At 34.8% G+C, this 270,244-nt stretch overlaps 5 protein-coding genes and 5 long non-coding RNA genes across 11 annotated transcripts; 8 read left to right on the top strand and 2 right to left on the bottom strand.

The window, feature by feature from the left end:
• Nucleotides 1–2,465: 2,465 nt before the first annotated feature.
• On the bottom strand, nt 2,466–30,065 carry LOC123561578 (zinc finger C2HC domain-containing protein T03G11.3-like). Of its 2 annotated transcripts, XM_045354054.2 has the most exons (10): nt 29,946–30,065; nt 25,209–26,149; nt 22,574–22,777; nt 20,299–20,363; nt 16,381–16,669; nt 14,348–14,511; nt 13,132–13,246; nt 11,999–12,052; nt 9,694–9,808; nt 2,466–9,101 (listed from the first exon to the last, which is right to left on the bottom strand). In XM_045354054.2, the coding sequence occupies exons 2-10, from the start codon at nt 25,867–25,869 to the stop codon at nt 8,936–8,938; spliced, it is 1,833 nt and encodes a 610-aa protein (XP_045209989.2). In that variant the 5' UTR covers nt 25,870–26,149; nt 29,946–30,065; the 3' UTR covers nt 2,466–8,935. The 2 variants fall into 2 exon arrangements, with proteins under 2 accessions (XP_045209989.2, XP_053409057.1); XM_053553082.1 differs by lacking the exon at nt 22,574–22,777.
• Nucleotides 30,066–56,892: 26,827 nt separating this feature from the next.
• Nucleotides 56,893–60,476, top strand: LOC128546416 (uncharacterized). Its single transcript, XM_053516912.1, has 2 exons — nt 56,893–57,534; nt 60,387–60,476. The coding sequence occupies exons 1-2, from the start codon at nt 56,893–56,895 to the stop codon at nt 60,474–60,476; spliced, it is 732 nt and encodes a 243-aa protein (XP_053372887.1).
• Nucleotides 60,477–63,080: 2,604 nt separating this feature from the next.
• Nucleotides 63,081–69,920, top strand: LOC123561579 (uncharacterized). Its single transcript, XM_045354057.2, has 7 exons — nt 63,081–63,325; nt 64,188–64,254; nt 64,647–64,809; nt 66,064–66,220; nt 68,406–68,617; nt 68,904–69,055; nt 69,720–69,920. The coding sequence occupies exons 1-7, from the start codon at nt 63,274–63,276 to the stop codon at nt 69,871–69,873; spliced, it is 957 nt and encodes a 318-aa protein (XP_045209992.2). The 5' UTR covers nt 63,081–63,273; the 3' UTR covers nt 69,874–69,920.
• A 3,536-nt stretch (nt 69,921–73,456) lies between these two features.
• LOC123560734 (uncharacterized) lies at nt 73,457–209,801 on the bottom strand. Its single transcript, XM_053516911.1, has 59 exons — nt 209,684–209,801; nt 206,221–206,428; nt 203,736–203,897; nt 199,361–199,448; nt 196,894–197,037; nt 195,897–196,091; nt 195,252–195,349; nt 194,483–194,655; nt 193,922–194,046; nt 193,291–193,389; nt 192,947–193,091; nt 192,279–192,377; nt 190,808–190,930; nt 189,697–189,823; nt 189,201–189,384; nt 185,682–185,879; nt 184,652–185,136; nt 144,121–144,282; nt 143,733–143,820; nt 142,873–143,016; nt 141,051–141,245; nt 140,696–140,793; nt 138,778–138,950; nt 138,334–138,458; nt 137,808–137,906; nt 137,041–137,185; nt 136,237–136,335; nt 135,619–135,741; nt 134,541–134,667; nt 133,955–134,115; nt 118,197–118,407; nt 117,365–117,526; nt 116,973–117,060; nt 116,459–116,602; nt 115,218–115,412; nt 114,878–114,975; nt 112,234–112,406; nt 111,217–111,341; nt 110,687–110,785; nt 107,078–107,222; nt 106,122–106,220; nt 105,638–105,760; nt 104,448–104,574; nt 103,857–104,021; nt 88,139–88,143; nt 87,477–87,687; nt 86,657–86,818; nt 86,276–86,363; nt 85,780–85,923; nt 84,763–84,957; nt 84,376–84,480; nt 82,384–82,482; nt 78,837–78,986; nt 78,283–78,381; nt 77,594–77,738; nt 76,528–76,626; nt 75,937–76,059; nt 74,678–74,804; nt 73,457–74,209 (listed from the first exon to the last, which is right to left on the bottom strand). The coding sequence occupies exons 2-59, from the start codon at nt 206,425–206,427 to the stop codon at nt 74,042–74,044; spliced, it is 8,265 nt and encodes a 2,754-aa protein (XP_053372886.1). The 5' UTR covers nt 206,428; nt 209,684–209,801; the 3' UTR covers nt 73,457–74,041.
• On the top strand, nt 166,884–171,052 carry LOC123561580 (uncharacterized). The gene is made up of 2 exons (XR_006688450.2): nt 166,884–167,062; nt 170,110–171,052. It is a non-coding gene; the product is annotated as an uncharacterized LOC123561580 (long non-coding RNA).
• On the top strand, nt 177,548–182,738 carry LOC123561581 (uncharacterized). The gene is made up of 3 exons (XR_008372780.1): nt 177,548–177,849; nt 178,939–179,151; nt 180,046–182,738. It is a non-coding gene; the product is annotated as an uncharacterized LOC123561581 (long non-coding RNA).
• A 6,055-nt stretch (nt 209,802–215,856) lies between the features above and the next one.
• Nucleotides 215,857–218,655, top strand: LOC123560306 (WSC domain-containing protein 1-like). The gene is made up of 3 exons (XM_045352521.2): nt 215,857–216,660; nt 217,214–217,510; nt 218,109–218,655. Exons 1-3 carry the CDS (start codon nt 216,252–216,254, stop codon nt 218,474–218,476), a joined length of 1,074 nt encoding a protein of 357 aa, XP_045208456.2. The 5' UTR covers nt 215,857–216,251; the 3' UTR covers nt 218,477–218,655.
• A 12,972-nt stretch (nt 218,656–231,627) lies between these two features.
• LOC123561582 (uncharacterized) lies at nt 231,628–234,666 on the top strand. The gene is made up of 2 exons (XR_006688452.2): nt 231,628–231,782; nt 234,171–234,666. It is a non-coding gene; the product is annotated as an uncharacterized LOC123561582 (long non-coding RNA).
• A 9,631-nt stretch (nt 234,667–244,297) lies between these two features.
• LOC123561583 (uncharacterized) lies at nt 244,298–256,149 on the top strand. The gene is made up of 3 exons (XR_006688453.2): nt 244,298–244,455; nt 246,653–252,728; nt 255,242–256,149. It is a non-coding gene; the product is annotated as an uncharacterized LOC123561583 (long non-coding RNA).
• Nucleotides 256,150–262,679: 6,530 nt separating this feature from the next.
• On the top strand, nt 262,680–263,919 carry LOC123560307 (uncharacterized). Its single transcript, XR_006688178.2, has 2 exons — nt 262,680–263,091; nt 263,354–263,919. It is a non-coding gene; the product is annotated as an uncharacterized LOC123560307 (long non-coding RNA).
• Nucleotides 263,920–270,244: the final 6,325 nt, after the last annotated feature.

Here is a 270,244-nt window from a genome sequence, read left to right as displayed (position 1 = left end):
CTGTCACAGGAGTACAAATTATACCCCCACAATACGGCCTTGTCACAGAAGTAAGCCAGTGTCAAAGTCGAACTGTTCCGGGTCACTGTGACCTTGACCTTTGACCTACTAGTACTGACCTCAACATCAATAGGGGGCATCTGCTGGTCATAAACAACCATCCTATTAACTTTCATGATCCTAGGCCCAAGTGTTCTCAAGTTACCATCCGGAAACAGTTTGACTGTTCCGGGTCACTGTGACCTTCACATTTGACCTACTGACCTCAAAATCAATAGGGGTCATTTGCTGGTCATGATCAACCTCCCTATCAAGGTTGGTGATCCTGTGCCCAAGCGTTCTCAAGTTATCGTCCGGAAACTGATTAACTGTTCTGGGTCACAGTGACCTTGACCTTTGACCTACTGATCTCAAAATCAATAGGGGACATCTGCTGGTCATGATCAACCTCCCTGTCAACTTTTATGATCCTAGGCCCAAGCGTTCTCAAGTTATCATCCGGAAAACATTTAACTGTTACGTGTCATTGTGACCTTTACCTTTGACCTCAAAGTCGAACTTGATCTGTATTTTAGTTACACCTGTGTACTAAAAATCTTTTAAATCTATCAAGCCTTTCACGAGTTATCGTCCGGAAACCATGAAAACCAATGGACTGACCAACAGACCGACAAGCTCATTCCTATATACCCCTCTAAACTCTGTTTTTGGAGTATAAAAATGACTACAGAAGGAAAGTACAAGCACACTACCCAGGATTATTTCTTGCACTTTGTTGGGGTATAACTGAAGTGCTTAAATGACATTTCATCAAATGCCAAACACTTCAGTACCCTTAGATTCGTTGCTGAAAAGTACACTTTTAAGCCTTCGTGACAGTTTACGAGTGTTAGCCGATGTTTTAAGAGTCTGCTGATGGAAAGAAAAACTTGATACACATGTAATTTCTTTATGCTTGCAAGTTTCATGAGATACTTTTTAGGGGGATATTGAAGTTTTATATTTCTGTATTAAATGTTCAGCAGTGGTGTAGCTTGTGCACAATGCATGGAGATATTCCACATTCTTGATTTCAGTGTTACATCATTCCTTTACCAGCTAACCAAATAGGGTATCGAGGTATAAATCAATATCGCTTGAAAAAAAAAATGGTAGAGGGTTTCCCAAGCAACATTGCTGTCAAATTATTTTGAAATCAGGCTAACCATTCAAACTTTTCCATATAACATGGCGGTCATGTTTTTAAACAGAACAGAATGATTTGTGAAGGAATTTAGCTGAGGGTCGTCCAAGGAACATTGCTTTGAAACTATTTTGAAATCTGTCCAGTAGTTTCAGAGGTGAAGATTTTCAAATTTTTCCATAAAGCCATAAAGGGAATACTTTTCCTGTCCCTAGTGGCCATGCTTTAACAAAACAGAATGATTTAAAGGAATTTGTACAAGGACCCTGCTGTAAAATTATTTTGAAATCGAGCCAGCAGTTTCAGAGCAGAAGATTTTCAAAGATTTCCATTTAGGAAGTAAATGTTAACCTGTAAAAATCAGCCAGTTCTGGGAATGACACATTTTAACTGCTTAAGAAGAAATTGGAACAAAAAGTCAATTTAGGAAGCTAGCTGACTGGCTGCTTAAAATAGTTTTGCACATTTGGATCAAATTTTATTTTACATTGTAGAATTTGACTAAAGCCTGATTTTATAAAAATATGTGCTTAGAAAATGTGGCAAATAGAAAAGGTTGTGTTTAATTTTTTGCTAAACTTACTTAAAATTTTGACTGCATACAAGTTTTCATATTGGGCGTCAATGGGAAAATCAAAGATGATAACATTTTCACTGATAGATATTTTTCTACAATGTAGCTTTTAACGAAACTTCTCAACAGATGTAAATAAACAGATGGTCTATAATATGGTGAAAGGAAATATTTGCCACTGATTAATGACATCCACTCATTACATGCTGATTTTAAGACATTATTTGGAATTATTTCATGTGTCAAATGTTGTAATATCATATTTTATCTTTATATAGTAACATTGCGGTTTTCATTATAAATTAACTCACAGGTTGCAGTTACTTCATAAAACAGTTTTCATTTCTGTATACCGAGTCGAGGCTTTATTGTATGTTATCCGGATAAATGTTATACCATTATTTCATGTTCATTGCCCTGTAGAACTACCTTAAGGCAAGTGGCTGTTAATGCAGGTTTAACTGTATACTGAAAATTATGGTGCTAGGTAGACTTTTTGTGTAAGTATAAGGCCAAAGATTGTGAGACAACTTAAACATATATTTATACTTACATATTGGTATATAAAAGCAGCAGACCTTGTTATCAATGTGGTAATACACAAACATACTTGCATGTAAAGACAGCAAGACAAACATATTCCAATCAATACACTATCCTTCCTGTTCATCTTTTAGGGTAGATTTATCATGAAAAACAAAAGCAAACTTTATTCTTATAACTTTATTTAGGTATATCAATTCCTAACAATCTATATAATGCATGGTTTTAGTATTATAAACACAGCTGCTAAATACACAAAAGTGAGTATTATGGCCACTTTATTTGGAGGACGGATCAATCTTTGGACGGTTTTAAACAAAAATATCTAGCAACAAGAGGAAAAAGCAAACAAAAGCAATGACCTTAAAAAAAATACTGACATGTGGATTTTCAATCAGATCTTATAAAATACTCGGATAGTCTCTTTTTTAAATATAAATGAATTTTTGCATCATCTGTTTTTCCTACAACTGAAGTTTCCAGCAACAGAAATTAATTAAAATAAGTCTCTATGGTAAGGTTGAAAAAAACCCAACCGAGTCATAAGCTTGTTGTTAACCTAGACAAAAGTCATGTGAATTCCACCATTTCATAGTTATTCTGTGAATGAAATAAAAATGTACATTTACTAAATAGGAACAGTTATTGTAGTTTTGCCTGTTCAGATCCAACATAGATTTTGACATAACACTGATTTTTTTTTCTCAAAATTTAAAGCTAAATGTTTTTTATTTTTTCATTTACAAATAGCAAAGTCCTCACTTCTATCTGCGAAGGACTAACAGGATATTTATTTGTGAAATATCACCAAGTGAGAAATAGATGCAAATATTTTCAAGAGATGCACATAAAAAGCTTATACTGCCCTACAACTGTAGAAAGTTAATATATACACAAAAAAGTTGTACAATGAATACTATATTTTGGCAGATTCAGAAAAGTATGGTTTTAAAGCAATAGCCATTAGGTAAAAATGTCAATCAAATATGAGCAATAAAATTATCACAGCTAGTTCAGTACGAGTTGTGCCATTTACAATCTTAAACTATTAGCACTTTTATACTTTTACCTTGCCAGAGGTAGGAACCCCTGGTAAAAACTCACTTGAAAGTTAAAACAAAGGAAATTGTATGCTATATTTGTTATAAAGTCAGTGAGAAATTTGAAAATATTGCTGAAATAACTTAAGTAACAATTCAAATGAAAAAACTGACACTACGGCAGGGTTTCAGTTAAAGGCATGAGACTCTTACCTGGTCACTGTACAAATATGTGCAATGCAAAGCAAACCACAAAACTGTGCAAAACTTAAAACAATCGAGGCTGTAAAAAGGCATCAAGGAAAACATTGAATTTCCTGGAAAAAGTAACAAATACTAGTTTCTTGGAAAATGATAACAGACTGGCATTGTACTGGTCTCTTGGAAAATGAGCAGCAATCAGACACCATGGCATTTAAAAATGAACATTATAATCAAACATTTGAAATTTTGATGTACTGTACTCATGGTAAGTAATTCCCAGTTGTTATGAAAGGTTTCAAACCAATCTGTTCATGATAAAATAAGCCACTGGTGCCTTCATACCTGAAATGAGTATATAATATTGGTCAAATATAATTGGTTAGATCAGGTGTGGAGAAAATTATAAAATTCCAACTGCCACAAAAAATATCTCTTAAATTTCATAAGCACATGTAACCTTTTCTATGTTAGCATGACTACAAAAGCCAATCAGATGTGCATTATATGTTCAAACAAAAACAATATATATATCGCTCACCAGAGTTGATCTGGCCTACTGACCTAGTTTTTGACCCAAATTCGAACTTGACCTAGAGGTCATCAAGACAAACGTTCTGACCAATTCTCATAAGTTGCAAACTTTAACTGTGGACTCTAAGAGTGTTAACAAGATTTTCCTTTGATTTGCCCTAGTGACCTAATTTTTGACCACACATGACCAAGATTTGAACTTGACCTAGTGATCATGAAGACAAACATTCTGACCAAGTTTCATAAAGATTGGGTCACAAATGTGGCCTCTAGAGTGTTAACAAGCTTTTCCTTTGATCTGACTGGGTGACCTAGTTTTTGACCCCACATGATCAAGATTCGACCTTGACCTAAAGATCATCAAGACAAACATTCTGACCAAGTTTCATAAAGATTGGGTCACAAATGTGGCCTCTAGAGTATTAACAAGCTTTTCCTTTGATCTGACCAGGTGACCTAGTTTTTGACCCCACATGACCCAGATTCGAACTTGACCTAGAAGTCATCAAGACAAACATTCCGACCAGTTCTCATCAGTTTCAAACCTAAACTGTGGACTTTAGAGTGTTAACAAGTTTTTCCTTTGATCTGGCATAGTGACCTAATTTTTGACTTCACATGACCCAGTTTCAAACTTGACCTAGTGATCATGAAGACAAACATTCTGACCAAGTTTCAAAAAGATTGGGTCACAAATGTGGCTTCTAGAGTGTTAACAATGCAAATGTTGACGCACAACGAACAGTTTATATCTTTATTATGAGCTGATCTGTCACCCCTCTAATGACAGTACACAACATGTAATATCTGTGTCACCTATCACCTCACATAATCACAAATTTAAAGGCAAATTTAAAACTCCACAACAACCTAACAATAAGCACAAAAAAACAAAAACAAACAAGGGCCATGATGACCCTAGATGCTCACCAGAGTTTCACAGCTTTCTTGAACACATTTTTGTACATGGTCACACAAGAAAACTATTTAGAAATCAGAGCAGCAGTTTCTCAAGAGAAAAGTTTTAAAGCTTCTTTTATGTAAATTAAGAGGAAAGTAACCACATCCTCTGGCAACCATGTTTGTTTCCAAATCAAATTAATTTGAATGGTCGCCATAAGGACTTTTTCAGTAAAATTATACTGAAAAGAAGGCTGGGCCTCAAAGTTTATACATACAAAAAGCCTGCCCAGCCCCGTGGTGGAAATTCTGAAGTTAATATACAGTGAAACAGAGAAAACTAGCCACTCTTCCATGGCATCCATTTTGTAACAAGAATTTTGTAGGGGGTCTTCCAAGGAAAGGTCAGTGAAATTATTTCAAAGACACGCTTATGGTTTCCGAGGTTTTCATTTTTTTCTTTTGGTAGCCATCATGATACCAACATTTTGAAAGGATGATCTAGATTTAAAGGCATCTGAATGGGAACTTCACAAAAAACATTCAAATGAAATTTCATTTAAATTGCCTTTATGGGGTAGGAAATATTCTTTAAAGAATGTGTGGACATATGACAGACAGACAACAGACAATGATGGACATCCCAATGATCCTAAAAATTCACTATGAGCACTTGTGTGCTCATGTGAGCTAAAACGTTATCACAATATGGCAAGCAAATACAATGTAACACAAGGTAACATTAAAGCAAATGTAAATCTAAACACAAAAATTTGGATTACAAAACTTTTTGCACTTGCCCTTTCAGATAATGAGGGTTTATTTAAAACAACATAAAAACATTTCAGTAAACAGGCAGTATATTATACAGAAAAAGTGTAAGAATAAGTAAGAAATATTCATTTTCTGTATGGTCTAAATTCATCTTTAAGAAGTGGACTCAAAAAAGTTATGCAATACAATATTGGGTAAAAATAAGTGCCAATCTAAAATGCTGCATGGAATCTACTTCCTTTACTAAAATAAGATTTATTAGAAAGTCCCTGTCAGCCAAGAGGGATAGTTTTCAATGTTTTGTATTTTATGTTTTTATGAATGTATATACCATACTCAACATAATTATGATCTATAAACAATAATATCTGGTATTGGCAGATGTATAAACACATGAAAAGACTTTGGAAACAAAAGGAAAAAAAACAGAAACAATAAAGAACCTAGAAAACTAGAAAACAAAATAAACAGCAAACACATCACAGAAAGAAAACATTAGCAAGAAAGAACTTTGGAAATAAATGATAAAACATTTAACAAAGGGAAGAACTTTGAACGCAAAAATATCACACACATAAACCAAAATGTTCAATCAGAAGTATCTGTACTAGAACAAATTCAAATCAATTAACATAATATGCAACCAAGATTCTATTTTTGTTGGATATAACATCACATCAAAACAATTACATGTCATACGGTAACTGGTAGAGAAAAAATCAGGTGCCCCTCTAGGCTTTACTTCATCACAGAAGGGCACGTGGGTAGAACCACCAAGCTTCTGGATGACTTTCAGAAAGTATACACCTTACATTGAAACAGTTATTAAAATAAGTGCTGTAGTTAACTTAATACCAAATAAATAAATAAATGAATGAATAAATAAATAACAAAGCACATGACAAAAGGAAAAGAAACAAAACAGGTGGATGAGCAGACAAACTTGGAGCGTGTGCTTCCCCTTTAATATAATGTTTAAGGTGAAGTAGCCTAAACACTGACAGCATTCTGTAGATCATGCGGATCATATTCCAGAATAATAAAAATGACATAAAAATTTTAGTACAGAGACATAAATGTCATTAAATGGCTCTGCTGACATTCATCAAAATAAATACCGTTCTTTGGGATATTTTGGCACAGTCCAATTTCAAATATGACTTTTACCAAATTTGTGTTACTTCATTTAAGCTAGTGTAAAAATCGCCAAATATGTAACAAAAATTCTCTTATCTTTTAAATCTTGCCTTATTTTTATAAATCTGACCTTCTGACCCATTATGTAAATGTTGATCATTCCCAAAGCATCCCAAAGTATGGTACGTTGCACCAAATCTCTGACACTACAGAGAAGCAATCTCACAAATTACAAATATATAACTCCACATATAAATTTATAGAGGTACAACACCTAAATATATATACTTTATGTATACATAGATACATTAAATTTGTAGGCATGTGTAAAAATAACGTCTATATTAAAGGCATTTAAGGTAAGGAAATAACCTAATTAAATAACCTGAGGATTGTATCACAATATCACTACATAACCTGTACATTTCTGTTACTATAAACCCAAGTAAATCAGCCTTGTTTCTATTTTCCTGTAACATATTCATACTGTTTGCTTATTTGATATGTGTGTATTGCTCTTTTTGAACAGAATTTTAGTTATGAAAAGGAAGTCAGTTAACCAGTTTCCTAGACAACACAAGATTACAAACAAGTACCAACTAACTAGCAACTTCTCTACATACACTAGAGGTGGGAAATTAACGACATAAGACATCATGTATTCTGTTAAATCGTAATGTTGGACATCTGCCACATCTTTGGATTAAACTCATCACCTCGGTTGAGAGTTCTAACTCAATCTAAACGGCAAAACTGCGATGTGATGATTTTTCAATTGACAGTCTTCACTCCGCCTACTGAGCAAATCCTGCAAACTCGCAACTTCTTGACTGACATTATCTGCTCAACCTATTGAGCAAATCCTGCAAACTTGAGGCTTTCATAACTATATTTCCAGGCAGGCTGTCACTGTCACAATAATTTTTAACATTTTACATCAGAAAGACCAGCTTGTTCTCACCAAAGAACTTACAACTTCCCTACATGAAACACAGACTGAAGATCAAGGACTCAAACATAATAATAAGTACATATCTGCTTCCTCCTGGAAAAATCACTAGACTAATGCCCTATAAATTGAGGTAACAAGATAGTTATTTTAATTTAAAGAAGATATGTGTTTAATAATCAAAAGTAAAAATGCAGAAACTGTTGTGGTGTTTGTATTACTAACAATATACTGTCAAATATCCATGGCAAATTTACTAGGTTTTACAGAAACAGCTAATTTACACACTGGAACACTATGGTTTACCATAGTGACACATTGCAACACTGTTTTGTGACTGCAATGAAGCACTATGTTTTACAATAGTGGCACCCCTTTTACCCTTCATACAGTCAAAATAAAATTGTGCCATGGTAAAATGGAATAGTTTGTGCATATAATTATTATAATCAACAAGACTATGTCTCAAACATAATGGTTGTAAATGGTATAAATTAATCACACCCATGGAACTTTATGGTTGATGAAGATTCTTTTTTACATTACGATCATAAAAAATGAAATGGTCTATAAGAAACAATTTTGACAAATGCCATTGCCACTTTGCAATGGCTAATATACTTTGGAGTTCCTATGCTTTACATACTACATGAACTATAAAGTTCATTTAAAATATTTCATACATACATCAACTTATAGATATCTATAAAAGAGATCACTTACACACAAAATCTTAACGCTTATCAGAATTTGATAGATGCCATTACTGAGAACACAAAAATTTTGTTCAGAAGTTCAAAGGAGGGTATCAATATATCCATTTCGGAAATAGCTAAATCTCTTCAGAAAAAGCCCAATTCACAGCACTTTGATACTTAAATATGTCAGAATACGTCATCCTTCAATCTTTACATTTAAAACTTTGAACATGATGATGGAGAACACTAACATTTTATTGTATTTCATCAGGAAGGGCAGAGTTTTTTTTATCAGAAAATAATACTGCAGGAATCCAAATGGGCACTGTCTGTCCCATTTGGCTGAAGAAATATTTGGCACTACCTTCTTCACACCAAATCGCTCAGATGACAACATTACGATCAAGTTTTTCTCGAACCACAGTTACATATTACTTGGCCACGGATACCATATTTTCTCTTGCATGACTGGCATGTGTTGTTACTAGAACGTGTCTCAGTTTTCATCCTAGAACCAGTCAATCCGAAACCATACTGATCATCAAGTCTGCTACTGTAAGATCCATCTCTACAAATTACAGAAAAATTCACATTAGGTCTTCATTACTGAGAATTCTTAAATGACTAACAATGCTTTAATCATCACAACAATACTATGTTGACGTCACACCAACATGATATTTAGTGCCATGTACACATGACCGAGAAATAGAGCTTTCAAATTTGATCAAATATTTTACTTAAAAATTTTTTAAAAACAAAATGTCATATGGCATAACTGTCTTAATTAATTTACACATACACAGAGTTAGTTATTAGCTCTGCAGAATAATTCACCATCATTTGCACCCTTATGGAACTATTACGTAAGACATATTACCATTTCCCGTCCTTGCATGTATAAACAAAGGAGCATGACAACCTACCATTTGGCGCCATACATGCGTCAATGAACAATTCTATCATATTTTATCTAAATTTTACTATAAAAGATATATTAGAATCAAATTTTATCACAAAACCGTGCAACATCTGTGCAGGCTGATCAAGGTCTGCCCTGTTCGCTATTAATTCAGTAAATTTTCTGTGAACACCCCTTCAAATAATAAATGGTACTTTCTGTATTGAATGATGGACCAGTCCATTTTAAAAATACATACTCGTCACCGAATGCAGACTTAAATTTGCCAGCTGCCGTGGGTCTAGTTGTTGTTCTGCTCCGTGCTGTGTTTGCAGCTGAAGTGCTATGGCCTGGCCCTGGCGATGCAGAGGTTTCTGTTATAAATGAAGAATCTAATCTAAGTGAAATTGATTCTAACATAGAAATGATTCTTTAAAATAAAAATTAACAATGTCTTTTCTAAATGCTTAGAAAATGAATGACCTTGCTGAGTTGCAATTGTAGATGATAAGAAATTATTTGTTTGTTTGTTTGTTTTGGGTTTAACGCCGTTTTTCAATAGTATAAGAAATTAAGTGGTTTCACTGTCAGTAGGGGAAAAGTTCCCTCTTGCAATCTATGGCTTTTTTCCCTTCTTCCAAAAGCCAGCTGGATTGCTTAAATACATAAAAGCATGAAAGAATTTTATATGCTGAAGTACAAACCAGTATCAGTAAGGCAAAACTGATTTGAATCCAGTGGACTTTACTACTCCACGATGTAGGTGCCCCAGTAGCCAGCTAACCCTTAATTTGTTACTGGCTGGCATATTTTCAAACAAGGTGATTTATTTGCTTTATTCTCTGTCAAGTTTGAAGTCACACTGACGCAATGTAGGTCATACTTTTTAACTTTTAATGGTGAAGGAAGATCCCTGGTGCTCAGCCTGGCATTAGCACCTGGGTTGATTTTTACCAATCTTCTCCAAGCCAGCTGGATGACGTTCTAAGATGCTAACACTAAAATGGCTCAAACTCACAGACTCTGAGGTAAATGATTTTAAGTCAGCAACCTTAACCACTCAATTAAGAAGGTTCTGCAAACAATGTAGATTGAACTGAAGAGGTACAAGTTAAAGCAGAACAAGAGCTGTCTGATGACAGCGCGCTCGACTATTCGAAGAATTGATTGAAGAATGGGGTCAAAATATTTCCACGGAGATTCAGACAAAAGAAATAAATAGATTAGACAAACAATGTTCCTGTATTACTTTGATTTCGATAAGTCTTGCACTAAATGGCAATATATGAGCCAATTTCAAAGTCCAAAAAGGGCCATAATTCAGTCAAAATAGTTATGTACTCTTGCCTACAGATGTAAATCATAATGATAAGCAAGTGTTCAAAGTTTAAAAGCCATATGTCAAATAGTTTTGACAAAACATGGACTTGTATGAAAACAGAACCAATTTCAGAAGTCCAAAAAGGGCCATAATTCAGCCAAAATAGATGACAGAGTTAATATGTTCTCTTTCCTACAGATAGAGACTATTATACTAAACAAGTGATAAAAGTTTCAAAGCCATATGTCAAACACTTTACAAAAAATATGAACTGGTACGAAAAACTTAACCAAGATTTCTATGTCAAAAGGGGCCATAATTCAGCCAAAATCCCTGATGGAGTTATGTACTCTTGCCTATAACTGGACATGGTGATGGTAAACAGGTGTTGAAAGTTTCAAAGATTTATCTCAAAAGACTTTGTCAAAATATGAACTGGTACGAAATATTAACCCAGATTTCTAAGTCAAAAAGGGCCATAATTCAGCCAAAATCCTTGATGGAGTTATGTGCTCTTGTCTATAACTGGCCATGATGATGGTAAACAAGTGTTGAAAGTTTCAAAGCTTTATCTCAAAAGACTTTGTCTAAATATGAACTGGTACGAAAAACTTAACCAAGATTTCTAAGTCGAAAGGGGCCATAATTCAGCCAAAATCCCTGATGGAGTTATGTACTCTTGCCTATAACTGGCCATGGTGATGGTAAACAAGTGTTGAAAGTTTCAAAGCTTTATCTTAAAAGACTTTGTCAAAATATCAACTGGTACGAAAAACTTAACCATGATTTCTAAGTCAAAAGGGGCCATAATTCAGCCAAAATCCTTGATGGCGTTATGTGCTCTTGTCTATAACTGGCCATGATGATGGTTAACAAGTGTTGAAAGTTTCAAAGCTTTATCTCAAGACTTTGTCAAAATGTGGACTGGTACGAAAAACTTAACCAAGGTGTGACGCTGATGCCGACGCCGTGGTGAGTAGGATAGCTCTACTTATTCTTCGAATAGTCGAGCTAAAAACCAAATGAGCCACGCCATGAGAAAACCAACATAGAGCATTTGGGACCAGCATTGATCCAGACCAGCCGGCGCATTGGTGCAGTCTGGTCAGGTTCCATGCTGTTCATTTTCAAAGCCTATTGCAATTAGAGAAACCACTAGCGAACAGCTGGTCTGGATCCATGCTGGTCGCAAACACACTATGTTGGTTTTCTCATGGCACGGCTCAAATTTTCATTGACATACCTCTTGGGCTGAAGGATGCATTCAGACCTGTACTTGAGGATGGACTGGGTCTATCTACAATTTAGAAAACAAAAATTATTTCATCCATCACAAGTTCAGCAGAAAATAAGTAAACTTCTATCACATAAAAAGCCGTTTTACTCCAACAAGATGGAACTCATGACCTTGATGTTAAGAGGCTAACATTCTTTCAACCACATCAGTTCTTCACACTGATATTTACTAATGGTTAGTCACAGCCAACAAGAGCTGCTTTTGAGAAAAGTGCATGTCTCCTGCAACTGCCTAATCATCTAAATAATAAGTCAGTCTTTATATACTGTTCACACACTACAAATATACCTTTGAGGGTAAAAATGTTGATTTGGGGTAATTGAAAGGCCATAATTCTGAAGTGCCTCGGGTAATTTGTCTAGTTAATGAACTTGGCCAAGGAGTTATGGTCAAAATCATTTGGTTCAAATTTGGTGAAGATCGAATGAGACCTGTTCTACTTAGAATTATGCGAACAAAAGAAAAAAGGCCGATTTTTGGTAAATCGAGGGCCATGATTCCGAAGTGCCTGGGCCGATTTAGCTAGTTATCAAACTTGGCCGAGGACTTAGTATGGTCAAACACATTTTGTTCGAGTTTGGTGAAGATCAAATGAAAAATGTTCGACTTCGAGTGCAGACAAGATTTGTGACAGACACACACACATAAACTGTAAGAAATCAATGTCTCCTACAGTAACATCACTTTGTGGTGGGAAACATAATTACTTTAACTTAAGCATTCACTTGTCAAACATTTTCATTCCTATACATAATGGTTGTATCTATTTTCGTTTGACTATTTTTCTGTATCTATGCATTTTTTCCTTGTTGTTCTTTTTCAGGCTGCATCATTATTCCATCATCTGAATATTCAAGGAAAATATTTTTTTTCAATTTTCTGTGCAATTTCTTTCAATTTCTAATTGTTTCCACATGACTGTACTGACATGCTTGTATTGTCTTAACAATATCACCATTAAAGAAGTACTTAATATAAGTATACTGATATATTTTGATATAATAAATCACTGTACATTTGTATAAATCATTTATTCAGGGCTACTGACACGACCTTTTTAACATGTAGTTTGTACTTACCCATAGTTTCCCTCTTTGTATGTACTCCGACATTAGGGAAGTGGTCGTAGTGACTTCTAGGTGACGCGTCAGAATCATTTGATTTACCACGTGGACGTGTGATGTGTTTTGCATACTGTAATACACAATTAAAGGTATGTACATTTCAAAGATAAGTTTTCCTACCTTGTAAAAACAGGGTGGAATCTTTTTGCGCTTTTTTTTTTTTTCTAAATATCATATAGCAGTTTTCGTCTTAAACCATAAACTGCTGAGGAGAATTACTACTTCCAAATTTTACTGACCACTCTGTCAATATCAAAATAATCTTGCTATTCCATTTAATTTCACCTACCACAATATTTTTGACATAACCTTTATAAACAGTTTATCTTATTCAGATCATGAGACTGTTAGATGAACAACTGTTGCTAAGGTGGTTTTGCTTGTTTAGTCTGCCTTTAAGGTGGTTCTGCTTGTTTAGTCTGCCTTTAAGGTGGTTCTGCTTGTTTAGTCTGTCGTTAAGGTGGTTCTGCTTGTTAAGTCAGTCGTTAAGGTGATTCTGCTTGTTTGATAAACCGAGTCATGGCATAACGTCATTCATTCCGAAAACATGAAATATCAATACCCTGGTACACCAGGTCAATGACCTCTAATATTGGCCTCATGCTGCTCACATACAATGTACATTCAAATTTTGCGCAAATTTGTTACTATATTTGGTATCATATGCAATAATTCCAACTAATTAATACTTCAGATAGAAAATATCTAAGTAGTAAGTGCACAGACTTACATGTTTTACCATATAACACATTATGTAAATTTACAAAAGTGAGAAGTAATATTAAAATCTACCCTGTACAATTTCTTCTATATGCGAAAATGCTATCAAAATTGAGATTTTCTCAATGAGTTCTAATTTTTCCTAAGTCCGGTTCCCACTGGTAGGGACTACTACACCCCATATTTTCTTGATTTTGATTGAAATTCTAAACAAAAGTCATATTTTACTGCAAAAGTAACTGTTAATGAGCTATCATTATTTTTACGTTCCAAAAAAATTTCTGAATCTAGGAAATTATTTTGAAAAAATCTGTCATTAAAAAAAATATGACTAAAATTGAACAATTTGACAATGTATTGAACAATTAGAAAGAGAAATATTTCTTTTTTGGCCGGATGTCACTTTGATCTTTTGAATATACACTTGAAAAAGGTCAATATATCAGTATACTTGTCTCCCTCTTTGGTTTTTGCTTCCAAAATCTCTGGGTGTTGTTTTTCCTGCAGGATTGAGAGGCGTGCCATGTTCCTTGGTCCATTTCTCACAGAATGGAATGTGTTGCTTAGCAGCTGGCAAGCTGAAATTCCGACCACACCACTTACAATTTACCTGAGCTGTAAATAAAATAAGTGTGTTTTATTCCAAATTAACAGCTCACTCTACTTTTTGACAGCTACTAAGCCATAAATTGACAAGAATAATGTAATTGGGTTATTTGATTAACCATTTACATGTATAACAATTTCAAATTTTATTGAGTTTTATTATGGCAATGGTAAGTTACAACTTGCATGCAAGACTTCAACCAAATTTTCTAAGTTAAACAAGGAGCTGAGTTCAATAAACGCTTGATGCCCCCAGTGGCATCCTTGTCGATAGATTTTGCACCTAAGTCCAAAACGAGGTCAAGGCCAAACTGAGGTCAGGTGATGTTTGAAGATGAGGAATGATCACAGTTTACATCTGTATTAGTATCAATTCATTCTTGTAAGGGGTATTGATGCTAGACGAAACGGTCCCATTTGGTTAACCAAGAGATGGCCCATATAAAGCAACCCAAGTCCAAAATGAGGTCAAGGTCAAGGTCAAACTGAGGTCAGGTGATGCCTGAAGATGAGGAATGGTCACAGGTTACATCTGCATTAGTATCAAGTCATTCTAGTAAGGAGTATTGATGCTAGACGAAACGGTCCCATTTGGTTAACCAAGAGATGGCCCATATAAAGCAACCTAAGTCCAAAATGAAGTAAAGGTCAAACTGAGGTCAGGTGATGTCCGAAGATGATGAATGGTCACAGGTTACACCTGCATTAGTATCAAGTCATTCTAGTAAGGGGTATTGATGCTAGACGAAACGGTCCCATTTGGTTTCACCACGGACGCCCATATGATTCATGTATTAGGTGGTTATTCCATTGTTTGAAAACAATAGAATGACCACTTAAGGAAAAAAAGAATTAAGTGGTTATGGAATGAATACAAAGGATTTCTATTGTCCTAGGCCACACCTCCTACCACCTAAGGTACCAATTGTGTGCTCAGACTCACAAAACGAACTGATGGACAGGACAATCACTATATGCCTCCCGCATCAGTAGATGCTGGGAGCATAAAAAAGGGCCATAATTGAATTGGTTATCAAGTAAGTGAAATCATGAACACCAGTGGAACAGTTTTCATGAATTTCAAGGTTGTACCAACCCATCAAACTGAATTTGAGTGAAAAAATAACTTTTCCATTCCTTTTCTCTTAACCCTTAGCCTGCTGGCGGCAAGTGATTCTGACTTTGCGACAAGTGCAGACTAGGATCGCGCAGTCTGATCATGGTCTGCATTGTTCACTATTCAGTTAGTAAGTTTTCAGTGAACACCGCTTTGAATAATGAGTGGTTCTGCCAAAACTAAATGATGCACCAGACTTTTAGAAATTTAGCAAGATAAAGGTTAAAAACTGAAATCCATAAAATCATATCTTCACGAAATAGCATGCTTGACTTAAACCATGTAATGTGATGCCCATGAAATGAAATAATTTCACAGTAATTGACAACCTTCCAACTAGAACATGAGATAAGAGGACAAATGATTTTAAATGTATTTTTCAAATCATGATACATTAAGGGATCAAACACAGAAATAGTAAGATGTAAGCAAGATGTCTACATTTAGTTTCAGACATAAGCAAATGGATACAACTCAGCTGAGACTATACTTTGAAATTACTAGTAATTTATTTTGCGTGAATTTTAACTTTTATGGTAGCTGCTGCCAACAAGGTTATTTCATCTGAATATGAATCTGATGACTATAGCTTTATGAGATGAAATAAATGGGAAATTTTTATTTGGATTTGACTTTGTTGACTGAAACAAAATCCATAAAATTTAATCCCTATCAAATAATAGTTATTTCACTGCATTCACTCTTTTTTTACATGTCAGAATTCGGAGTACAGAAATATCAAATACAGTCAAATTACTCACCTACACCCTCATCTCTAGCACTATCTCTTTCAGTATCTTTAGTTGATGCTGTTGTTGCAGAATTGTAGCGCCTTTGACTTGCATGTGCAGCACGTTTTGCTCGTCTAATGTTGCGCAACAGTTCCTCATGTGTCTGTCTCCAGTCTCCAGTTCTCTGGGGATACTGGTCTTCCTCTGGGGTACTCATACGATCAAATGAATCGTCAGCATGGGCCTTCTCATTCTTTTCATCATCGCTAACATCAAACCTTCCACCATGACGCAATGCACACCCAGGCTCATGCATCGACTGAACATAATCATGTACAATATATTACATTTCTTGAAACCACACATAAACTTAACTATACATTTATACAAGTATTCTACAGAGATTTAGAGTTGAAAAGAGTATGGGTTGGGTAGAAAATCTGCAGCATTCATTTTCGGTACTTATTTACAAAAACAAACAAGAGGGCCATCATGGCCCTATATCGCTCACCTGTTATCATTGCACTTGAGGACAAGAAGGCCCTCAGAAAAAATATTTAAGTCCAAAGGAGAGGAACAACAAAGGGAAGAAATTTAACCAAAAAGAAAAAAAATTCTTACAAGGTATAGCTATGTCAAAATACACCTAAAAATTGGAGGTACCATCCATGTTGTACCACAGAAAAGTGGTCTTGGTTTTTCCCTACGGCCAAAAATAAAAAAGTAACTAAAAATAAGCTATTTATAGTAACGTAAAAGGGAAGTAATTAAAAAAAATATATTGTAAGTGAACAAAAGGATCTGCCAAATAAATCTGTTGACATAAATGAAATTTCAGATCACTATCTTCATTAGTTACGGAGATATACCCATTTTAATTTGAAATAAAGGGAGGTAATCTGACATAAAATCAGTCCATAGTTATCTACCCTGATTGTCTCAGTCCAACTAAGAACAATAATGAAATTTCAAATAAGTTCTATAAGTACTTAATGATATAAATCCATTTTGATTACAATCAGGGGAGGTAATCAGATATAAAATAACTCTGGAACCTACGATTGGAACTGATTTGTCATGGAATCCAAGATTTATTGTTGTTGAAGATATTTTGGAAGTTTGTATCAAATAAAACCATAATTGAAGTCTCTATATGGCTGCAAAAGCCAAAATAGCCAATTTTGGACCTTTAAGGGGCCATAACTCTGGAACCCATGATGGAATCTGGCCAGTTCAAGAAAGGAAGCAAGATCTTGTGGTGATACATGAAGCTGCTATTGTGCAGACAAGGTCAAAATAGCTAATTCTGGCCCTTTCAGGGGCCATAACTCTGGAACCCATTATGGGATCTGGCCGGTTCAAGAAAGGAACCAAGATCTTATGGTGACACAAGTTTTGTGCAAGTTTGATTAAATTCAAATCATAAATGAAGCTGCTATTGTGCAGACAAGGTCAAAATAGCTAATTCTGGCCCTTTCAGGGGCCATAACTCTGGAACCCATAAAGGAATCTGGCCAGTTCAAGAAAGGAACCAAGATCTTATGGTGATACAAGTTGTGTGCAAGTTTGGTAAAAATCAAATCATAAATAAAGCTGCTGTTGTGCAGACAAGGTCAAAATAGCTAATTTTGGCCCTTTCAGGGGCCATAACTCTGGCACCCATAATGGGATCTGGCCAGTTCAAGAAAGGAACCGAGATCTTATGGTGATACAAGTTTCTTGCAAGTTTGGTTAAAATAAAATCATAAATGAAACCACTATCGTGCAGACAAGAAATTGTTGACGCACGCACGGACTGACGAAGGGTGATCACAAAAGCTCACCTTGTCACTATGTGACAGGTGAGCTAAAAACATAGAGTAATGAGACACAGAAGCAAAATATACTTGAAGTACACCTAATATACTTTACTATTATAATTCTATTACACCACTTGTTTACATACATAATGAATTTGTACAATGGATAAAATAATAACCATTTCATTGTCAAGTTCTACTTAAAAATAGAGCACCGTCATGCGGGTGCTGACGCTCATCTGATTTTTTTGTCTCTGTATAATAGGAATGATGTCCTACCCATGATTTTCTAAGTCCAAAAGGGGCCAAAATTCTTGCAAAAAGCAATGTAGAGTAAGGGTACTTGCTGTGCAGAGTCAACTTTTAATGGCGAATAACTGCTCCAAGTTTTAAAGCAATAGCTTTGACAGTTATGGAGAAAAGTTGACCTAAACAAGAAATCTGATATTTTCTAAGTCCAAAACGGGCAATAATTCTTGCAAAAAGCAGAAATGAGTTATGTTTCTTGCTGTACAAAGTCAGCTCTTGATGATGAACAAGTGTTGCAAGTTTTAAAGCAATAGCTTTGACAGTTTAGGAGAAAAGCTGACCTAAACATAAAACTTAACCAGGCAACGCCAACGCCGATCAAGTGATGACAATAAGTCATCATTTTTTTCAAAAAATCAGGTGTCTTTACTGAGCTAAAAATATGAATCAAAAGTTTTCTACTCTGTATAGAGATGGCAGTTTTTTTTTCTAGTACATATCAAAAAGCTCAAAATCAGGTAAAATACATGTGCCTTCCTTGTCAAATTTACTAGCAATCAACTTCGACATTTAACAAACAAAAAATAGAGTTGACACAGGAGTGACGAATTATACCCCCACAATATGGCCTTGTCACGGTACTAAGCCAATGTCGGAGCTGAACTTGCTTGACCTTTGACCTACTAACCTCAAAATCAATAGAGATCATCTGCTGGTCATGATTAACCTCCCTATGAAGTTTCATGATCCTCGGCCAAAGCGTTCTTAAGTTATTTTCCGGAAAAGGTTTAAATGACCTTTAAAACCCAAAATAATTACGGGTCATCTGCTGGTCATGACCAACCTCCCTATTAAATTTCGTGATCCTAGTCCCAAGCGTTGTGAAGTTATTGGCAGAAAACTGTTTAAATGTTCCGGGTCACTGTGACCTTGACCTGTGACCTGCTGACCTCAAAATCATTAGGGGTCATCTGCTGGTCGTAACCAACTTCCCTATCAATTTTCATGATCCTAGGCCCAGGCGTTCTCAAGTTATCATCTGGACACCGTTTAACTGTTCGTGTTATTGTGACCTTAACCTTTGACCCACTAACCTCAGTCAAAACATGACCTGTATTTAATCATATTACACTTGTGTACAAAAATTTAAGATCCTAGACCCAAGCGTTCTCAAGTTATCATCTGGAAACCGTTTAACTGTTCCGAGTCACTGTGACTTTGTCCTTTGACCTACTGACTTCAAAGTCGAACTTGAGCTGTATTTCATGATGTTACATCTATGTATCAAAAATTATGATCCTAGGCCCAAGCGTTCTCAAGTTATCATCCGGAAACCATTTAACTGTTTCGAGTCACTGTGACCTTGACCTTTGACCTACTGACCTCAAAGTCGAACTTGACCTGTATTTCATGATGTTACACCTGTGTAACAAAATTTATGATCCTAGGCCCAAGCGTTCTCAAGTTATCATCCAGAAACCATTTAACTGTTCAGGGTCAGTGACCTTGACCTTTGACTCTAAAGTCGAACCTGACCTGTATTTTCTGATGTTACACCTGTGTACCAAAAATTATTTAAATTGGTCAAGCCTTTCATGAGTTATCATCTGGAAACCATGAAAACCAACAGTCCCGACTGACCGCCAAGCTCATTCCCACATACCCCCCTAAACTTCGTTTTGTGGGGGTATAATTAGTAAAATGGATCGCTGACATTTATTTTATCTGATTGGATAAGGTGAAGCTCATAATCCTACTTTTGGCGCCTATTTAAAGTGCACTATCTTTTTTCTGACTGGTTATAATGGAAAATGGTTCAGAAGGTTGTTTTTCTTAAACAAATATGTTGTGAGAATTTAAACTTTTGTCAAGATTAAATGATTTGTTTTATTCCACTTACAAGCTTGCTAAAAGGCATTCTCTTCTCACAATATGTACACTTGAATAACCTGCTGTCCATATCATCTGTAAATGCAATTATAACACTATAGATTAGTATCTCTGTACATCCTACACAATCAAAAATGAGAAATGGAACTATTTACAGATGCTTAGTACATAATTATAAACTAAATGAATATAACAGTGGTCGATCCAGAATTTCTGCTCTTTGTAGGCTGAAGCACAGTGCCTAGGGGTATGGAGGCAAATTTTTACTTAAAATCACTGATGTCTCAAATTTAGGGTACCAAAAATATATGTTTGTCAGACTTCAGATGTCTAGCATATGCCACCCCCACATTCGATCTGCCCCTGCATTAGCTTTTTTCCTTGTAAGGATTTTAGACACTAACTGATCACCTAAACTGACAAAAACAAGTAGTTTAAACCAATTCAAACAGACTCGTTACCACTAGTATATTGTTATCCATCAAAAATCATTTAACATGCATCTACATGTACTGTCATGCAACATGTCAATGGGCATATTAGACTACTTATGAATGCAAACAAGAAGTGTCCATAAGACAACATGAACTGACAGCATGCTAAACTAATCAACAACTTACAAGTCAAACAAGGGCAATAACTCTCAAAGACTTATGTAACTGAGTTGTCTTAATTGCAATTAATTCATTATTGCAATGAGAACAACTTGCACGTGAAACTTTAACCAAATTAAATTTTCAAAGTCAAATAAAGGCCACACTGTGAAATCATTAATATTCGTGGGGGACTAATTTTCGTGGATTTTGTGGTTGAGTTAATCCACAAAATTTAATCCCAATGAACAAGTAAAATTCCCATTCATTTTATGTTCAAAAGTCAATATCCACGAATTCATATCCCCACAAAATTGCTGTTTTGACCAAAACCACAAAATTTCATGCCCACGAAATTTAATGATTATACAGTAATGATTAATCAAAATTACTATATACCATTGGATGGTGTCTTTTGTGGAGTTTCTGTCCATTATAAAATATGATACAGTTGTTACTCAGAAACAGCTTGTGTTGCTAACAAAACTTTAACTGAATTTTCTGAGTCTAAGCAGATCCATTACTACCACTAAACTCTACCAAGAGTTAACTAACTTGGTAATTTCAGAAGGTCTGATGAGAGAAAAGCATTATGCGAAGATTCAATTCAATATATGAAGCTATTACTGAGTAACAGCTTAATATTCTGTTGCATGCTAAACTTTAACCGAATTTCATAGGTCGAAAAAGGGCAATTATTTGTATAAAATTTAGCCAAGAGTTATCTAACTTGCTTACTTTTGGTAGGTTTGGTGACTAGAAAGTCTTGCATGAAATTTCAATCAAATGCATATGATAGTTACTCAGATATGATCTTGCATTCAAAACTTTAACAAAGGTGTGATGCTAATGCCATCCTAGATGCCAACATGAATAGAATAGCTCCCACTGTTCTTAGAACAGTCACCCTAAAATATATGTTGAAGACTATAAGTGATTTATCACACACTTGAGTAACTGATAAAGAATCCAAGCTAAGTTTCAGAAATTGTCTAAAAACCAGGTTCTATCAAGTTTTCCTTATATACACAACTCAGCTGGCATTACTGATACATCTAGTTCTGACCATATTTTTATCTATTACCTTGAATGTTGTTTGCCTGCAATTTTGTTATTGACTGTAAAATTGATGTAACCTATCTATTTAATAAAGTCAATGTCACACCATAAAATGTGTACTGGTAGTTAAAGTTTGTTCAAGTTTGGTGAATGGCTGATTTAAAGTAAATCAGAGTTATCTGACATTAAATGTTACATTTTATATGATAAATTCAGTGAACGTATCATAAGTACTGTTATATCATTAAATGCTATCAAACTAGACCAGGCATAAAAAGATAAGCTAATCATCAGATTTTATTGTGAATAGTCTTATCTTGTACTGTAAATGCACATATTTTCACCAGGTCAAATTTTCATGAATTTGAAATTTTGAGTATGTTCGCAAAGTCTAACGTTTACGAAATTATAAAAATGGTATCCTGCTAGAGTTAGAATTATACTAATGGTGCATAATTACGTGAGGATTCATTTTCGCAAGATGTAGCGCCTCACTAATATAGCGAAAATTTAACCCTCGCGAAAATTTCTGCTTTTACAGTACTTGAGAATATACAAGAAGCATCTAAATGATACTGTCAAAATTATCATTGCTTGGCCATCTTGCCATGTCAACGAACATCTAAAACCTACCATCATCTGAGTCATCAAAGTTCATGCCACTTGTGCCATAACCTCCATAATTTTCTTTATTACTGGTAGTTCTAGAATGTGACCGGGATGGTCGAGTTGTGAATATGAACTCCTCATTGAGCCCATTGGCTCCTCGCTCATTTGCCACATTTTCCTTATGGTGCCTTTGTTGTGATCGTGCTGTGTTAAATGAACTAGGGGTGCCTAGGAGAAAAACATGCAGCAACAAATATACTATAAACCTGCTGTTAGAACTATTTCAACTGAATGTCTCCAGTTAAATCAAACTGCACATTTTTTCAATTTTAATTGGCAAACACCAAAGCAAGTAGCTTGAAGTGTTTCTAATCAATAAAGCTTTCAGTACTGATATGCAATCGCATGACCACCACTAAATAATTTCTTACTGCAATAGGCACACACTAATTGGTTAATACTGATCCATGATAACAGGTCATGCCTTGCTTTGCTATAGATAATATCTGACAGGTGGTTTATTATTTACAGTCAAACCCGTATAAAAAACCATTCCCTAAATAATGACCAGATATATATCCTATTTTATGTGTATGAAAGTTAATATTTTCTCTCCAAATTTAATAACAAAGGATGATCGAAAATTTTTACTTGTAACCAGGGTTATAGCCCATCTGTTAAAATAAAACACTTTCTTTATCTCTCTGTGGCAGGGAGAGGTTCTTTTCATAAACAGGCTTGACTGTATTTAGGATCACAAACCTCTGATGATTTAGCAAACAAAAATCTCTAAAAAATCTAGCAATAAATTTATAAGGCCAAAAATCTATCATTTTGTTTGCTATACTCTGACAAACCCTTCAACAGACACTTCATATCACTTCAGATGATTAACTTAAAAGTATACTAAACTTTTGCTTCTTTCTATCAATATATTTTCTCTACATTGAAGGCATGGTTTAATATTTTAAAAAATGAGTCAAGAAACTTCTAAAAGTTTTTCCATAATCCAGTCCTAGGACACAAACTGAGTGAGCCTACATTTCAGAATTATAATTTAATGATTTAGGGTCCTGGATTGAACAGTTACTGCGTTTTTGTAAAACTTTTGTTATTGACTGAAGGCAATTAAAATTAATGATGATTTTATCATTTACCTATCACACCTATTCTAAAAATTTTTCCTGCAGCACGCTAAATAATCAAAAGTTGTAAATAAATACAAACAGACTAGATGCCCATGGGCAACATGTCGAGCCCGCCAGCTATCAAAAGGACTAGGAGTTGCACATGACACCCTGTCTCATTGAGGCAAACATTTATGCCAAATAACAAATGATTGCTAAAAGTTACAATATAAGTTATTTATAGTAACAACAAAGGAAAGTAAATCTTTAAAAAAAATCTAAGTCCACACAAAAATCCTTACCAGTAGACATGGTAGAGATAGGTCAAAATACACCTCAAAATTGGATGTAACATGCATATTGTACTACAGAAAAGTGGTCTTGATTTTTCCCTATGACCAGTAATGAAAACATTACAATATAAGCTATTTATAGTAACAACAAAGGGAAGTAATTCTAGGTTCTTGCACATGACACTCCGTCTCATGATGGTGAACAATTGTGCCAAGTTACATCAAAATCCCTCCATGCATGATAAAAGAAATGCTCCAGACAGTCATTCCTGTATCTGACCTTTGACCTCTAAGTGTGACCTTGACCTTAGGTTCTTGTGCACGACACTCCATCACATGTCTGTGAACATTTGTGCCAAGTTACATCAAAATCCCTCCATGCATGAAGAAGAAATGCTCCGGACAAAGTCATTATTGAATTTAACCTTTGACCTCCAAATGTGACCTTGACCTTGAGACAGCAACCTGCGGTTTGCGCAAGACACTCCATCTCACTGAGGTTAACATTCATGCCAAATATAAACGAGATTGCTCCTTGCATGTCAAAGTTATGGTCCGGACAAACAAATCCGGACGCATGCACGCACATACACCGAACAGCCATTTGGACAACTATGTCTTCGCTTCTGCAAGCGGGCTCAACAAAAAATTATTTCATGCCTCAGTATCAAATCTAGTTAGTCATGCTATGGTAACATCATAAATACCATACACAAAGAAATCTGGCAAAAATACTCATTCTGAAAAATTGCTTTTTTAATAAAAACAAATTTGCCAGGTTTTCTTCAAGCTTAATATATAACTTTATCAAAGACAAACCCAGCTTTTCCTATACTGTACAAATAATATTACATGGCCATATATATAATAGAAAATTATCAGCCAAGTCATTGGAAATGTAACAAAACAGATTCAAGCTGAAAGAGGAGTGGCAGTGGTTAAGGTGTCAGCCGCTCAACCTAGGTGTTTTGGGTTTGCGAGCCCAACTTAAACCACAAACACACCTTCTCTGAAGATATCAGTACTTGTTTTTCTTGGAAGCAGACTAGGGAGTGGTTTGAACATGTTTGAAGCTTTCACCACAATTAAACTAAAATAAGTAAGTTACACTATACAATTTCAGACCTTAAGCTATTGGTAGTATGCACTGCAGGATATCACAATATCAAGTAGGATATCACAATATCAAGTATTAACCTTTCAACAAAAATGACAGGAAGTGTTGCTAAGAAGAATTACCTCTACCGAAAAACTCCTCAAATGGATCTGGCCCATCGAAAAAACTTGAAAATCCAAAACTTCTTGGCATTTCAGGTCCCATAAAGAATGCATCAAAACTCATTCCTAAATCATCAACAAATGATTTGAATGCGAACGAAAAGTTAGCTTTTGGTGGACGCGGATCATAAAAATGATCAGTGTCATCAGGTGCTGTCCATTCATGTGACCAAGGCCTCCTTGGTCTAGATCGTGTTGATGGTTTCTTTTTCGACTTCTGATTTGACTTCTTTTCATTTTTATGACCAAAAGGATCCCTACCTTCATCAGCATAACCTCCAAAAGTGGAATTCTTGTACCTGTTCTCAGATTCTTTTCCATACTTTCTAGACCATTCACTATGGTCCTCATGCTTATTTGATTCAGTTTTTCTCGTAAAAGTGTATTTATGAGAAGTGCCAGAGTCTTTTGGTATATTCACTTCCCTCTCATGAATTTCTCTCCGGTCATTACTCTTCAATACATCATAAGCTGCAGCAATTTCTTTAAACTTTTCTTCAGCTCCATGATCCTTATTTTTATCTGGATGATACTTCTTTGCTAGAGTTCTGTAAGCCTTTTTGACGTCGTCTTCTGAACAACCTGGCTTTAGACCGAGTGTGTGAAAATGGTTTTTGGTCATGGTTGCCTCAAATTTCAATGCATGAAAAACATTCTACGTAAAGAAGAACTGTTTCACAATGGAATTTATAGGCTTTACATAGGAAGAGACTTTTATGATGAACATCATAAAAATGTTTCTAAATAAATATCAAAACTGCATGGTGAAGTATTTTTGTATTGTTCAACAGAAGGCCTTAGATCACATAGGTATCAGGCAAATAGGCTGGTTCATGGTCCCATGGAGTAGAAGTGTTGGAGGAATGAATGGTTGGTTGGTCTGCACTGGTTACTGGTCTAATCTGCAAGAAAATCAGTATCTGTGTAAGTAATATAATACAGCTTTAAAGTTGGTTATTTAATTTTGGTAAAGTTATAGATTTTTTCGAAGCTGTAACAAATGATAATTTACACTACATGTATCTTTCAATTTCTTTGTCTACTGAGTGCTTTAAAAATATATCTTTGATTTTCATTTATTGTTTGTGCAACCAAGACAGATTACTGTTTGATCCCATACCTTCTTTTCCGTACCAAGGTTTTTCCTTGCTTTAACTTATAAATATAAAACAATATTGACTTTGTCAGGTACACTGCAGATTTTCTAAATAGTGCTTGTATATTTGCAAGCTTTGCATTTATTTTGATTGCAATTGTCAACTGTCTGCTTGCTGATGACAGAATAGACAATATCTATGGCTGAACATGTTCTACCAGCGTCTGTTTTCTTTGTTTCAACTGAACAGATTTGTCAACTTTTCCCAACCAATTTCGTTTTAATAAACATCATTTAAAAGGGCATAAGCAGCCAATCCAATAACTGAAAAGTGAGAAAGGTGTTGCTGTATACATCACAAGTTGTGGTTTCTGGTGTATCCATAAATTTTTTGAAGTTGGCGATACACCTTTGATCGGAATTTTCAGTGTGCATACTGAATTCTTGAACATAATTTACAGCAAAACTTTGGTTAACAAAAGCCCTACATAAAGTAATAACTGCAGTAGAAGACTACAAAAAGTGCTGTCACAGGAGACAGTGCACTCGACTATTTCTATGCTGGATTGTGAAACTGTGCACATCTGAGGAAACTGGAGCTGTTACTGGAGTGTTTAATGGCTCCAATGGTAGATGAAGATATTGCACAATAGCTTGAGTCTAAGTGTGTCAAAAATATTAAGTAAAATCAGAGATAAAGTGTATCAAAACACTATGTAAGTGAATCAAAACACTATGTAAGTATAATTCTATGCAAAAAGGGGCATAATTCATAAAATATTGATGCAAGAGTTATGGTCCTTGTGTCATATGATGTGGGTGATGATGTTACACAACTGTTTTAAGTTTGAATCAAATCCATTTAGTAATAACTCAGATATAGTGAAAGTGCATCAAAACTTTTACCTGAAATTCTAAGTAAAAGGAGGGATAATTCATGAAATAATGCTGTGAGAGTTATGGCCCTTGTGCCATATGATGTGGGTGATGGTGAGGAATAACTATTTTATTAAGTTTAAAGCAAATCTATCCCGTAATTACAAAGACAAGAGGGCCAAGATGGCCCTAGCTCGCTCACCTGAGAAACACACCATAACAGTGTAAACATATTTGACCTAGTGATTTCATGGAAACAAATATTCCAGATGACCAATTTTCATTAAGATTGGTCTCTTAAGTGTAAACAAGTATTTTCTTCAACTTGACCTAGTTTTTGAGCCAAGATGACCTGCATTCAAACTTGACCTAGATTTGATCAAGGCAATCATTCTGACCAAATTTCATGAACCTCAATTGAAAAATACAGCCTCTATCACATACAAAATGTTTTTCTTTGATTTGTCCTAGCGACCTTGTTTTTGACCCCAGATGACCCATATTCAAACTTGACCTTAATTCATTTCATCAAAGCTATCATTCTGATCAAATTTCATGAAGATCAATTGAAAAATACAGTCTCTATCGCATACACAAGATCTCTCTTTAATTTGACCTACTGACCTAATTTTTGACACAGATGACCCATATTCTAACTTGACCTAGAATTCATCAAGGCAATCATTGAATCTGACCAAATTTTATGAAGATTAATTGAAAAATACAGCTTTTATCGCATACACAATATTTTTCTTTGATTTGACCTTGTGACCTAGTTTTTGACCCCAGATAACCCATAATTATTTAAACTCTGCCTAGATTTTTTCAAGGCAATCATTCTGCCTTAATTTCATGAAGATCAATTGAAATATACAGCCTCTATTGCATACACACTGTTTTTCTTTGATTTGACCTAGCAGGGCCCTCACTCTACTTTGGGGGAAGGGGTCCGCAGCCCTCAGGCAGGGCAATTTTCGTGTCGTTTTAGCCAAAAGGGGGAATTTTCATTGCCTTCAAAGAATAACATACTATGTAAGAACTATAACATGTATAACTCTCATTACACTAAAGCTGTTTCTTTTTCTCAACATACTACTGGTAACTGCAATTATATCATGTCAAGATCAGCTTTTCAGGGGTCAAGATATACTGTTATTAATGCAACTTCCACAAACTTTATCTAATTTACAAGTACATTTATATCTAAATGAAATTTGGTCACTTTAAAGACATTCAAAATTAAAAACTTTTCACAGAGAGATTTTTCAAATTTTATCATTTTTGGGGGAGTTAATCGGTACTGAAGTTAACATTGACGCCTATGGGAAATATATAATTTCTTTGATTATGAGAATCTGAACTAGAGTTTTGAGAAAATTTTGCGGTAGAAAGCTGCATTATAAATTTATATGATTCTGATACAAATATCAAAAAGAAATCTAAAATTCCCCTTTGGGAAAAGGAGAAAATCATTTTTTTCTAGTTTTCTGGGGAGATAACTCATGAAAAAATTATTACCGGGGGCGGTGATATCTTTAGGAAATTTTTTGAGAACTTCTGTCGCTATATAACTTGTCAATATGCACCTTATTTCTATCGTGTGACATTTTAAAGCTTACATTATCAAGTTGTATTTACACCTTTGGTGAAATTGAGGCCTATTACACCATGTTATCCTTAAGGGAAACTACTCTTCGCGCTGACTGTCTACGCTACAATCTGAGATTGCTGTTAATAATATGCTCTGTAAAAGAATGAGTGGTGTATTTTACTTTAAACAAAATTAATATCATATGAATTTAATAATATTTTGATGAAAAAAATATAAAAAATCATAGATATTCTGATACTAATTAAAGATCAACTATTATTGTCAACCAAGATCAAACTGTGAACATCAAAACTGACACAAGGTGTCATGCTAATTTGCTGATAATTACTGGCCATTAATAGGCATTTAAATTTTAATAAGCAGCAGACTAAAAAACTTTTTTCTCTCTCCCTTTTCATTCTGTTATGCAGTTTGCTTTAATTGAAGACATATCTAATACTGATGTTTGTTACGATACAGTTGGTTGTCGTATGTAATCGTCTGCATAAATGCCTCAGGCAAATCGGTGTGTGTCATAAATTGATTAATTATTTGGGATGATATTTGGATATATGATTAAAGGGTAGTTTGTTTAGAAATACTTAATTTCATGGTCAAAGGGTTGGTGCTAAAAGGGCAAAGGGGCGATGAAGAAAGGCAAAAGGGTGTCGATTTCGGGCAGAGGGGCGGCGCTAAAAAAGTGCAGGGCCCTGCGCCCTGCTATTCCGTTCTACAAAAATCCCTACAGAGGATTTTTTTTCTCTGGATGGGGAAAAAAGGATACTATTTTGGCAGGGGAAGCAGCCAATATTCGGCAGTAAAAGTGGCTGATAGAGGGCCCTGGTACATCCCCAGAAACAGGGGCTTTAGTTTTTCCCCAGAAATAGGGGCTTGATATGCAACCGAGAGGTTGGGGGGAGGGGGGGGGGGGTGGGGAGGGAAAATTCATATGAATCGCGTCTGCAAAAGTAGAAACATCAGGTTGACATCGTCATGCGAATAACTAAAAAAATTTGCACGACCGTCCTGAGAAACGAAAAAAAATTTTATTATTCGGCACGACGGTTGTGCGGCTAAGCTCGGGCAATCATGAACTGAATTGTTAGAGAGAAAAATCATTTACTAAACCTAATACCAATTATTTTGCGTCTTTCTCCCTGGAAATATAAGCCATGCAAGTTGGAATGTCAAATGTTTTTTTCATTTCTTGTTTCTACGACCAAACAAGGAAAACGGCCATGATATTCCAAATGTGACGGTGTATTTATTCTCTGTATTGTACCGTACCAATCCGTTCAGCCCAAGTACAGCTGTAGTCTGTTACACTGATCTGTCTTAGCAAATACAGAGTTAATATGTAGTATTAAACGCGTGGAAGAGTCTAGTACAGTTGGAAAAATAATAAAATCAATGAGATATAAACTTATTGGATAAAAGTTAATGTTTCAAATCATAAAAGTGTACAATATTTCCTGTGAAAGGAACATTTTACAAGTGTTTGGCTGAATGCGTGACTTTTTGATAGTCTCTTTGTTGAAATGTCACCAAGATTACTAAAAGAACTTCACCAAGAGATAGCCCCAATCATTACAAAGATATTCCAACTATCTCTTGGAAAAGGTCAAGTCCAAAAAAGGCTGGCAAAGGGCAATCTTTGCACCAGTCTACAAGAAAGGTCCTAAATCCAAGGCTAGCAACTAAGGCCTTTACCCCTAACATTGTATTGCCTCTAATTAAATCAATGGAACATATTCATGTCTCAAATCCCACTTTGACAGAAACGATCTCCTTAGCCAGTATGAACACAACTTATAAGTTTCACACAAGAGGTAATTGACAATCTTGAGAATGACCAACAATTAAACTGATGTCATCGTAATGGTTTTCAGTGAAGCCTTTGACAAGGTTGACCATTAACTGATTCATAAGGTCGATTTCCAGGGAATCAACCCATTAGTATCCAAGTGGATCAGGTCATTTCTCAAGGACCGATCCCTAACAGTAGTTGTGGATGGCTTCACCTCAGATGAACTACCTGTACTGTTCTGTCTGGGGTTCCACAAGGATCAGTCATTGGCCATGGTCTCTTCCTAGCCTACATAAATGACCTCCTGAGTCCATCAAAAGTAAGCAACGACTTTTTTGCAGATGATAGTATTATCTTTGTTTTGTTTGTTTTGGGTTTAACGCCATTTTTCAACAGTATTTCAGTCATGTAACGGCGGGCAGTTAACCTAACCAGTGTTCCTGGATTCTGTACCAGTACAAACCTGTTCTCCGCAAGTAACTGCCAACTTCCCCACATGAATCAGAGGTGGAGGACTAATGATTTCAGACACAATGTCGTTTATCAAATAGTCACGGAGAACATACGCCCAGCCCGAGGTTCGAACTCACGACCCCGCGATCCGTAGACCAACGCTCTTACCTACTGAGCTAAGCGGGCGGGCTGATAGTATTATCTACATGACGGTTAAATCCTCCCTTGATTCCCAATCAAAAATGATCTTCATCCTAAGGAACCTTGGAAAAGGAGTGGTCAATGGAGTTCAGTCCGGATAAGTATGAGGTATTGAGGATTACTCGAAAGGAAAACCCTATAATTTACAAATATAAACTCCCTTAAATAGCACTAAAACTACAGAAACTGCTAAGTACCTGGGCGTCACACTAAGTAACGATCTTAGTGGGTCAAAACTGTTTAACATATTGATAACATCACATTAAAAGCAAGTAATTCACTTAGATTCATAAAAAAAAAACGTCAAAACAAACAACAGAAAGTAAAAGAAACAGTTTACAACACCTATGTCAATCCACAACTTGAGTACTGTTCTTCTATATGACACCCTTGGCAAAAATCCCCCAAATGCAAATTTAAATGGAACGAGTACAACGATCTGCAGCTCGATACGTATGTAACAACTATAGGTGAACAAGCTGTGTCGCTCAAATGCTTAAAAATCTCAACTTGCAATCCCTTGAACAACGCCGCATCAAAAATTCCCTTACTATATATATCTCAAAAAAAAAAAAAAAAATAAAATACTGTCATATTGCAGTTGACCATAACCATCTCATACCAGTACCTACAAGAAACATGAATTACTTGATCCCACAATCTCAATATGCAGTACCATTCTTTTAACTCCTTTTTTTCAAAGAACAATTCGTTCCTGGAATGACCTTCCCTAAACATACAGTGCAGTCCCAGTTTGATTCTATTCACTGAGAGGCTGGCAACTATAACCATCTAATCTACATCTATGTTTTAAACATTAGTAATTGTAGTTTAACTTTGCACATAATGAGCTTGATCATTTATTAACAGTTTGTCCCTGGCAACGTGTAAGGCTCCTTGGTGCTTTTCTCCTAAATCCTACAATTAACAGCTTGCTTAGTCGTACCCTTTAAAGTTAGATTCTTAGTGCTCTGACGTCAGACAAGTTGTTGAGTACATTAGTGTGATTACACCTTAGATTGACCCTATTTATATGTTTTACTTTATATGAGCTGGTATTTTGTCACTAATGGTAGAGCCTTTCCCGGCGGGAAGTGACTTTATTTACATTGTCTTGTCTAACTTGTTGAAAATAGGGTAAGTACGAGGTTGACGCTTTTAAACCCCAAGTTTCCTTTATATAGAATACTGACCGTTCCAAGGCGGTGTCCTTATTTTCATCTTGTTTTCTGTCTGTCTCATATTTTGTGTTGCGTATGTTGTCTTGTTTGTTGTTGGCGTTACTTTTCACTTTGTCCACCCTACCCCAATCGCCTCCCCCTTTCAATTTGCATTTGCGCTCCTTTGCATTCTCAACCCCCTTCTTTTTTACTATGAGTTATCGTGTCCACAATAAATTTGGCCGCCGGCCATACATGAGCGGTTCGCCACTGTTGCTTTTTCCAGCTTGTATGTGTGTGTGCGTTTGTGTGTGCGTGACTAAATGCTAAAAGGCAAGAAACTAAATGAATAAAATCTTGATTCCCAGGGGCAAAATGTCAAGACTGACAGCTGTCAAAAAAGACTAACATTTATGATACTATTTTGGCGGCGACAGAACTGATTGCGGCAAACAGTTACAGCCCAGACAAAGAAAACTTCACCAAGTTTTGACCTTTGACCTAGAAGTATGACCTTGACCTTAAGCTACTTATTTGGTTGTTGTACGTGACACATTATGTTATGGAGGCAAACATTTGTGCCAAAGTATTTAAGAATCTCTCTATCTATGGCTGAGTTATAGCCCGGACAAGCAAAACATCACCGAGTTTTGACCTTTGACCTCAAAAATTCAAAATATGACTTTGACCTTTAAGTTATCAATGAGATTCTCGCTCGTGACACATCGTGTCATGTAGGTAAACATATGTGCCGTTATTTAAGAATTCCTTGATCCATGGATAAGTTTTAGACGGACGCACATACATCGAACCGCCATTGTGACAACTTTCTTGAGCTTACCGCCAGCGGGCTCGACAAAAAAGTAGAAGGAGGAGCGTAGTTGTTGTAAATTGGATTGTTGCTGTTTGCACATCGTCCCATTATAATTTGCCTATATTCCAAGTTTCAATTCAATACCTTTTATATTAATAAATCATGCTCTGGACACGAAATACGATTGGCAGATTTGACCTTGCTGTGATTTTGACATTTGACCTATTACTTTCATTCATTTTGCAGATAACCTCATCACCACCTATCTATATCCCAAGTTTAAAGTCAATACCTTGAATGGCTAATAAGTTATGCTCCGGACACTAAATATGACGGACAGATTTGACCTTACAGCTTAATTTGTGACTTTGACCTTTAACCTACAGACCAGGTTAATGTTCTTTGCATATCGTTTCATCCCCAATATATATCTGTACTCCATTACAATTGCATAACATGCTCCTGATCTGCTAAATGTATTACAGCTGCATTACCACACGCATTTTGATCTGTATAGTATTGTTTAGATTACACTTCAATATGACTTAGTGTTCTAATTGTATAATTAAATCTCAATCTGATTTGTATGGCATGCATTCAAACGCGTTATCTGACTTTATATTGTATACCGTACGCATTGATATTTTGACTGTATATTGTTTTATCTTCACCTTGAACACGGTATTGCATCTGTATAAACACATTACGCTTTATGCTATGCAGTAATTAATACGGTTATAATGACATTAACATTTCTAATGATAAAATATCAGAAGGTGCCGGTGTACATACATGCAGAGAGTAATATGTATTGTAACTGCATTCTGTATAACTACGTTTGACGTTTAGGTATGACTAACAATATTAACCACCAATTTTAACCACTCAACGTAAGTAGACAGTCTAATACTAAAACATTCTCGTGCGAAAGTACTTTGGTAGCCACTCTTGAAAGTGTGAAATCTTCTAAAAAAAACAACACTCATTCACTAAGGCGGTCAAAGTAGAATATCTATATTTTTTTCAAAATGTGCTTTAGCTAGGTAGCAATTTCTTCTTTAGAATATAGGCTGCATTTAACTAAACAGTAGAATCCTCTACAGGTATGTGGTAATTGACGCTCCTATCACATATAGGATACCACTTGCTATGTGAAATGCAGTCAGGATAAATGTGGTTAGACTTGAAAAATGGCTGTGAATCAATTTTTAGAAGGTTGTAGACAAATATTTAGAAAGAGGACTCCTCTTACACCTTAGAATTATTTCTTTTGGCCTTGCTTTTGTACCAAAGTCTAATTATTTGTTTTACAGATTTTATGAGCTATCACAACAGCAATTTTTAAGTATTGTGTGGCGGCTGTAAATAGTCTCCCCGTACTTTGATTCAGGGTTGTTATATTTTCTGGTCCTTTGGGACCATGGAGTCCATTCAACAAGTATGTTATAGAGTTTCGCTTAAGCCGATGGGTGCTAGGGGTTGTGAGAGGTGTTGAACTTTTCATTACTTCACATAAACAGACTCAATCAAACCGAGTCTGCTGCTATTCATCATAGCTAAAAAGGATCTTTTCACATTCTTTATTAATACATTTGAAATTTCGTGAGATGAGTCAATCGTACTGCATCTCAAAAGAGACAAATTCCACAACTATTTAAAAGAAATAATCAAGCTACGCATGTGAATATCATTCCAAAATTAAGATATAACACTAGATTTTAGCTTGTACAAGTGTTGAAATAACTTTAAAGCTGACTAGCTAGTTTGGATTACCATCCGTTTTTTTGTTATAACGTCAATCAGGTTTTGAGCCAATAATGTATTGCTAGTGACCTTTTCTTGATACAGTTGCCATTAGAAGTTTGTCAGAATATGCGTATCACGAATGAAAATACATATTTCAGTGAAATGACTAGGGTTTGGCCAGCATTGAGCAGAAGTGGTTTTAACATTGACTGCACTACATTGTAAAGCCAGCTACATAGGAAGTCTTTTTTTAACTGTCGTATTTGGGCTGAACATCTTTGTATGGTGTGCCCTTTTAGTTGAACATTTATTTACATGTTTCAACTAATTTTACTAATTCAATAGTTTTTGTTTTCTAAAATTCAAAGTGATTTTTTTAGAAAAAAAAAACAATGTCTTTTTTGACTGTCATAGAATTTGACTGTCATAGAATCAGATTGTGTTTTGAAAAAAATATAATTCCAAAGGCAGTTTTCGTGGACATGGTGATTGTACGAATTGTCCTCAGAAGTGGGAATCTCTTAATAATTATCAGAATTAAAATCGGAGATAATTCACATCTTCTAAAGAATGCACATCGCAACTGCTTGATTTTGAAAACTACATCTACATTTTACATTTGTATTTCCTCGCAAATGATATATTTCTTCTGTGGATGTCCTCCAACGTTTGCTTAACTGCTCCAGTAGGCAGAGTCTTGCCAGATGGCTTGGATGAGTGCATCAACAAAGTCCTACTTGGAAGGCTTTCATTTAAACCATCGCTAGCAACATTCAAGTAAAGTTAATTCACTTTTCTTTCTTTTTTCTTATAATGAGAATTTTTGTTTTGGTCATCTGTTCATTCCTTTATAAAATCATTCGCGTTTCACTTGGTTTGTTTCACGCCAATTATTGGACTGGTATTAAAACGCCATTAAAGGTCCGATTCTCGGACTGAGTTCTGTCTATCAAATGACTAAAATGAATACACAGTCTTATTAATTGGACTCTGTTCATTAAAAAATATAAGACATATCGTAATAGATGTGAGAAAGCATCAAAGATAGTGAAAGAACTGTATCTTGAAATAAAAGGTCTAAAATTAAGGGGAAAACTTTCAAAAACTGAGTCGGGCAGACAAAACTGTCAGCGACGTGCAAACATAATTACTTCTTGTTATAATATATATTGTATGTACTTGAAAAACTGTATAAGTAAAAAGCATGAGCTAGGACAACAAATCAAAGCGCTAAATCGAGCATTTATTTTCAATGAAAATTGAATTATAAAGGTAAATATGGGGGATAATGACTTTTGGGCTTCTGTATATGATAAAAACTCTGTGAACGATGATGACTTTCAGAGGGAATTACAGCGATTAAGCACTCTTTTAACAAACGACTCACAACATACGATACTTTCGTGTGACAAGTGCAATGCAAAATTTAGTAAAAAATCAAATTTGAAACGGCACATTCAGAACAATATATGCAATAAAGATAAAGCCAGACATTCATGTTAACTTTGCAACAAAATGTTCACAAATAAAACAGATTACATGAAACACAAAAAAGAATCATATTCAACGTATGCATGTGAAAAGTGCAAATGTAATTTTTCAAATATTTTTAACTTAAACAGGCATGTAAAGAAGAAACCGTGTGTTCCTCTATCCAAAGAACATATTTGCAAAACCTGCAACAGCCGATTTTTTCAAAAGCACGCAATTTAAAAGTTCATCTTGAGAACGGCGTATGTAGCAAAGAGAAACTCATTTGTCGAGACTGTGGGAAAAACTTTGAAAAGGAATGGATTCTCAAAAGACACAAGGAGAATAGACTCTGCAAAACAGGAAAGTACCTAGTGAGAAAGGGAAACCGTAATAACCTAAATGGTGTTACAGACCATACAAATAAGCCAATTTGCAGCAAATGTCGTAAATCCTTTTCGTGCAAGTCATCTTTAACGAGATATATTAAAAGAAACTGATGTAGTAACATTTCAAATAATGTGTTCCAGTGCAATCGCTGTCAAAAATGTTTTCATCAGCCGTATACCTAAAACATCACCACGTCAGAGTACATAGAATCAGGTCTGAAGCATCTGTTAACAGGGCTGAAGCACATGACAGCGACATTAATTCGGAACAATGCAGCGACGTGGTATGTTGCCGTGAAGGTAAACATGGACAAAAGATATATCAACGGCGCGGTTGTAGACGAGGCCTCTCAAGTGTTAAAGTTCCTCACAAAGCCGGTTTTGTCTGAAGACACAACTAATGGTCAGATAGATGACGCACACCAGATAACGAATAGCTTTGATGTCTTTCGTAAAACGGGATTTAATTGGCGACTTAAACCTGCTGAGTTCATGGAACAGACAATACATACTAAAGTATAGACCATTAAGGAGATCATGCTTCAATTACGTCATACCACAGACATTGCTCCGAAAGAATTGCCTTCTAAATGTAACGGGACCACCAGCGCTGGATGGAGAATGTTTCCGCTACTCCATACTAGCTGCTCTTCATACTGATCCTGACCTGGTTGGAACTTTTCCATGGTCGGACCTTCATCAGCACAAAAGCACCCTGTCATTTGAAGGAATTGGGGGTTCTGGATGCCATATGCCAGTGACAAGTTTTCAAGCTTTTGAAGAGAAAAACAAGATCTCCATAAATCTGTATGGTGCCGAGGAAAAAATATTTCCCATTCACATTTCATCTAACCATAAAAGGTAAAGACATGTTGATTTGTTATTACTTCCGGAAAGAATAGGTGATGGGAATGAAAGCGGCCAGTTAGAAGAAATGGAAGACGTTAATTTTAATAGCATTGTCAGATCCAGAAAGCCACATTATTGTGCTATAAAATACCTGAACCGCCTCGTTGCATCCCAGGTCGCATACATGCAGAAGATGTTTTACTCCGAGGTATTCACAAGAGAGTATGCATGAGCACGAGCAAATATGTTCCAAAGGTGAAGATAATGTCGTCTGCGTGATGCCTAGCGTTAAGCAAAAATGGCTAAAGTTTAGAAACTACACACGAATTTTAAAGGTTAGTTTCGTAATCGTAGCCAGCTCTTCGTCTTACACTTGTCCGCTGTATGACAATGATGAAGACACAGAAGAATATAAAACCGCGAGAGGCGACTCGACCCGTGTGCATATTCATACCAGAGAATCAGTATTGATGATTCTCATCCAAAAGATCCCGTTTTCTACCGCGGTGACAACGCAGAAGATATATTTGAACATTTTTTGGCTGATATGGCAGCCGAAGAAACCGCAGTATTCCATATTCTTGAACAGACCTATCCAACTACGGTATGTAATGAAGGCCTTGATAATATGGAGGCGTCAAATGACGTATGATTCGTCTGCAGGGATCCTATTTTACCTGGTGAACGGATTGTTGTATACCTCTCTCATGTTAGCGGTAAGACATTAGTGCAATAACTGTTAATTAGCACTAGCGTTATTGGTGATTATTTTAATTTGTTAATGTCACTGTTTTAAAATTTAAGGTAAGGTCTAAATCAAATGCTTGAACTATTTTCACGTGACCATGCCCATATTCATTTATGCACAGCTTAAGTGGCAGTGTTCTGTTTTTGAAATATGTTCATACACGACATGCATAAATTTGGTCAGTGATTACTGTCTATTTTTGTTGCAGGGAAAATCAGAGGAAGGTGTCACAACGCGTGAAATCTGCGGCAGAAGGAAGTTAATTTTCTACCAATCGTGCTAGAGGTATATCATTAAGTAAATACAATTGGAGATAATTATCTTATTTCTATAGCAGATGTTTATAGGGTTTAAAATTTAACTCTAACATTGTAAGTCACGTTATTAAAAAACGATTAATGAAAATGACAATTCTGTTATGTATGAAATAATTTTAACATAGACAAGTACTTTTCTGAAAGCAACATTTCTATTGTACTCTTCAGAATTTAAGTAAACACGAAGGCAGACTAATAATTCATGTTGTTGGGAAATTTGGTGCCGAGTCTATAACAGTTATATCCCAGACAATTGACACATTTGTTTTAATATTTATCAAGCGTTGCCGCTTCATAGACTTTAGTCGATTTCTAAAGACTTCCTTAAACGACTTTATAGAAAGCTTGAGAAACAAATCTGGAACTGGAGCTTTTACCTTCACGCTTAGACAGATAACACAAGAACATATAGATGTAAGTATTCGGAGGCAGTATATGCTCTACGACTACTTGGATTGTCCTGAACGTCTATGTGAAACTGATCGCCCTCCTATATCTGCATTTAGCAACAGAATCGCGGAAACCAGTCTGACTGATGAAGAGTACAGTCAGATTCAAGAGATATGGTCATCAATTAAAAAGAAAAGCTTAGATGATTACCTAATAGAAAAAGTGGAAACTCCACAGGTTGCTCAACACGACGAAAACGAAAATGTTGCAGGCTCGGTTTGATTTAGCCTGTTCACGGACGGTAGTGGAAATGCCCTCTAGCCCCGGGTTGAGCAGAACGCAACATTAACACATGCTTAAAGTACAAAAACAATTTAGAGACATCCGCAAATGTGTTCATACGGCGGTGCACATGGAACCTTCAATGCGTGTAATTCCATGAAAAGCGGCCTAGGGTCCCCCGATAAAATAATGGATTTGCCCTAAACGAGAAAACAATGGGCAGAACTAATCAATCTGGAATTTAGAAAGGGGATCTGAGGTTATGGAGCCTGCATGTCACAGGAACTGCCAAAAGACAAAATTAAAAAGCAGTCACCATATCCATGGGGTGATTATACAATACCCAAAGCTATGAAAGCGTGAGTATTGGAACTACCAAGGCAGAAATGGTCATGCTGAGAAACTAAACAGTACTAATAACACGACATAAAAGTCATGCTGAAAGATCTGAGAAGATCGAAATATAACAGCCCTGATTGAATGTACGGGGAGACGTTTTACGGCCGCCACACGGCACAAACAACGCTGCTGTGATGATAAAATAGAAAAAGTTGAAACTCCACAGGTCGCTCAACACGACAAATACGAAAATGTTGCAGGCTCGGTTTGATTGAGCCTGTTCATGGACGGTAGTGGAAATGCATGCTGCCGTCCACGCCCTCTAGCCCCGGGTTGAGCAGAACTCAACATTTACACATTCTAAGAGTATAAAAAAAAACAATTTAGAGACATCCGCATATGTGTTCATACGGCGGTGCACATGGAACCTTCATTGATACACTAGCGTGTAATTGCATGAAAAGCGGCATATGCATGGTCCCCAGTTAAAATAATGGGTTTGCCCTAAACGAGAAAACAATGGGCAAAACTAAACAGTCTGGAATTTAGAAAGGAAATCTGAGGTTATGGAGCCTGCATATGACAGAAAATGCCAAAAGACAAAATAATTAAGAAAGCAGGCACCATATCCAAGGGGTGATTATACAATACCCAAAGATATGAAAGCGTGAGTATTGGAACTACCAAGGCAGAAATGGTCATGCTGAGAAACTAAACAGTACCAATAACACGACATAAAAGTCGTGCTGAACGACCTGAGAAGATCGAAATATAACAGCCCTGACTGAATGTACGGGGAGATGTTTTACGGCCGCCACACGGCACAAACAACGCTGCTGTGATAATAAAACAGAAAAAGAGGAAACTTCACAGGTCGCTCAACACGACAAAAATGAAACTATTGCAGACTCGGTTTGATTGAGCCTGTTCATGGACGGTAGTGGAAATGCATGCTGCCGTCCACGCCCTCTAGCCCCGTGCTGAGCAGAACTCAACATTTACACATGCTAAAAGTACAAAAACAATTTAGAGACATCCGCAGATGTGTTCATACGGCGGTGCACAGGGGACCTTCAATGATACGCTATCATGTAATTCCGTGGAAACCTGCGTATAACATTAAGCGTTTGCCCTAAACGAGAAAACAATGGGCAGAACTAAACAATCTGGAATTTAGAAAGGAAGTCTGAGGTTATGGAGCCTGCATATTACAGGAACTGCCAAAAGGCAAAATTAAAAAGCAGGCACCATTTCCAAGGGGCGATTATACAATACCCAAAGCTATGAAAGCGGGAGTATTGGAACTACCGAGGCCGAAATGGTCATACTGAGAATCTAAACAGTATACCAATAACACGACATAAAAGTCGTGCTGAACGATCTGAGAAGATCGAAATAATACCTCATTAAAAGATGTGTGTTGTTTGCAGATTTGGTAGAAAATTTCAGGAATGTTTTAATGAAAGATTTCTTCCTGGATCCCCTGCAGCACTACAGCCTACCGGGTTACAGCTTTGACTACTTCTTGTACAGTTCTGAAGTTACGTTGGATCTGATAACAGATGAAGCCATGCATAACACTATTCTGCATGCACTGGGGTGGGGTGGCTGGGGGGGGGGGGGGTGGTGGTGGTGCGTTACTGGTGTTGGATTCCCTCGACGTTGTACAGCCAATTCTCCAGACCTGTCTGGATTAGACCCTGATTCTCCTGTCAGCAAAACAGTATTTCTGGATTATAATTCTCAATACCCAAGCTGCATGACAGACTTTCCTCTTCCAGTATATGGTTTCCGCTATCACTGCGATTATGATATAGAAAGACTAGATATGACACAGGTTTCCAAGGATTCTGCGAAAGGCTAAATGCTCGTTGTTGATTTAGAGTACCCGGAGGTAAGAGAGATATTATAGGAACTTTATTTCTGTCAGTGTAAGATATAAATATATTTCAATTAGTGGACGAACACCATGCGCATTCCAATTATTCATAAATCATACTCTTCCGCATTCAAATGTAGTTCCGCATTAATGAATAATAAAAATGATATTTTCGGTAATTGAAACAGTGAAAATATTTTATTTCCAAAAATATATTCCCGTATTTTACTGAAAAGCTTTAAATAAAGCTGATCAATATCTTATTTATTATCATAAATGAAATTGTTCATTACAACGTTGCTTTTGTAATTAAAGGCGCCAGTGTATCCCTGTTATTTTTTTTCGTTTATCAATGTGGTATTACGTTGAAAGGTGATAAAAAGTTTAGTCAGACTCTCTTCGACAAATCGATTTTGTTTTGTTTTGGGTTTAACGCCGTTTTCAACAGTATGTCATGTAACGGCGGGCAGTTAACCTAACCAGTGTTCCTGGATTCTGTACCAGTACAAACCTGTTCTCCGCAAGTAACTGCCAACTTCCCCACATGAATTATCAAAGGTGGAGGACAAATGATTTCAGACACAATGTCTTTTATCAAATCGTCATGGAGAACATACGCCCCGCCCGGGGATCGAACTCGCGACCTCGTGATCCCACCAACGCTCTCCCTACTGAGCTAAGCGGGCAGGTCCGACAAATCGAGGTATGTAAAATTCAAACATGCTGCTGAATTTCTGCATTCCATTCGTCCTACACATGTGGAGAAGTTGTCACTTACATGTGGAGAAAGAGTGATTGTTGTTGAAAACCATGGTAAAAAGACTTAAACAAACCGTAGAAATACATATTAGTAATTAGATTCCTTACTTACATAACAAACATCTCTTACATGTAATTAATTAAAATTATTTGTTTGATTATTATGCTTGCATTACGGACTTTTAAAAACCTGACAAAATGCCCATACAGTCATAGAATTTTCCCAGTCCTACTAGCTTCTAGAATTCATGACATTTAGTTGCGGGAAGCGGAAGGAAGTCACAAATGAATTTGATGGGATGCTATACAAAAATTTAGCAAAGAACGTTTTCGGTAAATATATATTTTTCATTCAATAAGAAAACGCAACAATTGTATTCATTTAGTGTATGCATATTGAGGTAAATTGCAAAATATAATATATTGATTTGTTTGCATTACTGATTTGTTTTATCTATCTATTTAAATTGAAAGGTTTGTCGGATGAAATTTGCCTAATAATAATGCATACTGGAGAATATAAACAAAATAGAATATTCTAATTTTTCATCCATGTTACAGGTAAGATAATAGAGAACCAAAAAGAAACGGATTAATGTAAAAATCTGCACAAATGCCGAATATTTGGAAAATCTTGCTGCCGTTCAACTTTATAATGAAAAGGTGCTGTTGAACAAGCCTATCGCAATAGGTTTCTCAGTTCTTGAGTTATCAAAGCTCAGAATGTATGAGTTTTTTCATGACTTTCTTCTGAAAGAGTTCCCTACAGCTAGTGTAATAGTCTTAAGTTCTGACACGAACAGCTGGTTATTTAACGTGCAAGGCGTTGAAGACGTCGACCATATTTTCCTAAAAAAGAGTGATCTATTTGATTTTTCATCCTTGCCTGAAGGCCACCGTCTGAAAAATGACGCAAACAGGAAAGATCCGGGAAAACTTAAATTGGAAATGGGAGACAAAGAAATATTGGAATCCGTTGTTCTTTTGCCAAAGTGTTACTCAATATTGACGGACAATGGCACAAAAAGTGCACTTAAAGGGTGCCCCACCAGATTAACTCCTGAGCGATACAGACAGTGTCTAGAGCTGGACCAGTGTTACACTGGAAATCGCGCTTTACAAGAAATTATGGAAAGCCCTGTACCATGTCTAGCTGAACGTCGTATGCTTACCCCAATAGACACAAAAAGATTTTACTTTTCAAGCAACAGATCACTAAGCTACGGCCATTACAAAATATATCAAGGATAAACTAAACATACGAACTTGAGAATCGAATCTTTATCTTGCGAAAAACAAAACCTTCGTTTGTAAATAATGCCGCGGTTTTATCAAACTTACGTTCAGTTTATTTTGATGTTGTTTTCAGTGTATTCTTATATTATTGCCTTTTCTAATATTATTGCCTGTCAATTTTGATACTGTTTTCAGTTTATTCTGATTTTTTTTCAATGCATTAAAATATTGTTTTCAAATGTATTCATAAAAGAATATATGACATATGCATGTATATTAATATAATTGTCAATTATAATACGCATTAAGGATAAATATTTCACACCATTCAAGAATAAGTAGTTCAATGGGATGTTTCAATGGTTGTTTCTTTTTTTTCTGCTTATTTAGACATTTTTAGGGGGGAAAATATTACAATGCATTAGAACTATTTTTGTTTAAAAGCGAATATAGATAATCTTCAAAATGTTTACATGTTTGTATACTGATATATAACGATCAATTATCATCACGTGAAATTTTAAGACAAATATTTAACTCCATTAAAATACTACCAGCTTGTTTAGCCCGTGTTTTCATAAGTACTATACTGGGTATTTCAAACGGTTTCTGTTTTCTTTCCTATTTTGATATTTTGAAAAATAAAGATTACAGTGTTTATATAGTTGCTTGTTTTTTACAATGCATTAGAAAATGTTATGTATATAATGTAATTATCAATGACAATTAAACTGTTGTTAAAGGCAATATATATTAGACCTGTATTTATAAACGGAGCACGTAATTATGCTTTACATTAAATTGACGAATGAAATTTGGAGTTTTCCAATTGGTGCAATCAAATGAATTGCGAAAGTACATAAAGTAAATAAAAATAAATGAACGCTATCAGTTCTTAAGCATACGGACACTGAACGGAAATTAAAGATATTCTTAAATATTAGAAATGTATGGATAAAACGTGGAAAAAAGTAATTCTGTCTAAAGGTTAGATATACTACTATAAATATGTATATTGCTTATTTTATTATAAAAGACTTTACCAAGTGAGATTGCAACTTCTGTAGAATGCAATTTTTCAAAATATAGATCATTAAAACTAACGGAAAATGAGATTGAAATATTTTTAAAAAACGTGCTGTATCAATAAACAATATTGCAGACAGACTCCCATCAAAGGCAAAAAAGCGTTGGATTTTCGTACAGTTCAGGTTGGAAAAATGTCTGCAGACGAAGAATTGCTTCCATCCCTTGAGGTTGCAGAACAGGCTTGATACCGCAGTGATGGTTGGTTGGCCGCCGTGAAATTTCGTGATGTGCAGTGGGAAAACCTGAACAATGGTAAGTGCGTGCTTTTGAATATCTAATTCGTGAATAGACTATGAAATGGAAAGAGTAAATATTTAACCTGGATTTTCATATAATAGCTAATACATGTACCTACAAATTTCCCTTTTTATATATATGCAGGCATTCCTGCTCGAGTGACTTATGTGCCCACACCAGCTTCCAAGAAAATCAAGATTGAAAGATGTTAGACGACAAGATTGTATTAACGCCAATAACGTTGACTTACCTCTGTGCATATTAAATAGAATAACACTAGCTTGTGACGTCAAAAGCGCGTTGAGACTGTCACAAACGTGTACTCGCTTTAATAGTATTGTTAATTCGTGCGCTTTTTGGGAAAAGAAATTACTTTGGGACCATAAGTGTACGACCATGTACAATACAGATTATGAGACTAGATTGAGGCTTATGAAAAGCGTGTATCAGTCTCTTGTAGAAATGCCGCTAACTGAGTGAATTAGCTTGACATCTGATTTGAAATTCATATATTGAAAATAAAGGAAAAGTAAACATAAATATTATTTTTTATCTTCTTTAGTCCGAACAAATCTGTAGTGAAGCGTTACCTAATACTTCTTACTATTGTTAGGATGGACCGAGGGCAAAACGCTAAATAAGACAAGCAATAAAAGTTTACTATCTTTATTTTTACACACAACCAGGTGTAAAAGTATGTCAATATATATTAATACAACAATAATATATAACTATAACCATTCATTGACAAATACCTGTAATTTATGAGTATTGTTCATGCTAAATATATCTTCTTCTTCTATCTTATCTTATTCTATATCAATGTTATCTTCTCCAATTCAGATCAATCTCCAATCATCAACTGATAACGATTTAAAATTCGGACTATTTATATGAATGTTTTTGTTTACATTATGATTTCATTTGAAATTAGCGTTTCCCGTAAAATCTGGGTCGCCCTCTAGAATTCTGGGAAACAATATGGCGGACATTCATAACGTTGTTGCAGGAGCAACTTTATATAATTAATACAAGATAATACATAAATGTTTCAAATAGTAATTATGGATATTACTTAATAAAGTACATTTCTTAATGTTATTATCAATATGGTTACTAAATATTTTCCGAGAAGTATTATTTTTGATTGAAAGAACATTACATAAAGTAGGTGGGGAACTGATCACATCACTATAAACACAATTTGATTGGTTGGTTACTTCATACTCTTTCTCAAATACTGTTCAAATTTTTTCTCAAATTACGTTGAATCAAATTTATGCATTGCTTTCCATATATTATCCTTGGAAATTATATCAATGTTAGCAAAGAATAAATCCATGGCTGGTCCAAAAGTATATCTTACGTAAGTATATAATATTATGTTAAATTCTACGTGCAGTATATTGATAATACGAAGAGATGTTTAAAGATGTTCAAAAGATCACTAAGAGTAACGAAATGTGATTGAATATAAATTTAATTTATAATAACGTTATACCGGTACATTGCCATTATTATTATTTTTATTTATTTATGTGATAACGAATTAAACATTTTGTCATTTTTTTTCAGAAACCACGTTATTGAAATCCACGTTAAATATGTACACGGGAAAAGCAGATTTATAGATAAGAAATCTGCCTATTTATTCGTGAGAGCTGCGTTATCTTTTACAGGAAATGTTTGTATTTAGAGGGACCACTCATTTCCAAACTCTCGGTTAAATTCAATTTTGAAGAGTTCATTTTTCACGGGACTAGATCAACTAGGGAGAACAGTGCAAAAAGTAAAAGTGGTAGTCACGTGACTTTAGGACAAAATATGTCTATTTATTTGGATTCTAGCTGGCAATGCTTATCATTTGATCAAGGCATCCTTTAGAAAAGGTTGATTGCTTAGCATTTATCATGTGGATTGTATTTTTGTTAATATTTTTGTCTACCACCTTAAGTGTATATGGGGCACAGTTGGAAAAGACAAATTGTGAATGTATAGGTAATGCTGTTTTGTGCAGGTTACATACTAGTGGAGCACAGACCATTCTACTACCACAGTCATGCAGTAACGACAGTTCTTTCTGCAGTTGGTGATGGATATGTTACGGGAGTGGAAATAACCGATGCACAGTGGGTAAAAACGCTGAAGATGAACATTGTATTACCACGAACGACATCATCATGCACTGAAGCTACGAAACTGTTTAATACAAACAACGCAACGCTGAATGCACAGACATGCGCACACGTTACAAGTACGCAGCTTGTCGGTAAGCAAATTATCACTTTTTTATTATTATTATTATTATTATTATTATTATTATTATTATTATTACATTAGAATGAAATCAGTTAATATGGATGAAGGAAACAAATTTGAACATTTATTTGCCTGATTTCCTTTTTTTTAGAGAATACATTTTTTCCAGATGATTTACTTAGTTATGTAAGTGTCATGGGCATCACAGACATATAATTAGATTACCCATATTTTTAATTCCTAATTAAAATTCTAATTTATATTAGTCCTGTTTGGCGCCATATAACCTATACTGTGTTGGTTCGCCGTTAAACCCAAATAAATAAGTAAATAAATAATTTATATTAAAAATCAACATAATTATGTCTAAAAATTGAGTGCATAGAATTAATGCCAAATATAATTTAAAGATTTTAAATTATAACACATTTGTTGTTTTATAGTCACCAGAACTCAAACCTAGACCTCCAGTCCGCCCAGTTGATGATGATAATAACAATAACGACAACGATGATGATGCAGATGATGATGACGACGACTATAATGATGACGGTGCAGATGATGGTGATGATATCGATACAGACAGTGATGATAATGATGATGATGATGATGATGCTACCACGACATTCAGTAATACAACTATATGGACAACAGTAAACACAGACGGCAGTCAACCGGTGATAGGTAATTACTTAAAGTATTGTTACTATCATTATTATCATTGTTGGTATTCTTTTTTCTATTTTTTTTATTATAAGTTTTTCAAAGTATTTTCCACAGTATCATATGTTTAAGCTTTAGATAATTTCATTATGATAGCAAAATCATTCATTAATTCATTTCAATTCAGTTATCTGTGGGCATGCAGTCGTAGCGGGACTTTTGGTTTTATTTGTGGTCATCATATCTGCAGGTGGCGTTGTAGCGCTTCTCGCAATTCGCTACAGACGCCGACGTAGGGAAGATAAGAACAAGAACGCAGTTCAGTCTAACGAAGTTTCTTCGACAACTCGCACTACTCGCGTTGGATTCACATCCAGGACACCAAGGAGGAGGTCGACTTCCCTTGAGTCTATTACACTGTTCACAGTAAATGAACACACGGACTAAATGTGTTGTTCTTGTGTTGTTGTTTTTTTTTTTGCAATATGAGTATCCTAAATTATTATCGAAAGCTGGACCCTGTTCCTTCTGACAAGGATGAGGGCTTAACGGAATTACTAGGCCCTACTATGCTAAAAGAGGTTAATGCTGAAATGCGGAAAATATCGGACTCTCCAGAACCCAGTTCAAGGAAGAAAGTGAAGTACAATGTGTATTCTCCGAAAGATAGGGCGGACATTGGCAAATATTGTCTTGAAAATGGACCTTCAAAGACGGTGAAAAAATTTAGTGATAATTTTCCGAGGTTAAATGAGAGCTCTGCCGGGTACATGAGAGACAAATATAAACTTGTAATGAGTGATAGAAAACGTAAGTTGGACTTTGATGAGGTCGCTGAGATTCAGCCGAAAAAAATGGGAGGGCCGCTAACGCTAGGCTCAGACCTGGATGAGAAGGTGTAGGCCTATGTTAAGGTCATAAGACAGAATGGATCTGTAGTTAACAGTTCTATTGGGAAATCATTAGCCAAAGGTGTCGTTTCTGCAACTGACAGATCACTGCTGATTGAAAACGGCGGCATGATGAACATATCGAAATCTTGGGCCAAGTCACTTTTGCGGCGCATGAACTATGTTAAGCGAAAGGGAAGCACTGCTTGTAAAGCAGATAAAGTAGAGAACTAGTATAATAGCCTCGTAATTTAAACGCCTGCTCCAGTCCTATCTTTTAACCTTAAATTGTCACTGAAAAAGCACGAAAATCCTGACTATGAACAGTGACGCCTGTCAAAATAGACTCTCGGGTTTAACACCTTATCGTATACGTTGTCTTACGTTCTTTATTCTTCCACAGGTGATTTTCTTCCACCGCAAATCATCTTCACTGGTAAAACTACTCGATGTCTACCAAACTACAAGTTTCCTAAAACCTGGGACATCACATATACAGAAAATCACTAGGCCAACTCTCAGACACAGCTGAGTTATGTTGACAATATCATATTACCTTATCTAAGCGCGAAGCGCAAAGAACTTGGCCTGCCTGCAACATCCAAAGCGTTGAGCAGTTTTGATGTGTTCCGTGCGCAAATGACTGAGCCTTTCCTCGAACACTTGAAGAAAAATAACATTGCAGTTGTATATGTGCCAGCCTGCTGCACAGATCGCCTACAACCTATGGACCTGTCTGTGCAGAAGACTGTCAAGTCAAACTTAAAAGTTCTTTTGAAGACTGGTATTCAGAGCAAATTGTAAAACAAATCAGGAAAAATGGTCCCGATGACATTGAGCCTGTACAGCTTCGGTTAAGCACTATGAAAGAGCTCGTTTCGAAATGGCTTGTTAAACATGAATGGTCTTAATGTAAACCCTCTACCAAGATTGTTAGAATTATTCCGGTTCGTCAAAAAAATGACAGCCATGACAGCCAGCGGGCGTGGTTACTTTTCCCTATATGTGTTAAGTTGAAACTTAAAAAAGATCTTGTATTAAATCGCTGCCCTGATTTTAAAATATTTTGACACGAATGGTCATTGTGTGACCCTCTATCAAGACTGTTCAAATTATTTCGAATCATGAAAAAAAAAACAAAAACGGCCAGATGGTGTGGTCACTTTTCCCTCTATGAATACAATAATAGAAACGTAAAAGATCTCTTTGCATGAAACTACTGGGCCGATTTTAAAATAATTTAACACAAACGGTCCTTGTGTTACTATGTACCAAGATTATTCAAATTATTTTAGTTCGCCAAACAACGTGGCTACCAGGGGTCGTGGTCTTTTTTCTCCTATATGTATATAATGGAAATTTTTGAAATCTTTTTTTGAAAATGCTTGCCCAGTTTCAAAATAATATCACATAAATGGTTCTTGTGTGATCCTCTACCAAGACTGATAATATATTTTTTTCGATTCGTGAAAAAATATGACGGCCAGAGGGTGTAGTCACTTTAGTTTTGAAATGATTTCACAAAAATGGTTCCTGTGTAACCATCTACAAAGAGTATTCAAATTATTCACACTGGCCATAGCTTTATCAGATCAAGTGGTTCAACGTTGTTTGAGCGGTGAATTTTACCCCGATCAGATGGAGAAATATGGCCGAATCTACAAATTTCCGGTGTTGTAAGTATGATTTAAAGGAATTTCTACCCGTTAAATAACGAATCAAATGAAACCGATGGGTGCACCTGGAGCGAAAATGTGTCTATATTTTAGCACATGTGTCTATTTAGCTGAGGTTTGTGCCGTTTATTCAAACACTTCTGTACAGTCCGGCGGGGGAAGGAGATTTTTGACAGTTTTTGACAATATTGCCTCGAATATAGTGTTTATCGGGAGCAAGTAACTGTTAAAACACTTTTTATGTAAAGGACTACCTCTTAAAACAAAGCGTGTGTATTTTCATAGAATTATTCAGGGTTGTTTCTGAACAATCGGCCGAAAACATAATGCAACGCCGTTTCGAGTGGATACCGTTCTGTGTCTTACTTGCGTACTTATCCGTCTTAAAACAGTCATTAAAGGCTAACAATGAATAAATTTAGTGACTTTTATATCATTATAATGATCCCGCCGTTTCTAATATATTGTACTAAATATATATAATACATTTTTATGCTCGCTTCACATTTAACATATTTTTGCGGACTTGTCAAAAACATCAACATAAAAACATAAAGCAAGGGTGAACATCGAACAATATCATTAAGTAAGTAATAGTAATAGTTCGTAAAAACAAGAACCAGTTCATGGACATTTATCTCATCCACGAATGGTACTAAACAGCATGCCAAAAGCGGGTTGACTCTTTATGAGGATTGTTCAAATACGAATGCATCTGAGCACATAAAAATGTATCCTTGATAGATTTCAATGAAAATTTTATTTGGTCCCCTGGAAGTATTCACCTTCAACAGATTTGCAAAATTTCAGTCTTCTAATCCAATCCTTGAAGCCTTTTTCTTAGTATTTTCTAGGTATACTATGAAGACACTGGAATATTGCAGAACCGAGGTGTTTGCGCTGCACAAAGTTTCGACCAGAAAGGTATTTTGCGCCTTGGGAACAAAAAGAAGTCACACGGGCAAGGTCAGACGAATAAGGAGGGTGACGAAGGGAGCACAACAACCTTTTCCTGCTTCAGAAAGTCTTGTACAATAGACGCCTTGTGCGATGACGCGTTTTCATGTAGTCTGACATTGGCCAAACCAGTTGCGGGTCTTCGAGTTTTGAAATATTTCTTTAGTTTTCGAAGAACTTTAGTGCAGTGCATGATCTTTTGCCAGACTTTGTTGACCATATTTTGTTCTGAATCTTTCGTTTGGGCTCAAAAAAGTGAACCAATGTCTCGTCACCAGTGACGACATTTGCGAAAGATCGTGCATTGTAATTTGGAAACTGTTTAAGCAACAAGTTTGCGCATTGCACGCATGCCCTTTTCTGCTCGTCTGTCAACAGATGGGGAATCCATCTAGCACAGATCTTTCTCATTTTCAAATTACGTTTCAGAATTGTATGAGCTGCTCTTATGAGATGCCAACCATACTAGCTATTTGTCTAGCGGTGTATCTTGCATCAGTAGCAACTATTTCTTTCACTCTAGCAACCATCTTGGCAGACGTTGCTGTTTTCGGCCGACGGCCATGTGGTTCATCTTCTGTTGAAACTAACCAACATTTGAATTTCTTAAACCAACGAATATATGTCGAAAAAGATATTTCATTATGCCCATAAACAGAACATATATCATTAAAAATGTCTTTACATCCTACGCCAAGAACACAACGATTCTTAATACAGGACCGTACGGTGTACGCTGACCTTCTTCCAACCATTTTTGTATTAGTATACACGAGTAGGCAATGTTAGCGAGCGATAGACACAGCTAAAGTGAACGGATTTTAATGGGTGTGGTATCAATGTTTAAATGAACAAATAAAATACAGACACCAATGAAAGAAAATAAACGGACTAGCAATACTAAGAGAGACGTGTTACAGTTGTATTATTTAACTGTCTCCAACAAAACTTTTTTTTCATTGGTGTCTGTATTTCATTTGTATTTTAATTTTTAAACGGCGACCGTAGAGTTTTATTACATCGTTTCTGTTTTATGGAGGACCAATAAAATCTTGCCTTTTCCCAGGCCAATTTTAACGGTCTCTTTGATTTATCTCTCTGAAAATAAATGAACGTTTCACCAGGAATATGAATGAAAATATATACAAACAACTGATCAATACTTTTATCATGGACCAAACTTTATTTAAGTTTGTATGAACAGCTTAAATGCACAACAAATCAGTAATGAAATTGCAATGTATTGGTTTTAAGGGACTGAAAGTAACCAACTGTAACTATACTGATTCAAAGAGTCAACCCGATTTTGGCATGCTGTTCAGTACCATTCGTGGAGGAGAAAAATATCCGTGAACTGGTTCTTATTTGAACGAACTAATACTATTATTTACTTAATGATATTGTTCGATGTTCATCCTTGCTTTATGTTTAATTTATGTGTTGATGTTTTTTGACAATGTCCGCAAAAATATGTTAAATGTTAAGCGAGCATAAAAATGTAAAAGTACAATATATTAGAAATGGCGGGATCAATATGATGATATAAAACTATCCAAATTAATTTATTCATTGTTAGGCTTTGAAAATAATGACTGTTTTTAAGACGGATAAGACTTCGCAAGTAAGACACAGAACGGTATAAACTTGATTGCGTTGCATAGCGACCCACTCGAAACGGCGTTGCATTAGGTTTTCGACTGATTGTTCAGAAACAACCCTGAATAATTCTATTAAAATACACACACCTTGTTTTAAGAGGTAGCCCTTTACATAAAAAGGGTTTTAACAGTTACTTGCTCCCGAAAAACACTAAATTTGAGGCGATATTGTCAAAAACTGTCAAAAATCTCCTTCCCCCGCCGGACTGTACAGAAGTGTTTGAATAAACGGCACATATCTCAGCTAAATAGACACATGTGCTAAAATATAGACACATTTTCGCTCCAGGTGCACCCATCGTTTTCATTTGATTCGTTATTTAACGGGTAGAAATTCCTTTAAATCATACTTACAATTCCAGAAATTTGTAGTATCGGCCATATTTCTCCATCTGATCGGCGTAAAATTCACCGCTCAAACAACGTTGGAACCACTTGATCTGATAAAGCTATGGCCAGTGTGTTATTTTGGTTCGTCAAACAACATGGCTGCCAGAGGGCGTGGTCATTATTCCTTACTTTGAAAAGTCTTCTTGACAGAAACTTAAGCAATTGCCTAGCTAAGTCTATTATTTCAAATGCTTTTTTTGCTCTTTATGCGTTTTTAATGTTGACCTTTTCATCTTTTTCATAACCGCATATGACTGTTTCATAGATTAAAACACAACAATTCTAAATTTCACAGAAAATATAAATAAGGAATATACTTGCGCAAATACTTAACTTCGCTATTTCGTGCTTAAAATAGAAATATCATATTTTCGCGACTGAAATAAATACTGCAGACAAAAATTACTAACAATGTAATCCAGCTATAAATACATTGTTATAGAAAAAATCAACATTAAATAATAATAATTTGAACAGTAGCACGATTTTAAAATAACAAAGTAATTACTTAAGACTTTTTTTCGTGAAATTGGAGCCTGGGACTCATGAACTGACCAGGATTAGGAAGTAAATAGACTGACAATTTATACATATACACTGTCTATAAAATCATATGTAATATTAATAATGATTGTTTTCATCGTATGTTAAAACTACAATTATTTCTAACTTCATAGCTTATAAAATAGAGCTGAAAAAATCAAATTATCGTTTTAATTTCGACTCTTTTGTTAACGGACGATGCAGTCGTAAATTTTAGCTCAGCATAGATGAGCACTTGCAGCAAGGAGTATAGTTTAAAAACTGCGCTCTCGGGGAAACATATAACATAGTTTATCATAAATGAAATGAAACATGAAGTATTTACATTTTATTTAAGGTGTATATCATCGGTGGTAAAGAAACAACATCTGTACCGATAATCTTTGTTCTACCGTACTGTCCCGTACGACAGCTAGAATACTCACAATATTCTCAAAAATCTCTTCCTTTAAAAATGAATGTCATTTGTGAAGAAGTGAAATAAGCAATTGCCGAAAACTAAGTTTAACATACTTAAATTTTGGCACTATGGCATATGTTGCAAAGGCATCAAAACGAAGATTTGTCACAGATATTTAAAAATGCTAAGATTATAAAGGCTCTGAACTGTCCGAAAAAGTAACACCTTTATGCAATCCTTTTCCGAAATTCAACAAATACATCAGTAATTTGACATTTGTTTTGTAGAGTAATTTACAAATTTTAGTTAAAACAACCCTTTCTTTCTATGATTTGAAGTTGTTTGACATTTTTTCTCAAAATGTTGGGGCTAACCGTCAAAAAATAATAAAACGGAATATGTCATCACATGAGACACTTGCTAACCTGTTAAATAAAACAGATAATGCTCGACTAAGCTGTTTACTCTCCAATCCATGACACGATCATTGTACTTTTGTTACATGTAACATGATTGCAAGTCTTATTTAATTAATGATATATTTTACTGTGCATTGTCAAAATGGTTCAATAATTTTATAAGAATCAGATAAAGAGATTTTAATAAGCGTGTTTTAAGAGCACCATTAACCGGTTTAAGATCCCAGCGGTGTTGTATTGTTTTTGTTACAGACCGTACCAATGCGGCGCTCTACGGTGTGCCTTTCTTTGCTCTTTTTGTCCTCGTGTGTTTTATTTGTGTGTTTTTTTTGTATGTGTTAGTCATGTGCACTTGAGTTGCGGTATGGGGAGGCTGCATTTTAGAACGTGGCTTTTCCTGTTGGATATTCATGCTTGTTTTCATTAATTTAACAGATTTCCTCAGTATTAGGTGATTTCGTGTATAACATAGAAATTCGAAGAATTCTTTTTGAAATCCAAAAATTAAATAAAGGCAAGACGTTAACATTGAATCAAATTTGCATGTGGCAAAAATTATTAAAGCAGAGCTTAAAAGTTCTAAAAATATCACTGAATTACCTATAGTACAGCTATTTTGAGTAAAGTTAAGTAAACTTGAAAATAAGCCATACCTACCCTATGTTTCATTATTAATTGCCCATTATATTATATATATATGAAAAACACAATAATAATTATCATACGGAAAACGTTGTATTCTTTGTCTCCATAGTATCTTCAGATAGAGTGATGTCGAACACAGCAGCAGTCGTTAAAACTTCTCGCATGCTTGGCTTACCGGTACTTTCCGGTCTTTTGGTGTTATGGAATCTATTCAGTGTTACTGTATAATAGAGTCCCACTTCAGCCACTGCTAGGCGGAGTAAGAGGTGCTGCACATTCCGTTATCTCTCATGTATAGACTCAATAAAACAGTCTGCTATTATTTTGACCGGTAACGTTCTATGGCAATGAATCTTCTCATACATTTTATTCCATGTTTTATACATGATACATAAAAGGGATCGAAATGTTGAAATGTTTTATTATTTTTTTGATAATTATTTTCTGCTATATGAGCCAAAATATTCAGACTTGGGTTACTGTGGAGACTTTTTCGGGTCTTAATTACGCTCTTACATTGCTAGGTTTTGTAATTTACGGACACGTAATGATGCGGTTTAATATCTTGTTTACGTGTAATTTCCTTTATACTATTTTTTTTTTGGGCCCCTTGCCGGCGGGGGGATAGAAAATGCTGGCTGTATCTCCATGCAGAGGGGTACGACTCCCCCGAAAATGGAGCCACCTGTTTGCCGTGGGTGGCGACCCGTAAGCCGGAGAGGAGGGTCCTGGATGTTGAGGCGCCCATATCATCCCGGGGAGATGATGCGCACTTGTTTGCATGTGCGCATCTTCTTCCCGGGATGTGGGTGCCAATACACATCTTTGGCCTCTAATTCGGTGTAGACGTTCTGGCGGTCGTATTGACCCGATACGATCAATCGGCTAGTCATGCCAAGCCCTAGGGAATCTCACATTTACGTTTACATTTTCTATTGTTTATTTCAAACTGCATCTTCATGTGATCATTTTTATATTTTCACAAACATAATTTTGAAACAAAATACGTTACACAAAACCTGTCTTTGCTCTGCTCTATTGTCACATTTTACTGCGCTGAACAAACTTCATATTACGTTCACACAAATTTATTTAACAATATATTTTCATATGTACTTCAGTCTATGTTTCCTAGAAGGCGGTGGCTTAGGGCCAATCGGGTGTGTAGAGTAACAATCCCTTGAATCCCATGTTTGCTTTTCTGCAATATAGCTGGTGATATGAACAAGATTGTAAAATACCTGGCCGAGTATATCACTACAGTATCCTTAACATGTATGAGCTGGACATCCGCTCTGTTTTCATGTTCCCTTGTTGGACTCCGCGGGGGGTGGGGGCTGTGAGTGACGAATTTTAATATTTCAGTATGGAAAATCAAAATAAAAAACGACCGCATACCGAAACGGATTCTGACGGCATGGAAGGTGAAAATTCTCATCAACCTCTCACATCAAATACGGCATTTCCAAGATTTCTTCTCATTCAAACAAATATCGAAGATTTTAAAATGACAAGTATCTCACCGTTTGCAATTGAGAAAACTATAGAAAGTATAGCTGGTGTTCCTAAATCAGTTAAAAAGTTGCGTACTGGTGATCTTCTCGTTGAAGTTGACAGAGCAGCACACGCTAAAAATCTACTTGGCATTACATCCTTCTTTAACCATCCGTGTAAATGTATACCGCACCGTACTTTGAACTCCACAAGGGGGGTCATTCGATGTCCCGATCTTGCTGGGGTATCAGAGACGGAGATTGTTAAAGAACTTACTGCTCAACACGTGACAGCTGCGAGACGTATCAAAATAAAAAAATTAGGGAAAGAAATCCACATCAATACTATCATTCTAACATTTGGCATTCCATTCCTACCTTCTGTTATAAACATTGGCTATCTACGTACAAATTTTACTATTTACATACCAAATCCTCTTCAGTGTTACAATTGTTTCAAGTTTGGCCACAACGAAAACACCTGTAAAGCTGAACATATTTGTCCAAAGTGCTGCCGGGATGGATACTCTCACGAACATGACACCTGCAAGTATCCAATGCGTTGTGTGAATTGCGGCGAGCCGCATTCAGCCAGGTCTCGAGACTGCAAGACATGGAAGATTGAAAAGGAAGTTCTCCATGTCAAATTCGCACAGAGCATTGGATTTCCTGAAGCTAGACAAATTGCCAATGCTAAATTCGTATCTCCATCACTGACATCGACAGATTCTTCCATAACAAAATCTAGCTCAAACAAATCAACTCAATGTATTGATGCGTCTACGCAGACTGATTCTGTGCGTGTCCCAACTGTTCAAACCGAAAAGCCAAATGTTGCTGCAAAACCTGTCCAGAAACCAGTAGTTCAAAATGCAGCTGCTAAACCAAGGCTGCCACCAGCTGTACAAAATGTTCCAAACTACGCAAATTCGCAATCGTCAAAGCAAAATGTTACATCAAATTCTAATCAACGTGGGGTGAGTCAAACACCCAGACAAAAAATTGACTTGAAAACTGATTGGCTTGGAAAACGGTCAAATGATCCCATACAAACCCATAACCGGTTCCCTCTTGATATGAACCGCTTGACGGATGATGACGATCCGCCATTATCTGCTCCGTCCAGTTTAACTAGCACAAAGGAGGGGGAGATCAAAAGGTTCCCTTCTGAGTCAATGCAACACTAATACTTTAAATTTCCAGTCGTTCAATTTTTGTTTACCATTGTAAATGGAAAGTAAAATTATCCAGTGGAATTGCCGTGGAAAGCAAATTATAATGAAATTCTCCTTCTCTTATCAAAATATAATCCTTCACTTATGTGCCTTAGTGAAACGTTTTTAAAGGAAACGGATAAAATAGCTTTCAAAAATTATTCAGTGTATAACTTCATAAATACTAACACTGACAGAGCTTCTGGTGGTACATCTATTATTATTAATAATGCATGTCCGCACAGACAAATTGTTCTAAATACAAGTATTCAATCAGTTGCAATGAACGGTACATTGCATCGACCAATTACTATCTGTTCGATTTACATACCTCCCAAATTTAAACTAAATCTTGAAGATCTTGATGATCATATAAAACAATTACCACAACCTTTTTTGCTTATGGGAGATTTTAATGGTCATCAGGAATTTTGGGGCTGTTCTGACAGCAACACTAGAGGTCAAATTATTGAAACTTTTATAGAAAGAAATGCCCTCTGTTTATTAAATGATAAATCAAAAACATATCTTCATCCTGCAACAGGTAACTTTTCTTCGCTTGATTTGACAATTTGTCAACCGAACATCTTTCTTGATTTTGAATGGAAAGTTCTGGATGACTTGCATGGTAGTGACCCTTTTCCAATTATTATTTCAAATACTTACAGCTTAAACTCATATATATATACAGATATGTCAGGAACAAAATGAAACAAAATCTTACACAAAACAGTACCGCAACTTATCGACTGTAGCTAAATAGATAAGCAAACAAATATTAGAGTATCTTCTCTTGTGAAAATTAAACATTGTAGAATTTATTACATAACAAAAATCAAGAACTATAGCGTGCGCGCGCGCGCGCGCGTGTGTGTACGTGTATGTGTCTTTCTCTCTCTCTCTCTCTCTCTCTGTGCGTGCATGCGTGAGTGTGTGTTTGTTGCGTTGGTATACTTTACGTAGCGAGGTAAATCATTGAATTACACACATACATACCGAGGTATATGTCCCATTACCTCGGTATGTTAACCTCTGAACATGCGTTAAAGGACATGCCGATTGCGTCTATAGGTGTTAGATGGAAGCTCGCTATAACGTTGAAAAACCTATGTACGTCAGAAAGATGGGGTACCTCATGATGTTGATGTGTGTGGGTCCTCTGAAGCTACATTTGTTGCAGACACACACACGAAAACACACACCAAACGCATATGTACCTCGGCAAGATTACCTCGTAATGTGAGGTATACCATATGCTTGTGCATGTATGCGTGCTGTGGGTATCGTTTTGCGGAGGCTTTGCTTTTGGAACATGGCATTCCCTGTTTGATATATGTCCTTGTTTGTTTAGGTCGTTTTGGGACAAAAGTGAACCTTCTCCTTAATTATAACAGATCAACGGTATGTAGAAGGAAAAATTCTTGTAATATTTCACCGGCGTTCTTGACATTGATGTTTTTATCTAATAAGAGTGATAAGAGTGACAAATTCAAAATATTTGGAAAAAGATTTGTGATATAAAGGAGTAATTTAGACATATACTAAAATGTTTATGTAGCAATCAACAAAATACGACAAAAATGGATGTGATATTCCTTTTTTACAAAAAAAAAAAAAAAACAACAAAACAACTGAGAGTAATTTATTTGCTTCAAAATCAAAGTACTTTCATAATTTAAGTAGTTTAAGTTGCATTTTTGACAGTCAGTATTAAAACTTCTTTATTTGCTTTTTCGGAGACATAATACACATATAGTTTTCTTTACAATGTTTTGTCCTAGTTTTCGTCATAGATTTGCATACATCGGATGACTTCTGTTCTGTAAGGGAGTTTGGACGAAACGAATTGAAGAAAAGCAAGAAAAGGTCTGTAGAGAAAAAGATAAGTACAACAAAGAAACAAAGATCTCTCACAAGCAACAGAAAGTTAAAGAAAATATATTTTGAAAATAACTTCGCAAACAATGTACACAGTGTCATAAATACAGACCCCAGTCATCAAGCTGATTACCGTATTATAAGCCTTTCCTACAGCAGTCGCGAGGAGTTGCAAAAAGTGCAACCTGTTGCAAATCATGTTTAAAATTTCTTATGTTGCATATAGTAATTATCCTTCTACCTGAATCCAAATCTTCTGAAACATTAGGGCCAATTTGAGCTCCTGGCGGAAGTTTATTGTCTCTTGTAACGCATTATCTCCTTAGCTTATCAAAGCTGTGGCAAATGTATTCATGCCAGGTCCAGAATTTTATCTGAAGGAAGAGGGCTATTCCAATACCAAAGTCTCCTCTTAGAGCAATATATAAAAGGCATATATATTCCTTCTGCAGCGTTAGGCAGAAAATGCCAAAATAAAGTGCTTAAATTATGAATTGTAAGTAATTGTGAGTAAAAACACGGCATTGCACTTTTTAAAAACTTTTTGGTTCTTTATTCTGGATAAAGTAAGCAATACTTGCACACGAAAATCAAGAGCATTCAAATTTTGAGAATAAAATGCCGGGATGACAAAATGTGGCTGAGAATCAATTTTATTTAATATTTAACAAATACGTATATAATAATGTTGAACTTAAATGCCGTTAACAAACAACCATGGTGCTACGATCTAAACTTTTATTTTTTGCTTTTCCTTAAAAGATTTATTTTAGTATGACAGTTTCAAATGGTGTCACCAATATTCAAAATATCTTCGGCTGTACATGTACTTGTTGATTAGACAACATCTGTCAGATAAGAGACTATTATGGGAAGTACAGAAAGTATGGCCACGACCTTTAAGTCCAGAGTAGGTCATTGTTAGGTGTTATTTTGATTTATCATACGTCATACTAATTCCCCATTGATTTAAAGGTGGTTAATCAAACTTTAACAACTGATCACTGTATTTGTTGTTCCCACGGATCTTACTCTTACCTTTTTGATACACTGACGAGATATGAAAACGCACCACACATATGCCTGAATATATTTTTACTACAAAAAGCATCACCTTGAAATATTCAACACATACATATCTCGATTTTTTGTATCAAAAATATATTCAAGAAGAACGAAGCAACTGTACGGTTAAATACTGAAGTGATGTGATGCCAGTTTTCATAGTAAATACTGAAGCGTTTTTTCTATGATGTGGCATACAGTACCTAAATTTTCGCTTAAACAGTGAATCTGAATTAACTTTATCAGATCTTAAACATTTTCTGATGTCATACAATATGCATGACATCCTTTTTTTGCATTGAGATAAGTTTTCCCGCAACTATTCAGTTATAATTGGGGATTAAATATTTATCAATTGCTTGATATGCTGAACTATATGCAAGAGCGACTACATGGAAATTAAATAGGAACTTTCTGGAAATTTTCAATAACATATTTCAAAATGATAAATCAAGACATAAGAATAATTATACCCAATCTGTAATGTTTTATATAAGCTACCAACGTTATTTCTTCAATTCATAATTTTCAATTATAGGTTCCCTCTCTACATAAGTACATGAGAAGAACGCTATTCTCTTTACAGCATCAAAACCAACCATTCATGCATATCCAATATTAAGCTAGCATTTAACGAACGATCAAACACCGGTTTTAGCTTTTACTTTTATTTAAACAGATGTTGAAACATTTCACCACTAGATGCTTGTTCACTTTATATATTATTATAAAAACTTCATTTCGCACGATACATTTCACGTATTTACTTTGCACTTGTGGTTTAATGATAACTGAACACGCTTTAATCATACATAAGGCACCCATATTGCTGTTTCCACCCCCCACCCCAAAAAAGAGTTGTTTTTTTTTTTGTGTCCGTTTTACTGAGTGACACTGAAATTCACATTTAGTACTGAAAAAAATGTTGCAAGAGCTTGTGTACTAGAGCATTACTTTAAGGATGTACGAGCGAATTTTTTCTAACGTTAAGAATTTTTTCATACCCTGTGAGCTTGAAGAACATTAGTTTCTAAGACAAAAAAGAGCAGAAAAAACATAGGTCACCGAACTCGTTTTAATTTTATAGGGTATTTTCTTCACCCACTGTTTACGCATTTCTGAAATTTTGTAAAATTGAAAAAATGTTGGTACTTTATAAAACATATAATATCCTACTTAATCTTATAGGGATTTCGGGTCTTACATGTTAATATGAATATATGGTGATGTCAGTATTATATAAGCGTAAGTGTCACTAACAAGTCTGTTTAATGTTTACATGTTGACATAATTACCCCACCCACTTTATTTTCAATGGAAAAATCGTATTTAGATCTACAAAAAAAATTCTGACGTTAAGATTTTCAAAATATTTTGCAGCATTATTGACACACAAAAATGCTTCAAAATGGAAAGAAAAAAAGTTGGGGTCACCGTGCATCTAAGAGATTTATTAAGAAAAAACTGTTAAAAAGTGGTGAATTTTGATATATTTTGTTCTTTTTGTTTTAATTTATATTTTCTAGATAATATAAAGTGCTATGTTAAAAACTTTTATTTTATTTATAGCTTAACATTATATGTATCAGTCAGAAAAATATCAAAACCAAACCTGATCTACTTTAATAGATATATGAAATTAACTACCCCTACCCCATTGTAAATCTTATGTCAATTTTAGGCAAATGCCTGCAAAAAATAAGGGTGAAATTTTTTTTTCCGCAAAAAGCATAATATATTTGGTTAAATGGTACATTATTAGCCATATTTTAATTATTTAGCATTAATTTTTGGCAAAACTTTTGTTAGAAAGCAATATTCGAGGAAACATTTTTTCAAAATGGCCGATATCCTGAAAAAAAAACGCTCGTACATCCTTAACAGAAAGATAAGCTTTGTCATAGTTTTTAACTGCCTTTGAGAAATTATCTTTACTTCCTTTTTGGAACGAAATTAAGACTCAGCGTATTTTGACCAATGAACTGAAGCACAAAATGTAATTCAGTTTTAAAGTGTCTGCACTGGACTATACTAAATGACTTGTATGTAAGTGAGCGATATATTAACCTTTTGATATCACAATTGTCTATAATAGACAGACTGAGCGCTTGTTTAAACCACATTATAACTGTGTGCAAGGAAGGAATCATGGGCAACACAGTGTTTTGCATTTTGTCACTGGCACTGGTTCTTTTTAAAGGTATTTTGAAATTATTTTCACTTTGCTTTGCGAGCTTTTCGTTCTTGTGTCTTTCTTTTCTTTTTTCCAATTTAAAGAATCCAAACACGTGACTGGAACTTGAATGATTTACCGTCGAATGTTGGAAGCCGAGGTGGTAGCAGTAATATGAGCCGCACCATGAGAAAACCAACATAGTGGCTTTGCGACTAGCATGGATCCAGACAGCCATGTCAGGATCCATACTGCCTATGGCAATTAGAGAAACCGTTAGCAAACAATATGGATCCTGGCCAGATTGCGCGGATGCGAAGGCTGGTCTTGATCCATGCTGGTCGCAAACGCACTATGTTGGTTTTCTCATGGCGCGGATCATAGGTCTAGTCTCAAGGGATAATTCAACTGGGATGATTATACTATAACTAAAATATAACTATATCCGAAAAAAGGGACTGTTATTTTGCACGTACTTGTAGCCAGCATTCTTTTTATCAATATATTTTATCAGACAAGGTTTTAGATATATACCTCGTTACAAAAATTATGTATCATAGTTCGAGTTTTACTAGCACAGTCGTAGGAACAAGGGGGTATTAGAGATAGAGACCTCCCTACCTGAGAGCGGGTGTGGCACAGTTAGGTAAAGGCTCTTTTGTGAAGAGCAGAAGAGCAGATCTGATCATAAAGTAAGCTTTTAGTGTAAAAGTTCATTGCAACATTCAACCGAAAGTAACGTTTGAGATCTTTTTTTTTTGATCGTCTAAACTTTTTCTAGAAAACTGTGGATAGGATTGGCAAGTTGACCCCCCAACCCCCATCGGTCCACATCTTTGAAAACGCTCCTTCTGGAGTAGCCGAGATGTATTGTCTACGTTATTTGTAGGTTGCTTATGTGTTCCGCCACCAGTGCCAGATCTCCCAGATGACTGGCCCGAGGAAATATCAAATGGGTAAGAACTGCGTAGAACCTAAATATCAACACAGAAATGTTTGAATTAGAGACGTAATGCAAAGTCCGACCAAATTATATTGTGTCATTTGATGTAATACATCCTATGAGCGTATTTGTACTCTTGGAAGTTTTTATATAAATGGTACAGAAATGTATATTAGAGCCGTTCCAAAAAAAAAAACACACAACGAAACATTGCTATCTATAAAACAAAGAAAAGAGTATATGAGCTTTGTTATCCATCTGAATAAAAAAGCAATGTTTCTCCTTTCATTTTACTATATTGATAATCATGCTATCAGTCCCAAAGTTTGACATTTAGCCATCTTATTGTTATCTATATTAAATGCTGACTGTTTTAATAACCCAGTTCATTAATTTTCCTTGTAGGTCGTATATTATGAAAGTTCTAAATCCAGAACAACGTTTGCGCAGATTGTCACTGAAGTCCAAATATGTTTACCATAACGGTGTTATCTCCAGTCATGACCAAGGCGGTTATAGAATTCGAGTTGATGGAACATACGCTGTGTCTGACCATGCGATGAATATAGTAAGATATGCCATTCATCTATATTTTCAGCTTTACAAAAAGTAAACTCAAATTGTTGAAATATTTTCATTGAGAATATAGCGACTAGTATGTTAAGCAACTGACATTGAATAAAATAGCCTAGATTATAAATGTAACCAACACGGTAACATCTGTCTACTGAACGGCATGTCAGAGGTTTGAATCCCAGTGGGAATCATTTTCGACGTGGCCGGTTTCTTAAGCGTTAAGCAATTAATAAATGGCCGACGATTACTCACCTGCTCGAAGGTGGGCGTAAGAGAATAACATTCAGGAGGTAAACATGTACTAGATAAAAGTATCGCCTGGTCATTTCTAAAACGGGTGACCCTATAATAAAAGCAAACCTTTACATTATTTCACGTGACAATAGTATATGGCAATTGTAAAAACGTCCATTTTTCATACTGCTCTATCGCTCATACTATAGATAAATATGAAATTCAAATATTGGTACAAAACCCATCAGACGCCTCAAAAGATATATTTCGAAGTTAAATCACCGCAAACGCCACTTAATACCTTTAACCCTTTCCAACAGATAACGCCAACCCAATGTATGCACTTTAACCGCCACTAGCTACAAAAGAAGCAATACATGTTGCAATGTTTTAGAGTAACATCGTAACACACACACGCCCGCACGCACGCACACACATATGCACACTGACGCTAAAACGGAACGTATAATATTCCTATGCTCTATCGCCACTCTTACGAACATCCTGGTTGAAAATTGCAATGAGGTATCACCAGAAACATCAAAAGATGCAATGAATAATGCTGAAATGATAATTCATCAGGAAAAAGACAGTATATGAGAATATAATAATAACCTGCTTTCATACCTAAAAACTGACGTTAAAGTTGATAATGTAATGTTACCCGGTTCAATAGAAAAGGTTTATATAAGTTAGCTTTTCACATTTCAGACGTAGAACAAGACCATTTGAAAATTCGTAAACAGTAGTTGATTCATTTAATTAGTTTTTAGTAAAAAATAACAAAATGAATGTATTTCCTTAAAAACCTCTGTCTACGCTAGCCAGGAATGTCTGTAATATCATTAGTCAAGCCGCCGGGGACATTCTCCATTTTTCAACTTAAACTTTAAAAATGGACTTGCCGAAAAATAACTTACTCTGTAAGTTTTTATACAGCAAAATCAATAAGCATTAAATGTGACCTTTATTTGATAATCATAATCAACAAATTGTGCTTTTTTTTAAACAGGCCGCATGCACTGCCAAGAAGATGACGCAATATATGCCTACCGCCATCTTCAACAGACTTGCATCTAGCGCTAAGATAGGAATATTCTCAAAAGCAGAAACTTTGACTGTTTATCCAGAGTATGCAGCGCAAAGGAATCCTGCCGACTGTGGTTCGAGTAAGCTGCATGCCTCCTGACTTATGTCAAATGTTTCGTTTAAATTCATGAATTAAGTCGCACCATGAGGAAACCAACATAGTGCATTTGCGACCAGCATGGATCCAGACCAGCTCGCGCTTCCGTACAGTCTGGTCAGGATCCATGCTTTTCGCTAACAGTTTCTCTAATTCCAATAGGCTTTGAAAGCGAACAGCATATATCCTGGCCAGACTGCGCGAACGCAAAGCCACTATGTTGGTTTTTGTCATGGCGCGGCTCATTTATGTTTTCTATCTTATTATGCCCCTTTCGAAGAAGCAGGGTTATATTGCTTTGCACCTATCGGTCGGTATGTCGGTCGGTCTGTCTGTCAGTATAGCGAACGCTTTACGTCAAAACACTTGAGAACCATTTGACCCAGAACCTTCAAGCTTGATAGCATGATTTGGCTTATAAAGTAGATGAACACTCCCTATTGTTTTGTTTTAGTAAGTCAAGGTCAAGCCCTGAACATTGAAACTGGTTTCTTCCCAATAACTTGAGAATCCCTCGACTCAGAACTTTCAAACTTGAAAGCGTGATTGGGCTTATATAAAGTAGATGGCCCTATTGTTTTTAGGTGAGTGAGTCAAAGGTCAATGTCACAGCGGCCGGAACCTTGAAAAAGATTTCCGCCCAATAATTTTAGAACTATTTGACCCAGAACCTTCAAATGTAATAGCATGACTGCGCTTATAGATAATATGACACATATTGTCTTGAAGGTCAAAGGTCAATGTCACAGGGGCCGGAACTTTAAAACTTTATCAATATCTTGAGAACCATTCGAACCAGAACCTTCAAATATGACAGCATGTTTTATAACGTTCACGGCCCCTATTGTTTTGGGGATCAATAGGTCAAAGGTTAAGGTCACAGGGGCCGGAACCTTGAAAAATGTTTCCATCCAATAACTTGAAAACCATCCGACCAATAACCTTCAAACTTAAATCGATCCAGAGCATTCAAACTTGAATGCATGACTATGCTTATAAATTAAATGATCCTTATTGTATTCGGAATCAATAGATCAAGGGTCGACGTCATTGGGACTCGAATATTGAAACTATTTCTGCAGGGTTACTTGAGAATCACTTGAACAAGAACCTTCAAACTAGCATAATATAATGATAGCATAATTGGGGTTAATGAAATAGAAGTCCTCTATTGTTTTGTGGGTCAGCAAGGCAAAGGTTAAGGTCACAGGGTCGTCAACCTTGAAAACTGTTTCCACTCAATTATTTGAGAACAACCTTCAAATTTGATAACATGCTTGGGCTTACGAAGTTGATGACCCCTTTTGTTTTAGGGCTACTAGGTCAAAGATAAAGGTCATTTTGATCACGGGCTGATAATGGGACAACCCATCAATGGGAGGCGTACATGATTTACAAACAGCTCTTGTTTTCGTAGATTTATTCAATCCAATCGATATCTTTAAGATTTATATAGCATGTTTATGATTCCTTATAAAAATCGCCATAGTTTGTGCTATTGGGCGATCTATAATCCAGCACTAAAGTTTCCTAGAATTATGTCAAATTTTAGGAAAAAATATGAGAATTTGATTTTTGATGTCAGGTAATGAAACATTTACTGAATGGATTGCCACCCTCAGTACTTAGGACCCCGCTGTTTACCGACAAGCCATTCCATAAGTGTATAATATATGTTTGGTAGAATTATACCATCTTATATGTCTTAGCCGCTTTTACCTCACTCATTCAGTATAGATTTCTAGCTTTGATAAATGTCTTTTATGTCATTTCTGTGGTAGTTTCCTTTTCATCTCGTATCTCTGACAGAGTTTCTCTGTTTCATATCATTGGCCTAATTGTATAAGAATTTTGAACCTCATTTGTACAGTTTATTTATATATGAGCCGCGCCATGGGAAAACCAACATAGTGGTTTGCGACCAGCATGGATCCAGGCCAGCCTGCGCATCCTCGCAGTCTGGTCAGGATCCATGCTGTTCGCTTTCAAGTCCTGTTGCAGTTAGCGAACAGCATGGATCCTGATGGAACGCACTATGTTGGTTTTCTCATGGCGCGGCTCATATTTGTTTGGAACATAGGGAGAAATGTTAAACAAAACCGACACGTTCCAGCAAGGAACACAGCTTCCTTGCAAGGAATCGCTGTATAATATCACTTATATTGCAGCTAACTGTGCTGGTCATTGCAAAAATTCTTGTACCTTCGACGGAAGAAAATGGTATACGGTCGCCGGAGCAGGGGGACGAAGAACTGCCATATTAGATGACAATATTCTGTGTAACAGTGCTGACCCATACCATAAAACAAACAATATACTTGTACACGAATTCGCACACACAGTAAAAAATTATGGGTTGACTGCCTCCGAAAGAAGTCAGGTAAAAATGTTTGAAAGACAACAAAGTTCATTGAAATAAAAATCTTAAGTACACTTATTAAGTTTTCGGGCTATTAATGTTCTGAGAAATATCGTACCAGTTTTAGAATATAATATTACACTTAATGTAAAGCTAAAATATTCATCCTCGTTTTCACTCACGTAATAGGAGATAAAATAGGCGTCAATTTGTATTTATATCAATTTAGCAATTTGCATTTATATCAGTATAGCAATTTGCATTGATATTAATACAGCAAATTGCATTTCTATCAATGTGTTAACAGGTAAATACAGCATACAATCATGCCAAGTCGGCGCGTTTGTGGGCCGATTATTATCCCATGGCAACCGTTGAGGAATATTTCGCCGTCGGATCTGGTGTATACTTTAACGCCGATCATCAGCGTTATAGGGGAACTGGCAATCACATGGATCTGTGAGTAAATTTCTATGCCTTTTTGTCATCAAAAAGGTAGAAACGCAAATCCATTAGATAAAGAGCATATCTGTATCTGTTGGATCACTTCATATGTTTGTATTATTTTTGTAAATATTGTAAATAAGTTATTTTCTAACAGCAACTGATAAGCTTCGTTATTCTTGGTTTAACAGATTTGCATTAGACTGCGTATATATTATTTAAATATTATTATTATTATATTTATTTTTGCATATATGTAATATTTTGTGAATCATGATGATAAAATAAATAAGTATGTATTAATATCAGAATGTCAAAAAACGCTTCTTGAAATTCCGAAATGTGAAAACTTATAACAGAAATGCCTTTGAAAATCATATATATATATGCGCAGTGTATTTTGAGGGAATCTTATTTTCTGCCGGACTGGTTCCAATTTTAGATATTCACCCATTTGTATAATGCCATTGCGGCAGAAATGCACCACTGTACTGTTTCGAAAAAAAAAAAAAACAAACAAAAAGAAAAACGTCGTTATTTAGCATTCTTAACCTCTGGTCGGGCAATGTCTTTTCCGTACTGATGAAAAGTGCAAGTCTATAGCAAAAATATGATTAAATAATGTTTTCACAATATAAATAGTTTTCATCCAATTCTTTTCTACACTTTCTAATTACAGATGCAGCGGAAGTAACTTCTGTACGTCCGAGTATCAATCAAGGACCCACTTGTATCAGATCGACAACTCATTGTACAACATACTAACCCATGTCTATAACAACAATGATCCAAGTCACTACGCCAACATAGGAATCTGTGGAGGAACATGCTAATTGCCTGTGTAATCATGGTCATTTCGCAAATACAGATTTACACATTTTGTCACTTGTTTTTTTTTTTTGTTCTGTAAACTTATCGTAAATACATTATTGTATGTTTTATATTGTAAACTAACTCGTGGTGGTCATAAATTGGCCACGGGTTTTAATCAGTGGCGAAAACGGTCTTGCAGACATAGAACTGAAAAATAATCTCAAACAAATAGATCTGTACACAAACATACAATTTATTGAGTAATTGGCAACATGATATAATGGCTCAAGATGAAACTATGAGAATGCTCTAGTAGTTGGAGTGAGTGAGTGAGTGAGTTGGGTTTTACGGCGAATCGACACAAAATGGTCATATATCGCCGAGAAGAAGTCATACCGCAAACGCCAACCGCAAAGCATAAACACTGATGTAAAAATGTAAATCATACCCCAAAACATCCATGTAAAAATGCAAAGAACACCACGAGCAATGCAAAACATACCCCAAAACATCCATGCAAAAATGCAAAGCATATCTAAAAACAGTTATGTAAAAATGTATATACGTATGTGTTAAAATATTAGCTGCAAACAAAAATATTGCAAGATGTAAACAAAAATATGAAATGTTAGATTTTTTTATATATTCCTATCTGCTTTAAAAACGATAAAATATTTCCGATGGAAACGTTTTCAAATAACTCTTTCAAAGATTGAACGTCATAATATGTACTAGTAGTTGGAAGCAATTAGTAGAAGTGAATGTCTGTTTTAGAATTTTTACGAAAGTGGTGTTCACTTTTGAAGAATTGGAAACCTTTAAATTATAAAAAGGCAAAACTATTTCATTTTTGTATGGGTCAAAACCGATTTACTATTTCTACGTATACGTCTCGATTATCGGATAGGAGTGCTAAAAGTGTCTTTGATAGTACAATACTGCTGGAAACAATACCAATTTAAGTAAATTGCTTTGCACTGAACATTAGCTGGGATATCAGCCGCAACCGTGATTCGAATTCAGATTGCTGGCGGTTGGCGCCGCCGACTCCCTGTGCCCAGAGAAATACGTTTCACAGTTAGCTTTGTAAATGGGTATGAATCAGTAATATTTACAGAAAGATTGTCAGAGGCATACGACACAACCCTGTGCAACAATAGTAAACACGGTTTGGCGGAGTTTGTTCGTAAAAGGTGATAAAATATGCAGCATTCACACGCCCGCATCACTGGTTTCAGGAGAATGTTGTGACATAGATACAATGTCATGATGGTCACTACCAAATCACAGGTCACAAGAAACCTAAATATAAACAATCCTAATATTTCTTCCTTTCGGCGTATCATCGTGTTTTCTTTTATTCTTCTGCGTTTAAGCATGTACTTGTAGCATTCAAGGAAACATCTGCATGCTCATATCATATGCTGAATAAAATGGCAGCGTCAGAATTTTATGTCTCGAAAAGAGGCATTGATTCAACCAAATAGGAGTAAATTCAGAGGGCTGTATAATCTGGATTACCTGCCCCTTAACTGCTACGCAATGGTACTTTTAGTACACACCGGGAACCAGGCGAAGTGTTGTACATTTGTATTTGTCTTATATCAATGCTCTTTTTCTTTTGCTATAGTAGTGATAAAGTTCTTTATGGGAATATGAATCTTTGTACATCTGTTATTCTAGAAAGTGTCGGAATCACGTTTTAAGTAATAAGATTTTATATGAAATTAATAGACATTATTTGATCTCAAACAATCATTGAGTCCACGTAAAGGGAGCCATTTAAGGCCCTCACATGGTATTTTAAGACTGCAATTATGACGGTTAATAGCGAGGCGCAGAGTTAATGTTAACTATTGAATGACTTCAACACTTAGACTGTGTTTGTATGAAATTTTCGGCAAACTCGATATCACGATAAATAGTATAATTTGGTACTATTTGTTCGCATGATGCTGACGTGGCAGGCATTAACAAGATGTATTCAGTATACTATTAGTGTTTATTTCGTCTTGTATTCAAAAACATCCTACTCTTTCTAGGTTATCAAACCTGAATATTTATCATCATTATTATACAGTCTCTGATTCTGAATAAGGGGGTTCTGCAGCAGGGCCGGGCGTAGAAGCATGGGGAATATAGACACCAGTGTGGGTGTTGGTACTGGAGGGCTCGGATAAATTTTAAATTCCTACAAATAAAATGATGCATTTAAGGTCATATTATACATCATATATTGAGCAAAATCATTTGTGATTCATGTTTAAGTCTGGTCGGAAAGTACATCCTACCCGTGAAATTATGGAAAATGTGGGTCTATTTGTGTTTTACTATGAAAATTTCAACGCGCACAGGATAAAAGGTGTCAGAAGAAAACAATAGCTAAGTTTAACATTCATCAAGTCAGGATCAAGAAGCATGGCACGTAATGGAAGTTAAGTAGTGTAGAGAAGGTTCAGGAAATTTGGAATTCCTTCAAGTAAAACGATCAATTGAAATAAGTAATACTACCAGTGATTTTGTGATCGGTGTCCTCAATAGCCTCACCAGTCACCAGTTTAGGAAATGTTCGAAAACAAAACGACAATCATTACTACAAGAGTTTATGCCGGTTCCATCGTTGTCTGAAAACGTTTGAAGAAAACATTAACAAACTTTTTATAATTATCCGTTATATCTTTTATCTTATCTGTTATATCTTTATATCTGTTTATCTTTCGTCGTTTTAGCTTAATAAAACGCAGACAATACTTCTTTAACACATTATTCTAAAGAAGTCAATTTTTCGCAAGTTCAAAATATATAATTTACATTTCTTTTGGATTCATCATCAAAAATCTTTTCTGATAGTTGTTTCTATCCAAAGTGACAGTGAATTTATGTCCCACTGAAATGCCTTCTTTCAGCCGGAACAGACTAAGGAATAGTGTTTCTTTTTCATCATGGAGGCCTTTAAAAATACTTGCGGGAGACATTTTCCTGCCAACCACTAGCTTAAATCAATTTGATTTTTTTTTTGTTGGGTTAACGTCGTACCGACACAATTATAGGTCATATGGCACCTTTCCAGCTTTGGTGGTGAAGGAAAATCCCAGGTTTCCCTCCGTGCATTATTTCATCACGAGCGAGCACCATGTAGAACCACCGACCTTCCGTAAGCCAGCTGGATGACTTCTTTACGTGAAGAATTCAAAACCCCGAGTGAGGCTCGAACACACTTCGGTGTGGAGCAGGTGATTTGAAGTCAGCGACCTTAACCACTCGGCCACGGAGGCCCCGATTATATTCTATTTCAGTTCGTATCAAACAGTGTTTTCAAATATACTGAAACTGTTAGTTGTTATTTCCTGTGCATAATTGCGGCAACATCTGGCAAGAATACAGTCGCAACCCAAGACTGTGGTGTTGAAATTAGAAAAGTGTTCGTTTTTTGTGCATTTAACCCATATAAAGAAAACGTTTATAGTTCTTGCATACATCGTTTTAGGTTATATAATCTAGAATATTTACAACATCAGTAAAAGTTAAATAATAAACAATATGATACTTTTCAAATCCTTATTTTCCATCTTTTGATGAAATATGTAAATATGACTCATAAAACTTGATTAAAATTTATTGAATAACTAATATGGCATAATGAACAAAGTAAATATGAACAAAAGCATACACATGACAGTACTGGTATACTATAACTAATTGCTGACCGGCCACATGACTGGTAATGTATATGTTTTTAAGTTTACAATGTTTTTGTTCTTATGTGAATAGAAGGCTTTTATATACTGTCAGAAAAGAGTTAGCATTCGGTCGAATTATTGTTTTATTATAGCCTGGCTTTCAGATTATGAAGAACAAAAAAAAAAAGAACGAAACAATTACAGAAGAAATAGATATGAACAAACCTTGCAGATTTTCCCATTATCGCGTAAAGCGGATACTCATTTGTTTTTGTAATAGAATGATTATACAAATATGTACATGTATATACAAACAACAATATTATTAAATGTAACAGTTTTGAAGAAACAACAAAGAATTTTTCGTGATATGAACAGCAAAATGATTTATTCCAGACAAATTTCAAGATTCCTTATACGCTTTTTCATATAGGTGAAACTAATCTGGATTTCAAAATGCCATTTCACAAAAAGTGCAAACTGTTCTGTCCGTTTCCAAACAGGCGTGTTAGTTAAAGAACAGGAAACGTAATATATTCAAGTTCAATGCGAAAGCAACTGATGACGTCATCACTGATGCAGACGATGACGTGTCGATGAACGAACCACTAGGACAATTCTCCCGGGTCCATCCTATGGTTTCTCCTGCCTTGCTATTTTCGTCTTCTAACCATTTCTTAAATATACAAACATGTACTAACTAACATGGTTAAGTTTTATATAAATGATTTAACACCACATTTTTAATCGAGAAGATGAGCGTGCAATTACATGGCTGTGTCTCGGTTTAAAAACAAACCACAGCCTACCCTTATCCCCTTCGCTTACATTAACTTCATGAAAATCATTCTGACCATTCAGGTATAATACAGCTTACTACAAGATGACAGGTAGGCAATTGTTGTGGTCTAGACATTACTAGGTACATCAAGTGATGTACATACTGCTACCTAATTCAATAAAATGTTTAGATATCGAACACATTTTATTTGGCCTAACCTTATATATGCCAGTGTCAATTTGTAAGTAGGTACTTGCAATTCCCAATTTTTCAATGCAAAATCAAGTATAATCTTGAAAGAACAGTTATTATGTAATGGGTCTTTTGTACGTAAATGAATCTAGAAGTTGATCAAATAATTACCTGCAAAGGTTTGAAGTAATCAAGAAGGGGTTGGGCACTGAGTTTATCTGTAAAATCACTTGTGCCTCTTGTTATTTTCTCCATAGCTTTTCCCCATGGCAACGAGGCACCCATTTGTAACATCTCTCTGAAGTAAAATGCGTACAATACTATAACGACACTGGGAAGCACAGTGACTCAGATTTAAAGCGTCTGACTCTTAACTCGGAAATCGCGGATCCGAATGCCGGTAAGAGCGGAATATCACTGAGGTGTATACCATCCATTGCTTACAAAAGCGCTTGCAATGGTTAGAAAACCAACAATTAGTCGTAGAAAGATGCTAGCAGATGCAAATTCTTGCCACCCTTTCCCGAAAAAAAGAGGCTAAAACAAGGTTAAATATGCCAGAGATATACCCACGTTTCAAGGACGCAGCAAGGCAGAAATGAATCCATACAGCAGTGTTTTAAAGTGTTGTACATGATTTGCATTTGAACAAAAATTACAAAGCCTAAGTAAAACTTTAGACAAAATAAGGGAACACACCGGCTTAGAACGATCAGTGGCAAAAAAAAAAAATAAATAAATAATAAAAAAAAACAAACAAAAAAACACTTGGGAGTTAAACCTGGCGTTGGTTCGCACCCCATTCGCAACCTCCACAATGTTCCGAAGTCACAGGATAGTGAAAACAAAAGTTACCCCTACGGGTGAATCCCTATATATATACGCAATAGCTAAATGTACGATGTGTAAAACACAAAAATAGTCGTGTAACATGCTATAAAACAGACCTAAAGAACCATATACGCGTGTATTCAGTGCCTTTACTGACGGCAAAGGGGTTTAATAAACATAATTCAGGACCCGACGGAACAGGCCAGTGGTCAAAATCAAAACCAAATTAGTCCCAGAGGCTTTCAAGAATACCTATCATGCAGCCTTCCAACTGTTCCGTCAGATACAATTAAAGAGGAAAGCGTACCAACCGAATAAGAACCGTAAAAGACTGAACACCAAACATGAGATGTGTCTAACCACTTTGGTTATCACCTTTTATTCATTACTATATTACTAGTATATTCATTATTATTTAATATTATCAAAGTAATACTAGCCAAAGATTTTTTTTGCCCTTTAAGATATTATATTAATGTAATAAAAATTATCATTTACTTGTTCTTGAAAACTATTTAACAACATGTCTGCCCGTATGTGATGTGAATGTGAATGAATAAAAAAGTCCAGACAGTGACAAATAATTAGAAAGATTTTACTGTAGCCTTTGTCCAGCCGTTGTATTCTGGTATATGTCACATCTATGTAGTGGTTCCTCTTGCCCTATCAGCTCACACAATGCCTTATGCCACTGAAACTGCGCAACGAAACTTACGAAATACCTGTGTGGAACAGAAAATAACATCATTCATGAGAATTTTTTTTTCTTCGGTTTACGTCATATAGACACAATTATAGGTCATATGGTGACTTGGAGGAAGACCACAGATGCCCCTCCGTGCATTATCTTATCACGGGCGGGTAGCTGGGTAAAACCGCCGACCATGCGTAAGCTCACATGAAGAATTCAACACCTCGAGTGAGGCTCGAACCCACATCGGTGAGGGGCAAGTAATTTGAAGTCAATGACCTCAACTACTCGGCCACGGAGGTCCCATTAGAAAGAATGCCGATACAATTGACGATATGTGACCTGTATTTTTACGTGATACTTACCATCCTATTAGAAGTTTTATGAAAATGTCTCAGCCAGGAAAGAAAATATGTAATAAAATTCAAGAATTTAAAAAATATGAATTCATATTTTCAAGATATGATATTAAAATATGAAGTTAAGAGAATCAACTTGCCTAATATAGGGTGTATTCGCAGGTATGTGATATTTTGCTCCAGGATCAAAGTCATTTTCTGACCTTGCAACCGGTGGTGATATGCCTTGGTAACGACACCTGCAAAATATATATCAATTTATATACAGTCAAATCTGTGTAAAAGACCACTCTTGATCAAAGCACACATGTCTTTAAAGAACTTATCGATGAACGACTGAAGCTGAAAACTGGTTAGTTTGGCAACATATGTCAAAATGAGACAAAAAGTGGTCTTCTGAATCAGTCAGATCTACCCGAAGTTCCGCTGATGCGGTGATACATCGATATACTGGTGTGAGTATAAATTAACAGGTTATCTTTTCATATTGAATTTTTTAAACGAGTTGAATAAAATAATAAAATGCGTGGCTCTGTGGAGCATTTAATAGGTTTCATTCAACTCGTTAAAAAAACCAGTGTGGAGAGGCACACTATTTAGTGTAATATTCTTTTTTATCACATATTAGCTTTTCCTGCTGAAACAGCAACATTTCTTCTTTATTTACCTATTGTAGAATAGAAAAAGTGGAAACTCCACAGGGGACCATGTCAATTCGACCAACGTCTCTTATTAAACGTCGAAGCTTTACTCTACTAGTTTAACATTATGTAATGGTGATTAAAAGAATTTCGAAATCCTCAAGAAGTTTATACCAGAGACAAAACCTCAGGCAATACTCTTACACTCAAGGAAACACAACCAGACTTTTCAAAAGAATTTTGAATGTCATCAGATCTGAGGCATTGATTATTGTGGTGCGCAACACATTTGTTATTCTTGAGTAAGATAAGGTCAGATAGACTGTGTAAAATAAATATGAATACACTTTTAGATCAGTCCCTGATGCAGAGGAATTTATGCTATTTCACTACAAAATCATTACATAGAACACAACTAAATCTGAATTAAATAAGTAGATAAATAGTGAATAAAATATAGATAATATGAAATTTATTTTAGGTGAAACATGTCACAAACGAATTAATTTTATACTGGAAGAAGAAAAATGCCTATGTTAAGTTTTATTAATCATGTATGCCAAACCTCAGATCCCACCATGCTTCGTTATAATTTTCTTTAGTTGTCTCCCCTCTATACACACTCCATCTCCATTGGTCAATCAAGTAACCAAATGGCAAAAAAGCCACTTTGTCCAAAGCCATTTGAAATAAAAAATTGATGTCTCCCTCTACGTAAGAACATGCAATATGGCATAAGAATTCAAATATCAAAAATAAAACATAAACCTATATGAAGCAACATTTAATGATAGTAACAGAAAATAGTTTAACTAATTATAATAACAAGAAAATCAATTTAGTATTTTAGTACTAAACATAAACATCATGCGTTTGATACGTCAAGAAATAATAACAATTTTAAAAGAAAACCTTTACACAAATTCTACACTAGTGAGGGAAATTCATGCATCATCGGCTGAGGTAATGAATGAGCAAGAAGAAGAGTGCGACCTCATTTTAATAAAGTGCATCATGCTTTTGTGGGTACATTTTATTAAGGTTGATAGATCATTTGAAATGGCTACATACCATTTTAAGATTGCCGTTTTAGTTCTTTTAATCTAAGACGCGTTTTGCTGCGCAGGCGCGTAGCCGTGTCCTCATTGAATCGAATTAGTTTTTCAAAAGCAAACAAGTTGCAGTAAGCAATAAATGCCTTGAAATCAAAAACAGTAAGCGGTGCAGGTTATTATTTATTTCAATGACAATTACCTGTCCCGTTCGGGAGGTTCTCCAGAAGCCCTATCTTTTGTAGATGTTCCGGAGTCTGAAAAGACAGACTGACAATATCCGCTACACCTTCATGAAAACCTGCAACATAGAGTACTAGGATGTCATCTTTGTTTTATTTCCCTTTTGAAAATTTTGCTTGAATGAATTATAGAAATGTAAAATTGAATATCATCGAGATTGTACAATTAAACTTAAAATTCACTACAAAAATTATTACTGCAGTTTCAATAAAATATTGCTATACATGAATAATGTCAAATGGTCGATTTGTTAAAATTCTTTTTCATCGCAGAAATGGATTAGTTATTCGATTCGTAACAAAAATGTGTGTGAATCAATATAATGCTTCGCCCGTGTTTCCCGAAAACAAGAAAAAGACATTACTTTTCAAAATTCATATGACATTCAATTTTATTCAGACTTGATATATGTCAACAAATGCAATTTAAAAAATTGTTTTAATTAGCAGTAAAATGGACTTAAAATTATGACTGAGCGATCAACTCTTTATATTTTTGTTTATACAGTACGACCTGGATTTGCTCCGCCACGAAACAGAATAGGTTGATTGATATATTCAAGGTAATACTGTATATGTCCCATTTCGTGATGTACTGTGATCAGTTGGTCCTCAGTTACCGTGGTACATTGTTTGATTCTTAAATAAAAATATATAGAAATTTGTGTGTTCGTTTAAAAATATATGCTAAAAATGAAACTGTACTAACATGTCTTCAGAATTTTCAGTTGGATTTCAGAAACAGCCTTTTCAGACTACAGTTTAAATAATGTTTTAAGGATTTATTTTTTAATCCGGTTTGCGTCCACACACAATGTGTATCAGAATGTGTATTTTTGAATGTTAAGTGGTAGTTTTAGTGATACATTAAAAATATTCTACATTTATTTCACTAGTGTGAACACACATGTGGAATATTACGGTTTAAAAATCTATTTATGTCTTTCGCACCAAATCTGACATTCTGGCGGGAGAATACCACATAGTTATCTTTAGTGTTTATAAACAAAGGATGCAATGGCTGTGAATTCTACATCTCCTTCGTATAACTGCAAGCCTTCTTGTTTGATATCTTTTCTTGTTTATTACAAATAATTCCCTAAAACAACCATATTTCTACATCCATGTTTACTTCCCATAATGCAACAATGCTTATACATATTCATGAATCTTGCATGTATATACTTTAAGTTACATTCCCCTGCCTAGTGTGAATGAACTAATTTAATGGCTTTTATTTAATACAATAGAGCTGTACAGAATTATACCGTGTACATCCAAACGTAAATCTCTCATATACAACTAATCCCGTATTTACTAAACACTCGTGAGTTAAGTATTTCCGCAAATTGAAATTAAAATTCATGTGAAAAATCAGAACCTCGAAAAGCTTTCGAAATGCAAACACAAAAAATGTATGTAAAAGTTGAAAAGATATATCTGTGGTAACTTGCGAGCATAAAGCTACGCTTGAATATTCCATGTGCTTGAAAATGAAAGTGAACATTTAGTTCAAATTTGTATCGTATGCAACCTAATATGCATAAATATTAGTTTTCAAATAAGAAATGCAAATATTACGAGCGTACTTTTTCAAAATGTGTTAAACCTCTAATGCGAATAAACGTGCACAGCTAAAATATTCGCCTATGTTATTTTTAAGGAATAAAATATGATGTCGTACCTGATTTTTTACGAATATGTTGTCCTCCTAATGTAAGAAATCCATTAGTAAAAGTTTTTCACTACCGATCCAAATCTTTACCGTTTCACATTTAAAGTATAAAGCAATGTTAATGATGTTTTTTCGCTTTACTACCCCCTTGACAAGAAGCCTTTCACTTAAAATTTGTAAGATCGCTGACAAAATTTACTCTGGTAAATACGAAACTTTTCTTAAGTAATTTCATCATTTCAAACTGGATAATATGCATTGTTTGAATTTATAAATAAAACAAAAATCCCCAAATAACCATTTTAGATCTTTCCGGAAATACGTTTTCAGCCGAAAACGCATTCAGGACCAAACTGATTTCCTCGAACAATGTCGAAGTTCACCGGGAACATTGCTGAAATGTAAAAGTGCTTACTTGTTTCAGATTTTACGTCTGTAAAAACAATCAACTTTCACTTTAAATCATGATGTCTAACTTAATTGCCATATAAAAAACCTCCGATTTTCCGTGAGAATAAAACGAAGCAAATTTAACTAATGTTACACTCAACCATGTGAATTAAGGCATGTATATCACGAACTCCGTGCATTTTGACCTCGTGTAATAAACTGAATTTACTTTAAAGATGTGCTCAGTTGAGCATTATTTGTTCATTCAGGAAAATACATTAAAGAAGTGTTTATGAGATTATGCATGTGTACATATTTCTAGCTACTTTATATTACACGATAGAAAACAATGTGCACTCGCAAATAGCAAGTCTTCATTTTCAGTGATACTGAACACTGATCCAATGTGTGTAATTTCAGATAAGAACTCGTATCCTTGGTTTCGTAACAGTCTTATACTGACCAGCTGTTTGCTGTCAACACCGCAGTAATTAAGTCATGCCTTCTAGCCGAATTCAATGCAACATTTATTATCATTAAATCTAAGTTGAAAAAATATCATTTTTACGAAGAACACAGAGCAGAAAATTACTTTGAATATGCTATTAATCATCAGTTCGCGTGACAAGTTCAACTATTGCATTTTGTAAATGTTTCGTAGATACTACAACTGATACAATGATTACCTTAACTATTTGGCTTACATTTTTTCAGCGTTTATTCACTGTGTTTTCAAAAATGCTGAATTATTCTCATATATTTAAAAGTCGATAGATCAAATTGGTTAGTTACGACGATGAAACATCTAATAAGAATACTTAACATCGACTTTCCCGACCAGTATCGGAAATACTGTGGCCTAAGTTTCATATTGTCTAAATATTTTCAATATGTGATAAAGCAAATATTTCGAATTGATTGTTTTTATAATTTATAAAATAAACAAGCAGGGCACTAACACTTTTGGGGAGAGGTACCATACCTCAGGAGGAATTTTCGACATTTTAAGACGAAAAGTGAAGTTTAGCATGTATTTGTAATACTTTTCACACTTTAAACTTTTCATCATCCTAACTGTGTACTAATTGCAACAGTAATTTCTTAGGGCACTATATAATTAAAGAGGTCATTCTATTGTGTCAAACATCTACATCAGGGGAATTTTCATTTTTGAAAAGGGAAAAAAAACATTATTTTAGGAGGATGTACCAATATCGGCCCAAAAATGCCAACGATGCCTGCGTATGAGTAATTAGTTAGTAATTCGGTAGTTACCAAGAAGTCGAAAATTCCTTTCGCCAATTTCCGTGAGATAACAGCGCGTAAACTTGTACATAAATTGCCACTATATAATTAACTTTCTTATACTTTTACAATCGTTGAAAATAATTTTGGATCGTTGCAATCTGTTCACATTAATCTGAGACTTGACTAAATTAGGCATTTGGTACACCATAGATAAAAAATATTGTCCGCAATTGCAAATACTTTATAGGAAATAGCAACATACAGATATTATTTTCGTTAATACATAGGGGTCAAATATTTGAAAAACAGATTTTTGTAATAATGTTTAGATTATTCAGTAAACAATATCTCCTATGCACTAATTGAACTTTGACACTTTGCCTTCATGATTTTGAAAATAATATTTGAAAGATTTAAATCTAACCAAAGATTTGAAAATTACAGTAAAATATGTTCTTTGTTTTTCCAAATTTTAGTTTTACTTTTATACAGCTACTTTATAGTTCAGTCTTGCAAACTGAGCTGTTTTTTGTATTCTGGAACACTGCATTTGAAAGCTTTTGTTCCTTATTTTCACATATCATGAGGTCACTCTAAATTCAGATAGGCGGAAGTACCTTAATTATTTTAAGGTGACGCACGAACCCTTTAAAGAATTATCTATTAATTGCACAGATCTTTTTTTCCCTATGACCAACCTGTTATACATTTTTGCATCATCATACAAGGAATGTATCTGGAAACATACCGAATCTCCCGTTATCGAAATCCACCGAAGCATGACAACCAACACGACCGTCGTTGGTTTTTCCAACATGGAAAGCCTCAAAATGATCTGTGAAAGACCCTACAACGATGAAAGAACTCTTCCGCCAAACGGTACATGTGTCACATTATAAATTATGCAAAGTAACACAAGTAAATAACTTGTTTTCTGTATTGAATGTAATTGAGAGAAAATGTGACCTTAATAATTCTGTAACTCATATTTCATTATCCCTCACGAACAAACTCAATCAAACCAAGTCTGTTTTAATTTCGAAGAAAAAGGGGAACATAGATATCAGCTCCGTCCGTCCGTCCGTCCCTTACACTTCGTGTCCCGCCCGTAACTCCAGCATCCATCAGGGGATTTTGAAATTACTCGGTACAATTGTCCCCCATAATGAGACGACGCGCCGCGCGCAAGACCAATGCCCTTAGCTTAAAGGTCAAGCTCACTCTTTGAGTTCAAACATAACAGGCAATGTTTTCACTTGCCAATAACTTTACCTTGTATCGATGGGTATTCAAGTAATTTGGTATAAAGAGTCATCATTACAAGATGATACGTTGCATGTAAGACCATAAACTCTAGCACAGTGTCAAAGATTTTTGTCAATTCTTTGTCTGGTCTATAACTTTTATATGCATGGATGTATTTTTTGATAACTTGTAGGAAATCCTAATTACAAGACAATCTGCATTGTGCGATACCAAGACCACTCTCTGAAAGGAAAAGGCCCCATGTATGCAAGTTAACGTTCTTTATTGGCGGCAATTTCTTCCCTTTAATATGATATAATACAATACATGTGCTTTTTATATAAATTTTCTCATTAATTTAGAAACGAGATTATACTTAAAGTAAGATGATTGCTATTGATAGACAATAAAAAGCTATTAACAATTGTAGATTTCCAGAATTCGAACCCAGGCATAAAATCTGAAAGTAGATCCCTCGGAAGCACCGAAAACAAGGCAAACAGTGAAAATTGCAAAATATAACAACACTGAGATGAAGTCGGGGCGACATTTTACGGCCGCCACACAGCACTTAACACCCGCTGTTGTGAAGTAAATAAAATCTGAAAAGTAGATCCCTCGGAAGCACCGAAAACAAGGTAAAAAGTGAAAATTGCAGACTCGGTTTGGTAAGTTATAACTTTATTGTATATAGAGGTAAAATAGCATTATGGCTGCTATACTTAAGATGGTATTCAGTGCAGTTCTGCGCATGTTAACTTTCACAAGTTCCATAAGTACCATATAAATGTTGTTTTCAAAAGTAATACATTTCATTTCTATTTCTTCCTTTTTTTTCATATGAATTTAAAAATGCAATCTCATTTAATCTTTAAAATACAGATATTGACATTTGACAGCTTTCACCAGTTATAAGTTTTCTGCCATTTTTAACCTACATACCTCTTCATATCTCCCTGTACTTGGAAACAAACCGGTTCTTTGGAATCATTTTAATATTTGTTCAATAGAGTTTAGCTTAAGCCGGTGCTAGGTGGAGTCAGTGTTGTATAACATCTCATTACCTCTCCTGAACAGACGCTTTTTATTATCAGTAAAATGTGTTTGTGTCATCAAGACTGAAGTCACACATACACAATGTGTAGGATAGATTTCGAGTTTAGGTTGAACACTAAGTGCCGCTCCCGTCATAATTTCGTGTACAGTGGGATCCAATGTATAATTAACAGCATTTCACAAGCCAATTAAACAGCTTCCTAACACGGAATACTTCTTTAATTTAGGCTGATGACTAAGCAGCAGCCTCAGGGCAAGCGATTCAACGTCAGTTACCTTAAACATTCGGTCATAAAGTGTTCCCCACCCCCACCCCCGAAAAAAGATAAAAGATAAAAAATTTAGAAAAGGCGATGACGTTTTACTTTCATGTCAAAAATAGCACTTTGATTTGATTAGGAAATATCACATTTGCTTCCTAAAGAAAACTGTTACGCACAAAATACCTGGTTTTCCATTTCTGCTGTAAGCGAAATACGTCCCTGACCAGGGTACGGTTCCAAAATATCATATATGTTGGCCCATTGTTGTGCCCACATGTTACCTGACAAACAGAAAATGAGTTAAACATATATACACAAAAAATACCCTAAGGTGAAATAGCATGAAATAAATACATAACTTTAATCTTTCTAAGTGTTGTCTTTTCCTTTTTGTACGACTTCTAGACGTCTATAGTTCCAACAGTGGAAGACATCAAGTACACAACAAATAGTATGAACTTATCATTGGTAAATACTCATATCATCGTGTGGAAATAGCAAAACGCACATAACATATTAAAACTTATACCAAATTTATTTTCGCTTTGAGCAGTTTTACATACCAAATATATGAGCGGGAATATGCCCAGATTGAGGGAATTTGCTTGCCCCATATCTATCTTTCAACTTTTTCCTAACATATGCATGCAGTTGATCATACAAAGGTCTTAACTCGTCAAATAAACGTTTCACATCTTCCTCAAACTCGTTCTGTTCATACCAAGACCTGTAATACGCTCCCATGTCTTCATACCTTCCTGAAAGAGCAATTAAAGTTATATTTGTTATCAATTACTAAGTTGGCATAATTCCTCAACATCGAAGTGTATTCTATCAAGATTTTTCTACATAATATGCGAATAGAAACTTTTTTTTATGATCAAATGATAGCTGAAACACAATTTCGTCGTTTTTAGTTTAACAGGTTTTCACCTGTCGAATATTTAACAGGTTTCAACTGGTCGAATTTTATCCATAATCTTAACAATTTTATTACACGACTCCTTAAATAAATCGCTGTTGTGCCATTTGACCGGTCTATATTCAACCCTTGTATACTATTGACCGACAAAACATTCAATAAGTGTATAAAATACAGTAGAACAATGTTATAAGATCGAATATAATACCAAGAGTTATACGCCTGCGGAATAATTTCACGGCAGCGTTGCACGACGCGACGTATAACCGATTCGGAGTGAGCGGGGTCCTGCTATATCTTATTTCGATACTTATATATCTTTTTAAGTCAATGCGTAATTGTATTTTGATAGTGTTAAAATACGGGTGGTAACCCGTTCCGCGGAATAACCGATCTGTCATATTTAATTTCTGAATCATCTTTTATATGAAATAGTTTGTCAAATTGAGCAATATTTCTCGACGTCTGTATTGCGCAAGACAGTATGTCGACTGGATTAAAAGGCGCGATAGCCGGTGTTATAATGAATATATGTTTTTGGTTTCATATTTGAATTATATTGGAGTGAGAATTTTGTGTTTTATTCTAATTCCAGTATAACTATTGATCATCTGATTAAATGTAACTGTAGATCTGAAAAGTTGTTCTAAATTATTACCCCCGGCTTTTATTGCTTTGTTCATGAGGCCGACGAATTCTGCATACATGTCTTTCATTTTAGCGCCACTGACATCCCTCCATCCTTTCCAAGCAGCAAGAAGTTCGTCATAATCTCGGCTGTTTGTCATGATGTCGGTCAGATCTAAATAGGTTTACTTGATCTTAGATATGTTATTTAAGTGTTCTTCCTCAAGTAAGAAAGAATAAACATTTTACTACATGCATATTGCTAAGGGAGAAGGAATATCTCTTTACAGGGGACTTACAGATAAGGTATATTCACATCTATATCTCATTTAGACCTTTAAATATTAATATTTTATTCTTACTATCAAGAGCAACAACATACACTTCAAAACATTATGTTTCAACGACGGATCTTAAACATTATAGTTAAAACTTTTTTCTTATCTTGATGCGAAGTCGGACAAGGATTTTTATACACAAGGTTTTGCATTCCTTTGAGATATAAAACTTTTTAATGGTATAGAAACCTGGTTCAAGAGATTTGCAGTCGTCAGATGTTTTGCACCATTCTGCTGCACTATAGATGCCAGTCATTTCTGCTTCAAGATTAGTTATCTGTTTAAAACAAACAAAATCACGATAACTTAAAAGATGGAAATGCCAAAGATATACAAAACAAATAAGACTGACTGAATGCACGCAGCGGCCTGTCTTACAATCATTCTCAGCTATGATCAATGGCCTAATAACACATTTTAGTGGCGTAACTTTTGTCATACAGTCATCTTTTTAATAGACCAATTACCTTTTTGTTAAACATAAAATAGAACACATTTTGTAACATCGTCATAAACTCAGGACCGACCTTCTAATTTCAGTCTGACACCTCTCAAAATGTATATTAATACCCGTTTAAGAACTTCTTTGTCCTCATAGCCTGAGATTCCAACATCCAGGATCATGTTTATCTGTCTCTTTAAGCTTTCATCTGTGAGTGCAGATACGTTAAACTCAGCTGCTTTTACTGACTCGTTCTTGCTGAAGTCCGAATCCAACAGGCTCATCTCGGTCTGAAAATCGTTTACAAAAATAAATACTTGCACACGTGAAGCATAGTAATGATATGTTACCCTTTTGTATGTCGTCTTATCAGAGTTTTAAATATAACGTCTAATTAAACATAAATGTTGTGCACATTATAAAGTTTCGTTTGACACGTGACTTGTTGAAATACGAATATCGTATAATGACATCCATTTGTTCGCTCGTCCGATCAGCTTCCAATGTCAATGTATTTTTTATGGGGAAAAATAAAAGAAACGAATACAAACATCGTCTTGGACAACATTTGATTAAAATATAAAGCAAACTGCTGTTAAAAAGGAAATGAGAAACTTTACCACAAAGTCGTAATTAGTGAAAAGGGTTTTTGAGCCTGACTTTAAAAACGTATATTGAAAGACAAATATATGTATTTCCATGTATCAATTGAAAATTTAAGTACACCATAAGGTCTCTCGGACTCTTTTTTATTACATGTTATATGTATATGTAAAAGTGACATATAAAATGGTATCACATATTATGTGACATGCTGCATTTTATAAATATTCTACATTATAACCTATATTTACAATATTTTTGAATTTAAAGGGATAAATACTATTTGTCTTAATTCTATTTATTTTAAAACGAATTGGTCCAGGTTTTGTAAATGTACAGCCGTACCATTTTGTTTCTATTGTAATTTGTTAAGTTCGTATAGTAAGCCCACATAGCTAACGTATATTTGTATCTTAACGCCTCGGCTCTGGCGTTGTATCCATCCGCAGCTGATAAATATTCAGTTACTTTTTCATCTTCTGTTTGCTGCACCGTGAATGTCACCAAACATAACAGTAATACACACGACTGTACGATCTTCACATTAACTTTCATTCTGAAATATATCATTCCTCCATGACTAAATTTCATAGGCGTAGCAGCACGAGGGAGGATTTTGAAAGTTAGGGCAGCTATGCTTTTGCACCCCAAACTTTTGACGCCAAAAACTGATTTTTGTCATAAATAACAGTAGATAAAGGAAAAAAATTGAGACAGCATTAAGACGTACTGATAAGGATTTGATGCGATATGTTTTGTGATATGACAAAATTTCAGGGACAGTACTGCCACCACCTACTTCCGCCGGCGCCCCCCCCCCCCCCCCCACCCCGCTCCCAAAATTGTGATCGCTACTACGCCAATGTTAAATATCAAATATCTTTTGTTAAAAGTAAACAACAGGAAGGTAACCATTGCAATTAAAGTACCCGTTTTAGGACATACAGGCGGCAAATTATTGCACATATCTACCTTCAGATTCAAACATAATAGTAAATATTTCATACGTTAACTAAAACAAAAACAAAAGAACAAGATGATACTATTGTCAACATATCGATGATATATCTTACACCTATAAAATTGTCGCTATCATCTGAAACATGTTCAAATACTATTCATATTTTGAAAGGCTATTTTTGCAAATTATTGCTTTGGTAGAAAAATATGCCGATATAATTATTCTGTGTACATATGCTTCTTTATTCATGTATATATTTCATATGATGAAGCTATCTAGCTATCTTGCGAGTCACTGGCCAAAGGGGTAAATGATCTACGTGTAAATTAGAGAACCACCATTTGATCTGTACTGTGTTAGTGTAACCCGCAGTGCCCTTTTTTGCGGCTGTAAAAGGTCTCTCCATACTTGGACTTAGTTTTGTTATATTTTCTGGTACTTTAGAACCTTAGAGTACATTCAATATTACCATAGTAGAATTCCGTTTGGAGCTAGGGAGCATGAGAGGTGTTGAACGTTTCATAACTTCTCAGGAACAAACTCAATCACTAAGCCAAACCAAGTCTACTACTATTTTGCTTAATTTCGTTCTAAGCTTCCAGGTGGTATTCTTGTAGGTATATGTATGGCTGTAATGCCAGTATGGGCTTTTAGCTGACGAATTTAATGAAACCAACCATCTAAAACGAAATCTGGAGCTTACACTGTATACAACTAAATGTATAATAAATCACTAAGTTCACAGAGATCAATTTATAGACAGGAATAGATTTTTTCTCCGAAAAGACAATGTCATGCGGTGCGAACGTTCCCATAAAGGCTTGTCTTTGTTTTTGTAGGGATTTACGTCAAACCGACACAGTTATATGTCATATGGCGACTTTCCGGCTTTTGGTGGGGGAGGGAGACCCTAGGTGCCCCTCCGTGCATTATTTCATTAATATGTTGCGTGACTTATTCTACTATGAAGACAGAATTAGAGAACCACCATTTGATCTGTACTGTGTTGGTGTAACCCGCAGTGCCTTTTTCTGCGGCTGTAAAAAGTCTCCCCATACTTGGACTCAAGAACCTAAGAATCTGTCGAAATCGTACAAAATGTCGCGAGGAACATAATTTATAAACCGCGATATTTTATAATAGTTGTTGGAAGCAGCAAGAAAAATTTTGACTCCGGTGGCCGGAAGCATTTACGTTTAACTCTCGTCAGTCTATAAAATATCGAGGAACAGAAAAAAAACTGCCACATTTTTGCAATTTTAGTAGAAGCTCTACAAAATTGTCACGTGATCATGGCGGCAAGTTGTGTTTTTTCTGAGTGGGACTTGAAAACAGAAAATTATATGATTTAGTGTCAGTTTTGGAGGTTGAAAATTTGTGCTGGATGTATAAAAGGATTAAGTTTAAAAGTCGAGAAGTATGATTTGACATTATGTTTAAGATGCATGTTTTTTGAAACTAAAATATTTTCACGCTAACTTTACGCGCCAGTGGTCACAGCACAGTATGCATATATACTCCTGACAAACTCTATATACAGTCTTGTGCAAAAAAACTTCACATATATCAGGTAAAAATTCTACCCCCGAACCTAATACAAATAAAAAACGTTTTTTTGTCGTCGCCATTGGACAGTTTTGATTCGAAAAAATCCCGCACTGCATCGCAAACCATGGATGACGATTCCAGCACAACAAATGTTTCATTCAGCCAGGATGACCTAGTTAAAATTGCTGAAGTATTAAAATCTTCTTTTCAAAGTGACATTACTGAAATGGTAAAATAAGCAGTAAGCTTATCCGTCTATAGTCGACGGGGTTCTTTCTGGGCTTCAAGAGAAAGTTGAAATGATGAATATCGCCACCACGCATATGTATTTAATATTTCTTCTTTTTCCTATGACAATTCAAGTACCTAAGCCAAAATGTAATGCTAACTTGCATCCTATCATTTAAATAATATAGTTGTAATGACGCCTTTCGAAATGTTACAATGTACAGTGATTTGTTGGTGAACGCGCGGGAAGGCGACCGTGCCGCCATTGGTGAAGTCCTCCATGGCCGTCTCAAAGACTTCCAGTTCACAGACACCAAGGTCTCCGTTGCCGGGTGGTTAAGGTCGCTGACTTCGAATTACTTGCCTCACATCGATATGGATTCAAGCCTCATTCGGGGCAATGAATTCTTCATGTGAGTAAGCTATCCAGCTGGCTTATGGAAGGTCGGTGGTTCTACCCGGCCGGTTACCCGCCCGTGGTGAAATAATGCACGGAGAGGCCCCTGGGGTTTCCTCCATCTAAGATGGAAAGTCGCCATATGACTATAATTGTGTCGGTGCGACTTTAAACCCAACAAAAACAAAACAAATTTCACAGATACCAGTGGTTTTGTTAGTCAGTTTGTTCCGTGTACTTGCAAAATGTGCATATGTTGAAATCTGCCTAGGCGTGGACGGTAGCTTGCATTTCCACTACAGTCCATGAATAGGCTCAATCAAACCGAACCTGCAACATTTTCATTTTCGTCGTGTTGAACGACGTATTGAGTTTCCACTTTTTATTTGTTTTAAATGATTTCGTCAATATCTTCGTAAGTCTTGAAGTGTATTATGGTTATATTACAGTATTCTAGATATCTCAAAATATGACGAGATTAACTTTGAAATGAGTTTGGTTTCTCAAATGGTTTTGATATAATCACCAGTTTTGACGTGTCTATTATCCATTGAAAATAATAGCAATTTCAGTTCATAATTATTTGGAAAATTGCAACTGTGATATCCGTCCAATCTTTATAAATATCTATGATCAATTGATGTGTGAATAATGAAATAAGATATTTCAAATTAATAATTCACTGTAAAAAATGAAACCAAACTCCTTCCATTAATTTTAAGAAGGAGAACGTATTGAATAACTACAGAGGAAGTTACTTCATGTCACGATAACTGCATGCATCCTCTTTCATAAATGATATGTACATTTATTTAAGTTAAAGTTAGGGCTTTAATTGAAATTTTAGAAGATCGGACGACCTGTAGTAAAAGGTAATGTCATATCTTTTCGTAGTTTCGACAGCGGTGACTCGCTAACATTAAATTTGTGAAGGCTCTTGCTAAACGAATAACTTGTGAAAAGTTAAAATGAGCCACGCCATGAGAAAACCAACATAGTGGGTTTGCGACCAGCATGGATCCAGACCAGCCTGCGCATCCGCGCAGTCTGGTCAGGATCTATGCTGTTCGCTTTTAAAGCCTACTACAATTAGAGAAACTGTTAGCGAACAGCATGGATCCTGACCAGACTGCGCGGATGCGCAGGCTGGTCTGGATCCATGCTGGTCGCAAACCCACTATGTTGGTTTTCCCATGGCACGGCTCAATTGTAAAAGATAACGTAACCTTAAGAACACTTGATAATTTGACGTACAGTGTTGTTATATTCAATAACGATAAACCTTCGATTTTGAGCAGTGTGATAACATGAAAATGTCACTTTGAACTTCTACGTTTTAATAACATAAATTTAAAAAGTGATGTCATTGATAATTCCGTAATGCTGAAAGTATGGTTATATAAAAGACTTGTTGAACCATCACTCTGAAGTACCAATGAGGCAAGGACGTTTTAAAGACTGCATATTCTGAATCATTTATATGAAATAGAATTTGACGAATATGTCCGTCTTATTTATCGAAAAAAAGATATTTGATTATAAGGGTATAAGTGTATTATAATTGTGGTATTTTGTTTTCTCACAATAGACTTACAATGACATTGAATTACACTGATGATAAGTTTAGGATGTTTAAGTAGGTAATATAACATGAAAATATACCATTTATAGTTTTTTTTAATCTTATATATTTTCCTTGAAATATTCCATTGACAAATGAAGTGCGTTTGATTTATGGACAGGACATGAATCAACAACAAATTATAAAGACTTTCTCTGCTTGTATTTTGTTGGGTTTTTGTCACACTTTCACAATTTAGGACATACTGCAACATTCCAGCTTCGGTGGTAGATACCCGTTCGCGGCGTTATTTCAAGAACGAGTGGAAGCCGTGACAGGACGACCGATCTTTTGTAAGCCCATAGGATGGCTTCCTTACACGGAAGAACTCTACATTCCAGTCAATGTTTCGATCCCACAGCGGTGATGGGCAAGTAATTCGAAGTCGAGCAAACCTAAACACTGTTTTGACTATGCTTGTATATTTGTCATAGTGAGCTACCATTATATGTAAAATAAACACTTTTCATTCTCAGAAACAAACATCATGATATCTGGTCAAATATCAGGGATAAAATGCAATCATAAATAAAAAAATGTATTAAAAACTCACTGTTTACGTGAACAATTTCAAATACAACTATTAAGCAACCGTGCATTATCAAAACTATTGAACAGAGAAAAGCGTTAATCGAAATCCTTAACGCTAGCGTATATTATTCCTAGACGATCTTGTGTAAATTACCATTAACCATTCCATCGTTTATCTGCTGTTTGGAGTGCTTTTATGAAGGAAGGTACAACAATTCAGTTGAAAATGTATCATTTTAAATCACTATAGATCATTAAAATATTAAACACTTACTTAGTTCTGCTGATAAAATAATCCCATCAAAAATGCAACTACTAAGATCAGTTTCTCTAGAAAAACACTTAAACTGATGATATAAACAGTTTCGACTTATCATTAAGTGCACCACACCACATACCGAATGTACTGGATATCTACCACTGAACGAATGATCTATTACAAAAACATTTCTGTACTTCATAAACACGCGAAACAGCTTTTATTATTTACATTATCGTCTCGTTTATTTGAATTTTGTTGAAATGTAATGTGATTATATGTGAGCCGCACCATGAGAAAACCAACATAGTGCATTTGCGACCAGCATGGATCATGATTAGCCTGCGCATCCGCGCAGTCTGGTTAGGATCCATACTGTTCGCTTTCAAACCCTATTGCAATTAGAGAAACCGTTGGCGTGGCGAACAGTATGGATCCTGACCAGACTGCTCGGATGCGCAGGCTAGACTGGATTTGGTTTTCTCATGGTGCATCTCATATATTTATTATTTCAGATTTATATAGCGTCCTTTTCATGACAAACACGTTCAAATTGTACATATTAAATTGTAATTGACAGCATGTGGAGTCATATTTTTGGTTGTTTGTAAATGTTGAAAAAATGAAATAGTCTGGAGAAAGGTAAGCCTTAAGGGATAACAATTCCTTACTTAAATAGATATTACAAAACACTGCCAGATGGATCTCTTGTTTGCTTTAATGTAGAAAATCGAATATAGACACATAAAAATATTTATTATACACTATGTTTATGTTCATTTTACTTATAATTAAGCTTGACAATAACAAATACCCCTGCCCCCAAAAGAACACTTAAAATAAGTATCAAAGTTTTCAATATAATGCTTACAGTAAATTAAAATGGGGTATTTTCCTTAGTACGGCAGGGCATAAAACAGTAACTCGAACCCTTGATCTTAAAAGTAATTTCGATCATAAATATAACGTTGATGAAAATAAAACCGATTCGCTGTGATCAAAACTATAAATAAAACAATAATGTGATATGACTTGTTTCACATTTTCTTTTTAGCAATATTATAATAGTTAATAGTTGTACCTGCTACTGGTTTTAACGGTAACGTATATAATAGTCCTTAAATCTATGTTTGTTTTACTCAAGTAGTACTTCATTTTTTCAAGAAAGGTGAAAATACTATTAAATCATTTAATTTCGTAGGTATAAAATTTCGTGGTTTTGCACAAAACAATTATTTCGTTGGAATATGAATTCGACGATTTCCACTTATGAAAATATAAAAATGGAAACTTTTTTCGTTTGGATTACATTTCGTGGATTGGCACAGCTAAGAGATGCACGAAAACTAGTCCTCGGCAAATATAAATGATTTCAACTTAGTCATATTTGTTGTTTTACCCAGTAAAAACTGCCGCTCTCCGTTCAATTAATGCCTCGATCACAAAGTGCAGACTGCCGACGGCGAGGATTTAGAGATAACCGAGCAAAGTCTTCCGGCGGCAGGTGAAATCGGACGGTGGCAGGTTAGTTTTGGCTCATCGGTCGGCACCCGGGAAAGGTTTAGAGAAAAGTTAAAATTTTAAAACTTTTCGACCTTCGGAAAGCCTGTTAATACACTGTCAGGTCATTGTCCGACTGTCGGAAAGGGCCCTGACGGCACTTGCTTAAATCGGGCGGTGGCATTACGATTTCTATTCCAAATTTTACCTTCAAAGTCGCCCGGCGTCCGGGCATCTGTAGGAGGCCTTATATGCACCATGCCATGTACAATGATCGTTATGATATCAGATGATGTCCATTAGAGTTTTGCCGCGCGGTTGCCCGGACGGCACACTTCAGTGCTCTATTCACTACGTAGGTACCTCCTGCTTCATTCCTCATCTGATCAACATATAAGATGGCACCTATTTCTCCTCAACATCTAAGATTTTTTTTCATCCATCAAGAGAGACTGCCGGCGACACACATAATGCAAAGAAGTCGTGGACGCAGATGGAGCCCTTTAAACAACTGTCCTGTCACCACATGGAAACCAGCCAGGCACCGCCAGACTTAAAAGATGTACCCATGGTTTCATATATACTACACACGGGCGCCGTCCGGTCCCTGTCAGATTTGAAAACTGCCCGCCCGACATTTCCTTGTAGGAATGCCGTCCGATGCCCACTTGATTTGTAACTGCATGAGCAAAAAGCTTCAAAATTGTTCGGCGACTGTTATACAGGCTGTGTCCGTTTTATTTGTGACTCATGCATAAAGTAAGGAACTTGGTAACTCCCTATTAAACGAAGTGAACTTAGATAAGAAAGTAATCATATTTTTGTTTTGCTCAAATAGTACAGCAACTCTCCATTTAAGTTAGGTAAGAAATAGTATTATTTTTACCTTACTCGTGCTCATTCAAGTGCAGCAAGAAAGTAGACATATATTTGTTTTACTCAAGTAGTTCTGCCACTCTTCGTTCAAATAAGGTAAGAAATAAGAAAACCAAAGGGCCAAAAGAGCGTGTTTTTAAAATAATAATTCATACAATTACACATTCGTTAATTGAAAAAATAACTTACCTGTTGAAAGGGTCATCCATGATATCGTTACGCCGATGTTGTTTATACGAAAATAAATGTTTTTTTCTTTCCGTACAAAATATTTTGTAAATTAAAATATTATCTGTTTTGTTAACATTAGCCAAAGGCATAGTGAAGCTGATTTTAGAGGTAAACATTGAATTATTTATATATTTGTATTTAACATGAATAAAACATGTTTAATATATAATACAAGAGGGCCATGATGGTCCCATATCGCTCACCTGTTATCACTGCACTTTAGGACAAGAAGGTCCTCAGAAAAAATATCTAGGTCAAAAGGACAGGAACAACAAAAAGAAGAAATTTAACCAAAAAGAAGAAAAATCTTACAAGGTATAGATATGTTAAAATACACCTAAAAATTGGAGGTGCCATCCATGTTGTACCACATAAACTGGTCTCGTGTTTTCCCTATGGCCAATAATAAAGAAGTTACTAAAGATAAGCTATTTATAGTAACGTAAAAGGGAAGTAATTAAAAAAAATATTGTAAGTGGACAAGAGAAGGATCTGCCAAATAAATCTGTTGACATAAATGAAATTTCAGATCAGATTCTTCAGTAGTTATGGAGATATAACAATTTTAATTTGAAATAAAGGGAGGTAATTTGACATAAAATCAGTCCATAGTTATCTACCCCTGATTGTCTCAGTCCAACTAATAACAATAATGAAATTTCAAATAAGTCCTGTAAGTACTTACTGATATTAATCCATTTTAATTCCAATCAGGGGAGGTAATCAGATATAAAATAACTTTGGAACCTGTGATTGGATCTGATTTGTCATGGAATCCAAGATTTATTGTTGTTGAAGATATTTTGGAAGTTTGTATCAAATAAAACCATAAATGAAGTCTCTATATGGCTGCAAAAGCCAAATTAGCCAATTTTGGACCTTTAAGGGGCCATCACTCTGGAACCCATGATGGAATCTGACCAGTTGAAGAAAGGAAGCAAGATCTTGTGGTGATACAAGTTGTGTGCAAGTTTGGTTAAAATCAAATGATAAATGAATCTGCTTTTGTGCAGACAAGGTCAAAATAGCTAATTATGGCCCTTTCAGGGGCCATAACTCTGGAGCCCATTATGGAATCTGGCAGGTTCAAGAAAAGAACCGAGATCTTATGGTGACACAAGTTTTGTGCAAGTTTGATTAAATTCAAATTATAAATGAAGCTGCTAGTGTGCAGATAAGGTCAAAATAGCTAATTTTGGCCCTTTCAGGGGCCATCACTCTGGAACCCATAATGGAATCTGGCCAGTTCAAGAAAAGAACCAAGATCTTATGGTGATACAAGTTGTGTGTCAGTTTGGTAAAAATCAAATCATAAATAAAGCTGCTATTGTGCAGACAAGATCAAAATAGCTAATTTTGGCCCTTTCAGGGGCCATAACTCTGGAACCCATATTGGGATCTGGCCAGTTCAAGAAAGGAACCGTGATCGTATGGTGATACAAGTTGTGTGATAGTTTGGTTAAAATAAAATCATAAATGAAACCACTATCGTGCAGACAAGAAGTTGTTGACGGACGCACTGACGACGGACGACGGACGAAGGGTGATCACAAAAGCTCACCTTGATACTATGTGACAGGTGAGCTAAAAACTGTATCGGATTTGTCCCTTAAAATTGTCTTAAATATTATAAATATATAATAAATAACGTAAAATAATTTGAATTAAATATGCACATAAATAATTACTTGTCCAAATATCATTAAATAGCTCAGTAGGTGATTGAATAAATGGTGTATATTATCAGATCTGTCTACTATTATTTCCGACTACATTTAAATGATTTTTTAATGTGTAAATCACGATGTAATTTGTCTTATGCTTCCTTATATGTGTATAGTGCTGTAACATGATGAATTTGACTTAATGCTTCCATTTATGTGTGATGGCCTGTAACATGATACAGTTGGTCTAATGCTTCCTTTAATGTGTAAAGTACTGTAACATGGCGTGGTCACAGTAATGTTTCCTATAATGAATAAAGTACTGCAACATGATGCAGATATTCAAATGTTACCTCTTATTAGTAAAGAACTGTAACATGATGCAGTCGGCGAAATGTTTCCTCTAATATGAAATGTACTACAACCTGATGCAGCTTAATGTGTGAAGTAATGTAACATGATGCGATCGGAGTAATACTGATTTCAATGCGAAACGTACTGTGGTCAAATGTTTCCTCTAATGTGTTAAGTACTATAATATGATGCGGACGGCCAAATGTTTAAGTATTGAAACGTGATGCAGACGGTCAAATGTTTCGTAAAGTTATGTAACATGATGCGGCCGGTCTAATGTTCCAATAACGTTTTAAGTACTGAAGCATGATGCAGTCGGTCTCATGTTTCCTTTGATGTGTAAAGTACTGAACACACAATTTGCATCTTTACAATATTCCTCAAAGGTTCGTTACATTGTTCAGGCCTATTCAGCCTGTTAAAGTTTAAACAGACATGGTCCGATGTAACGGTTTGCACGTTCAGAACATAAGAGGTATTTTTGAGAAATCATCCACGGGGATGTCAATATACATTCCATTATAGTGGAGTGCAATGTACAGCAATACTTATAGTTTGTTTTTAGGTTGGCTCTATAAATATTGCACAATTCATGTTACTCCTTAGATATACGAGGGCATCAGCTTGACACAATTGTTGAACTTGCGTATTCAGTTCAGAAAAATGTTGATCTATTTCATAAAAAAATGCCTGATATTACCAAATAATATGACTACAAACGAATTCCCATTTTAAAAACCTTTTGAATTTCATCTGGGTGTTGTAAACGCAAATGCTAGATACCATACTTCATAAATATTTATTTCAGCACATCTATGCATGTAAATGAGCAAAGTTAGATGTTCTAGTTTAAACAACATGTTACAACAGTAAGTAAACAGATATCATTCATTTAAAAAACGCGATGTCTTTAATTATAATATTGAAAAGCTTGCTTTAAGATTTTCTTGTGTGATCGTTTATAGGTATTTGAAAAAAAAAAAACTACTTAGTAAAGTTTCCTAGCTCTAATAGTATCCTTATTCAACGCCCTGAGTGAGGCTCGAACCCACATCGTTGAAGGGCAAGTGACTCAAAGTCAACGACCTTAACCACTTGGCCAGGGAGGTCCGCCCAAACATCACTTTTAACGGTGAAAATGCATAACTCAGTGCTACAATATCTCTGGTCATCTGGGATGACTGAGTCGGATAAAAGAATTCCACTTCAGCCAGTGCCGGGGGTATAAGTTATTTTGCACAGAACTGTACTTCTCAGTCACAAACTCAAACATACCTTGCCTGCTTTTATATAGCTTTGTTGCGTTCTGTGCTTACAAAGGATTCTATTATAGATTTGATTTTATACATTTTCAATAATAACAATTTTGGCAATCTTAGCTGTGTTACGAATCAGGTCTTTCTGTTCCGTTGTGCTGGTCAATGTTTTTCAAATGTATAACTTTGAAATCAACTCTAAAGGGCGCACATGCATTCGATATATCTATTTTCTGTATAAAAGTATTTAGATCAAGCTTAATTAAATGTTTTTTATAGAAAGATTATACATTGTTAATATTAAACTTAAGATAGGAAAAAAATCAGCGGAACTTTAAATGCAAATTATTAAATATCTGATAAAAATCTTAAACGAGGAATAGTCAAATTAATTTGTAAACGATACTGAGAAACTTAAAGCTATGCCATTTTAGAAAGATCTTACCTCATCTAATTAAAAGCTCCCTTTCCATTCAAAACAGCTTCCAATATGAAAACTATTGCGCAATAAAATGAGGCGGGTTTTTATGATATGTAAAATAGTCCATAGAACACTGTACAGGATTATTTGTAATGATGATTTTATTGTTAATTTATCATTAAGGTTATCTTTAGGTAGGTTGCATTCTCTCAATAGGCCGGTTTACGACTTTTATTACTGTCTCAACCGTGATAAGGTATTATGGCATATGATACACTTATTTCTAGACTCCAATTTCAAGTTATTCGACTTTTCACTAGTAATTCAACACAAACATCTACTGAAAATGTTAAGTGAAACGGGCTTGCAATTATTAAAGTATTTAAAACTTGTTATTTACATATTATCGTACATCAAATGCAATTAAAGCATCAAAACAAATATACAGGCCATTTCTTCAGTCAAAACCAACCTGAATTTCAAGTCTGAGCTTCCTTTGCTGAAGCATTCCTTAGATATCGATTAAAATCCAATTTCACGGGGGAGAAACTGTTACACGAGACTCGGTTATGGAGGATATCATGTTACAGAATTTAGTATGCTGCTGCTACAGAATACCTGAATATGAAGTCTGAGGTTCCTTTGCTGAAGCATTCCTTAGGTATCGATTAAAAGCCAGTTTCACGCGAGACGAACTATTACACGAGACTCGGTTATGGAGGATATCATGTTACAGGTTTAGGATACTGCTATTACAGTTTTCCCGGGTAACGTTACAGCATATGAAGGATAATAATCGCTGTCGGTCGTTAGTTGGTAAAAAATCTCTTCTTAGCAAAAATATAAATTGTATTTTTAAATCAATGTGTCTACGTCATTTGAGATATGGCTTAACATGCGAAACACAGTATATTGAAGTCTATCAGGCGTTTTATGATAGAAATCGATATTTTGATATAAAATTATCAAAAAGGAAGAATTGATTAAAATATATTTCAACCGTATTTTATGCTCATTTGTATCGATAAAAAAACATCCAAGCATGCACTTTTAATACGAGGTAGAAATCCAAGTGAAGAAAGGGAATTTTAAAGAATAACTTGCCTTCAACTAAAGCTTCTGTATTTTAACTATTTCACAGTGAATAGAGATGTTGATTATAATATAACTTAATCAAAAAGTGGTCAATACGCCATTGTTGGATAATATGTACATGTGAAAATTCTTATCATTACAGTATGATTTTGTTTATTTTACTTATGTATGGAATTACGCTGAATTATAACTGAACAAAATTATTTGGCGAAAAACATACATTTAAAATGCGTAATACAATAACATCATTGTACACTTTTGTTTACAGCAAATTAACTTAAGGTATTTTCATTGCTACGATACGAAATAAAACAGTAACCCAAATACTAAATCTAAACGCTAAATATAACGTTGATGAAAATGAAACCTATTCCCTGTGATGAATACTATAAAATATAACTGTGTGATATGGACCATTTCAACCTGTTTTGCGCTATTCTAATATTTGTACCTGTCTAAGATTTTATCTGTAACGTAACCAGATTTTAATAAGCGTGTAAGTAGATCAAGTTTCGTTTAACTTAAATGGTACTATCACTCTCCGTTCAAGTACGGGGTGTGATCCAGAATTAATGTGACTTTTCTTCTATGATAATTACTTGATGCATAAACATAGCCTATTAAAATTTGTACAGGATATTCTTTTTTACATGTCATTTATCCGCAGTTTATGTACAGACGTAACTGTATATATGAATGAGGTACATATTGTATCCCCGTGACATCGGTTTTCGACGACGCAAGGAATCATACGATTGCCAAAAATAGGAAAGGAGACTAATTAAATTGCCTACTTGTCAAGCGACAAAACAATACAAGACCTTCACTTTGTATGTGGTTTTTATCCGGAAATCTGATTTTGCAAGTTCAATTCGGATAAAAACGGAAGTTGGTTGAAAGCACCTGCGCGCACTTTGCGACTTACGTATTCGACGGTTCCCGCCAATCACACTAAAAATCTATACCGTACATTGAATGTAGTACAAAGCATCACCTATCACGAGAAACAGTTATTGTTATGCATTTTATCAACGTTTTAACCGTATTCAACGGTATTTAATATATTTTCAGTGAGTTATTGGTAAGTCCTATTCAAATTTGCATTTATTAAATATTATTGATTGTTAAACTTTGGGCACCTTGCATAAATCGGCTCTGCTCCGTGTTACTCATACAGATCTTTGCACCCAACCATAACATTTATTAAGTAACACCCATTTAACAATGTAGATGGGATTTTTTTTATCAATTTCTGCCTGAATTGTTAACAATTAACATTTGCAATGTAAGTACATCTTAAAGAATGGCTTTAACGTTCTTAGTTTATTCTGCAAGGGAGTCATCTAAATCAGATCGTGATATTTTTACTGTATGGTATAGGTTTTTTAAAAGCATGACACGACCAATAACAACAAAGATGGCCGTGTCTGCAGACGAACATCTAAACTATTTTCATGCTTCTAAGTGAATAAATGAGAGTGTCACTCAAGTACCAGTTTTGGGATTAAATAAAAGATGTATAAAACGGTATGTTGATATTAATTTATCATTTTACTTTCCATTTTTATTTGATTAAGTTATAAAATGTGGACACGTGTAGAACTTTGTTTATTCTACCAAAATACCACGTGATCACCACTTGACATGCGCGGGATATGCAAATTAACTGGAAATATCGACATCGTCGAAAACGTATGTCCGTCGAAAACGTAAGTCGTGGGGATACATATATATACATCAGATCTTAGATTTTAATAGAGTATCTTTTTACAAATTTTCTATTCATTACAAAAGAATCATGGCTTCTGGATCATCCCTATTAAGGTAAAGAAAGTGGATACGTTTTCATTAAATTTACTCATTTACTGCCATTCTCCAATTAAATAAGTTAAGTAGTTCAATTCAAATAAGCTAAATTGGTAGAAAAATACAAATAGGCAAGAACTGTCAATCCGTGGGGATGTTATTTATACGTTATAAAACATTTCACTACTAATTTACTGCTTTATTAATTTCTTAAATACAGGGAATGATGTGGTATAGGATATTATATAAATTACCCGTTAAAACGTTTTACCAATGTGTTTCATCTGTATGTAAAATGCATGACTGTTTTTCTTTTTCGGGCAGCGACAGTGTTAAATTAATGTAAGTGATATATGGTGTATGTTTTGCTCAAATGTAACCTTTAGCCACACCTCGATATTTAAATGAAGGATACAAAATATCTGTTTCAACAATGATACACCTTTAAATAAGTTTTCAAGGATGTAAATACCCCTTTAAAATGTTTAAGAATAGAGTAAATAAGACTTAAAAGAACTGTTAATTCTAAATGGAATTTTGTATGTAGAATTGTCGGAATGTGGTGATGCTTGGTGCATGAGTGCGGTTGTGCTCAACTTAAATAAAATTATCCATGCTTCCTTTGAATGTTCGGACGGGGTGACTTGTGGTTACATTTAGTTTGGAATATTTGAATGGCACTTTTCTGCGTGCTAGTTCATTCGTTTGATTTCATACAGCTTGATGTTGTGTGATTCATGGATACAGTGGCAAAAACACTTGCTATAAGAGCTGCCAACGTACACTTATATACAAAGAAAGATCACTTTGAACAAAAGTCTGGCGAATAGTGCCTTTAAAGCCCTTTTAGTAAATATAAACTAAACGTGTAACTTATAATGAATGGAATACAACAATTATAGCGCTACCATACTTCTGGTATTTACTTGTGACCTAAATTAACTTCTTGGAAAACAGTGGAGAAGGGTGTTTTTTAGGGGGAGGACGTTAATTAGAGAATATATGGTACTTCGCTAAACTGTACCCATTGCTTTCAAAAGCAAAACACTTTTCATTGTTGAATATATGATATACACTATATTTCAAACAAATTTAAAAAATGGGTGGTGAAAAATGTGTGCTTTAGAGTTAAAATAAAATAAAATTGGCACTCAAAGGGATATAACTGTTGTGGTCCTTGTATAGAAGTAATAATAGTTTTAGTTAAAGGGACAAACTCACAGGACAGACAAACAGACAAACAAGAAATGCCATGTAAAAAGTTGAAAATTACAAGGTTTGTTTGATCGAGCTCGAATTACTGTTAAGGGAAACATCACTAAAAGGTGACATGAGTTATATAAACATTGGAAAGCAGCCAATTCTTAAATGAAATACGAAATTATGACTCATAAATACTATAATTATTATTTATTGAATAACTAACATGACATAATGGTCAAGGTAAATATGAACAAAAACTTACACATCACCAGACATTATAAATAACTGCTGATCGGTCACATGACTGGCAATGTATATGTTTTCAATTTTACAATGTTCTTGTTTTTATGCAAATAGAAGGCTTTTATATATAATGTCAGACAAGTGTTATCATTAGGTTGAATTGTTGTATAGTATAACGTGGCTTTCAGATTATAAAGAACAAAAATAGAACGAAAAAAGTACAGAAGAAACAGGTATGAACAAACTTGCAGATTTTTTCATTATCGCGAAAAGCGGATAACCATTTGTTGTTGTAATAAAATGATTATATAAATATGTACATGCATATACAAACAACAATATTATTAAATGTAATAGTTTTTAAGTTAAAACAAAGTAATTTATCGTTACATGAACAGCAAAATGATTTGTTCCAGACTGATTTCAAGATGCTGCACACGCTTCTTCCTATAGATGAAAATGATGTTGATTTCTGAATATCATTTCACAAAAAGGACAAAACTTTCTGTCAGTTTTCTTACATGCGTGTTAGTTAAAGAACAGAAAACGCAATATATTAAAGCTCAATGCGCAAACAACTGATGACGTCATCACTGAAGCAGACGAGGACGTGTCAATGAACGAACCACTTGGGCAATTCTCCCGGGACCATCCTATGGTTTCTCCTGCCTTGTTATTTTCGACTTCTAACCAATCCTTTAATATACAAAAATGTCTGTAGTACTAACATGGTTAACAGTTAGGTGATATAAAAACGATTTAGCACCACGTTTAATAGAAAACATGAGCTTGCAATTACCTTGTATGGCTGAAAATTGTTCTGATCATTCAGGTATAATACAGCTTACTACAAGATGACAGGTAGGCAATTGTTGTGGTCTAAACATTACTAAATACATACTGCTACTTAATTCAATACTTTTTTTATATATTGAATACATTTTTTTTGGCCTAGCCTTATATATGCCAATGTCAATTGGTAAGTAGGTATATTGGTAAGTAGGTACTTGCAATTCCCAATTTTTCAATGCAAAATCAAATATAATCTCGAAAGAACGCAGTTATTTTGTAATGGGTCTTTGGTAGACGTAAATTAATCTTGAAGATGAACTAAATAATTACCTGCAAAGGTTTGAAGTAATCAAGGAGGGGTTGGGCACTGAGTTTGTCTGTAAAACCACTTGTGCCTCTTGTTATTTTCTCCATAGCTTTCCCCCATGGCAACGAGGCACCCATTTGTAACATCTCTCTGAAGTATAATGTGTACAATACTATAACGACACTCGGAAGTACAGTGTCTCAGATTTAAAGCGTCTGACTCTTAACTCAGAAATCGCGGATCCGAATCCTGGTTAGAGTAGAATATAACAAAGGTGTGTACCATCCACTGCTTACAAATGCACTTGCAATGGTCAGAAAACCAAGAATTAGTCGTAGAAAGATGTTAACAGATAGAGTCTGGCAACCCTGTCGCGGAAAAGGAGGCTAAAACAAGGTTAAATATGCCAGAAAATACCTCACAGTTTCAAGAAGAGAGGTCAGAAATTGAATCATACAGTCAATGTTTTAAAAGGTTAGTAATGATAAATTGAACACTTTGGAACGATCAGCGGCAATCAGTGTCAGTAAACACAACTGGGGAATTAAACATGACTTTGATGCGCATCCCCTCCCCATTCTCAATGTTCCGAAGTCACAGGATAGTAATAAAACCCTCCAGGTGAGTCCCTTTATACGCAATAGCAAAATGCATGATGTGTAAAACACAAAAAACAGTACCAGAGGCTTGCAAGAACTGCCTGTCATGCAGACTTCCAACTGTTCCTTCAGATACAAATAAAGAAGAAAGCGTACCAATCAAATGTAAAAAACTGAAAACCAAACATGAGATGTGTCTGAAAACACTTCGGTTATCGCCTTTTATTCATAGCACTAGCGTGCAACCTCTGTAGAGCGACACCCTTTGGGAGATACAAATATTGACCGTTATGCAAAGGTTGTTGTTTTGGAGAGGTATATTTGACAGTATATATTTCAGCTTAGGGAAATTTTTATGATGTTTTTATAGAGAGGTTTTTGCTTAAGAGATGGTCGCTCTGGAGAGTATATTCATAGCAGTATATTCATTGTTATTCAATATTATCACACTATTACTAGCCAAGGACGTTTGTCCCTTAAGATATTATAATAATGTAATAAAATTATCTTTTACTTTTTCTTGAAAACTATAAATTAAACAACAGTTCTGTCCGTATGTGATGTGAATTAGTAAAACATTCCAGACAGTGACAAATAATTAGATTTTTTTTTACTGTAGCCTTTGTCCAGCCGTTCTATTCTGGTATATGTCACATCTATGTAGTGGTTCCTCTTGTCCTATCAGCTCACACAATGCCTTATGCCACTGAAACTGAGCAACGAAACTTACGAAATACCTGTGTGGAACAGAAAATAATATCACTCATGAGAAAGATTTTTTGTTGGATTTAACGTCGCACCGACACAATTATAGGTCATGCTTTGATAGTGGAGGAAGACCCCAGATGCCCCTCCTTGCAGTATTTTGTCACGAGCGGGTAGCTGGGTAGAACTATCGACCTTGCGTAAGCTAAATGGATGATTCCTCACATGAAGAATTCAACACCTCGAGTGAGGTTCAAACCTACATCGGTGCAAACCTACATCGGTGTCTTAGCTAGGAAAGAAAATATCGAGTTAAAATCAGGAATTTAAGTAATATGGATTAATATTTTCAAGACATGATATTAAAATGTTATGTTAAGAGAATCGACTTGCCTGATATAGGGTGTATTCCCTGGTATGTGATATTTTGCTCCAGGATCAAAGTCATTTTCTGACCTTGCAACAGGTGGTGATATGCCTTGGTAACGACACCTGCAAAATATATATTAATATATATACTGTCAAATCTGTGTAAAAGACCACTCTTGATCAGAGCACATATCGCATATCTACATATAATAACTATATGTAGTATGTCTTTAAAAAAATCATATCGATATGAAGCTGAAATCTAGTTAGTTGGGCAACATCTGTCAACATTTGACAAGAAGTGGTCTTCTGAATCAGACGCCTATCAGTCAGATCTGTGACACATCGATATACTGGTGCGAGTATATAAATTAATAGAATGCCTTTTCATACTGAATTTATTAAACGAGTTGAATAAAATAATAAATGCGAAGCTCTGTCGAGCATATGTAAATCATTTTAAGTTCACTTTTTAAAAATACTGTAATATAGACATCCATATATTTAAGTATGTCTTTTTGACACATATTACTATCTCCGCGTAAATATCAACATTTTTCCTAGTTTCATTACTATGGGTTAGAATCATTCAGAATACCGGATTAAGGAATTACAACCCTACTTTCCAAAAGAACTTTGAATGTTATCAAATCTGAGGCATTGATTATTGTGGTGCGCAACAAAATTGTTATTCTTGTGTAAGATGATATGAGATAGAACATTCGATGCAATTGTGTAAAATATAGATCTATACGATTGTTAGATCGGCAGATTGCATCGATTGTTGATGCGTATAGCAATTTATGCTATTCCACTAGAGTCGCCTTAATTTTCCGTTTTACATAGAACACAACTAAATCTAAATTAAATACAGTGGAAGTAAATGAACAGTAAATAAAACATATACCATATAAAAATATGTTTAGGTGAAATATGCCACGAACGAAATAATTTTATGGCTTTAATCATTTATGCCAAACCTCAGATCCCACCATGCTTCGTTGTAATTTTCTTTAGTTGTCTCCCCTCTATACACACTCCATCTCCATTGGTCAATCAAGTAACCGAATGGCAGAAAAGCTACTTTGTCCAGTGCCATTTGAAATAAAAAATTGATGTCTCCCTCTACGTAAAGAACGTGCAAAATGGCATAAACATTCAAATATCAAAAATAAAGTTAAACCTGTATAAAGCAACATTTAATGACAGTAACAGAAAAAAGTTTAGTTAATTATAATAACAAGAAAATCAATTTAGTATTTTAGTACTAAGCATAAACATCATGCGTTTAATACGTCAAGAAATAATAACAATTTTGAAAGAAAAGCCTTACACAAATTCTACGCTAGTAAGGGAAATTCAAGCGTCATCGGCTGAGATAACGAATGAGCAAGAAGAAGAGTGTGACCTCATTTTAATAAAGTGCATCGTGCTCTTGTGGGTCCATTTTCTTAGCTCACCTGAGGGAAGTTATTGTGATCGTTCGATGTCCGGCGTCCGTAGTCTGTCGTCTGTCGTCCGTCGTCTGTCAACATTTAGCTTGTGTATGCGATAGAGGCTGTATTTTTCAACTGATATTCATGAAATTTGGTCAGAATGATAACCTTGATGAAATCTAGGCAAGTTCGAAGATGGGTCATCTGGGGTCAAAAACTAGGTCACTAGGTCAAATCAAGGAAAAACCTTGTGTATGCGATAGAGGCTGTATTTTTCACTTGATCTTCATAAATTTTAGTCAGAATGATTACCTTGATAAAATCTAGGCCAATTTCGAAAATGGGTCACCTGGAGTCAAAAACTAGGCACAGGAAAAAGTACAATTAACCTTAGTGATCGATAGGCTATAATTTGTCAATTATCTCATGAATTTCAAAATATTAACTATAGCTGGAAAAGTCGGAATGGATTAACTGGGTGAAAACTAGGTCTAGTCAAATCAGTATGATAAAACTATTGTTTCAATAGAGCTGCAGTTTTCAATTGATCTCAAAATTTTGATATAATTAGCTGAAAAAATTAGGTCACTTGCGAATAGGTCATCTGGGACAAAAGCTAGGTCACTATGTCAAATCAAAAAAACTTGTGTATGCGATAGAGGCTGTATTTTCAATGATTTCATAAATTATGTCAGAATATTACCTTGTAAATCTGGTCATTTCGGAAATGAATCATTGGGTCAAAACTAGGTCAATAGTCAAATAAAATAAAACCTTGTATGCATAGAGGCTTATTTTGTCAAATGATGCCTTATGCAATTTTGTTAAGAATGGTACTGTGGATAAAAAGGTAAGTATATCAAGCAAATCTTGTTTCAAATGGATCAACTTGGTAAAAACTGGCATCCTAATAAAATTGGCAAAATTGTATTCATGAAAACCTTGTAGAAATATGACTGCATTTGTATTCGGTTTCAGAACTATGGCATAGTCTTGTTAATATAAATTAAAGCGTACATACCTTCACTGGTACCTATTAGGTCCTAATTAAGACAGGATAAACCTTGTGTATGCGTAGGCGTTTCTTCCTTGATTCAAATTTTGTCTAAAAGTTCAACCTTGATAACAATAATGTCATTCGAAAAGTACTGGGAGTTCAAAGCTATGTTCACAGGTCAAATAAACGAAAACCTTGTGGTTTTAAAGGCCTATAATTTTCATGATTTCAGCAATTTGTCAAAAGGTCTAACAATATCAACTCTGCCGAAATCGGAAAGGATCAACTGGGATGAAAAATAGGTTCTGGTCAATAGGAAAATCCTTTGTACGAATAGACTCGATTTACATTAATCTTAAAATACATATTAGATTCATTATGCTTTCAATAAAATTCTAGGTCTGTTCGAATATGATGTCATTCTGGGGATCAAAACAGAAATATGTCAATTTACGAAACCTATTAAATGTTGGGATCGAAATTTCAATGTGTTTCCATGAAATTTGGAACAAATAATTACTGATTAAAATCTTAGTACATTCAATTGTTCTGAGAATAAAACTAAGCCATTCAAAAAAATTGTTATTAGCGTAAATGGACTTAATGATATTTCAATGTTCATGAATTTTAGTAATTATATACCTTGATTGATCTCGGTCAATTCGAAAATGAATCATCTGGTCAAAAACTAGTACTAGCCAAATTCTAAATTAACTGTTATGCGATAGAGGTATTTTTACATGATTTTCATGCAAAATTATTGTAAAATTGGTTTAGCCTTATAAAATTCTAATGCAAGTTCGACTAATGTCAACTGGGATTTTAAAATGAGTTCACTAGGCACAAACTACGAAAACGTTTAATTGCAATAAGAGCGCGATTTTATTTTTTATCCAGTTTGGATCACACATGGTAATTGCTTGTAAAATTTAGGCAAGTTGAATATGGTATTACTAAAATTATCTACATTTTCATAGTGAAACAAGAATTGTGTATGGTTAAAGTCTATTTTTATTGATCTTCAAAATTTTATTTGGGGAGATTACTTATAAACTAGGTCAATTTCGAAAAGGTATTAACTAGAGGATCAATGGACTAGGTCATCTACTCCTTCAAATCAAGAAAACCTGTGTTTGTGATATGGGTTATTTTTCTTGTTTCATAGCAATTTTTCAAAAATTGTCTACTTGATTAATTCCAAGATTCGGAAATGTTAACAACTGGGTATAAAACTAATCCACATCAGTGCTAATAAAGCAAACCTTTTATTATAGGCCGTATTTTTATATTTCACTAAATTTGAGCAGATAATCATACTGATAAATCGACTGGTTTAAATTGGGCATCTACAAACTGTTCACTATCAAATACAGAAATACATTTGTGATCGATAAGGCTGTTTTTTGTATGACCTTTTAAATAATTATAATTAATTGCCAGTCATTTTAAGCTTAGTTCAGTTGTGAATATTTATTGGGTCAAAAAAAGGTACTAGATCAATCAAAGAAAAACCTTGTAAGTAGTACGTATGAACCATGTTTCAATGATTGACATGACATTGCAGACTCGTTGCCTTTATGAAAGGAAAGCTTATTTGAATATGGCTTGGGTCAACAACAATCAATGTCAAAGGAAAACCTTCGTCATAAGGTAAGTGTGTAATTTAATTACTTGCAAGTAGAAATGGTAAAAGTTTGCCTTGTATGAACTGGTTCTAATCCGAATTAACTATCATCTGGGTCAACATTACTCCTAGATCTAATCATAAAAGTAAATACTTGTTTAAACTCAAGGACCACATTTTTGGTCCAATCTTAATGAAAATTGGCCAGAATATTTGTTTCCATGAAATCACTAGGTCAAACATGTTGACACTGTTATGGTGTGTTTCTCAGGTGAGCGACCTAGGGCCATCTAGGCCCTCCCGTTGTAAGGTTGATAGATCATTTGAAATAGCTACATAACCCCTTCACAGTAGCCGTTTTAGTTCTTTAAATATAAGACGCGTTTACCTGCGCAGGCGCGTAGCCGTGTCCTCATTGCGCTATATAATCGAATTAGTTTTTCAAAAGCAAACAAGTTGCAGTAAGCAATAAATGTCTTCAAATCAAAAGCTGTAAGTAGTGCACGTTATTCTTTATTTCAATGACAATTACCTGTCCCGTTCGGGAGGTTCTCTAAAAGCCCTATCTTCTGTAGATGTTCCGGAGTCTGAAAAGACAGACTGACAATATCCGCTACACCTTCATGAAAACCTGCAACACAGAGTACTAGGATGTCATGTTTGTTTTGTTTGCCTTTGGAAAATTTTGCTTGAATGAACTATACAAATCATCGAGATTGTACAATTAAACTTAAAATACACTATAAAATTATTACTGTTGTTTCAATAAAATCTTGCAATACATGAATAATGTCCAATAATCGATTTTTTAATTCTTTTTCATCGCAGAAATGGATTAGTTTTTCGTAACACAATAAATTGTGTGTGGATCAAGAGAATGCATCGCCTGTGTTTCCCAAGAACAAGAAAAATACATTACCTTTGAAGTTCATATGACATTCATTTTTATTCAGACTTGATATATGTCAACAAATGCAATTCAAAAAATTGTTTTATTAGCAGTAAAATGGACTTAAATGAGTGAACGATCAACTCGTTATATTTGTGTTTATACAGTACGACCTGGATTTGCTCCGCCTCGAAACAGAATAGGTTGATTGATATATTCAAGGTAATACTGTATATGTCCCATTTCGTGATGTACTGTGATCAGTTGGTCCTCAGTTACCGTGGTACATTGTTTGATTCTTAAATAAAAATATATAAAAATTTGTGTGTTCGTATTAACATATATGCTAAAAATGAAACTGTACTAACATGTCTTCAGAATTGTCAGTTGGATTTCAGAAACAGCCTTTTCTGACTACAGTTTAAATATGTTTTAAAACGGATTTATTTTTTAATCCAGTTTGCGTCCACACACAATGTGTATTAGAATGTGTATTTTTGAAGGTAAAGTGGTAGTTTTAATGTTACATTAAAATTATTCTACATTTATTTCACTAGTGTGAACACACATGTGGAATATTACGGTTTAAAATCTATTTATGGCTTTCGCACCAAATCTGACATTTTGGCGGGGGAATGAATACCGCATGGTTTTCTTTTAGTGTTTATTAACAATGGATGCAATGGCTGTGAATTCTACATCTGCTTCGTATATCTGCACACCTCCTTATTTGTTATCTTTTCTTGTTTATTACAAATAATTCCCTAAAACAATCATGTTTCTACATCCATGTTTACTTCCCATAATGCAACAATGCTTATAAATATTCATGAATCTTGCATGTATATACCTAAATCTACATTCCACTGCCTAGTGTGAATGCAAACTAGATTATATTTTCATGGCTTTTTTATTTTAACCACCAATTAGAGCTGGTACTAGAATAATACGGATGTACAGTCCGAACGCGGTAATAATCTGTCAGCATACAACTAGCATATGTTTTAATTAATACATGTATCTACTATACACTTCTGTGAGATAATGTTTATTTTAGGTCACGCCACGCCATTTTAAAGTCAAATTATCTATTTAATTGCACCAAGATCATTTTTCCCTATGACTGCCTGTTATATATTTTTGCTGCATCATCATACAAGGGATACCTACTGAATCCTGGAAACACCTACCGAAAGTCAGTACCGCTATTGAAATCCCACGCAGAAGCATGACAGACCACATCACGACCGTCGTCTGGTTTTTCCAACATGGAAAGCCTCCAAAATGACTCTGGCATAGGACCCATACCAATCGATGTAAAGAACTCTTCCGCCAAACGGTACATGTGTGTCACATTATAATTCTATGCAAAGTAGACACAAGTAAATAACTTTGTTTCCTGTACTGAATGTATTGAAAGAAATGTAACCTTAATAATTCTGTAACTCATATTTCATTACCCCTCACGAACGATCTCAATCAAACCAAGTCTGTTTTAATTTCGAATAAAAAGGGGGACATAGAAGTAAGCTCCGTCCGTTCATCTGTCCGTCCGTCACACTTCGTGCCTGGCCCATAACTCTAGCATCCATCAAGAGATTTTGAAATTACTGGGTACAGTTGTTCCCATAATGAGACGACGCGCCGCGCGCAAGACCAATACCCTTAGCTTAAAGGTCAAGGTCACATTTTGAGTTCAAATATAACAGGCAATGATTTCTCTTGCCTACAACTTTACTTTGTATCGATGGGTATTCAAGTAACTTGGCATAAAAAGTCATAATTACAAGGTGATACTTTGCATGTAAGACCCTGACCTCTAGCACAATGTCAAAGATTTTTGCCAAATCTTTGTCTGGTCTGTAACATTTAAATGCATGTATGTATTTTTAAATACTTGGCGTAGAAAATCACAATTACAAGACAATCTGCATTGTGCAATACCAAGACCCATTTCTGAAAGGAAAAGGTCACATGCATCCAAGTTAAAGTTCTTTATTGGATGCAGTTTCTTCCCTTTAATATGATAGAGTACAAAACGTGTGTTTTTTTATATTTTCCTCATTAATTTAGAAACGAGATCGTATTTAAAGTAAGATTATTGCTACTGATAGATACTAAAAAAGCTATTAACAATTGTAGATTTCCAGAATGCGAACCCAGGCATAAGTTATAAATTTATTGTATATAGAGGTAAAAATGCGTAATGACTGCTTTACTTAAGATGGTATGCAGTGCAGTTCTATGCATGTTAACTTTCACAAGTTCCATAAGAACCATATAAATGTTGTCTCCGAAAGTAATACATTTAATTTCTTTTAAATACAGATATTAACATTTGAAAGCTTTCACTAATTGGTAGCTGGTGAAAGCAAGAATTGAGTTCAAGATACTTTCTTTAATGTATAGCTGTCACACTGGCAGAGCACCTATGTATTTAACAGAATTGCTTGTAGAGTATATTCCAAGTAGACAAGGTTTGAGATCGTCAGAAAATTCTGAATGTCGTTATGTTGTTCCATACAACAAGTGCAAAACATACAATGATAAAAGTTTCTGTACTATTGGTCCAAAACTTTGGAATAAACTACGCAAAAGTAAATCACTTGACACATTCATAAAAATCTTAAGACACTGTATTTCAGAGATGTCGTGGCATTGTTTTAATTGTTTTGATAACTAATTATTATGCGATAACAGCAGGTGATAGTTTTTGAATTTGTGTTAAAGGTTTTACATTTCAACATTTATATTTCTAAGGTTCGTTTAATTAAACGCATTTGTTGGTACAGGCTCTATGGGTAGGGTAGTGTGTAGTATTTCTTTTTTAAATAGTATATGATGGCACCATTAACCGGGGGGTTTGAACCTCTATATGCAGCGTACCATGTAATGCTTTAAGCACTGGTATTCGCAACAGGGTAAAAATGACCTCAAGGGGAGGGGTGCGGTAATGACTGTTTGTTAAAATAAGGTGTTATTATTGTTATTATTATTATCGTTATTAATATTGTTATAAATAGTATTAATATTATTATGTACAACGCCATTGATATGTCATTGTATAAAAATAGGCATTTAATAAAATTATTCAGTTTCAGTTTTATAAGTTTTCTGCCATTTTTAAACTACTACCTTTACACATTTTTTTCTGTAATTATGATTGATATATATTTTAATTATGTTGCTCCTTTACTTCGAAGAGGATGTTGTATTGACAGGCAATATGTTTTGTGTAACAAAGGATCTTATTCTAGATTGTGTCAACTAACACAACAGCAGTTATTAAAGCCGTGTGATGGCCGTAGAATGTCTCACTGTACTTGGAAACAAACCGGTTCTTTGGGATAATTTTATTATTTGTTCTGCTTAAGCCAGTACTAGGTGGAGTAAGTGCTGTATCACGTTTCATTACCTCTCCTGAACAGACGCTTTATGCTATCAGTAAAATAGAATGTGTTTGTGTCAGCGAGACTGAAGTCACACATACACAATGTGCAGGACAGATGTCGAGTTTAAGTTGAACACTAAGTGTCACTCCCGTCATCATTTCGTGTACAGAGGGATCCAATGTATAATTAACAGCATTCCACAAGCCAATTAAACAGCTTCCAAACACGGAACACTTCTTTTATTTAGGCTGATGACGAACCAGCAGCCTCAGGACAAGCGATGCAACGTCAGTTACCTTAAACATTTGTTCATAAAGCTCCACCCCCCCTCTCCCCAAACAAAATGATAAAAGATTTTTACTCTCATGTCAAAAATAGCATTTTGATTTGATTAGGTAAAATATCATTTGCTTCTTAAAGAAAACTGTTACGCACAAAATACCTGGTTTTCCATTTCTGCTGTAAGCGACATTCGTCCCTGACCAGGGTACGGTTCCAAAATATCATATATGTTGGCCCATTGTTGTGCCCACATGTTACCTGACAAACAGAAAATGAATTAAACATATTTACGCAAAAAATACCCTAAGGTGAAATAGCATGAAATGTATGAATAAATAGAAATCTTTAACTTTTTTAAGCGTTGTCTTTTCCTTTTTCTACAACTTCTAGACGTCTATAGTTCCAACAGTGGAAGATATCAAGTACACAGAAACAGTAAAACCAATATAACATATTAAAACAGATACTAAATTCCTTTTGTTTTGAGCAGTTTTACATACCAAATATATGAGCGGGAATATGCCCAGATTCTGGAAATTTGCTTGCTCCATATTTATCTTTTAATTTTCTCCTAACATATGCATGCAGTTGATCATACAACGGTCTTAACTCGTCAAATAAACGTTTCACGTCTTCCTCAAAATCGTTTTGTTCATACCAAGATCTGTAATACGCTCCCATGTCTTCATACCTTCCTGAAAGAACAATTCAAGCTTATGTTTGTTATCAATTATTATCATATTCCTCAACATCGAGGTGTATTCTATCAAGAAATTTTTACATATTACACGAATAGAACCTATTTTTTTATGATCAACTAATAGCTGAAATGCAATTTTGTCGTTTTTAGTTTAACAGGTTTTCACCTGTCGAATATTTAACAGGTTTCAACTGGTCGAATTTTATCGATAATCTTAACAATTTTATTACAAGACTCTTTATACAAATCGCTATTGTGCCATTTGACCGGTCTATATTCAACGCTTGCTTACTAGGTTAAAAAACTAAAATGTCCAAAAATGAAAAAAGAACAAAAACAAAAAAAGAACAAACAACAAACAAATCTTTATAAATTTCATGTGGACCTCGGGCAAAAGTTTTGGCTATTGACCGACAAGCCATTCAATACAATGTAAGTGTATAAAATACAGCAGAACACTATTATGAGATCGAAACAATATCAGGAGTTATATGCCTGCGGAATGATTTCACGGTGAAGTTTTACACGCGACGTATAACCGATTCGGAGTGTTTATATATATCAAAGTGGGTCCTGCTATATCTTATTTCGATGCTTATACATTTTTTATGTAATAGAAAGGCACTATCTCTTTGCGCATGTACAAGTCAATGCGTAATTGTATTTTGGTAGTTAAAAAACGGATGGTAACCCGTTCCGCGGAATAATTCGAGTATTCTGCGCGTTATCGTCGGTTCAAGGCGTGTGAATTAAGCGTAGCAACGAATTCTGAATCATCTTTTATATGAAAAAGTCATATTTAGCAATTTTTCTCCCCGTCTGTATTGCACAAGATAGTATGTCGACGCGATTGGCGTGTTAAAAGACGCGGTGGTCGTGCTAAAATGTAAAATGTGCTTTTTCATAATAGAATTATATGTTAGTGACAATTTTGTGTTTGTACTAATTCTGTAAGACTGGAAGAAATGATTCCAGTATAACTATTGATCATATGGTTAAATGTAACTGTAGTTCTGAATAGTTGTTCTTCTAAATTATTACCCCCGGCTTTGATTGCTTTGTTCATGAGGCCGACGAATTCTGCATACATATCTTTCATTTTAGCGCCACTGACATCCCTCCATCCTTTCCAAGCAGCAAGAAGTTCATCATAATCTCGACTGTTTGTCATGATGTTGGTCAGATCTAAATAAGTTTACTTGATCTTAGATATATTATTTAAATGCTCTTCTCGAGTAAGAAAGAATAAACATTTCATTACATGCATATTGCTAAGGGAGAAGGAATATCTCTTTATAGGGGACTTAGAGATTAATCTCCTGCGCAAGTAAGTATATTCATATCTACATCTCATTTAGACCATTAAGTATTATTTTTTTATTCTTATCAAATGCGATAACATGCACTTCGAAAATATTATGTTTCGAAAGCGGATCTTAAATATTACAGTAAATACATTTTTTTCTCATTTTGATGCGAAGCAAGTCGGACTGAGGATTTTTATACACAAGGGTTTGCATTCCTTTGAGATATAAATTTTTTATAGTATAAAAACCTGGTTCAAGGGGTTTGCAGTCAGCATTTGTTTTGCACCATTCTGCTGCGCTGTAAATACCAGTCATTTCTGCTTCAAGATTAGTTATCTGTTTAAACAAAAACATCACGAGAACGTTTTAAGATATATACAAAAAAATAAGACTGACTGAATATTTCAACTATCATCACGCAGAGGCCTGTTTTGCAAACATTCTCAGCTTTGATCAATGGCCTAATAATAAATTTTAGATGCGTAACTTTTGTCATATAATCATCGTTTTAACAGACCAATTACCTCATGTGTTAAACATGAAATAGCATGTAATAAAATATTATCTTGTATCATTGTCATAAACTCAGGACCGATCTTCCAGTTTCAGTTAGACACCTCTCAAAATGTATAATTAATACCCGTTTAAGGACTTCTTTGTCCTCATAGCCTGAGATTCCAACATCCAGGATCTTGTTAATCTGTCTCTTTAAACTTTCATCTGTGAGTGCAGATACGTTAAACTCAGCTGCTTTTACTGATTCGTTCTTCGTGAAGTCCGAATACACCAGGCTCATCTCGGTCTGGAAATTGTTTATAGAAATAAATACTTACACATGTTTAGCATAGTAATGATATGTTACCATTTTGCATGTCGTCTTATTAGAGTTTTAAATATAATGCGTGATTAGACATAAGTGTTGTGCACAATATAAAGTTTCGTTTGTCATGTGACTTGTTGAAATACGAATATTCAGTTGAATGACGTCCGTTTTTATTAGTTATGACGTTTACTTGTCCGAACAGCTTCTAAAGTCAATATTTTCCTTTATGGGGGAAATTAAAAGATACGAATACAAACACCGATTTGGACAACATTTGATTTAAAAAATAAAGCAAACTAAAAGTGTAAAATGGGAAGTGAGAAACTTTACCACTCATTCCTAATTAGTGAAAAGGTATTTTGAGTCTCTTCGGTAAACCTAAACTTTCTTTGAAACGTATATTGAAAGATAAATATATGTATTTCTATGCATCAATTGAAAATTTTAGGTACACCTATGAACTCTCCCAGATTATATGTTATGTTTATATGCCAAAGGAACATATAAAATCAAATCACAAATTATATGACATCCTGCATTTTACAAACATTCTACATTATAACCTTTATTAACAATATCTTTGGAGTGCCAACAACTCTCTTTAATACTTTTTATCTTAGACGAATTGCCTCAGTTTTTATAAATGTACCATTTTGTTTCTATTGTAATTCGTTATATTCGTATAGTAAGCCCATGAAGCTAACGAGTATTGGTAGCTTAACGCCTCGGCTCTGTCGTTGTATCCATCCGCAGCTGTCAAATATTCAGTTACTCTTTCATCTTCTGTTTGCTGCACCGTGAATGTCACCAAACATAACAGTAATGCACACGACTGTACGAACTTGACGTTAACATTCATTCTGAAATATATAATTCCTCCATGATTAATCATAGGCGTAGGAGCATGGGGTGGAGGGGGTGAGATTTTGAGAGTGGGGGAAGCTATGCTTTGACCCCAGAAGTTGTTTATTTTTGTCAGAAATAACGGTAGATAAAACATAAATTGAGTAATTGCGGTACTGATAAGGATTTTCGTGACATGTTTTATGATATGATAAACATTTCAGAGAAAATATGGATAGGTTAAGCCGGCTGGTCCCCCATTGCCACTCCCACTCCCACTCCCCCATACATTGGGATCGCTCTTACGCAAATGCTAAATATTAAATCTCTTTTGTTAAGAATAAACACAGGAAGGTGATCATTGCAATTAAAAAACCCGTGTTGGATATACAGGCGGCAAATTGTTGTAAATATTTACATTCTGATTCAAGCATAATAGAAAATATTTCACCTGTTAAATAAACAAGAGGGCCATAGTGACCCTATATCGCTCAACTGTTAAACTAGGCCTTTAAATGATTAAGATAAACATTCTGACCATGTTTTATGAAGACAGGGTCATACATGTGGCCTCTATAGTGTTATAAAGCTTTTTCTTTGATTTGAGTGGTGGCATAGTTTTTACCCCACATGACCTAGTTTCGAACCTGGCCCAGTAATCATCCAGATAAACATTCTGACCAAGTTTCAAGAAGATAGGGTCATAAACGTGGCCTCTAGGGTGTTTACAAGCTTTTCCTTTGATTTGACCTGGTGACCTAGTTTTTGACCCTATATGACCCAGTTTCTAACTTGGCCTAGAGATAATCAAGATAAACATTCTGTGAAAGTTTGTGTGAAATCAAAGCATAAAGGGGTAAAACAGAAAATTTTGCCGCTTTCAGAGGCAGTAACTCTAGAACCCATGATGAAATCTAATCTAGCTGGTTTTGGAAAGGAGCCGAAGTCTTATGGTGACTTAATTTGTGTGTGATTAAAATCGAATGAAAAATTTCACATCTATCGTGTTTACAAGGACAAAAAACAACAAATTTTGGCTCTTTCAGGAGTCTATCAGGGACCATAACTCCGGCACCTATAATTGGATCTGAAGGATTCATCATAGAATCCAAGATCTATTGTTGTTAAAGATACTTTGTATCAAATCAAACCATAAATAAAGTCTCTATATGGCTGAAAAAGCCATAATATTGGCCATTTAAGGGACCATAACTCTGAACCCATGATGGGATGTGGCCACTTTTCGGAAAGGAAACGAGATATAACACCAATACAGGTTGTGTACAAGTTTGATTAAAATCTGTCGCAAAATGTAGTCTCATCGTGTTGACAAGGCACAACTTTTGTCCATTAAGGGGCAATAACTCTGAAACCCATGATGGGATCTGGCAAGTTTTGTTCCGAATGGAACCGCGATATTATGCAAATACAAGTTGTGTTCAAGTTTGATTTAAATTGACAGCAAAATGTGGTCTCAATACTGTAAACAAGAAATTGTGGACGGACGGATGGACGGACGGATGGACGGACGACGGACGTACGACGGGCGATCGGCGAAGGACAATCACCAAAAGTCACCTTATCACTACGTGACAGGTGAGCTAAAAACAACAACAAGAAACATACTATTATCAACATATCGATGATATGCCTCGGTAGCCTAGTGGTAGAGCGTCCGCTTCGAGTGCGGGAGGTCGTGGGTTCGATCCCCGGCCGCGTCATACCAAAGACGTAAAAAAAGATACTAGTAGCTTCGTCGCTTGACGCTCAGCATTAAGAGGGTAGTGCTAGGACTGGTCAGCCCGGTGTCAGTATAATGTGACTGGGTGGGGTATCATGTCATGTGTCTACGGCGTGATATTCCTGTGAGGCAGCACTATAAAGTTGGGCATTGTGCTCACTGCTACAAGTAGACACCGTCGTTCATATGACGAAAAATTGTTGAAAAAGACGTTAAACCCGAACACACACACACACACACACGCACAACACACACACATATATCTTTGACCTGTAAAATTGTTGCCATCATATGAAACATGTTCAAATACTAGTCTAATAGATTACTTTGGTAGAAAAAATATGCCGATACAATTATTTTGTGTACATAGAGGATATTACATGAGCGAATTTATTAAATGAATTGAATAAAATAATAAAATGCGAGGCTGTGCCGAGCATTTCATCAATTTTATTCAACGAGTTTAATAAATTCAATGTGAAAAGACGAATGGAATATTCTTTTTTCACATGTAAGCTTTTTTTTTGTAGTAACATCAAATTATCGTCTTTATTTACCTATTATAGACCAAGTAAATTCGACCAACGTTTCTTATAAATAAACGACATCAACGTCAAGGTTTTATTACACTAGCATATTATCAAATGTATATAAAGGCTTTATTTCACTCCCACGACGCCAAATATGTGATCAATATGCTTCTTTATTCTTGTATATTTATCATAATTATGTGGAGGCTATCCTGTTACCTTTCGGGTCACTGGCCGAAGGGGAAGTGGTAACTGCGTTACATGTAAGTTAGAGAACTACCATTTGATTTATACTGTATTGGTGTAATCCGCAGTGCCATTTTTGTGGCTGTAAAAAGTCTCCCATACTTAGACTCAGTTTTATTATAATTTCTGGTACTTTGGGATCTTAGAGTACATTCCATTTTACCGTAACAGAATTCCGCTAGAAGGCGTGAGAGGTGTTGAACGTTTCAAAACCTATCGAGCAGACCCAATCAGTTAGCCAAACCGAGTCTACTATTTGCTAAGTTCCGTTCTAAGCTTCCAGTTGATATTCTTGTAGAGTTTATATTCTTATATGTATGACTGTAGTGCCAGAATAGGCTTTTATATTACCCTGGTTTAAGGATGAATTTCATAAGACTAACGAAAGCTTGAGCGCAAACTATGTAAAACTAAATGTATAATAAATCGTACAAAATGTCGCAAGGAACATAATTTATCAACCGCAAGATCGTTTGACTCTACATTTTATCTCTCGCCAGTCTATAAAAAGTCGAGGAACAGAAAAATCCGCGACATTTTTGCAATTTTAGTAGAAGTTCTACAAAAAGTTCAGGACTGAAATAAAGCCGCGACTTTTTGTTTCTCAACAACGTCTCATAAAATGATACGTTTCTAGGCATGAAAACTCAAGGCTTAAATGTTTAAACTCAAATTATTACAGTTGGTCCTGCCGAACAATTCGGTACCTATGAGAAAAGTCTAGGGGGGTGCATGGTAGACTTTATTGGCCCCTCAATCTATGTTTAAGTAGGTAATATAACATGAAAACATACCACTTATAGTTCTTTTTAATCTTATATATTTTCCTCTGAGAGATTCCATGGACAAATGAAGTGCGTTTGATTTATGAACAGACCATAAATCAACAACACATTGTAAAGACTTTCTCTGCTTGTATTTTTATTGAGTTTTATGTCACACTTCCACTTTTTAGGTCATACAGCAACATTCCAGCTTCGGTGGTAGATGATGCTAGGTACCCCTTCGCGGCGTTATTTCAAGAATGGGTTGAAGCCGTGACAGGACGACCGATCTTCCGTAAGCTAAGGGGATGGCTTCCTCAAACGAAAGAATTGAATTGCAATCAATGTTTCGAACCCATAGCGGTGTTGGGAAAGGGAAGACAATCAAACTTACACACTTTTTTTACTTTGCTTGTATATTTGTCATAGTGAGCTACCATTATATGTAAAATAAATAATTTTCATTCTGAGAATTAAACACCACGATATCTGGTCAAATTTCAGGGATAAAATGCAATAGTAAATAAATAAAGTTTAAAATTCACTGTTAACGTTAACAATTTCAAGTACAACTACTAAGCAATCGTGCATTATCAAAAGTATTGAATAGCGAAAAGTGTAATCAACATAGCGTTGATCGAAATCCTTGACGTTACCGTATATCATTTCTAGGCGATCTTGTGTAAATTACCATTGACCATTCCATCATTTATCCGCTGTCTGAAGTGCTTTTATGAAGGAAAGTACAAATATTCAGTTGAAAAGGTATCATTTAAATCACTATAGATCATAAAACTATTAAATACTTGCTTAGTTAAAGCTCTGCTGATGAAATAATCCAGTCAAAATGCAACTACTAAGATCAGTACACTTAAAAATGAAGTGATGATAGAAACAGTTACGCCTTATCATGAAATGTAACACATACTGGATATCTACCACAGAACGGATGAACAATTATAAAAACATTACAATATTTCATAAACACGCGGAACAACTTTTATAATTTACATTATCGTCCTGTGTTTTGAATTTTGTTGAAATGAAATGCGATTACATATGAGACGAACCATGAGAAAACAAACATAGTGCATTTGCGACCAGCATGGATCCAGACCAGCCTGGGCATACGCGCAGTCTGATCAGGATCCATACTATTCGCTTTCAAGCCCTATTGCTATTAGAGAAACCGTTGGCGTGGCGAACAGTATAGATATTGGCCAAACTGAGCGGATGCGCATGCTGATCTGGATCCATGCTTGTCGCAAATGCACTATGTTTGTTTTCTGATGGTGCGGCTCATATATTTTTTACACCAGATCTAATAGCGTCCTTCTTATGACAAAAAACGTTCAAAAACGCTTATATTAGACAGCGGGTGGAGTTTTATTTTTGGCTGTTTGCAAATGTTGAAAATGTTGAAAAAAATGAAATAGTTTAAGGTAAGTCTTAAGGGATAACTTACTTAATATTACAAAGCACTGCCTGATGGATCTCTGGTTGACTTAAATATAGTAAATCAAATATAGACACATGTTATATTGATCATACACCATGTTTTTGTTCATTTCACCTATAATTAAGCTTGACAATAACAAATATCCCTGTCCCCAAAAGAGAAAAGTTTTCAGTATAAGTTTACAGTAAATTAACTTTAGGTATTTTCTTTATTACGACAAGGCATGAAACAGTAACTCGAACCCTTGATCTTAAAAGTAATTTCGATCATGAATATAACGTTGATGAAAATAAAACCGACTTTATCAAAACTATAAAATAGAATAAAAAAAATAATGAGATATGAATATCTTAAGTTGTACCTGTTACTGGTTTTAACAGTAACGTATTTTTATAGTCCTTAAATCTATTTTCGTTTTACTCAAGTAGTAATCCTATTCTTCTTTTAGGTAAGGTAAACAATACTACTAAATCATTTAATTCCGTAGGTATAAATTTCGTGATTTTGCACAAATCAGTTATTTCATTGGGATATGATTTCCTCGATTTCCACTTATGAAGATATAAAAGGGGAACTTTTCGTTTGGATTACATTTTGAGGTTTGACACAGCTACGAGATGCATGAAAATTAGTCCTCGACAAATAGATTTCAACGCAGACATATTTATTGTTTTACCCAGAAAACAAAACTGCCACTCTTCGTTCAAACAAAGTGCAAACTGCCGACGGCGATGATTTAGAGATAATCGAGCAAATCTTTCGGCGACCGTCCCGCGGAAGGTGAAATCGGACGTCGGCAAGTTAGTTTTGGCTCAACGGACGGCACTCGAGAAATGTTTAGAGGAAAGTTAAAATTCAGCGGAGACTGGTCGACTTTTCGACCTTCGGAGAGCCTGTTAATACACTGTCAGAGCAATGCCCGAATGTCGTAAAGGGCACTGACTGCACTTGCTTAAATCAGACGGTGACATTACGATTTCTGTCCCAAATTTTACCATCAAATGCCCGTCAACCATACCGTCCGATCATCTGTACGAGGCATTGCACCATGCAATGTACAATGAGCGTTATGATATCAGAAGATGTCTGTCAGAATAAGCGGAGTTAATTCTTTCCGGGCAGCGGCCGAACGGCAACTGAAGTGCCGTATTCACTTCTTATCTGATCAACAGAGAAGATGGCACTTAATTCACCTCAATATCTCAGCTATTTTCTTCCATCAAGAGAGACTGCCTGCGACGCGCAAAACGCAAATAAGTCGTTGACGCAGATGCAGCCCTAAAAACTAATCGTTCAGTCATCGCATCGCATGAGAACCAGCGAGATGCCGCCAGACTTAAAAGATGTACACATGGTTAATATATACTACACACGGGCACCGTATGGTCCCTGTTAGACTGGTCCCAGTCCTTACATTTGCCAGTCATAGTCTCTTCTCATATTTTATGTTAAATTACTTCCCTTCATAGTTATAACATGGTTATCTTTTCTTGCTGCCGAATGTAATACAGCCAGATATTCAAAAGGGAGCAGTCAATAAACAGGGAGCTCTCTATAAATGAAAGATATCTAACAAGGAAATACATTAGTATATAAAAAAATCTTATTATCAGACTAGTAGCTAGTCTAGATCTCTGTCAGATTTGGAAACTGCCCGCTCGACATTTCCTTGTAGGAAAGCGTCCGATTCCCGCTTGTTTTGTGACTGCGTGAGCAAAAAGCTTCAGAATCGTTCGGCGACTGTTATTATACAGGCTGTGATTTATTTGTGAGTCACGCATAATAAAGTAAGGAACTTGGTAACTATTAAACTAAGTCAACTTAGGTGCAGCTTGACGCAATTGTTGAACTTGTGTATTATCATGTCAGTTTAGGAAAATTTTGATCGTTTTCATAAAAATGTCTGAAATTACCAAGAATGTGACTACAATCAAATTCCGATTTAAAAAATTTTGCATTTCATCTGGGTGATGTAAACGCAAATGCTGGATCATATATGTCATAAATGATTTTTTAGTACATCTAGCTGGTAAATGAGCAAAGTAAGCGTTCTAGTTTAACCAACATGTTACAACAAATAACAGATAGGTTAAGTAAGTAAGTAAACAGGTATCATTCATTCAATAAACGTGATGTCTTTAATTATAATGTTGATACGCTTGCATCAAGATTTTGTAATGTGATCATTTTTATTCGAAACAAAAAACTATATTAGTAAAGTTTACTAGCTGTAATAGTAGCCTTATTCAACGCCCCGAGTAAGGCTCGAACCCACATCGTTGAGGGGCATGAAGTGATTCAATGTCAACGACCTTAACCACTCGGCCAGGGAGGTCCGTCCGAACATCACTTTTAACGGTGGAAATGCATAACTCAGTGCTACCATATCACTGGTCCTCTGGGATGACTGAGTCCGATAAAAGAATTCCACATCAGCCAGTGCCGGGGGATATGAGTTATTTTGCACAGATCTCATTTACAAACTCAAACCTATCTTGTCTGCTTTTATATTGCTTTGTTGCGTTCAATGCTTCCAAAGGATCCTCTTATAGGTTTGATTTTTATAAGTTATTACTTTTTCAATAAGAACAATTTTGGCAATCTTAGCTGTGTTACGAATCAGGTCTTTCTGTTCCTATGTGCTGGTCAATGCTAATCTCTGGGTCATCTTTATATTTTTTTTTCAAATGTGTAACTTTGAAATCAACTCGAAAGGGCGCACATGCATTCGATATATCTATTTTCTGTATGAAAGTATTTAGATCAAGCTTCATGAAATATTTTTATAGAAAGATTATACTTTGTTAATATTAAATTCAAAATAGGAAAAAATCAGTGTAACTTTAAATGCAAACTTAGTCTATAAAAATCTGAAAAAATAAATCTTAAACTTGGAATAGTCAAATTAAGTTGTTAGCGATACTGAGAAACCTATAGCTATGCCATTTTAAAAAGATCTTACCTCATCTAATTAAAAGCTCCCTTTCCATTCAAAACAGCTTCCAAAATGAAAACTTCTGCGCAATAAAATTGGGCGGATTTTTATGATATGTAAAATAGTCCATAGAACACTGAACAGGATTATTTGTAATGATGATTTTATTGCTAATTTATCATTAGGTTATCTTTAGGTAGGTTGCATTGTCTCGATAGCCCGGTTTACGACTTTATTACTGTCTCAACCGTGATAAAATATTATAGCATATGATACACTTATTTCAAGATTCCAATTTCAAGTTATTCGACTTTTCACTAGTAATTCGGCACAAACAGATACTGAAAATGTTATAGTTGACCTGAAGCGGGCTTGCAGTTATTTAGTTATTTTATTATTCAAAACTGGTTATTTACATACTATCGTACATCAGATGCAATTAAAGCATCAAAACAAATATACAGGTCATTTTTTCAGTCAGCCAAAACCGACCTGAATTTGAAGTCTGAGGTTCCTTTACTTAAGCGTTCCTTAGATATCAACTAAAACCAACTTCACGGGGGAGGAACTGTTACACGAGACTCGTTTATGGAGGATATCATGTTACAGATTTAGGATGCTGCTGCTACAGAATACTCAAATTTAAAGTCTGAAGTTCCTTTGCTGAAGCGTTCCTTAGATATCGATTAAAAACCAATTTCACGGGGGAGGAACTGCTACACGAGACTCGGTTACGGAGGATATCATGTAAGGATTTAGGATGCTGCTGCTACAGTTTTCCCGGATAACGTTACATCATATGAGGATAATAATCTCTGTCGGTTGTTTTTTGGTAAATATTTATCTCTTTTTAAAAAGATATAAATTGTATTTTTATATCAATGGTATGCACGTCATTTGAGATATAGCTTAAGGAGGTAGGTTACCTTGATATTTGTAAGTGCGCATGTCCAACCGGAAGCTAACTTGACCATTTACGACGACGTTTACGACAAACTAAATGTGTTTGTATATCCATTCTTCTGGAAATAAATCTTGAACCTGCCTCCGATCTTATGTTTAATGGTTTAATAATGCAGAAATAATGAATGAATTGCCGCAGAAACGCTTCAAAACATTGTTGCCTTAAAATGACGTCATTGACGTCATGACGTTACGTGTCAGTTACCGCGCAAAATTAATAGCTTTTATTTTGAAAGTACGTTATTCTGTGCTTTTTCTTTATTTGAACTATTTTCAAACAGCCATTATTTGCTGAAATACTTTTTATTAGTCTTTTGCTCTGAAAAATGATCAATATTTTGCTTCTTTTATGTAATTATATGGAAATGTTATGCGGAATGTAAGAAAATGGATGATGGTAACTGATGTGATTGGGAATATAGTTGGCTGAAAGGTAACTTATTACGGTCATTTACAAATAAAAAATGGGCAGTTTGATTTGTTATACCTATTTCCCAGTTTCCGTTGATATTTTGTTACTTAAATACTAAAACTAAGCTCAATTTTCAGTATTAAATTGTGGTGTCTTGAATTAAATTGATGTTACCATGGAAACGAAGCCCGTGACCTATATGTCTAATTGTAAAATTCAAAAGCGTTGACACTGGTCTATTTAAGGAACACAGCTTCGGCTTTTTATTTTCATTTCAACAATATCCATGAGAATAATAGCAGCATGCAGAACGATTTTCAATAAAAATGTCAGATGACGGGCACTGCTGTAAGTATTTTAAGCTGTGAAATTTGTTAAATTAACTGCAATTCATACGAAAATATTACTAACGTTAGAAATAAGATGTTTTAAAGCTACATTAACAAGAAAGATAATTTTATATAATATTTTTTTATAAGAAATTACGATAAAAAGCAACATATAAGCTATTTTAAACATCTCTGTTGCCATGGTTACTTTAAACTTTAAGAAAAACATAGTACCATGTAAAGTTCTAGGTATTTTGCTAATCATATTACCCAAATATTCCATGTTGGTCAATAACAGAATGGCACTGAAGCCGTCGAAAAACCCGTTATCATACATAATTGTTGAAAAATGAGAGAAAATGCGTTACCATGGAAACACGGGCCCCGCGACATATACATTTTAAGCTTTTATTAGAAAGCTAATGCGCATACTAGTAAAACTATTAATTATGCAGACTTCTACGGATAACAATGAAACCAAAATACACTGAAAAGTGTTAAATATCCGTATTTTCCTTCTTCTTTCTATATAAAATACCTTAAGAGGGTCATGTACTTCAAACCTGGATAAAAATTGTACTTGAAGGGACAGAGATAAACGGAACTGAGATTGTAGCAGTTAAAACATTAAATTACACGAAATACAAAAAATCACTGCGGTTCGACTAATTTGAATTTACCCTGGTAACAAGGTATCCTACCTCCTTAACATGCGAAACGCAGCATAATGAAGTCTGTCAAGCGTTTTATGATATGATAAAAATCGAAATTTTAATTTATAATTATCAAAAAGGAAGAATTGATTAAAAGATATTTCAACCGTATTTTATGCTTATCTGCATCGATAAAAAAGCATTTAAGCATGTACCTTTAATCTAGAAATGCATTTTATATTTTTCCAAACAAGAAAAAGAGATAAATCTGTACCATTTCTTCAATTTCATTTGGTAAAAAAATCTCCGTTAGCGATTATTATCCTTCAAATGATGTAACGTTATTATCCTTCATTTGATGTAACGTTATCAGGGAAAAACTATAGCAGCAATATCCTAAATCTGTAACATGATATCCTCTGTAATCGAGTCTCGTGTAACAGTTCCTGCCCGTGAATTTGTAGCTCAAGATCACCGCGACCTTGACCTTTGACAAATCAATTTAAAAAATCGATATAGGACATCTGCTAATCACGGCTTATCCGAAGCTCTCTTTAATTATCTACCGTTTACCGAATTTCAGCTTTATATCACTGTAACCATGATCTTTGAGAAACCGATCGATACTTCGCCCGGTCAAGACCAACATGACTACCAAGTTTAAGGCTTCTTTGGCAAAGAGTTGATAATGATTTGAAGCCGAGGAGACGGACGGACTGACAGACTGTCGGACGGACGCAATGATGGATGGTCAATTGACCATATGCTGTCATTCTTGATCAAAACAGAAGCACAAATGAATATTACGTTTGATTTATCATAGGTAATTTAAATTTTCCTGATTTGCTGGACCGGGGAAGTTGAAGAAGTGTTTTAAGGTTTCAATGTTGTTTTTTTTTTGAAGTTCGGACAACATGTAATAAAATTTAGTCAAAAACCTTTCATTGTTTGTTATAGTTGTTTACATTGATGTTACAAATTTGAATATAAGTTAAATGTCCTGAAATGATTGTACTTCTTTGCAACTGTGGAATATGCGAAACATTTCATTTTTATATTTCGCTTTTTAAATAACGTAAATAAATACAGATTTTGAGCTTCGCATGTTTACGTTTAAAACTACCAAGACGCTACGTTACCAACAGGATTCCGGAACGATGAAATTCTGGTAATATCAAGCAATGCTTGAACTACGACCTTGATGTGCCAGAGATGCACGAATATTTCGACCTTTGTACTGAAAGCCAAACACGAAGATTTTGTACTTCTTATTAATGCTAAGAAACAGTCGTTGGTGAATACTGTCCCTCTTTAAAAATCTGTTACAATCACACCTATATAAAATACGTTTGTTATTTATCATAATTTATTACGGTGTTCTGTTTTCTTAAATTTGATTTACAATGGCACCGATTTATATCGGTAGGCGGCAAAACGGTGTCATTAGATCGTTACGCACTTAGAAGGATACGTTATAAACAAACCACTTATAGTTTGTTCAAGCAGACGTGATCATGATTTATGAACAAAAACGTCCGCAGGTTATATCTTATTTAATTACCGGTTATATTGCCGGTTTTTGTTGGATTTTAGATACGCTTCCAAAATTTAGTAGAGCATAGTTATGCTGACTTTTCAGTTTTGATGGGTTGGTAGAGAAAGACCTAAGATATCACTCAGGGTGTTATTTCGATCACGAGTGGGATTAACATTGGCTTCTATACCCCTAGATGTGTGTATATATCAATCATTCTACATCAAAGAGAGCAATTGCAGATGGATTAGACGAAAACCTTGCTTTGGAATATAAATTTTATCAACTGATTCCATTTGACAATTTAAAACCAAAGCTTGGTTACCAAATAAATATTCTTATAGATTTTATTGCTTAAAATGTACAGTCTTTACATATAATATATTACAAAATACTAATAATGAACGTTACGGAAGACGTTTATTACTTTGAGTGATTATAATTATATTCGCCTCACTAATAAATAATTGATAAACTGTAAAGATCATATAGATAACAAAGCGGGGGTAGCACATTTTTACTCTTCTATGTATGTCTTTAATAGAAAATTATATAAATTGGAATATTTATATTAACTATATATTTTGTATGGAAAGAAAAACAAACATTAATTTTCGTATAATCAACATTGGTGTAACAGTAGTCGTATCAAGGATAATCCTTTCCGCGAGATAGCACGCACAGCCAAACGTCTTACTATTTAGAAGTTAAAAGATCGATATATGATATGAGCCGCGCCATGAGAAAACCAACATAGTGGCTTTGCGACCAGCATGGATCCAGACCAGCCTGCGTATCCGCACAGTCTGGTCAGGATCCATGCTGTTCGCTAACGGTTTCTCTAATTGCATTAGGCTTTGAAAGCGAACAGCATTGATCCTGACCAGACTGCGCGGATGGATATGGCTTTGCGACCAGCATGGATCCATTAATATCATTCAGCACTTACGTTTACATTTGTACAATAGCTTGCTATACAAGAAATAAGTGATTTGCTTCTTCAGCGCGTACCAGAAAATCAAAATATATATGAGCCGTACCATGAGAAAACCAACATAGTGGCTTTGCGACCAACATGGATCAAGACTAGCCTGCGCATCCGCGCAGTCTGGTCAGGATCCATGCTGTTCGCTAACGGTTTCTCTAATTGCATTAGGCTTTGAAAGCGAACAGCATTGATCCTGACCAGACTGCGCGGATGCGCGGTTTTATAATTCGGTTAAGTTTAATTCGGAAACCTAGTGAAAAAAGGGAATTTTAAAGAATAACTTGCCTTCAACTAAAGCTTCTGTATTTTAAATATTTCACAGTGACTATACATGTTGATTAAATATAACTTACATCCAAAAGTGGTCAATACGCCATTGTAGAATAATATGGACATGTGAAAATTCTGATCATTACAGTATGATTGTGTTTATTTTACCTATGTGTGGAATTACGCTGACTTATAACTGAACAAAAATGTTTGGCGAAAAACATACATTTAAAATGAGTAATACAATAACATAATTATACCCTTTTTTTCCAGCAAATTAACTTAAGGTATTTTCATTGCTACGATATGAAATAAAATAGTTACCTAAATCCTAAACCTAAAAGCTGATCTCGATAAAAAATATAAAGTTGATGAAAATGAAACCTATTCCTTGTGATGAAAACTATGAAATATATGGTTATATGGACCACAGTAATAAGCGTGTAGGTAGATCAAGTTTCGTTTACCTTAAATGGTTCTATCAATCTCCGTTCAAGCACGGGGTGTGATCTAGAAATAATGTGACTTTTCTCCTATGATAATTACTTGATGTATAAACATAGTCTATTGAACTTTGTACAGGATATTCTTTTTTACATGTCATTTATCCGCAGTTTACATTACACTTTTACCATAGTCCTCGTGAACTGTATGCTGTGAAATCGCAGCATACAGTTCATGCTACGGCAAAAAATGTCTAATTAAAATTACTCATATAGATTTCAAATAAATTATGTCACATTTCCGCCATTTGATTGCTCAGTACAAGGTTACGACTTATCAGTGTAGGGATAACGCATGTCTTTTCGTATTATAACGTCTGCAGAATCCCAAGGGATTGGTTGTTGCCCGAGCTCTGCAGGCTCGGGCACCAACGTATCCCAAGGGATTCTAAAGAATGAAATGAACATGAGCTTACGCTATTCTATCATAAAACGCGGAAAAAAGCTACTAAATAATTACATTATCCCCAACGTCATTAAATTTCCATGAAATGCGCGGGAATATCTGAGCTGATTTTTCACGTTGACGTCATTTTATTTGAATTATCTGTTTTGGGGCCGTAATACGTCTACGCTTTACCACGGAACGCGCATATATAAAAAGATGTTATAACAGTGCATGAGCGCGAAAATCTCTCTGTTAACACACGTTTTCTCTCTTGTTAAGACACCCCCGAAAAATGATAAGAACAGCAGTTTTATGCTAGAATGTACAAATATCAACGATGCCATTAGTTTGACATCACTAGAACTAACAAGAAGTATAATTGAGAAATGATAAATGAATAAATATTGACCTTTAAATTACAATATTTTCAAGAAGTATAAGATGAATATCAAATTATTTCCAAATACTGTCTGGATATTCATTTAAAGAAATAGTCATTACAGAGTATCATTTTACATTTTTTATTCATTTTAAAAGAATTATTGCTTCTGGATCATCCCTATTAAGGTAAAGAAAGTGGATACGTTTTTATTACATTTACTCAAGTGGTACTGCCATTCTCCGTTTTAAATAAGTTAAGTAGCTCATTCAAATAAGCTAAGTAGGGAGAAAATACGAATAGACAAGAACAGTCATTTCGTGGATGTTAGTTTTACGTAAGAAAAATGTTCACTACTAATTTACTACTTTATCAATATTTAATATAGGGAATGATAAAACAGTTTATTATATGGTATAAGATATTATATATTAAATTACCCGCTATACCTTTTTATCAATGTGCTTCATCGGTATGTATACTCTATGGTTTATTATTATTATCATTATTTTATTTTTTCGGGCAGCAACAGTAAATATAAACTAAAACATGTAACAACAATTATAACGCTACAATACTTTCAGTATTCACTTGTGTTCTATATTAACTTCTTGGAAAACAGCGGGTGGGGGGGGGGGGGGGTTAGGTGGAGGACGTTAATTAGAGAATATATGGTACATGTCTAAATGGTACCTATTGCTTCAAAAATAAAACAATTTGCATTGTTGAATATATGATATACCCTATTTTTCAAACAAATTTCTAAAATGAGTTAGATTGAGCTCGAATTACTGTTAAAGGAAGTATCACATGAGTTTTATAAACATTGGAAAGCAGCCCGTCCTTAAAAATACGAATACGAAAATATGACTCATAAATATTGATAAAAATTTATTGGATAACTAACATAACATAATGGCCAAGGTAAATATGAACTTAAACTTACATATCACAAGACACTATAAATAATTGCTGATCGGTCACATGAATGGTAATTTATATGTTTTAAATTTTACTATCTTTTTTGTTTTTATGCGAATAGGAGGCTTTTAAAGGTAATGTCAGAAAATCCTTATCTTAAGGTTGAATTGTTGTATATTATAACGTGACTTTCAGATTATAAATATATCAAAAATAAAACGAATAGAGTGCAGAAGAAATAGGTATGAACAAACTTGCAGATTAGTTTATTATCGCAAAAAGCGGATAATCATTTGTTTTTTTTTGTAATAGAATGGTTATACAAATATGTACATGTATATGCAAACAACAATAGTATTAAATGTAATAGTGTTCAAGATATAAAAAAAGTGATTTATCGTTATATGAACAGCTAAATGATTTATTCCAGACGGATTTCAAGATTCTTTATACGATTCTTCCTATAGATGAAAATGATCTGGATTTCTGAATACTATTTCACAAAAGGTGCAAACTGTTCTGTCAGTTTTCAAACATGCATGTTAGTTAAAGAACAGAAAACGTAATATATTAAAGCTCAAGGCGAAAGCAAGTGACGACGTCATCACTGAAGCAGCCGAAGAGATGTCAATGAACGAGCCACTCGGACAATTCTCCCGTGTCCATCCTATGGTTTCTCCTGTCTTGTTATTTTCGGCTTCTAACCATTCCTTAAATATACAAAAAATAACTGTAGTACCACATTTCTCCATTAAAAAGATGAGCGTGCAGTCACCTTTTTTATGGCCGTGTTTTGGTTTAAAAACAAACCATAGCCTACCCTTATCCTCTACCATGAAAATCGTTCTGACCATTCAGGTATAATACAGCTTACTACAATATGACAGGTAGGCAATTGTTGTGGTCTAAACATTACTAGATACATCAAGTAATTTATGTACTGCTACTTAATTCAATAAAATATTTAGATATGGAACATATTTTTGGCTTTATATATGCCTGTGTCAGTTGGTAAGTAGGTACTTGCAATTCCCTATTTTTCAATGCAAATCAAGTATGATCTCAAACGAACACAGTTATTCTATAATGGGTCTTTGGTACGTAAATGAATCTAGAAGTTGAACAAAATAATTACCTGCAAAGGTTTGAAGTAATCAAGGAGGGGTTGGGCACTGAGTTTATCTGTAAAACCACTTGTGCCTCTTGTTATTTTCTCCATAGCTTTTCCCCATGGCAACGAGGCACCCATTTGTAACATCTCTCTGAAGTATAATGCGTACAAAACTGTAACGACACTTTGATGCACAGTGACTCAGATCTAAAGCTCAAAGATCACGGATCCGAATCCTGGTTAGAGCGGAATACAACTGAAGTGTATACAATCCATTCCTTACAAATGTACTTGCAACTGTAAGAAAACCAGGAATTAATCATATAGAAATGTTAACAGTGGCAAACAGTTGCAACCCTGTCCCGATAAAAAGAGGCTAAAATAAAATATGCAAGAGAAATACATACCCACGTTCCAAGAATACAGTGGCGCAGAAGTAAATCAAAACAGCAGTGTTTTTAAAGTTTTGCACATTACAAAGCCAGTTTAAACAATAAGACAAAATAAAGGAAGACACTGATGCGCCGCCTTAACGAACGATCAGTGGCAAAAAACACAACCGGGGAGTTAAACATGGCTTTGGTGCGTACCCAATTCTCAGTCTCCACAATGTTCCAAAGTCACAGGACAGTGAAAACAAAAGTTCCCCCCTCCAGGTCCATATAAACGCAATAGCAAAAACAGACTTAAAGAACCATATACCCGTGTATTCAGTGCCTTTACTGACGGCAGTGGGGTTTGAAAAACACCTTTCAGGGTCAGAGGTCAAAATAAAAAACAGATCATTCGAACTGCCTATCATGCAGTCTTCCCACTCTTCCGTCAGATACAAGTAAAAGAGAAAGCGTACCTATCAAATATAATAGACGGAAGCAAACACGAGATGTGTCTCAAAACACTTCTATTATTACCTTTTATTCATAATTATTATTAAATATTGTCAAAGTATTACTAGCCAAAAATTTTTGACCTCTAAGATATTATATTTATGTAATGAAATTATCATTTACTTGTTCTTGAAAACTATCAAACAACATTTCTGCCCGTATGTTATGTGAATGAATTAAACATTCCAGGCTTTGACAAATAATTAGATTTTTACTGTAGCCTTTGCCCAGCCGTTGTATTCTGGTATATGTCACATCTATGTAGTGGTTCCTCTTGTCCTATCAGCTCGCACAATGCCTTATGCCACTGAAACTGAGCAACGAAACTCACGAAATACCTGTGTGGAATAGAAAATAATATCACTCATGAGAAAGATATTTTGTTGGGTTTAACGTCGCATCGACACAATTATAGGTCATATGGTGACTTTCCAGCTTTGATGGTGGATGAAGACCCTAGATGCACCTCTGTGCATTATTTTATCACGGGCGGGTAGCTTGGAAGAACCACCAACCTTGCCTTAGTCAGATGGATGATTCCTTACATGAAAAATTCCCGTGACTTCGGAATGAGGCTCCAACCAACACCGCTGAGGGACAAGTGATTTGAAGTCAGTGATATCAACTACTCGGCCACAGAGGCCCCCATTTAAAAGAATGCTGATGCAACTGACGATATGTGACACTTATTTTATGTAATACTCACCATCCTGTTTTATGAAAATATCTCAGCCAGGAAATAAAATATGCAGTTAAATTCTGGAATTTAAGTAATATGGATTCATATTTTCAAGATATGATATCGAGATGTGAAGTTAAGAGAATCAACTTGCCTGATATAGGGTGTATTCGCTGGTATGTGATATTTTGCCCCAGGATCAAAGTCATTTTCTGACCTTGCAACAGGCGGTGATATACCTTGGTAACGACACCTGCAAAATAATAAAATGCGAGGCTCTGTTGAGTATTTAAACAGTTTCATTCAACTCGTTTAAAAATGCAGTGTGGAGAGGCACAATATTTAATGCAATATTCTTTTTTGTCACATGTTAGCTTTAAATGCTGAAATATTAACATTTCTTCTTTACTTACCTATTATAGACAATGTCAATTCGACCAACGTCTCTCATACTTAAAACGACGTTAACGTCGAAGCTTTATTACACTAGTTTAACATTATGTAATTGTGATTAAAATAATTTCGAAATCCTCAAGGAGCTTATACCAGAGACAAAAAAGTCAGGCAGTACTCTAACACTAAAGAAAACACAACCTACTTTCCAAAAGAACTTTGAATATCATAAAATCTGAGGCATTGACTATAATGCTGAACAACACATTTGTTATTTCTGTGTAAGATGAGTTGAGATACAACATTCGATGTAATTGTGTAAAATATAGATAAATAGATCGACAGCCCGATGCATAGCAATTTATGCTATTTCACTAAAAACGCCTTTCTTTACAGTTTTACATAGAAAACGACTAAATTTGAATTTAATAAGTAAATAAATAATAATAAGATACAGATTAAACGAAATTTCTTTCTACGTGAACAATCCACAAAGGAAATTATTCAATGTTTGAAGAAGAAAAATGCACATATTAAGTTTTTTTTTCAATCATTGATGCCAAACCTCAGACTCCACCATGCTTCATTGTAATTTTCTTTAGTTGTCTCGCCTCTATACACACTCCATCTCCATTGGTCAATCAAGTAACTGAATGGCAGGAAAGCGACTTTGTCCAGTGCCATTTTAAATAAAAAATTGATGTCTCCCTCTACGTAAAGAACATGCAAAATAACATAAGAATTCAAATATCAAAAATAAAACATAAATCTATATGCAGCAACATTCAATTCTAGTAACAGAAAATAGTTTAACAAATTATAATAACAATAAAATCAATTTAGTATTTTATCACTAATTTTAAACATCATTTAAAGTTGACAAATAATTTGAAATGGCTACAGATCCTATTACGTTTTAATCTAAGACGCGTTTTTCCTGCGTTGATTAAATACGTAGTACTTTTACAAAGTCTTTGAACTTAGAAACGGTAGATCTACTAAATGATAGCCCATATCTACCATATACCTATAACAACTTTTACTGATCTAGTCTTATTATTTTAGTAGATATTGCTATTATAGTAACACGTTTCCCATGTGAAATACTTATTTTTGCATTTTTTGAAACTATCAGAAAACATCATAGCTGTCTTATAAATTCTTTACTGATACATGCTAGTTAAGGTTGATAAATCATTTGAAATGGCTATATATTCCTTTACTATAGCCGTTTTAGTTCTTTTAATCTAAGGAGCGCTTTTTCCTTCGTTGATTAAATATATTGAGGCGCGTACACGTGTACTCATTATTCTTTATTTCAACGACAATTACCTGTCCCGTTTGGGAGGTTCTCCAAAAGTCCTATCTTCTGTAGATGTTCCGGAGTCTGAAAAGACAGTGTGACAATATCCGCTACACCTTCTTGAAAACCTGCAACACAGAGTACTACGTTGTCATCTTTGTTTTATTTGCATTTTAGACATTAATCTTGATGAAACTGTACAAACATAAAATTGAATATCTTCAAGATTTAGCAATTAAATTACACAACAAAATTATTACTGTTGTTTCAACAAAAGCTTGTGATACATGAAATGCCAAATAATCGATTTTTTATTCTTTTTCATCGTTATTTGTAACCCAAAAATGAAATTTGTGCAGATCAATAGCATGCATTGCCTGTGGTTCCCGAGAACAAGAAAAAAACACTACCTTTAAGTCATATCATATTCATTTTTATTCAGATTTGATAAGTCAACAAACACAATAAAAAATAAAGATATTTGTTTTACTAGCAGTAAAATGGTCTTTATGACTAAACGATCAACTCGTTTTATTTTTGTTTATACAGTACAACCTGGATTTGCTCCGCTTCGAAACAGAATTGGTTGGTTGATATATTGAAGGTAATACTGTATATGTCCCATTTCGTGATGTACTGTGATCAGTTGGTCCTCAGTTACCGTGGTACATTGTTTGATTCTTAAATAAAAATATATAGAAATTTGTGTTTTTGTTTTAAAATATATGCTAATAAGGACATTCACAGGAATTTAAATTGTACTAACATGTCTTTAGAATTTTCATTTGGATTTCAGACAATCTCTAAGTATACAACTAACATATATATTTTAATTAACAACACGTAACTACACAACCACAAAATTCTGTAAGATAATGTTTATTTTAGGTCAAACGACGCCATTTAAAAGTCAGTTATCCATGTAATTGTACCAGATCGTTTTTAAGTGCACGTTATACATTTTTTCTGCATCGTCATACAATAGATACCTACACCTACCGGAAGTCAGTACCGATTTTGAAATCCCACGCCGAAGCATGACATACCACATCACGACCGTCGTCTGGTTTTTCCAACATGGAAAGCCTCCAAAATGACTCTGGCATAGGACCCATACCAACTGATGTAAAGAACTCTTCCGCCAAACGGTACATGTGTGTCACATTATAATTCTATGCAAAGAAGACATAAGTAAATAAATTTGTTTTCTGTACTGAACGTTTTGAAAAAAGTGTAACCTTAATATCTCAGCAACTAATACTTGTACCGGTATTTCATTACCTCTCACGAACAATCTCAGTCAAACCAAGTCTGTTTTAATTTCGAATAAAAAGTGGGACATAGAATAAGCTATGTCCGTCCGTGACACTTCGTACTTGTTGTTGAAATTTTTAAGCAACCCGTCTACAATATTTTCCATTATAGCCGTCTTTTTGTTGCGGGCCTACGTTAAAATGCATGGCTCTATGGCTGTTAGGGGTGCTATGTGCTTCCGGGAAATCTACCCTTACATTTGTCTTTTATTTAACCTATAGTTTTTATATAACCTCCCTTTATGACTCTAACTATAACAGTGCATATTAAAAGCGGTGCTTTTTTAAATTATGTTAGCCCGTATAACATCTATTTGGAAATCTGTTTAAATTGTTCTAAAAATAAAATAAAATAAAGCATTATGGACCTTTAAGGTTATTCTGCATGTTCGGATCGAAATCGTTTCTACAATATATAATTTGTTTAAACCCAGATTTTTCAAAACTTCAGAATATATTTAGAAAATTTAGCAGATAAAAAAGATAGGGTTGTGTGCTAAATTATTTTGATAGTTTGATTTGAAATATTTGGACCTCATGCAATTTGCATAATGCGAACATTACAACTTTCATAACATTTTTGCGAATGGAAATCTTCTTCTACAATGTAGATTGTAATAAAACATTTCACCGTCGTAAATAAACATATTGTCTATAATGTGGTGAAATAAAATATTATAGGTTCGTGTACTTATTTTTTTTAAAGATATTTGTCCATGATTAATGTGAACCCCATATTTAAAGCTAATTTTATGACATTGTTTTGAATTATTTAATGTGTCAGATGTTCTAATATCATATTTTAACTTTAAAAAGATAGTAACAGTGCCACTGTACTAAATTTACTCACGGGTTGCCATAATTCATAAAATGATTTTCATTGCATTTATTTCCGGTTTATCAAACGTGCAGAACTACCTTAAGTATGGTGCCTCCTTACTTAGAAGAAGTGTTGTACTGACTGGCAATATGTTTGCGTAAAATGCCTCTAGGTAACTTGGTAACTCTGTAACAAATTTTTGTTTTCTTTGGAAACGCTTTATGCTGCCAAGGGACCTTCTTGTAGATTGTGCCAACTAACACGACAGCAATCTTTCAATAACTTGTGGTGACCATAGAATGTTTCCCTGTACTTGGAAACAAAGTTGTTATATTTTCCGGTTCAGTAAATATTTGTTTAATGGAGTTCCGCTTAAGCCGGTGCTAGGTGGAGTAAGCTGTGTAGCACATTTCATTAGCTCTCATTAACAGACGCACTATGATGTCAGTAAAATGAAATGTGTTTATGTCATCGGGATTGAAGTCACACAGACACAATGTAGGACGCATGACTTTAAGATTAACAATAAGTGTCCCACGGAACACTTCTTTACTTTGAGCTGATGACGAACCAGCAGCCTCAAGACAAAAGATTTAACGCCAGTTACCTTGACCATTTGGTCACAAACTCCCCCCCCCCCCCCCCGCCACCCGCCCCACAAAAAAGGATGAAAACTTCTTTAGAAAAGGCGATAACATTTACTCTCATGTCAAAAAAGGCATTTTGAATTTGATAAGGTAAAATCCCTTTTGCTTCTTAAAGAAAACTGCCACGCATAACATACCTGGTTTTCCATTTCTGCTGTAAGTGAAATACGTCCCTGGCCAGGGTACGGTTCCAAAATATCATATATGTTACCCCATTGTTGCGCCCACATGTTACCTGACAAACAGAAAATGAGTTAAATCTATCTATGCAAAAATACCCTATAAGGGGAAATAGCACGACCATAAATAACTTTAATCTTTTTAAGCTTTATCTTTCCTTGTTCTACGACTTCTAGAGGTGTATAGTTCCAATAGTGGAAGACAACAAGTACATAGTATGAACTAATCATTTCATCGTGTGGAAATAGTAAAACGCACACAACATATCAAAACATATACTAAGTTCATTCCGCTTTGAGCAGTTTTACTTACCAAATATATGAGCGGGAATATGCCCAGATTCAGGGAATTTGCTTGCTCCGTATTTATCTTTCAACTTCCTCCTAACATATGTATGTAGCTGATCATACAAAGGTCTTAACTCGTCAAACAAACGTTTCACATCTTCCTCAAAATCGTTCTGTTCATACCAAGACCTGTAATACGCTCCCATGTCTTCATACCTTCCTAAAAGAGAAACTCAAGCTAATATTTGTTATCAATTATTAAGTTGGCTTATTTCCTTAAACTTTCAAGAATATGCTACATAATATTTGAATAGAAACTACAAAAATGTAAATTCAAAGATCAACAAATAGCTGAAACACAATTGCGTTTTCGCCGATAGTCCTTATATAAACCGCAGTTGTGCCATTTGACCCGTGTTTATTCAACACTTGTTTACAAGGTCAAAGTCTAAAAGTAAAAGATCTTTTCCGGCGAATCTCGGGCAATAGTTTTGACCATTTACCGGCAAGCCATTCAATAAGTGATAACAGCAGAACCATGTTATAATAGATCGAGTTACATGCTTGCGGAATAATTTTTACACGCGACGTATAACCGACTCGGAGTGATTAGATATATTAAAGTAGGTTCCTGCTATATTTATTTGGGTTCTTACATGCCTTTAAAAATAAACAATTAGATGAAATAGAGAGGCACTATGTCATCGCTCATGTATAGCGCCAAATGTAGTAGGTCGACGTGAGGTCAACTTGTAACCGTGTTTTCCGACACGTCTTGACAGGACGGTAATATTAAAAGAATTTTGATAAAAAAACAAAAAAAACAAACGAAAACAACCGAAGCCATTGAATCCAACTAAGACTGATTTTTACCTTGCTTTCTATGCAAACTATTGACAAGCTGAGAACGAGTCGTTTGAGCTGTCGAAAGAAATTTCATTTTGTCGAATACTTCGTCGTCGTCTTGTTTATAATAACAATTTACAGTCTGTCGACTTGACTTTTTATTTTCTGATGAAGGCATCAGGAACGAAATAAATAAGGAATTCTTATGTTTCCGAAAATCCTTTCTACATTTCTATATATGCAGAATGTAATATGGACGAAATATTTTCCGTATTAGTAAGTTAAATTCTTTGACATGATCTCACTTAAGAAAGATACAAATTGAACAGATCTGACTAGATTAAAACTTGAAGTACAGAAATAAACTTATCAAAATCCAGTACAGTTTAACTGAATAAAACCGTTGGCCAATTAGAGGATACGAAACAAAACGAGATCTACTTGATTTTAAATTTAGAAAACAGTTTAGTTCTCAGTAATTATCCGATTTTAATGTAAAAATAAAATCGTGTAAATAGCCGTCCAAAGAGACTCTTTCTAAATGAAAGTTATTTACAGTTTGTGTTACTGCTAGATGGTATACCAGTATTATGTACTTCACAGATCTTTCAGTTTCAGTTATGTTGAGCATAATAAACGGTTTTACAAAAAGCTAACCTTGTGATCGTGATGAAATACGAGTGATAACACGCTCCGCGGAATAACTTAAGGAGTGCGTAGATTCAGGGTGTGTTAATTAAGTATCTGTAATAATTAAATTCTGAATCGTCTTTTGTATTTTGCCAGGCGTACGTCGACGCATTGTCAATATTGTAGTGGTTTAATAAAAGTGTGCATGTTTGTTTATATTTGAATTATATTTTAGCGACAATTTTTTATTGGTGCTAATTCTGAAAGCATGGAAGAATTGATTACAGTATCAATAACAGTATCAATATATTAATTAATCATCTGGATAAATGTTACTGTAGTCCTGAATATGTTTTCTTCTAAATTATTACCCCCGGCTTTGATAGCTTTGTTCATGAGGCCGACGAATTCTGCATACATATCTTTCATTTTAGCGCCACTGACATCCCTCCATCCTTTCCAAGCAGCAAGAAGTTCATCATAATCTCGGCTGTTTGTCATGATGTCGATCAGATCTAAATAGGTTTACTCGCTTTTAGATACGTTATTTAAGAAAATCTATGACAGGTGTTCGCTCTCAAGTAGGAAATAATTAAAAAAGAATGTATTCGATTTATAGAAATAATGAAGTTTTCAGAAAGAAAATGTTCAAATTGCACACAGATATTAAATGCTCTTTGACAATAGGGCATGACAACGCCATTACTTTGTATTTGTTGTCATTTTCTTCCCTCAGGGTTTTTCAATAGTTTGAAAATGCTATATGTCTTAATGTATTTTTGTGACTTTTTTTTTAAAAATTGGCGAATTTTTAGGATATAATAATATGATTTTTTATTAAATTGTGAAAACTTATCAACTGTTACAGCATATTTTTGTAAGCATAGACTAAATTTCATAATTGAACTTCCAGTAATTTCTAAATACTGGCAAAAGAACTAATAACGTGTTGGCTGTTTTGTTAAGTATAGATTATTCTCGTGCGCAAATCAGAAAGTGTACTCATACCTATATCGCATTTGGAGCTTTAAACATAATTATATTTTGTTTCTTATTTACAAGGGTAACAACACCACTTCAAAAACATTCTGTTTCAACAGAGAATCTGTATATATATTCAATATAGTTAATACGTTTATCTCATCTTGATACAAAGCAAGTCGGAACAGCGATTGTTATACACGAAGCTTTACTTTTTTTAAGATATAAAACATTTTAACGGTATAAAAACCTGGTTCAAGCGGTTTGCAATCAGCAGTTGTTTTGCACCATTCTGCTGCACTGTAGATACCAGTCATTTCAGCCTTAAGATTAGTTATCTGTTAAAAGAAAAAAAAATCACGATAAATGACGACTGATTTTTAAAAGCACGAAATATACGAAACAATAAAATAGAAAAAGTGGAAACTCCAGACTCATTGCACACGCTCTCTCAGCTTTGATCAATGACCTTATAACATATATTATTGGCGTAACTTTTGTAATACAATCATCTTTTTGACAGACAAGTTACATTTTAGTATTAAAAATAAAATAGCACTCATTTTGTATCATCGCCATAAACTCAGGACCGACCTTCCAGTTTCAGTTTGACACATCTCAAAATGTATAATTAATACCCGTTTAAGAACATCTTTGTTCTCATAGACTGAGACTACAACATCCAGGATCTTGTTAATCTGTCTCTTTAAACTTTCATCTGTGAGTGCAGATACGTTAAACTCAGCTGCTTTAGCTGACTCGTTCTTGTTGAAGTCCGAAAACAACAGGCTCATCTCGGTCTGGAAATTGTTTAAAGAAATAAATACTTACACAAGTGTAGCATAGTAATGATATTTTGCCCTTTTGTATGTCGTCTTACCAGAGTTTGTAATATATAACGTGTGATTAAACATAATTGTTGTGCGCATTATTAAGTTTTGTTTGACACGTGACTTGTTGAAATACGAATATCGTATATTCCAGAATGACGTCCATTTTTATTGATTACGACGTTCACTCGTCCAATCAGCTTCCAATGTCAATATTTTCTTTTATGGGGGAAATTAAAAGAAATGAATACAAACATAGACTTGGACAACATTTGACTAAAAAATAAAGGAACCTGCTGTAAAATGAGAAATGAGAAACTTTACCACAAAATCCTAATTAGTGAAAAGGGATTTTGAGCCGCTTCGGTAAACCCACTTTAAAAACGTATAGATTGAAATACAAATATATGTATTTCCATGTATCAGTTGAACATTTTACGTACATCATTAGAACTCTGTCTGATTATATGTTAAGTGTATGTGCAAAAGCGACATATAAAGCGGCATCAAGTATTATGTGAGACCCTGCATTTTGCAAACTTTCTACATTATAACCTTTTTTTACAATATTTTTGAACTTTAAATGATTAATACTATTTGTCTTGATACTATTTATCTTAAACGAATTGGTCCAGTTCTTATAAGTGTACAACTCTACCATTTTGTTTCTATTGTAATTTGTCATGTTCGTATAGTAAGCCCATAAAGCTAACGTATATTGGTAACTTAACGCCTCGGCTCTTGCGTTGTATCCATCCGCAGCTGTCAAATATTCAGTTACTTTTTCATCTTCTGTTTGTTGAACCGTGAATGTCACCAAACATAACAGCAATGCACACGATTGTACGAACTTCACGTTAACATTCATTCTGAAATATATAATTTATCCATTATTAATCATAGGCGAAGGAGTGCATAGGGGTGGGGGACTTTGAGTTTGTGTGTTTGTGGAGGGGGGGGGGGGGGGGGGGGCGTACAGTTTGCCGCACGAAGGTTAATTTTTTCCGGGGGGCGGCCGGGCGGCGGCCGGACGGCGCACTTCAGTGCCCATATCACTACGTAGGTTCCTTCTGCTTCATCCCTTATCTGATCAACGGAGAAGATGGCATTTATTTAACCTCAACATCTAAGACATTTTTTTCATCCTGCAAAAGAGACTGCCGGCGGCTCGCATAATGCAAAGAAGTCTTGGACACTGAGTGACCCTAAACATGCCATAAATTCCCAGTCCAATAATACCACTTTATGTTTTCGCAGTAGCGAACTGTTGCAAGTCTATATCTGCATGTAGTTCTCGTGTGGCTATCTGTGCGTAACGTTATCGTATTCGCATTAACCGTTAATTATAGGCTATAGCATTTATTTTTATCCATCGGTATTCAAGAAGATATTAGAAGTGTTAAAGACCCACCACGACCTAGTGGTCTACTTTTTCCTCCCACATGAACTTCGTGCAAATAATTCTGGTAATACTGGTATAATACAGCTATTCTACAAGATGACAGGTTGACAATCTAGGCCCTATTTTCACAACTTCAGCTGCAAACTTATTCAGTCATTCTCTTCTCAGTATAGTTTTTTAAACATAGAATAATAACTATCTTACACTGAAGAAACAAAGTGTGGTCTAAACTCACCTTAATACATGAAGTACCGTGCATACTACTACTCTAATTGAATAATTTATTTAGACATTTAAATACATTGTCTCAGCCTTATATCTGTTACTGTCAAATTGTAACTAGATACTTGTTATTTCTCATTTCTCCATACAAAAAAGTATAATTACCATCATGGAAATACAAAATATTACAGTTATTTTTTGGTGTGTTTTTAAGGTAACTTGACAATAGCCACTACTGACCTTGACATTTTATAGGGAAAAATACAAGTATATATAACTCTCAAAATATACTAAGTATTTAGAATTGAAGCTCAAACAAGAGCTGGCACTATTAGTGACAAACGTCCCCGAAGTGTGCCCAAGAATGCTACAGTTGTCTGCGCAAAATAAACCAGAATAGTTTAGGTATGAATCATTTTGCGACCAGATAAAAAAGTTCTCCGAAGGTAACATTGACCTTGGAGCTAGGGTCTTGGTCTTGAGCATGACACACCAACTCATCATAAGGAAGAATTGTGACAAGAATTTTTGATGAATGGCGGAGTTATTGACCGGACAAGAAACATACAATGTTAATTTTTGGCTTCTAAGTGTGACCTTGACCTTGAAGCTAGGGGTCTTGGGCTTGTGTCTGACACGTCATCTTAATATAGGGAACGTTTATACCGTGTTATTCTAAAATCTCCTCAACGATGGAAGAGTTATGGAACAGACAAGAAACAGACCATGTAACCGTTAACCTCTAAATGTGACCTTGACCTTAGAGCTAGTGGTCTGGTTGTTATGCATGACACGTTTTTCTCGTTATGGGGAATAATTATTCCAAGTAATTTCGAAATTCCTTGATGAATGACAGAGTTACGAACCGGACATGAAACAGACCCTATTAACCTTTGGCTTGGCTTCTAAGTGTAAACTTGATCTTGGAGCTAGGGGTCAGGATCTTGCGCGTAACACATTGCCTCATTATGGTAAACATTTGTGCCAAGTTGTTTCAAAATCCCTTCATGGATAACAAAGTTATATACCGGACACGAAAAAGATCCTATTAACCTTTGACTTCTAAGTATGACCTTGACCTTGGAGCACGGGATCTGGGTCTTGCGCATGATTATTGTTACCATTTATGCCAAGATATTTCAAAATTCCTTCATGGATGGCAGAAATATGGACCGGACACAGAAACAGACCCTTTTAACATTTAAAATCTAACACTGACCTTGACCTTGGAGCTAGGGATCTGGGTCTTGCCCATGACACGTCGTTTTATTATGATAAACATTTATGCTAAGTAATTCAAAACCTCTTGATGAATGGCAAAGTTACGAACCAGACACGAAACAGACCATATTAACGTTTGACTTCTAAGTGTGACCTTGACCTTGTAGCTAGGGGTCTGAGTATTACACATGAAACGTCGTCTCATGAAGGTTAATATTTATGCCAAACTATTTCACAATTCCTTCGTGGATGGCAGAGTTACAGCCCGGACAAGAATTCACAAAGTAACGGTCGAACCGACGGACGGACAATGCGATTTTAATATGTCCACCTTCAGGGGCATAGAAATCAAAGAACATACTGTAGTGAAAATAAAAAGTTATTTGCTGAAACATCGATAAAAGATGTAAGGAAGTTCTTATTCTAATATGCTTGTCTCTGTTAAAATACTCTTACGCTATAATGACGTCACGTTAACGTCAACAAGGTAAGTAAAACACCTATTTACTATTGTATTATTCTACTATAGAAGAAAAGAGCATTACTTTTAATAACTAGATACTGTGTATATGCTCTCACAAGCGTAAAATGAGTCAAGCTTATGAAGGAACGCTAAAATTTGTGATAAAATGGCAACTTTATCATCTGATAAATGCAGGTAAGGACACATTTCTCCCGATATCGTCTTTTATTGTCTTGTGATAAAAATTCTGAATCGTAAATTTATTAAGTTACATACAAAGAAAACATGTGCAAAATTTCAACTTTGTAAATGTTCAAATGACGGAGAAATCGATGATAAATGAGCGCCGATGGTGTACTGTGTATTTCAAATAAAATTATATGTACGGTGTATTGACGTGTATCACATTTTACTGTACTGTGTATTGTTTACATTATCGCCGAGTTTTATAGAATTAATCTTACAAAATGTACATTATCATTTCCTTTTCAAAGTACAAAACAGTAATTTCTTTAGTCCTGAAGATATGTGATGTTTTACATTGATATTTATAGAGTTTACATTATTGTAATTCATACAGTAAGCTCTAAACGTAACTCATAGTCACCATAGTGCAACAGTGGGCAATAATTTTTGTTATGCTTACCAGTTGTAAATGTATATATATTCTATTCTTCCACTGAGCATTGTTTAAGTTGATATTACATGAATTATCTCAAAAACAGTTATAGGTATCTTTTTAAATTTTGCATGGGGATGCCACTAAGCCTTACACTCAATATCTTGCAGAAAGCCCGGCCCTACTAATAAATACTATATTGTGATTTTTTTCGTTGCAGATTCAACTTGTTTATGTGTGTTAATGGCTCGACGAAGGACATTGTATGTCATTTTGTTGAACACCACCCAAATGACAAGAATATTATAGTATGCTAACGACCAAAACCGCAAAAAGTAAATTACAAGATAGCACCAGACATATGCAGAGAAAAAAAAAAACAGAAAAAATACTGTTGATTCAGAAAATGTAAAAATACATGTATATGTTTCAAAAAGGAACCCGCTTACAAAAGGGACCACTTTGCAAACACAGAAAGAAACCTTTGATTAGGGCAAATGGCGAGGAGCCTGTTCACTGACGGCAGTGGAAATGTATGCTACCTACCACGCCATCTAGCATAATGCTACCAGTACCAAAATATAATCTAGAGACACATACACGGCGATGTACAGAACTCTATAAGATTTGTATTTCGTTCTAACCCTTTCCACCAACTGTACTTGTAATGTTAGTATATAAATATAGTTATGTATATAGCTGGGAATAAATATGTTTAAACCAAAGATCGTAAACATTTTACATTCAACAATTTGAATACATGAAAGAAAAATCGGAACGATCTTCAAGTCAGTTCCTGGTCGTTTGTTATAGTTCAAAGTTGACCTTGACAATAAGTATACTATTTTGGTCAACAGGGAAGTTGATCACATAAAAGTGATAACGAACTGTTTGCATAGAAATGGCATATATCTTGCAAATGAAGTGTGCAAAATATATTTCAAGAATACCACATGACACTGTTTTCTCCTACTTTTAAAACAAATTTTCGCTGTGAAGTCTAATGTCATCTGCAAACAGAAAAAGACATTCCATCATTTGGGCCAATGGAATTATATGCCTTGTCTATTTAATGACCATAAATGCTGAAAATATGCACGTTTTTCAATATCAATACTCAGTACACCAAACTGCAATACACAGTACAATTATTATTGTGAAAACTCAATACACAGTACACCATCGACGCTCATTTATCACCAATTTCTCCGTGATTTGAGCATTTACAAAGCTGAAATTTTGCACATTTTTTCTTTGTATGTAACTAAATAAATCGTACGATTCAGATTTCCCCCAAAATGCAAATAGGTAATGGTATCGGGACAAATGTGTTCACGGAATGCATTTATCAAATGATAATCGTCATTTTATCACAAGTTTTAGCATTTCTACTTAAGACTGACTCATTTTATGCTTGTGAGAGCATATACACTGTATCTGGTTATGAAAAGTAATGCTCTTTTCTTCTGTAGTAGTATAATACAATAGTAAATAGCTGTTTTATATACCTTGTTGACGAAAAATATACACGTTTTCGGAAAATACCTTATCACTAAATGGCAATATCCGGTGTACGCATCCTCACCGTGAGTATATTCACGGCATGATACAATCGTCCGGTCACCGGACGGGTGGCGTCAGACTTAAAAGATATCCCCATGGTTTCATATATATTCTACACGGGCGCCACCCGGGCTCTTTCTAGTCCCTGTCAGATTTAAAAACTGCACGCCCGGCATGCCCGGAAGGCCGTCCAATGCCCATCTGTTTTGACTGTATGAACAAAATACTTCAAAATCGTTCTCGTTCTGCGATTACATTACAAAATCTTAAATCGCCACCGCAAATACAAATCGGGCGGCATCCATTTCATTTGTTTTACGCAAGTACTGCTGCCACTCTCTGTTAAACTAAGATAAGAAACTAGTCATATTTTTGTTTTACTCAAATAGTAAAACTACTGTCCATTTAAGTAAGGTAAGAAATAGTCATATTTCTTTTTCACTCAAATGAAACTGCCACTCCTCGTTCAAGTAAGGCAAGAAGTAGAGATTTTTGTTTTAATCAAGTACTATTGCATCTCTCTGTTCAAGTAAGATAAGTTGTAGGAAAACAAAACGAGCGTGGTTTCAAAATAGTAATGTTTCATATAAAGGATTACACATTGTTTGTCAAATATTAGAGTTACCTGTTATAAGTTTCTTCAGTCCTGTCAGTGTAATTGTGTATGTCCAATCTCTTGTTTCACCACAGCAAAAATATTAATGATTCGTCATATAATGTATTTGTTTAAGAACTGAATGCTGTTTTTGTGCGTTTGAACGGATATCTCGCCTAAAGGGTAATCCTTAATATCATTACGCCAATGTTGTTTATACGAAAATAAACGCTTTTTAATTTCCATACAAACAATTTAGTGAATGTAAATAATTCTTTATAATGTCTATAATGTAAACATTAGCCAAAGGCATAATGAAGCTGATTTGATTTTACTGATGAATATTGAATTAATTATATTTTAACTTGGATAAAACAAATTTTATACAATTTTTGATATATCAGGAAAACTTTATTAGATTTTGTTCTTAAAATTGTCCTAATACTGTCCGTTTAAATATCATAAAATGATTTGAATTAAATGGTGCACATAAATAATTACTTGTCCAAATAGCATTAAATAGCTCAGTAGCTGATTGAATAAATGGTGCATACCAAAGTCCTCGTGTTACCAGTCCAAAATAATTACTTTCCAAATATGACTTTTCTTATTTTGACTGGGGCAGTCTTTTTAAGAAAAGTCAAACTGCGCACAGGAGTTGCTTCCCTTCAACCTCAGAACAGAAATCTCTGCATATAGGTAAGGGAGATCACTGTGTAGAAGACTGAAGAAAAAGACTATTATTGTATCAGTCCGATTTCTTTATTCCTAAAGCATCAGCTTCAAATACTTATGCGGCATTATCGTTAATTTAACCATTTAATTGCACAGCGACCGAAAATTGCTTTTATAAAACATTCACCAAAAACACACTGTGCTGTAAGATGCGCATAAATATTAATGCACCTTTAAAAGCTTCCTGGTTTTCTGGGCATGATAGCATGTTACTTTGAGAACATAGGATGATCATCTGACATAATAGTACATCACTCTGACATGATAGTATGTTCACTGGGCATGATAACATGGTACTTTGAGAAAATATGGTGTTTTTTAACAAAATAATACGTCACTCTGACAAGACAGTATACACTGGACATAATAGCATGTTACTTTGAGAAAAAAATGAACGTTTGACAAAAAAGTTCAACACTCTGACAAGGTAGCAAACACACTGTACATGAAGGTATGTTGCTTGAAGAAAACAAGATGGTCGTTTAACAAAATAATACGACACTCTGACAAAAGAGTACATACGTTAGAAATGACAGCATTGCTAATCAACATAATAACACAATAATAAACAAGGCATAACATGATCTTGAGAAGATACTACTCTAAATAAAGAAAATACCTTGTATTCATCTAACATTAGCCAGCTCTGGCGTTCCATGGAATTCCGTAACGATGAAATTATGGAAATATCAAACTATTTTCTGAAAGCAACATGCTATCATATCCACTTAACATACTATCTTGTCTGAGTTACGTACTATTTCGTTTAACGTCCATCCTATTTTCTCAAAGTAGCATGCTAGTATGCTCAGCGTGTTTATTCTACCATCTGCGCAGTCTGATCAGGATCCATGCTGTACGCTGATGGTTTCTCTAACTGCAATAGGCTTTGAAAGCGAACAGCATGGATACTGACCAGACTGCGCGGATGCGCAGACTGGTCTTGGTCCATGCTGGTCGCAAACGCACTATGTTGGTTTTCTCATGGCGTGGCTCACTTATGGTAAGCCATATGACACAGCAGGATTAGCACAGTTTTACTCTTCTATGTATGTCTTCAACAGAAATTTATATAAATTAGAATATCTACATTATCTATGTATTTTGTATGGAAAGAAAAAAATGCATTAATTTTTGTATAAACAACATTGGCGTATCAGTATCAAGGATGGTTCATTCCGCGAGATAGCACGCGCAATCTAACTTTTCTACTTACAAGGGAATATCTCTCAGAGAACGTACTCATTTGACATAATGTATTACATTTTTTAAAATACCTTATGAAAGCTTGATGCATTCAATATTTCGGTGCTCTGACATTATATCTCGAAAGGTTGGTCAATGTTAACTATGAGTTGAGAATTTTTAAATACCATACGTAAATATATAAATATACTTATCTGGGCTTACATATGTTTTCTTAATATTTACCTTGTTGGTAGTGCTAGAGCATTGTAGCTGCTGTTTGTGTTATTGTGTTAAATAAATTTTGCGTTTGCAATCTTTAAAGAAAAGTGTGGTCAACGTGTGGTCAATGTATTGCAAATTGTCGTTGACAATTCCACTGTTTATCCGCGGCGCTTAAATCTAGAAGTTAAAATACAGTAAAACAATTTAATAAACAAACTGTCAGTTCAATCACTATATGAAATACGTTCCTAAGCAGTAAGTTCGTGCAATAAAATCCAAAAAACTTACTTGTTTAAAGCACAGTTGGTGAAATTAATCCGCAAGAAATAAGATTTGCTTGTAGATTCAGTTCTCTACTGAAACCACAAAACACAAACTTACAAAATGAAATGATGTATGTACAATCTTTAATTGATACAGTTTTGTTTTCACCTGAAGTGTCATGCATATCAAATGTGTTAGATACCTGCCGTAAAACGGTTGATTTCAATTAACTATTTTTTCTATGTTACATTTCATCTGTTTATTTTAAGTTTCTGCGTTTTATTCGGTAAAAGTTAATTCGAAAACCAAAGTGAAAAGGGAATTTTTATGGGTCAGTCCCACTAAAACGTATAGCGTTAACGGACTCCCAACGTATAAAAAATTGCGGCAGAAAGTTATACGGTGACGAAATGCATCTCTGCTGCTGCTCGTTGCATAGAACGAAAAAAAAAACGGACAATGACCGCAAGATCTACGAACATATACACGACAGACAACGTCCAATTAACGGACATCATCGTACTAGTAACGGTTTCGTACCGCGTAAAAACGTAAGCGCAACGCATGAGAAGCTGACAAAATGTTCTTCGAACGTTTGACGAATGTATTGTCAGTTATCGTCCGTTGAACATACATTATATCTGTTGCACAGTAGTAGTCCAGCCGTCAAACAGGTAAGCCGGGCAAAAACGGATGCAAACCGGAGAAGTACAGAATAAGGAACGCACGAGTAACAGCGCATTACTACCGTACATCTAACTATTTCATAGTGAATAGACATGTTGATGAAATATAACTTATATTCAAAAATTGTCGACACGCCTTTGTTGAATAATATGTTCATGTGAAAATCTTATTATAATAGTACACTATTTTTGTGTATTTCACCTATGTATGAAATTACGTTGAATTATTTGGCGAAAAACATACATTTAAAATGCGAAATACATTTGCTTACATGCAGCAAATTAACTTGAGGTATTTTCATCGCTACGATATGAATGGTAACCCGAATTCTAAACGCTAAAGTTGATTTCGATAATACACATGAAACATATCCCCTGTGATCAAAACTATTGAATGTAACAATGGGATCTGGTCCATTTTAACATGTTTTGCACAATTCTAATACATGTACCTCTGTAACGTAATCAGATTTTAATAAGCATCTAAGTAAGTCCAGTTCTGTACTGTCCTCTCCGTTCAAGTATGGGGCGTGATCTAGAATGAATGTGACTTTTCTTCTTAGATATTTACTTGATGTATCAACATAGCCTATTGAAATTTGTACACAATATCCTTTTTAATATATTATTTACCCGCAGTTTACACTACATTTTTATCATAGTCCTCTAACTGCCCTTTGCAGTATACAGTTAACGTATTATAGATTTCAAATCAATAATGTCAAATATCCGCCATGTGACATTGACAAGTTATTTGCTTTGTACAAGGTTACTCTGTTAAAAAAATGATTTATAACTGTACAAATACCAATGGTGCCATTAGTTTAAAATCACTATAATTAAGTAGAAATATAATCTGAGAAATAATACATACAATATTTTTTTTGTAAATAAAGACCTTTAAATTATTATATTTTTAAGAATTATAAAATGAATATCAAATTATGGACATAATACTGTCTCAATATTCATTTAAACAAATATTTGTTACTTGCCTCTTATCTTAATTCAATATAAGTTATTTGATTGATGCACATTTTAAATTAAATTTGAGTGTAAATTGCAACGTCACTATGACGTTGCCCTGCGTTTTGATCCTTTACCACTTCTTACACTTATAGAACTGTTAGTATTTTGCGTTCAAACATAATTTTACATTTGAATGAGATACATATTTTGAAGGTACGCTTGAAATAACACAAGTACATTTTTATAGGTCAACTGCACTTGTCTGGTGTTTACAAGTGCACCTCAGATTTTATTTGTAATCTGTTCTTTACAGATGTACCCTTGTTTTTGAATGGAAAAGCACCTGCAAAGTATGAATAAACGTGTGTTTTTGTGATTGCACCTTTGTTTAAATATAGAGGTGTGGCCAAAGTAAAATTTTGACAAAAATCTTACACCATACTGATATGTGTGTAAAAAGTAGTCATTGTACAGATCAGCTCACACGGAAAACCCACTTTCCGTTTTTCCTCGAAGGAAAAATCTTGCATAGCGAGGAATTCCTCCGAGTACTGCCTAATTCTGACTCGGAGCACCGACTGTTATAGTTTTATTACTTTAGCGGAATTTCGTCGAGTCACTCCGAGAATTTACTTGACGGAACTCCGAGTCGAAATTATACAGGTAACACTATAATGATTTCCGGTATTTTATGGCCACTCCGTGCGACTCCGAGTCTGTAATAAACAATAAATCGGTCATTTCGAGTGCCGCGAGATGATTTGACGAAACTTCGAGGCAGTTTTTCCTTACTTGGACGGATTGTTTTTGTATAATTAGCTTGTTCTTTTAATTGAATGTATGAAACTGTTGTGAATTTTTATACTGAAATAGTTTCTGACCATGCGAATTAGATTAAGAGGTATATTTGTGTATAATAAACTAAATTATTAATCATACGAAATTAAACAAACTTTCAAATCACCACCGTTAAAGGCAAGTGATTTGTTAAATTTTGATATTTAAATAATTTCTGACATTGCAAATTAAATTTAGGAAAAATGTCGTGTAATAATTTATACACTCAATTAAGAATAATTTATAAATAGATAATCGTTAAAATAACACCCGCTAAAAGTAAATTGTTTAGTATGATATTCAAAATACATGCAAATTAGATTTAGAAGTAAATTTATGTAGAATGGACTAAATTATTAATCACTTATGATTTAACAAAGTTCCAAATGAGCGCCGTTAAAGGAAACTGCTTTGTTAAATTTTGATATAAAAATAATTTCTGACTTTGCGAATTTAATTTAGAAATAAAGTCATGAAAATGCACTAAATTATGAATAATTTATAACTAGATAAACTTTTAGAATACGCCCGCTAGAAAAGTAAAATGTTAAGTATTAAGAATTATATAAAACTAAACACAATTTCAAATAACTGCCGTTAAAAATAGTTATTTGTTAAATATTATATTGAAATAGTTTCTGACAGTGCAAAATAGATTTAGAAATAGATTGATGTAAAATGGACTAAATTAGAAACTGTATAAGACTAGATAAACGTTAAGATAATGACCGTGAAAGAAAAGTGACCTTTATTAATTTATGAAAAGTATAGGAGAAATGATTAATTTTCATTATAAAAATGGTCTTTCTTTTATTCAGTTGGAAGGTACTATAAATAAGATAAAAATACTACTGCCGTATCCACTCAAAAAGTGATAAAATATCATAAGTAAACAGAAAAATTTGGTTTATTTAAAGTACGATAAAAATACTAATAGGTATTATTTTTATTTACAAATTCTGTGTTATTTTGCTTATCACTATGTAAAATATAATCACCCTGCTCCGAGTAATTTGAAATCTGTCCTCGAAGTTACTCGAAGGCCCATTTAAATTTGTATAGGTAATTAATTATTCGTCTCGGAGTCACATGAAGGGATTCCGTCAAGTGACTCGGAAACAAAAGAAACCAATATAGGTGTGTATTCCGCTAATTGGATTTCATCTCGAGTCACTTCGAGGATTTCCTTCGAGTGACTTCGCATAAATCCCCGGATTCAGATAACGAAATTCCTTGACGGAAAATGGCTGACTCGAAGAAACTTCGAGTCGGAGCCTTGGTACTCGTTTTGGCCATCCTCCGAGGATAGAGTAGAATGGGGTTTCCGCGTGAGCTGATCTGTAGTTTGCCATATAATGTATATAATGTACGCGTGTTTTTTGTATAATATGTATTCGGACAACAGTAGCCAAAGGATATATTATATGCTAATTTTGCTAATACATACTGAATCAAATTAAAAATGTATTAAACCCGCTGTGTTATAAATATAGGTATAAGCTGAATATTTGGATTTAAGTTGCATTTGTGCATAATAAATCTGCTTATTTTTCATGGATCCCTGTAAACCTATCCAATATATAGGAAGGTCCTGACGACAACGATTATATCACAGCATTTATTCGTGTGAAAACGTTGCTTGTTTCCCTTGGCATTATAAAACAAGAGGACCAAGATGGCCCTAGGTCGCTCACCTGAGAAACACAACATAACAGTGTAAACATGTTTGACCTAGTGATTTTAAGGAAACAAATATTCTGACCAATTTTCATTAAGATTGGACCAAAAATGTGGTCTCTTAAGTGTAAACAAGTATTTTATTCAATTTGACCTAGTGACCTAGTTTTTGAGCCAAGATTACCCATATTCGTACTTATTTATTTATTTATTTATTTGGGTTTTACGGCGCACCAACACAGAATAGATTATATGGCGCCAAACAGGACTACAAATTTTGGTTTCACATCTCATTTAACATTCGAACTTAACCTAGATTTGATCAAGGCAAGGCAATCATTCTGACCAAATGTCATGAACCTCCATTGAAAAATACAGCCTCTATCACATACACAGCGTTTTTATCTGATTTGTCTAGCGACCTAGTTTTTGACCCCAGATGACCCATATTCAAACTTGACCTTAATTTCATCAAGGTTATCATTCTGACCAAATTTCATGAAGATCAATTGAAAAATACAGTCTCTATCGCATACACAAGGTTTTATTTTATTTGACCTAGTGACCTAGCTTTTGACTACAGATAATTCATATTCTAATATGACCTAGATTTCATCAAGGCAATCATTCTGACTAAATTTTATGAATATCCAGTGTAAAATGTAGCCCCTATTGCGCACATAAGGTTTTTCTTTAATTTGGCCGGTTGACCTAGTTTTTGACTCTAAATAATTCATATTCAAACTCAACCTAGATTTCATTCAGACAAACATTCTGATCAAAATTCATGAAGATCCGGTGTAAAATGCAGCCCCTATTGCATACACAAGGTTTTTTTTTATTTGACTTAGAGACCTAGTTTTTAAACCTAGATGCCCCATATTCAAACTTAACCTAGATTTCATTAAAGCAATAATTCTGACCAAAATTCATGAAGATTAAGTGAAAAATACAGCCTCTATCGCATACACAAGGTTTCTATTTGCTTTGACCTAGTGACCTTAGTTTTGACCCCAGATGACCCATTTTCGAATTTTTCTTAGATGTCATCAAGTTTATCATTCTGACAAAAATTCATGAAGTTCAATTGTAAAATACAGCCTCTATTGCATATACAAGGTTTTCCTTTGATTTGACCTAGTGACCTAGTTTTTGACTTCAAAACCCATTTTCGAACTTGACCTAGATTTTGTCAAGGTAATCATTCTGACAAAATTTCATGAAAATCAGTTAAAAAATACAGCCTGTATCGCATACACAAGCTAAATGTTGACAGACGACAGACAGACAGACACACAGACAGCTGGACATCGAGCGATCACAATAACTCACCTGAGCGCTCAGGTGAGCTAATAAAAAAAGCGTGAATTTCGTTCTTTGGATTCGTCACGTTTGCTCTGCCATTTCGATTCTTGTTAGCAGCGGAGCAACATAGAATTTCACCGAATTTATCCCACCCACCCATTTCCATATTTCAAGTTATTCTTTATAGTTTTATATAGTTTATATGAATAGGAAATCTTTGCTGCTTTTGTTCATCTATTCTTCAGGCTCCTGCATGGTTGATCAGTTTTAGACGCAACCTTACTTAGGAACAGGGCAATAGCGGAATATTACTCCTACAGATATATTACAATAACTGGTCAATTTTGTTGAATGATAGAATCCATATATAAGACTATTAGGATTCTTTGGATTGAAACATGTAAGGGTTCAAGAAGTTTAAATAACAGCAATATTTCCGTGAGATTATTGTGGATATGAACTGTCTAGGATATTAAATGAAGTATCTAAATGGACAAATATTTTAGGTGTTAGTGTTGTTTGAAATGTTCTGATAAACTACCAGAAAATGTTCTGTTAAACTGCCAGAAACTCTTTCTGGAAGAAACATGTTACGTTTACATTCATTTATGTCGCGACTGTAAACGTTTTCACAGAATTATGTTTTATTTTGATATTGCATGGTGGTGAGTAGGGGAGTACCAAAGCAAATGTGTTCTTCTCAAATTGATATTTTAAATCAGTAATCTATCAAGTAAATTGAATACTTATGCGTGTGAAAATGCGCCTTGTATCTTCTAGCCGTGGTTGGTTGTTCGTCCAGTCCAGCTAAGGAGCTGCTGATCAAGCCCTTAACAGTGTTACAGGGAGCCTTGACATAGTATGCCGGTGTTGTGGTCTCGTTCATGGCTCTGCCCTTACATGCTTTAAGGATGTTTGCTGTTTTCCTATACGTGCCACCGTTTCCCATTGCAACCTTAATTGTATACCAGTAGTATAAGATCAGTGATGAGATTGGAGGCATAAGGTTACAGTAGCTATAGGTCACTGTCCCCCGTCCTTATCATGTGTATCGTGCATTAGTTCATGATGAGCACTGTTATTCAAAAAATCATAATAATGATAACATTTGTTTTTGTGTTCTACTGCTCCTGCATTTTGCAAATTCAGGCTTGGCAGTTACGTAAAGTATCTATGATAGTTATGGAATATTATCAAATGTTACAGCTTATATCGGAGAACATTCAAATCTTGTTTAAAAGTTAGATCACATGACTGTGGCTATCTGAACAGGGACTTCTTTTAAGTCTTTTGTAAACTGAATACTTTACGTAAAAAAGTCTTAAAATATTTATTTTAGAATTTTAGCTTTCGAGTCAGTGTAGACATATATCATAGATAATAGTCTCGAATATAACTTCGCAACCTGTACTGGTTTGGTATATATCTGAGCATGCTTGAATTAGTTCCGTTGTTCAGTATTTCGAGGGATAGTCTGAGCATTTCAATGTGTTACACATTGGCTACGGAAACTGAAAGAAAATTGTTTGTATTATATACTATAATGCCGTGATATTTTGGCTTTTCTTTGCAAGTATACTCTTTTGATTTATCAGTAAACATACTTCTGTTCTCGCAATCGACTCATGTGTATCCTTGGCAAGTTTTCTCTATGCAGTTATCGCTCAGGATAACTGTTCTTTTGCTAGGATACAAATTAGATTACATCTATTTATTGATTCATTTATTTTTGTTTCTTGTCAGTTTTTTCCCGCTTTTATGGTAAATGAAATCAAGTAATGTAATTTCCAGTATACATGTTGAGTTGTATGTATAGCGTATTCATTTTAAACATAATATCACCTTGCCATTTGCAATAGTTATTGTTCGAGGAATAGGTCTGCATTGTGCTTATAGACCTGTGAGGGATTTGTGAACTGAGCGAGCGTAGCGAGCGAGGTTTTCAAATCACCTCACAGGTCTATAAACAATATGCAGACCTATTTCGAGAATGATAACTGACTTACCTACATGCTTCTTAGTTTTACATATTCTAGATTGGTTTCGGATTTGAAGAACGTTTGTAACGTGTATGTATGATTAAAAACAAATAGTCAGAAGAAGGAACAAGACAATTTTGTGCTGCAATTTTTTTTGGATACTATTAATATACCAAAAGAACCAACTTGTTACGCACCGGTAAATATATTTGTCAGCAACTAGGACATGACATTTTGTTTTGCATGAAAAATCCGTGCACATTTGGGAAATATTCAGAAGATTATAGTCTCTTTCTGAGATCATCAATGTTTGTCTAGTCAATTAGTCAGAATTTGACGCGAATGGTATTTTATAAGTTTTTTATGCCCCCAAGATGGACATATAAAAATCGCACTGTCCGTCCGTGCGTGTGTGCGTCCGGTAAATTCTTGTCCGGGATGTAAGTCTTCCATCCAAAAAGGGATTTTGAAATTACTTGGCATAAATATTTACCGTAAGGAGACAACGTGTCATGCGCAAGACCCAGACCCCTAACTCTAAGGTAAAATCACGCTTAGAGGCCAAAGATTAACATGGTCTGTATGAACTCTGCCATCCATGAAGGGATTTTGAAACAACTTAGCATAAATGTTTATCATAATGAGACGATTTGTCATGCTTAAGATCAAGGTCGCAGTCAAAGGTAAACAGGATATGTGTCGTGTCCGGTTCATAACTCTTCCATTCATTAAGAGATTTTGGAATTACTTGGCACAAATGTTCCTCATATAAAGACAACGTGTCATGAGTAAGACCCAGACCCCTGGCTCCAAAGTCAATGTCACAATTATAGGTCAAAGGTTAACATGGTTTGTTTCTTGTCCGGTCCATAACTCTGCCATTGATGAAGGGATTTTGAAATTACATGGCATCATGGCATAAATGTTCCATATAATGCGCGGGACCCAGACCCCTAGCTCCAAGGTCAAGGTCACACTTAGAAGTCAAAGGTCTTTCTTGTCTGATCCATAACTCTGTCATTTATCAAGGGATTTGAAAATAGTTTGACACAAATGTTAACCATATTGAGGAGATATTTCATTGAGGCCTCTTAGGTCAAGGTCACAAAGTGATATGTGATTTTTTGAGCATACAACTGTGGCATTCTTGGGCCTACTTCGGGGGCATTTTCATCAACAGTGACAGCTCTTGTTTTTCATAATTATTATAAGAAACTTTAAGTTTATTTAGTTCTTTAATTTGCTACCTAAATATACATTGCCGTATAAAAAGGTATGGATATAGATTTATCATTACATTATCACAAGAACACATTTGCTATCATAATATACCGTGATCAGGCACACGGCAAGAAGACACAACGAAATGTGCTAAAAGACTGCGCGCACACCATCAGAAGATATAACCTTTAGTCGTCTTGACAATATATATAATGAGTACAACTACTTAAGAGGTTTGTAGTTTGAGGCCTCTGATTTAATTGACATGGCTACGATTTGAATAAATATTATATAGTTTAAAGTAGTTCTGGTCCACCGCATCTGATTCACGTGAAGAAGTTGTCAGATACTTGTGGATGTAAATACTGAATCCAGTATAGAATCCAGGAAACTGACAGTTTTACACGAATGAAAGACAGGCCGACAAAACTTTGTACAATGCAAAATATCTTATGATATTTAAAGGCATAAAATGTCAACTGTTAATTTGATTAGATTAACGACATTCAGCAAAATAAGAACATTTTTCAGAAAATAAGACCAGTTTCCCACCAATTGCTGCTACCTAAAAACTGCCTTTAAATATGTTTAAAATGTCAAACTTATTTCAGACACGTTTGGAATGTATCACGATCATTAAACTGGGCTATTTACTAAATTTATGTTCCATGTTAATTGTACAGAAAATCGTCACAATTTACAATAGCAGATTAATGATTAATCTGGAGGAAATTTGTGTTGTTTGTATTTTTTGCAATTATGCACTCAACAAAATTCCTAATCGGTCAGTTTATATTGTATTACTATTTTGTTAATAATGCATGCATTTACAAGAAATTTCACATACCAACATTTGAATAGGTATTGCAGCTAATTATTGATTTATTTTTGGCCGACTCACGGCCAACGTAACCGCATTAGGCGTTTTGACCAATATTGCATATTTTGCACGTGCAGTGTATGTGCACCAATATGCACGTGTTAATGAACACTTTTGGCATTACTGACGAAAGTCCTACTAGAAAAACACATACCATCGTGAAATTGACACAAGAGCAACGCGCCCGGGCTGTCGGAATTTTACAACAAAATTCAAAATCGGTCACTTCAATGAATTATACTTGGGTTAAATTTCGCCAAAAGAGCGCGGATGGTAGATAACCAACGATTGAAAGTTCTTGTAAACGGAAATAAGGTTAAAAAATGGAAATTACCATCAAAGTAACAGCTACAAACAAATTATATCAAAATTCTTTTGAATTGCAAAAATAATTAAACACGTGTCGTAAATGTTTCCCAGCTAGCATAATTTCGACAGCTCGATCGCGTTACTCTTGTGTCAATTTCACCATGATATGTGTTTTTCTAGTAGGAATTTCGTCAGTAATGCCAAAAGTGTAAACGAACACGTGCATGTTGGTGCACATGCCCTGCACGTGCAAAATATGCAATATTGGTCAAAACGCCTAATGCGGATACTTTGGCCGTGAGTCGCCAAAAATAAATTTATAATTAGCTGCAGTACCTATTCAAATGTCGGTATTTCAAATTTCGTGTGAAATACATGCATTATTGACAAAATAGTAATACAATATAAACTGACCTTTTAGGAATTTTGTTGAGTATATTATTGTCATTATTTTTCTTTGTAAAATTAAATGTCCTGTTTCATGAAGCGTTTTCCTCCAAGACGGACGAGTTTGCCTGTATTATTTAACTTTCAGACAAATATCAAGACCTGTTTAGAATTTAATGTTTCAACCTTTACAGTATACAATGTATAGAGATAGTACCTAAGTTTTTCAAATCATAGGTTTGAAGTTAAAAAGCTTTGAAATGAATACAAATGTCCATATATTTCTCAAAAACAGAAATATAGACAATATTTTAACCAGAAGTGTGGAGTTATGAGCATTTAATATTTTTGTGTTACGAAAATTTTGTGATCAAGGAAATGTAACTCTTCTTGAACATGGAGAGCATAAACATCAAAGGGACATAATAAAGTCAATATTTTCTAATTGGGTGCATTTGATTTAACATTCAACTTTGATCTGGATTGCTAAATAATGATCCATGATACTGTGTGCTAAAAATTTAGAACATCTGGAACAGTCTATTAACAGCAAAACTATGCTTTAGCAGAATCTAAATAGTTAAGCTCTAACTGGGACTCGAACCCAGTACCTCTCGCACCTAAGGCAGGCACTCTACCACTTCCCTATAACAGCAGTAGCTAATAGCTATGCAGTTTAATTGCTGGATTACATTGCGTGAACTGGAACAATAATCGGTGAACTCCAGATTATCGGCGTATTCGCTTTGTTACCTAACGGCATTTTTTGTGTAAAGAAAAAATATAATCTAATGCTGCCAACGTCATAATCGGTCAAATCTGCCCAAATTTCTCTGACGTGTTGTTTAGAGTATGAACTTACTAACTGGTAGTACCAGTGAAATATTACTTACACTGAATATTTTATGTTTGCCCTTTTTGCAGCTGTCGAACGGCAAAGACGGTGAGATTTGTCCAAATATAAGTAATTATTTTACCAGTTTTGAGAGGATTTCAATTGATGGGAAATAACAGTTACAAACTTAATACCTTTCTGCAACACATGGAATCATTAGCATTCACTATCAGTCAGTATTATGACTAAGATCGACTGTCATTCATTCAGTTCAAAGTTTTATAGACAAAGTCCGTTGTTTACATTTTTATCGTAACCGGTGCACTTATAAAAATCACTTTAGTTTGAAAAATCAAAGTATGCGAAGAGCTATGGTACGGTCTCTACAATGTATAAGTCATGTTTAGATCAATTTTCAAGATACATGTATACAAAACTGGTCGGAAAGTTCTCACTTAAAACGTACTTTTTTTGAAACAAGTGATACTATATTTACGGAGTCAGTCACGCGTTCACCTTAAATAACAGGCACGGATTTCTCATAATTCTACTGCATTGTTTCGGTCGTTTAAGTATAACTTTACATTTAATCTCTGACAAGTGCGTAAGTGTGTCGACAATTTAGCTTAGTGGTTAGAGCATTGGACTATCATCCGAGCGACTCGGGTCCGATTCCCGCTACAGGCACTTGAGATTTTTCGTCATTTTCGTGTAGACAGTAGAGGTAGGACAGGTCTGGAAATTGTTATGGACCTCTTAAATGGTCCATAAGGTGTTTATAGACCTCATCGGAACAAAGAAGCAGGTAGGTAAGCAATGATAAATCTTTAAAAAAAGGTCGCGGCCTTTTCCCACTTAATTGTGTTTTAGTTTTCATTTATACTGATTAATTAGTTGTGTCGGGTATAACGGGTGTATTGGGTTGGACGCTTACTCACGTGCCAATGCAGTGTTGATATGATAATTTCTAACTGATTATTACTATTTGCTTTCGCTAAATAATGGTTTGTGATTTTGCGTTTTCCAAATTGCTACCGTCGTACCCGATTATATATGGTCCATTGATAAAATAAAACAGGGTTGTTTTAATAGAAGCTTGATCTGGGATGCTGTATTCGGCTTGAGTCCCTATCTCTAAGAAAATAGTTCCGGTAATCAGAAAATCTTCACAAGAATGCATGTTTGTGTTATTCACAAAAGCTTGGAAATGATTATAAACAGATTTTAGACTTTCTAACTTATGTTGCAATTTTATAGATTTTTACAGCAAATATAAGTTAGATGTTTACCAATGACAGGAAATGACCATTACCTAAAAAACACATTTAACATATAATTACTAGGTACATTTACTAACTTAATACAAAGCGTTGAATATACGTTCGATAAAACAAAGGGAGAGCATAAATATGTAACATTTAAAATGTTACTACCAGGATTTTATTCCTTTTAATCTGTATGTAGGTATTAATTAACGTTTACTTTCAGATACAAATTTCTAAATGCAATATGAATCATGCACTTATTATTTTCTACTTATTGCATGTTTCTATTCCTATCGAAATCTTCTAAATAACACAGCAAAAAGCAATAGCTGTTGCCTCACTAAACCAGAGGGAAAAATTCATACATTTTTATTTGAAACTGAGTTTCCTTTGTTATGATGAAATTTGAAAAGTCGAAAGCATGTAAGTGCAAAAGTGTGAGCCTTCTCTGGCCTAAATCTGACAACGAAAGCGATAAAAATATTTCAAATCAATACAAAGCAACGAACTGAACAAGTATGTCCATAGTGAAATGTAAAGTACAGTACCGTGACACACTAGAGTTACATTCATATTTGTTTTCTCTATTTAATTTTATATGAACATACACAAGCGCCATAACAAGACGAAGCGTTCTAAAAGGGATTGATATTTTCCTCTCGTTCATTTTTTAGCAGTCAAAGTGTCATTTTACACAAAATAATACCTCACCTTTTTTCATTTTATCACTTATCTGATTTAGCATACTTGTTCAAAAATTAAATCTGAGTTATGTGCTGTTTCAACTACCGGCGGGGAAGTTTGATTAGTCAGTGTAGTACGTCAGCATTAACCACACACTGTTTCTGTCATACCTTATATGTCATTTAGACTGTAAATTTTGAAAAATAACCGTATAATTACGGGAAACTCATTTTAAAAATGAATTATGTATACGATAAAGGATCAGGTCCAATAAACACAAGTGCACCACGGAAGGAAAGTTGCGCAAGAAAACAGACTCCATAAAAATATCACCATGTAAAAGGGCATAATTTGTTCACCGATCAATAGATGTGTCAAAAAGTGAAATCATTTTCATTTGACAAGTAATTAACTATCACATAAAGAAAGACGTTAAGATACTAGACGATTCTAATGACGACAATGTGAAGAAGGACTTGAGGATTGCATTCATTTGATTCAAACGAAGACGCCATTGATTCGGCAGATAAACAATTGATTCCTTTTTTTATCACTACTACTGCTTATACTGCCGCTACTGTTACTACTGCTACTGCTGCTGCTGCTGCTGCTGCTATTGCTGTTACTGCTACTGCTTCTACTTCTTCTTCTGCTACTGCTACTAGTACTTTTTCTAATGCTGTTACTGCGACTGCTGCTACTAATGCTACTGCTTCTCTACTGCTGCTGCTACTGTTAATGTTGCTACTGCTACTGCTGGTATTGCTACTGCTGCTACTGCTACTGTTACTGCCGATTTCACTTTTTTATTACTGCTGCTACTGCTACTTGCAACTTCATATCGATCTCTTTTCACCTCGGTTTACAAAATTACAGTCAACCAGTAGTAAAAGTGTTCCTACATGGCACTTTATTCTCCGATTACCAAAATAAGCTATTTTAGTAAAAATAACAGGCAGACTGTAAATTATTACAGTTTGATGTCGACAGCTCTTTTCCTTATTACAATTTGTTACTGGTTCAGTAGCGGTGAAATTGTTTTCTAAGCCATACGAGAAATTAATATTCTCATCAAGTCACTAATTATCCAGAATTGTTTGCTCTTTACATAAATGTCAACTAATCAAAACAAAATTCCAGGTTTCTATTTTCCTTGTATAAACATTAATACGTAGGTTCTTCGTCGTAAGATATAGTATAAAGGATTTGTAGTGTTGGTACAGTAAGTTGTTTTCCTGATTTTGTATTTATGTTTTGTGTTTTCATCAGTAACATATTATAGGAACACTTAAAAAGGATTTAAATATTGGTTTAATCATTAAGGCAACGAGAATGACCTTTAAAACATAAAAGGTTATCACCACAGAAAGGAATTATTTTACAAGCAAATGAAAGATAATAAGGGAGGGGTAGATTTCTCGGAAGCACAGACAGAGCACCATAAACACAGCCTCAGAGCCACGCATTTGCAAGGTAGGCTCACAACAAATAGAAGCTGTAACGGAAAAATATTACAGACGGGTTGCTTCAAAAACCCAACAAAACCTTCTTGACGATCTGCTTGATTTCTCCTTCTGCAGAATTAAAATTGTATTTCCATCGTCAATGTGATTGTTCATAGTGAATAATGTTAGTTCTATTATATCTGTGTTTGCTCTTTTAATTTAAAACGGGTCAAGCCGGTCGTTTAAATAAATCATGCAGCTGCATGTCGATCGTTTGCATACATAATATCGATGCGGGTCAATTGTTTGCACAAATATTGCCGATGCAGGTCCTCAAAAATATAACGTTCATTTTACTTTAATTCAATTTTTAGGGGTGTTTCCGAAGTACTTTTATAGATATCGGAATCGTATGTTAGGTCAATGAGTTTTCCTGTCATTCATTTCTATACGGGGCGTTCTTGTTAACATCTAGGAAGTATTCTTGAGGGTCAAAAAATACGGAGCTCATCTTTGATTTCTGGTCCGCACTACAACAAAAAGCACATTTTTGTATATTTATGGGCACACGGCAGTCCGATAAACTTTAGACCCTCACAAACATATGACATGTTTCGTAACCTTTTGTGGCCAGGTTAAATGTTAAACACGAAGTAGTTACCCGTCAAACTTGAAAAAAAATCCGTAGTGTTACGGTAACTATTATTATAACCATAGTATGTATGTAAATTTATGTTTGTCCAATTATTAAGAAAGTTGATACTGTCGGCTTATACTCGTACATCAAACCTGTGTGTAGCCACAGTAAAACGTTTGTTTTTCGGCGACGCCGTCTAAATTCGTTTTCGTTACCTATGCCACGTGACTTCAGTTTGCAAATCAAACTACTTGATAACGCATTATAGATAATTTATCAAAATGGAAGATTTATGCAACACTCTGCTTGATTGGACGAGAGTGTCAATTTCTTTCACTCTGTTGATTGTGCTACGCTGAGTGAAACGTAGACAAAGCGTTTATCCTAAACGACGCTGTTCACAGTTTTAAAGCTAACTTTGGCTCAGTATATTTAACAAGAATATTGATATATCTCAAAATGATAAGTAAGTTTAATAAATATGATAAAAACTGTTCAAATACCAACATATATCAAATTAAAGAAAGAGCTGAATACGGTCTGCGTATCACATGAATAAGGGTGTGATAAGAGTCTTTTATGTATAGACTGCTTTTCAAAGGCTGATTACATTGTGTCCAGTATATGAAAGGCTCTTTCTTCTTGGATTTTTCAATTTGCTATTTAAAATGCCTGTTTGCTGATATTTTGTTATAAAAATTTAAAATATAATAAAGATTTTTTCTGTTGTAGTGGCTATGTAAAAAATTTTATAAACTAGTTAAATATGTTTTTTATTTGTTTAAATGATTTGAATTATACACTGAATGAACTAGCTGCACGAAGGAATCTATGTTGATTGATTTCACTTATTTATGAAAACAGGATTATGAATATTTTGCAGTGTGTGTTTAGTGAACCTCACTTTTTGTTACATTATATTGTCAAGGTTTTCTGAAACCCAAACTGATTTGGACAACGTGTAGATGCTATATGGAAAGTAAGTGAGAATCAATAAAAAAAACGTGTAAGGATTTGTGTGCAATGTATTAAGTCAAAATGTTGTTTTTGTATTAGGCCGGCAAGCCAACTTGTCAGTGGGAAAAAATGACTCCCTTCAAAGGGCTGCTATACTAAAACTAATAAATGTTTATAACGCACCGTACAATACTGTTAATGGGTCTTTTGTATACTTTGCTGGAGCAATTAATCACTATTCCACATTTATTATTTATTATGAAACTTTGGACCCTACAGGTAACCACTATTAGTTAAAATTAGATATCTTTCTTCGCACTTGAACCACCCATTAATACAGTTAATGGTTTTTTTCTTCAACGGTAAAACACTTAACTTTTATTTTGTTACAACTGGATTTTGTCATTAAGGGTAAACACTAATTAATCAGTTAATGCTTTCTCACAGACGCTCATGAATCTTCATCAATAAATTATTCTAGTGAAGTCGGTCTAGGTCATAACAAAAATATCTTCCTACCTTATTCTTGCGAAAAATTAAAGATAACCATTTAAGTTTTTAAAGTGTATTTTAGTTTTGCTACATTGAGAATGTTTAGTATGAAAAGATGAATGTTTATGAAAATCGGTAACTGGTTTCTTATTTACAATTCGCACATCATTTTTAAAGATTTCTTGTTTATTGTTTCGCAGTGATATTGCATATGGGTATCACTTCTAGTAATCTAATTGTATTATCTGTTGCTGTGAAGATATATCATACTTTATATTGTTGTTTAACCTTTACCCTGCTTAATTTCTATAATGAACTTGTCCATCTTCCAATTAGTGTCATTTACTGTTAAAAGGGGTGATTAACAAAAGATACTGACTAAATGGCGAACATTGCAGATAATGATCTGACTACACGGATTTGCAGGCTGATCATGATCCACACTGCCCGCAAAGGCAGAATCAGTTGTGTCCAGCACGATAAGGGTTGACTACTTTTATCTTAAGATATCCATTTGCTATTTTTCGACTAAAAGCCTGGTGTAATTCTTGTTTCAAAAAAATAAAAAAAAATAAAGATTTTATTGTCTGGTTGTATGTGGCCACAAATGTAAAAAAAAAGTCTTTGGTACAATACAAACTATATAAAAAGTTGTTTGTTTCTTTAAATATGTTAGTACATTGAAACACTTATAACTATGTGCACGAATGACATTCCTCTGTTTGATTGATTTTTCAGGTTATTTGAAAGAAAACAGGATTAAACGAAGTATTTTGGAGTGTGTGTTAAGATGAGTACACGACTCTGGCTTACACTTATCATTGTTGGTTTTCTATTAACTTCCATAGTAACTGAAGTAAATGGACAACGTTGTAAGATGCTAAATGGAGGTTGTCGAGACACAATAAAAAAGGACGGGAAGGGATTGTGTGCAAGTATTAAAGGAAAATGTGGTTTTGTTGGTAAAAATTGCAGATGCCGGTCTGGAAAAGCCCAAGGATGGACAAAATGATGTCAGAAAACAACATGTACTCTTGCAACACTGCAAAACGACGGACTTTGTCATATACAAACACTACATAAATTGATAAACGACACACGTACAATCTGTTAAAATGACTTTTTTTTATAATTATCGACAAAAATGTTATACAAATGTATCACTATTCCCACTTTTATTAAGTTTATGTATAAAATGCAGTATTGGTTAATTCCTCCCAAAATCCACAAGACCTAAACACCATCCTATTTATTTCGTTATGGAAGATTCACCGATATTATATTGGACAGGCTGAAGCTCTACGCTCCACGTTTCACACTACCACGTTAACGGTTTTAATTTCTTCAACGTAAAATCAGCTTAACATTTTTATTTATTTTTAGAGCAACTGGTATTTTCTTTTGTTTCATTGAATGGTATTACGACTTAAATTGATATCATGTATTCTTTTCACAGGACGACCACTGAATCTGTATACATCCAAATAAAATGTATTTCATTAGTGGTAGTCGTGCTTCGTTCATAACAAAAATATCATTTCCATACCCTTATTCATAATGCAAAGTTTTTAAATGCATAACACATATATAGGGTGTTCTAAAAGTGTATTATTTCTATTACTTTCTTACATTCGTGAATTTTATTTGAAAAAGATGAAATAGAGCTATTTTGAAAACGGTACCACGTGGTTCTTTTTATAAACATGTTGACATGATTTGCATTAATTTTCACTCGATACTACCGTTTCAACATGCTGGTAGCATAAGTTCAGATTATGGCTTAATATGAATACGATTTTGGCCGTCTGTTACTGCTGTTCTTTCTACACAGAAAATGTGGTCTCAAGTCGATTTCTGGGTCTGTCTGATTATTGCTTGAAATTGTATTGAATATTTGCAGCCGGCATCGGCCATCGGTACACCCAATTCCGACGTCTTAACCTTAAGGAGATTTGGTTTCGAATCATTGTTTCTGCAATATTTCAAAGAAAAAAAGGGGAACATACGTGAAAACGTTCTAGGGATACTGACATTTATTATCGTGGAGGTCCATTTCTTAATGTTATGCTGAGGGCAAATCTTTCAAGAAGGTGAGAATTAGTATTTTTATCAAGTCTTGCACCCTTGCATTGCTGTTGATAGCAAACTTTACAACGACTAAATTCTTGTCCCTTCGTGAGACAAAGGCATGCATTTTATCTTTGCGACGGATAGCGACAGCGAGAGTCGTATAGCCAATTTCGTGTAATTCAAATATTGGAGTGGAGCCCTATTTCACCTCGGTGCAAAGTGCTCAAGAATAATATGTTGTGGTTACTCTTAGTCCGTCAACGCTCCATTTCATCGTCCGTCCGTCCGACGTCAATCTGTCTTCTAACACAAAGTCGATCTCATTTCTTTACCAATCTCCTTGGCACATAAAAAATGAATATGGTCATGGGATATGTACGACCTCTTTGGCTAGACCATATCATAGGAAGCATTGTAAGTGATTGCTTAAAAACTTTTAAAATTCAACTTTATCTTTTCCGTTTTCTTTTTCGTTTTCAATGTGAAATGGTAACTTATTGCTACTAATTATTCGATGTGTTAGTTGTTAGTGATCCTGCACGGAAATGTGTGGGGTCAATATGACAAATAGTGGAGAGGCGTTATGGGAATCCCTATACTATCATTCTGACCCCACATATTTCCATGCAGAGTCACTAACAAACCATATAATTGCTTTTTGTCTCGATCACGTATTGATAGCCTAAATCAATCTATTGACCCTCCATAAAAATAAAGCGGGTGGGAGGGGGAAGGGTCATCACGTGACCGCCTTTTAACCAAAGAAAATGTCAGAATCTTACAGGGAGTAAAACAAATATGTATACTTGTCTTCATCTCCTTAAAAACAGAAATATTTGATATTTGAAGAGGATCACCTACGAATATTTTTTTAAGCAAGAAGGACAACTCTGCAGAGATTTTTGGATTTAAACCATTATAATCAATATTATAAGTCTCAGCAAGAAAATTAATTCTTTAGATGATTTTTCAGTCATATGAACGATGGTGTCTACTTGTAGCAGTGAGCACAATGCTCATCTTTATAGTGCTGCCTCACTGAATATCAAGCCGTAGACACCTGACATGATACCCCATCCAGTCACATTATGCTGACATCGGGCTGACCAGTCCTAGGACTATTCTCATAATACTGAGAACCAAGCGAGGAAGCTGCTAGTACCATTTTTAAGTCTTTGGTATGAAGCTGCCAGGGATCGAGCCCTAGACCGCCTGTCCTCGAAGCGGGCGCTCTATTACTAGGCTACGGAGGCGGTTTAGATGATTTTGTGTAATATTTGAAAGAGCCTATACTGACATTCCTTCTGTCTTTTTCTGAGTTCAGATTCGAGCGTAAAAGAACTAAAATAATACTGAGTGAGCTCCTTATCGAAACCATGCCAAAATAACAAGAAAACATGAATGCAAAAATGTAAAGTCGTACAACATTTTATTATGAGTAATTTCCCACTCATGAATGCTTTCAAAGCAGGTGATAATTGCCTTTAAATTGCCTTGATATAATAGTTTAATAGAAGGCCCCTACAGAAAATATTTTTAACTTTTCAAGATTACAGTTATGAGATTTACGTAAGTAGTAGATTGGTGAGGATGCCTAAAGATACTTGCTCACCTTGTCTGCAACAATAAATACATTTATCTTGTTGAAATCATATTTGATGACATCAGTCTTTTGTGGTACCCTGTTCACAGCGAGATACCCATGAACGATCAGAGAAGTACTTCAAAATGAGAAAAGCATCTGAACACGTTTGAATTAAATGGTGAATATAACAACATTCTACGTAGGTTGTAACAAAAATACCGGTTTTCAACTTTGTTGATGATGCCCATTGTCGGTTATACTTTTTACGTATAGAATTACTTGAATTATTATCCTCATTGAGAGCGAGTATGTTTAGCACAAACGCAAAAAAATATTTTAGTAACGGTTTTTGAGATGTGAAACTTTCTTGAATGAAATTGATGCACTTTAATTTTGATGCGACTGAATTTCTGGCAGGATGACTTATAAATAACTGTTAAGTGTAAGCCACGAGAAATGAATGCACGTTCTACATCAATTGACAAAACTGTTTTAAACAAATGTAATCCATATTTTTTTACTTGGTCATTTGTTGAAAAAACACCTACTTTATTTACTTCTGATCACTACTTTTATGTTGGCTTCAGTTTATTTGTTCATTTAAAGTTTTTCTTCTTTAATCTTCGTCGGTTGGTATCATCACTAGCATTGTAAGCACTTAACAGGGCACATTTGCCTTTGATCTACATGTTATATTTGTAACCTGGGTGTTAAAATACTAGATCATTAGCTAAAATCTTGGAAAACCCCTTTTTATACCATAGAAATCAGTTTTTATTGAATTTTGCTATGTTTGACTTTATGAAATCTAAACAGATTTCAAAGCTTGTTCATCCGGTTACTTGTATTAAACTACGGCAAAATATCAAGTATCAATATAGACAATTTTCATCATTTTTGTCATGTAATTCCTCGCATGTTTTTGAGTTTCTCAGGTGAGATATACAAGGCCACTACAGCCCTCTTGCTTGTGCAGTATGACTGTACGACAGCGTAACACATGTGCCCAGAGTAGGTTAAGCAACTGGTATCCATGATATCCTTTTGATATAATTCGAGGTACCTAATCCTAGTACTTAACTTTGTGAAAAAGAGAAGTATTCAGCTGTTTCAATAATTAATGCCAAACTCATATTCAACGGCTCATTTCAGTGTTTACAAAATAATTTGATTAGTTTTACCTTACACACCAAACGATCATTCATTTGTGGATAATCCTTGCAATTTCAAGTATGTCTGTACTTCTACAGCGACGTTCTTGCCCTCTAAAGGGACCCGGGTATGATAAACTTTACCGCAGAGGTTATTTTTAACGTTGTCCATCACTCGTATAGGATGCCATTTACGGCAGAGGGAAATTTTCTGTAAAAACGCCGGTTCTGGCTGTTTGTTTCGCTTTTAAGACCTGGAAGGTCATGGAATTATTTGCAGTATGCATTATTTATAAACGCCGCTGTAAAACAGTGATAATCAGTCTAGATTGTATTTCTTTTTATCGGTTCTATTTATTCTAGAGATTGGTACTTACGTTCGTTGAATTAACAGTTAATATTAAATATTAAATCATTTTGCATCCTAAAGCTTTCATACAAAGAGAAATAAAATAGTTCTCCATAAAAGATTAGTTAGGTTAAAAAATATATTTGTTGTCAGTGGAAGAAGTTCCTAAATAAAGCTGTTAATTATTGGTCATTTACGGATATGTTCAAAATAATTTATCTTTAATTTATTTTCAGAAGCAAAGATGAAGACATACATGTGTTATTACTGATTACTGTAACAATGATTTTGAAGTTTACACTGATAGAAGAACTATATAAGACTTGTTTTTCGTTCTAATCCTTTCTATATTGTTGGGAATAAATATGTTTAAAACCATGATATTAATACTATCTGAAATGATGATTTCAGTCTGATCAATCACTCTTGACAACTTTAAAGGTATATTCACTTTTGATTTGTTTGGCTTGTCACTTCGATTAATACCCACACGCTGATCGCTACAAATAAATATTTCACCTTCGTTTGGAATCTCGTCAGTATATGTTTTGTCTAATTTTCCAGCATTTCCCGTGTTTTCATCTAATTCCTGTTCTCTGTACTTTGTAGCAATTAACTAAATGGTCAATCCCTCCAGCGTAAGCTTCAAAATCATTGTCTAAAGTATTTTTAACCAATTCTCATATATTTCAAATATACGTATATGCTTAATTGTAAAATTCGATCACATATTAACTGATGTGTATTTAAATGAAAGCTTTATAATGCAAAACCAAGATTATCTGTGCAAGCTGATCTTGATCTGCACTGTTCGCTATTCACTCAGTAAATTTTCAGTGAACACCCATTTTAATGATAAGTGGTACTATTAAAATTGAAAGATGGATCAGTCCATTTTAGAAATTTAGCAGGGTAATTGTTAACATTTAGTCTCTTATAACACTATAGTAAGAATTGTCATATGCAATATGCAAGATCTATATGTATAACAGCGGCTTCGTGTTTTTTCCCTTAAAGATCTTTTATCGCGGCTTGTAATACCAATGAGTACAGAGTTTGAGACATACAATCTAAACATATTGATTGAAATAAGTAAGGTAAAACTGGCCAGAATTTTTAATTTGTTTTCAACATGTCGCTAAATGTTAACGAAATGTCAGAATTTGTATTATGAGAACGTTAGAGTCAATAACCAACAGTGTAGCTATAGTTTGAGAGTTCATTTCATAGACTCGTCTATCGATTAGGGAAATCAGCAAGATTTTTTTTCAGTGAATTTTTTAGGTGTAATTAAACTGATTTCATTCTTTTATTCACATATTTTCAAATCATACTTTTTCATTTTTATTGTCATGCACTTTTAATGCAGAATGCTTCACTAGCGTCAAGTTTCGTCAGCTGTGTCAGTGGATTCCTGGAGTCTGAGTCCACAATAAAAAAAATTCTAGCAGAGCTTTACATGAAATTATAACTTATTTTATTTGCACATATATACATCACATCAATTGTGTTATATATATATTATTCTGTATTTACATAAAAAAAGATATGACAATACGCAACAGACTTCCATATAATTTCACTGGATTTACATAACGCTTCAAATATGTTAAAGATGAAAATTTACATAGATGAAAAAACTAAATAAAGAGTTTGCGACTGATATCGAACCCACACCCACAAAATACAAAGACTGCAATGCTTATACCTACCTGTATTATCACGGCTATTAAGGCGGTACATTTTCTGTTAAATTTTATTATTATACCATATATGTCGGATAAATCGTATTGGTAAACACTACCTAAATAATGGAACGTTCCATTATTGAAAGTACAAAAACATCGCTGACCTCAAAATCGAACTTAGCTATAGAACCATTTATAAAAACTGATGTTGTTATATCTTTTTAATGACTAGCTACTTTTGATAATTTATATTCATTAGATTTACCTGTTATCTATATTAAAGAACCAGCTGTGAAAGTAGCTGCTTAAATTTTGAGCATTCCAATCAAGAAGATAAAACACGCCCAATTTAGATACAAACCCCACCCATATTTTATCAAAGAATTAGCTTAAAACAATATAATTACTAGCTACTTAGATAAGTAAAATTAATTTGATTTTGTTAGAGAAAATGATATTTTAATCATGAATCATCTGTATCATTTGAATTTGAAAACAACCCTAACCGTGTAGTTTATATTAATTTCTTTTAGCTCGATTGTGACGAAAGCTTCAAACACAGTCGAGTCCGCTTCCTGGATAAACCAGTACTGGTGTCATATGAGAAGACGTGGTCTTGATCCCAGTGGGACTCAATCCCGCTCCCCTTAACCATTTAAACAACCAGGTAATTCCCAGTGTTTTATAAGACCGCCTTGGTAGCCTAGTGCGGAAAGTCGTGGGTTCGCACCCTGTGTCATCAAAAAATAAAAAAAATGGTATAGGTTCCTCCATCGCTTGGCGCTCACCATAAGAGGGTAACTATAGGACTGGTCAGTCCGGTGTCCCTATCCCATTGCGCAACTTACATCAGAATAAGGCAAATGCTGGTCAAAAATAGTGGTGATTTTTTTTCACATAATTAGCCATATTTATATGATTTAGCATTTATTTTCGGCATAAATTTTGTAAGAAAGAAATATTCGAAGAAACATTTTTCCAAATGGCGGATATCCTGGAAAAAAACAACACTCGTACATCCTTAAGATTAAAGAGAGACGTTTAATGAGTCCTGTTGACCACACTAAAGTGCATACAGGAACCTTGATCAGGCTTGGTATGTTAACAATGACAGAGACAGCACATATTTCTGTCTTATTTATACACATATACGATATTTTCGAATACATTCAGCTTAGCAAAATTTAGTATATGATTCACAATATAGATATGAACAAGCTTATTTTCGTTAGCACTTAGTCTAACTGTTATTTAACGAACGAAAATATGTTTTAGCATGAAGCGATACTGAACGAGATGTGATGAGAATAATTTACATATCGTTGGAGATTGACAGTGTATGTTAAACTTTAATTTCCAATAGTCATAAATTATAAATGGGAATACATACAAAAAGATGTTTTGTTTCATATATGCCCTCCCACCAGCCAATGAAAACATCACATGTAAGGATCTTATGAAATATACTAGTAGCTCTATATCGTAGAGATAAAGTTATAGTAAAGGAAAAGTTGTCTTAGGTACAAGATAAAATTTCTCGGAAATTGATGATGGCGTTTATTTATTTGTGTCTTACTGTTTTGATTTTCTGTGCGCCAGGAGTAAGGACTGGACCAAATTCTGGAGCAAATTTTAGTAAGTACTGTAATTAATTGTCACTTAAAAGGAGAAAACATAAGATAGAATTCTTATATTGCAGGAATTATGCCTGTTTTCTTCGTTTAAAAAAAAATACGAGAATAACGTATTCCGAAAGATTGTGCAAATGCTACAACAACAAACAAACATGGTTAAGACGAAACTACGGTAGTTGCATTATTGTGACTATTCGTTTACGTTTTTTCATTGAACGCGCATATATAAAATTCTGTTTGCCGCAGTTGATAAGCTTGTTAAAAACTGTCTATGCAAGATTGCATTCAGGGGTAACTTGATCTTTTATAGTATTCTAACGCAGAAATACGCCACTATGTGTAAAACATTCTTAATGTATCAACATGTACACTACAATATCATATAAAATGATTGAAAATTTACAATAAATCAGAATCATTTGATGTTTTATGTAAAAAACACAATTCAAACTAAAAAAAATTCATATTATTTTGACATCGTGCAGAATACGTTAGCATACATAAAGAAAAAATAACACCCGAACAAAACACTTTAATTCACTCATGCATAAACGTACGTACAGAATAGTTTTTCTTTATATTATACTAAGAAAACGATAGTTTCTATATATCAGTAATGCTTATAACACACATTTTTATACAGAAGTTCTTCAGTCAAATGAAACTACCTTCTAATTTCAAGGAAAATTCACAATTCTGAAAGCTCGACGCTATGTATTGCTAGCCACAATGCCCCCTAAAAGAACCGAAATGTATGTTTGATACACACTTTATCGATACTAATTTGTCAGGATTTAAATGTCAGGGAATATGTGTTGATAAACTCCAATAAAAATGACCATAATAAAATTATGCTCTAGATGTTTGGGCGGAGTGCCAACAAGAAAGAAGATTGGCCAATAATTGAAATAGCGTTACTGTAAAGTGAAGGTACTTTTAATTTTGGAAATTAACAACAAAATCATATTAATTATAAAAAAAATCGACAATTTTTAGCATATGAAAGTCCCTTTTAGTTTCAGTGAGTTTGATGAAAATCTTGACGCATACTATTGTTATATATATATGTGTGTAACATTCTTTTTCTTAGTTTGTGGTGAGGAGCTTTCAGCCGTTCCTGGAATATTAAAGACACTGACATCACCAAATTTCATTCAAGATTTGCAAAATTACCCTCCTGATACAAATTGTACTTGGATAGTTAGGTCTGTGGCACCATGGAATGTAGTTATCAAATTTGAATTCTTTGCAGTAGAAAGGGACTTTAACTGTGACAGCTGGGACTGGGTCACAATTGATAACGGTATGTTAACATATGTTTTGATAACTGTCGGCTTTGAAACTGTATTGAATGTTTAAAATGGAGCAAGCAAAACAAACTTATCACCTTTCTTATGTTTCAACACGAAATCAAATATGTGGAACTATTCTGAGAACTGAATAAGGTTCTTCCAGTACGGAAGCCACAGAAGGTCGGTGGTTTTATCTAGGTTCCCGCCCGTGATGAAATATTGCATGGAGGGGCACACCTAGGGTCTCCATCCACCAACAAAAAGGTGACGTCAAATCCTCAACCCCACAAAAAGCATTATTTTCATAACCAAGACTTTCTTGTTCAAAACAGGTTTGACTAGTCCAGCTATAACATTGCACGTTCGGACTGGTTTAATTCCACCAATTTTGATTATAGCATTTACGCATGTTGAGAATGTAAAGAAATTTGATAAAATCTGTGTGTAATAAATTAAAAAATGATTGACACGGCTAGCATTTAATGTAGATGCGAGGTATCGATTATTGAAAAATACTTCACTGCATGTGTTGTTACATTCTCTCTCCATTTTCCATTTCCTGCTGTAGTGTTTCGTGTTGAGTGGGCTGCGCTCTTTGCACGTGGCTGTTTTGTTTTTAATCCTTGTTTCCATGCTATACTTAAATCATTTAAATTAAACAGTAATGCGTTCTATCATTGATCTAACAGTCACGGTTTATTGCATAATGTTGATATTGCGAAAACATATATACATAAACATATGTTTATGAAAACATAATATCATATTTTGTTGATAGTGACTTGTTAATCTAAAGAAGTTATCTTATTGCTGACGTACCTACGTCAGTTTATTACGCAGAACCTCCGTATTTTAATTAAGAAAGCGTTCAAAGAAAATTAACGAAATATAAAATTAATGTTTAGGTGAGTTTATCGGACAAGGCGATTTGGGGAGATTTTGTGGAGACAATTTCTGTTCTGGAAACCAACCTGGCTTTTATCCGACTGGCGAAATTGTAAGCGACGGGAGCGTCGTGACTATCAATTTTTGCAGTGACTTTTTAATTGAAAGACCTGGCTTCTTGTTAACGTACACAAGCAGTAAGTATTGAAACCATTGCAATGCACTAAAGTCTGCCTTTATGGTAGTTCTGCACGTTCGGATCATTTTTTTTAGAATTTAATTAATCCTGATATTAAAAAAACTTCAAAATGTACTCAGAAATTTCTACAAATAAAATATTAGGGTCGAGTGTTTGATTATTTGATTGACTGATTTAAAAACACTTGAACCTCAAACACATTTTCGTAATGGAAGTCTAAAGAAAAATTACAATTTTGACTGCATTTTTCGAGAAAAGAATTTTTTCTATGATATATATTAAATGAAACTTCTCGCAGCCGTAAATAAACATATAGTCTGTAATACGGTGAAATAAAATGTACATATCCGTGTAATTGTTATTGAGATATTGCCCATGGTCCAAGAGATCTCCACATTTCAAGCTGATTTCAAGACATTAATTTGACTTGTTTAATGAATCAAACATTAAATATCATATTTAGTCTTTAAAAAGATTGTAAAAATTGCCGTTTTAATAAATTCACTCATGGACTGCCATTAATTTCATAAAATGAATGTCATTTCCATAATTATTCCTAAGTCCAAGTTAATATTCTGTGTCAACCGGATAAATGCCGTTACGACTTTAATTTCTGTTTATCAAATGTGCAGAAATACCTTAAATATGAAGAATTACAAACAGAACAAAGTATTATTTCGATAAGAAGTTTTCTTAAAGAACATATCAGAGACGTGCATCTTTCTCTAAAATGATATATTTTTAGATAGCAATTTTAGAAGTAGAAAATCTTCATCAAATAAGTTTAACTTGACTAAATTTATATACTAACTGTGTTTGTAGAGCTAAATTCACAATAAGATGTCATGTATAACATTGATTTAAAAAAATACACATTTATTCTGTGCTTAGCTACACATGTATATGGCGTGTACTAGTTTAATGGTATATTCAATCAAATTTTCAAATTAAAAATACAACATGAACAATTACTTTATATAGATTATGTAAAACATAAAATTAACACGTTTATGTATTATCAATACTATGCACAACGGACTGTGTACTTGTATAGATACACACAGTATAAATGTGTACTACCACTAAACGGCAGTTTTTAACAATCCATTGTTACTGCATAACATTATTAATTAATTTAATTATAAATGTAGCTGTATATGCAAACCTTATTTATATGTTTAGTAAAGTTCAATAAATTTGATAAGGATTTTATGCATTCGAGGTAAATATCTAATGATAAAATATTTTAGTGACTAGATAACATTACACCTAACGCACAGTAATGGTTATACAAACAAACATATTAATGTTTTGTTTAAAGATACTATACTATCAATGTTTATATTTACAAATATGAAGAAGTGCCACTATATCTTGTCTTTACATAAGAACAACAAATCTGTTATATATACATGTTGCGGCACATATGGAAGATCGTTTTGGCGAATATGTAGCCTCGTTAAATAAAGTCTTTATTATTATTATTATTACTATCATTATTGTTATATACAATAAGATGTCATGTCTTTTTTCATTGCGATTCCATGGAAGGTAAGCAATTTGTTTTCCACAACAAAAATATATAAATATGGCTTGTAGTTCGGCGACAACACACGTTTGATATATTTAGTGTTTATGGCGGGTAGAATTCTGAATTTCTTTTGATAAGTTATGTTTTCATTTCCAAATGAATTGCATGCATCTTATGTTTTGGTACTGGGATTATGTTGTATAATATATATAATGAGTTATTTGAGTCACTTTATTCAGTAGGCTTTCTGGACAAATACGTTTAAGTGTGAGAAAAGGACCACAGCGCAGTTCTTACCAATATGCTTAGCGTCCCACACCCTATCCGAATCTTTTTTGGTGCACATTTGAAGTAATGCTTCTAGATGCACATTGTGGAACAAGACATTTCAACGTTTAGCAACATTATCTGAGTAGTTCTCAAGAGTAAAGCTCTGCTAAATTCCTTCCAATTTATTCATTAGATAACGTTTCACTACATATTATGCAGACTAAGCTAAGAATAAATTTACTTGAATCACCTTGTCATTACTGTTACAAAGAAATAAGCTATTGTTGTTATGAAAAAAGACATTCTCTGGAGGCATGCCCCTTGAACGCAAGAGCTCTTTAGGTTGATATACTAACAGATTGAAATGCACATTTTCATCAATTAATTAAAAGCTGCATAAGAGAAAGAATGATACCTGACATTATTATAAACAGTGAAAAGGACTATTTAAGATGTTTAAGTTTAGATATCCATATAAAGCCAAACAGCATCAATGTTGATATTGGTACGCGGCAGGTGTGTGTCTAATGGTTACTGGGAATTGCTCGTGCAGTGTGTTAGACTTTTTGCCTCTTACATCCTATATGATTACTGCCTACTCTCGTTGGCAAATTGACTGTGATTTCGAGACAACTTGTATGAATTCACCAATTTGTATTCCGTTAGGGCTTCACTGTGACTGAATGCTAGAAACTTAGGCGACTGTGACGCTATGTTGGGCAGTTATTTGTTAGGCATTGTAATCAAATTGATTTAATACTGGTAAAATTACCTAATTTATTGTTGTAAATGTTCTTAAAGCGCAGAGTTTTCGTAAAACAAAAGCCAAACGGAACGGTAAATTTACATATTAAGTTCTACAACTTACTTCAGGGTGGTTAAGTTGCTGACTTTGAAACACTTGACCGTGGTTTGAATTCGAGACCTCTCTTTTTGTATAAATTCTTTATGTGAGGAAGTAATCCAGCTGGCTTACGGAAAGTCGTCGGTTCTACCAAGCTGCCCGCCCATAATGAAATAATGTCCCGATGGGTACATGGAGTCTCCAATTTGCTATCAAAAGCTAAATTTGGACGATGTGACTCAAAACCCAACAAATTCCTCTAAGGTTCATAATATGGATAAATTTGGAAAAAATGATAACTTCAGAAGTTGGATGTCACGGAGCAACGTAGGAAACGATCCGGTCTTTCTTGAATAATTATCAAATGAGAATTTAATTCAAAGAAAACACAAATTTATAAAGCAGGAATAACATGCAATTTAAATAGAATTGGTTCAAGTACGAGGGTTAAATAATCACAGTTTTACAATATGATTAGTAGGTTAACACAAAGCATATAGTCCCATATTACAAACAAATTTTCTTTTTATGCCATCGTTATAATGCGGCATCGTAATCAAACCAATGCATATTTGCGAAGCAAGCCCGCGTTTATGCATGTGTCTGTGTATGTATCAGTTTAGACAAAACCAGACTGAAAATATGGATTGGTTCTCAATAGCTCTGTCTGTATTATCAATCTCCGTTACTAATAGTGTATTGCGAACAGACTTTATAAAGCTTAATTTTAAGCATTTTAGCAGGATCTTTCATTTTCGCGATAAAATAGAGCGGTCGAAGTGGTCTGTTGACAATACTGACTATTAATCCAGGATCACTAGTTCGACTCCCTATTGGTGTTTTACCCCTGACATGCTAAAGAACAAGGGAAGTTTCTGGAATCTGAGCGCTTTATCTATCCTGCACTAGCCTTCCAATGTAACTGATAACAGTCTCTTGGTGGGTTAACGGCGGCTACTATAAACAAGAGTACCACCATGGCTCTAGATTGTTCACCTGAGCTTCAGCTTCAGAGGATGATTTTTAAGATTTTTTCCACATAGTCATATAGAGGAAACTAGCCCCGACTCCAGGCAGTCATGTGTTTTTTTAATGAAACAGAATGATTAGAAACTATTATGTCACTAAGGGAGTATTGCTGTAAAATCATTTTGAAATTAGCCAGGAGTTCTTCTTTAAACCCCTTGCAGCCATGTTTTTAACGAAACAGAATGATTTGAATAAAATTTGGTAGAGGCCACCCACGGAACATTTCTGCTAACTCATTTCAAAATCGGGTCAGTAGTTTTGAGGAGTTTTAAAGTCTTTTTCGCTGTCTGATTACCACGGCAACACACTTATGCATGGATTGAAAGAATAATAACTGAAATTGAATAATAATTGAAAGAAGAAACTATACAGATTGCATATCCACAGAAACTATAACTTGTTCTACAATATACTATAAAGCTTGTTGTACCCTGAGACACAATAAAGCATGCAGTGCCCTGAGAAACTATAAAGCTTGTTGTACCCTGAGAAACTATAAAGCTTGCAGTACCCTGAGAAACTATAAAGCTTGCAGTACCCTGAGAAACTATAAAAATTGTTGTACCCTGAGAAACTATAAAGCTTGCTGTACCCACAGAAAGTATAAAGCTTGCAGTACCCTGAGAAACTATAAAGCTTGCTCTACTCTGAGAAACTATAAAGCTTGTTGTACCCTGAGAAATGGTAAAGCTTGCAGTACCCTGAGAAACTATAAAACTTGAATTCCACTTAAAACTACATAGCTTGTTGTACCCTGAGAACTGTAAAGCTTTCGGTACCATGAGAAACTATTAAGCTTGTTAAACCCTGAGAAACTATAAAGCTTGCAGTACCCTGAGAAACTATAAAGCTAGCAGTACCCTTAGCAACTACAAAGCTCGCTGTACTCTGAGAAACTAGTAAGCTTGCAGTACCCTGAGAAACTTTAAAACTTGTTGTATCCTGGGCAACTATAAAGCTTGTTGTACCCTGAGAAACTATATAACTTGCAGTACCCTGAGAAACTATACATCTCGCAGTACCCTGAGAAACTATAAAGCTTGTTGTACCCTCCGAAACTATATAGCTTCTTGTACCCTGAGAAACTATAAGGCTTGTTGTACCCTGAGTAACTATAAAGCTTGTTGTACCCTGAGAAACTATAAAACATGCAGTACTCTGAGAAACTATAAAGCTTTTTGTACCCTGAGAAACTATAAAGGTTGTTGTACCATGAGAACTATAAATCTCGTGGTACCCTGAGAAATTATAACGCTTGTTGTACCCTCAGAAACTATATAGCTTGTTGTACCCTGAGAAACTATAAGGCTTGTTGTGCCCTGAGTAACTATAAAGCTTGTTGTACCCTTAGAAACTATAAAATTTGCTTAACCCTGAGAAACTATAAAGCTTGCAGTACCCTAAGAAACTATAAAGCTTGTTGAGCCCTGAGAAACTATAAAGGTTCTTGTACCATGGGAAGGAAATTATAAAGCTTGAAATATCCTGAGAAACTATAAAGTTTGCAGTATGTATCCTGAGAATCTGTAAAGCTTGCAATATCCAGGGTAATTATAAAGCTTGCAGTATCCTGAGAAACTGTAAAGCTTGCAGTACCTTGAGAAACTATAAATCTAGCAGTATCCTGTGAAACTGTAAAGCTTGTTGAACCCTGAGAAACTATAAAGCTTGCAGTACCCTGAGAAGCTATAACTCTTGCAGTAGCCACAGAAACTATAAAGCTTGCAGTGCCCTGAGAAACTATAAGCTTGCAGTACCCTGAGAAACTATAAGCTTGCAGTACTCTGAGAAACTATAAAGCTTGTTGAACTCTGAGAAACTATCAAGTTTGTTGTACCATGAGAAACTATAAATCCCGCAGTACCCTGAGAAACTATAAAACTTGTTGTACCCTCAGAAACTATATAGCTTGTTGTACCCTGAGAAACTATAAGGCTTGTTGTACCCTGAGTAACTATAAAGCTTGTTGTACACTGAGAAACTATAAAACATGCAGTACTCTGAGAAAGTATAAAGTTTGCAGTATCCTGAGAAGTTATAAAGCTTGTTGTACCCTGAGAAACTATAAAGGTTGTTGTACCATGAGAACCTATAAATCTCGTAGTACCCTGAGTAACTATAAAGCTTGTTGTACCCCGAGAAACTATAAAACTTGCAGTTCACTGAGAAACTTTAAAGCTTGCAATAACCTGAGAAATTATAAAGCTTGTTGTACCCTGAGAAACTATAAAGGTTATTGTACCCTGAGAAACTATAAAGCTTGTTGTACCCTGAGAAACTATAAAGCTTGTTGTACCCTGAGAAACTATAAAGCTTGCAGTACCTTAAAACTATTAAGAAACTATAAAGTGTGCAGTATGTATCCTAAGAAACTGTAAAGCTTGCAGTATCCTTAGAAAGTATAAAGCTAGCGGTATCCTGAAAAACTGTAAAGCTTGTTGTACCCTGAGAAACTATAAAGCTTGAAGTACCCTGAGAAACTATAAAGATTGCAGTACCCTGAAAAACTATAAAGGTTTCAAACCCCTGAGAAACTATAAAGCTTGCAGTATCCTGAGAAACTATAAAGATTGCAGTACTGTGAGAAACTATAAAGCTTGTTGTACCCTGAGAATCTATAAAGCTTGGAGTATCCTGAGAAACTATAAAGTTTGCTGTATGTATTCTGAGAAACTGTAAAGCTTGCAGTATCCTAAAGCTTGAAAATGTGCAATGTAATAATCTGGACCTCCCAAGAAGATCTTGATTTAACAGCAGTTACTGTTACTGATCCTTTAAGTAAAAGGGCTGAGTATCATTTCCCCCTAAAGAATTTAGCTTTAGAGGAAAGATCTTGTACGTTACCTTTTTTCGTCCAAAATCTGACTTGCTATGCATTCGTTTCATCGACAATCGACAAAAAACACTATTTCTGAGGAGTGTGTGATTATTTTGTTCTTGTGAAGTTCTGTAGATAGTAACATGTATTTCCCAATAGTTTTTACAGTATATATATTATTTTCATTGGCATATTTTGTATTGCCGAATCTAGACGTGTTTGAAATATCAAGATTGTAAGACTTGGATTGCCGTTTGTAATTGTTTACCCACAGAGCATTGGCCTCTTTGAACAACTAATATTTGCGATTACCTTTCTTGACAAAAAAACCCAAACAAACAAGCTTTATTCCTAAAGGATCAACATTAGTCTAGTTACTGCTAAGGGCGTTTGTTTATTTTAAGTAACATTTGACTTTATTGCTTAAGCAACAATAACCGTTTCGTGTCTGATTCGCGCAACCCATTGTGCCCTTACTTGCCGCAGCTCTTTCCCAAGATGCAAGGTCAGTCTATGTACGAGAAATCAGGATCATCATATAAAATGCTTTCTCGAATAGTGGAAAAGACAGTTGTATAAGCGCCAGGACACAGTTTATCACCGTACGTTTAACATACCATACATAGTTTCCATATCATGCAAAGTTTTGCTCCTCGGGTTTAGTGTCGGTGTGATCAGACATTTTGATAAATCTTTACAGGTAAAAAACAATAATATTTAAAACAACAATACAGAGGAGATAGTAAAAACAGACGTTAAAACATTTTCAATAAAATGTTAAGAACCACTGCTAAATCATTTCTGTTACGATTGTAAATGCTACACAGACATCATGTTAGTTTTCACTGGATGCTATGTTTGTTTTACGTTACAACAATATTTTGTGGTAAAAAGTAGACTATGTACCATTTCTTGCATTTGAACAGCATCTAATGATCCGACTGAAACTGACTTATGATCAACACTTTCTATTTCTCCCTGAACTACGATTTTCTGTGTTGCTTGCATGGCATTCTTTCCACTTAAGAGTTTGCTTATTCAGATAAAAGTTATCAGCAGCAAATTTTGGAAAGGTATACCGTCTACGATTTTACGGATTTGAAACATTTCAAATTTCTAATATCTTTCGACAGAGATGTTTCGGCGCGTCTAGGTGTAAGAACAATAATGACCGGCACTATTGTGTAATTGCCTCAAGCCTTTATTTCTTGTTGACTGATGTACTGCCATTGCTAACCCTAGATGCATTTGGGTGATAATATTTCCTTTTGAGACTGAAAATATAATGTCTTGCAATATACTAACTAGTCTTCTGTGAATATCTAATGTTAGAGGGGTAATTTCTTCGTCGACAAGGGGACATCTAATAAAGGTATACAGGCAATCTGAAATCATTTGTACTGCTTACGATTTATCAATATTGTTGCAATTATTCTAGTTTACAACGCCAAGTCGTTTTGGTATTATCTTTGTCGCAACGTGTGCGCTAAGATCATGTCCAAATCTGAATCTTTTCTCTTTTATTCTTTCTTCCGCTTCTGTAAAGTGCATTTCATTTATTTCAAGATTTTAGGGACACCAATGCAACATTTCAGTCAAAGTATTTCGAAATATGACCGAGGATTTAGCAAGTTTTATTAACATCGCACAATGTTTTTTATTGACATTGATCACATTAATGTCCGGTTTGTGAATGAAATTTTCCAACAGGTAACAGTTAATAGCATTCCAACGGGAGCTAGCTGTGCAACAGCTACCGAAATTTATGTTTGTCCTCCAACTTGGACTCATGTTTCGTTACCTCTTATGTTCAGATTTAGTCAATCTGAGTCTGGTTTATTTTACTTGGATGTGTTCAGTGCTTCAGAATGATCTTCTTAAAGATTATTTTATGAAAGGAGTGTATGCCGACTCTTCCTCCTAACACGCATTCAGACATTATTACTGCAGTTTAAATACATGATACTTCACGTTATCCGTTATCTGGATTATATCTAGAATACGGATAATCCGTTTTTTTCTGATTGATGTTATTTACCATAGGATGATCCAGCAAAATAAAACAAACAGTTCCTACACCACTATTACTTTTTTAGTTTACATTTCTTTAATATAACATGCATGAATTTGGTACCTTAGCTTTGTGTAAAGGAGTAATCACACGGGTGTTATTTTTATTAAGTAAATCTTTAGAACGTAGTCGGGATAAAGAAAGAGAGTTTGTGCACAATTAACCGGTTGGAACACCCCGGTGGTGTTTTTGATACTGAACGTTCCTAGGCATTGTTCCACTATATTCCCTTATTTGTTCCTTTAATTTGTTCTTGTTGTTTATATGTTTTATTTTAATGTTTTACAAATCCATACAAACACAGATGTAGAGTAACAGTTTGAAGAACTGTTTTCTTAGAACCCGACCTTGTCTGATAATAATACTTGTTTTTAGTTTTGTGCGAGATGTCTTTTGCAGATCCCTTCATTTTTAAAAAAGATATATTTGCCAGTTACAAAACAGAAGAAGTATTATATTTAAGATAGAAACGATAACAAACGACGACGACAACTCCGACATCGACGACATCGAGTTAACAAACGAGCCACTTGGACAGCTATCTCGGTTCCAACCGATGTTTTCTCCTGTCTTGCTATTTTCAGAGTCTAACCATTCCTTAAATTAAATGTCACCAAATATCAGAACTACGTAAATTTACCTGTTAGTTTATATCATTTTTAAATTTACTATCATTATTGACTATATAACCATTCCTGAATATAATAAGAAATATTTCAATACTAGACATAATGAGCATTGATATACATTTTATCTTATTCGTATTATGTTCAGTGAGAAAATAACAAACATATGAATAAGCAAAAAATGTGGGTTCTTTTTTTCTAAATGTGTTAATACATGTAACGGATAAAGTGTATGTTTAAACAGTGTCAAACGAATATAGAATGGGATGAACTAAATAATTACCTGCAAAGGTTTGAAGTAATCAAGGAGGGGTTGGGCACTGAGTTTATCTGTAAAACCACTTGTGCCTCTTGTTATTTTCTCCATAGCTTTACCCCATGGCAACGATGCACCCATTTGTAACATCTCTCTGTAAAATGTCTCCTTAATATAAAAGTACCATCGTGCTTTTTTATATTCTTCGAAAAATGAACATAAAGGGTCATGTAGGGTACTCTTTTACAAAGTTGCTGAATATTAAAAATTACTTGATGTTGTGGCTAATGCTGTTAAAATTTGTTGCCCGACCTATCTACAAAACATATAAATATCAATATTAACATTGTTATTATTTATGTAATTTTATGTAAATACAATGAATTATTATTGAACTATTGGAAGGGAAGGTTGGTTTAATGAAAATAATCAACAAACTCACGAACCACAACAAAGAAGCGTCAGTAGTTACCAGTTAGTCAAAGTTTAGAGCGTGAACAAAATACATTTATACAATTGAATACTCACACCAGCTGTCTAATTTTAGTGTGACTGGCACTTTGTTATTTTGTTTATCATTATGATATAATAAAGTTTCGATTGGTGTCTGAGGGTTGTTGCATATTATAATACTTCTTACAAAGATACTAAATCAGTCTAAATATTAAGTTGCATTTCTATGTCGCCAAACAACCGTCTAAAATTAAAATTGACTTTCAAAAAATCGACAAACGTGCAGTGTTGCAGCAGTTAAGTCGTCCAAAAACATTGATTATGTTGTTTTCATTAATTGTTTGGGGAAGGGGGTTGGGGCGGGATCATGAAGTTCATTTGACTTAAAGTTTATAAAATTTTCCACCAAACCGATGCTAGGGGACGTGATGATTGTTGCACATTTTATTACTTACTCATAAAAAGACGCATTCAAATCAAGGACAATGATCTTGGACAATATCAAACATTAAATACCGTTATATGACTATGTCTTCAAAACATTCAAGAAGCTGGTTAATATGGGACTCATTTTAAAAGGAACTTGATCACCCACAAGTGTTATTCATACTTGCCTCAAAATTAAACTAATGTTCCAGTAATTCAATTAAAAATGAAACCTTTCCTAAACAGTCAACTATCTTACTGTAGTCTTCGTCCTGCCTTTTTGTTTTGGTATATGTCACATCTATGCAGTGGATCTGCTTGTCCTATCAGCTCACACAATGCCTTATGCCATTGAAACTGGGCAACGGTACTTACGAAATACCTGTCAGTGATGAATGAATCTTTTCAGATCAAATTTAATGAAAGTTAAGGTAAATAAAACATACTTTGGTTATTGCTATTGTTGATACTGAGTAAAAATTTTGTAAATGTAGAAACAGTTCAGTGGCAATATTGCGTAAGTTTCAAGGGTTACTGCAAATGCTAATCATCCTATAATTGGAAACAATCACATACCGTTACAGTATTCTTGCGAAAAATGAACAAAACAAAAAACAACTAAATTTGCTAATTCTAAAAAATGGCTTTTTGGTAAGCATTCATTTCTTCTCAAGCGTGTTCTGATTCTACTTTTATGGCGTTATACGTTAACATATAGCTACGGAATACACATATGTAGAATGTCCCAGCAACGATCTTGTTGAAACAATTTACTGTCCTATAAACACCTCTTTAAAAAGACAATAACTAAATCTATATGAACAATGATATAGCGGCACTTAGTTGAATCGGTTTTCACTAGGAAGTCAGTGCACTTTGAACTATAACGCCTGCAGTCCGGATTCGATTCCCGATATCCAGACCAGTGTTCAGTGCTAGGTGATTTACTTAAATTGGTACTGTTTCCAGCATAATCGGCCTAGACTAGATGCTAGGGAGGTAAATGTGACACTTGCCGATGGCTTGACTGGAAAAGAAGTTGTTCAATTCATTTCAGGTGGGGACACTCGTCGGCAACTCACATTAAACAAGAATCGTAACCTTTTCATTTTTTACCTTTCACGTTCTTAATTTCATCGACACAGTTTGTTTCAGCAGAGCATTTGTGTCAAATTTGATCGATTTGGACGCATTCAAAACTATTAAAACTTTTCTACACATTGTCTCTATTTTATGACAAACTAGATAAAAAGCTAAGCAAAATACTGTTGTACATATCTAAACATCAATGCTTGTCTCGCTCCTTTTGAATAGCTTCATTTAAATTCTTTTAATTTCTGCCAATAAGGTTTACAAACGCAGAGCAATATGCCCGATGCGAATAATCTTCAAATAAGTATGAATGAGCCGCGCCATGAGAAAACCAACATAGTGGCTTTGCGCCCAGCATGGATCCAGACCAGCCTGCGCATCCGCACAGTCTGGTCAGGATCAATGCTGTTCGCTTTCATAGTCTATTACAATTAGAGAAACCGTTAGCGAACAGCATGGATCCTGACCAAGCTGCGCGGATGCGCAGACTGGTCTGGATCCATGCTGGTCGCAAAGCCACTATGTTGGTTTTCTCATGGCGTAGCTCAAATATTCAACTGTAACTGATAAATATTGTTAGAAATATTTTTATCAGTAAACAATCAATTAATAAATGGTTGATAAGAATGAAACCTTGCCTGATATAAGGAGTGTTTCTCGCTATGTGATATTTTGCTCCAGGATCAAAGTCATGTTCTGACCGTGCAACAGGTGGTGCTATGCCTTGGTAACGACACCTTAAAAACAGAAATTGGAATGGACAAATGCTATCATTTAGTTTCATTATTTATCGGCACACTACTTACTTCAAAAGCCAGTAAAATACGCATACTTTGTTGTATATATCCATTGAGTGAAAACAAAGGCCCATTCAATACTTTTCGCAGAAATGCGATCACAGATCAGATCACTGATTCCATAGCATAGCTAAACTTAATAAACAGAATCAGAAACATTCAGTCTTAATGAAAAAATTGAAATATACAGAGCAGTCTCTTTGATCTGACATAATTTGGCGCTTATACAGAAGTCGTTATTCTGTTGAGGTTTATTTATTTTCAATCTCCAAAATGAGTACGAATACGAAGAAGAAACCAAGGATTTAAAGATTGATATCTGATTTTAGGAAATGGTTTAATACCTTGTCACAATTCGTTGAAAATCGGAATATGAAAAACACATCCGTATTTTCGTTTCATAATTCTAAGTAAGAAAAACACATCCGGTTTCCATGTTAAAATACTGTGAAAACTGAAACAAGGAAAATATATCTGGACTTTTTATAATATGGCAAACCGTTGCAGACCTCAGATTCCACCATGCCGCGTTATAATTGCTTGTTGTTGTCTCCCCTCTAAACACACTCCATCGCCATTGGTCAATCAAATAACCAAATGGCAGGAAAGCAACTTTTTCCAGTGCCATTTGAAATAGAAAATTGATGTCACCCTCTACAAATTAAAAAGGAGATAATTCTAAATGCAAAACGAGTAAATAACAAAGTGAAACAAAAAAGTAAGATCAATACATCATTAACATAAATGATATCAACAAAATATATAATAATGAAAATGATACAGCTGGAATAATCGCTTTCTGAAAAATTACATACACCTTTTGCAAGAAGAACAAGAACAGAAAATGAACAACCTGTCCCGTTTGGGAGGTTCTCCAGAAGCCCTATCTTCTGTAGATGTTCCGGAGTCTGAAAAGACAGACTGACAATATCCGCTACACCTTCATGAAAACCTGCAGCAGAGAGTACTAGGATGTCACGCAAATCAAACTACATTTACCTTTAAAACATTACTAGCATATTTTATAAACAAACATGTGCTAAACAGCTAGAAAATCATTTTTCTTACACAATATAAATAAAGCAGGATGACTAGCTAAAAGGTATTATGTCTTAATTTGAGCAGATTCGACATTAACAGATGTTAATCTTGAGGTATATCGAGCCCATCTGAATTCGAAAAAACGAACAGAAAATATGGTTGCCGAATAACGATGACGACACGATTTAACATTACTAGTAGTAATATTTAAACTTTTTAATAAAAAAAGTATTAACTAGTTATCAAATTTTGACGGTCAAATTCGTTTTGTCGATAGGCCTTGACATGAAACAAACATTCAGTAAGTTGAGGGTATTATTTTACATTATGTATATGCAAACAAAATGCAATTACATATACAGATATTTCTAAACCGTTATAACAGTAACAGAAAGTAATATGATTTTAGTGGCTGACGATTGAATGTTTTTATAAAACAAAACCTGGATTCGCCCCGCTTCGAAACAGAATGGGCTGGTCCACGTACGTAAGGTAATACTGTATATGACCCATTTCGTGATGCACTGTTATCAGTTGGTCTTTGGTCACTGTCGTACATTGTTTGATTCTGAAGTAACAGTTATGTAGATACTTGCATAAATTGTTACAAATATGTGTTAAGCTTTTGAATTTGAAATTGTTTTTGCCCAGTATACTCTATATGCACAGCAAAAGGTCGCATTTTCGATCCTTGTTAAGGTCAATGTATGTCATGGCGATTTGTAAAAGTGCAGCCTATCGAAGCCATTCATTTTTTTACGTATAAAGTTTTGTAGCTACTTGCGAAGAATAATTCGACAAAGAAATAGCACATTTTCTGAATTCACATTCGCCACGAAAACAATTTTTTATATGGTTTGCTTGTGTCTACAATCAAATCGTTTGGAAACATGGTATGTTTATCTTGGGCAAACGTTCCTAGCTAGCACGTTTTCTTCATGAATCATAATATAAACTTATGTATATTAAATACATTATATTGTACCTAGCATAATAACACCTACCTGAAGTCAGTACCGTTACTGAAATCCCATGCGGACGCATGACACACTACCTCACGACCGTCGTCTGGTTTCTCCAACATGGAAAATCTCCAGAAAGACTCTGGCATAGGACCCATACCAATTGACGTAAAGAACTTTTCCGCCAAACGGAACATACGTATCACATTATAATTCTGTCATAATCATTCAGAAAATGTGAATTAATTTTATTTCTATATAAGATTTATCTTGATAAACATGGTATAGTAACAAAACCGGTTATAGTATCAAAACCGATTATAGTATCAAAAATATAACAATTTTGTAACGCATTGTCATCTTACTGTTTTTATTAGATGTCCAATAAAGTAATATACTTTTAATTTAATGGTACTTGTTTTTGATGGAGATTAAATCATTCTGACCAGAAATGGTGACTTAACAACTTGCAAATTGTGGAAATACACAATATGGCCCGAAAGGCATCATGTAAGGCACAGGAGGGCTATTCATTAGAACCATCCAGTGAACAGTTTTCTTCAAATAAACAGATCTTAAATTTAAAGTAAGCATCAAACTGTTGGCGTTGAGGAGGAAATGATCAACGACACCGGCTTTAACCACTCAGTCAAGGAGGAAGAGGAATGATAATGATTTAAAGAGAAGCAATGTTTTTCCTTTGATAGTGTAATCATGCCTTTAGATTTGAGTAGAAAAAAAAGCCCATTTAAACGAATAATGAAAAATGTGCTAAATATTTGTACTTATATTACTGTAGTACTAACAGTACCTGATCCTTCATTTCTGTTGTAAGCAAGTGCCGTCCCTGACCAGGGTAAGGCTCCAATATATCATATATATTGTTCCACTGTTGAGACCACATGTCACCTGACAAACAGAAAATTATTTTGATCCGACACTTGGAGTCTATGATTATCTTCCCCTTACTCTATTAATTGTATTTCTGTATCATTTACGTTGAAGCAAGACTTTCCCGCTAGACACTAACCCAGCTAAAAACGTGAAATAAGTGACATTGAAAGATGACAAAATAATATACTGTTACGGTAACTGTCTGTGTTTATTTATGTTGAACAATTTATCATGCTTTTAAGATAAAAGCAATTTTATGTCATTTTATCTTTATATAAGAAAAGAAAATTCTTATTATTTCAAAAAGACATTTCATGCCTAATTCAATTTATATTTACTGTTTGTGTACCTTCCATCAAGTGACTTTTTATAATCGATTTTTATACTTCATGCAAAATTGCAAAACTCAAAATTAAAATTCACTTCAAAAGAGGTAGCATAACACCTTGTATAATCCCTCGAAGACGTATGTGCTTACTAATCTACTGTAAAAATGTTGCTATAGTAACTATGGTACTCAAAGATAAAATAACCAAACATTCATATAAAAAGTATTTTATACCAAAGATGTGAGCGGGAATATGGCCAGATTCCGGGAAGTTGCCCGCACCATATTTATCTTTTAACTTTCTTCTAACATATGCATGGAGTTGATCGTACAGTGGTATAAACTGATCAAACAAATGGTTCATATCTCCCTCAAAATCATCTTGCTCATACCAAGATCTGTAATATGCCCCCATGTCTTCATACTTCCCTTAAAGTGTAAGTTTTACGAAACATTGCATTATTTTTCATAACACAAGTTTAAACACAACTAAGTAAAAAATCTATTAGATGTCAAAGTTTTGATATTTTTCATGATATACCCGTGTAAAACTAAGCATGACTTTTGCCTTCATTTATTCTAGATATATTTCCTAGGCAAATCCAGGATCTTTTATAAAAGAGCTATACGAAATCGATCCTGAAACTGCAAACTGATCGAGGTAAGTTAATGAAAAAGGTGCGACAGAAATATAAAACCAGTACTGCACTTGGAGGGAATACATAATAATGTATACGCGAAAGACCACGTGATCTAGCTACGTAAGGCGTAAAAAATTGTTTGTTTCTGGTATCCCGACCTACCCTAAATTTTTGCCCCGACCCTAAATGTTTTTATGGCATTGAAGAATTTTTTTTTCAACTTTTTAACAAAAAATTGCAAAACTGCACTTTTTATGCTTTAAATATGGCCAGTGATGTTAGAAATCAACTTACTGATGCTCTTAAGGAATTATACCCTTTATTTGTATTCATTTTTTTGACACAAAAATAATTTCTGAAAAGTCTGCCTTAATGGATATAATTCCAAAAAAAAAAATTTTTCCCGACCTACCTACCCTACTTTTTTTGAGAATGTTCGGAAACAAAGAATTTTTTTAGGCCTAAACAAAGTATCGAATGAACTGTTACACGTAGTCTCGAGATCCTACCCAGGCGCTTTCGTACCTCTTGCTTGCTTTCTGCCTAGTTAAACATAATAGACATATAAGTACTTATTAATTATTACAAACCACCAGCTTTGATTGCTTTGTTCATTAGGTTGACAAACTCTGCATACATATCTTTCATTTTTGCACCACTAACATCTCTCCATCCTTTCCAAGCCACAAGTAGTCCGTCGTAGTTTCTGTTTTCCGTCATCATGTCTGTCAGATCTACATTGAATATCACAAGTATTATACACTGAACTTAATAACTGAACACTTCCTTAAGAGATCAACCACAGTAAGGGAGGAATGACTTCTGTTTTCCGTCATCATGTCTGTCAGATCTACATTGAATTTCACAATATTATACACTGAACTTAATAACTGAACACTTCCTTAAGAGATCAACCACAGTAAGGGGAGGAATGACTTCTGTTTTCCGTCATCATGTCTGTCAGATCTACATTGAATTTCACAAATATTATACACTGAACTTAATAACTGAACACTTCCTTAAGAGATCAACCACAGTAAGGGGAGGAATGACTTCAGTTTTCCGTCATCATGTCTGTCAGATCTACATTGAATATCACAAGTATTATACACTGAACTTAATAACTGAACACTTCCTTAAGAGATCAACCACAGTAAGGGGAGGAATGACTTCAGTTTTCCGTCATCATGTCTGTCAGATCTACATTGAATATCACAAGTATTATACACTGAACTTAATAACTGAACACTTCCTTAAGAGATCAACCACAGTAAGGGGAGGAATGACTTCTGTTTTCCGTCATCATGTCTGTCAGATCTACATTGAATATCACAAATATTATACACTGAACTTAATAACTGAACACTTCCTTAAGAGATCAACCACAGTAAGGGGAGGAATGACTTCTGTTTTCCGTCATCATGTCTGTCAGATCTACATTGAATTTCACAAGTATTATACACTGAACTTAATAACTGAACACTTCCTTAAGAGATCAACCACAGTAAGGGGAGGAATGACTTCAGTTTTCCGTCATCATGTCTGTCAGATCTACATTGAATATCACAAATATTATACACTGAACTTAATAACTGAACATTTCCTTAAGAGATCAACCACAGTAAGGGGAGGAATGACTTCTGTTTTCCGTCATCATGTCTGTCAGATCTACATTGAATATCACAAATATTATACACTGAACTTAATAACTGAACACTTCCTTAAGAGATCAACCACAGTAAGGGGAGGAATGACTTCAGTTTTCCGTCATCATGTCTGTCAGATCTACATTGAATATCACAAATATTATACACTGAACTTAATAACTGAACACTTCCTTAAGAGATCAACCACAGTAAGGGGAGGAATGACTTCTGTTTTCCGTCATCATGTCTGTCAGATCTACATTGAATATCACAAATATTATACACTGAACTTAATAACTGAACACTTCCTTAAGAGATCAACCACAGTAAGGGGAGGAATGACTTCAGTTTTCCGTCATCATGTCTGTCAGATCTACATTGAATTTCACAAGTATTATACACTGAACTTAATAACTGAACACTTCCTTAAGAGATCAACCACAGTAAGGGGAGGAATGACTTCTGTTTTCCGTCATCATGTCTGTCAGATCTACATTGAATATCACAAATATTATACATTTAACTTTATAACTGAACATTTCCTCAAGAAATAAACCAGAGTTAGGGAAGGAATGACTTGAGACTTAGCATAGCAATCACGGCCTGTTAATTGACCGTTTTGTGTACTTATTACTCAGCTATAGAAACCAGACGGGCTATTGTGATATAAATTTTCGTTCTTTTACTGTAAAGACAGTGTAAATGGGAAAGTTTATTACTTTGAAATAAAAGTGTCTGACAGTTGTCTTCTAAACATGATGTTTACGCTTGTTGATTTGTCGAGACATTTCAACTGGTTCCGTTTGACTGGTTTTATGGGCCGCCAGAGATAAAGATAAACCAAAACAAACTTTTAAAGCACTTCTTATGAACCGTTCATCACCAAACCTGGTCTGTAGCATCCGAGTAAGGTTCATTCAGGTATATTCAAATGGTCTAGCATGACTGATTTTAGGGGCTACCAGAATTAGAAATAGAAAATCCTTTGAACGACATCTTCTGATAAACTGCTTGATGGATAATGGACCTCTCTCACATTTGTTCGAAAACTTTTGTTTGACCGCTTTAAGTGGTTTCCTTTAAATAATTATTAAACTGTTTATTGGTTGTTCTTCAGACTTGATCAGAAGCAAGGTCAAAACGTCACAGCCCCCCTCAGGTGAGCAAATTAGGCCCATTTGGCCCTTTGATTAAGCCCTCCTAAAGACGCCCATTTTAGCAATGACAGTAGAAGTTCCCATTATTCTCTGGTGATTGTAAGGATATTAGTAACGCTTTGCGTGAAAACATTATCCCCTCGATATCACATTTCTGTACAGGGTACTGCATTTCTTATTTTTACTAAGAGTTGTTTTTTTTTTTAAAAAACCCAGCTTACTAAGTAATTATGTACTGTACCCTACAAACAAACCTGGTTCTAGAGGTTTGCAATCATCGGGTGTTTTGCACCATTTTGCTGCACTATAGATACCGGTCATTTCAGCCTCAAGATTTGCGATCTGCTCGTAGAAAACAACTGCGAGTTGACAAGAACAATCTTTGAGCATCAAACCTATAACAAGACTAATTAAAGTACTATTGTACAGATAACTTCCATACGTAACTTTCTCACTGAAGCTTTGGAATGTTGTTCTACATGTGCGTGCGTGCGTGCGTGCGTGCGTGCGTGTGTGTGTTTGTTTGTTATTAACAGGCTGTTAATCATAAACACCATATGCATCTAACTGAATATGTATTTTCTTACAATTTATTTACAAAAGTTACTACTAAATCATGAAATTTTATATAAATGTAGGGGCATGACCTTAATTATAACATAATAAACTATATATCCTTTCGGCTACCATAACAGCCTAATGCATACCATAACAAGAGCGCCGCCAAGCGGGGCAATATACGCCCGAAGGGTTTACATCAGAGGATGGGAGCAAAATTTAAAGAACTTGACTGCTGAAGCCCAAAGGACAGGAACAAGAAAAAGAAGAAATTTCAAAAAAAAAAAAAAAAAAAGAAAAAAAAAAAATTCAAAGTCCAGAAAAAAATTCCTACCTGGTAAAGTTATGTCAAAATACATCTAAAAATTGGATGTACCATCCATGTTATACCACAGAAAAGTGGTCTCGGTTTTTCCCTACTGCCAATAATAAAAAAATTTCAAAATAAGCTATTTATAGTAACACAAAAGGGAAGTAATTCAAAAAAATTATTGTAAGAGAACAAGAAGGGATCTGCCAAATAAAAACGAGAGCACTGCAATGCATAGCAATATACACAAAGCAAAGTCATATATGACCTTTGACCCCTAAGTGTGACCTTGACCTTGAAGCGAGTCATCCAAAACATGCGCTCTGCACGTCGCCTAAGTGTGGTGAACATTTGTACCAAGTTTCTTTGAAGTCCTTCAAGCAGTTCAAGAGTTACAGAGCGGACACAGCAAAGTCATATATGACCTTTCACTCCTTAGTGTGACCTTGACCTTGAATGTAGTCATCCGAAACAAGCACTCTGCACGTCGTCCCAGTGTGGTGAACATTTGTGCCAAGTTTCTTTGAAATCCTTCAAGCAGTTCAAGAGTTACAGAGCGGAAACGAAACACACTCATATGACTTTTGACCCCAAAGTGTTACATTGACCTTGAATTGAGACATCCAAAATGTGCGCTCTGCACGTCGTCTCGTGAGGTGAGCATTTGTGTCAAGTTTCTTTGAAATCCTTCAAGGGGTTCAAGAGTTACAGAGCGGACACGAAATTGCTAACGGACGGACGGACGGACACCGGGCCCATAACATAATACGTCCCTTCGGGCGTATAGAAATGGGAGGAGGGGTGCTAGTACATCTATTGTATACCGAAGGTATACCACAGATGCCTTAAACGTACCAAGAAAATGAGGTCCCTGATTACCAACATTGTACAGCGCTGGACTAACAGGAATTCTTGAATCTATAGAGGGTATTTTTATTATTTTTTGTTATTGTTTTAAAATTTACTATGAATTATATACTTTCACTAATATTGCTACCATATTCGTATACAGTAATCTTATTATCCCCCGACGAAAGTCGGAGGGATATAGTATTAGCGTTGTCCGTCCGTCCCTCCGTCCGTCTTTCCGTCCATCTGTCCGTCCATCTGTCCGTCCGTCCGTCCCGAGCCATATCTAGGAAGTGGTTGGGAATATTTTTATAAAACTTCATATACATGTTCACCACTATGAATTTATACGGCCCGTCAAGTTTCAATCAGATTACCCATGTAACATTAGAGTTATGGCCCTTAGAAGTTTCTAGTGTTAACTATGTAAGGTACTATAAATATGGCAATTTCTGCATCATAACTTTTGATATATTTGACCTGAAACTTAAACAGAATTTAGATCACTATAATGTGGTTGTGCACACACAATTTCGTTCAGATTTCTTATGTATCTTCAGAGTTATTGCCCTTTAATTGTATAAAAATCCACATATTTGTACATAACAAACTTACCATTTGGTAGAGTTTCATTAAATTTCTTTCATTCTTTTCCATGAACATTTATTATAAACATGTGTAGTTGTGTACCCACACCTGGTCTCCCCCTTACCTTGGTCACACCCCCTCCGCCTCCCGCTCCCCTCCCCCCGAAAAAAATAATTTCTTATTTTAGTTTTTTTTCAAACAAACTTCACACATGTCCATTACTATGAGGTTATGCGGCCCGTCAAGTTTCAGTCAGATTGCCCAAGTAACACAAGAGTTATGGCCTTTAGAAGTTTCTAGTGTTAACTATATAGGGTACTATAAATATGGCAATTTCTGCATCATAACTTTTGATATAATTTTTCTTGAACTATGAAACTTAAACCGAATTTAGATCACCATAATATGGTTGTGTACACACAATTTCGTTCAGATTTATTGTGTAGCTTAAGAGTTATTGCCCTTCAATTGTACACAAATCCACATATTTGTACATAACAGACTTACCATTATGGAGAGTTTCATTAAATTTCTTTCATTCTTTTCCATGAACATTTATTATAAACATATGAAGTTGTGCACCCACACCTGGTCACCCCATTGCCTTGGTCACACCCCCTCATCCTCCCAACCCCCTCCCCCGCCCCCCTCCCAAAAAAGAAAAAAAAATCCTTTTTTTTAGATTTTTTCAAACCTTCCATGAATATTTATCAACATGCAAGTTGTACCATTCCCCCACCTTGCTCCTCCACCCAGTCATGCCCACCACCGATCATGCATCCCCTGCCCCCCCCCCTCCCCCACTTCCTTCCCCCATTTTTTTTTTTTAATTTTTAATTTTCAATCAATATTTATAATCAACATGTGAATTTTTGTTTCCTCACCTGTTCACACCCCCCGTCCCCCTAACAAAATATAAACATATATTTATATATATATATATATACATATATATGTATTTCCATTCCTTTCTCTTTTTTTAAATGTTCAAACCTTCAACATGTTAAGTTGTAACTGCCCAAACCTTGCCCCCACCTAGTTCAAGATATCTAACTTATTTATGTTCTCTTAAGGACATCTGTTCTTTTAAATTCAAATGTACATGTTAAACAGCAACACTTGGTGCCAAACCACTCAAAGACAATATTTCGTTCCAGTTAAACTTCAAGCTCACATTTCAATTAACTGCATTTAATTTTAAAAGCTAAGCTTATTACAGTAAGCATATTCCATTCAAAATAAATTCTTTAGTCAGGATCAAAGTATCATACATTTATTATGTACTCTTTAATTAAACATTTGTTTTCTGTTAAATTGATTTTGACTAATGAAATTATTTGCTCTTTAGTAACATCCTTAACTTTTTGCCGGATATACTTTTTGCCATTCCTCACCACAAACACTTTCGGCGGGGGATACCAATTCATCGTATTTGCTTGTTTATTCATTTGAATCATTTATAAGATATATTGCACTATATAACGCAATAAATCACAGGTGTCATGTACTTTTGGAAAGAAAATGAATCACATTGTGTCCAAGAATGTACTTAAAATATCGCTAACTGTAATTATAAGACAAATGCATTTCAGGCTAATTAGAGATGATTATTCAGAAATACAAATTAGTTTTACAGGTTGTTTGTTTAGTCAATTAACAACCTCATTAAAAAAAGATCAATTAATTACTTATTTCTGCGCATGGCAATCTTCGCTATTTTGCCATGTCTGCATTATGCGGCTTCGGCATTCTTAGATTCTGAAAACAACAGATCTACCACTGATGAGTTTTGTATACTATACATCGATCGCAGACACTAGCGGTACTAAGGTTAATTCGCTTATAAGTACCATGGTAAACTTTTGCGTTTTAAATTAACAAAAACAAAACAAAAACAAAAAACAAAGAAAAAACAAACAAACAAATAAAAAAAAAAAAACAAAAAAAAAAAAAAAAAAAAAAACAAAAAAACAAGCATAAACATAGTGATTTAACGTACAAATGGAGATGACGAACATAGTATATCGACTGTTTTACATAACAAATACATTTTAGCGATTTTCTTCTCTGCTTCTCTGCTCAATTTGGAGATAAACCGATTTTTACCAAAAACCTTCATTACTCAACTAGGGAAATAGGCAACCCCGTTTTTTCTGGTACGTAAAAGTCGTCTCTGGTAGCCCTTCAGCAAAACAGTAGCGGCAATGGAGAACGGCGAAACGGTGGTAGCATATCGGTATATGATAGCGGCGGTCAAAAGGATATAACAGTTATATAATACGGCACAAATACTAGAAATGACTTAACAGCGCATTAAGTTATACCCGTTTGAGGACTTCCTTATCGTCATAGCCTGATATCCCAATGTCTAGAATCATTTCAATCTGTCTCTTTAAACTTTGATCTGTTAGTGCGGATACGTTAAACTGGGCTGCTTTAACAGACTCGTTCTTTGCAAAGTCCGAATACAATAGGCTCATTTCCGTCTGAAAATGTGAAATAATTACAGATACAAAATGTTAGATTAATATACTGTAGGAATGATATTCTTGAATGGAAACAAACAAGTTAGTTTCATATTGTAAACATAATATATGTCCACTTAACAAATGTTAATAACTTTTCAAAGAAGAGTCACACATAAGCAAATTAGGCTATATCTCATTTGAAAGAGTACATACATAGTTTTTGTACTTCAAACAATTACCTTGATTATTTACTTACAGTTTCTATAGCACATGTTCTAACTGACCGCCATTATTTTGCCTGAATAGCTCAATCCGCAGTTACATATGACGTTGGCACATGTGTCTCTTGAAATCTTTCTTATCTCTCTACGAATAGCGGTTTTTATGCCCCCACTTTTTGGGGTGGGGGATGTGGGGACATATAGATTTGCCCTTGTCCATCCGTCCTTCCGTCCGTCCTCTGTTCGTCCGCCCGTCCATCCGAGAATGTTGTGTCGCGCCTAGCTCCAAAAGTATTTGACGTAGAGTCACAAAACTTTACAGGAATGTTGGTCAGCATGTGTAGTTGTGCACCTGGGGTTTCGCGTCCGGATTCATTCAGACATGTAGGAGTTATGGCCCCTGACTTTGTAAAAATTAGTCATTTTAGTGTTGTGTCGCGCCTAGCTCTGAAAGTATTTGATGTAGAGTCACAAAACTTTACAGGAATGTTGGTCAGCATGTGTAGTTGTGCACCTGGGGTTTCGCGTCTGGATTCATTCAGTCGTGTAGGAGTTATAGCCCCTGACTTAGTAAAATATTGGTCATTTTAATGTTGTGTCGCACGTAGCTCCAAAAGTATTTGACCTAGAGTCACTAAAGTTTACAGGAATGTTGGTCAGCATGTGCAGTTGTGCACCTAGGGTTTCACGTCCGGATTTATTCAGTTGTGTACGAGTTATGGCCCCTGACTTAGTTAAAATTGGTCATTTTAATGTTGTGTCGTGCATAGCTCCAAAAGTATTTGACCCAGAGTCACCAAAGTTTACAGGAATGTTGGTCAGCATGTGTAGTTGTGCACCTGGGGTTTCGCGTCCGGATTCATTCAGTCGTATAGGAGTTATGGCCCCTGACTTTGTAAAAATTGGTAATTTTAGTGTTCTGTCACGCCTAGCTCTGAAAGTATTTGATGTATGTAGAGTCACAAAACTTTACAGGAATGTTGGTCAGCATGTGCAGTTGTGCACTTGGGGTTTCGCGTCCGGATTCATTCAGTATTGTAGGAGTTATGACCCCTGTCCTTTGTCATGTAGTGGGGCCATCTGTGTCCCATGGACACATTTCTAATTAACTCTCTAATGGATGTTGGTTTGGAGTAATAAACATTGTCCTTCAAGTATCCCCATAGTGAAAGTCTAGGGGGCTGAGATCTGGTGAATACGGGGGCCAAACTTTGTCGGTTTTCAAAGAAATCACGCAGGTGCCAAATGTTTGCTCTAACCACTTTAAAACATCATTTGCAGTGTGGGGGGTCGCCCCGTCTTGTTGAAACCAACATCTTTCAATCACTGTTCCCTCTCTTATCAGTTCTGGAATAAACTTATTCTGCAGAATTTTCAAGCATCGTTTAGCAGTCACGGTACAACACCCGCCGTTCTCCTCGTAAAAGAATCAGTTCTTTGGAACGGGCACTTCTTGGTCTCCCGGCATTATCTTTCCTGCGATCTAAAACTGTTCCATGCTGCTCAAATTTTTGAACCACTCGGATGATTTGTTTATTGGAAGGTGCCTTTATTGATGGATGCATTTTAATCAACTTTCTTCGCACAATAGATGGAAATTTGCCATCTTTATAGTAGAGCCTAACAAGTTTAGTACTTCAGCCATCTTGGAAGCCTGAATATTAATGTCGTCATTGATGACGTCATAAGACGTTACCGTGACGTTGCATGACGCTATTCTGGTAATGAGGAAAAACTTACAGCCATTACTGTTCCTTTGAGACCAAATTTGTCAATATTTAAGCATTTGTGAGAAAGTTATTTTTAAAACATTTGTTTAGTGGACATATATTCTGGGACATCCTGTATAATAATGAGAATGTTTTCATCGAAATATGTTTTGTCAGAATGTTTAGGACTTTAACATGTCGAGTGCCATATCATCTTGTTAGTCTTAAATAGTAAAATGTGCCGCACCAGGAGAAAATCAACATAGTGGCTTTGCGACCAGCATGGATCCAGACCTGCCTGCGCATCCGCGAAATCTGGTCAGGATCCATGTTATTCGCTAACGGTTTCTCGAATTGCAATAGGAATTTTTCATGGTGCGTCTCAAATATGAATTTCATTTTGCTTTATACCATTTTGTTCATGTTGTAGTCAGTTATATTGGTATAGTACGCCCATGAAGCTATCCAGTATTGGTTGCTTATCGCCTCGGCTCTTTTGTTGTATCCGTCCACAGCGGACAAATACTCATTTACTCTTTCATCTTCAGTTTTCTGCACCGTGAAGGTCACCACATATAACAATATTACACACCCTTGTACAAACTTAAAACTTTCCATTCTAAAATATAAAAATACTTTACTAGTGAAAACAGTGTAACAACTACAGCTTTCAAACGTCACACAGTAACTGACACCCACTAGCGGAAGGCCCTATTGGGGTGTAGTAAAGGTTTAGTGGCTTACTAAACCGAGTCTGCAACATTTTCGTTTTGTCGAGCGTTGAGCGACTTTCAATATTTTCTTTTTATAGGTCTGGATCAAAGGGCTTAACTGAATTTCTGTTTTTATTCCGTTCTTGAGTTCAAACTCACAAAATATATTCCTATAGACTTTATACATTACAGAATGACAAAGGACCTATTGAGGAAAAATCCTGTTTTTTAGGGGTGGGGGATCATTAGATCAAATGTCAAGGACACAATTACCGGGAGACAAGAAATGATTCGTGAAGTATTATAGCTACGGAACTTTACATTGTGATTGAACACTAAAAGAGAAAAATCCCTTTCGACTTTGAAGTCAGCGACTCAACGGTCAAGGTCACAGGCACCTAACTGAATTTCTGGTAATTTGTTCGTTTCTGGTGTAAAATAGCTACGGCATTCAAACTTTCACAATGTCTAGCAACAACTTGAGACAGATCCCTATTGGTTTGATCACGTGTCACAGGGATCCCTTTATTTTTATATATTTTTGCTTACTTCCTGTTAACTTTCTTGGTATTGTGTCTTAGTATCACTCGCCTACATTCTGAATTCTCTCTCATTTCCCCAATTCACTGCAGAATTAAGTGTTGTTTGTAAAGCATAATTATTTACATTTGCCTGTCATACACAGCTTGAGAAGGAGCTTATGATTCCCCATTAGGTGCAGCTCTAACTTTAAAATAATGCCTTACACAGAAAACACTGCGAATGACAATAATGGATTCGATTAGACTTTAACTTCATCTCAGTATTGTTATATTTTCTGGTCCTTCGGGGATCATTGATTTCAACTCATTTAGATTTGAAGATTGAATACTGCTTAAGCCGGTGCTAGAGGGCGTCGTCAGTGTTGCTTTTTCCATTACTGCCCATGAACAGACTCAATCAAACCGAGTCTGCAATTTTCACTATTTGCCTTGTTCTCGGTGCTTCCGAGGGATCTACTTTCCAGATTTTATTTAAATAGGCTTTAAATGTATAAATATACATCGTTTGTGACAAACATGATCATCAGCATATGTACGATGTCATATTCACGTGTCGGATAAAAAACAAATTACTTAGATCTCCGACATAAGTTGTGTTCGCATGTACACCGTATGTTACTTAAAAGTTTATTAAGTGTAAGATGTGGATCTCCAAAATTATTTGTGCAAAAGTTAGTTAGTGTTTATCAACATGGTACTTTCAATATAGCGGTTTTGAAACAAAAGTCACATCATTTCTACGTTTTAAGATAATGTCATACAATTTGACACAAAATATGTTAGTATTAAGCTTTCTGATCATCATTTTGGATCAAGAATAATCTAATTGCAACGCATATATTTTTTTTCAAAAGAATGCAATAAAATTTGAAACTGCTGTGCTGGCATTCATAAAATTCACACAAGTACAGCGGTCAAAAAGACCAGTGCATTCCACAGTACAACGCTTCTAAAAACATAAAGATGCATTTTAAGGTTTAAAAGCAGTCATACTAATGCATCGCTCAAATCAGTCAGGCTAGTGTAGAAGTAGAGTTGGCACGTACATGCACAAATTTACTAAATATGTTTGTTTTCTCTCCTCCCTTTCCCCAAAAATTTTTGATATGAAAAAAAAAATTCCACCTAAAGTATCTGAAGCAAACGGACAGCTCTAAACTGGCTCCCGTCCCTATGTTTGTTCTGTCATATTTCTTAAATGTTTTCTTCCCAGCAGGTTGTTTCTGTATTAACATTTTATTGTACCTGAACGGTTTAACCATCAGAAAAAATGTGCTATTTTAAAGGCTTAAAATTTACTGATAAAATGCTTGCTGTATTTATAAAAAAAAGTAACCATGCTAGGACAACTCCTGCATTGACAGTTTTTCCATGGCCACCAAAGCTATAACCTGAAAGAAGTATACGAAACCGAGTAACATTTTACCATCGATATTTGCACTCTGTGCAGGTGATAATTGTTTGATATAGCGCCTCAGATTTTTTTTCAAGTTGTGTGATCAGTTTAAGATGTAAATTGTTGTAAATTTCCCAAGTTCCCCGCTTACATTGTTTTCAACAATAAATAGACCCTATGATTTGTTTAAGGCAGTGGGCCCGAAAGGAAAATTGGAAAATTACGAATTCTCCATTATGTTTTTGGCATTTTTCGTTGTTTGTTTTCTTACGGAAAGAAATGAGTGCGTTGAGCTATGGTTAGACCGAAGAACGAGAATGCATATGATTGTATTCCAGTGATTTTACCCATGCCGGCCCGGCAAAACCCGTCGGGCATCCCCAAGCCAGATGATTCGCAGTGTTAATGAAACTAACGATTCATGCATTGATTATATATTGGTTATGTTAAATGCGTAGAAATCAAAGACTCCGTTCCTTTCAGTGTATTTCTCGATTCAAAATAAGTAAGTTTACGGAAAACTTGCAAATGATAAAACTAAACGAGAACTTTGTTGTTATGCGTTTTTGAAAATTCCTGACGTCACTTCTGTTTACGGGCGTTAATTTCCCACGCTTTTTCTAAATACGCTACCATACGAAAGAATGCTACGAGGAAAGTATTTCTTTTTGGCTTTGTTTATACAAAACATTATAAAATGCATTATGCAAGAGAAATAATGTATTAATGGTTGTAGATGGAGTTTGGAATATCCGGCTCTTCGGTAACTGTTATTTTTGCGGTAACTCGACAGTGCCTCGTTACCGCCCAAACAAGTTATCCTCGAACCTGATATTCCGATCTGCATCTACAACCAATGACAGATTATAATACCAGTAATCACACGGAAATTGCAGAGTGGCATCGTCAAAACATAACTAATTGACCAGTAGTTTCAATGATAAGATTGAGCTAATACAGTGTTGCAAAATGCTAAAGTAGAAAATTGGATAAGACTTAAAGATTGATAACGAACAAATATAAAATAGTTGCATACAATTTGTAAGAATAAAATAATTGTTAAATATGGTTGAGGCGTTTTGAAAGTTTTTGAGTATCTAGTAAGCCAAGAATTACTCGTTTTCCGATATAATTTCTATATTTCGACTGTTTTCGATTTACTTGATATATAAGAAAAACTACCTAAGTAAGTTAAAATATTTAAGCAGAAACAGAACGATTACCTGTCATTAGGCTTCCGCGATCCTAAAAAACTCAACTTAGAATTAGTAATGTAATTAACAAGAACTATTTAACTGATTTTATAATGTAATTATTATGCAGCTGCACGAACGACGTAATGAGAAGATACGTTATACAACATTAAGCTATATTGTTTTTTCATTTTCATAACAAAACATGTTTAAATGACATTGTTGTGACAATGTTACGTAATTCATTTCAAAATTAACATGTAAAACATTTATTCTAGTTGAAATAAGTTTTTCACTTGTTTAGTTTTTTTCTGGTACATGATATTTATGTTAACAATGTTTAACATGCAAACTAGATTTGCAGGTCAGGGTTGAATTTGAACAGAATAAATATAGTCACGTTAAAAGAAAACTTCGCTATACTATTGCAACAAATTTTGTCCCAGAGTCACTCGTGTTCATGTGAATTAAACCTTAAATTTTTGAGAAGTATGCTTATAAATCATTTTGTAGTTGATGTTAATGGTAGATTTTACATTTAAATGTTTCATTTTGCTGTTAGTGCAAAATAGGTTAAATGTTGTGCTTTATAATAATTGTTTTTTTAAATATATGAAATTAGGTTGCGGCGTCAACCAACTCTGCAACTTCTCCTTGTATCGTGGATGAAGCTGATCGGCATTGAGAGTACTGTACCCCACAAAGACAAAATCTTCGTTTTTAGACAATTACGCAAATTGCAATATTGCAGTTTTGTTTTCTATAAAAGACATTTAGAAATATGAGTCGCATCTATAGAAGAAGACCAAAGAAAGACCGAACAGGAATAGCGTTCATGCAACACACCCTCCCTAAAACCCTACATCACCGTATGTATAGACAGGTAAACAATAGACATTTACATAACAAAAAAGTACATTTTGTAATACAAATATGTTAAAGAATACAGCGGAGTAATGATCGATGGAGTGTTGGTGGTTAGTGGGGGTGAGGGAAGCTAACACGTTTTTAATCACACGCAAATCCCCAATTTTTATTCTATGTTCCAAATGCACAGGACAGAATCAGCAATCAAATTATGTAAAAGCAATGACACAGGTCTAAGAAACCAGATTCAAAGAACTATCCAGTTTATATTATTCTTCCTAGAACTACCATATCCGATTTTTCTGTTTGCGTTTTTTCTTTTTCAATATTTTGCTTTGAACGAATGGAAAACTCAGATGTACGAGTGCCAGGATATTGTGGACACCCTACTAGACTCCGTTCCCTAGATTCCAATGATAAGGACAATACTAATTCTGAAAGCATATCTAGAAGTGTTTTAAATATGCACATGGTATGTTTCAATTTGACTCCTTTTGAATTTATACTCTGTTAGAGAAAATAAAAGTTTGAAGACAGGCTTCGATAAACATCAAATATATCAGTGAAAATACTGTGATTATTTGAGCTTGTAACGGTTACTAGCAGGTCAATTGATTTTTATAAACGTTTATACATCATTTTACTCAAGTTTCTATATATGGTTGTCTTACTTTGTGACGTGTGACTCTGGCTGTATTTGCAGTGCTCAGTACTTCCAAAGAATTTACTCATGTACAGTTGAAACCCGGTATCTTGAACTCAATTTCAAGTCCTGTCCCAAAGACACGTGTATATCTTTTTAATTCAAATTTAGGTAATCTCGAATTAACATGCTTAATCCATTGGAATTTGAGAAACCAAAAATTTCAACTGTGTTTTATTTGAGGGAATATATTCAGTAGTGTTACTAACGGTTATATAACTGGCTCTTCGAGGCAGATATTTTCGGCTCAGTTGTTACTTTCAAAAAACTAAACTAATGAATTTTGTAAACCTACTTTAATATCCATCTAGCGGAAAAGTATTGGTGACTATTTGACTGAGTAGCAAATAAAATGCGACAAAAAGCATATTGATCGATTAACAACAATGGCATAATTTTGTCAGAATTGACAACATATTGGCTGAACACCTGTGCAGTGAATGCAGATTAAACAGTAGCTGTATGATGATGTAAACACCCAACTTTATGGATCTGACCAAGGTAATATTTACCGAAGTCGATATACCAAGGTAAAAATTATTATCACCTTGCTCAGGTTTATAGACTTGGTTATTTACCGATATTATCATAAAATAGGTGTTTTATTTCATGACAGTGTAAATACTATCTCGAAACAATGTTTGCACTCAGTATACAATATTATCGAAATTTCTAACACGACCAGCGAATAACCTACATACATGTAGAGTGAAATCTATCTCGGGTTATTCTGCAATAAAGCACTCACGTGCAATGACGTCATCCGACCCAGGTGCGTAGCACGGTCGTAAAAAGTAGTTACCATTTTTTTCTAACACTGTTGATGCTAGTATATCGTGTTAGAATCGAAGTAATAAGTTCCCAAGTGTGATTTATCGTAGAATAACCTGAGATTTTCGTTCTTATGCGACACAATATATCACTCAGGCCTACGGCCTTCGTGATATATTCTTACGCATAAAGAACTCAAAACTAGGGTTATTCTACGATAAACCACGTTTGGGAACTTATTATTTCTTTAGTAACGATGCTGCTGATTGGATTAAGCCTTTATAGAAACTACATTTGGTCGGCTGATGTTTGACAGATCTATATTTCTATAGCGTGAGTCTGTTTTGAAGAATAATTAATAGTTCCAGAATATCACTTTCTGCGGCGATATCACTTTCTATGGATCAGAATTAAGTGGAATTTACAAGTTACTATTGTTGTTCTTTACCTCCGGTAGCTCTAATATTTTACAAAAGAATCTTGCATAAAACCCTTTTGTTTGTTGCCGGTGTTCGTGAACGTTTCCAATATGCTCTATCCGAACCATGTTTAGTTGTAGAGGGACGTCCGAGGCTTTGTCCGGGGAATCGTTTAATCTGCCTTTTCAATAAAAAGGTCATTTTGAACTTACCGGTATTCTAACTTGCTGTCAATGCTTTATTCTCTTGATAACCACCTCCATTGCCTAAGACTGAAGCTTGTGTGTTTTGAAATGAAATATGCGTATCTTATATGATGCTGGTTATCTTTCACACTATTTGTAAAAGATCTTCATGTATAATGAAAATTAAATATAATATTAAATTTTGGTGGACATCTTGGATTTAAAAAAAGAAAATAGTCATGAGCTTAAATTTTTTGTGCTATAATTCTCTACTACGATAACCATGAAAACTTTCGCTTTCTTAAAAAAATTGACATTTTTATGAGTCGATTCCAGAAATTCACAGTTCCAATTATATTTTAAAACTTTTTAGCCCCCAAAATGTATTTTGCACCATGACACTTCTCTATACCCTTAGTTTGTTGTTACATACATATTGTATTATCCTTGATGATATCTAAACCATCACCTTGATTTGTATAGGTTTCTTTTCCAGCAGCTTTGGCGTCATGACATAATAACTACGACGTACGAACTTGATTTTATGGCATAATAACACACAGTTTCTGTCTCTTTTGTTCGCAGGAAAATAAATCGGGCCATGTAAGAATTATTCTCTTGAATCGCGAAAACTTACATAAATGAAAATATACATATTACTGTTTTATGACGTCACATCGAGTACATATACTAAAATTGCTTTTCTTAATGGCATAGCTCCCTTAACATTAGATATCTTTATCAATACAGTTCTATTTTAAAATATTCAGTAATTCGATACATTTATCGTTAGATGGTCTAATATGACAATATGTTTTCATACATCGTTTATACGGAGATCCCAAAGCTAAGATATGAACATCAAAAATGTACAAAGTTGAAAATCATTATATCTGTTCACGTTATACAGTATTTCCTGTGTATCATCCAGTGAATATTGTTAGGCCGTCCAACTGATCTAAACACGATTAGTAACCTGAAACTTGTACATGTATATTTTGTTCGCACAGACCCAGAAGTTACATAATCGATTCCGATGCGCGTAGTTTATGTAAGTATTAATCGATAGCCCAACCTGTTCTTGATCAATCTATATCGGTGATTCGCTTGGAATATTGTTATTTAGAAAGATATGCGAGAAATACATCGCTTATATCGGTCTTTCTCTCCGCGACATTTGTTTACTTCCAGTTGCTCCGGTGTCACCGTAGGTTTTATGTCACGTCATTTTCGATTTGGTAGTAGCTATCTCCACGTATGTCACGTACCGTTCACGTATGCGGAGCTGTGCTAAAACTATAAGAGACCCGTTTTTCGGGTCTTCATTTGTCAATCGTTCCTCCACTCTGAAGACATTAACCCCTATGTTGAATGCATCGACTCCACAATTCTTAATTAACCCTGACATAAGCATACGATATATAAACTACTGGAGATATGTAGAACTAATGAATACTTTGTAAACTACTGAATATTTTACCTTAGAACTGCTAGAACTTTATATCTGAATAAAAGATGTGTGACTGATCACTGATTTTGCCTCTTTGCTAGAAATATAGGTACATTGTCATCACTCTTTGTCCGAACCCAACTCAACAACTGTTCGCGGTCCAATATATAGGGATTCAAAATCGACATGAAATCATTCTTATATCACAGAGCATAATGTTTATACTCACTGTTTACCATACGGTGATCCAGTGTAGCAGCCCTATCTTGCTTATAAAATCTGCCACTGAACATCCGAAAACATAATTGATGTCAACAAAGTGATCGTTATTTTAAGCTTTCAAAAAAATTGGAAAAAAACCATAGTAATCAATGACATTTTGACATATAGAACCAAGGTTGTACAAGCTCTAACACAGTCATCTTATAGACAAAATTTCTCACTTTACACCAATATTTGATGTCTCTAATATGGCGAGATACATATAACGAGTGCACAGTAAGTTTTTTTATTTTAGTTTATACTCCTTTATTTTGCATCGATTGCGATAAATATTACCCTCTAGGCCACTTACATGCAAAACCAGTACTGGTGACAAATTAGAAGGCATTGTAATGATCAGAGTTTCAAACATATTCGTTCTAATTCCTTACACTTTGTATAGCCCAATCTTTCACATTCACAGAGCCAAAAAGCACAGAATTACTGACATATATAATGTCGTCAGTTTCAAGTCAGATTTCTTATAGGTTAAACACAGAATATGTAAGGCTTTCGGTGTTTTATCTACCAACAGAATCTGTGAGAAGTTCCCAAGGAAGCAAAGAGTGCAACCAAATCAGATAGATAAATAAAAGTCTAGGGTAGATTTCTTGGAAGCACAGGACAACACAAACACAGCCAGAGAACCATGCATCGCAAAATGGGCCGGCATCAAAACTGTAAACTGAAACTGTAATAGAAAGATATAGCAGATTGGTTGTTTCAAAATCTTACAACAAGTACATTAAAATTATAATAATATAATGGCGATATGAAACTGATTACGTATCCAAGCAAGCTTATAGCAGACACAATTTGACTTTGTCTTTTCCTTAAAGGTAAAAATGAAATGAGCCGCGCCATGAGAAAACCAACAAAGTCTGGTCAGGATCCATGCTGTTCGCTAACAGTTTCTCTAATTCCAGGCTAGGCTTTGATAGCGAACAGCATGGATCCTGACCAGACTGCGCGGATGCACAAGCTGGTCTGGATCCATGTTGGTCGCAAACCCACTATGTTGGTTTTCACCTGGCACGGCTCAAATGTGCAACACCCATCATAAACCTTATCACCGGTTTGAGCGGAATTCTATTACAGTAAAAATGAATATCATGTACCGGAAGATATAACAAAACTGAGTTTAATTAAGAAATAATAAGTTCCCAAACGTGGTTTGTCGTAGAATAACCCGAGTTTTGAGTTCTTATGCGTAAGAATATATCACGAAGGCCGTAGGCCTGAGTGATATATTATTTTGCATAAGAACGAAAAAATTGGGTTATTCTGTGATAAATCTCACTTGGGAACTTGTTATTTCGATTCTAACACAGTGTTAGAAAAAATGGTAACTACTTTTTACGACCGTGCTACGCACCTGGATTGAATGACGTCATTGCACGCGAATGGTTTATTGCAGAATAACCCGAGATTGATTTTGCTCTACATGTATGTAGGTTATTTGCTTGTCGTGTTAGAATACAAAATAACCGACATACAGAAAACAGTATCACAGTTAAAATCATTCACACTATCGAGGTTATGACCATCGCAGGTATGTTCAATATAAACGGTTATGTTTGAACATGTCTACACATTTATAGGAAATAATTCTTCAGACGGGAAGTAAACTCATTTTTCCAAATAATTGTAAGAATTATATCGATTTTAATTATGAGAGCATATGAAATTTCATTTTTTTGGGAAGTGAAATTAGGCACACGTTTTAATGCTATCACATTTATTCATTTCCGTCAAGAAATATTTTTCTTCGGGAATCTATTTAGTTATTTACTGCTTTTCGTCATATTCTTAGCTTCTATTGAACTAACCAAAAACTGCATTTGTCACTGGTAATGAAAGATAGTACGTGTTAATGTTCCACATAATTCATGACTAACGCAGAGCTAGGATATAACAACAATATTAGTAGTGTGACAATATAATGTCTTTCGTTTTAGTGGCTATGAAAACGTGGCGATTTAAAACATTTATTATAATAAAACTTTTACTAGCGCTCAGTATTCCTGTCTTGGGTTACTATCTAGCAGATAATCTTAGCAGACTGAAGTTCGTCACGATGGACAGTTGGAGCTGCAAACTGCTGCTGAATAGATATCAACATGTAAATGTTCGTGACAGCTTGTTGAGAAAAGTAGTAAATTTATGTTCCAGAGAAGGTACTAGCTGTATTGACAATCGATTTAAGATTAATTATTTGAAACGAAATTTGTGGACTTTTAACTGTACTCAAACATGGGAATATTTGAGGGCCCCGAGACCACTTGTAGCTCTAGCCAGCTACCAAGGGTCAGGGAATACTTGGACGAGAGAACTTATAGAAACAGCCACAGGTAAATAAGAAGTTTCAGAATACTTTGTTTTCATTTTGTGTTACTTTGATATCTTACCAATACAGCAACACTTATAAAATCTTAAACATTTATAAGGTGTAATTGTATTAGTTTGTGTCATGTAATCTAAAGTTTCAATATTTTGTTATTATAAATGGTTAGTTTTACATGTACCTGTGTGGAATCGAAACATAAATGCCATATGTTATTGATGAATCATGAATATCGGATATTTATAAAGTTTAACATGTGCATCAATCAAACACATTTTCATTGGAAAGCAATAATCCATTAAAATTTATCTCGTCCGAAAAAACAATATATGTCAAAAGATATTGTTGTATCAAACCTGTGAATAGAGTAGCTGTGATTTCTTTAAAAATGTTTTCCCTATTATTTCAACCGTTTGCAGATGCTACGTTGTTTCTTAAAATGATTCAAGCGGCCAGGTTGAATTTGTCAATGCATGTGGTTTTTAATAAAGACGTTTACATACACATTTGTTGAAACAGAAGAAAGAAAACATACTTAATATGCAATATCTCATTTTCAGGATTACACAGTGGAAGTGTCTACAAAGACTGGAATTTCGTTGGTTCAAAGTTGTGCCCAGCGCGTGGAAAGGTTTTTATAATAAAAACGCATTCTAGAAGTAATGCAACCGGCCACCCGGACTGTCTTAAGATGGGCGTGTTGCAGTTAAACTACTCAAAGGCAATTTATATTCTCCGTAATCCTTACCATACGCTGCTTGCTGAGTTTAATCGAAAGAATGCACAGAAACCACCTCACAAGACATTTTTCAACAGGGGAGAAGGTGTTGCTCCTTCAAGGGTGTTCAAAAATGGAAGTATGTTATGTTTAAAATGTTAAAACAAAAGTAAATTAAATACATTTTACCTGTAAATACAGTATATACAAAAACCCTAGATCATTATTTTAGTACAAACTTAATTATACAATGTAAATAAACCCGAAAAGAAGTTAATTTTGCATTTTCTATACTTCTTTTGCAATAGTTATTTCAAAAGCTAAAAATTGTCATATAGCATCTACTACTGATATGTAACAAAGAAAAGGTCCATGAAAATCCTTGACAATTGATAGCACAACTAATATATATAAAATATTATATGTAAATAAATTATGATTATTTTTAACATTGCATATTTTCACACAGTGTACCGTCCATTCTAATACAGTACAACCTCTCCAGAGCGGCCCTCTCTTAAGCAAAAACCTCTCTATAACAACATCATCAAAATTTCCCTATTAAAGCTGAAATATACTATCAAATTTACCACGCCAGAACAACAACCTCTACATAACACCCAAAGGGTGTTGCTCTACAGATGTTGCACTGTATTGGAAATGTGGAAACATCGTTTAGATGAGGTTGCTAGGTACCTGTCTATATATACATGTTTTTGTATGCCTCTTTATTTCAGAGTGGAACAAGTATTTAAAGTATCGCGCCAATACCTGGGGACATAAGGCTGCCTTCTGGCTAGCGAAATTTGACAGACCAGTACACGTGCTTGTATATGAAAGACTGAAGGAAAATACAGTATCAGAAGTTTATAATTTGATGAAATTCCTTAACATCAGTGTGACTTTCAATTCTTTATATTGTCTTTCAAGCAACACGACTGGAAATTATCACAGAGTTAAACCAAAGTGGATGACAATAGAAAAACTGTATAGTAAAAAAATGCGTAAAATGGTCAATACAGTAATAAAAGACGTCAACGCGAAAGTAGGTTTGAGAAGGAATGTAACGGATGTATTAAATTCCTATCTTTTAAAGGATGACTAAAGTATTCTAACTGCTATGACGTTTTATACATTTAATTGTGACATGTGTTTCATTGGTACATCATAGGAGCCATTTTCATAAAAGTATGTGTTTAATCATTTTACCCTGATATCTTTCGAAATAAATTGCAAGATGTGACAAAGTTTTCAATAACGAACAATAATAAATAGTGAAATAGTTTTACTTTCAGTTTTATTCGTTATACAAAAACGGGTATCGTATTTAATAAGAAATGTAAGCTTTATTTTAGGTCGCATATATAATCAACATACAACACGAGCTATGTAACTCTTGAGCGATAAACTAGGTATCCTTTACTCACCTGCATTTATTTTACCAGCTGGTACAAACCTTAAAGCGAGGGAGCTACTAATACAATTTTCACGTCGTTTTTATGCCGCTGTCTTGGATCGAACCCTAGACCCCGCTTCTCCGCACTCAAAAGCGGACATTCTACCGAGGATTTATTGAGGGGCTATTTATTGAATATAAATTTCTGTTTATCATTTACTGTGCTAGAGGCAAGTTATACTGCCCATGCGACCAGTGCAAGCCAGCTATTCTCTGAGTACATTTTTAGTGGACACCACTTTGGATTAGAAATTAAGCAGGGTAATGGTTTGTGTTAATTGACGAAAGACGGAAAACTGCAAATGAATTATTTCTTTTTATCACTCTAGGAGACAGAAATTCGTTTCTTCACAAGCACATTACATTTCTTGCAAAACATTTTAATTACCTCCATTTGTACACTTTGGATACAGGGATGTTTTCGTCTGATACCGAATAACTTAAAAAAGAAATGGCCAAAACAGCATTGAATATGGTCATGTTGTATTAGCCGAACAAGAGTTACGTTAGGCAAAGCAATTCTAAATAGAAAGACTAGCCACATGCTGGTTTTGATAAAATTAAGTCTCTGGTAATCATGCGCAGATGCTGGTTTTTAATGCGCATGTACGGTACATCAGAGGTGAGCGACAAATACAGCAATGCTATAAAGGAGTACTTTCATTTTCATTTTTGCAATGTACGATATTTTCAAATGAAGAATAGATATAATGTCAGAAGAAAAAGAAAGTTTAAAAAACGAGATGAATGAGTTGAAAAAAAAATATATTGGGTATAAAACTCTATTACAAATTCGTTTAGTTATGAGAAATGAAGAGTGTTGTTTAGCTTTTCTTTTTTTATTACATGTTTGTCATGTTTCAAATCCACACCATTTGGCTTTATGCTGAGTTGTCACATCAATGCTATTTCATTTTCTAGTTTTATTCTATTTTTAAGATAAATTGTAAGTTTTAAAAACTGGGGGTCTGTTTTCATTCTGTATTTACTTGAAATATATAAGATTTTGTAAGACGTTGTATGAAAGTTATTATATATTTTCGTTTCACTTTTTCGTTAGAAATTATGCGGAAAAATACTAAGAATGAAGCAAGACCTAACAAAGCTACAGGTACTACACATCCAAAGCCAAAGAGAAACCGGGACAACATTGCTCTCGGAGATTTCTTTAAAAAGTTATTCTGAAATACAAAGTACACAATATCTTGTAATAACAGAAGCTAATAAGCTAAAATAATGCGATAAAATTAGAATTTTGCTGCATGAAAATAAAAGCTGCCAAAAAAGCGGTATTCTTATCAAAAAACGTTGCCGGAAACGATTGGTTTAACAAGCATAACTTGCAACTAGAATGACAGTACTGGCAATACGTTCGATAAAATTATTGTTGTGATCTGGCTAGCCAAGAAAATTAATTTGAGAATACTGAAGATTAAATACCATGACTGCCTTAATGATTAAAATGCATCCACAGCGTACCACGACCAAATCAGAATGGACCTTGTCCCTGCTAAATACCTGCTACTTTTTCGATCTTGAACCTCAGGCCATCGTTATAAAGGGAAGATTCTATTGGCCAAGATGGACACCTTTGCTGCAGACAACATTAGAAACTGTGACCGCTGCACGCGACGGAAGTCTCTAGCTACCACTGCTGAGCTGACACCTATTCAGTCAATGGCACCTATGGACAGTCTTCATAACTCATTTTTTTCTTTAGAACGGTCCAAAGGAGGTTTTTGATAACATCATGGATTTGACTGACCGTTTCAGTAGATATACACGTGCATGCCCTATCCGCAATCAGACAACAAAGGCTACTGGTTGGATTCTGTTTGACAACATCGTTTTCTGGGCAGAATACATAGCAACCTGTGACAATACTTTGAGTAAGCACTTACCAAAGAAATTTGCGGATTTGCTGGCGAGCACATCATATCATCATGTGGGCAGAGGAATGACCAATAAGGTTAACCAGACATTGCTTAAAATGCTTGGTACGTTAAAGGAGCATCCAAAGTCGGGTTGGAAGGCTCATGTTCTCGGTCTAGTACATGCCTACAACGCGACTCGGTACGAAAGTGTCGAATTTTCCCCTTACCTTGTTTGGCAGGTATCATAGACTTAACATTTATTCTTATCTACACTTTGTCTTCAGGCATGCTCTCGGTGTATGTTGTTGAACTTCGCGATCGTCTCCGTTAGGCCAACGCAAAGGCCCACAGACATATAGTTCTTTCCTTTACACAGGAGAACGTGTGCTTATCTGCAACCTTTCTATCTGCAGAAAACAGAAACTTGCTGATAAACTGGAACACACTTCCTGTATTGGACTTGGTCAGATATGTACGAGATGAAAGTCTGCAAAGTCAAGCAGGAAGTGGTAAGATTTAAGAAGTCACTGACTTCTACAGATGGTCTGGATAGAGAACATCAGTCCAAGATGAATTAGATAAATACGGGTGAAGAAAACATTGATAGCGGAATTTGCACACATTTGCATGTCTTTTAATATATGATAATTTTCATTATCTAAGATATTTGCATATTTTGCAGATTTATTTGTCTAGACAGACTTGGACTAACATAAATGATACAAATAATTTCCACTTCTTTTATTTCAAAAAACTGGAATAAAGTTCAGGCCCAAACACGTCGACAAAACGTTTTGATAAGATACGACGATATGAGTAAACATTGCTAGAACATATACGTAGAAGGACAATTAAAGGTTAGAAACGGTATGAGTTAAGGTTTACGAGTATATCATCAAAACATAGAGGATATTTGTTTGTTTTGAGTGAATATGGAATATATCTCACTGAGAAGTGAGAAAATTTCAAATATTTTCTCATTTCGAGGTGAGATATATTCTATATTCACGAAAAACAAACAAATTTTCTTTTTATTTTATGCTCAATTACGTTGAGATGTGCATTTTGCGAACTATTTTAATCTCAGCGCGGGAAACAGACGCGCGTAAACAGACATGACGTCAGACGTGCTGTGACGTTATAAAGACGCATGCAACATAAAGTTCCATTTTGTTTTATTTTTTGCTGCATAACGGTAAGTAAAATAATTTGAATCGAGAAATATACTATAAAGAACAAAGTGCGGCTACAATTTTCATCCTGTTTTAAGCAAATAATTTAAAATTCATACACAATGTAATGAGGGGGCGGAGCTATATCTCTCACAGTGTGAAAATATAGATTTCATATTTTCACAGTGTGAGTGATGAAATATGAATATAATTAACTGATAGAATACAGTATTTCATTAGTTAGCATAAAATAAACAGAAATATTTGATGAACGAACAACATCTTTACCAACAATCTACCTGACCGTTACATGTTCTGCAGTACTGTTCCGTACGATTGATAAACTATTCTCAAAAAGTTATCCCGCTTTGGAAATGGATATCATTTATAAAGAAATGAAAATAAACAATTGATGAAAACTACGTTGAACCTAGTTATGTGAAATTCAGCACTGGGACATTACTGCAATTGAATCGAAACTAATATATGTAACTATTCTTCGAACAAGGTGAGTTTTAAAGCCGAAAGTGTGTCTCCTTTATGCATTCGTTTTCCGGAATTGAATGTGAATATAAGTAAACTGACAGTTGTTGTGTAGAGTCATATGTATACATGTTGTTAAGCTGTTTAATTTTCATGTGAAACAACCCTTTCCTTCTATGATTTGGTGTTGTCGATTGTTTTCCCCTCAAACTGTAAGGCTTTAGCGTTAACGACTGCTACAACAATTACAGATAAGAAACAATACATCGAGTAAGTGACTATTACAACAGTTACTGATAAGAACCGGTGCACGACTACTACAACAGCAAAGTGTAAGAAACGATATGAGTCAACGACTGTTACAACAGGTACATATAAAAATTTTAGTAAACGAAATTTGATAAATATTAGAGCTATATTGCCGAAATCGTCTTACAGGTTGAATTTTTCTTACTGTACAGACATCTAACTCTGACTGTTTGTAGAGCAAATACTTACTATTTTAAATGTTACATGTAAAGTTCTTATATTCGTAGGAAAACAAGCGAAATATGTTTGCTGAATAAGCACCAAACACAATAGAATTTATTGTTAAAATGAACACATTTGAGCCGCGCCATGAGAAAACCAACATAGTGCATTTGCGACCAGCATGGATCCGCGTCCGCATCCGCACAATCTGGTCAGGATCCATGCTGTTCGCTAACGGTTTCTCTAATTGCAATAGGCTTTGAAAGCGAACAGCATGGATCCTGACCAGACTGCGCGGATGCGCAGGCTGGTCTGGATCCATGCTGGCCGCAAAGCCACTATGTTGGTTTTCTCATAGCGCGGCTCATTTGTTTATTTATGTTATGTCTTCTCAGTGGTTTTCATCACATTTATCCATTTACTTGCGAAACACGTAATTTTTCCATATTATCATATGTTTGGCGTCACTGGAGTGACAGAAAGCCATTACATTAATGTAGTATGACATCAATAAAGCTTTGACAGTGATGTCGTTTTAAGTACAGGAGACGTTTGTCGAAATGACTTAGTGTAAAATTGTTGAAGAAAGATGAAATTTGATGTTTCAGCAGAAAAAGATAACATGTGTTAAAAGAATATTTTTTTGTGTCTTTCCACATTAAGCTTATTAAACTCGTTGAACAAAATTGATAAAATGCTAATCAGAGCCTCCAATTTTACTACTGTATTCTTTCGTTTAATACATTCAAATGAACATACACTCATATAATATCCCCTATTAATGTTGGACAATTAACTGTAAAAGATACAACAAAAATCTATGTAAAATCGAGGAACCATATAGAATAGCCAAAACAATTCATAGAGCGACGACTGTAAGTATAACCAAATAGCAAAAACAATTTCACAGAGCGGCGGATGTATATATAACAAATAGCCAAAACAATTCCACACAGGGGCGGGTGTATGTAAAACAAATAGCCAAAAACAATGCCACACAGCGGCGGATGTATCAATAACAACAATTGCAGAGAGCGGCTGATTTAAGTATAAAAATATCCAATCCAATTCAACAGAGCGGCGGATGTAAGTTTATTAAATCACCAAAACAGTTGCACAGCGCGGCGGATGCAAGTATAACAAAAGGCCAAAATAAATGCACATAGCGGCGGATGTAAGTATAAAAGACCAAACAATTGTACAGGGCGGATGTAAGTGTTACAAATAGCCAAACAATTCCACAGAACAGCGGATGTAAGTATAACAAATAGCCAAAACAATTGCACAGAGCGGCGGATGTAAGTACAGAAATAGCTAAACCAATTGTACAGAGCGGCGGATTGAAGTATAACAAATAGTCGAAACTATTGCACAGAACGGCGGATGTAAATATAACAAATGGCCAAACAAATTCCACAGAGCTGAGGATTTAAGTACCAAATAGCCAAGACATTTGCACAGTGCGCCGGATGCAAGTATAACAAATAGCCAAAGAACTGTACAGAGTGGCATATTTAGTATGACAGAAAGCGAAAACAATTGCACAGTGCGCCGGATGCAAGTATAACAAATAGCCAAAAAAAAAAACGGCACAGACCAGCAGATTTAAGTATGACAAATAGCGAAAACGATTGCACAGTGTATAACAAATAACCAAAACAGTTGCACAGAGCGGCAGATGTAAGTATAACAAATAGCCAAAATAACTGTACTGTACAGAGCGGCAGGTTTAAGTATGACAAATAGCCAAAACAATTGCACAGAGCAGCAGATGCAAGTACAACAAATAGCCAAAACAATTGCACAAAGCGGCGGATGCAAGTATAACAAATAGCCAAAACAATTACACAGAGCCGCAGATATAAGTATAATAAATAGCCAAAACAATAGCACAGAGCGTCAGACGTAAGTATAACAAATAGCCGAAACAACTGTACAGAGCGACAGATGTAAGTATGACAAATAGCCAAAACAATTGCACAGAGTGGCAGACTGAAATATGACAAATATCCAAAACAACTGTACAGAGCGGCAGATTTAAGTATGACAAATAGTGAAAAGAATTGCACAGAGCGGTAGATTAAGTATGACAAATAGCCAAAACAACTGTAAAGAGCAGTGGATGTATGTATAGCAAATAGTCAAAACAGTTGTACAGAGCGGCGTGTTTAAGTATGCCAAATATCCAAAACAATTGCACAGAGTGACAGATGCAAGTATAACGAATAGCCAAAACAATTGCACATTGCGGCGGATGCAAGTATATCAAAAAAATACGGTCTCCTCAAATACAATTTAAAATAGCAAAAAAATTTAATAAGTTTTTGATAAATTTGAGATTTCTTTTAAATTTTTAAACGTCAGAACAACTCTTTTTATATGTATTTGTAGTTATATATTTCTATTGATGTAGATTTTGGAAAATTATTCCGATTATTCATAATTTATATTCTTAAGTGTTTAAGAGTAGTTCCGAAACAATGTAACTATAAAACGAAAAACTCACATTTTGAAACATTGAAAATTATAAACATAATCCAGTTTTATTTCAACAACTAATGAAAACATTAATGAAATGATAGTTTTGCATTTAGAACCGTCTGCAGGTCTAACGTTTGCATGAAGTGGGTAAATATAATAAAGATACATCTTTAGGATGTTATTTTTACATTTACGACTACTGGTCATGGCAACTTTCCTATGTTTTGGGACACAATCAAGGTTAGTAACAGGGCTTATGAGACAAACCGCACTTTTTAGTTTAAAGCTACATTTTCCTTTTTGATTGTATATGAGGTGGTATGTGGTAGGCGATGTGACTGGCAAGTTTAAAACCTGCTTTCATATGTCTCTTCCTTACTTATGTTCAACTGACCAATAGTAAACTCATGTATGGAATTTGTTCTCGCAATATCATTACAAATATAGAAAATTAAATGAATGCTCAATCTACAACTACGTAAAATTTATGAAAACAGCAATTTTCTTTGTAATGTCATAATCATAATGTACTTACAATTCTGTACAAAGTCTCTCATTACTGTATTTACGAACATCAAAAGAACGAACTTTCTGATAACGTAAAATTACCTTGTAGTTTTCAGTGACATTTATACGCCCAGACTCATGATCATAAATGCCAGATATTTCCCAGCAAACAGTTTTAAAAATATCTTTGTTATTTACCGAAATACAGTATTTTCGAGATCTAAGAGTTCAGTATAATAGAGATACGTTTGGTCCCAACGGTATGCAAATTACAACATATATGGAAAATATGTCCTTATAAAGCACGCGTAATGCGCTTTTGTAACTACTTTCACGAGAAAGAAGTTCTATTTGTAAATGAGGGTAAAAAGACTTTGAAAGATATAATAGCAGCAGAGCTTTTATGATCAATAGAATTCAGTTATATAATATTCTTGTCATTGAATGGGTTGAGCATAGGTGGCTTTATTTCATACAAAATATGCAAATAAGGAAACTTCTAACTCCCCTTTAATATTTTTGACAATACCTAATAGTCTAACAGAGCATTTATCAAACTCCTGACACAATCAGAGACATATTTTGTCACAACATAATTAAAAATGCAATAAAAAAGAATTGTGCAAAGACTCGAATTTGCTTATTCTGTGACTTCTATCCGTTTTTAAAATCTGACAAAGATACAGATGGATGTTGGGTTTTTTTTCAACACATATCATTGATAAGAATATAAAGGTGTACGTCTTGACTAATTATTGATATATCATTAAAAATGTTTCCAGGAAATTACAGAAGAAAAAAATGATATTGTTTCGGTCATCATTTACTTGCCTTCTAACCAAACTGGCCCGTTTGTAAATCTTAGGTATTTTAGGGTATTTTTACTTTAAAGCTGTTCGTCTAAAGGTGGACTGCGCCTAAGTTGAAATTATAGGGTTCGGTTTCGACATTTTGTTTTATATAAAATTTAGCATATTCATCAGTTAATACATATTTTACATTTTTGATATTTCTGTAACTTTTTTTCTCTGCAAGCCTTCAAACAAGCCTATTGACGTACTTTTTTGATGAACCTTGAATTCACGTCCGTTAGATCGTTCTTTTCAGTCAACAAGTATTGAATTACTTATTAATCATCATTCCATAAAAATGTTCTTAAAGTGATGTTAAATTTGTGGAGATCATTTTAACATTAAAGTCGATATTTACGTTTAAAAGACGTCAGAGCGACTAATATGACTTTGACTTTTGCATAAAAATGTTCATTAAATCTTATTTCATATAAAACCAAACGATAGAATTTGACAAAAAACTGACGGAAACTTTATTTTCTGTCGATTGAAGGAATGAAAAAATGGGATCAATTAATTCATTTTCTCGTAGCATTACAAATCACAAGAAAGCGTATTCTTTCCCCTACACATTCTCGTTTTTAGACAAACTGTACTATTTCATTTTTCTTAGTATAATTAAATTGAAATAGCCCTTGAAACTGTTAACTTGGACGAAATTATTTCGGTTTCGAACTCAGATTTTAATGTTTAGATTATATTTAACATATGAAAATGCGACAAAATTCACAATCAATTACCGTTGCGCTGAATCACATCACTCTACTCCTATGCCAGGAAAAAAAAAACGTAATTCAATGGGTTTTCTTTCATCTCGTGATCAGGACAAATACATTTATTTAACAATTTGAAGTAGAACTTAATCAAAAGAGTCAGTTATAACAGTGCAATGAATTTATTCAAAGTTAAAATCACTTTGATAAGATTAAAATTAGTTATCTCACAAGATTATCATAGTACATGAAAAATCATGTATCGATGTACATGGCGTTGTAAACAAAAATAAAATAAAAAGCCTGTATTTGAATTATCTCAACATTTTATTTTTATAGGTACCTGTATATAATTCCATCACTTTCCGCTATTTCCGTGACGTATTATCTATGAGATATCTAAAAATAGTTACATAAAGAACTTATATTTCATGCATCTTATAGCATTGGGGCAAAAAAAAATATGCCTATGTACATATATATGCCATAAATATTTCAGTAGTTGATAATATGTTTTGCACAGAGGGTTAAACTCTAAGATATGTGTGTTAAGAAACGTTATTCTTGTATGCCCAGACACATAACAGAAGCATATTCCATATATAATACCTTTTTCCTAACATTCGGAATCTATCAAATATTACAAATACGAGTAAAATTTCTGCTAAAACTGTTAAATATTCCATAAAGTGTAAGAAGAAAGAAAGTCTTTTGTTTGTTTTGCTATGTTCGGGGGTTTGGAGAGCGCAGTTAACCTGACCACTGTTCCTGGACTCTGTAGTCTCAACAAGTATCTGCCAATTCGTGACTTTGTACGGAGGACTGGCGGCTCAATTTTCAACCCCTGGTTTCATATTTGTACGAGTAAGCGTATAGATATATTGTTTGACTTCGTTAAGCGTCTGGTTTGTCAAATTCAGAATTAACAATTTTGAAACAATTCAGCAATACACTTACCTGATGTTGATAAGGATACGTTCACATGTATACGTATCTTTGCGATAGTATTACACAAGAAACTTCTTATATCATTGTTAATACATATAGAAATTTGATTTATTATTTTAAATAACATCTGTTGCATAGAACATCAAAATATCTGGCAAAAAAAGCAAATTTCGCCGTCAAAGTATGTGAACATTTTGCGAAAAGCAGGTAATTAAGCCATGCAAGCCTAATGGTCGGATGTTACTATACTGGATTACGAAATGTATGACTGTGCGTGCGTGTATGTTTAGGGAGGGTTATGGATAATATGAAGAAAAACTAGCTACAAGCAAACTTTACTATGACGGAGGGAGCGAAGTCAAGGGTCATACGTCTGAAATCAAAACCTTTAGAATATTTATCGGAAAGGTTCCTTTGGATATCTTTATTACTACATAAATTATACGAATTAACTGCTCCTACAAATTTTGACTGATTTTAAAATATCATAAAGCTAAGAATATTTTATTTCAAGATAAGCGACTTTTTGCAGTTGTTTTGTTGAACTTTCTGTTGTATAATGTTGATTTCTGATATTTTACAAAAATGACGTATTTTGTGTGTGTTTCAAGAACGTAAACATCATGTATATACACAGCTTCATATGCTTACGTCCTTCATTTTTAGCTGTGTATTACATTGCAGAAAACTTGTTTATTGGTACTTTTAATAAGAAAAAATTACAACAAGAGCTGTCATTACTGGTGACAAATGCCACCCCCTCCCCCCTCCACCGAAGCTTGCCCAAAAATGCAATATATGTCAGAAAAGTTCAGATATGAATCATTTTGTGACCTTGACCTTGAGCTGAGAACCACGGTCATAAGTGCGACACATCTTCTCAATATGTTTAACATTTATTTCAAATTATTTTCAAATCCCTTGATAAATGGCAGAGTCACGCACCAGACAAGAAACAGATCATGTTAACCTTTGACTTCTAAATGTGAATTTGACCTTGAAGCTAGGGTCAGGGTCTTGAGCATGGCATGACATCTCATTATAGGGAAGATTTATGCCAAGTGATTCTTAAATCTCCCCTTATCGATGGCAGAGTTATGGACCGGATCAGAAACAGACGATGTTAACATTTGACGTCTAAGTGTCTAGATCTTGCGCATGACACGTCGTCTCATTGTGGTGAACATTTATGCCAAGTTATTTTGAAATCCCTTTATGGATGACAGAGTTACGGCCCGAAAGATAATTTACACGGACGCAGGCACACATGGACGTACTGACTGACGTACGGACAGAGCAGCTTTAATATGCCCACCTTCGAGGGCATAAAATAGCCATCATTATATAGAAAAAATATATTAATAGCGAATTTCAAAACTTACATGATCTGGAGTTACTAAGTTTCAAAGACCTCTTCTGAAAAACCTTTCTCACGTACCATAATTCTTTCGTGTCTATGTCGAGTATCATGAATGAGACTGTATAATTCTAAGATTTGAAAAGGAATATATCAGAAAAAGGCTTAATTAAGCTAACTTAAAATGTAGTATTAGGGGTAATGTGATATGGTATTACGAGAAAATTAATATTTAGATCCTATAATTTATTCCTTCAATCGGCAGAAAATAAAGTTTTCATCATCGTGTATTTTTTGGTTAAATTTTATCGTTTGGATTTAACATGAGACAAGATTGAAGGAAACATTTTATTCAAAACTCAACGTCATATTTGTCCCTCTGACGTCTCTTTAAAGTAAGTATCGATTTTAATGTAAAAATGGTCTCCACAAATTTTTCATCACTTAAAGACTTTTTTATATGGAATGATGAGTAATAAGCAAACCAATACTTGTTGACTGAAAATAACGACTTACGAAGAACAGTCTGACAGACGTGAATTCATGGTTCATCACAAATAGACGTCAATAGGCGTGTTTGAAGGTTTGCAGAGAAAACATTGTTACAGAAATATCAAAAGTGTAAAATATGCATTCACTGAGGAATATGCTGAATCTAAAATTAAACAAAGTATCGAAACGGAATCCTGTAACTTAAACTAGGCAAAGTCCACCTTAAATGAATAAATTGTTATAAAAGTACGAGGGGCGTTCAGTATGTAATGTTATTCCGTATCGTTCAATATGTAATGTTATTCCGTATGTAGTTCCGTAACCACTGGTTTTTTTTTAGATGCGGTTTTCAGCACATTATAGAGAAATTTATTGGCAACACAATGCTATATAAATTATAAAAATCGGTAGATTCAAAGTAAAAATATAATCATTTGAGAGAGGTGTACTCGGGTATACTGGACAATTTTATGTCCAAACTATTGCGATTGTATTATGCAATTCCTTGATTCTACTATTCAACAACTAGAACTATAGCTCAATTTTCAGTTTAAACAGATAAAACAAATCATGATCTTCACAAAAACATATGAAAACTACAATAAAAAAGTTTATAACAGTTTTAAATTGAGTGTGTATATTTTTACTCGAAAAATGATAAGGTTAGTACAATAAGCCTCTGCAATTTTGTCAGGCGCGATAATCATCGTTTAAGTTGATACTAGTATCTTAATTCTCAATTGCGAAGCTAGTTCTTACAACTTTGATTAATCGCTCTCAACACCCATTCCTGATGGAATCAACCTCGAGTTTAGATTTTTTTAGTTGTGTTGTAAAATAAAAAATGCAATAAATAGTTTAAAACAAAAGCAAACTCATTACAAATTGCTGTACCTCGTAGAAAAATGATAGAATTTTGTGATTTTACAAGTTATTCTATTTTTCTGAGACACTGGATGCCCAGGAAAACCTAAATCATAATTATGGTCCAGTATACCTGAGTACACCTCACTAAAATGATTATATTTTTACTTTGAACCTGCCTATTTTTATAATTTATATAGCATTGTGTTCCCAATAAGTTGCTCTACAATGTGCCGAAAACAGCATCTAAAAATAACCAGCAGTTACAGAACTACATGTATACGGAATAACATTACATATTGAACGCCCCTCGTATATGTCAACCTTGTTGAAATCTTAAAATTGTATTGTCCGTAAAGAGTGCTTTTAGCCAAAATGTCGTACAGTTTTAGAATGTCAACGGAAGCAACGGAATGTTAAATAAATGCAATGATAGCATTGAACCTATTGACTCGACATGCCTTTGAAATTATCAGTAATAATCATGTCGATTAACATAATATTCCTATATTTTTAACGTTTACAGTAAATTATGCATTTATCATTGTCTAGTACAATACCAATAACATATTCAATTATATCCTTAATAAGCCACAATACGTATGTCTGGAGTCTGCTTTTCAAGGCAACATTCCCATTTCTTTAGAGCCATTCTGAAAGAAAAACTGGACTTGGTTCACACTGACAGACAAGTGATTTTAGTAGAAAAGGTGTCAGTTTTCAAATCAAGAAGGAATAACAAGTGAGTAGCACAAATTTGCAAAATTTCATTTTGATATATTAAGCGTTTTAGAACAAAAATAAACAGTAAACAAATATTTGTAGTCATCTTTACATATTTCTTAAGTGATCAGTGGCAGATCTTAGCTTTTTATACGAGTACTGGCGCGCAGCATGATATTGGTACTTTTTGAAAAGCCAGACGTATGTGCTAATCGATTATTCCCGCGTTCAGCCGTATCCGGGCTTAGTTTTCAAAGCATTAAGGACCAAATGCCATCCCTTTATATTTGTTCAGCTTTTTACAGTAGCACAAGCAGCAACAGCAGTAGAATATTGCTATTGTTACTGCTGCTATTGCTTCTGTTGCTATTGCTACTGCTCGCGATTCTGATACTGCCACTACTGCTACTTATTCTACTGCTATAACTGCTAGTGCTACTGCTACTTCTGCTACTGCTTAATGAAGTGTTGCTTCTGCTACTGCTACTACTACTTCTACTACTACTACTACTACTACTACAGCTAGTGACTCTACTGCTACTGCTATTGCTGCTACTGCTATTTCTGCTACTGCTACTGCTGCTACAGTTAATGATGCTACTGCTACTCTGCTATTGCTACTGCTGTTACTACTTTTGTTACTTCTGCTACTACTGCCGATTTCACTTTTTAGTAATGCTGCTACTGCTATTACTGCTACTGCCAATTTCACGTTTTTATTACTGCTACTACCGCTACTGCCAATTTTACATTTTTGCTACTGCTGCTACTGCCAAATTCATATCGATTTCTTATGTACTATGTTTTACTACTGCTTTACTGTTACCGCTCTTGTCTCCATATTTTGAATGAACAGGGAAATTGATGATTTAAAAGTAAAAATGTAGTACCAGGAAAACAAAAACAAAATCAGCTTACTATTACCACTCTTTTCTCAACCAAACATAAAAAGTATATATTTCCGGTAGCATAGACAAGCGGTCAAATTATTTTAAAAGAATATTTATTAACTATGATAATATCTCTAAATACAAAAGGAAAATAAGGAAATTAGAATAGCTATCTTATACATATTTTAGCTCCTTGATTATTTTTCAGCATTTAAACAAGTAAACAACTTCTAAACACAAAAGTAGAAAGGGCAAATATTGCAATATTCCTTATTTTCACTGTTCAAAATACAAGGTATATTTTAGTCTTTACGTTAGAGAACACTGTACGTTTAATAACTGTTTAGCATAAACTTAAATCTAATGATTAATATTGGTCGTAGTTTTACCTTTATATAATATCATGTTGTTCATGAAATATGATTAAATCAGGTTGCTATAAACTTTTCAAGATTTTTTTTTCAATATAAAAATACTTATTTTCAAGAATTAATGTTGATTTTTCTGTCATTTTCATGTTGTTAATTTCACAAGGAAAAACGATTTGGCATAGAACAACAAAAACACAATAACGATATTTGCGTATGATATATCACTCTCAATTGATCCGCGCTTACTAATTTAGAATACCGGTTACAGTTAATGATATTATCAGATAGGAGTATATTTCTGCATCAAGGTAAAAACAATCTTTTTGGAAATTAAAGATGTACTAGTAGTACTTGTAGTAAGTTCATTATGTTCATGTCTCGAAAACATCTCTACTTGAATTTAGGGGCCATGAATTTATTCAAATTTATGGCCGATGTGTGTATTGAACACAGGCATAATGATGCAATTTATGCTTAAAACCCGCATTATGATGCGCGAGAGTAATATTTCACCATTCCGTACTTTAAAGTAAATGTGTAAATAGGAAATACTAATGACTTTGACTCAATGCAGACTTGGAGCGCCGGTATAAATTAAAGACTCCGATATATATCGGATTCCAGCAATTTGAACGAAAAGTATCTTAAATGGTTATATTTTGTAACCATGGTAACACTAATCCTAAAATTTAGTCAGTACATTATGCATATTATTAACTAAATGCATGCGGACATGCAAAAATATGCATATTTTTGCCGTGCGCTCCAACTGATAATCACTTCCAGGTATGCGCAGAAGACCGCTCAAACTCTGCAACGAATTACATCGAATTCTAAGAGCGTACATGATAAGCAGTAGAAAACGATACCCCTATTTCTATGCGGATTGCAGTATGGGCAGCTGAATTCTTTGAATATGGCTTTTCTTGTTGGACATTTGCCTAGTATTTTGGAAAATGTATCATTATGAACTGAGAAAATTAATTGTAAAACTGAATGAAAACGTTTTCTTACAACCATTTTGTTCTAAATTGAGAAAGGCTGTTTAATTCAAAACTTATTTGCTTCTCTCCTATTAACATGTGCCAATATAAGATTAGAGAAAATACTGATTATGAGACATAATGACTGTTTATGATGTTTCAGACTCAAATCCAGAGGGAACAAACAAAAGAAGACCTGGACAACATGAAGTCACTTAAACTAACTCTGATTCTTATTTCGCTGGCAATCATCACTCTCGTGATAGATATTCAAGGTCAACTATGTGATCAAAAAACATGCAAAGATACCAAAGGCAGATGCGCAAGGAAAGGACAAGGTATGAAATGTGCAAGGGTAGGGCGAACCTGTCGCTGCAAGTCAAGCTTAATTCTGAACAAATTTCCTCCGTTTTACGAGAAACAATCGGTTAATGGACTCGAAGCCACACTTGGCATTTCTCTCAATATACAGAGTAACGGAAATGCTGGAAGTGTCATTGACAATGACAATACAAATGACACAGAGTACTGACTGATTTCATGTTGTAAATGGAATAATTAATATACTGAACGTGGTTTGTCGTGGATACAGTTTTACCAAATTGAATGCTGATTGTTATGGTGAAACAATTAGTATATAAATAATGTAGTTTACCATACATACTGTTGTATTTCATTTATTTTAAAGATAGCAATCTAAAAAGGACTCGCATTTGCAAATAAAATGTTCATAAAAAATATTAGATTTAACAGTCAAACCTTGTTGACGTACAGTTTCTTTGTTATATCTGTTACTAACTGTTAATGCAACTACCGAAACAATTTTACAAAGGAAATAGAAGGAATCGGCCGGGGAATCCGAATTTTGTTCGTTTTATCCAAAAATTCGTATAAAGCGAGTTCACATTAACTGTATGTGTAAGAAATATTTAAATATAATTGATGACTTCGTTAACAAAGCCACCGGTGTTACAAACTTCCGTAGAGCGAAGTTTCTCAATATTAAATTAAAAATTGGAAGCATTGCTGTTGCAAAATGCCTTTTATGGTATTGTAAATAATTATATTAAATGTAAACTAGCAACTTACCTATTTACTCAAAATGACTTGAATTGTGTTGGGCAGTCGATAGTATAAGTAACACAAAATACAAAACATTTCCCGGAACAATAGAGATAATATTTCATCACTAAAGCTAAAACTGGACATAGAAGTATGAATGCTGTACATGTAACACCAATATGTTTTGAATACTGCTTACATCATCGATTTGTGGGATGCACAGTTTATAATGGTTAGGGTTCTTTGTGCATTTTAGGGGTTATGTTTTAATTTCGTGACAGTTGAAAGTTACCAATTTAGAGCCCAGACAAAGAGAATTGTAGAAAAATCAAGAACAGACAGACGGATTGATATGATGTTTCTCCCATGAGAGGTCATAGATATCCCCTAAAAATGATCAACATGGTGAGGATAAATTTACTCATAAAGCACAAGATGAAGACAAACGTGTTGCTGATAACTACGCAATTTAAACTTAACAACGTTTTATTCAAGTTTCTTAACTTTCTTATGTAAATTTTGTTGTAATACTTAAACTGGTCTTGATAATTATACAAATAGTTTATCATTTAAGCACCTGTTTGAAAAGACATTTTACAGTTATGAGACTACCTTGCCAAATGGAAGCAGATTTTTTATTTCATTCAACACTTGTAAAAGTCAGCATGCCCCTAAACAAAGTCATTTCAACGTTTTAAAAGTATGATATTTGACTGCCATGCTGAAACAGCCTCTGTCATAATAAATTTACATTCACAATAGCTCTAAAAATGAAAGCGATAGCATCGCAAACATATTAGTCATTAGAAACAGTAAAAACATACAACACTATAATATCTCCCTATCATTTTAATTTATAACATTTAACAATGACCCTAGTGATCAGTAATTTTCAAACTTCTGGGAATGACAATAATTTCACAATGACTAACCTTAATTATGTTGTGAAGCTACGGAGCTGATAGTATACCAGGTGTTGTCTGAATTATGTCTCTATTATTTCATTCCAATCGAGGCATACTGTATTTCTGTGAGACAGCACATTAAGCTTAAAGGGAGAACTTTTGAGGATGACAGTTATTTTGCTGAGGTCTGCCTTGCCAGTACACGATCATACATCATGAAAAAATTAAGAGATTTTAAATTACATTTTAGCTTTTAAACCTTTAAAATGACAACATACTAGGTATGCTTTATAATTTACTGTCTCTCGAGCAGCGTACGTGACTATATCTTACGTAAACAAAATGGTAAACCTTGTACAATTCATCACGCAACATTTGAAAAATTTAAACTATCAAAAATATTGATACATGTATATAGATTGTTTTCTTTTCACTGATCAGTATTGTTGGAAAACTCAGACATTTCGTTCATTGTCTTGTATATCGTATTATAATAATTATAGTTTATGTTTATTAGTTTATTCTGCGAAGTACATCTACCAAATTTCGTGTAGTTTTCTTTATTAAGAATATCCATGTATGATATCATGATCTCATTATACTGCTATTTCTGCAGTCGATAAACAAAAGATTTATGCAAAGTAGTTTTAACACCAATAATGCAGAATTTTCTAGAAATATTTACTTACGCTTTGATATATACCTTATTGTCAATACGTTGCAGTTTTGTACAGCTAGAATCAGTACTGCGCATTTAAAATTACATCTAACGCAAGTCTTTGCTATAAAGGTATTGTCAATTAAACTTCAAGACAACATTTGTTGGTATCTTAAGATCTGTACAGTCTGATAAAGGCCCTAATTTATGTCTAACATATTCCATTGTGCATAGTCGACTCCCAGACCTCTAGAATAGTTTTGCTATCAGTATAAGACTCGACGTTAGATCTCATAGAGGTAAGGCCTGTAGGTTTTGTATCATCATCACTTTAAGGTGAATGTCTTAAGTTTTCATGCAATGACTGCAAGTAGGTAGAGACAAGGTCTTTTTAAGTAGGTATATGACTTGTGAATTTTGATTTTTGAGAATTTGAGAATTTCCTGCATTAAAATTATTGAAAACCTAGGCCTAGAAGTATATTATGAAAAGGAGGATTTCCTGTTGAAAATATTTGGTTTGTTGAAGAAAACTTTATGAGTTAACTGATTTTCTTCATTCAAGAAAGTTGGCACCTCTGTGCAAATACGCATTCTTCAGTTCACATTAGCTGCCTCATCTCATTATAAAGAGTACCTATTTTCTTTGAGGTACACCACCTATCAATTTACTCTCTTTTATCTGGGCAAATTCAACGTGGGTCTGGCCTGATTCCTTTCTACAATTTCGGACTCTGCCTGTATGCTCATAACCTTTCAAAATTATTCCTTTCGCAACATCATAATGTGAACTTTGATTTACAGACAGCTGTGTGTAAATTTAAGGGAAAACTCATGTGCTCAAAACTATGATGGTGCATAAGTTCCGGCGGAGCTCCAAACAACCATGGACGGCGTAAATAAATAATATAAATAGTTATATAATCGTTTACAACTACATGTTAACATCTACACTATGTTTATTTTGTACCCCATACTCACAAAGCAAACAGCAAACAGAATTTGAGAATTTCCTGTTTTAGAATTATTGAGCACCTAGGCCTAGAAGTATTTCATGAACAAGGCAGTTTTAAAGACAGCTAAATCCTCCGCCACTGATATGGATAGTGAAAGGGTAAACCTTTGACCTTGAGCTGTGACCTTGACCTTGAACTGACATGGCTGACCAATAAATTCTGCCCATTGTCTTGATGAGGTGATAATTTGACCCAAGTTTCATGAAAATCCTTCAAGGGGTTTAGAAGATACAGAGCTCAAACCTTTGACCTTCAGTTGTAACCATGGCCTTGAGTTGACATTGCTGGCTCATGAGTTCTTGATGAGGTGATCATTTGACCCAAGTTTAATGTAAATCCTTCAAGGGGTTTAGGAGAATAATTGATACAGAGTGGACACAAAATGGAAGGCTCACACCTTTGACCCTAAGTTTTGACCTTGACCTTGAGCCGGCATGGCTAACTCATGAGTTCTGCACATCGTCTTCGATAGGAGATCATTTGACCCATGTTTCATATGAATCCTTCAAGGGGATTAAGAGATACAGAGCGGACACAAAATGGAAGGCTCAAATCTTTGACCCGGCTTTGTGACCTTGACCTTGAGCCAACATGGCTGACTCGTACGTTCTGGACATCGACTTGATGAGGTGATCATTTGACCCAAGTTTGATGAAAATTCTTCAAAGAGTTTAGGCGATACAGAGCGACACAAAATGGAAGGATCAAACCTTTGACCTTGAGTTGTGACCTTGACCTTGAGCCAACATGGCTGACTCATGAGTTCTTAATGAGGTGTTCATTTGACCCAAGTTTAATGTACATCCCTCAAAGGGTTTAGAAGATACAGAGTGGACACAAAATGGAAGGCTCAAACCTTTGACCCTAAGTTGTGACCTTGCCCTTGAGCCGGCACGGCTGACAGATGAGTTCTGCACATCGTCTTCGATAGGTGATCATTTGACCCGGGTTTCATATGAATCCTTCAAGGGGATAAGGAGATACAGAGCGGACACAAAATGGAAGGCTCAAAACTTTGACTCGGCTTTGTGGCCTTGACCTTGAGCCAACATGGCTGACTCATGAGTTCTGCACATCGTCTTGATGAGGTGATCATTTGACCCAAGTTTGATGAAAATTCTTAAAGGGGTTTATGTGATACAGAGCGGACACAAAATGGAAGGCTCAAACATGTGACCTTGAGTTGTGATCTTGACCTTGAGCCAACATGGCTGACTCATGGGTTCTGCACATCCTCTTGATGTGGTGATCATTTATTCCAAGTTTCATAATTATCCTTCAAGAGGTTTAGGAGATACAGAGCGGACACGAAATGGAAGGCTGAAATCTTTGACCTTGAGTTGTGATCTTGACCTTGAGCCAACATGGCTGACTCATGGGTTCTGCACATCGTCTTGAAGAGGTGATCATTTAACCGAAGTTTCATGATTATCCTTCAAGGGGTTTAGGAGATGCAGAGCGGACACGAAATGTTACGGAAGGACGGAAGATGGAAGGACTGACGGAGACCATTCCTATAACCCCCACCACTCGTGGCGGGGGATTAAAAAGAGGATTTCCTGTTGAAAAAATTGGATTGTTGAAGAAAACTTTATGAGTTAACTGATTTGCTTCATTCAAGAAAGTTGGCACCTCTGTGCAAATACGCATTTTAAATTCTTCAGTTCACATTAGCTGCCTCATCTCATTATAAAGAGTACCTATTTTCTTTGAGGTACACCACCTATCAATTAACTCTCTTTTATCTGGGCAAATTAAACGTGGGTCTGGTCTGATTCCTTTCTACAATTTCGGATTCTGCCTGTATGCTCATAAACTTTCAAAATTATTCCTTTCGCAACATTATAATGTGAGCTTTGATCTACAGACAGCTGTGTGTAAATTTAAGGAAAAACTCATGTGCTCAACTATGATGGTGCATAAGTTCCGGCGGAGCTCCAAACAACCATGGACGGCGTAAATAAATAACATAAATAGTTATATAATCGTTTACAACTACATGTTAACATCTACACTGTGTTTATTTTGTACCCCATACTCACAAAGCAAACAGTTCCAAACCACTATGCAATTAACAATGATATTTTCCAAACTAGAATTAATATATAAACCAGCATACAGGAAGAGCAACTAAGCTTATAAAAACGCAGCAAACGAAAGCGCAAATTCTACTTGCGTTTGTAATTGTTAGTTGTTTGACAATGTATCTTTACAGTCTATACAATCGAGTTGTTTTCACACTTAATGTTTTACAGTGCATCACCAAACCACAGATTGTTGGGTACACGAACAACATCTTTACCAACAATCTTCCTGTTCAATACATATTTTACAGTAGTGTCTCGAACGACTCGCTCAGAAAGTCGTCCCCCTTTAAAAAAGAATGCTACTTGAAAATAAATAAAGAATAAACACATGCAAACTGCGTTAAACCTTGTTCTGGGACATTATTGCAAATGCATCAAAAGAAATATAAATATATATCAGTACAATGAAAATGTTTGGTTTTTAGACAGAAATGTGGTCACTTTATTCCATTTTCAGAATTAAACGTGTATCAGTAAAACTGCAGCCGTTTTGAAGATAAGTATTTGGATTATATTTTGTTCAATTTTCATGTTAAACAGCTCTTTCTTTCAATGATTTGGTTTTGTTTGATTTGTTTCGTCAAAATATGGAATTAGTCCTTAATTTACCTCAGTAATACTGCGGAAGAGTATAATCTAGTATGCGCAATTCCTGTGTTTCCCTTTGTTATGAAAGAAGGTAAAGGTTTCTTAAAGAAATAATCGCATGTTTACTCCCCAAATCAAGGTGTCGTGATACAAAAAAGCCCTATCATGAAGTGATTCGCGCATCTGTTGGCGAAGTACATAACCACTCCTGACTGTAATTGCCTAAGAAATAACTGTTTATAGCAAATACAAAAAGACTAACAAATCGAAAAAAAAATAACGAAAAAAAAATGTAGAAATGAGTATATGCTACTTGAGTATACGTCATTCGTAAAATTATTGCATCTGGTGCTTAAATCATGAAAGGCATTTCGACCCAACACTGAAAACTCTTTCATTTGTTTCTCAAAATGCGAAAGTGAGAAAATTCTACTTTATTGATTATTGGTGATGATAACCAAAACCCGTTGAAGGCCTTTTGTAACTTACACCTGTGCAAGATCTAGGTATATTTAAAGGTCGACAAGCAAGGCAGTAGGCTGCTTTGAAATAAAAATGCTATTTTCTGTGTTTTAACTCTGGCAAGAGTAAAAATCAACTCAAAATGTATAATGGTTTCCCGGGAACACTAAGATATCCTAAAAGATTTGAATCAATCTGTGGCTGAGTGGTTATGGTCTCTGACTTCAAATCACTTGCCCCTCACTGGTATGGGTTCTATCCTCACTCGCGTTGAATTCTTCATGCGAGGACGCCAGCAGACTTACGAAAGGTCGGTGGTTCTATCCATGTGCCCGCTTGTGATGAAATAATATATAGAGGGGCACCTAGAATCTTCCTCCACCATCAAAACTGCAAAGTCGCCATATGACCTATAATTGTTTCGGTGCGACATTAAATCGAACAAAACAATCTCTTAACATAAGAATAAATTATGTAAGAATAACATCGCTGCGTCCAAGTACGGAGAGACATTTTACAGCCGCTACACGACAACTAAATACTGCTATTGTAATGGCTAAAAAAGCTTTAAAAGATCCTTTGTAAGCGTAGGATGCAACCAAGCAAAGTAATAGCAGACTGGGTTTGACTGAGTATCTTCATGAGAGGTAATGAAATGTGGAACAGTCCTTTAGCACCGGTTTAAGCGGAATTCTATCACAGCATAACTGAGTTTACGCCATGATCCCAAAGAACCAGAAAATATAACACTGAGTCCGAGTACGGGTAGACTTTTACAACAACCACACGGCACTTTAAGATTGCTGTAATTGTTAAAATTGACATTTCTGTTTGTCGAAGTTTTGAATTGATTTTATGCAACGCCGAGTACCTCTGGGCTGAAATCGAATGCAAGAGTTCGTAGTCATATAATGCTATTTAACGTATTTAACGCTGGTAATAGGTAACATAAGGAGCGCCAAAACCTGCTGATGGAAGGCTGAACACCACTAAATCCGGCTGTTTTTATTTCATATAAAATGCACTTACTTTATAACGGTTTTATAACATTCTTTGCAATGAGGGTTTAACTGATAGGAGGCTTATTTTTGTATGCCCAGACACATAACAGAAGCATATTCCATAAATAATAATTTTTCCTAACGTTCGGAATCTATCAAATATCACAAATACGAGTAAAATCTCTACTAAAATTGTTAGATATTCCATAAAGTATAAGAAGAAAGAAAGGCTTTTGTTTGTTTGTTCAGGAGGCGGGGTGGGGAGAACACGGTTAACCTAACCACTGTTCCTGGATTCTGTAGTCTCAACAAGTAACTGCCAACTTCACTAAATAAATTAAGAGTTGGAGGACAAATGATTTCGGAGTCGTGCTTTTATCAAATCATTACACCTCGCCCGAGAAGCGAACTCACGATCCACAGATCTGCGCTCCTTCTACTCAGCGTGCTAAGCGGGCGGGATAAAAGAAAGTTGTGACTTGATGTTACTCAACTGAGGGTTAATATAAACATATGTAATTGTATGTTGCAATTCTCCGTATGGGCGACTCAAGAGTCGTGACTTTGTACGGAGGGCTGGTGGCTCAATTTTCGCATTTACAGGACATTAATAATTAGTATTTGTACGAGACGAGTATTTTTATTTCGTTAAGCGTCTGATGTGTAAAAATTCAGAATTAACAATTTTGAATCACTTATCTGAAGTTTATAAGGATAAGTTCACATGCATACGTAACTTTGGGATGGTATTACACAAGAAACTTTTTGTATCATTGTTTACACATATATACAAGTTTAGTTTTATTATTTCAAATAGCATCAAAATATCTGGCCTGTAAAAGCAAAGTCCGCCGTCAAAATATGTGCACTTTTTGCGTAGAGCAGGTAATTACGCCATACAAGCCTAATGGACGCATGTTACTTAACTGGATTAAGAAATGTATCACTGTGCGTGCGTGTATGTTTAGGGAAGGTTAGGGCTAACATCATTAGAAAAACAAGTACAAGAAAACTTTACTACGACCGAGGGGCGAAATCAAGGGTCATACGTCTGAAATCAAAACCTTCAGAATATTTATCGGGAAAGTGTCTTTAAACATCTGTACTACATAAAAAATATTATACGAATTTACTGCTCGTACAAATTTTGACTGATTTTGTAATATTAAATATTATAAAGCTAAGAATATTTTAGTTCAAGACAAAAGCGAATTTTGCATTTTTCCTGTTGAACTTTCTGTTGTATAATATTGATTTCTGATATTTTACAAAAATGACGTATTTTGTTTGTGTTTCAAGAAGGAAAACTTCATGTATATAATATTATACAACTGCATATGCAAACGTTTTTTATTTTTAGCTGTGTATTACAACGGACAATTTGTTTATTGGTTCTTTTAATGGGAAAAATGATATAAAATAAGCATTATTATATAGAAAAATATATTAATAGCGAATTTCAAAAATTAGATGATCAGTATTTCAAACAAAGTTGTTGCATTAACGTATGTTACACATTCTGCATTGAAATCGTTTCGCACTGAAATCGCGAGTTACACAGTTCTAAAAACCTCTTCTGAAAAAAAAACAACACCTCTTTCACGTTTATAACGAATCTGATGAATGAGTAAAATTCTAAAATTTGAAAGGGAATATATCAGAAAAGTTTACTTGTAATTTAGCGGTAGGAGTAACGCAATATGTTATTACAAGAAAATTAATATGGTGACCCCATAAGTTTATTCCTTCAAACGACAGAAATTAAAGTTTTCATCATCGTGTTAGATTTTTCGTCAAATTCTATCGTTTGGATTTTACATTAGACAAGATTAAAGGAAACATTTTATTCAAAACTCAAGGTCGTACCTGTCCCTCTGACGTCACTTTAATGTAAATATCGACTTTTTCGATGTTAAAATGATCTCCACACGTTTTACATCACTTTAAAACATTTTATATGGAATGATGAGTAATGAGCAAATCGATACTTGTTGACTGAAAAGAACGATTAACGAAAAAAGGTCTGACGGACATGAATTCACGGTTCATTAAAAATTGACGTCGATAGACGTGTTTGAAGGCCTGCGGAGAAAAAAGTTACAGAAATATCAAAATGTAAATTATGCATTAACTGAGAAATATGCTGAATCTAATATTAAACAAATTGTCGAAACGGAATCCTATAACTTAAACTCAGGCACATTCCACCTTAAATGAATAAAATGTTATAAAAGTATATGCCAACCTTGTTGAAATCCTGACATTTTATTGCCCGTAAAGAGTGGGTTTTTTTTCCAAAATGTCGTACAGTTTTAGAATGTCAACTAAAGCAACAGAATGTTAAATGGATGCAATGGTAGCATTGAGCCTATTGACTCGACATGCCTTTGAAATTATTAGTAATAATCATGTAAATTAACATAACATTCCTATATTTTTAACGTTTACAGTAAATCAAGCATTTATCATTGTATAGAACAATACCAATAACGTTATTAATTATATCCTTAATTGGCCGCCATTAATGTGTTCGTCTGGAGTCTGCTTTTCAAGGCAACAATCCCATTTCTTTAGAGCCATTCTGAAAGAAGAAGTGAACTTGTTTCACGCTGATAGACAGGGGATTTTAGTAGAAAAGGTGTCAGTTTTCAAATCAAGGAGGAATAACACGTGAGTAGCAAATATCTGCAGCATTTCATTTTTTATATAAGCGTTTTAGAACAAGAATAAATAGTAAACAAATTTGTAGACATCTTTAAATATTTCTTTAGTGATCAGTGGCAGATCTTAGCTTTTTACCAATGAGATTACTGGCGAGCAGCATAATAATGGTACTTTTTGAAAAATCTAAAGCATGTGCTAAACTATTATTCCCGCCTTCAGCCATGTTCAGGCATGTTTTCAAAGCATCAAGGGTCAAATATAATCCTTCATATATTTTTTCAGCTTTTTAAAGTAGCACAAGAAGCAGTAGCAGTAGTATATTGCTATTGTAACTGCTGCTATTGCTACTGCAATTTTTACCATTCTGATACTGCTGCTACTGCTGCTGATTCTACTGCTGCTACTGCTACTGCTACTACCGCTACTGCTCAATAAACTGTTAGTGCTACTACTGTTTCTGCCAGTTTCACGTTTTTGCTACTGCTACTACTGCTTCTGTCAATTTCACGTTTTTGCTACTGCTGCTACTGCTGCTACTGCTACGGCCAACTTATATCGATTTCCTATGTACTATATTTTACTACTACTTTACTATTACCGCTCTTGTCTCCATATTTTGAATGAACAGGGATATTGATGATTTTCAGTATTTAAACTCAAGAAACTTCACTATTCAACCATAGTAATAAAGACGTTCATGTAGTACTGCCAGGAAAACAAAAACAGCTTACTATTACCACTCTTTTCTCAACCAAAAATAAAAAATATATATTAACGGTAGCATAAACAAGTGGTTAAATTATTGTTAAAAAATATTTATTAATAGTGACGATATCTCTAAATACAAAGAACAAAGAGGAAAATATCCTTTTAATTGCTTATAAATATTTTAGCTCCTTGATAATTTTTCAGCATTTAAACAAGTAATAAACACAAAAGTAAAAAGGGCAAACATTGCAATAATCCTTATTTTCACTGTTCAAAATACAAGGTATAGTTAATTTTTAGTCTTTACGTAAGGAAACACTGAACATTTATCAATTGTAAAGAATAAATCTATATCAGTCATAGTTTTACCTTTATGTTATATCATATTGTTCATGAAATATGATTAAATCAGGTTGTTATAAACTTTTCAAGAAATTATTTCTTTTCAATACAAAAAAAAAAACATATTTTCAATAATTAATGCTGATTTTTCTGTCATTTTCATGTTGTTAAATTCACAACGAAAACGATTTGGCATAGAACAACAAAAACATAATAACGATATTTGCGCATGACATATCACTCTCAATTGATCCGCGCATAGTAATTTAGAATACCGGTTACAGTAAATGATATCATCACATAGGAGTATATTTCTGCATCAAAGTAAAAACAATGTTTTTGGAAAATAGAGATGTACTAGTAGTACTTGTAGTAAGTTCATTATGTTCATGTCTCGAAACAAAAACCCGACTTGAGTTTAGGGGCCATGCCTTTTGATCTGACTTTATTCAAATTTATAGCCGATGTGTGTTTTGAACACGGGCCTCATGATAGAATTTATGCTAAAACCCCGCATTATGATGCTCGAAAGTAATATTTCACCATCCCGTACTCTTAAGTAAACGTGTAAATAGGAAATACTAATGACTGTGACTCAATGCAGACTTGAAGCGCCGTTATAAATTACAGACTTCGGTATATACCGGATTCCAGCATTTTGAACGAAAAGTATCTTAAATGGTTATATTTTGTAACCATGGTAACACTAACCCTAAAATTTAGTCAATATATTATACATATTATAAACTAAATGCGTGCGGACATACAAAAAAAAATATACATATTTTTGCCGTACGTCTAATTGATAATCACTTCCGGGCATGCGCAGAAGACCCCTCCAACTCTGCAATGAGTTACATCGAATACTAGTAGAAAACGATACCCCTCTTTCTATGTGGATTGCGGTATGGGCAGCTGTGCTCTTTGAATATGGCTTTTTCTGTTGTTCCTAGTATTTTGGAAAATGTATCATTATGAACTGAGAAAATTAATTGTAAATCTGAATGAAAACGTTTTCTTACAACCATTTTGTTTTAAATTGAGTTTGCTGCTTAATTCAAAACTTATTTGCTTCTATCCTGATAACATGTGCCAATATAAGATTAGAGAAAATACTGATTATTTGACATAATGACAGTTTATGATGTTTCAGACTCAAATCTAAAGGGAACAAACAAAAGAAGATCTGGACAACATGAAGTCACTTAAACTAAATCTGATTCTTATTTCGCTGGCAATCATCGCTCTCGTAATAGATATTAAAGGTCAACTATGTAATCAAAAAACATGCGAAGATATAAAAGGCAGGTGCGCAAGAAAAGGACAAAGTATGAGATGTGCAAGGATAGGGCGAACCTGTCGCTGCAAGTCAAGTTTAATTCTGAACAAACTTCCTCCGTTTTACGAGAAACAATCGGTTAATGGACTCGAGGCCACACTTGATATTTCTCTCGCTATACAGAGTAACGGAAAAGCTGGAAGTGTCATTGACAATGACAATACAAATGACACAGATTACTGACTGATTTCATGTTGTAAATGGAATAATTAATATATTGAACGTGGTTTGTCGTGGACATAGTTTTACCAAATTGAATGTTGATTGTTATGGTTAACAAATAATATATAAAGAAAGTAGTTAACCATTACATACTGTTGTATTTCATTTATTTTAAAGATTGCAATCTAAAAAAAACTAATATTTGCAAGTAAAATGTTCATAATAAAAATTAAAGTTAACAGTCAAACCTTGTTGACATACAGTCTCTTTGTTATATCTGTAACTAACTGTTAATGCAACTATGTGTAAGAAATATTGAAATATAATTGATGACTTAGTTACCAAAGCCACCGGTATTACAAACATCCGTAGAGCGAAGTTTCTCAATATTAAATTAGAAATTGTAAGCATTGTTGTTGCAAAATGCCTTACACTGTATTGTAAATAATTGTATTAAATGTAAACTAGCAACTTACCTATTTACTCAAAATGAACTGAATTGTGTTGGGCAGTCGATGGCATATGTAAAACAAAATACAAAACATTGCCCGGAACAATAGAGATAATATTTCATCACTTAAGCTAAAATTGGACATAGAAGTATGAATGCTGTGCATGTAACACCAATATATTAGCCGCGCCATGAAAAAACCAACATAATGGCTTTGTGACCAGCATGGATCCAGACCAGCCTGCGCAACCGCGCAGTCTGATCAGAATCCATGCTGTTCGCTTTCATAGCCTATTGCAAGTAGAGAAACCATAAGCGAACAGCATGGATCCTGACCAGAATGCGCGGATGCGCAGGCTGGTCTGGATCTATGCTGGTCGCAAAGCCACTATGTTGGTTTTTTCATGGTGCGGCTCATGTTTTGAATACTGCTTAGTAATACATCATCGATTTGTGGGATACACAGTTTATAATGTTTAGGATTCTTTGTGCATTTTAGAAGTAATGTTCTAATTTCGTGACAGTTGAAATAGTTACCAATTTAGAGCCCAGACAAAGAGAATTGTAGAAAAATCAAGAACAGACAGACGGATTGATATTAAGTGTTTCACAAGATGCTTCTCCCATAAGAAGCCATAAATATCCCTGTAAAAATAATCAACATGGCGAGGATAAATTTACTCATAAAGCACAATGTGAAGACAAACTTGTTGCTGATAACTACGCAATGTAAACTTAACAACGTTTTATTTAAGTATCTTATAAAAATATTATGTAAATTTTGTTGTAATACTTTTAAGCACCTGTTTGAAAAGACGTTTTACAGTGCCAAATGGGAGCAGATTTGTATTTCATTCAACATTTGTCGCAGTCAGCATGTCCCTAAACAAAGTCATTTCAACGTTTGAAAGGTATAATATTCGACTGTCGTGTTAAAACAGCCTTTGTCATGATAAATTCACATTCAAAATAGCTCTAAAAGTGAAAGCGATAGCATCGCAAACATTTTAGTCTTTAGAAACAGTAAAACCATACAACACTATATTATCTCCCTATCATTTTAATTTATAACATTTAACAATGACCCTAATGATCAGTAATTATCAAACTTCTGGGAATGTCAATAATTCCACAATGACTAATAGTAATTATACTGTGAAGCTACGGAGCTGATAGCATACTAGTTGTTGTTTGAATTCTGTCTCTATTATTTCATTCCAGTCGAGGCATACTGTATTTCTATGAGACAGGACATTCAGCTTAAAGGGAGAATTTTTTAGGATGACATTAATTTGCTGAGTTCTGCCTTCTTAGTATACGATCATACATGATAATAAACTTTAGAGATCTTAAATTACATTTTAGCTTTTAAACCTTTAAAATGACAACATGCTAGGTATGCTTTATAATTTACTGTCTCTCAAGTAACGTACGTGACTATATCTTACGTAAACAAAATGGTAAACATTTTACAATACATTTAACATCATGCAACATTTAAAAAAATAAACTATCAAAAATATTGATATATAGATTGTTTTCTTTTCACTGATTAGTATTGTTAGAAAACTCGGACATTTCATTCATTGTCTTGTCGTATTATATTAATTATAGTTTATGTTTATTAGTGTACTACGTGATGTACATGTACCACATTCCGTGTAGTTATTATTAAAAATATCCATGTATGAGATCATGATCTCAGTATACTGCTATTTTAGCAATCGATAAACAAAAGATTTATGTAAAGTAGTTTTAACACCAATAATGCAGAATGTTCTAGAAACATTTACTTACGCTTAAATACATACGTTATTGTCAATACGTTGCAGTTTTGTACAGCTAGAATCAGTACTGCGCATTTAAAATTACATCTAACACAAATCTTTGTTATAACGATATTGTTAATTAAACAATTCAAGACAATATTTGCTGGTCTCTTAAGGTCTGTACAGTCTGACAAACGCCCTAATTTATGTCTTAGATATTCCATTGTGCATTGTCGACTCCCGGACCTCCATAATAGTCTTAAAATAAGTATAAGACTCGGGGTTAAATCTCAGAGAGGTAAGGCCTGTAGGTTTTGTATCATCATCTCTTTTAGGTGAATGTCTCCGGTGTTCACGCAATGGCTGCAAGTAGGCAGAGACAAGGGCTTTTAAGTAGAAATATTACTTGTAAATTTTGAGAATTTGAGAATTTCCTGTATTAGAAGTATTGAGAACCTAGGCCTAGAAGTATCTTGTGGAAAAGAGGATTTCCTGTTGAAAATATTTGGTTTGTTGAAGAAAACTTTATGAGTTAACTGATTTGCTTCATTCAAGAAAGTTTCATTTCTGTGCAAATACGCATTTTAAATTTTTCAGTTCACATTAGCTGCCTCAGCACATTATAAAGTGTACCAATTTTCTTTGAGGTACACCACCTATCAATTTACTGCTCTTTTTTGGGCAAATTCAACGTGGGTCTGGTCTGAATCCTTTCTACACTTTCGGACTCTGCCTATATGCTCATAAACTTTCAAAATTATTCCTTTCGCAACATCATAATGTGAGATTTGATTTACAGACAGCTGTGTGTAAATTTAAGGGAAAACTCATTTGCTCAACTATGATGGTGCATAGGTTCCGGCGGAGCTGCAAACAACTATGGACGGCGTAAATAAATGATATAAATAGTTATATAATTGTTTACAACTACATGTTAACACGTTACATGTTTATTTTGTACCCATACTCACAAAGCAAACAGTTCCAAACCACTACAAAATTAACAATGACATTCTCCAAACTAGAATTAAGATATAAACCAGCAAACAGGAAGAGCAACTAAGTTTATAAAAACGCGGCAAGCGAAAGCGCAAATTCTACTTGCGTTCGTAATTGTTACTTGTTTGACAATGTATCTTTACTGTCTCTACAGTCGAGTTGTTTTCACATTTAATGTTTTACAGTACATCACCAAACCACAGAATGTTGGGTGCACAAACAACATATTTTCCTGTTCAATACATTTTTTACAGTAGTGCCCCGAACGATTCGCTCAAAAAGTCGTCCCCCTTTAAAAAAGAATGCTTCTTGAAAATAAATAAAAAATAAACACATGCAAACTGCGTTAAACCTTGTTATTGAATTTTAGCTCTGGGACATTATTGCAAATGCATCAAAAGAAATATTAATATATATCAGTACAATGAAAATGTTTGGTTTTTAGACAGAAGTGCAGCCGCTTTATTCCCTTTTCGGAATTCAACGTGTATCAGTAAAACTGCAGCTGTTTTGAAGATAAATATTTGGATTATAGTTTGTTCAATTTTCATGTAAAACAACTCTTTCTTTCAATGATTTGATTTGTTTGATTTGTTTCGTCAAAATACGGTATTAGTCCTTAATTTACCTCAGTAATACTGCGGAACGGGTATAATCTAATAGCGCATGCGCAATTCCTGTGTTTCCCTTTGTTATGAAAGAAGGTAAAGGTTTCTTAATGAAATAATCGCATGTTTACTCACCGAATCAAGGTGTCGTGAAAATGGACCTATTATGAAGTGATTCGCGCATCTGTTGGCGACGTACATTACCACCCCTGACTGTAATTGTCAAGATTTCACTGTTTATAGCAAATACAAAACACTAACAAATCTAAAAAGAACGAAAAAAAAATGAGTATATGCTACTTGAGTATACGCCGTTCGTAAAATTATTGCATCTGGTGCTTAAATCATGAAAATCATTTCGATCTAACACTGAAAACATTTTTCATTTGTTTCTAAAAATGCGAAAGTGAGAATATTTTACTTTATTGATTCACGGTGATGATAACAAAAACCCTTTGAAGGCCTTCCGTAACTTACACCTGTGCAAGATCTTGGTAAAATTAAAGGTCGACAAGCAAGGCAGTAGGCTGCTTTGAAATAAAAATGTGCTATTTTCTTTTTTTTAACTCTGGCAAGAGTAAAAATCAACTCAGAATTTATAATGTGTTTCCCGGGAACACTAAGATATCCTAAAAGATTTTAATCAATCTGTGGCCGAGTGGTTATGGTCGCTGACTTCAAATCACTTGCCCCTCACTGGTATGGATTCTATCCTCACTCGAGTTGAATTCTTCATGTGATGAAGCCAGCAGACTTACGAAAGGTCGGTGGTTCTACGCATGTGTCTCTTTGAGATGAAATAATATATAGAGAGGCACCTAGGGTCTTCCTCTACCATCAAAACTGAGAAGACGCCATATGACCTATAATTGTTTCGGTGCGACAATAAATCAAACAAAACAAGCTCTTAACATAAGAATAAATTATGTAAGAATAACATCGCTGCGTCCAAGTACGGAGAGACATTTTACAGACCTAAATACTTCTATTTTAATAGCTAAAAGTCTTTTAAAAGATCCTTTGTAAGCATAGGATGCAACCATGTAAAGTAATAGCTGACTGGGTCTGACTGAGTATCTTCATGAGATGTAATGAAATGTGAAACAGCCCTCACGCCCCTTAGCACCGGCTTAAGCGGAATTCTATCACGGTATAACTGAGTTTACGCCATGATCCCAAAGAACCAGAAAATATAACCCTGAGTCCTAGTTCGGGGAGACTTTTACAACACCCACTTTAAAATTGCTGTTTTAATTGTTAAAATTGACATTCTGTTTGTCGAAGTTTTTCATTTATTTTATGCAACGCCGAGTACCTAGATGATTAAAGCGAATTGAAGAGTTCGTAGTCATATAATGCTATTTAACGAATTTATCGCATAAGGAGCGCCAAAACCTGCTGATGGAAGGCTGAACACCACTAAATCCGGCTGTTCTTTATTTTATATAAAATGCCCTTACTTTATAACGGTTTTCCACATTTTCTAGCATATTAGATTTTCAGAGACTTATATTCCCATAAAGAACTATGTCACTACTTTAGAAAAACAAACAGAAAAGGGGTTGTTAACTTTTATATAAGAAAACTAAAGTTCTTGAAATACAACCCGCTGAATTTACTCCTTTTCGCTTCTTTCAATTTCTCTTTCCGAGACATTAAATTCTTACGCCGCCATTTTTATCTAGCATGCGATAGAACATGCCGATTTCAATGATACATACTGAAACGCGGCAGAGTAAAAGTAACACGTTGCTATTGAGAAAAGGCACTAGGAAAGGAAAAAAGATTAGCACTATTTATATTTTGACTATTTGTGACAGACCTACAGAGGTTTACATTTATTTTGGTTGTGATTAGCCTATAACCATCGGCAGCCACTGTCGTGCATGGAGAGTACCAAGGTAATTATTATATTATATTATTTACCGACCGAGAAATTTAAATCTTGTGAGTTGAATGAAAATTGAAATATTTTATAAATATGTACATCTTATAGATAAGCGGTAACAAAAAACAAGAGCACCGCCTTGCGGGTGCTGACGCTCATCTGATTTTTTTGTATAATAGAAATATTGTCCTACCCATGATTTTCTAAGTCTAAAAAGGGCCATCATTCTTGCAAAAAAGCAGGATAGAGTTATGTTTATTGATGTACAGCGTCCGCTAATGATGGTGAAATGCTGTTGCAAGTTTTAAAGCAATAGCTTTGATAGTTTATGAGAAAAGCTGACTTAAACATAATACTCAACCAAGAAAACTGATTTTCTAAGTCCAAAATGGGCAAAAATTATTGCAAAAAGCAGGATGGAGTTATGTTTCTTGCTGTACAGGGTCAGCTTATGATGGTGAACAAGTGTTGCAAGTTTCAAAGCAATAGTTTTGATAGTTTAAGAGGAAAAGTTGACCTAAACATAAAACTTAACCAAGAAATCTGATATTTTCTAAGTCCAAAAGGGGCCATAAATCTTGCAAAAAGCAGGATGGAGTTATGTTTCTTGCTGTTCAGGGTCAGCTTATGATGATGAACAAGTGATCCAAGTTTCAAAGCAATAGCTTTGATAGTTTAGGAGAAAAGTTGACCTAAACATAAAACTTTAACAAGAAATCTGATATTTTCTAAGTACAAAAGGGGCCATAAATCTTGCAAAAAACAGGAAGGAGTTATGTTTCTTCCTGTACAGGGTCAGCTTATGATGGTGAACAAGTGATCCAAGTTTCAAAGCAATAGCTTTGATAGTTTAGGAGAAAAGCTGACCTAAACATAAAACTTAACCAGGCAACGCCGACGCAGACGCCGACGCCGATCAAATGATGACAATAACTCATCTTTTTTTCCCAAAAAGTCAGATGAGCTAAAAAATGAATGTTTTTATAGTCCGTTACTCAAATAACACGAGAAACCCATTTCATTATCTACGGCATTTTATGGTTTCGCAATTTTTGAGAGATCAGTATTTCTGCAATTTGCAGTACTATTCGCTACAACGCATTTTTTTTATTAAATTCTAACATTCGGAATAAAACAATAGTTGACTTTAATAGTTGTCGAAGAGAAAATACGTTATATACTAATAAGAAAGCAGGTAGTTAATGCTTTGAAAAATGAAAGTAAAGGATAATATATGGATTGACTCTGCATCATAAATATTAGGAAAATGCTGCTCAATTCAATTGAGTGTATCAAGCTCGAGTTAGCGCGAAACTAGGATTCTATGTAAAACACCTTTGAATTATTCAGCTATTCAGAATGTCAAACAATTTGTATGTAAAAGTGAAACAGACAAGTAAAACTATTGAAATTGTATTATATTAAACACATTGGGGACTACTTAGCCCGGTGTCAGGGAAGGGGTATCATGTCACGTGTCTACGGCGTGATGTGTTCGAGTCAGGCAGCTATATATGCAACTGGGTATTGCGCTTATTTATATGACTGAAAATTGTTGATAAAGACGCAAAACTCAAAGGTTCAAATAAAATCTGTGAAAAGATCCTTGAAAGCATAGAATACATTTTTCCATTTTTTAATTGCCCGAACAAGAAAACCAACGGAGAGCTATATGAATGTTCTGATCCCGAAATTCCTCAGAAATTATAAATGGCAATTATACAAATTAACATAAATTCCTGCATTGTTTCATGTTCACAACACATGAAGTGCCCTTTACTGGTATAATACCAGTAATATAGGATGATAATATCATTTATTATCCGCAGTGCGCTTGTCTTGCATCTTCTTTTGTTTAGGACACATCCCACATTTTAGGGCTATTCGGACAGAAGAAGTGTTTCTTTTTCACACTGGTCGACAAAGGATTTTATAGAATCAGTGTAAAATTATTTTTAAAATAAGGGAGTAAAAGCAAGTGAGTAGCACAATTTTGCAAATTCCGTCTTTATAGAAGCCATTTAGAAGAACGATTATCAGTTAAGAACGCGTTTATTTTTATTTTTGCATATATCTAAATAGGAAATGTGAACATCAAAACAGAAACATTTAAAGCCGAATAAATGATACAATTTACATGGAATACAATCGATAAAAATTAATCGTATATACATTTACATATTCCCTTATTCCATGTGGGGTACTACCCTTATTCCATGTTGGGTACTACTCTTATTTCATGTGGGGTACTACCCTTATTTCATGTGGGGTACTACCCTTATTTCATGTGGGGTACTACCCTTATTTCATGTTGGGTACTTTATAGGAGGCTGAATTCTTTGAATATTACTTTTCTCCTGTTTCCTTTTAGAATTGTTTAATTTTAAACTGTGATTATCAATGGAAAAATTTATTGATCTAGAATTTAATTCATAGTATCAGTGTTCACATTCTTATAAGCGTAACAGACTATTCTGAATTTGAAAACATCTTGCCAGTTTATTATTAATTGCAGCACTTTTTCAGGTTTGAGTAACAGAGGACATACATTGAAAAGATCTGGACAAAATGAAGTCACTCCAAATAACACTGATTTTTATTTCGCTGGCAATCTTTATTTTCGTTATAGAAGTTCAAGGTCAACTATGTAATCAAAGAACATGTACAGATAGGAAACCCTTTATCAAAGGAAAAGGACAGTGCGCAAGGAGCAGACCAAATATGCGTTGTGTCAGGATAGGCCGAACCTGTCGTTGCAAGTCCAGCTTAATTCTAAACGCAAGTCCTCCAGTTCAAAACAAACAACCGGTTGATGAACTCAAAGCTACACTTGATGTTTCTCTTACCATACAGAGTAATGGAAATACCATGGACAATGTTAATATAAATGACACTTACTCAGAGTATTGAGTGATTCAACATTATGTTGAAATAATTATTTACGGCAACTGTCGCGGATATATTTTCACAAATGTGATGAATTAATGTTTCAGAAGTTTTCAGAACCAAAATGCTACTTTTCATTTGTTTTATAATTTATAAAATTTAAATGCATTCTAACAAGTCCAAATGTGTAACGAATTTAACAGTGTTGGCATAAATATTTTTTTTTTGTTATTTCTGTTAATGTTTACGCATTCGTGGTTAAAGTAATAATTATATAACTGATGAGATAGCTATCATATCCTCCGGTTTGAAAAACGTCGTCAGGAAAACTGTTTTTATTTAGTGGCAAGCAGCACATCTCAACGTTTAATGTGATTTCTGGTGAGCAGCAAAATATATAGAAGAAATGTAAAAGAAGTTTCGAATATTACAATGTAGTGTAACCCGTAAACTAACACCTATGTTTACGTTACAAAATATTAATACTGTTAATATTATGTGAATAAATAGGTATCAGTCTATTAAAATGCTTGTATTGATGTTTCAAATGGAGTTTCAGTGTTCTTTCCTTGTAATTGAAATATTTTCTGGTGTAGTCTGAATCATGTTACCCCGAATTCCTTATAAGCTGTTGATTTATTGTACTGTGAACAGGTCGCCTGGTTGGTTCCTTGTATTGTAAAACTTATTTCCTCCTTTATTTGCTATTGAATTGCTCAAAAAAAGAGAAAGTTGTAAATTTGATTCAAAATTTCAAGTCATGTAAGTTTTAAATCCACTTCTCTTCTCTCTTTTTACGAAATTTTGTTAGGGTAATCGGATTTTTATACCCCTGTGTATATGGCGATCGAACTGTCCGTCCATTTTACTGTTTCGCATACTGCCCAAATTAATGACCCAGTTATGTTCATACTCACACTTAACAATCGATGTGGAAAGATCTACAAACTGACCATATATATATTTCTGACAATAACTGTCATATGACCTCCACATTTGACCTTAAAACTTTTAAACATTTTTGTCGCACAGCCGAGATAAATTTCTCGTTTCCAGACTCAGTAAAACCAGGTCTGCTTTACTTATGCTTGGTTGCGTTTTATTCTTCAGAGACTTACACGTTGCACGTACGAAATCATTTTAGGGGGAAACATAGTCGCCGCTTCGTCTGTTCTTCCATCCTTTCGTCCGTTCTGAAATTCTTTTCCGGTGTATTTCTTGCAGCCATTGGTGGGAACTTAGCGAAACTTAATAACTTAAAGGAAATTTTACTATCAAGAGAAGATGAGTATTTCTCAGTAACCTTTGGTTCGAAAATTCATAGGATGCTTCACTCGCATATTATCTTCATGTTCCGAAAGAATGATTTATAATTGTTATTATGTATTGCATATTGTTTTGGCCTCGTCCGTCAGTCTGATTGGTGCGTCCGTACGTCCGTCCGTCACACTTCATTTTCGATCAATAACTGAAGACGTATTTCATCTAGAACCTTCAGACTTCATAGGGTGACAGGTTATTTAGTGTAGATTACCGCTGGTTTATTGGGATCACCCTATCACAGGGCATGAACATGGAAAACAGTTTCCAATCAATAACTTGAGAACAACTTCGCCCAGAATATTCAAACTTCCTGGGATGATTATACATGCCAAGTAAATGATACATGTTGTATTTCAGTCACTAAGCCAACCTTTAGTATCTCTTTGGCTATCACTCCTTAACCCTTTTAACTTCTTGCCTATTACTGATATGATTTTGAGGAGACATGTACTTTTCTACTAAAGCATCTTCTAGTTAATATTGCCGTTTGATTATCCTACTTTAGTAAACTACACGTGCCCTGTCAATGAATTCCACTTTTGTTCTTTGAACATGCAATAATTATATTTCGGGAAGCACCCATCGGTGTAACTGATATTTGTTGTTGTTTAAGATATAGCGAGACGGAATATAAGAAATGGCATTACACGGATCAAGTGTAAATCAAGTATTGTAGCTATATGGAGTTTTGTACGTTTTAATGGAAGAAATCCGCTTAAGCCTATGTCAGTGGCCATGAGGGATTTTGAACATTTCTCTGTCTGTAATGAACAGACTCATCAACACCGAACTGCTACTCTTCCGCTTGCGTAGGCTTCCAAAAGATCTTACAAATCTGATAGTTGTAAAACCAAAGATCAAGAAACATATTCTATTCGCGAACAACACATGCCTAAATGAGTATCAATGTTGCATATTTATAAATATATTAGCTTTAAACTTTTCGAAATTAGGTCTAAGTTTTTCGAAATTTCGATTTACGTAACTCGATATTTTAAGTTAAGTCGAAATTATGACTAAGTGTCTTGCCTTCTCAATCTCAAAATTTGAATGTCTCTCCATCTGTCGAAGGTCAAAAATGTTAGTGAGTTAATGTTGTGATTTCTTCACCTCACCTAAATACTTGAGACTGGAAGTCTTTTTATTGACTGTATTAAAGATATAAAGCGGATACATCTACCCATGTATAAATCAATATAGGATACCAAGGAAGCAGGGACATGAACAATGTTATAACGTAACATAATACTAGTCAATGCATATCATCCGACCATGCATCTAAACATGACCTACCCTGGTGTGTGGAGCTATCATACTTTGCGTATACTATAGGTATATGTCACTAACGTTGGGGCTCGATACATATCGAGAAATTCACGATATGGTCAAAATGTTGATTTATATGGTCAAAAAATAGCAAGTTTAATTCTATGACCGTCCATCAAACTCTAGATCAACCCCAGCCTTGGCCTCAAACTGTAGCTAGGACCATTTACTTCAGGTTCGTATTGGGCACGGCGATAGGTCATAAATGTATGACATAAAGTATGACGTCATAATGATGTGACGTCATATAAAGGTTAAGCTCGTTACTCGTAACACAGGGTCAACTCGCCTAATTTGATGATTCTGTTCATAATTATCTTGCGAGCTGTTAGATTACTAATTTTTGAATACTTCTCAAAATCCGGATGAAAAAGAAACAAATATCTATACGTTCCATTGGCTATGCAACACTTTCTAACCGTAAGGGGTAAATTGTAACAGCATATGACCCGAATGACGTATTACGCTGAAAATGTACTACTGTAAAATGTGAATTATTTGCGTTGTTAGAATCGAAATAATAAATATGTTCCAATAATTTTATCAATTATTCTAACTCAATCCGCAGCAACTGCTATATGAACATAAAGCAAAATCGCCTATACATGAATCTACGATAAAATATGGTTGGCCGTTACATTTCACCCCTACGATTGTGACATAAGAAATTCTACTTCTGTTCCATTACATACGAATTATTTCAGGGCCAAACGTTTGAAAACAACATTTGAAAAACATAGTTATGATAAAAAGTCATACTGACTGATGTGTGTAGGACCGTAAAACACGTTTTGATCCCTACGAGCGAATTCAAGTAGCTCAATTATGTTTCAGCGGTGACGTCATAAATGTATGACATAAAGTATGACGTCATAGTGATGTGACGTCATATAAAATTTATGCTTGTAACTCGTAACACAGGGTCAACTTACCTAATTTGATTATTCTGTTCATAAATAATTTGCGAGCTGTTAGATAACTAGTTTATGAAAACTTCTCAAAATTCTAATAAAAAGGAATAAATATCTATACATTCCATTGGCTATGCAACACTTTTTAACCATGGGGGTAAATTGTAACTGCATATGATCCGAATGACGTATTCTACGCTGGAAATGTAGTACTGTAAAATACGAATTATTTGCGTTGTTAGAATCGAAATAATAAATATGTTCCAGTAATTTTATCAGTTAATAGAATATGAGCAGTCGTTCGGATGCGAAAATTAAACCACTCGTGCTACGCACTCGTGATTTAATTATTACGCATCCGAACTCTGCCCATATTTTATTAACTGATAAAATATAGAGCGGGGTCGGGCATTTCCGACTGGCGTGTCTGAGCCGAACATTCTTACATGACGTCATAACTTTTGTCAGTGACATTGCACAAAGTTCTAAACCGGCCAAAACAATTAAAATTGGAAGCCTCACTCGGTTTCTACATATTGATTTTACACACACGTTACAGTGACGCTTAAACTTCGACCCAGTAAGTATACCAGACAGTGTTAATAAAAAATACTTAAAACGATAAGGTTGCGAACATCACGAGTTAAGGTTTTGTGTCTAAAGCATTTCTGTTTGTGGCTTTTATAAGTAGATAAACACATTTGTATACATGTACATTTTACTATGTTTTCACGGCTGTTGGAGATCAATGGACCACTTTAAATGACGTAATTTGTGTGTTCGGAAATACACTAATGAATTTTCACAGAGCGTCTTTTTCCGAACACAGTTTGTATTGTATTTAGTACTAGACCGAACGTTATGTTAACTGTCTTATAAAGTACATAGATCTATGTATGTCCAGTTGGCTGAAAAGTTACCCATACTCATCAAACTTACACACATTTATTTCGGCAAAGAAATAATATTTTCTCAAAAATTAGACCCCCAAAAATGCACCAGATGCCACCATTTTAAATTTTCCAGGGGAGAGCCCTCTCCAGGGGGTATCCCCTCCCTTAATATTTAAACAAAAAAAAATGCACCAGAGGCCACCATTTCATACCTGCATCAGAATTTCTAGGAAAGAGATCTCGAGCTCCCTGATGCCCAATAATGAGGTGGTTACCCTCTCCAGTATCTTATAATTTAGATAAAAAAGGCACCAGAGGCGGCCATTCCAATTACCTGTATTATAAAAAAAACCTCCAGGGCATGAACCCCTAGCCCCCTAAAATGACAAGAATAACCCTCCAGTACCTTAAAATTTAGTCCCAAACACGCACCAGAGGCAACCATTTCATACCTGACCCCTTCCCCCACCCTACTCCCTCAAGAACCTCAAAATTTACACCAGAAAATGCACCAGAGGCCACCTGTATTTCAAAACTTTGCAGGGGAGAACCCCCTGACCCCCTAAACTGACAGGAATATGCCCTCAAGTACCTCAAACCTAAGACCAAAAATGCACAAGAGACCCCCATTTCATATCCGTATAATAATCCTTAGGAAGACCCCCTTGACATCCCCTCCCCAACAGTGGCTGACCTATTTCATCTTTGCGCTATGCACCTCCCCAATGACACCTTCATTCTAAACTTCTGCTCTTCCGCCGCCGCCCCACCCCCACCCCCACCCACCCACCTCCCCCACCCAAATCAAATATTTCTTGATCCGGCCTAGGGTCAAGGTATGTTAAGATCTGTTAAGATGAAAAACATGCTTTATGTACAAACATAATTAGGAAAAACGTAACTTGTGACCAATCAATGCAAGTATTGCACACTTGCTTGTTTTATTGCATTAGCCCGCCGACTCGCACACATGCATATGCACCTTGACTCATTTAAAGCAAAATAAATAAATTAATGTCTCTAGATGTACAACAATTATATTAAAATTGATAATTTGAGTAAAATACCTTTCTCCAGGAACTAACAGAATAGGCCCTAAAACCGTTCTTAACAGAAAAGGAAATCTTGACTGGCACAACACAAATTGCTGCTAACTAAATGGAAGAGGAAGACGCTGCTTTGTTTCCGTTTGGGGGTCTTTAATATTGAATGAAATCGTTCGCATTAGTTCTAATTAAGTCTAAAAATAATCAAATGAAACGTCAAAATAAAATAGATCTAGCTAATTGCTATCAATGTTTTGAAAATAAAACGTTTTGTTGTCTAATTTCACCTTTTTTAAAAAATACACTCATGTTCGGAAATAGACCTTTAGTCTGTTCGGCTGACACTCCATGTTCGGAAATAGACACGAGCGGTCACCTTCTTTAAGTACATGTTTTCATAGTTATATAACGGTTACAATACAAGTAAGGAGTATATTTCCGTACGTTAGATAAAGGTGAGCTATAAATAACTGCCTAGTTCGGCAATACCCTCTGTCTTTCATCACTATGGAGAATCACGCTTAAGTGTTCGGAAATGCCCGACCCCACTAGGAACAAATTTATTATTTCTTAAATAAACATGGGCAGTCGTTTGGATGCGAATAATTAAATCACTCTTGCTACGCACTCGTGATTTAATTATTACGCATCCAAACTCCTGCCCATATTTTATTAACTGATAAAATATAGGAACAGATTTATTATTTCTTAATTAAACTTAAAAGATGTGGAAATTAAGCTACATATAAAGACTTACAAAAAAGCAAAACAGGTAAACTTAAACAAATTTCATTTGAAACAATGCCATTCAAAGTAAATGTCGATATTAAGGATAGACTGTGCATAACAAATATTAGAAAACTGTAACTGAATTTGATCGTATCAAAATCAAGTAAGCAAGAAACTAGGACAAAAGCAGAAATGTGTTATATTTCGATCTCTTCAGATCATTCAGCATGACCTTTATGTTAGTGTATTAGTGTATTGTTTAATTTTCAGCTTGGACTCTTCGGCTTGGATGGTTCCAGTACTCCCGCCTTGATAGCTTTGAGTATTGAGTAATCACCCGTTGGATATGGCGCCTGCTTTTTATTTTTTTCTGTTGGCAGTTACTGTGATATGCAGGCTCTATAACCCCAGAACCCTTCTGTTAGTGCCAGTTTGTTGAGTTCTATTCATTGATTTTTAGTTTAGGGCTAAGCCATTATTCTAACTGGGGACCATACGCCGCTTTTCATGGAATTGCACTGTGTGCATCATTGAAAGTTCCATATGCACCGCCATATGAATACATCTGCGGGTGTCTAAAATATATTCTGGTATTTACAAGATGTGTACTGTTGAGTTCTGCATAACCCGGGGCTAGCGGACATGGAAAGTAGCTTTACCATTACCGTTTACTATCACCGTCTATATGAACAGGCGCAGTCAACAGTCTGCAACAGTTTTGATTATGTCGTGTTGGGCGACCTGTGGTTTTCCAGTATTTTTACTTCATGTTATATTAATAATGGGAATACTACAACGAAAAAGAACAAATAAGCCTGTTATTCCGAATGACAAACAACTGGCCAAACAAAGTTTAGCAAGATATTGTTTTTCTTTTCGGAAAGGTCGTATTTTATAGAATGTCATTTAAAAGTGACGGAATGTTAAATGGATAAAACAATGACAGTAATCGGCTCATTTCGCTTAACATTCCTCAGAAATTAACAAAAATAATTATGAAAATTAACATCACATTCCTACCATATTTTGATAATCACGGAAAATACAGAGAACCTATTATTATTATTATATAATAAGCTTTTACCACTTTCCGTAATAATATTAATAATGTGAAACAATTATTTTCTTCATTAGCCGCAATGCGCCTGTCTGGAGCCTGTTTTGTAACAATCCCATTTCTTTTGAGTTGTTCTGATAGAAGAAGTAGAATTTTTCTCACTTGTAAACAAGGGATTTTAAGAGAACCCGTAAAGTGATATCGCGTGAGTAGCAGAAATTTGCATTTTTCTTGATATAATCATTTAAGAGCGAGAAGTCAATAAACAAAACGTTTCTTTTTGTTTTATGGCGTTCTAGAAGGGCGACTATCAATGAAGCAATCTTAACGATAAAGTATTTTTATAATTGCTATGCTAAAATTGAAAAAATTATATTTTTACCAGCTTACATTCATGAAACACGTGCCATTATTAGCGTAAGAGAACAGATTTATTATTTTACACGTCAATTTATTATTGATTTCAGAATATTTTGAGGTTTGAATGAAAACAGGACGAAGATTACTGAGATTTCGACAACATGACGCCGCTCAAAATAACTTTTATTCTTATTTCGCTGGCTGTCTTCACTTTCTTGTTAGAAGTTCAAGGTCAACTATGTAATAAAATAAAAAGAAGAAATGGGATAATTTGTCAAGATAAAAAACTCAATAAAAAAGGTAAAGGCCTGTGCGCAAGGAAAGGTCCAACAATGAGTTGTGCCAGGGTAGGCAGAACCTGCCGTTGTAAGAACAGCTTAGTCCTAAATGCACTTCCTCCAGTTTTAGAGAAATATTCGGTTGATGGACTTGAAATCACATTTGACAATGCAGTTGACAATAGAAATATGTTTGATAATTACACAGAATTCTAAGTGATTTTGTGAATGGAATGGTCATGAAAAGTGTTCGATATATTGGAGGAACTCTATATCTATATAGCGAATTACAAACAGGACATGAAAAACTTCATGTATGTTTATTTGCTGTTTCAATAAAATAAAGCTTAATTTACGAATTTATATTCATAAATAAATTATTTCCTGCTGATTTATCATTGATTTTGTTCTTATTTTGTATTCAAATTCAGTTTTACCGTATTAGTAAAACCGGAAGAAATAGAATTTATATTTCGTCGAAATAATTCTTTAACTCCACGTGAAGTGTACATCTGTTGTTAATCTAGAAAACTGTTTGCTTTTGATCAATTTGGAATTTGTATTCAGATGATCATTATGTAACACTGAGTTAAGAAATATGCTAATCATAATTGCGCTGTTACCTACAATGACGAGAGTTTATTGCGTTTCTTTCTCACCTATTTTTCCATGTTACAAATAAAGGCGTTTAAATAAACGATTGTAATATTTCAAACTATATATGAATTCATAATAAATTAAATACAATGTTTTCAAATATTTAGCCACGAATTCATAAATTAGCATACTTAAATGTGTTACAAATGGCAATAAATATTGAAATTTTGGACTATTTTCGTTTTAAACGGATGAAATGTCATGACGAGTTCCTTATAACCGACGTTTCGCTATATCCGAGTATGATATATCTGACAATAGATATAATATCTAAATTAAGATAACCTTCAACTAGACGTAGGAAGATGTCTGAATGCTACTTACAGCATCCCTTTTTAGCTCAACTTTTCGAACGAAAGGTGCTGAAGAGCTATTGGACTCATCTGTTCTGTGCGTCGGCGTCCCAATTCGGTTCAGTTTTATTCTATGTCAGCTGGTGCGGTATCTCAGTAACCACTCGTGGGAATGGAAAAAAAACTTCAAACACTTGTTCACTGTGATAAACTGACTTATATTTAACAGATTCAATAACTCTATTTTGCCTTTTTTAATCCCCCGCCGTGGCGGAGGGATTATAGGAATGGTCTGCGTCCGTCCGTCCTTCCGTCCATCCGTCCGTCCTTCCGTCCGTCCTTCCGTCCGTAACAAAATCGTGTCCGGTCCATATCTCCTAAACCCCTTGAAGGATTTTCATGAAACTTGGGTCAAATGATCACCTCATCAAGACGATGTGCAGAACCCATGAGTCAGCCTTGTCGGTTCAAGGTCAAGGTCACAACTCAAGGTCAAAGGTTTGAGCCTGCCATTTTGTGTCCGCTCTATATCTCCTAAACCCCTTGAAGGAATTTTTTAAAACTTGGGTGAAATGATCACCTCATCAAGACGATGTGCAGAACCCATGAGTCAGCCATGCCGGCTCAAGGTCAAGGTCACAACGCAAGATCAAAGGTTTGAGCTTTCCATTTTGTGTCCGCTCTATATCTCTTAAACCCCTTCAAGGAATTTTATAAAACTTGGGTCAAATGATCACCTCATCAAGACGATGTGCAGAACCCATGAGTCAGCCATGCCGGCTAAAGGTCAAGGTCACAACGCAAGATCAAATGTTTGAGCTTTCCATTTTGTGTCCGCTCTATATCTCTTAAACCCCTTGAAGGAATTTTATTAAACTTGGGTCAAGTGATCACCTCCTCAAGACGATGTGCAGAACCATCAGTCAGTCATGCTGGCTCAAGGTCAAGGTCAAAACTTAGGGTCAAAGGTTTGAACCTTCCATTTTGTGCCCGCTCTATATCTCCTAAACCCCTTGACGGGTTTTCATCAAATTTGGGTCAAATGATCACCTCATCAAGGCGATGTGCAGAACTTATGAGTCAGCCATGTCTGCTCAAGGTCAAGGTCACAACTGAAGGTCAAAGGTTTGAGCCTTCCATTTCGTGTCCGCTCTATATCTCCTAAACCCCTTGAAGGAATTTTATAAAACTTGGGTCAAATGATAACCTCATCAGAACGATGTGCAGAAATTATGAGTCAACCATGCCAGCTCAAGGTCACGGTCACAACTAAGGGTCGAAGGTTTGAGCCTTCCATTTCGTGTCCACTCTGTATCTCCTTAACCCCTTGAAGGATTTTCATCAAACTTGGGTCAAATGATCACCTCATCAAGAACTCATGATTCAGCCATGTCAGTTCAAGGTCAAGGTCACAGCTAAAATCAAAGGTTTTACCCTTTCACTATCCATAGCAGTGGCGGGGGATCAAGCTGTCTTTCAGACTGCCTTGTTTACAAAGTTATGCTCCTCTTTGAACTAAGGAATTTTCGAGAGTTTTTGTATGTCAGCTGATCTATCTACTAATGAGATCGGATTGCAACTCGACATATTTGATCACTGTGATGACAAACAGTACACGGATTCCATAACTGTACTTTATATTTTCACAAAATTATTCCCCCATTTCGACTTTTAAATTCATTCAGTTGACAGTCGCGCGTTGCTGTCCTAAGACAGCTGTTCCTAGGCCATAGGCGCTTTTCAAGATTATACTTTTTTATTTTGCGACAGCTGAAAGATTTAAAACAAGTAAGGACCGGACAAGAATCTGTTGAAAAATTCGGACTGACGGGCGTACGCGAAGTGCGGACGGGTGTACACATGTTAAGTTTGTTTACAAAAAAGTCATAACTGTCTTTAAAAGTGATTAATACCATGAGTATCTAGTCACTAATTAAGCACAGGTTGAAAACGTATGGGTAGATTTCCGGGAGGAACATAGCCAGGAGCATAAATTGCAAGATAGGCCCGCCAAAAGTAGGAACTACTGGAATGAAATAGCAGACGGTCTTTTTTCCAACATCAAGCAACAAGTGCATTTAACTTTATGAAATATACAAAAGAAAAATGGACGAAAAGGAAGGACAAATATTCAACAGGGAAAGATAAGCTCCCCAAAACGTAGTCTACCAAGGCCACACACCAAAGCAGTATAAAAGATAATAGGTAAGGGTAGATTTCTCGGAAGCATAGAGCACCAAAAACACAGCCCCAGAGCCACGCATTTACATAGTAGGCCCACAACAAAAAGAAGCTGTAATGGAAACATATTTCAGACGGGTTGCTTCAAACATCCAACAAGTACATATTAATATAAGCTTAATATTGATAAAGGGGAAGGAAATGGCAAGGGGCGAAATGGGGTCGGGGGTGGGAGAGGACTCCGAAGGGGAAAGTTGAACAAGGACGAATATACAAGGGAATGCCATGTTCTTTAAAAACAGTCGCACTACAACGTAAACCACAATAGCGTAGACACTCATGTACCAAAGATAAACACACAACGACGATCAACTGAATAACATAGAAAAGAGGGCCAAGATGGCCCTAGGTCGCTCACCTGAGAAACACACCATAACAGTGTAAACATGTTTGACCTAGTGATTTCATAAAAAAAATATTCTGACCAATTATCATAAGAAATTGGAGCAAAAATCTTGAGTATAAACAAATATTTTCTTTGATTTGACCTAGTGACCTAGTTTTTGACCCCAGATGACCCAAATTCGAGCTTGACCTTTATTTAATCCAGGCTATCATTCCAACCAAATTTCATGAAGATCAATTGAAAAATACAGTCTCTATCGCATACACAAGTTTTTTCTTTGATTTGACCTAGTAACCTAGTTTTGATCCCAGACTACCCATATTCGAACTTAACCTAGATTTCATCAAGGCAAACATTCTGACTAAATTTTATGAAAATCCGGTGTAAAATGCAGCCCCTATTGCATACACAAGGTTTTTCCTTGATTTGACATAGTGACCTAGTTTTTGAACCCAGATGACCCATATTCGAACTTAACCTAGATTTCACCAATTAAGGCTATCATTCTGAAAAAATTTCATGATCAGTTGAAAAATACAGCCTCTATCACATACACGAGGGTTTTCTTTGATTTAACCCACTGACCTCATTTTTAACCCCAGATGACCCATATTCAAATTCTACCTAGGTTTTATCAAGGCAATCATTCTGACTTAATTTCAGGAAGATCAATTGAAAAATACAGCCTCCATCTAATACACAAGGTTTTCATTTGATTTGACCTAGTGACCTACTTTTTGACCCAGGATGACCCATATTCAAACTTGACCTAGATTTTATCAAGGCAATCATTCTGACCAAATTTCATGAAGATCAATTGAAAAATACAGCCTCTATCGCATACACAATGTTTTTCTTTGATTTGAAATAGTGACTTACTTTTTCACCCTAGATAACCCATAATCAAACTCAACCTAGATTTCATCAAGGCAATCATTCTGACCAAATTCCATGAAGATCAATCGAAAAAAAAACAGCCTCTATCGCATACACAAGGTTCTTCTTTGATTTGACCTACTGACCTACTTTTTGACTCAAGATGACCAATATTCAAACTTGAACCTAGATTTCATCAAGGTAATAATTCTGACTTAATTTCAGGAAGATCAATCGAAAAAATATAGCCTCTATCGCATACACAAAGATTTTCTTTGATTTGACCTAGTGACCTATTTTTGACCCCAGATGACCCATATTCAAACGTGACCTAGATTTCATAAATGCAATCATTCTGACCAAAGTTCCCGAAGATCAATTGAAAAATACAACCTCTATCGCATACACAAAGTTTTTCTTTGATTTGACCTAGTGACCTATTTTTGACCCCAGATGACCCAATTTCAAACTCGGCCTAGGTTTCATTAAGGTTATCATTCTGACTTAATTTCAGGAAGATCAATTGAAAAATACAGCCTCTATCGCATACACAAGGTTTTTCTTTTATTTGACCTAGTGACCAAGTTTTTGACCCAGATGACCCATTTTCAAAATTGGCCTAGATTTCATCAAGGTAATCATTCTGACCAAATTTCATGAAGATCAATTGAAAAATACAGCCTCTATTGCATACACAAAGTTTTTCTTTGATTTGACCTAGTGACCTACTTTTTGACCCCAGATGACCGGTTTTCAAATTTTTCTTAGATTTTATAAAGGTAATTATTCTGACCAAATTTCATGAAGATCAATTGAAAAATACAACCTCTATCGCATACACAAGGTTTTTCTTTGATTTAACCTAGTGACCTAGTTTTTGACACCAGATGACCCATTTTCAAACTAATCCTAGATTTTATCAAGGTAATCATTCTGATTAAAATTCATGAAGATCAATTGAAAAATTTAGCCTCTATCGCATACACAAGGTTTTTCTTTGATTTGATCTAGTGACCTAGTTTTTGACTCAAGATGACCCATTTTCCAACTTGGCCTAGTTTTTATCAAGGTAATCATTCTGACAAAATTTCATGAAGATCAGTTGAAAAATACAGCCTCTATCGCATACACAAGCTAAATGATGACAGACGACAGACGACAGACAGACGCCGAACATCGAGCGATTACAAAAACTCACCTGAGCATTGCTCAGGTGAGCTAAAAAACGAATAAGCAACACATAAGAAAACAGTAGGGCACCGTTATAGACTCACAAGCTTAAAAACGCACCCACACAAGTAGGAAAAAACAACCAAGTACCGTCTTGGGATACGGCTACCAAAACAAAGAGGAGCCACGAAAACTTACTAAAAGTAAAGGGGGAGGGGATGCAAAAAGTTGGGGGTTTAAACGCGTTTGGGGGCATGCCAACTCCACACTTACCCTATTCCCAATAAGTTAGACAAGACAATGTTTATAAATTGCCAACAACAAACAAGACTACATACGCAAAACAAAATACGAGATGGAAAGTTAATAAAATTCCAACAAGGACTACACATGCGATATAAAATACATGAGACAGAAAACAAGTGAAAATAGGGACACCGCCTTGGAATGGTCAGTAGCCTATATAAAGAAACGCGTTTAGGGCATGCCAACCTCTCACTTACCCTATTTTCAACAAGTTAAACAACACAACGTAAATAAAATCCCCGCTGAGAAGGGCTCTAACATTAGTGCAAAGGTAACAGATAAATAAAGCAAAACATAAAATTAAGGTAAATTTAAGGTACAATTACACCGGTGTACTCAACAACTTATCTGAAGTCAGAGCAACAAGAGCCTAACTTTTCAGGGCACGACTAAGAAAAATCAACTCCCTCCGTCCTTTGTAAATAGGATTTAGGAGAAAAGCATCATGGGGTCCTACACTTTATTAGTCATCGCACCATCAAATAGGAAAGCGTAGCAATTAACTGTAGTAGGGTCTATCACTAAACATGCACTTTGCTTCACGATTTTCGCATCGTATCCTCTTTGAATAAACTTTTTAACCAGTTTTACAAAAATTTGATTAAAATAAGGGTATGTTTAATTTTCCGAATTTTATAAACTACATCTCTATAGTATTCCGGGTGTGTAAATCCAAGTTTTAAAAGTGTTTTTAAGGGGCGTATTGTATTTTTCTAATAGTTCAGAAGATCTGTAGTAAAATCTACTAAAAGCTTTCCGTAGCTTATGATAACGGTAACCCTGTTGTAACAATTTCTTGGTAATATGAAGATTTCTGTCATTAAAATCATC

This window comes from Mercenaria mercenaria, chromosome 10, assembly GCF_021730395.1.
Source record: "Mercenaria mercenaria strain notata chromosome 10, MADL_Memer_1, whole genome shotgun sequence".
Lineage (NCBI taxonomy): Eukaryota > Metazoa > Mollusca > Bivalvia > Venerida > Veneridae > Mercenaria > Mercenaria mercenaria.
Note: the sequence above shows the minus strand (reverse complement) of the source record. Positions and strands in the feature narration are given on the sequence as shown.

Bases quoted from the DNA above. Each gene is read 5' to 3' on its own strand.
- LOC123560306 (XM_045352521.2), top strand. From the start codon at position 216,252: ATGTCTTTCGTTTTAGTGGCTATGAAAACGTGGCGATTTAAAACATTT. The intron at 216,661-217,213 runs GTAAATAAGAAG...TCTCATTTTCAG, and splicing joins ACTTATAGAAACAGCCACAG to GATTACACAGTGGAAGTGTC. The intron at 217,511-218,108 runs GTATGTTATGTT...TCTTTATTTCAG, and splicing joins AAGGGTGTTCAAAAATGGAA to AGTGGAACAAGTATTTAAAG.
- LOC123561579 (XM_045354057.2), top strand. From the start codon at position 63,274: ATGGGCAACACAGTGTTTTGCATTTTGTCACTGGCACTGGTTCTTTTT. The intron at 66,221-68,405 runs GTAAGCTGCATG...CTTATATTGCAG, and splicing joins TCCTGCCGACTGTGGTTCGA to CTAACTGTGCTGGTCATTGC. The intron at 68,618-68,903 runs GTAAAAATGTTT...ATGTGTTAACAG, and splicing joins CTGCCTCCGAAAGAAGTCAG to GTAAATACAGCATACAATCA.
- LOC128546416 (XM_053516912.1), top strand. From the start codon at position 56,893: ATGGAAGGTGAAAATTCTCATCAACCTCTCACATCAAATACGGCATTT. The intron at 57,535-60,386 runs GTGAATTGCGGC...TTATCTCCTTAG, and splicing joins GCAAGTATCCAATGCGTTGT to CTTATCAAAGCTGTGGCAAA.
- LOC123560734 (XM_053516911.1), bottom strand. From the start codon at position 206,427: ATGGAAAGTTTTAAGTTTGTACAAGGGTGTGTAATATTGTTATATGTG. The intron at 190,931-192,278 runs GCAAGGTTTCAT...CATCACTGACAG, and splicing joins AGAAACACTCCTTATATCAG to GTATTTCGTAAGTACCGTTG. The intron at 137,186-137,807 runs GTAATTGTCGTT...TTCTTTACGTAG, and splicing joins GAACCTCCCAAACGGGACAG to AGGGAGACATCAATTTTTTA.
- LOC123561578 (XM_045354054.2), bottom strand. From the start codon at position 25,869: ATGACCAAAAACCATTTTCACACACTCGGTCTAAAGCCAGGTTGTTCA. The intron at 16,670-20,298 runs GTAAGTGGAATA...GATTATGTTCAG, and splicing joins GAATGCCTTTTAGCAAGCTT to TCGATGCATGAGCCTGGGTG. The intron at 14,512-16,380 runs GTGAGTAATTTG...TTTTATTTACAG, and splicing joins TGCTAGAGATGAGGGTGTAG to CTCAGGTAAATTGTAAGTGG.